The sequence below is a fragment of the Nyctibius grandis genome, chromosome 10 (genome assembly GCF_013368605.1).
Source record: "Nyctibius grandis isolate bNycGra1 chromosome 10, bNycGra1.pri, whole genome shotgun sequence".
NCBI lineage: Eukaryota > Metazoa > Chordata > Aves > Nyctibiiformes > Nyctibiidae > Nyctibius > Nyctibius grandis.
Genome location: NC_090667.1, coordinates 5,718,377 through 5,939,868, shown reverse-complemented (window position 1 = coordinate 5,939,868; position 221,492 = coordinate 5,718,377). Strand labels below are relative to the sequence as shown.

At 44.5% G+C, this 221,492-nt stretch overlaps 8 protein-coding genes across 18 annotated transcripts; 4 read left to right on the top strand and 4 right to left on the bottom strand.

Annotated features, from left to right (window-relative positions):
- Window positions 1-4,223: 4,223 nt before the first annotated feature.
- On the top strand, window positions 4,224-61,768 carry RNF130 (ring finger protein 130). 4 transcript variants are annotated; one of them, XM_068408423.1, is made up of 9 exons: window positions 4,224-4,396; window positions 4,462-4,752; window positions 14,877-15,071; window positions 29,097-29,347; window positions 32,800-32,871; window positions 34,565-34,647; window positions 42,997-43,093; window positions 44,174-44,378; window positions 55,047-61,768. In XM_068408423.1, exons 1-9 carry the CDS (start codon window positions 4,324-4,326, stop codon window positions 55,154-55,156), a joined length of 1,377 nt encoding a protein of 458 aa, XP_068264524.1. In that variant the 5' UTR covers window positions 4,224-4,323; the 3' UTR covers window positions 55,157-61,768. The 4 variants fall into 4 exon arrangements, with proteins under 4 accessions (XP_068264524.1, XP_068264521.1, XP_068264522.1 ...); XM_068408420.1 differs by lacking the exons at window positions 4,224-4,396; window positions 55,047-61,768 and adding exons at window positions 46,439-46,532; window positions 49,474-49,663 and having other exon boundaries at window positions 4,402-4,752; XM_068408421.1 differs by lacking the exon at window positions 4,224-4,396 and having other exon boundaries at window positions 4,402-4,752.
- A 1,636-nt stretch (window positions 61,769-63,404) lies between these two features.
- Window positions 63,405-86,325, top strand: TBC1D9B (TBC1 domain family member 9B). Of its 5 annotated transcripts, none has more exons than XM_068408598.1 (22): window positions 63,405-63,564; window positions 66,150-66,260; window positions 69,582-69,700; window positions 70,749-70,977; window positions 71,619-71,877; window positions 72,523-72,730; window positions 72,861-73,073; window positions 73,237-73,398; window positions 74,005-74,155; window positions 74,548-74,762; window positions 75,513-75,630; window positions 76,371-76,656; window positions 77,328-77,457; window positions 77,958-78,056; window positions 78,892-78,960; window positions 80,096-80,336; window positions 80,699-80,764; window positions 80,909-80,980; window positions 81,389-81,421; window positions 82,471-82,518; window positions 82,971-83,077; window positions 83,869-86,325. In XM_068408598.1, exons 1-22 carry the CDS (start codon window positions 63,447-63,449, stop codon window positions 84,559-84,561), a joined length of 3,747 nt encoding a protein of 1,248 aa, XP_068264699.1. In that variant the 5' UTR covers window positions 63,405-63,446; the 3' UTR covers window positions 84,562-86,325. The 5 variants fall into 5 exon arrangements, with proteins under 5 accessions (XP_068264699.1, XP_068264698.1, XP_068264700.1 ...); XM_068408597.1 differs by having other exon boundaries at window positions 81,371-81,421; XM_068408599.1 differs by lacking the exon at window positions 81,389-81,421.
- A 1,268-nt stretch (window positions 86,326-87,593) lies between these two features.
- Window positions 87,594-91,155, top strand: MRNIP (MRN complex interacting protein). The gene is made up of 7 exons (XM_068409258.1): window positions 87,594-87,674; window positions 87,745-87,804; window positions 88,104-88,201; window positions 89,399-89,468; window positions 89,760-89,896; window positions 90,149-90,251; window positions 90,753-91,155. The coding sequence occupies exons 1-7, from the start codon at window positions 87,594-87,596 to the stop codon at window positions 91,125-91,127; spliced, it is 924 nt and encodes a 307-aa protein (XP_068265359.1). The 3' UTR covers window positions 91,128-91,155.
- A 570-nt stretch (window positions 91,156-91,725) lies between these two features.
- Window positions 91,726-96,396, bottom strand: SQSTM1 (sequestosome 1). 2 transcript variants are annotated; one of them, XM_068409463.1, is made up of 8 exons: window positions 96,139-96,396; window positions 95,827-95,922; window positions 94,759-94,988; window positions 94,484-94,640; window positions 93,927-94,016; window positions 93,159-93,403; window positions 92,688-92,898; window positions 91,726-92,031 (listed from the first exon to the last, which is right to left on the bottom strand). In XM_068409463.1, exons 1-8 carry the CDS (start codon window positions 96,314-96,316, stop codon window positions 91,874-91,876), a joined length of 1,365 nt encoding a protein of 454 aa, XP_068265564.1. In that variant the 5' UTR covers window positions 96,317-96,396; the 3' UTR covers window positions 91,726-91,873. The 2 variants fall into 2 exon arrangements, with proteins under 2 accessions (XP_068265564.1, XP_068265565.1); XM_068409464.1 differs by lacking the exon at window positions 93,927-94,016.
- A 7,107-nt stretch (window positions 96,397-103,503) lies between these two features.
- On the top strand, window positions 103,504-155,040 carry MGAT4B (alpha-1,3-mannosyl-glycoprotein 4-beta-N-acetylglucosaminyltransferase B). Its single transcript, XM_068408809.1, has 15 exons — window positions 103,504-103,661; window positions 138,704-138,883; window positions 139,572-139,712; window positions 140,555-140,688; window positions 143,225-143,271; window positions 145,866-145,979; window positions 146,415-146,490; window positions 146,868-146,982; window positions 147,734-147,864; window positions 150,769-150,876; window positions 151,569-151,762; window positions 152,158-152,236; window positions 152,720-152,807; window positions 153,792-153,904; window positions 154,012-155,040. The coding sequence occupies exons 1-15, from the start codon at window positions 103,565-103,567 to the stop codon at window positions 154,033-154,035; spliced, it is 1,641 nt and encodes a 546-aa protein (XP_068264910.1). The 5' UTR covers window positions 103,504-103,564; the 3' UTR covers window positions 154,036-155,040.
- A 714-nt stretch (window positions 155,041-155,754) lies between these two features.
- LOC137668155 (leukotriene C4 synthase-like) lies at window positions 155,755-162,340 on the bottom strand. Its single transcript, XM_068409462.1, has 5 exons — window positions 162,283-162,340; window positions 158,552-158,651; window positions 156,612-156,682; window positions 156,177-156,258; window positions 155,755-155,902 (listed from the first exon to the last, which is right to left on the bottom strand). Exons 1-5 carry the CDS (start codon window positions 162,338-162,340, stop codon window positions 155,755-155,757), a joined length of 459 nt encoding a protein of 152 aa, XP_068265563.1.
- Window positions 162,341-166,594: 4,254 nt separating this feature from the next.
- Window positions 166,595-189,934, bottom strand: MAML1 (mastermind like transcriptional coactivator 1). The gene is made up of 5 exons (XM_068409495.1): window positions 189,422-189,934; window positions 178,257-179,669; window positions 175,658-175,927; window positions 171,991-172,105; window positions 166,595-169,862 (listed from the first exon to the last, which is right to left on the bottom strand). Exons 1-5 carry the CDS (start codon window positions 189,788-189,790, stop codon window positions 168,871-168,873), a joined length of 3,159 nt encoding a protein of 1,052 aa, XP_068265596.1. The 5' UTR covers window positions 189,791-189,934; the 3' UTR covers window positions 166,595-168,870.
- A 933-nt stretch (window positions 189,935-190,867) lies between these two features.
- CANX (calnexin) lies at window positions 190,868-211,875 on the bottom strand. Of its 3 annotated transcripts, none has more exons than XM_068409002.1 (15): window positions 211,811-211,875; window positions 203,553-203,741; window positions 203,010-203,083; window positions 202,447-202,505; window positions 201,958-202,099; window positions 200,597-200,678; window positions 198,941-199,133; window positions 197,829-198,018; window positions 196,963-197,076; window positions 196,317-196,473; window positions 195,776-195,991; window positions 195,238-195,357; window positions 195,008-195,143; window positions 194,774-194,865; window positions 190,868-194,157 (listed from the first exon to the last, which is right to left on the bottom strand). In XM_068409002.1, exons 2-15 carry the CDS (start codon window positions 203,736-203,738, stop codon window positions 194,104-194,106), a joined length of 1,815 nt encoding a protein of 604 aa, XP_068265103.1. In that variant the 5' UTR covers window positions 203,739-203,741; window positions 211,811-211,875; the 3' UTR covers window positions 190,868-194,103. The 3 variants fall into 3 exon arrangements, with proteins under 3 accessions (XP_068265103.1, XP_068265104.1, XP_068265102.1); XM_068409003.1 differs by lacking the exon at window positions 211,811-211,875 and adding an exon at window positions 211,762-211,794; XM_068409001.1 differs by lacking the exon at window positions 211,811-211,875 and adding an exon at window positions 205,523-205,782.
- Window positions 211,876-221,492: the final 9,617 nt, after the last annotated feature.

Here is a 221,492-nt window from a genome sequence, read left to right as displayed (position 1 = left end):
TGTACAAACCTGATACCCTTCCCCACACTCTTGCATTATTTCTGGCATTTTTTTTTTACACTCTCCAGATAAGCATGAGCATGAAATGAAGCTGGTCTGTTTTGGTTTTAAGATGTGAGGCAACAGTGTTGTCTGTCTTTCCACAGTGACAAGGGAGTATTTCAACTTTTAAAACCCAGGATTCAATAATTGTGCCGGCTCCATTCACAATACACTCTCTGTTGTGTTTTGTTTGGGCTTTTTACTGGAACTCAACATTGAAGCTAAGCTATTTATCATCACCCTCCTTTAAAATGACTGTTCCCACTCTATGCACAGTCTCATTTTTCCTTACAAAGTGTTGGTGTTGAGAGGACATTCCTCCCTCATGAAGACAAAGCGTTGGGTCCCTTACTTGCAAATACATGTGCATCTTCTCTGAAGAAAAATCCTGTGTATCAAGTAACACTTCATTTATATGGCAATATTTTAACCTGGTACCTGTTGTTGCTACAGCAGCATTCAATGTTTCAGTGGGCTGCCGTCAAAGCAAGTAGGTTACAACATGGGTTATGTGCGAGTACAAAAGTGTGGTGTGCGCATGAGTGAGTGTTTTGTGGGTGAGCGTGTGGGTGTTTGCACGTGAGAAGTTTTCCTACCAGTGAGCGTATGTGGGTGTTTGTAACTCACGTTGAGTCTTGTCTCTGGAAGTTCACGGTTATATATCAAACCAGTTAGAACACTGCTTTCTTTCCTCTCCTCCTATAGTACTTGTTATCCTTTGTCATTAAGAGTTTTGTTGTAATATCTAAATGTGAAAACGAATAAAGTCATAACTGGCAGCTGCTCTCTGGTTCCTGGAGGCCATCGCTGCCCATGGGTGCTGCGGCACTTCGTTCCCCGGGCAGCACCGGGCAGCCCCGCTCTGGCCCAAGCAATTAGCACATTTTGGTTTTATTAGTTATTTTTACTCTGGTGCCCCTTTGCATTTCCCCACATCCTCTAGGAAACAGCTGGCCTTTGTGGCATTTCCATCCAGGATGAAACTCGGCCTTTTCTCATGATGAAGCCGGATATGCTTTGGTTAAGCTTGCTGACAGGAGCCGGTGGCCCAGCGCCCAGCCCTTCGCCCCGCCGCCGTCTCCCCCAGATCCGCGACCTCTCCTCGCCGCCCCGGCCACGGGGGTCTGGGACCCCGCGGCCCCTCCCGCCCTCCTTCACCACTCAGCGGTGACGGGCGCGGGGAGGGACCGACGGCGGCGGAGCCCCCCTCCCGCCCCAGGACCCCCCTCCCCAGCCGCCATGGCGAGGCCCTCAGCGGGCGGAGGGAGGTGCGGCGGCGCCCCGCAGGTGGCGCCCTCACCCCGGCGGCGGCCGCGGGCGGGAAGATGGCGGCGGGGCTCGCGGCGGGCCTGCGGCCATGTGAAACCTGACAGGAAAGCGAAGGGCCGGTGTGAGTCACGGGCTGAAGGAAACGTTCTGTGCCTGGGGAGCGCTGGAGATGGAGCATGAATGGATTTATGGCTATTTCACCCCCAAAAAAACCCAGGAGCTGGGGTGAAACCTGAGGCACGGCTCCCTCCTCACCCCTGTGGTGACCTGCGAAGACCTCAGTGCCATTTGTCCACCAAAATAAGGTCCCCTGAGGAGCGGCTGCCAGCAAAGACGCGGCTGCCCTGTGCGGTGTGGGGAGACCTGAGGACATCCCCTCAGCTCCTGCCGCTCCACCACCATCCCTTCATCCAGCTCCACCACCGATGAAAGCGGCCAAAAGGACCTTTTAATTCTCTTCTCCCCATCCAGGGACCTGCCCGTTTGGGGAATGAGGAGATTGAAGCTGCTCTGCTCATGAAATACCTCATTTTGGTGCACCCTAAAGCAGCACTTGGCTGCTTCTCTCCTGGGGCTCCTCTCCTGGGGCTACCAGCCCTCAGCTGCTTCTCTCCTGCCTCCCAGTCCATCCGTACGGACGTACGGATGAGGGCTGGTGGCCCTGTATGTGGCATAGAGCAACCTCCCGGCTCTTGCTTCGTGAGGAGGAATGGGGCCAAGCAGGCAGCCCTTGCACAGGGAGTCGAGCACGGCAGACCACCTATCTCTGGCAGAAATGCACTCCTCAGGAAGCCAGGCAGGGCAAAATGAAAAGCAACCTTTTCTTGTGGTTAGAAAAGGGAACTGGGAAGTCGCTGGGGCCTTCAGCTTGTTTTGCTTCTAACATGGCCAGCGAATGTTTTCTCAATGCTTTTCAAAAGTGCTTTGAGATCCTTCTCTGAAGCTCAACGCAATAATAGCAAGGAATCCTTCAGGTTCTTAGGACTCCCTGGCTCCTTCTGAGGACATTTTGGCAACAAAGCACATGACTTTGCATCAAAACAATGCAGAGCTCTTAGTGCTGAAAAATCAAACTACTGTCTGCACTGTAAGAATGATGGCTCCAAAACATGTCCTGCACAGTGTAATATCAGTGTGTTTTCCATGACTCTCGCCTTCTGGCTGGGATGAAATTTGGGTGAAATGTTGAGGAGCCATTAATGGCATGTGGCTCCTCACCCAGCATTTACCAAGAAGAGCAAAATTAAAAAAAAATAAAAGTGGGAGCAGAACATTGAGCTGCTGCTTCAGAAACATTTTCTGGATTGTACTGACATCTCTTTAGAGCTTTTCATAAACAGCTTCTCAGAGGACATTACAGAGCCACACACTACATGCCTTTAGCAGAGCCCATAGGGCTGTTCTGCTCTGAGACGCAGGTTTGCAAGCCTGCTGCTTGCCTTGGGAATGGCACAGGTCTCGCCAAGGGCAGGATGAGACCCAACGAAATAAAAAGTCTGTGCTTTGATGGTGTTATCTTACATGCCTATGTAACCAGGTGCATCCCAAATGGATAAACTACAAAACCTTCCAAAAGAGAACAGTTTAATAAGATGCTTAGGTTAAACACCAGCCTTATCAGAGGGCCTTCCTGAGCAGCTGGGGAAGTCACCAAGGAGACCGTATCTCAAAAGAACAGCAGCACAGCTATTTGTTCAGAAATTTCGAAAATATCCTAACTCACAGCCCTGCAGTACTTGTTTTCTTTACCATAAATAATTTTCAGATAGTTTGCTTTTCAAAATCCCAGAGGGCCATTACATTATTTTGTTACTTCTCTGGTCATGAAGAGGCTGAAATCCTCAAAACTATGATGTTAGTTGAAAAGTAATTCACCAAGTCCCGGTTTACAGTATTTCATGGGATTAGTATTTATTAACAACATTTTGAGTGTTTTACTTCACATTTTAGTATGCCAGAAATGAGTAACTCCAAATTAGGTAGGAGTGACCAAATCCTGACACGGAGGCTGCACTATTCCTGCCCCAACAGCCCTTTCGGCGTTAACTGGACAGACCCAACACACGCCACCTTTTTCACACCTACAGCCCTTCTTCCCCCCATTTCAGACACACTTTTAAACCATCTCTCGCATTTTTATGACGGTCAGCGCTCCTGATCTGGAAATTAAAGATGCTGAGGAGCCCGTATGTGTCCCTACATCTAGTTCCTTGAAGAACTGCGGGGCGCTAGAGCCAGGCGTTCCTTACAGACGCCGGTGAAGCAGCAGGAGCGGCCGAGGCCGGGCACATCCAGCCCCGCGCCACCGCCATGGCCGCCCTGCTCCAGACCGCCGTGCCCCCGATGACGTCACCCCACAGAGCCACGCCCAGCCTCTAGCCCCGCCTGCCCGCGGGCGTGGCTCTCGCCCCAGCCCCGCCTCTCGCCCTCGTGGCGCTGGGCGGGGCGTGGCGCGCCTGCGCAGTGTGAGCAGCGCCGGGCTGCAGCCGAGGCGCCAGGCGCGGAGCCGGCGGCGGAGCGCGGCGCGGTTGCGGGAAGGCGCGGGCGGCCCCGCTGCACCCGGGGCGAGCCGAGCCGAGCCGAGCCGAGCCGAGCATGGAGCGGCGGTCACCGGCTGCGGCCGCTGGCCTGGGCAGCGGGATGCGCCGCCCGCCGCACTGAGGCGGCGGCGAGCCCCGAAGCGAAGCGAGGCGGTGCGGCGAGCCCCGCGGGCGCGTGTGAGCGCGACTGAGGCGGCTGCGGCGGCTCCTCTCGGCGCCCTCCTCGGTGCCGGCGCGGGGCTGTGCGGGGAGGGGGCCGCGGCGCCGCCCCCGCCTCCTCCCCTCCCCTCGCCCGGCGCGGGCAGAGGCAGGCGGCCGGCGCTCCCCCGCGGCGGCGGGCGGGCGGCATGAGCGCGGCGCCCTGAGGGGCCGGCGGAGCGGGGCTCGACCCGAGCAGCCTCCCCCGGGGGCCGCGGCCAGCGGATCGGACTCAGCTGGGACCTGCCATGACTCCCTTGGCTCCTCCCATGGCATGAGCCCGTGCTCTCCTCCCCCCTCCGCCTGCTTTTGGTCTTTCTCCGCTCCTGGGCTGTCAGATGGGATAAAATACACCCGGGCGTCCGGGGCTCGGCGCTGCCGCGGGAGAGCGGCGGAGGCAACCGGTGACGGCCGTCGGCTCACCCGGAGTCGAAGATGAGCTGGCGGTGGGCTCGCCAGCACCGGAACGGCGGCTCCTCCGTCCTGCTGCTGCTGCTGCTGCTGCTCTGGCACTGCTGGCTCCGGCCGGCCGGCGCCGACAACGCGAGCCAGGCGTACTACACCGCCCTCATCAACGTGACGGTGCTGAGCCCCGAGCGGGGCGGCCCCACGCTGCTGAGGATCGACCGCGGCCGCTACGGGCAGGATTCCCCCAAGGTGGAGGTCAAGGGCTTGCTGGTGGCTCCCGTCCCCATCAACGGAGGTAACGCTTCCTTCGCAGCCCTCGGGCGCTTGCTGTCGGGTGCCTGCTTTACGGGGTGGTTGGCCTTTGTCTGGGCTTTGCTAGAGAGCTGTGACAAAAGGGGAGGAAGAACTTGCCCAGAGGAAAATGGAAAAAAAATCCCATAAAATCCGTGATCAGAGGGTGCTGGCTTTAATAACTGCTCTGCAAAGCATAGTGTGTTTTCCAGCATGGATCCCAGGAGGCTAGTCCTATTGAGTGATGAAGGTGGTATATCTAAACTAATTACAGAGGGTTGGTAGCCATAGTTAATAGTATTTGGTTACAGCGTTGCAATGAATCTCGGCACAGCTGCATAGCTGTCGCACTGTGATGGATACACATCTGGATGGCTTTTGCAGCTGCATGAAGTCATGATTGTTCAGTGTACATGTCTCAAAAATGCTGTTTAAGCTGACTGTCAAGACTGGGAAGGACTGGAGCCATCAAGCTGTTACTCTCATGACCTGTCCAAAATGCGCTTGTTTGCAGTACTGAACCCTGTGTAGTGCTTCCAAATAAGTTTTCTTTTTATTAAGTGAAGCTGTTGTCCATTGATGGTTTTCTGACAAACGTTGGGTTTTATAGAGAGTATTATCTTGATTATTGCCTGAAATGAAACCAAGTGCTGCAGTCGTAATTATGTGGTTTTAGTAGTATCTTATGTTGAAAACCTTTCTTGACATTATCTAAACTGCCATCTTTAAGAAATGGACCACTTGATGGATCACAGTGGTCCCAACCTGTCTCCTGGATAGTAAACCTCTTAATAATGCATTAAGTGAAATAATGTAGTCAGTTAAAACTAGACTCTTAAGTGGTGAATATTAAGATTTTTTTTAAAATAATTGATAACGCAGAACTACTGTATTATGAAAAGCTTTCGAGAATTTACCAAATCTTAAGATGGGGAGAATACTTCGATGCTTCTTGAGAACAAAATGCATCCTGCTAGGCAGCCTGCTGTAAGCTTCTAGTATGTATGAAGCAGACTGCATCAGCAGATGCTTGCTAGTTTCATTGAAGCTCGGTTTCAATAGCTTTACAAAGTGTTAACTAGAATATGTTAATTCATATGGCATATTTTGGGTGGAAGCGTGAGGAGACATAAATTGTTGAGCAAGTTTACTGTAAAATGATTTTCATTTGTACTTCAAATTCTACCTTCACCATGCTCTCAGGGTCAGCTATCATCAAATATGCTCAGTCTTTCCTCCTTGTGCTTCCTGGTATTCCTCACCCAACCACCATATGAAATCAGGAGGCTGTCCTGAAAGCGTGAGGCATGTAAACACTGTTATTGCAAGCAGTATCCTTAGGGTTTTTAAAACTGCTGCCTTTTAATATATGCAAGGTATCAAAATGCTTGCTTTGTTTAGTAGCTGCATTATTTGTCAAGAAAAACTTTTGCTATTAATTACTGTTTAACCTGCTTCTGTAACTTTTTCTGCTTTCTCCTGATACGGTCTTCACTGAAGCGTGATTAAAACATTGAGAGAGGCTAACAGCATTTTCACTGGAAGCTAATAGTGAGAGAAAAACTAAATAAAATTCTGAGCAGTCCATAAACAGCATTTTTATACCTTAGTGCTAAGTATTGTATGAGGAATAACTTCAGTGAGAAAGCACGGCAGGAATCATGAGATTGCAGACCTCAATTTCTGCAGTTTTGACGTGGTGCAGTCATTAAAACTTTGCTTCAGTTGTTGGGGAGGTTCAGTTTTGTCCTTGTGTTTGTCAACAGAAGACTGTTAGAGCAAACACTGCAGCAGTTGTCTTACTTTGAAGTTCTTCTGAATTGTTCTATTTAGGTTATTACATAGTATACGTTTGATTTGAATTTTGCCAAGGCGTGCTTCATGTGGCTTGAAAATATTTCATGTAGTAGGAAAGGCTGGAATATTTTATGCTTTTAATTAAGATGTTCTTGAACGCTAAAGGGTCTTATGTTTGTATTCTTCCACTTTTTTATCTCTAGATTTGATAAAAAAACAATGCTATCTTGTTGAAAGTAATTCCTCTGATACCTTTTTATCAGCCTGTTAATATTGCTGTAGAACTTGTTTGCAAGATATTTTTTCTAATAGCTCTTAACAGTGGCTAGCACCAGCCTCTGCTGTAAGAGCAGTAAATGCTCTACCCCAGTTCTCATGTATCCTAAGAAGAAAAGGCCTCTACAACTGTTAGCAACTATGTTTGAAGATACATTGATTCTAAAACTGCTCTATGTCAAGCATTCACCCATTCGTGGGCTATCCCTTAAATTTCCACGAAAGTGGGTGATCTGTTAGCACCTTGGTGGCATAGACTGAGGCTACATGTTTTAGAGCTGAAATGTCCTTAATGTCACACTTTTGCATGCTGCGTTAAGATCCCTTACTCGTTGCCTGCAGGGAAATAAATAAATTTACCAACTCAGAATTTAGGACCAATGATCTGCTGCTGAACATACACCATTTGCAGTAGCACAGCCTGTGACTTTAAGGGTTATGCTCTGCAGTGGTTTTTGATAACTTGGGTTCTTGAATGTGCCCAATATTTTATATGCTACTTTTCGAAGTTGCCAGTCCCATGTGGTTACCCATCCTTCACATTTCAGTGCAGAATGATATATTCAATCACTTCTCGTAGAGTAGTTGGGGTTGGAAGGGACCTTTAAAGGTCATCTAGTCCAACCCCCCCTGCAGTGAGCAGGGACATCTTCAACTAGATCAGGTTGCTCAGAGCCCAGTCCAACCTGACCTTGAATGTTTCCAGGGATGGGGGGGCATCTACGACCTCTCCGGGCAACCTGTTCCACTGTTTCACCACCCTCATTGTACAAAATTTCTTCCTTATATCTAGTCTAAATCTGCTCTCTTTTAGTTTAAAACCATTACCCCTTGTCCTGTCGCAACAGGCCCTGCTAAGAAGTTTGTCCCCTTCTTTCTTATAGGCCCTCTTTAAGTACTGGAAAGCTGCTATAAGGTCTGCTTGGAGCCTTCTCTTCTCCAGGCTGAACAGCCCCAACTCTCTCAGCCTGTCCTCATAGGAGAGGTGCTCCAGCCCTCTGATCATCTTCGTGGCCTCCTCTGGACTGGCTCCAACAGCTCTGTGTCCTTCTTATGTTGGGGGCCCCAGAGCTAAATGCAGCACTGCAGGGGGGGGTCTCATGAGATCAGAGCAGAGGAGGAGGATCACCTCCCTCGACCTGCTGGCCACGCTGCTTGTGATGCAGCCCAGGATACGGTTGGCTTTCTGGGCTGCAAGCACATGTTTCTGTCTCACGTCCAGCTTTTCACCCACCAGTACCCCCAAGTCCTTCTCCGCAGGGCTGCTCTCAATCCCTTCGTCCCCCAGCCTGTTTCTTTAGCAGAATTTCTTTAATCTAATTCAACCTCGTCATGTTAATACATGTATTAAAACTCTTTCCCTGTTCTTTTTATAGACCCTTGTATGAAATTGATACTGGTTTTCAAAAGCAGTGTTCCCCTGGAAGTGATACGGCAGTAATTCGTATGACCGCTTGTGAATGTGACTTGTGAAAGTGTGGCTCCAGCGAGCTGTCGGTCACAGTTGGCCGCTGGGCGTAAATACAGCACCTGGGTACGTGGATCTTTGCAAGTGCATTAAATGCACAATAGCAGCAGAGTTTATTAATCTCTCTTCCGTTCTTCCACTTATAGTTCCGTTTCTTCCTTCCCCTAACTTGTGTAATCTTTTGTCATGACTTAAAAATTTCATATAAAAGCAGCATTTTAAACATCTTCTGGATATGAATGCTTGCAGATTATCAAAAAAGGCTCCTCTCGTTCTACATGGAAGGATAATAGTGAAATCCATCTTCACAGCCTGATGTGGCTTTTCTGATAGTTTAGTTCAGGTTTATATCATTTCTTTGGTGAGGTTACTGAGCACTTCTCATTCAGTCCCTTACTCTGTGACTTTGTGGAACCAGCCACTCCAGCCCAAACTTCTCGCAGTAGGTGCTTGTGGCAGTGTCTTTACGTGCACCATGTAAGTGTTCAGCCCTGTGCCGCTCTTGTGACCTCTGCTTTTGAGCATCTTTGGTGTTAAGTGCCTGACATTAGTTGTGGTGCCAACCTTTAGGTGTCAGGCATATTACTCTTGCTATGACAAACCAAGCTAGAAGCCATTGAAAACTCACTTTAATGATTCTTGGTAGAAACTACAGCACTTTGTGGCTTAGTTCCCTCAAAAATGTTCTCTGTGCTGAACAGGTCTTTTCTGTAACTGTTGAGTCTGGGTTATTGCATGTCGTTCTGGGTTTGGATACGCAGTTGAGGACTGGAAACGTCAGTCCTGTGTGCTCTGAAAGTCCTCTCACAGATGGTTGGACCTTGCTGGGAGGCGAGGTTTTGTGCACCTTGGCTGGCTTGGGTAGCGTGGGAGCAGGCAGGGTGGTTAGGACTGGAGATGGGACTGATAGGAAAGGAAATAGCAGCAGACTCAAAGCTGAACTTGAAAACATTAAGACTCACTGAGCCAGTAAGGTCAGGAACGAGGTGGGGAGGGGGGATGGAAAGGGACTGGAGCCTAAAGGGCTTGTGGGGAGGTGGTGGTTGTATGAAAGCTGCAGTGGAGAGAGAACTTGTAGAAAGGGGAGATCTCTGCTGAAGGGGTAGTAGGGTTGTGGCTGGGCAAGGAGATTGAGAATTTGAGGACAAACATGTTTGAAAAAGGTGGAAGTGGGGAAGAAACAATCTTGGCACAATGCTAGGAATGGAGGTGTATCTTGTGCGTGGTACTGTAACTGTAGCATTTTGTAGCATCTGACACTTCGTAAACATGTTGTGTGAACAAGTTTTAGCTGCAGAAGGCTTAAAATGACAGTTTCCTGGTAACTACAGAGCTTTAGGTAACATTCAGAAAGAATTTTGTGTTCCTTTATGGCTCAGAATCCAAAATAATAAGCTTTAGGAAAATGCAACAAGCAAATGTATCAGTAAATATAGAGTAGTGGAAGAAAAGTCTTTTGCATGCTTCCATCCTTACCATGGGTCTCAGTATCCAGCTTAATTAGTCATTAATTGATAACAAAAGTGGACGTTATAAATTGGAATTTACAGCCATAATTGTAGTATACTTACTGAGCTAACGAGATTAAATCTGAACTATTACAGGAATCTTCTAATCTTCAGTGATTTTCTTTTGTTTAACTTCTTCCCTGAAACAAGATTACCTCTTGTTCAGAGTTTCTTTTAATGTTAAAGCCAGCTTTAGTCAAAGCAATTACCTGAAATAGCTCTTTGAAATAAAATATTGCTGTACATAATTCATTGACAGAACTTTTAAAAAGAGGAAATTATAAGTGGCTTGTAATAACACAAGTTGTAATGTGTTGGAAGAGAACATACATATTACACGTATTAAACCCTAATGGGATAGCAAATAACGAGTACCCTTCCTCAAAGTAAGAAAGAATCAGTGCTACTGTGTTGCTTCTGTAAATTTTCCAGCTGAATTCCTTTTCTGGAAATTTTATCACAGGATTATAACTCCCGTGTTGCACAGGGCGGGCTGTTTTGCTGGTCAGGTGTGCTGCGTAGTGCCTGCTGGAGGGAGGGAATGCTTTGGGGTGCAGGCTGCATAGGACTGCATCTTCCCATCTGCTGTTTTCTTTCCCAACAAGTCTCTTGATCTGCTGCCCCTCAAAATACTGGTGGTGTCTCTTCACCTATTGTATTACAGTGATTGAAGGTCAGACTTTAAAATGATTTCTGTATGTATAGCTGAGACAGAGCAGCTCTGGCAACTGGTGCTGGCCTCAGAGTAGAGTATTAGCTGAGATGCAATCAATATCAAGATATCTGACCTTTTTTTTTCTAAAAAAAAAAAAAAAGGGGGGAGGGGAAAGGAGAAGGAAAAAAAAAAAGAAAAAAACTTGGAATAAAACAGTTAATACCCAGGGTGTGGGCCATGGCACTGGCCTTTTTCTGTGAAAAGGGGACAAAGTCTGATAACAGTCAGTGCAGCAACCTTGGCTGAAGTGGGACGTCACAGCTGTGTTCTGAGCAATGCAAGAGCAACATGAACACCTGGTATATGAGAGAAAGCAAACCCAGTCACGGTTCAGAAGTAGGAGACAGTCTGCATTCAGGCAGGTGTGTACTTACTTCTGACAAAGCCTCTGGCAGCTGACCTGTTAATTGCATTTTTGCTACCACAAAATGGCTATCCATCCCTCTTCCAGGGGGAAGGCTAAAGGACCTGGTCAAGCAATTGGAAAAGATGAGGGGGAAAGTACTGTTGCTGTCCTAATGTAAGCTTGCCAATACTTTCTCAGTAGTCGAGGAAGCCTGGCTGGATCTATTGCTTTATTATCTATTTCTTTCACATGAATCCCTAAAATGCTGTCACAAACATTAGTCCTTCAGCAGGAAGGGCTCTGGAATTTTAAAAAAATGCTTAAGGAGAAACAGTTATATGCAAGTTGAGCAGTCCTGTGTGTTCTGCAAGAAGAAACTGAAGCTCTCCTAAAGTTGAGAACAAATGTGCAGCCTAACTATAGATACTTAAATCGCAGCTGATCCTTTTGTAAAGGGGCTCCTCTGTGGTGTTGGGGCTTACAGAAGGGAGGGAGATATTTACAACAACATTGTACACAGCTCTTTAACCCGGCAAGGGGCCACTTCTAACAGAAAATTGGTTTTTTGCCAACACATTCATGGTACATAGGTAGACATGAAGAAAGGAAAGGCAGAGTAAATTACTTCTATTTCAAGTAAGCAAAAAGAGTAGCACACTTATAGGGAAACATACTTAGATGGCTTTCTGTATGCTTGTATCTTCTGAAATTATGAAATTCCATGAGTGGCTTCTGATCATATCTTTTTATGTGCAAGTGATTTGTTTTAGAATAACTTTAATTTAATGTGAAGTCGCTTTTCATTCTGGCATGGACATCATCCAGGTAATACTTGCAAGCCCTAGTCTTTTAGATCGTGATTGGACTTCGGACAATGGAGCGTAGATGACATGATAATGGAGAGCTATTGATGATGATTCTTGCTGACACTGTTCATTTATCTGTGTCCCTTACAGTGCCAACTGATGTGCTTCGCACGTTAGGTGTATAGCAGATATTTTATTTTAGCCAGCTTGCCATGCTAGCACGGTGACCATGATTATAAGACACTCTCTTCAGAGTGTATTAAGTCTGTTGAAAAGACAAGGAGAAAAACTCAGGCTTTCCACTATTATTCCTGAATTTTATTTAGTTAGAAGTTAAAAGATTACTTAATGTTTGTGTGGTGTAGTAGGATGTTAATGTAAAGAAACTCTTATTAACCCTCAAGGGACTTGCAGTTACTCAGTTCAGGTTTATCAAAAACAACCAGATTTTCCTTAATGTTTTTTAATTACTTAAATAGTGCTAAAATAATATTGTCAGCTGTTAATTTTTCATCGGGACACATTGATTCCACCTCGTCAGGAATAACGTGCTGTGTGCATTTTAGTGGTGTTTGTTGGTCTATATCTGGAAAGCTTTTATCTACTAATATCTTGTTTCCTAATCCTGTTGCTCTATCCAGTAACGTTTCATAGCTCTGTCCACAGCTGAAAGAGACTTTGATCTCTGCCGTGGTAGAAAATTTTGTATTACTTTTCCCACAGATGCCGTTTCTGTTCTCTCTTACTACTTTCTCTGTGAGTTTTTAAGCTAAAAATTTCAAGCCATGCAAATGTAAAGGTGCCTACATAGATTTTTTAAAAACTGAACTCTGTACCAGGCTTTTGAGAATGCTGTTTCCCTTTTCAAGGTGCCTTTTGCCTTTTATTGCTTTTATGATTTTGCATTCTAATAGCCCATTACCCTGGTTTTGTGGCCATTTTTGTTTTCACTTGATATCTTAGTTTTGAGCATGATAGTACTGAAGCAAACTGTACATAATCCATAGGATTACTGCTCTTCATCCATCCAATATATTTTGAGTAAATTTATGTTGGCCACAGTGTCTACTTTCAGAGTTCATTTTGGCAGTTTGAGGAGATTCTATGGAATTGTGGCCATTTATTGAATGGTATTTTTCAAAGGAAATATCATACCTGAGATTCTTGAATCTGATTTCACTGGAGAAGGATGGGATTTTTAGCTTTCAAAGTTTGAGAAACTTCTTCTCACAGTCTGCTGGTGCTTTCCCCCTCCCACATTTTTAAGTGGAAATGATCTGAACAAGGGGGAAGTTTGCATTAAACAATAAACTGCTTTTATCTTAACAGAGGACATCAAGATTAGTTGCACGTGTGCCGTGTTACGGTTCTATCACATTTTCAAAAAGGACTATAATCCCTTTAAAAAACGTACTATTCTTTTAAGTTTAAGACTGCAAAGACAAGCTACCAAAGTGTAGTCGATCTGAAAGTGTGCTCCTCTGATCGTTGCTGTTCACGATGGCTGTCACCCGTGCTCCAAAACAACATGTGGGGATCAGTGCTAGCTAGCAATTTCCAAAGGGATCCGAGGAATAATGTCAGGGCAATGGAAGAAAATACTCTATAACAGGCATCTACATTTCAGATTTTCCCTGATCCCTGTGTTTAAAAAAAAAAAAAAGCACAAATACAAAAATAGAGCAAATCGCCCTCCATGTCTGAAATGTCTAATACAGCCTTGAAAAACAATTGTGAAAAGGATGTGCTTGTATCTGGCTCCCCACCCTCCTTCCAGGGGAACAGGGAGAGGCACTTCTTGTCCAAATTAAGAGGTGCAGAGACTTCCTGTGGACTGCCACAATATAGATTCATCTGCACTGGTTTCCTTCAGGCAAGCAAAAGATTTTCTTTTTTGTTTCAGAAAAGATCCTTTAGCTGTTTGAATCTCCTTTGGTACAGGTTTTAACCTGAACTATGTTAAGCTGAGAATGCTTAAAAAAAGCATCTTTTGCTTTGTTTCCAGCTGATATGTTAAACTGGATGTTTTTTGTGGTAGACCTTTTGCTGAAATCCTGTAGTCTCTGCTGAAGAATTCACTTTAAAAGGAAGATTTTATGGGGCACTTCATTTGAATTGCTTTTAGGATCTGTAATGTTTTCAGAGCTATTACGCAAATAAATTTTTTTGGGTTGTCTTGAAAAATCACTGTTTATCCCAACCATTTTTAGCAGCCAAAGATTCTTATACTCTTGGTGTTTGAAAGGGTAAAATATATTTGTATTATACGTTACTGTTGGCTCTAAATTTCTAAAATCCTTTAGTCGGTGTGATACACTGGTCATATCATTAAACTGTGTGTTTCCAGTTGTGTAAACAGAAATGTCTCATCAGTTTCAGCTGCTGTACCGTGGGGTTATCTTCTGCGTTGCATTTTGTGCCTTTTGTACGTAGCTCTGTGTGGGTTTGGGTTGTTCCAGGATACGTTACAGCATCAGAAAGGACAGAAGAAGAGCTTTGCATGCTGTTGATTTCAGATGTTTGGCATTTGCCATTTCTGTTGCTCTTCCTTTATAACGTCAATATCTGTTTAGGTGACAACTTGAGCCCATCGTGTTTGCAAAACCATTTGTTTCTCTCTGATTTCAGTGCACTTCCTTGTAGACGAAATGTGCATATGTAAAAAGCTGATGTTGGCTGCTGGGGTTTTACAAGATCAACTTTTAATATCGTCCTTTTTTTTACAGTAGCCTGCACATGGCAGATAACTCTGACATCTTGTTTTCACAACCTCCTTTGTTTAGTTATACTTCCCACTGCAGTGATGTTTCTGTCTGCATTAGAAAGAAAAAAAACTACACTCCCCAGAATGACTGATAAACAGCTGGTTTGTAAATGCCTATAGCATATGAACCATATTCTAATGTTTTTCAGCCTGTAGGCAGGTATTGATTCAAATGTAAATTCATTGTTCTAGCTGCACTAGAGTTAAAAATAGCTTGCGTTAGTCTAATTCTCCAGCATATAGTCACAGCTTTCAGTGTGCAAGATGTGTTTTTTTAAAGACTTTTTTCCTAAGAAAGGAGTTAGCTTCAGGCTTTATTAACAAGAGGATAGTGGCTTCCTAGTGCATAACAGTTAAGTAATGCAGCAAAACTTGTAGTTAGGTTTTTTTTCCTTTTTTTGCCTGTTTGAAGAAATTGCCATCTGTGCAAATGTATTTCCCATTTCAGTTGCAGATCGCTTGGGCTGTGACCCTCGAACACGTTTCCAGGTTCCACCAAACACCAAGCAGTGGATTGCTTTACTGCAGCGAGGAAACTGTACGTTTAGAGAGAAAATACTGCGAGCAGCTTCACATAATGCCACAGCAGTGGTCATCTACAACAATATATCCAGTGAAGAACCTGTCACCATGACTCATCAAGGTAAATAAAGCGGAATCTATTTCACTATAATTCCTTTTTGTCTGAGTACTACTTTGCCATATAAACTATTGCTAAAGAGCTCTTGGCAGTGCACAGATGATGCCATTTGAAATAGCCTGTTCTCTAATGATGTTTACTTGTATACAATATAGTGAAATAAGCCAATAATTTTGAAAAGTTATTTGACTCATTTTACCCAACAAGGAACACTTTCCTCTGCAGTGGGAATATGGATGTTTTGGAGTGAGAAAATATCTGTAAGATCTTAGGACCAGTCTGTTTCAAACTTTGCTGAAGAAGAAAAGCTAACGTATAATGGAAGGTCTAGAATTTTACAAAGCATCTGTACCTGAAGAATTTTTATAGTAGCGTGTCTTCAACTGGCTGTTCTGGTGGGGACTTTCAAATGTTAACAGTTACAGCAGGATCTTATTTGGCATGCTTTTTTTAATTACAGTTTACAGAGGGTTCTCCTTCTACAAGGTGTCTTTGAGTGCTGTACAGGAATCAACAAAACTTCATGATTCGGAGAGCAGTTGCCTCTCTAAGTTGTCTGGAATTAGACTATTGCTGGTCAAGAGTAATGATGAATGATTCTGGATTTCTACTTTTTTAAGGCTATCTATGTGTAAAATTTTGCTGTTACTAGTGAGTTACTTTAGCTGGTGGGAGCCTCATACATAAAAATTTACCTTGGTTAAAAATGACTTTCACAATTCTGATAACTACATTTTCCCAGAAGGTTTTCTCAATTTGGAATTACTTAGCTCAATCAGAAAAGGCATATTTCTATATTTGATGGCTGTGCTGCTGGCTGATTTTTTTTTTCCCTAGAATATTTTCAGTCTTTTTGCTTTAAGCATAGGAGGTTGCTTGGAAACTGGTATTTCCTAATTATTGCTCTGGATATTGTCACACAATTAGAATTTAATTCTTTTACTAAAGTGCTATGGTTGCTTCTTTCTCTCTTTTTTACAAGGGTAATGTCTTGTGGGTTCTTCTGGTTTAGTGGTGTTTGACCTTCCCAATTCTACATACCACAGGAATTTTCCAGGGAGATTTTGACCTCTGTGTAGCAATTCCAAGCCTGTTGACAATCCATTTTTATCTTAGGTACCTTCCTTAGACATTTTTGCAAGTAATGTGCAGGCAAAAAGTCCCATATGCTAGTGAAACACTTTTTACCACCTTCCTTTTGTGTTTTTTTGCCACTTGTCTCTGCTAATATAGTACCCTCCTAAACCTTGAGCTCTGGTCTCTCTTTGAAATACCTGTAAAATTGTAAGGTCTGCAATCTGGTTAACAATGATTTGTGACTTCTGTGGCCTGGAATGCCTTATCGTGGCAGAAAAAAAGACTACCAGCAACAGCAGAGCTCTGGCATTGTTTGCTCTCATACATGTTAAATCACATAATGGGTTTGATTATCATTTTAATACCTTCTTTCTCATAATACTGCTAGATTTGGCAGGGGTTTTCATAGCAATGGGATGGTGTCTGTCTTTTATTAGGAGATCCTAGTTCACTCAGTGTTTCAGCTCTAAAGACCAGTGTGTTGCATTTTAAACTATATCAATAGGCCCAGTGGTTCTGGTAGGTTGAAATAATGTCTCAAGTTATAAAATGTGGGAGCTGCTGTGGGTAAAATGGTGTCTTGTAAGCTAGCCAGGCAACTGTTTGGATACTTGGTATTTGGGAAAATGCTAATACTGTCTTCAGCATGTTGACTTCCAAATATTTACTCTTACTCATGGCAAGCTTTAAAAAAAATGTAATTACTGGAGATGATGCATGTTTTGTCTTTGAGTATTTGATATACTGTTTTTAGCTGCATGTGCTCAGTCCCTGGTATACTGGAATCTCTCACTGATGAGGGTTGTAGGCACTATCTCGAAATTAGTATTGGACTTCAAGAGTTCCGACTATGCAACAACTAAAAGTAATTATCTAGAACTGAAGTAGCACCTTAGCACCACACTGTAATGAAGAGGAATATCGCTCCACAGCTTTTGTTTTGATTGCATTATGGTCATGTCAGGGATCTCCTTAGCAATCTGCGCTTTGCAGAGCTTCCTATAAATAACTTCCTGTTTGCTTGATGTAAGAACTGCAAGTGCGTGTAACTGAGATGTAGACTAGCCCTTTGGTGTTAGCCTCAGCACAAGGAGGGTTTGGGATCCAGCATTTCCCTCGGTGAGAATTATTCCAGTTGGGATATAGGTCCATGAATGTATGCTTACATGATGAGCCTGTGCAAACAAATGTCATGTGTAAAGCAGTCTTACACACAGTCAAGGCACTCTCTGATCTTCTTTTTTCTGCCTTTTCAACCATATCACTGCTTGGATGCTTTTTAGGTGGTGAACGACCACATCATCTGCTAATTAGGTATTCCAGTGTGCTGCGTCTCTTCTCTTTGGTATTTTCTAGCGCTAAAGGTCTGGAAGAGTTAAGCCTGTGTATTTTATAGCTGTTCTGCTGCTGGTTGAGTTAAATATGTGTTTAAATTGAATTGATATAAGTGAAAATGACAGTAAGCCACCAAGTTGGTCATATTTCCATATGATGTCTAGGGCTGTGCAGTTTTCCTCTATTCTTTTAAAAATGCATTCTTCACAAGACAATTTTGCAACTGTATTATGATGAGCAGGTTCATGGCTCTAGGTTTTCTTTCCATAGACAGGTGAAAACAGACCTTGTGTCATTTTATATCACTGTGTCTCCATTTAGCCCGTGTCTGGGGCTACACAATAACAAGCTGTTCTACCACCCATTGACCCCTCTTCAGCCGAGAAAGAGAATGGGGAAAAGGAGGGAGACTCGTGGGTTGAAATGGAAACAGACTCAATAAAATAAGAAAACCATGTCAATATTAATGCTGATATAAAATACACAGAGTTATACTCAGCCCGTATAGCGGCTGTGAGCTGCACGCTCCCAGCAGTGAATGCCCAACATCAAACACTGTGAGCACCACAGCTCCCGCGACAGCGCGACGGTCACAACGGATGGGAGAGCAGGGCTCGGGTGCAGAATGACGGGTGAGACCCTGCAGGGATGGCGACCACTGAGGAGAGAGGGCATCCCCAGCAAACTTTCCAATTTATAGTAAGCATGAAGTTTATGGTATGGAATACTGCCGCTGGCCAGCCTGGGTCAGCTACCCTGGCTTTAGCACCTGGCTAACTCAGAACTGCTCACAGCCTTGATCACTGTGGGAACCCGCATACCACGGCTGGCCACGAACTAAAACCAAGTGTCTTATCAACTTTGTTCCTGCTGTATTGGCTGCTGCAGTCTTCTCAAAAGTGCAGCTTTCCTTAACAGAAAGTTGATTCTATGATTCTATCCCAGTGAAACCAGGACACGCTGTAACATAATTTTTATACTGCTGCGTACCAGACCTTAGGAATATTTTGTCTTCCTGGTAAAGCAGAGAGGAAAGCGGCAACTGCTGATAATGCACACTGTGAACTGCACGCTTTCCTACTTTGATATTTGCATGAATTCCAATCACCAGCTTAGGCAATGTCTGTGCTAAAAATAAGTAAAACACTATATAGATTTATGTATGTTGCCCACCTACAGAGAGGTGATTCCCTATGAAAAGAGCTTAGTAAGCAGTGCTCACCTATGGGATTAATATTTATCCAAGTTATTTTATGCTTGAACACACAGCTGGAAATTTTCATCTTACGGAAATTTGTTCATACTTAACATATTACTTAGCAGAATATAAATTCCTTCTGGTGGCTAGATTACAACTGTCACTCTTGAATCACACCATCATCACCATGTCAAATGGACAATTTCTATTGCTAATATCAGAATTTGCTTTTTCTTGTGTAATAGTCCACTAAGTCTCTGCCCTTTCAACTTCAAGTTGAGTTTTAAATTAGGTATTGACCTTAAGGAGTTAGTGAACTTTTTAACAGAAATATATATATATATATCTTTTTTAATGTTATTTGCAACATTATTTTCTTTTCTCTGTGTATATCTTTGTATGTATTACTGTGTGCATGCAAAATAAACTTATTTTACACATTTTGTAAATGTCCTCTATAAACTTAAGTGAAGGACGTATTTCCCAGCATAGGTTATGATAGCCTATGATATCACTGGCAGGAAGGCAGTTTTATGAGTGGTTTTGTTTGCTACTTCTGTTAAAGCAGAACAAATGCTGTCTAATGTGAAAAAGAGCCTATGTGGTAGAGAAAATATGTAGTAGCTGTCTCCTTTATAATCAGTTATGGGAACAGAAAGGAAATACAGGTAAAATGGCATTTTAATTCTTTTTTGATTGTGTGCAGTGGAGACAGCCCTGTCAAGTACAAAGTAGTTAAATTTTATATTGAACTTCTCTATTAAAATCTAGACTTTTATTTGGATTTATAGAAAAGAATGTAAGCCAAAGAAGCCTCTAAAGTTAAAATTTCATACTCAGAATTTATGGAACAAATACAAACAGAAAAAGAGAAACAAATATAGAAGAGTGCGTCAAAATGAAGTTGCTGGATTCCAATAACTACTGTTTATCAGCTCTGAAAAAATTTCCTGAAGTATTTAAACAACTTGTAATATAACACCTTTTTCAGAGGATTTACCTGATACAGGTAAATCTTTTGAAGTCTTTAGAACAAGCTGCAGACATCTCATCAGGATCAGTCTTGGTTGCACTTCTGAAGAAATGATGCATTCGATGCAGAAGGTGTTTCTGTTCCGTGATGTGCACAGAAGGTGCTGTTGTCCTGCTGTGCTCCTGTGGGAGAGCTGCCCAGCAGTGGCTCCCAGAAAGTTTCCTTTCAGGGAGAGGATTTCTGATGGCCCTGTATTCGCTTAAAAAGCACACTAGTACAGGAAGCAAGGTCTGTGCTTGCTTTGAACTGTGATAAAACTGAACGTATTTTATGTGGATTATTTTAGGTCACTGGGTCAGAGGCAGGAGGGACAGGATGTAATTTGGAGTTGTTGCCATCTAATGGCTATTCCATGTTCTTGCCCTAAGTCAGAGCGAGTAGAGTAGACTGCAGAGATCTGACAGTCAAAATACCACTCTCCTTTCACTGCGTGCAGCACATCTCTTCCTCTGCAGCTTGCCTTTTTCTCACAAGTGTCTATTTATGTAACTGTAAGCTGAACTGACACGTGAAAGCTATGGCAGGGTGCATGGCAGATGATTTTGCACCAATGTGTGCTGACGAATATTTCAGCTCTGGACCAAATCCACTGCAAAACTTTCCCTGGATTACTGAGACCTACTTTTAATCAACAGCTCAAAACTAATTTTATTGTCTATTACAATATTGTTATTATAATTTATTATTAATTTACCCTGGAATATTAGTGAAAAGGAAAAACAGATGAGTCATTAAAGTTGAAGCTTTAAAAAAAGGCAAAACAATCAGCAGTCTAACCATAGTTTACGTATCTTTGATCATTTTATATTGTTTACTCTTTATATTTGCTAATTGAAAACATGGGGAACAAGTGTCAACAGCATTGTAGTTAATCCTGTTTCCCACTGCATTTCTTGGAGGTGTATCCATCAGGAAAATCTGTTGTGCAGTAGATGGAGGTGTCTGACACTTGACGAGATGTGGAGAGGAGTGTGTTTCAAGCACAGATTCTGGACCGTAAGGAAGCGCTTGTGTCCTCAAGATAAGCCAGGGAAATTCCTTTACAAAGCTAACAGCCTCAGTACCCTGCAGAACTTCTCACCAGTGTTTCTGCGTGGTATATGCCTCACCCACAACTGAAATAACAGCAGTTAGGCTCGTTTTTCCTTAGCCAGCTGAAAGGGTAATTAGTTCTGTGACTGTGAAAAGGCCCACGGGACTGTTAGTGACTGTAAGTAATTACATTCTCTTTCTTATCCAAAGTCTGAGCTCCAGCAGCAGAGTAATTCCCAAAATCTCTGGATTCGGTAGAATCAAATTTATGACATTAATCTATGAATATGCTATTTATGAAGCTCTAAAAATATTTTGTACTGTCCTTGGGTAAGGCTCTCTTGCCATTTCTCTTTTGTGCTTTGCTGAATTTGTTTGGAATGGCTGTCCAGATTGATGGATCTGTACGGCAGTTGTCTGTAGATAGAAGAAAATACATGAGCGTGACAGATTACCCTTAGAAATCCGTGGGGTTTTTAGCTCCCGCTTCCATTATTGGGAATATGAACTTCTATCCAGAAACAGCAAAATGGAAGCCACTTACTAGCACCTGGTCACATTACAGAATGGAAGATTATGGAGAGTTTTAGTTATCAAAATCCAAGTGTGTCTTAAATTGATGAATGGACCAGTAAGGTCTAAGTTACATTAATATTATTGATTAATCAAGAATGTGACACTGTAATCAGTGCTTGTGTGTTAAATTCAGATCTAAGGTAACAGGTTTTGGACATTGTTCAGAAGTATACGTGACAAAAGGTTGTTTTCAAATAAGCAGAAGTATCTTTTGAAGAGAAAGACTTGCTTATTTCAGAAATATGTGAAATTGTGACATGAGGAACCTTTTTTCCGTAGTGTGTCGTGTTAGTATTACACCATTTCCCTAGTCAAAACTTAATGGGACCCTTCTGCTTTTTGTTACTTTGCATTTGTTCAAGGTTTGAATATAAAATTTGGTATACTTTGTTAGCATATTAATACCTTAACAGTAAAAGTATTCATTAAATGGGACTGCAAATGCAGTTTATTCACCATAATACATAGTTAAATGCCTTGTAAATCTATCTGAATGAAACAAAAAAATCCGTGCACAGATTGTGGAAAGGGGATGATAAAATGATAAATTCCTTGGTACCAAGGTTTTTTTTTATTCTTCTGGCACTACGTAAGTGGAATGTCCATTTCCTTTTCAAAAAAATTGTGGTGTAAATAGATGCAAAGAAGCATTGCTAAAAGAGAAAAGCGTTGTGTAAAATGTCTGTAAAATCATTGCAACATCTGTCTGCCTTTCCCTTATCTGGGCTTGCTTTTCCCTAGTGTAAAGAACCCAGAAGGTCACATGCATTAAAAAAATATATATTAATATTCCCAGAAGATAAAAGTCCTTCTGGGGAAAATGAGATGTAAGTAAAATGGTCAAGGCAGTCAAAAGTGAGAGGGGGTAAAAAGAAAACTGAAGCCCAAACCTCCGAACTCTGTGTCCTTGACATTTTGAGTGAATTCTGCTCTGTTCTGGTTCCAGGGATGTATAAATTTTCCCTTCTAGTGCTCCCCGTTTCTCAGCCCAGCCATGAACCTGTCTTCCTAGTGCTTATCAGTAGCATATTTTTGCTTTTGAAAATCAAGATGAGGCAGAGATTCGGGAACCTGTGGGAGGCTTAGAGAAGAGGTGGGTGCATCTTGTAGCTTAATGGAAGGATCTTAATTCTTCTAACAGTGCTTAGTGCCATATGACTTACAATAGAAGATAAAAAGGAGATGTCTGGGTGAGGCTGATGCAGAGGAAATGATCTGCAGCGAAGCCCAAGTGCAACACCTCTCTTCTACATGCTAATGCTGTATTGTATCTTTGAGAGACTGTCGGTGTTCTTGAGGAGGGTACCCTGGGTGTAGCAAAGGGACAGGTGGACCTTGTCGAGCTTGAGGAAACGCAGGGGCATAGCTCCACCATCTAACGCGTATCGGCGTGATTTGGACTTGTGAATGAAGCAGGAGGATTTAGCTGTGACGGCCTGTTTTGATCTTATGCAGATTTATCCTTAGGAAACGTCTCCCTGAGTGTCACAATAGAGCAACTGGGTTATGAAATAATGTGTCAGCAGTTGTAATGTGAATATGGCCCAACAGTTTTCTCGACCGATTTTGCTATTTAGCTCTCCTTTTAGGAACTCTTGGTCATGATAGATTATAAAGCTGATGTAAAAGTAGGGCAAGAACGTTATGCTGAGGCATCGTTTCTTGTTTAATGAAGTAGGGTGGGCATTGGAAAGATAATTTCTGCTTATGAGATTATTGTTTATCACCTGTGGATGTAATAACTTAATGTGCTACAGACTAGTGCAACAAGAATCTGATTAGGCTTTAATATTTGGTTTGAAGTTAATTGTGTCACACCCATCTTTGGAAAGCTACTGTTGCTGCTTCTGGTTTTCTAATCATATACCTCGATCATATGCCTGTTTCTTTTAAAGGAACAGAACTTTGTGAGCACCCATCACATGTCTATTAGCAGTACAGCAGTGCGTCGTACATTGCAAAATCCCAAAGTGCGTGTAATCGTATTTAGAGAGCATAGTGCAGTGCCCTTTCTTAGCTTGGCAGAGTAAATCTGTTGAAGCTGGTTTTGCTGCAAAGAAGAGTTTTGAGTGTTCTTCAGACATAAATTGACTGTATTTCAGTTTCAATTCACAGAAGCCTGTTCCTCACTGAGCTTGAATATCTACTTCTTTGTCCTCTTAAGTAGCCAGAATTCAAGTTTTAACCTCAGAAGCTTCCCCCACCACCACCAGGTTGTTTTGCATAGGTTTGTGTAGCAACGAGACTTGTGATTTCTGCAAATACCTGCTTGGTGTTTCAGGATAGCTAGCTGTTCCACTGGTTGTTTTTAACTGATGCCTCCTGTGACAGCCTAACTTTTAGGTTACGGTTTCGTCTCCTGCTGCCCTTTACAATTTTCTCATGGTAGTGTTGTAACATCTGCTCTAGTGTCTGAGACTACATAAAATAGCAATCCTAAAGTAAATGTTTACATACAGACAAGAATTCTACATTTTAAATATTATAAAGGCAACAGGAAGACAATGTTTCAAAATGCTATCCAGTCGCATTTTAAAATTTATGTATATTCTTGGCATTAAATTCTTGCCTTGCTTAGAACTAAAGAACTGACAAATATTATGGGGTTTTTCTGTTTTTAGAAGTGTTTGATTTGGGATAACTCAAACAACATATTTTACTCTTGAGACTGCACTTGTATGTTGACAGCTTGGATGTGCTCTTGTTTACTTTCTGATTAGATCAAAATAAAAATATGTGCAGCTAGACCTGTTTTAATCACTCTGAAGATACGCCAAGGCTCTTCCTCTTGGTGTCTGCTCTTCCAAAAGCCTGGTTTAGAACGTAAGACACATTCTTCACGACAAATTTCTCTGTTTTGTATTGGACTAAAATTTTAAGGTATCTGAATAATTTGCATATTTTTCCCCAATGTTGTGAAGTACTACGGAATTTATATTTAAAAGCTGTGCTCCCCAAACCCACATTGTCTAGCAGCACAGCTTTGCATACAGCTCACCCTTTCCCTCACCTCACCTTGTGGGTTCCATGGGTTATATCCCTTTCTCCGTGACTAAATCCCTTACCTTGTAGGGGTAATTGTTGCTTCTGCCTCTGCTCCCTTGCAGCTTGGATGTCTTCTGGTCTTTTCACTGAACTCCCAATTGGTCTCTCAAAACTTCATATATAGCTGTAGCACTTCATTTGTGCTTCCCTCTTTTCTTTGTTGACGTTTCGTGGGTTCTCAAATTCTGTTCTAGTTGTTTCACTGTTACTTAATGTTATTCAAAGGAATCTGTCACTCTCAGTAATAGGACTGATCCCTTTCCTGAGTACTGAGCAGTGTGTGTTGCTGTATTTTTATTTCTGGTATAACGTGTTCAGAAATGCTTAACATACAGTTATGGGATTTTAATAGAATAGGGAAGTCTGGTTTGTGAAGATGGGCAGTTTTACTTTCAATTATATTATCATTATGATGTTCCAATTATTGCAGTTGAATAGGCCATGGCATTTCGATGTTTGAATCATGCCCTGAATCCCGCCTGCAAGTGTCTGTCTGTAAAGTAAAATTTACCTTTATTAAGAAGGTGGGGATTTTGTTTGCCTTTTTAAGGAAGTACTCTGAAATTTCCACCAGCAGAATATTAACTATTCAGATAAATGTATGTTAAGTTTAGGTTTTTCAGAATGGTCATGAAAGGATTCAGTTGCAATTAAAAATTGTCTCCTATTTAAAGAGAGAACAATATTCTTTGGCAAGCGTGAGGTGAGTGCAGTCTATGTGCTTCACGCTGTGCCTGCAGCATCAGCATGCACTATCAGAGACTTAGGAAATTACAAGGACTTCAGCTGAAAATATCAGCCACTAGAAAAGTGCTAACCTTCGTTACGAGTATCTGACTTGATTCTCAGTTCTCTGCAAACCTGGTTACATCAAATCAAAATAGTTCAGTGCCTCTTACAGGCGATCCAAGGTTTGCCGTACTTGCGATGGGATCTCAGGTTTTGCCCTCCCCACCTGCGAGAAGGCGGTTGAAGCATTGCAGCAGTAGCAGCAGTTTGGTCCCAGGTTGCTCAAATGCCTGTCCGTCACCTCCAGTATTGACCAAACAGCTGCTTGGGCTCTTCACAAGCCCAGGGGGAAAAAAAGAAAAAAAAATCAGCTGTTTGGCAGTTGCATTTTGCCAGGCTGCTATTCCCTGCATCCTCCAAGGGACAGTGGATGGATGGAAGGTGTCTGAAGTCTGCTATTTGAACCATGCTTGTCTTTAGCTTGGTATTCTGACCATAGTTGTCCATATTTTGAGCTTCAGACAAACATTTTGGTAGTCAAGAATCAACAAAACAAACACAAAAGGAAACAATTATTTGCTTGTGATGAGACTAGTAATTTTTCTTTGGGATGACTTTTTACTGCCTTTCTAAATGTGCTCTTTTAGAATTGCTAGGAGATACGGATAGATTAGTGAGAGAGCAAAGGAGTTTCCTTAGGAGCTCTACAGGAAGCTTCTGGATGTTGCTGTTTTTCCCATCTTCTTGGTTTTCGTGTCTTCTCAGCTTTTAATTCCTTCTCTCCTCTCCCAATGTAATATTACCCAGATTTAATGATTAATTGCAACTTCATCCCTTTTCACACATAGACTTGTATAACTATCCTAGTTAAACATGCACATGGTAAAATTGCAAGCTAGAAAGAGCTGTCTGGGCTTGGCTGATAGCAATTAAATGATTTGTATTTCCAGGCGTCAGTATTTATCTTACGCCTACCGTCTGTCCTAGCTTATCATCTATGGTTGTGTGTGTACTTCATCAGTTTTAGTTAGCGTTCCAGCTTCTTTTCTCTGGACACTGTTCTTGGCTGAGGAGAGCATTGCTTTTCATAAGATTATGTAGTAAGACTGTATTCTAACTTTCATAAATGCTGTTAGTCTTTCTGTGTTCACCTGAAGCACCTTTTTTTCTGCTTAAGTTTCAGAAATGCAAGGTTTCAAGGTGCTTAAAATAAATGAGTTAGTGTCTCCTCCTGCCCCCAATTGTTCTCAAGCAGGGAGCTCTTGCTAAAATTAGTTAGGGTGATGCCCCTGACAAAAATACGGATGAACCAAGTCCCAGTTTCCACTGAGCTTCAGTATGTTAAACAGGCACAATTTATTTTTCTTTTCTGCAGTTCTCCTTGGCTCTCACAGGATCAGAAGCAGCAGTAGCACTTTGACTGTTCCCAGCTGAGTCACTTGGAATGCAAATCACTTTGCAGTGATGCCAGAGGTTCCCTTTGTGCTGGGCTTTATATAAAATGCGTGACAGATTGTCAGCTTTGTCACATTCTCTGGGCAGCAGGGAATAGATAGAGGCTTCAGCTTTTGATCCAGACAGAACTGGACGAGTATCAGGAGATCTTAGTCAGCTTTGCTTTGCAGATAAGTGTAAATCGTGTCAGAATGCTCCATTGAGTGCTTCTGACTAATATTTTGATACTAACATAATTCCTCAGTGCAAATAAATACCTACAGAGGAAGCATCGCAGAACATGTGCTTGGGGGAACACAGTCCCATTCTGCCCTGCCTCATTCTTCACTGTCCAAACTAGGTGTGAAGAACACGAGTGAAGCCTAGGGAAAACATCAAGCAGTATAAATTATCTGCTCTTGATTGATCTTGCACCATCTGAGCTGCAGGGGTTTGGGGTTGCAGGACCACGTGCTGCATCTACGTACAGAACCTTGCGGGAAAGGTGCCGCTTGTCCTGTAGTTAAGTGCTGCAAGTCTGGGCAAGGACTCTCTTCCCAGCCGGACAAATAGGAATCCAGATAGATTTCCTCTGAAAATAATGCAAGTCATGGATTTTTACTCTGTTTCTGAGCTTTGCTGCCTATTAAATGTCTGGTTAGTTTGAGGGAAACCAAACCCAGTATGTCTCAAACTGAAGTGTCTCTGGAGAGCTGGGCTGCAGTGGACCTTGAGTGAATCTGTGATGTACTAGTGATTAAATAAGTTGTATCTATAAATTGTGTTGGGTTTTGGTTGCTGTTCCAAGCTTTTGATTGCTGTGACATTTGTTTCAAAACGTTCAGGAGGAAACACTGAACATTCTTTTCCTACTTACATCCATGTTACTAGGACAAGGCACAAATTCTTGACTGTGTTTACCATTTCAATTTTAAATAAAGTTGAAATTTCTTGGAAAACAATTTTTGGGCTCTGCAATATTTTTTAACTTATTGTGCAGACCTTAGTTTCTGAGATTATCAGCTTTCATTCTTCTGAGTAGTTCTGTCAGGACAATCCACAACACTAATGTCAGGGAACTTGCTCTGAAAACTGAGGATAATGACTGTAAAAGTTACTATTTGGCATTGTGAATGGAAAGAGTGATGAGGTAACATTCAAGACTGTTACACAACTCTGTTAAAGCTCCCATTTTGGAAAATTATGTAGCTGTCTGGGTCTGTCACCCTGACTTATTGTGCCCTGGGTTTCAAAGGTGCTGCTCTTTTGAGTCTTCTACATCATTTTGTAGATACGGTAACTTCTTAAAAATCAGATTTTGATTAAAAGACTTTGAACAAATTCCTTGTATTCAAACAGGACCTCATGTTCTCTCTTCACTGTCACACTAGGTTCTCTGTAACTTAAATCCGCTCTAAATCCAGAATCTCAGTGCTGAAGTCGCTTGCATTGTACAGTTCCTCTCTGAATGTGAATTGGAGCGAGCAGATGGAGCGAACAGATGAGCAGACTTTGCAAGCATTTTGAAAATAGGTCTTGAAAGGGGTTTTAGTGTAGGAAGCGAATAGATCTGGATGAATAAGAATGGCACTTGTAAAGTTATTGTCTTTTGACTTTGGTGTTCCTATAAACTTTGCTTTCTTTGAACTTAGATCAGAATTGCCTGAGCTCAAGAGCCTCTTTTTTTTATGGGGCCTCTGCTTTTAAAACATAGCTGCACTCTCTGCTCTGCAGGTGATTTTGTTCTTCTTCAGCAGGTCTTGTGGTTTGATTCTCTTATTATCCTTGTACCAATAATTTTCCCTTTGGGACAGGAGGTAGTCTAGAGGCAAGACGCAACAAAAACCAGATGGGCTACGGATTCAAAATGGAGCTGATGAAGCTGGCGGCCTGTTTGCGATCTTATCAAGTGTGCCTTTGTATGGGTGGTAAAATCAGCCCTCAAACTTCTGCCAAGTTTTTTCATTTCTCTTCTACTTTGCAGCCAGACTTACTCGCTTTACTTTCACTTCTGTCTGAAGTGATGTGGGTAGAAGTTTGGCTTTGTTGCTTCTGTGCTGCAATTCTGATTTACAGGTCCTTGACAACCTTGGTGGCATACGAAAGCCACACAACCACTCACGGGAACTTGCGTAACTCCAGAACAGCTTGTACGCAGCACTGTGTATACTGAGACCGCTCTAGCGATATCATTGAACTCAGCTTCTGCATGTTTTTCTGTGAGTTGTCTATTTAGGTATGCACAGCTCCAAATCTGGAACAAATGTACTTCTGAAAGCTAGTTCAGACTGCACACAGTAATTACAATGTGGGAAGTCCTGTGTAACCACCAGTAGAGATCTGTTACTATGTCTGGAGCTGCAGACAGTTTGCATGTTAATATCCTAATTTGAAAAGCAGGGTTTGAAGGACAAGCCATGAGTTGAGTGCCCAGTAGCATGTTTCATGTGCCATAGATGGCACAGATTAAAATCTCTAAGTTGTCAAATGGCTTTGCATTTGGAAAATCTTGTGAGCGGCATGCCATGTTAATTTTAAATGTAAATTAAATATTTTTCTCTTTTTATAGGAACTGGAGACATTGTTGCTGTCATGATTACGGAATCAAAGGTTAAAGAGATTCTGAATTACTTGGAAAAGAATATCTCTGTCCTGATGGCAATAGCAGTGGGGTCCCGTGTTCCTCCAAAAAACTTCAGTCGGGGCTCTCTAGTCTTTGTGTCAATATCATTCATTGTTTTGATGATAATTTCTTCAGCATGGTTAATATTTTACTTCATCCAGAAGATCAGGTACACAAGTGCACGTGACAGGAATCAGGTAAGGGGACTCCTTGTTTTTCTCTAAGTTCTGGAGGTGATATTTCTGTATACAGTAGTCAACAGAGAACAAATAATTTCTAAGAAATATCCATCAAACTAGTGTTCTGACCTCTTTGTTCTGAGCAGACCATGTTGCTGGACAAGGATTTTTGTATACCCAAGTGTTTTCATCCTGAGCAGTACCAGTACAAGATCTTATTACATGACAGGAAAAAATAGTACTGAAGCAAAATATTTGGGTTGGCTGAATAATACATACTGTATATACGCTGGGAATGGGGAGGAAAGTTAAGTTGTGAATGAACTTGTGTCGTGTAGGGGGAAGCAGAGCTAATGTCATGAATTCTATCCATGTTCTTAAGAATAGCTTCGGTCATAGTTAAGGTAGTTCAGAAGTTATATTAAAGGTATTTCCAAACTATAATCTGTCATGAATGTTTGAGCTGCGTAGTGATCTGAGTTAACTTTCAACTTTATTCAAGATCACACTTTGATGGACTGCCTAATTCTCCTGGTCATATATTTTAAGTAAAATTTTGTGCAATATGCCTTTCTTACATTCTTTTTCAACTCTTAATTTAAGAACTGAATTAAGTACGGCCATACTCAGAGATCTTGACTAAATCAAGTTGTCAACTCAAATATGGATTAAACTTTAGAAGTAAATGTTTTACCAGTGTGGACTTAATGACCCACTGCCTGCATAGTGTGCCTGGGCTTTTAGTGAGAAGGGTCAGTAAACCTCAGGGAATCTGCTGTGCTCTCTTTGCTGTTGTATCTCTCTGTCAAAGCTAACTTACAAAAGCTGCCGACCTCTAGGCACTGTCCCTGCTTTCCCCCTGAATTATGGCTAATACATAGAAGCTCACTGGGAGGCAGTGCATTGGTGTTTTGTCAAACCTAAAACAAATGCAAACTTATAAAGGCTCAGTTGTGACAAAGGATTTCCTGTTTCATTTCTATAAATAGTGTCTGATGCTGCAGGTCCCATGGGCATCCTGTAGGTTTTCCTAAGGATGTCATTCTTAAATGACCACACTGTAACCGGTACTAGTGTGGTCCCTTGGGATGGCGAAAGTTTAAATATAGCTGTTACTCAATGAAAGTCTGTGGAATTGTGCCTGCTGCATCCCCTACATGGTTCTAGGCTTCTTCCAAATGTCCATGGTTCAAAACAGTTGCTCCATGGGGAAGGGGCTCTTATGACCTTTTTACTTTCTTTAGATTTTTACAAAGGTCAGGAGAAGCTTGATGAAAATTTTATGTGGTTTAAAAAGCTGAGCTTATTAAACTTTAATAAGAAGGTGGCGACAGCTACAGCTTATTTTTAAAGAGCTTTGAGAGTCTTCACAGAGAGAAAGCTGTACTGTTAGTGATGAAATAACTTAAAAACAACATTATAACCTAAAACAAGTTATGTCAAGGCACACTTTTTTTTAAAAAAAAAAAAGTCAAAAACGTGCTGTGTTTTGTAGATAGTGCAAGTAGATACTGGTATTTCACATCACTGCTCTTGTGCACTTCAGCCAGAGGTATGAAACTCTTGCATGTGGCAGTGGCCTTTTCCATCACGACAGTTCTGGGTTTTAAAAGCAAGCATATGCTGTATGCCTGTGCCCTAACTTAGCGAAATAGCAAATCCTGAGCATTCCCAATGTTTGCATAAAAAAGTATTTCTTAAAATTAGAAAATGGAAGAGATGGATCTCTTAAATGGAAGAGATGAAAGTTATTGCTTAGCAAATCTATTTACATAAGAGAAAATGTATACATTTTGGAAGAGTTTTGCTGAAATATTATGCTTCCAATAGGAAAATAATCTTTCTTTAAGATTTCTTGTTGTGCATATGCAATCATATGCAGTATAACTAAATATAAATACTACCCACAATTACTTAGTTGGTACTGTTGAGCATTTAAGTTAAATGCCTTTTCAGCTTTGCTCCTCTCTTAGTAATCACACTTTTGGTTATGCAATGATTACCTACTCTGGCGGTGTGCCAGTGTGTTCTGTGTCATTAATTACTCAGGCCAATACGCTTGTTCCAGGACATGTAACTTAGATTGCTTAAACTGACCACTTTCTCACATGTTGAAGTTAGGATGCAATTTCTGACTGCAGGAAGCATATGATTTCCCCATCCCAGCTCTGTTTCTGATGATGCATTTCCTACATGGGTATACCTAAGTAGTTGGGACTGAGTATCTGATAATCATTTTTCAAATCCATGCTCTAAAAAATAGAAAGTAAGAGCTGTTCTTCTGTGGAAACCACCAAAAAAAAAGTGCTTATGTAATTCTAGAGTAACGGTGGTAGCAGTTGGTTGTGGTGGACTTCTGAGGTCTTTGTGTTTCTCGAGTAACAGCAGCCGCCTTAGTTTCAGTTTGTATGCAGAGGAAGTGTGTGATACAGGGGGATACAGCTTATGAAGGGTTTGATTTTCAACTGTATAGAAGGTGGGCACAAAACATGCATATTTGTTTCAAGCTATATGGGAGGTTTTGATAGGTGCAGTTTACATTCTCAGAAACAGCCGGTCTCTTTCAAAGGCAGAGTACTTAGTACAAGATGGAGGTGCAGGATGAAATACATGAACTTCCCCTTTTCCAGTCAATGTAAACCACATCTGATGTCTCGGGTTCCTGAAACAAGACGACACGAGCTTTGTTCCACTCGGTGCCTCGTCTTCGGGATCCCATGGACCAGCTGGCAAACAGCCACTTCTTTGTTGGCTGGGAACTGGGCACTGCAGTAGGAATCGGCACTTGAATTGCAGAAATGGTTCCTTCCATCCAACAGCAGTGGTCATAAAAACAGCATAAACAACAAAAAATGCTTGGCCTCTGCATTCACATTGAAGTTCATCTTCAAACCAGTATTTATTTCAGCTTTATTTAAGTCTGTATTGGCTTATTTAGATTTCATGACCCATATTTTTTTTTTTTTTTTGCTTTGTGGGATCTTGGTGGTTTCAGGTAATAGTGAGAGAGAAACTAGGTTACACTGAGAGGATAACACGTCTCAGAATAAGATCAGCCTGCTCAGGGGGAAAAAAAAATAATAATACAAGCTTAAGAAGAGAACAAGGGGTATATTACAGCACACTGAATAAAAAGCAATATGAACAGAATATAAGGGAAATCATCAGGAGGGCATGTTGCTTCAGCTTTTGTCCTGTGGGCTGGGATTGATTAGTTTTGTCACACAAATGTTGGATCACTTTTGTGGACTTTTATACGGTCCATGAGGTTTATGCCCATGCTTATTGGGTTGTTTTTTTTTTTCTTCCTGACAAGTCTGTAACTGTGGGCGTTGCTGTATCTTATCTGTTGGCATACTGCCATAGTGTTTATTGCAACGTTAGTATTGAGCCCAAATAAGTCATTATAAAGGACAGTAATGAAGCTTGATTATCACGGTTGATTTGTGTTTTCTTTGTCACTTTATTAGCGTCGTCTTGGAGATGCTGCCAAGAAAGCCATCGGTAAACTGACAACCAGGACAGTAAAGAAGGGTGATAAGGTATAATAATATGATTTCAGCATGGTAAACTTGAGCATCATGTTTACTTTTTGCTGGGGGAAACAATCTCAGTTTTTCCTTTCTCCTTCTGTTTTATGACTTTGCCTTCCTTGTTGGAGGCTTACTTTGTCCTGTGGCACAGTATTTTGTGTAATTTTTTAGTATCGATGTATGCTGTAAGTCTGTACATTTCAAAGAGTTTTTCTTAAATACTACTTGCACTTCATCTGGCAACTGTGTCTGAGTGGTTTTGTGTGCTAGCTGGCTGGGGTTTTTTGCTGGTAGGAGTACATAGGGCTAGCATTGTTTATGTGGAATTCTGTGAGCTTAGAATCATTGCATATGTAAGTTGTGTAAAGTAAAAATAAACTGAGAAAAAACAGGTAGTAAAGGAAAATCCATTATGTAAAATATTAATATCCAGTAATCTGAAGGGAAGTATAAACAGGTATTTAATTAAAGATAGTAAATGTTACTGCAAGAATATCTCTTGCCACTATACAAACTAAAATATTGTGGTGCCTTAAGTCCTAAACTTTTTCCACTTTTATGAGCAGTACTGCTTTGTCTTTGATTCTGAAAGGAAACAATAGTCACTTAATCTTGCTTAATTTTTACTCTTTAACTTGCAAAAGGCAAGGGAATCCTGGCTATGCTTTGATTTTTAAGAGAAGATTATTTCCTTAGGCCTTTTTAGTGTGATTCCTTTTTATCTTATCAACACTATCAGCGATGGAAGATTGGGAAGTGATGGAAAAATTTGCTTCCAGAGAGAAGGCAGAAAAATGTCTTTCTGTCTCCCTCCCTATTATGTAGTTTTATTTCAAGACGGCCTACTGCACTAAATCTTCTGTGGGTATGGGAGTACATACAGATAATGGGAACTTTTCCATATTAAAAGAAAAGATGCTGCTGTCTTGACAGCATAAATTCAAAGCTGGCAAGTGCCATGTAGGATGGAGTACAGACAGCAAGAGGTGCACACGCAGGTGAACAGAGGGTAGGAGAAAACCTGTCCTTCGTCTGAGCAGCCCATCGGGATTCTCTGCGTGCAGCACTGCCTGCTGCTGCCCAGGGGATGGCCATCGTCTTGCTGTGGTTCCTGTCTCGGTGTCTTTCTAGTAGTTTGCGAGCATCTAAAAGAATAATGAACTTAGAGGAAACTTCTGGAAAACCGAGAAAAGAGAGGAGCCAGTCAGTCAGTGATCCTCATCTTCATGTCTGTATAAGAATGATGATAATTCTGCAAGTAAGCAGCAGACAAAAATATGGGACTGCTCTGAAATAAGTTAAAAATTGCTAGTTCTGGCTATAAAAGGGAATTCCAGGTTTCTTATCCTGCCAAAAAAAAAAAAACCTGAATAAAATAAAAGTTTTAGCTCTAATCTGAAGTAAAGCCTCTAGGAAAATCACCACTGTATTTTATAGCGATTCAACCAAATATTAGAATCATCTTAGGCCTTAGCTTGTGTTTCAAACGATCATTTACCAGTTGCAAATGAGAGGGGAGTTTTGTATGTATGAGATACTTTTCTTTCTCAAGTCATGTTGGAATATAACAACCCAGTCATTGGGTTTTTATCTCCTTAGTAACAGCCACATGGCACAATGCAGTTCATGTACTAGTCACAACTACTTTTACCTTTGTCATAGCCTCAACTCTTGACTGGAATTTTCATTCTATTAATTTTAGGAAACAGACCCAGACTTTGATCATTGTGCTGTCTGCATTGAGAGTTACAAGCAGAACGATGTTGTTCGCATTTTACCATGCAAGTAAGCTAGTAAAGTTGCTTTGTTTGGAAACTATTCTTTCTTTGTGCTCCTTTGCTTTATTTCATGTAATATGTGCATTGTAATTTACAGACACGTTTGTTAGGTGTTTCCAGTCCTAATAACAGCCACTTTATTTTAGACTATGATACCAGAAGGTGTGAAGGTGAGTGCTAGAACTGTTATGACAGTAGAGATTAAACAAAAGATTATGAACTTGAGGATGGGCAGTTTGGGCATGCCAGCAGTGGAGCTATTAAGATTGTAAGGTGGGGGGATGCAGATTTAAGGACCAAGTGGTGGGCAGGCAAAAAACTTAAGTATAATGAACCAGGTACAGCTGCAGCATTCTGCACAGTAGTTGTGCAACTTTGGTTTTGGTTTCTGAAGTGGCATAGGAAGCAGAAATGCAGTCTTTCCAACCTTCATACCTCCTCTGACATCAATCAGCCACTGTTCTATCATCTGTCTTTGGTCTCTCCAGTGCAGTGTGTTCTTGGCTTGTACCTGAAGATTTGTACTTGCTGGATATTCTGCATTGGTGCTTAAAATGTAACAACTTCCTTCTCCTTTTATGCCATTCTCTTGACATTTACAGGTTTTCAGTTTATTTCCATTTCAGTTCCATTCTTGAGTTGTTTTGGGATATTTGCTCTTTGAGATATGCTTTTAAGTGCTTTTCCACCTGGTGATTGATTTTGATGAATCAATGTGTTTTGGTAGCCATAAGCATTACCAAGGACACCTTCCCCTTGTATTCTGAAATGCAAAGCTTCTCATCTACAGACAGAAAAACTACATGTAAGTTATGTTGTATATATGTAGCCAAGGTCCAGTAATTTGGCCTGTGCTTGGTATATAAAGTGTTCTGCATGATACTCTAGAAGCAACGAAGTCATGGTGTTGGAGTCAAGCTTCAGTCACGCAGCAGCAGCACATAAGAGTGCATTATTGGTCTTCTAAATCCTCCTGCAGGCTGCTCTGAATAGCTGGAATATTTTTCTTCCAGTGCATAATGAATTTCATAGGATCATAGAATCACAGAATGGTTTGGGTTGGAAGGGACCTTAAAGATCATCTAGTTCCAATCTCCCTGCCACGGGCAGGGACACCTTTCCTCTAGACCAGGTTGCTCAAAGCCTCATCCAACCTGGCCTTAAACACGGACAGGGAGGGGGCAGCCACAACTTCTCTGGGCAACCTGTGCCAGTGTCTCACCACCCTCACAGTAAAGAATTTCTTCCTAATATCTAATCTAAATCTCCCCTCTTTCAGTTTAAAACCATTCCCCCTCGTCCTGTCACTACTTGTCCTTGTAAAAAGCCCCTCTCCCGCTTTCCTGTAGCCCCTTCAGGTGCTGGAAGGCTGCTATAAGGTCTCCCTGGAGCCTTCTCTTCTCCAGGCTGAACAGCCCCAACTCTCTCAGCCTGTCTTCATAGGAGAGGTGCTTCAGCCCTCTGATCATCTTCATGGCCCTCCTCTGGACTCGCTCCAACAGCTCCATGTCCTTCTTATGTTGGGGGCCCCAGAGCTGAAATTTCTATCATCATAAAAGGAAAACAGTATTATTTTATATCTTATTGATCAAAATATGTGTGCATTCTACTCCTGAAGCCAGAAGTTTAATTCAGTTTACTTTTCTCTGTGTTCTTTACCTCTTAGACTGTAGGAAAAAACAAACTGTTTTAGATTCTCAATGTTCTTGTTTAGTTAATAGACCCTACAAAAGTGTGTTTAGAAACTTCCATTAAAATATTTGGGAATAGAAGAGCTTGGTCTCAGATCTGTAAGGATTTGGGAGCTTTTGGTTATGTGGATGTGTGTGCATTTCTTTTCTAGAATTTGGTCATTTTAATTGAAAGATTATGTCCTCTTGCCCATAAAGATGTACTCCCAAGTGTTAAGTAAAGATTCCAGAGATTTATGTCCTATATTGTAATCTCAAGTAAAGCCTGCATGTGTGAATTAAGCTCTAGTCTTTGATTCATTATGTAGAAGATTATTTGGAAATTAGAGGAGGAATTTCTGGAAACTGCACGCCAGTTTTGAACCACTAAGCTGATTTTTTTCTTTTTTAAATTGCCTCTTAAGAAAGCTTCACTTGTGTAGTTCAGGGTAGTACTGTGAGGCTTAAGGGCGTGGAATGGAGATTCACAAGTCCCACTCCTCTGTGCCTTTCTCCTTGATACTGAACAGAGGTCAGAGGAAGGTTCTTGCCAACAAAGAGAGAATGAGTCTTTGTCTGGTAGGAAAGCATCTTCTCCCACAAAGGAGAATGCAAAATTGGGACTAAAAGTCAATTTCCCTAGTTAAACGCTGCTGTCCAAGCCACAGATATGTTGCTAGTATCAGCAGATTGGTCAGACCATTTAACCAAGATGATAATTGATTTTTTTTTTTTTTATTATTTAAAAAAAAAAATTTTAAAGTCCATTTCTTTCAGACACCTCTTGTGAGCCACAGTCCTGCAGACAGGAAGCTCCCTGCTCTCAGGGATAGTTACGGCTGCTTCAGGGAGCTGGGTGAAGGTGCTCCTGGCTGCCCTCTCAGCACCACCTCCTCCACTGCCGTCTCCCATGTAAAGGAGATATCAAGGCTCTTGTACAGATCCTTTTCTGTTCTGTTTTTCAGAAGAATATAAGGTCAGTGAAGGCTCAGATTACATTCCTGCCGAAGGCTGTATGACAACTTTTATGTTCACTTTCTACTTCTCTTTTTTAAATCTTGCTTTTTATCTGCTGCAGCTCAGCTTTGAGTTGCGTGCAAAACCGTCTTGGCTAGACAGAAACATTGAGATGAATGCCTTCCACAAGACATTTTTATATTTGTAGATGAAGGGCCAAGTGGTAGATTTCAGATTGCATGTGAGACTTTTTAGTCTTCAGCAGCTGAGATGCTTCTCCCCAAATCTTGTTTTGGAGGTTTAATCCCTTTCTACTTCCTGGTACTTCAACCTCTCATTTTAGTGCAACGTGCAAAGTTAGTTGTTAGTTTAAACACACACCCTGCCCCCATGCACAAAAAAACCTACGAGAGAGTCTCTAAGCCAGATGCGAAAATAAATTGCAAGAAGACCATGGAGAAAATGGCTCAACCAAGAGGAAGCAAATGAAAGGCTAGAAGTTTTTCTTACTGTGCTTGTTGAGGAAACTGTAATCATTAGACAGTAGGAATCACTGACATATGACATCCCTGCTGCTTTCATCAATTTAAAAGTAGCATTTCCCTTTTGTACCACAGTTGTTCTCTGCAGTTAAGTATGGTCTGTCACTCTGTGTCTCAGCAGAGAGGAGTCTGGTCTGGGTGGACACACAGAAGGCAAAACCTACCATTAGCTGAGCAAGTTGCACCTAAAATTCTGTAGTGAAACACCATATTTGTGATGTAAAGTTTTGTGGCAGATGGGAAATTGTGGCCAATTTAAAAATAAACTAAAATGAAAAATATTACAAACAATGCAGTTGAATTTCTGTCATTCATTTTGTGCTTCAGAGAGAGAAATATGTTCAGTACCAGCAGCCCATGGACATACCTATAGCTTTTAGTGCATAGAGGGATAAGACAGCTGTCTGTCTTAGGCTTGCACGTCTGAGGAATGTCTCTGTCTTTTGTGAATATTATTATGTAAGTTAAAAATAAGCAGTGTAAGCAAATGTCAGAAGGATCTAGCAGAAGGCAAACCTCATGGACAATTTTCTTTATTCAGATAGTTTTACTTTACCATCACACTGCTGCATCTAAGAGATGAATGGGTACGGGCTGAAAAGTGATCAGGAGGGGGTAGTGTGAAGGACTAGTGAGAGATAAGGGAAGGGGAGAGCAAAGTGACACGTGAGAGAAAAGCACAGAGTGACATTGGAAAGGGCAGAAAGAGGCCTGGGAAGGAATTTACAAGGTAGGAAGACAATTAAAGTAGTGAATATGTTAAAATAACTGGCTTTTGAGTCCAATCCTTAATATTTCCTGTACTAGGCAAGAAGGGGGAAGTGACAAAAGCAAGTAAGCTAGATTTCCATCCACGTGATTCTGTGCTGCTGCAAATAGTGTTGTTTTTTGTTTTGTTTTGTTAAGAGCAAATTAACACAGCATCTTAATGCCATCCTTTCCGCTTACTGCAATGCCGCTGCACCACCACCGTTTTCTCTGCTACTTGCTTGCAAGGGCAGACTCTCTTTTCCTGCAGCAATACTACATATTTGTGGAAAGCACTGAGGCTACTCTCCCCTGTCATTGCCTGCTGAGGGTGGAGGCATGGTGCCTTCCTGCCCGTTGCAGCAGGCCAGACATCCCTCCTGGGCTGTGCGGGCTGTATGGGCTGCCTGCAGCAGGGCAGGAAGGACCTGTGTGCTGGTTGTACCCCAGGGCAAGGGGAGCAGCTGCCTCCAACAGCAGCCAAAGATGCTACTTTGCAGCACCATGTTAATCCCACCCTTTAGTGGGATGCTGCACTGAGAGCAGGGAAGTGTAGTGAGCTCTGGGGAAATAGCACTTGTAAACTCGTTCATACCCTTCTCCCTGTGTGACATGCAAATTCAGAGGCATTACACCACCAAAAGAGATTTCTAACTCACTTTTTCTCTGTGAAATGGCTGCAGGGCCAACGGCACCAGGGGAGGTTTAGATTGGATTTCAGGAACAATTTCTTCACTGAAAGGGTTGTCAACATTGGAACAGGCTGCTCAGGGAAGTGGTGGAGTCACCATCCCTGGAGGGATTTAAAAGACTTGTAGATGTGGTGCTGAGGGACATGGTTTAGTGGTGGGCTTGGTAGTGTTAGGTTAACGGTTGGACTCAATAATCTTAAAGGTCCTTTCCAACCAAAACAATTCTATGAAATGCTGCAAAAAAAGCTGTTGTACAGCATAGTCGGCGTTACGGTGTTTATTACAAGCTGGAGGGCAATGGCTTGGGTACACTGACAGAGTGGAAAAATACCTGCAGGTCACCTGTCTGGAGTTATGCCCGCATGGGAGACTCCTTCAGTGCTACCAGCCTGGCTGCCGGCCGTGCTTCCTCCAGCCCCGAGGCTGGAGAAGCAGCAAAAGCTGTGTCACACTTGACTCCCTGGTGTGTGTGGCTCCTGGGGGAACGTAGTCAACGGCTGTGACCTAGAGCAACTCGCTAGGAAGTCCTCAGATTTATAGTTTTGGAAAACAAGTGACAGAAATATGAAGATGGGGAGGGTTTATGATAGCAGGAAATGCAAGGGCTTACTTTGTCAGACTGAGTTTTTAAAATAATTCATGTGTTTATTATCTTCATTGCTGTATTACTGCTTTTTAACTGTTGCAAGCAAAGAAATCCAGACAGCCTGAGCCATGATGATGGTATCAGCAAGCCTTTTTAAGGAGCAGATAAACTGCATAAGCAGTAGGCAGAGCCATGCTGATCGAATCAATAAATAACCCTTGGAGAACTGCACTTTTTTAAACACATTAATAAACATCCTTGAAGGTTTAGGAACTAAAAGCAAAGAATTAAGAGATTACAAAAATAGTTGAGCTGTTTTGGTGCATTTGAACTATATCAAGCTGCTAATGACTCTTTAAAATAACTCTTAAAAAATATTTAGCAGATGCATGTTGTCATCCATATCAGTCGCCTGCTTCACTTGATCTGAGTGCTTCTACAGCACTGATTAACTGATAATGATATATTAAAGCTGTTTTTATACTTCTGTGGAGCCTTGATGTCTTCTGTTTCCCAAAATATTAGATTTTCAGGGTTTTCCTACTCTAAAAAACAAGACTTGAGAATCTTAAAAGGAAACATAAGCAACTAAAAGCCATAATTTGCCTAACATAGAAAAATAGCATCTCTGTATGTTTCAGAAGATTATAAACTATTTTCTGTCACCCAGGATTTCTAAACATTGATTCACAGAATCACAGAATCAATCAGGTTGGAAGAGACCTCTGGGATCATCGAGTCCAACCGTTGCCCTTACACCACCATGTCAACTAGACCATGGCACTAAGTGCCATGTCCAGTCTTTTCTTAAACACATCCAGAGATGATGACTCCACCACCTCCCTGGGCAGCCCATTCCAATGTCTAATGACCCTTTCTGAGAAGAAATTCTTCCTAATGTCTAACCTGAACTTCCCCTGGAGAAGCTTGAGGCTATGTCCTCTTGTCCTATCGCTAGTTGCCTGGGAGAAGAGGCCGACTCCCACTCCACTACAACCTCCCTTCAGGTAGTTGTAGACTGCAATAAGGTCACCTCTGAGCCTCCGCTTCTCCAGGCTAAACAACCGCAGCTCCCTCAGCCGTTCCTCACAGGTCAGACCCTCCAGACCCTTCACCAGCTTGGTCGCCCTCCTCTGGACTCCCTCCAACACCTCAACATCTTTCTTGAAGTGTGGGGCCCAGAACTGGACACAGGATTCAAGGTGTGGCCTCACCACTGCCGAGTACAGAGGGACAATCACTTCCCTAGACCGGCTGGCTACACTATTCCTAATAGAGGCCAGGATGCCATTGGCCTTCTTGGCCACCTGGGCACACTGCTGGCTCATGTTTAGCTGGCTGTCGATCAGCACCCCCAGGTCTCTTTCCACCGGGCTGCTTTCTAACCAGATTCCTGCAGTTTTGCGAGTGATAAAGGGAATGCCTTAAGACCTAATAACAATAGAAGTGAGTCTGTATTTTGTGCAATTATTTGAGCAGTAAGCAATGTATATATCCTGTTTTTCATGATTGCCGTGTTGCTAAAGGACACAGGCCAGCAAAGTGACTAGCTGAGATTCTGTAAGTTTCTATTCCTGCAATATCTGGGATGTAGATAAACAAAGTTCTTGTGCTCCCTGTCCATCTTCTGTTGACTATATTACACTCTGTAAGTCTATGCACCTTTAGTTAGTACAGGTAGTGTATATATATATAGTTGTACCTGACTGGAACCTAATTATGTTGATATACTTTAGTCCCTCCATCAGTCTTAGTAGCCATAGACAAAACATCATTATATACTGCCTTTTTCCATGTTTGTTAACAATTTCAGGCCTTTCTCTCAGGTTGCTTTCCAGAGATTTAAAAGAGAATTATCTGGTAACATGCCTCATTTGGTCTCCGGTTCTAAAATCCAAAGGGATAGGGAGCAAAGAAATCCCAGACCCTGTGATGAGCTTACTGAGGCATAGAGCAGCAAGTATAACCTGAGAAAGGAGGGGACGGAGAGTATCTCAACCTTATGCAGCCTTGGGGGCATGCATAACCTCTTACAGACCGTGCTGATGCCTCGAATAGATGGCGAGAACTCCTTGTTCTGCCTCTGCCCCTTCGCCTGCCGGCTTCAGAGCACAGCTCTTGCTGGCTAAGCAGCCCTTGTAATTGCTGATCTTTGTCATGATCACCGGTCTGCCGCGTTCGGGTGTGCCTGCTCTTACTGGCGCTGCAGTTAGCGCCGCTGGAAATGAAAGATCTCTGTTCTTATCATAGGCAGTTATTCAGACTAGGTTATTGTGAGTATTTGCTAAAGCTGTATGTTGTAGAAGGTCTAGTGATACCCATTTCTGCCATGAATATGCTCTGAAAAGTTCTTTGCCTTTTGAAAAGCCAAGAGGACATTTCCTTTAATTCCTTTAATTTAGATGTGTTCTTTTGTCTCTGCATAGCCCTTCCTTGTTATACTGGTTTATATCAGTCCCAACACTGCTATATTTATGTTCATGTGTGTGACTAAGATTTTTGTGTGCAATATAGGTGGCAATTCAGACTGTTCTCTATTGCAGAGTTCCCTGCTGTGCAAATAGAAGCCCAGTTTGCCCTTTCATCTTTGAAAGATTCTTCTTCTTTTTTATGACCATCATATGACAATAGACATGTTTTCCTTCCTGAGATCAAGAAATACTGATTGTAGGAAAAGCCATCTTTTTCATTAGATATGATAATTATAAAAGCCCTTTCAAAACCAAACATAAGTGCATTTGGGTTGGTTGCACTGACTTTTGTATCAAATGGACCGCCGGTGGATCTGTGTTCTTCCTACCCAATTTGTGGCCAGGTTCTACATAGAAATTGAGACAAGACTTTACACAAGGCTGTGGTGGAGACTTTGTTACCCTAGTTATTCTGCCCCATGCGTACTCATATCCAGAATAAAAGGGGGGGGAAATACCTTCCTTTTAAGTGTTTCTTCCTAGTTGAACTGTTAGTAAAGGTGGCAACAACAAGCAAGAGTTCTTGATTTTTTTTTTTTTTCTTACTGCAGTCAGCACAGAATACTGGCAATTCTAGAATCTGTTTTGCTGGCTTAATTAAAAAAGAAACTATCTAAAAGTTTGAAGTAGTCCTCATTGTATAAAATAGAATTGTTTGTAAATTATATATGTGCCTTATCTGTTCTTCTAGGCATGTTTTCCACAAAGCCTGTGTGGATCCATGGCTTAGTGAGCACTGTACATGTCCAATGTGTAAACTGAACATTTTGAAGGCACTGGGAATTGTGGTAAGTTGCGCTGCTGTGAGCTCTTCTTCCTCCCATGTCTGAGACCCAGAATGGGAGGAATAATTGTAGGAGAGAAAGGAAGAAGGGTGTTTCTCTGTCCTTAGTCAGAAAGCGTTTGGGTTTTTTTACCAATTTCTTTGCTGCTGCTAAAGCTGATTTGTTGTTGTTGTTCCTTTCCCTGGTTGGTCATTGGGAATATATTGTTATGTTTCCATTTATAACAATTTCTTATCTGCTGGAATTCTACTAGGTTCTCTATAATCTTCCCTTTTCTCAACTTCTTTCAAACCTTCTTTGTTAAATTTACTCTGTAAATCTTTTGTTCTTGTTGTGGTCTCCTGTAGACACTCTTAAATTTGTTTACATACTAAAAGCCATGCCCTAGCTGAGGCCAGTGAGTTTGCCTCAAGCAGCTCATGGCTTATGGGATCCCTGAGGCCTGCTTTTGTTGACCAGTTCACAAAGGGATAGAAGTGAAGAACATCAAAGAGGATTTTTCCATCTTTCACATGAGGAAAACATTATTATGTGGGAGCGATGCTCTTTTCAGAAGAAAGAAATAAGGAAGAAAGAGAAGAGCATATGAAGATACTGTCTAAAGCAGCTTTTGAATCAAGGGAGTGAAAATAATCAGGCCTTCATTTTTAGCTGTGTCAGTTGCGAATTTGTGCATTTTCTAAGACATAGTTGCAGATATATTGTGGATGACCTATTTGCAATTAATAACATACCTGGATTTTTAGAGGAGGATACAGTAGAATTCGTTCCATGTCATCATTGCTCATGGTAGTAAACCATACCTGCGTGGGCTGTGATACAAGCATATTTGAGTCCTGTGATACAAGCATATTTGAGTCCCTTTCTTGAATCTTAATCCTTTTTTCTGCTTCTTCCTCCACCACTTTAAGGTGGACTAAAGGAGCAACTTCAGCTTGAACTTGGTAATTCATGTGTCTCTCTCCTGTGTGGTCTGAGGACAGCCATAGTGGCTGAATAGTGTGTGTGTGGTTTTACTCGATTTATAGGTTTGCTACGTGTAGAATATTCACCGTTGTAACGTGGAATCGCTTGTTTTCCCAGCCAAACGTGCCATGTACAGATAATGTAGCCTTTGACATGGAAAGGCTGACCAGGGGCCAGCCAGCTAGCAGGCGACCAGCACTTGGCGATTTCGCCAATGACAGCTCTCTCAGCCTGGAGCCCCTGCGCACCTCCGGGATGTCACAGCTTCCCCAGGACGGAGAGCTGACGCCAAGGTCAGGAGAAATCAACATAGCTGTGACAAGTAAGTTTTCTTTGGCTTCCACTACTGTTCTATGGTTTTCCTGGTATGTGGCACTTGCTGTGCTGTAGCTCCGTGCTGCAGGGCAAAGATTTCCCTGCAGGGACAAAGGTGACCTCAGCATCTCCGTAAGAGACATATGCTCTATATTGAAACCGATAACTCTAGGTACGACAGTGCCAACTTTCATTATTAATGGTATATCCATTTAGATCTGCATGCAAAGAACACTGGATGAACTAAAATGGCAACAAAATAACTCTCCTGAATTTGGTAACCAGTATGAGAAGCTGGATTGCCAAAACCATTATTTACCCTTTCAGAATACTTTACATGCAATGATTTATACAAATATAAATATTTTAGCTGATTATTATTTCTGCAGATGTTTTTTCCCCTGAGAACATTACTACTGTAATCCTGACGTCTCTTAGCAGATGGTTTTTCTTACAAAATTTGTGAATTGGAAAAAAAAATTATTTGATGCACCAACATTTGAGTATTGTCCAAGTGTTTTATGGCTTCAGAAAACTGTTCCTGCACTGCTTGCAAGGTCTTATCCGTAAGAACAGCATGGGAAATTTCCACTCGCTGGATTTTACCTAGGATTTTTAATGTATGATAGCACTATAGTGAATACAGTATGTGTGGAATTGCATCATTTTTCCATATGCTGTACAGTCTCAGTTTGATACATGAATGGTTGTTTTTCTGGCTGAATTGCAAAAATAGAATTCATGCAGTACAACAGTTTAATTTTCTCCTTGTATTTTGCTTATGTGCATCTATGATCTAGATTTTGAACTTAGTGACACTGTTTGCCACTGATATATCTGTAAGAGGCAGTGTAACTGATACAGTCCATTAGAGTGTGTCTTTAGATGCTCTAGCAAAGTAAATGTCTGATTAAAAAAAATCTCATGAAACACATAGTCTGTATCCAGAAATGTCCTGATCTGAGAAGGAAAAATGCACACACACAAGCTAGATTCTTTACAAAGCCACTAAGTCACTTTGTCATGCAGTATTTGACATCTGATTCGTCTTGGATTCAGCTCTATTGAACAGAGAGCATATCTGTTGGTGTGCTGGTTTCCTTGTCATGGGTGGGAAAACTCTGTAGTTTAACTGAAACTTTTCACTACTGGTTTTACAGAAGGTAGTTTTGCTGTCTGTTCCCAACTGTAGTACCGCTCTTGCACAGATGGGATGCCAGGGTAAAACAAGAAATAATCAGCAACAGTTCATTCTGACAATGTTCATAAAATAAAGCTTTAGAAAAGGCTGTCCAACTGTTTGGATTTTATGGATGACACATGCATTCTTTGATGCATGGGAGTTAAACCAAAAGCCGTATTCAACAGAAGTGTTTGTATTCCGATCTATTACTATGTGCCAAATTGATCTTGAGGAGGGAGAACTTTGAATAGTGAACATTCTTTAATAGCCTTCTTTATACTACTTTTTTTTTTTAATGTGTCTGTATGTATACACTAACGTTGAAATTATTTTTCCATGTTCTATTCCTGTCTATTAAATGGAAAACTCTAGTTATGTTTTACTGTTGAGCAAGCTATCGTATTTTTTTGTTGTTTTTTTTAAAGTAACACTATAGCATTTATTCAGGAGGGAGGGGGTGAAGACACAAGTTAAGTGTGAAAGTATATTGGGTATGCTTACGTGAAGAGCCGCATCTCAGCAAATCTAAACCAACCCTGACAACCTTCTTTCTGACTTGGGAGCAGACAGAGTTTTCATTACATTTTCCCTTGTTCCTGCATTTCCCTTTACATTGTTAAGTAATCTTTCTTTATCGCTAACCCTTGGGCTCAGCCAGGAGATGTTGTTGTGCCATGCTTTTTTTCCACACCTCTCTCCACTTCTTCTTTGCTAGCCTCCTCCAGTCAGTAACTGTGGCTAACCTCCTTCTGCTTCACCTCCTGGTGCCGGTCATGGCTTAGAAGCCTCTTGCCTTCCGCCAGTGGTGTTTGAGGGAAATATTGGCATCGCTTTGACATAAGCCTTCTCCCACAAGTGATTTCCTCCCTTTCCTTTGTCAACAGAAGAATGGTTTATTATTGCCAGTTTTGGCCTCCTCAGTGCCCTTACACTCTGCTACATGATCATCAAAGCCACGGCTAGCTTGAATGCTAATGAGTAAGTAAATATTCAGATGTTTCTATCTATTTCTGGTGGGTGTGTGTCATGGACAACACTGGGAACAAATACTAAGAGAATATAGAAGGGGAACAATGCAGTTTTCAAAGAATCAAATGCCTTTTCTGCTTTTCTCAAATGCAAGTCTTTGTTAACAGTAGGTTCCAGGGTAACATCTAAAGTCCCTCTTAATTTTGTATTTAGCTGGGTTGTCCGAGGAGATCCCCTTGCTAAGTGGAGTCATGGAACAGGGAAAAGAGAGAATATTTGTATTCAGTTTTTGATCAATGGTCTAGGTAAACATTGGATTTCTGCAATTAAATCCCCATGTTCAAAATTTGCCTGGCAGAGCCAAAAATTACTACCATCAGTTACCTTTGACAGTTTTCACCTCAATTTCATAGTCAAATTTCATATTTAAAAAAAAAAAAGTCTGTATTCCTGGTTGGCACACTTTCAGCTAAGAAAAAAGGTATTTATATAGAAAACTACCTTTTTTGCTTTTAGGAGAGGGAGAGAGGAAAGCAATGAATACACTACTGTTTCTTCTCTCTCAAGTGAAGAAAACAGACCAGTCTTCGGACCTCTCGTTTCAGTATGCTTAAGAACTGCAGTCAAAGGAGTGCTTAAAGACATCCATGCTTTCTCAATTTTTATAGACACCCCCAAAGCCTCCCTTCAGATGGGCTGGACAAGAAATAACTCTAGCACGTGACTTTCAATCTTTTTTTATAGTTCTGTGTGTGGGCAAGTATAAATCTGTTCTGCAGATACATTAACTAGATATATCTAGCTATTTTCGTTTAGGTGTACGGAACATCTGGGCTCATGATATATATTTAATCATAATTCATTTATTTGGGGAGGAAAAGTGTCGACATCTTTCTTTGACTCTGAGCATCTTGATGCAGCTGAGTTTCCATTAATGTGTTGATCTGTTACCAAAAGTGGGGTGAGACTCAAAGGCAGTCTCCTGGAAATGTAGCTTTATAAACATAACTTTCTTTTTTGTATTATTTTTTTTTAAGATAAGAGAAAGAAGTGCTTTTTTTACTTTTATTGCTGTCTGGAAATTATAAGGTGCCCTCAATAAGATGGAAACATGTCTAATAGTCTCCAGTGTAAAATTTTAGACAATCTCAAGCTAATCTTCAGGAGGGGCTATAATAAGTTCTTAGAGGTTTTGGTTATCAGGGACCTTTGATTACCATTAATTTGCAAATCTTCCTTTCCTCCTCTTTTCAGATGCTAATTCTGAAAGGGCTTAATGAAGAAAAGTTTTAGAACTTCAAATAGCCCTATCAAGTCTCCTGATTTTTTTTTTTTTCCATTTGTCAAAATCTTAAAACTGCAACTATCGATCAGCAGCTTGGCAACACAGCTGTAGCTGAACATAGTTAATCTGCACTGAAAAATAGCTTGGGAAAGCATGGAGCAAGATGGATTGTGAAATGGGAATGTCTGCATTTCTGGGCATTTCCACATCATTAGGAAGAAGACAAAGGAACTGTCACCCTTGTAGGATCATCTAGATGTGGGCACTGATAGCAGTTGCATTTCTGCCTTGCCTTGCAACTCTTCTTTTTGCTGTCATTTGCTCAGTGGGATCTGGGTGTATTTTTACTGAAAGGGCAAGCTCCTTCACATTGGCAGAGAGTTAGGGCCTCCAGCGAAGTGTTTTCACAGTGATGTTCCCTTAGTACAAACAAAGGACTTGCTGATGGAAGGAGAGCTGCTTTCCCAGTGATAGGAATGAAAATACGAGCATACAGGAGTGTGTACTTTGAGGCAGACTTAAGAAAACTATTAACCACAGAAACCAGAGCTGTCAAAAATCACTTATTTAGGTAACTGAGGTACCTAGCTGTAGCCTTTAACCTCAACAGCCTTTCAGCTGAATCCTTCAGGATCTAATCAGCCTCCACAAGTGCAGCTAGGTTTGACTACTCGTTTTAAACAGTTTAAAATGTGTATATATGACACTAATGCTTAGATTTATTGTTTCACTGACACCTTATGTTCCCCAGTGCCAGACAAAGCACTTCCTGTGCTGAATATGGTGCCAAATATATGTCAGCTCCCTCTCACTGCAATTTCAATTAGGTGTCGTAACAGCATATGTGCTTTTTAGGCTGTTCCCCATATAAAAAGCAATGCTAGCGTACCCTACATTTGTTATGGTAGTGTTTCAAGAGGAAGCTGAGGGTTTTTTCTTATCAGAAAACAGCAGTAGCAAGAATGAGGCCACGTAATGTGCTGATGCAAGTAAAAGGTGCCAAATATTCTGCATTAAAATTCACCTAAAAACATGTCCTGTTCCTTTTTTTTTCTATGTCCTTCCCGCAGCTTAAACATATTTATTTAGAGCAATAGTTCTGGAGTTGTGTGTATATACATATCTAACTATGTGTGTGTGTGTATATATATGTTTGTGTGTATGTATATATACACACATATATGTGTTTTTAAATAGTTCCTGATAAAAGTAAACATTGTCTGTGTGATAAGAAAATAAGGAACCAGCTGCTTTCTCTTGGTCTCATAATATTCATGCACTAGTACTATTAAATGATTTAGGTAGTGATTTAAAGGAACAAAAGCAGCACATTTTGCTTTGCTGCTTAGGGAATGGTCAGAAATTACTGTATAACTGTGTTTTAAAGTCCAAAAAGCCCAGGTGTTGGATAGCACCACTTAGAGAAAGTTTTCAGTAGCAGATGGAGTTTCCTCAAAAGTTTAGAAGTGCTCAAACCTCTGGCTGTCCTGTCTGTTTTACTGGTCCTGTAAGAATGATGTGAGGAGTACAGACCTCTTTTAATGCTCTGGCCTTGTATAATTAATCATTTCTCACTAACTTACTTTTACAGGGGTTTTTTTTTTTTGTATTAGCAATATTAACTTTACATAAATATTTTGTTCCTTTTTTTTTCCTGCCCCACAGAGCAGAATGGTATTGAAGAAACGCTTTCCGGCTGATTGACTTGGAGAGAGACACCTATTTTTATGCATCATTTATCGATCATGCAGCACAAGCAATTATTTAGTACATTCTATTTTTTCATAAAATTTGCTGATGCCAAAGCTTTGTATTAAGGAAAAAGTGAAGAAATAAAATAACTTTAATTATGAAATGTTACTTTGTGAGAATTTTATTTTTCTTGGACTTTCTGGGTTAGTACTTAAGTCTGACAGCCTTTTGTAAATTTTATAAGGTGCTTTATTTCCTTTGAATGATTTCATCTTTGCAGATCTGTGTTCTTCCCTTTCTGTTTTGGGACACACAAGCTAACAAGTGGAAATCTCACGCCGTGCCATTCTTATGATGCCACCCAGCACTGGAATGACTAACGAGTGTTACAAGCAGTTGCTCCATGCCAACTTGTTAGGGAATAAAGCTAGGCCAAGTAGTCTAGTATATAACGGGCTTACCATGCCTCCAGCTGAGAATTAATTTGAAATAAGAACATTTTCTCCATGTCTTCTCCTGTAACACTCCTGTGTCGCACTGGGAGGATCGCAGTATAATTTTTGTCTTCAGGTCAGGCATTGCTGACGGTTTGCAACACTTCTCTTGACATACAGATCATAAACTTTTTCTGTCTTTTCCTTTCACCCCACCCTTCTTTCTGATAAAAGTGAAGCTACTCTAAACCACTTCTTCCTTCCTAATACCGAGTGAAAAGGTAGCGTTTTGCCCCACTGTCATCTGTGAAGCCTTCGTTCATATTAGTGACAGGGGTTTGGTTTTGTTCAAATTCAGATCATGAAAGATTGATAACAGTGTTTACTGTGATGTAGAAACTCTGTGCAAACACGTCCCCTCTTGCCGTGGCTTTTTTACTGGTGAGGAGGCAGAGGGAAAACATCTCTCATCGCTGTCCGTGCTGTTTCACGCAAGTTTACTTGTGCAAGCAGTGTATGAGTAATTTCACAACAGTCAGTTAAAACATGTGGATCTGATTCACAGCCAAATGCTAATGCTTGCGTTAATGAGGTGGGTAGATGAAGGCAACAAATCGGTAAGGAAAATATAACTGATGATAGAATTTAAAACCTATTCTGCGTTTGGTTGGTTTTGTTGTTCTCATGTCAAGATGTAGACATTCAAAACCTAATGCTTTTTAATTTGATTAAATGAACAGAGAGAACCAATTTTACTGTTAAGATTTAATTTTTTTATGTACTGGGAAATAGAGGATTTAATTTAATTTTATTTTTATGTATAGGTACTTTTAGAATTTAGGAATGCAGCCAGAGTCTACATTAAAATAGTTTCTTAATTCTTATCTGTCCAGCAGGCTTCAGCTGAGAAGGCAGCTTTTATAATAACAAATGAAGTATGTGATAGCTTCAGTACATTTAATAGAATTATTTTTCAGTGTGTCCTTGTGAAATTTTGAAAGAAACTTCAAAACAATCACAGAGCAGTAAGTGCATTTTGAAAGACTGGAAAACCCCATTGGACTTACTCATGAAGAGGAAAAAACCCTCAAACATACCGTGTCTGAGGACTGTCTCCGTGTAAAATACAGTGTTTGTCAACTGAGTGTTGTTGCCAAAAATGGAGGAATGTGGTTAGAGCATGATTTAGGGTACAGGCTGTGAAACAGAAGGGTGACATTTTTTTCACCCACCTCTCAACAGCAATAGTAAAATGGATACATTTGTGCTTGTCTCTTGAAACAAGAATCCTTAAGTGCTTTTTAATGCTGTCAGGAGGGACGCGCAGGGACGGGGATGCAAAAGGCACCACAAACAGTTCCAGTTCGTGTTTCTTCTACAGAACAGCAGCAGAAGGAGAAGTTGAGTGGTATTGGGAACAAAATCGTTGACTGGGCTTCTAGTGCATTTCCCTCCGTAGGGGATTTAGATAATCCAGGGCCATCTTTTTTAATCTTTCTTTTGAGCCTCTAATAATCATCTGAACAAAGTGTTAATGAAAATACAGACAGTATCTGCTAGGTTAATTACAGGTCAGGCTAGCAATCTAATATTAATGAAATAAGTATGTTCAAAGATAGACTCTGCACCATTCCAGAAACTCAATTTTTTGACTCTGGAAAGACACAAGAAGGAAATTCCCAAAGCTTTTGTTGCCTGCCGTGCTTTTAGATATCCACACATAAAAGATGAGTAATGTTACTCTCATGTGCATAATCATAATAGGGAGAGGAAAGGAGAAGAGCTGGTCCCTCTTGCCAGATGTTGCGATGGGCTGACAGGAGGGTGTGATAGGGTACAGTTCAAGAGGGGAGTAGCAGTGCCTTGCTGAACAGCTGGCTTCCAGGAAAGGATGCTTTATGAAATACTCCTGCTCTGCTGTTCCTTAACCGAGAGGGTGTCTAAAACAGATTGTCTGAGATAAGGAGTGCGCTGATTGCATTTCCACATTAAGAAGTTCTGGAGGGACTGCAGCTTGTGGCAGAAGGTGGCCCTGATTAATGAGTGAGGGCAGTAAAATACTTTCAGATGGAAAGGGAGCACCAGGTGATACTCACTCCTGATGCACCTGCTGTGCTACAACAATGCTGTGTTTCTTGAATTTTTGGCCTTGGTGTCGTGCCCACTTCTGTAGCATCCTACGGTAGGTATAAAGATCAACTCCAGGCTAGTGTGTTAATTTTCAGTCTCAATACAAGTTATCTGAGAAGTTCTTTGTAAATATATAATGAAGAACAGTGGCAGGGTGCACTGAAGGGTTCATTTTCATGTATTAAAACTGAACACAGACTTCCCATTTGTTTTCCATACCTAAGGGATAAATCTTGGTCTTTCTTGTTAAGTGCAAAATAGGAAGAACAGATTCATAAGCTGAATTTGGAACTGTGGATATTTCTACTTGTCTTTAAAATACATTTATGTAGTAAATTTATCAACTGGACTGATGCCACATTTTTAAACAAACAGTAGGAGTTTTATGCATGAAGATGAGCGTAGCTGGGTCACTGCGCCCTGCGGACTCTGTTTCTCTGACTAAGTTGTGGGCAATGATACCAACCTGGTTATTAGAGCACCAGAAGATAGAGTGTGGAAAGCACTGAGCAGCAACTGGATTTTCAGCATTGGGCAGGCTGCACTGAATGGTAGAGGAGAGAGATATTTAGCAAAAGAATGAATTATGTGTCCCAAAGTGGTATGAAAGCCAAGAGATTTGTATCTGTATGGAAACATGCAGCCTTCCTGGAAGTGTGTGGCTTAAAATTATTTTGCTAAGAAGCAAGAAGACATCACGGTAAATAATTTTAGAGGTGTTGGATATACAGTGCCTTTTTCCAGATTAATTTAAAATACTTGTCAGATGACCTGTCTGTCTGTTGATTAAATCTCTCCCTTGAATCTGCTGGAGTGAAAGTCTGGGCACACACAGAGGAAATGACGGCCTGGGCTGTCTGTTTCCTAATCCCTTGTTTGATTTTTGTGTCATAAAAACAAAAGCAACACCAAGCTTTGAGAATCCCCTTTGTTTTGTCTCAGCACTGGCTGTTCAGTATGTAGCATTTCAGCGAGTGGAGGGAAGGGAGATGAAACAGCCAATATCCATGGCTTAATTCAACTGCCAGCTGAGACTTGGTCATCAAAAATTAAATGATCCTGACCCATAACACATTTCAAGAATATTGAAATCAGTTTTATCTGGTATAATTTCCAAGTAGGTTCAGGTCTTTTGTTTGAAGACAGGCTATGATCAGCTGGAGGTCATAGTTCCAAGTTTATGTTGCCTCAAAAACTCAACTTTTTATTTTTTATTTTAAGCATTGCCCAGTTTTAGAAACCTGTAAATTTGGGAGAGGGTTCAGATCTAGAAAGTGGGTGTTCCTCATCACTACCAACTGCTTCTGCAAAGTATATTCCAAGACAGTACACTTCTTCCAAGCACCTGGGTATATGGTCCTGGCAGAATGAGCAATTCACTCCTGTGCAATGTAACTACTAATTTCACTTGTTCCAGTTAACTACAAGATCAAAAATAAATTCATTTGCTTATGAGAACTTCCCCTTCTCAGTGCGAGTGGTGGAGTGAGCGTGTGTACTGGCTTTTGGTGATAAAAGAGAGGTTTGGAGGGGGTTTAGGGAACTGGCAGCAGATAGGTTGCCCAGCCTCAGTTTGCTGCTGTTCTTAACATGGATTTGACCTGGACACACATTGCTGGGCAGCTCAGGCCGGAGTTTGGTGCAAATCAGGATGGCAGCTTGTAAAATGAGTTTGCATGGAGCCCATCTACAGTGTCCCTAGCTCTTCCAGGCAGTGCTGTTACGAGGCTTCTGCTTTGATAAGTGCAAAATTCATCTTCGCTTTTGCTCTTTCAACAATTCTGTGCATTTTATTATAACTCTAGCTTTTTCTTTTTAATGCTAATAAGGACTTTTTTTCTTTCCTGAGTCTCTGTCTTTTGGGTGAGTGGGGAAGGAAAAAAGGTGTTTTGGATAGTAGCAGCTGAATTCTTCTTCCCACATATCTTTTGTAAGCTCTTTATTTCAGAAGGGCATAGGCTGGACTCAAAATTTGGCAAAGAAAGGAGGATTTAAGCACCTAAATTCTGCCAGGGCTAAAACTGCAATCCCCTAAGCATCTTGCTCCACTGATGCCTGAAACTGGAGGCACCTTGGTTTGCTGAGTGCCTTCTCGATGAACTTGGAAGCTTTTCAGTTGCCTCCAATTTGGCTCATGTGGCTGCCTGGTGTATTGTAATCAAGGCTGCTGCCTTGCTCCCAGCTAATCCCCCCGGGATCGAGAAACCCAGTAATGAAACGTTTTGGCCAAGGGCCTGATCTGATAGATGCTTTCAGAGAGAACCGTTTGCATAGCAGTAGGGCTGGGCTCCTTGCAAAGCAGCTCTGTGGGTTTGGACAGACACAGGAACGCCAGGCCACTGAGGGAAATAATGAACTTCCATTCCCCACCCTATCAACAGCCACTTGGTGCTTGTTTTGGGTATCACCAATGTTGGGCTCTTTGGTTTTGTGTAAGGAAATATGTAGGTGCCTATTTTTAGATGGTGATTCTGGGTGAATGGAGGTTGCTGAGCTCTGGAGGAGGTCAGGCTTTCAGCAGCATCGGTTGGACAATCCTTGGTGACCTCCTCGCTCAGTCTGCTCGTTCCTTTTGACCCATGCTGGAGCACTTTGTGCTGGTGCATGGCAAAGGGAACTGGGCGCCTACCAAGGGTTTCTGGGTTTCTCGAGGAAGCACGTACGTGCTTTACAAGCCTGTAAATCAACAGCAAGCGCCGAGTGCGAAACTCCAGCCTTGCTCAGACTTGACCTGTTTTATCTGAAAGAACCATTTGAGGTGGGATTGTTCATGTGTATGGAAAGCAGCTGCTTTGAACTGGCAGGGGAGCACACGGATGGAGGTGAACTGTTTCATGTGGCTGTTACTGGTTTGTGTTAAAGGGTGGCTATTTTTTCCGTGCATACCATGTTTGCGGTCAGCGCCTGTGTACAAAGATGCTTTACTTCGTTCTTACGTTGTTCACACGTGTTCCTAATGAGGTTTTGTTCTACCTCTTGTAGGCAGTCACTTCTTTCATCGTAACTCTCTGTCCCCTCGAAGCCTGGTCTACGAGAATGAGTTCTCAACCATCGAGCCTGCCTTGGACATGTATGACGAGAACAAAACCTGAAAGGAATCCATGCTCCTTCCTGGCCCTTTTTCCGTTTTTTTCATTTCTCATTCCTATTGTTGTGTACTCTTTCCATGGATCTCTCTTGTCTGAAGAAGAGCTGCTTTTTCCAGAACACGAACCCGCCTTCTCGATTGCAAAGACGAAGACCAGCTGTGGTGGTTTCTGAGGGTGGCATCTTTGAGCTGACAAAGAGTTGCGCGCAAGCAAGATTGTCTGATGGAAATTGCTGAGTAACAGCATGGGGAGCTGTGTCGGTCCAGCCGCGGCGATGCAGAAGAGGTTTTACGGTGGTCCTAAGAGTTTGTGTTGTACTGCAAATGCGTCTCTTACGCAGGTGTCTGCTGTTTCCATTTTTTTAATTGTCCGGATGGTTGGGCAATGTCAGAAAGGGAACCGGTTGTAGAGGAGATGGCCAGTGACTGGTAAAAGCACTCGTATATCTCGGTCAATCCATAACCTTACTGTGAAACAGCCCCTTCTGAAAGGGACCTTTATAAGTGCATTGAGTTTCCTACAACCCACGTAACCCTGGACAATAGCAAGACAGTCTGACGTTGAAGCTGCAGAGAGGACCTGCATTTGCAGAAGGGTTTCAAGGAACTTGATGCTTGGGGGTTTTTTCTCCATTTCAACTGAAGCAGGAGAAAAATGGCCTACAGAGAATATACTTCTGGTCCTTCTGCGAGCTCAAGTCAAGTGAGTCTCTATAGAGAGGACATTCACAGAACCAGCACTTGATCTACCTGAAAACCATTAGACTTTTTGAATATGCAGGAATCTAATTAGCTTTCTTTCTCACTTAACTTTTTTTTTTGAGGGGGGTGTTTAAAAAACCCACCGAATTTTTCACTGAGGTTTTTTAAAAGCCAGCATGTTGGCATTACATGAGGTAATGTAAGAGGTAAGCTTCTTATCCCGTTCTCCCGTTGAGATCTGCAACAGTTAAATAACAAACATTCTCTAAGCCGTGCCCTTTCCCACTGACATCAATAACGGGAACGCAGAAAGCAGAAGAAAGGAAAGCAGCGACTGCTTTGACACTCTGCAGGAAAAATCAATTTTTACCATCATGTGACAAAAGCAGTGGGGAAATGAGTATTGTTTGTGAGCTTCTGGAGGAGTAATGCAGAAATGGAGAGCGAGAGAGGAACCTTGGGAGTTAAGTCACCCACGGCGTTCCTCAAATGAGCAGACGCAGAGGAGCGAGCGCTTCTGCTCCACCTTTTCCTACCGGACAATGTGTAGCTGTTTAGTGAATGTTTGGATTTTTCTCCATTGCAGTCTAAGTTACTGTAGGTGTAGAAACGCATTTGTGTCCTTGTAACGTGAAACAAAGCTTCACCCTCTGTATAGGAATCTTGAGAAATCAATTAAGCCAAAAAGAAAGGTAAGACATACCCTGCCACGCTTCAATTTCATCCGCTTTTGCTACAAGCGGGGGAATTTCCCCTCCTTTATTATGTTTTTTAATGGTATAGCAGTCTGCTTGACATATATCCTTACCTGAAGTGTGGTTCAGCTGTGTCTTTAACACGGATGTTTAAAAGAAAAAGAAAAACCCAGCTCTGTAAGAGGAGGAAATGATCCTCTTTGCCGAATGTGCTTTGACTTTTGTTGCTGTGCATCAGCGTTAATTAATCTGATAATTCAAGAGTGGGTGGTGCGAAGTGCAGGGAGGTTTTTCTCATAATACCCACGTTTATATTTACCAAACGCACTTTTATTGTCATTCAGCTCACTCTAGAAATACGCTTAAACCCCAAACTTTTTAAGAGCACAATTTCAACACCCACTTTCTCCTACAAAGCAGAAGTGAAGGTCGCAGAAAATGCAAGCCGGTGGCTTGAGCGGCAGCAGGTCATGGTCAGCATCCTTCCTCGCCTTGCAGATGTGCAAAGAGGGGGGCAGCTCTCGACAGCGCCGGCGAGCCCGGGCAGAGCTCCCAAACCCAGCCTGGCTGGGGTGGCAGAAGGGCTGATTGAGCAACCCTTGTTTTTGTAATTATGTCTGTGAGATCATAGCAGGCAGACATGTGAGAGCGGAGGACTTCCGAAAACAAACGCCCGAGAGAAAAATCACCATCTCTGAAGGATGTTACAGGGCTCGTTTTCATCCGTGGTGGGCAGTCAGGTTACGATAAACTGACCAACACATGGGTGTTCATGGTTAAATACAACATCTGGGTGTCTCCAACAAGCACGCGACAGCCTGCCCTGTGCCAAAAGCCCGGGCTCGGTGCAGACCCCGCCAGCGGGGCTTTGGGTAGCGGAGCCTGTTGTAGCACTGCGCGGGGTGCCGATGCTCCGAGCAAATCCTCCTCGTAGGGGCTGCCTCAGCCCGACGCAGGGATTTGCCCCAGGGTCACCGGGGCATGGTTTCAGCACGAAAACAAAACTGACAGTTTCTCAGCTCCAACTGGGACTGTTTTCACCAGCTGTGTGCCAGAGTATAGAGAAAAGCTAGAAAAGGCATGGAAATTAAAAGAAACATTAGAAAGTACAAAGCCCCCAAAGACAAAATAATAAATAATGTCATTTGTATTTTGTTAAATCTCCTTATTTCTAACCTAACATCTTGGTTTTAAGCAGGGGGAGGGAAGATTTGCCTCTGTGGAGATAAGGGTCTGGCGTAGTGATATAAAAATGGATTTGTGCTGTAGCATCTTGGATGAGGGAGCTGACAATTATAATTGACATCCCGGATTTGGGAAAATCTTGCAACACTGGAAAAATTAAAAGCTAGTTCAAGCAATTGATCCCTACGTGCATGCTGGGACGTGCCGTAGCAGGCATTCTTGACTTAGTCATATTCAGGATGGGGAGGAGGCACCACAGCAACGTGGGTGATTTTTCTGGGCTGTGCTGGTAAGTTTGAGGTTTTCCTTTTAATATTAATCAGTATATAAAAAAAGCTTGATGAGCATCGTTGTTCTTGTTCTGCTGCAGTGGTGCTGTGTATGGTTGAGTCATTTCATAGAAGTAAAATATACTGCAATCTGCCAAGAACTGTAAGTGCCAGTAACTTGGAAAATAATTTTTAAGGTTTAAAAAAAAAGTGCTTTTTAACAGAAACCATTAATTTTATGACTTCTACATATAAAAAAAGCTTTTATCTCCAAGTATTTCCCTAAACTATTTAAACCCTAGCACTTCACCTTCTCTTTCCCAGCCTCCTGTTCTATGAAAGTTTTGCATGTTCCAGTAAGACATTTGTAAAATCAAGGTTTGCTTGTGTTCTTAGAGGATAATTGCCAGTAAAAAAAACAGACTGTAAGTGTGCTTTTTATCTATAATACTAACATTAAGTATTACATTTGAAGCATGTTAAAATTTCCTTAATGACACTCACGATTACTCCCTCCAGTGAGCTCATGTGTTGGTATCTGATTGCACTGTCCCCTTGCTTCTAGGATGCTTGCCTTGGCACCTGAGGATGCTATAGGAATAGCCAGATAGCTTACATAAGCCAAAGAGAGACCAAAAATAGTTAAATAAATATGTTTAGGACTATGTTACACATCTTTTACATATCTTCTGTTTTCTTTAAACACGCTCATGTAAAACAGTGCAAAGGATTGGGAGAGCCAAGAGCTTTACCAGCTACTGAAGAGCGGAGGGAGGCCTGCAGGAGGCAAGGGTCATACTGAGGCTCCTGGACTCATTTAGCCCAATTTAGGTTTGAAATAATGTCACAGTCGTAGGTCAGGAGCTGAAGGATGAAGGCATCAGGGTTGAGCTGAAGTTCAGGCAGCTCTGCAGCCTGATTACTGGGGAGTGAGTTGACTTAATTGTTAAAAATACATATTTTTTTTCTCATCTGTTTTTTACAACAAAGCAAGTAGCATGGCAGTGCACAAGCCAAGGCACGGCGGGGCACATGTAAGAGCCGCGGGGCTGCTGCCAGCCCTGTGGGGTGGGGAGGGAAGGGCAGGAGGGCTCAGGGCAGGGACCTCAGGAAACATCTTGAACTTCACAAGTGAAGCTTTCACTCCTTTTTCACCCCGTGTTACACATCCATATGTAACCTGATTTTCCAACACAAGCTGTGCAGAAGAGTGCGTGATGTGCCATGACAGCTTGCATATGTGTTGTTATATTTAAAGGTATCTTCACCTTTTCTTTCCCCCTGCTAGCCTTGCGGCACCACAGCGTAGTGCCGTAGGGCAGCCTGTGCTCCGGCACGCTGGGTGGAAACCGCTGAGCAGGGGAGGGGGTGAGAGAGGGAAAGATGCTCCAGTTAACCAGACTGGGGGGAAATCAAGAGAAAGGTAGACTGTACGTCTGCAGGTTGGTGCTCCTTTCTGCTTTGTTTCCAATGTCTTTGAAGTAATCAAGGGGAAAAGTGGTACCCCCCACCCCTTCCTCGCGGGATGCAGTAACAAGAGCAGGGCTCCAGCCGGGATTCTGCTCCCGGTGCGGGGCCGCGGTGCTGCATAACCCCCAGTCGGTGATGTCCTGACCTGCTGGCCAAAACCCCGACCTCGCAGGGGCCCATCAGGTCGACCTGGTGCTTGTGAAGTGCTTTGGGGGGATGAAAGCCTTTGCAAAGCAGCACTAATCGGCACCTTTCTATCTATGTCAGTTGTTTGATCTTTTCATTCACCAACTCTTTTTAAAAGCCTGTAATGTTCCCAAACACTCTTAATTCTCCCCAATTAATCTCTGCCTTTCCACCCCATCAGTTACTACCAGTTTCTTCACCTCCTGAGGGCCTAACAAAGGTCCCCATTGTGCAGGCACTGCCATCCACCTGGCCACTGGCATCTTCATCACCGTGCTGTCACCGTGCAGGCCAGCCCCTCGAAGGGGATTCATCGCTCCAAACCAGCATCACGGTCCATGGGAGCATGGAGGGTCCTGGTGGGTTGTTCTCAGCCAAAGCAGGCTGTGTGGGATGTGGGCTGCTGTTATGGGATGCTTGTTTTGTGGATCTGGATCCCTGCAGATCCTCAGTCCACGAGCCTCATGGAGATGCCCAGATGAACAGAGATGGATGTGTAGGTTGTGCAATAATGTCTGAGTATTTATTCTTTTTATGGCAATAATGTCCAGGGTCTCTGGGTGTGGGGACCCTGTGGTATAAGGTGTTGCCCGAAAATAGTCCCTTCCCTAAAGAGTTAATAATTAAGTATTAATATTCCTGCAAAGTAAGAAGTACATAGGGTTCTACTGAAAGTTGAAGCTATTTAGAGTGATTTCATTGCAAGGCTGAGGTGTAACATAAGCTTGTGTTGTACAGCTGAGACTGGGGTTTCACAGCCCAAAAATCTGCTGGACCTGCACGTGAAGGCTCCCTTCGCTCCTGCTGGGCGCGGGCTATTCCCTTCTCCACTTCCATCCACCCACTGAGCCCCTCAGGAGCAAGAAGCTTTTTAATCTTTGCCCTGAGCTCAGCTGTGTGCAGTTGCTGCACCGTTTGCCTTTTTTTTTGCTGCTTCCTGTGTGCTGTGGATCTTGCCTTTGCTTGGCTCTGACTTGGTCTTCAGTTGCCCGAACCCCTCGGGGAAACAAGAGCCGTTAATTCCCAAGAGAGCAGCTCTGCTGGGTTGTGGTAATGCCATGGGATGGCTAGATTTGCTCTCCATCTGCCATGCCTGTGTCTGTAACACCCTCTGCCTGTCTCGGGCAGTAAAGGCTGTATCTGCCCGCAGCCTTCGCGCCTACCTGGGCTGCACTGGGAGGATCTTACAGAAAACAGCTCAGCAGTCCTCCCATGCTGCAGCACAGGAAAGTCTGGGCTTGAAAATAAAGTTGATGCTCTTTGCTGTTGTCGAGCCAGGGAAGTTGAATAGGGCGTTTGAGGCCACTAAAGCAAAGCTACTGTTTGCAGATTCGTGTGGTTCCTGCATTGCAGCCAGCAAGGCAGCGTCCCAGCCTGACAGGGCTCGCTTGGTGTTTGCACTGGAAGGTGAGACATGAAAAAGCAGCCTTCTCAGTTGCCACCACATCAGCAGGTAGACTTTTTTCCATATGTCTAGACTTAACTCCCAGCACTGGTAAGATCTGTCGCACCAGTCCTGTAAAGGGGAATAACCTTTCTGAGTGATAGCATTGCTCTTCTGCTTATCCAGTCAGCCCTGCTGCAGTTTGCAAGTAGATGTTAAATACCAAAAGCTTCTCTGTATGACTGTGCCTGTTCGGGATCAGCTGCTCGAGGCCATGGCTAACTCTGCACAGAACCCACCGAGACGGGATCATTTTATCCCAGCAGAGAGGGGACACCCCAACCTTTGAGCTTGGGAGACTGCAGCAAACAACAAAAACACCCCAACTGGTGTGTGTGTAAAATGAAAAGTCTGTTTCAACTGGCTTGCTGCAAGGTGGACCACACGTAACCTAAAAACGCCAGCAGCTCCCAGGGGTCTGGCTGAGTGACGGGGACGCTGCGGGGACACAGGTGCGGTGGGCAGTGCGGTGCCCTCCCGACAATCAGATCTTTCCAGCCCTTGTGAAACTGTACCTTGACAGCAGCAGAACTGCTTGACATGTTTTGATGTAAGTATAACACTGTATCGTAGTTACGTGGTATCTGCCGATATGTTAATAGTGTATACCAGTTAGTTAGGGTTTGCTAATGTACTACATTTCAATAAAAAGCAATTTAAAAATATGGCATTTGTGAGCTTGGTGTCTCGCAAAATACCGGAGGATGAGAGCATCACCCAGTGACTCCAGTCCCTCCAGTATTTCTTTTATATATATGTATATATATCTATCTATCTTAGAGGACAGTGTGGAACAACATTGTCAAAAGACCCGGTTTCAAAGAGGATTTTTCCCACCCTGTAGTAAATATTGTTTTATTTTGCTATAGTAGTGCCTAGAAATCTCAGGCCATTAAAGGCCACATGGTTCGAAGTGGCTTATGAATATACAGGAGACACTAATCCACCTTCCCACAGCATTTGCCGCCTGAAACATGGCACACAAGAAGCACAGAGATAGTGACACAGGGAAGGATCCTTCAGCACCTTCTCCCAGTGCTTGAACCATTCCCATAGCACATCCAGCCTTCCGAAACCACCGTGCTGCTCCCAAACACAGCCGTGCCATCAGGGTGAAGGCAGAGCCTTGAAAGCTCAGCCAGCTAATAAGTATTTATATTAGAGTAGTGTCCAAAGGCTCCAGCTGGGATTAGGGGACTGCACTAACACAGAAGATAGATCATCCCAGGGTTAAAGGATTTATGGCCTAAAGAAAACATGGCATTCCCGCCTCCCTGGGAGCTGGGCAATAAGCACAGAGATGGTAGATGTCAACGTTTTCTGCTGTTGTAACACTTCCAGAGTTTGCAGGGAGACTCTCTAATGGTTATTAAAACAAGAACAGCAGTTCACTAAATTACTGGGAAGCTGCTCTGCAGCCAAGAGATGAGAAGGAACTGCATCTCCCGCTCTCCCGTTTGCTGCAAAGACTGTCCTTGGACTTGATCACAAGCCCCACGTGGGCTCCAGATGTGCGAAACGAGGACCAAAATGGAGCCGGCTGCGAGGAGTGGGGATGCCGGGCTGGGGTGTGGGCTGGCTCGCTGAGGCTGAGGTGCCGGTGGTGCCCGGCAGTGCGTGTGCATCGCAGCAAAAGGGGTAAATGAGTTCCCATCTCCCCAAAGGGGAAGTGAAAGCATCACCAGCCCGGGCAGGAGAGCTGGACGTGTTCCCCCGCCCCGTGCTGGGGGCTGCAGGTGAGGGCAGCAGTGGGGGCAGCAGCTTGGAGAGGAGGCTGTAGCTCCCTGCAAAAGCTGTGCTGGGAATAAATTACAGCATGGGAGGGAGCATTTAAATAACCCATCTCAGTTAATGGCAGCCTCAATGGGTCCCACAGGGTTGCACTGGAAGATTTCTTATCTGCCTGATTTTTAACTATGTGTGTTGCTCTCATCAAATTTGAGCTGCCCTGACCAAGGTCTTTCAGCAGAGGCTGAAGGCCCAGCGAATGCCTTCTGCAGCACCCCCGCCACCGAGAGGCAGAGGCGGGGACCCGCTCTGAAGCCCAGCTGCCCACCGAGGACGGTGCAGCGAGGTGGCCCTGCCCGCACGTCGGGAAGCGGGGCTCGAACCTGCGACCTCGAGGCTGCTGAGCCGCGGCCCTCGCTCCCGCGCCACGGCGGCAGCATCGCACCGCCCCGCTGCCGTGAGGGGGCCAGGCCGCTAGAGGGCGCCGTGGCCCGGCGCCGGCGCGGCCCCGTGACCCGTCGGCGCGGTCGGGCAGCTCCCCCGGCACCGCCTCCCCGCTCCGGCCGGGCCGAGCCCAGCCCCGCCGAGCTGCTCCGCCGCGGCGGCCCCGCCGCGATGTGGCTGGGGCCCGAGGAGGTGCTGCTGGCCGGCGCGCTGTGGGTCACGGAGCGGGCCAACCCCTTCTTCTTGCTCCAGCGCCGGCGGGGACACGGCAAAGGGGGCGGCCTCACGGGTGAGGCGCGGTGGGGCTGAGGGGTGGCTCCGGCCCGGCCCGGCCGCCTCGGGGCCGGCGCTGCGCGGGCTCATGCCCCGCTGCCGTGTCCCGGCAGGGCCCGGTCCGGCCCGAGGGGGGCTGAGGGGCCACCCCAGGAGCGGGGCGGGGGTCCCGTCAGGGCGGGGCGGGAGCTGCCCGGCTCGGTACGGCGGCGGCTGCGGGGATGGAGCTGGGGGGCGCGGGCGGGATGCAGGCCCCGCCGGCTGCGGTGAGCCCGCGCCGCCTTTCCCCTCGCTTCTCCTCGCTGTGTGTAGCCCCCGGTGGCGGCGGCCGCTGCCTGCGGCGCCCGCAGCGATGTCCGCGCCTCGCCCCGTCCCTCCGCCCTGCTGGCAGGCGCCCGCCGGCCCCCGCAGTCGGTGGGAGCTGCGGGCCGTGCCCGGTGCTCCCCGGCTGGGGCTGCGCAGCGCCTGGCACTGCGGGGGTGCCTGTGGTCAGCGTTTGTGCTGCACGGGGGGGACACATAACTGTAGCGGGTGGCTGGGGTGATCATCTTCCCTTGTCAAAAATGGCTTCTTTGTCATCCTCGTGTTGCCTTGAGTTATTGAGGTGTTTTCTTTGTATCTTTTTTTTTTTTGGTGTGGTTTTTCAAGATGTAGAAGATGAAAGTATGACATAGTTTTTAATTAATATCTCTATAAAATTGTGCTGTGCTTGGGCCGGGGGTGAAGTTGTGTGGGTTTAGCCCAATGAAAACTACCCCTGTGTGCATATGCCTGATAGCCATGCCTGGTGACAGAAACTGTAACCGTGACTGTGACCAAGGCACAATGTTAACAACAACAAAAAATGCCCCCACTTTTAAAACACCCCATTTATGTGCAAAATGCTTACACAGTTATGTGAGTAATAAAAATGTGCTTCTTACATTTGTGAATTACGCACAACCAGTTTCATGCATTAGCCCTGTTAACCAAATATTGTAACTACAGAAATGACACATCTGAAAAACATCTTTAGTGTATTTCAGTGTATTTCATCTTTTCACAATATTTAAAATTATTTTGAATTACTCTGTTTTGTGTAACATAACTTGTGTAGTTTTGCATGTAGGCATATAATTGTGTTCTGGAATTTCCCAGGTTTTTACAGGAAGAAATGATACCTGGTGTTATTCTGGAAACATTTAAACTGGTCTATTCTTAAATGGTTTTAGCTTTGAGCCAGTTTACTTCTTGAGCTCGTTTAGCTCAGTGAGAGAGTCTTCTTCAGAGCTCCTACATGTTAAAAGCCACGCGTCCTCCTTAAGGAGCTGTACAACTGCAAGTTGACGTTTTAGGGTTAGAATGTACATATTCAGCCACACTGGAAAGGTGTTTAAGTTGCTGGCGTGCTCAAGTTCTTGAACACTTCTTCTTACTGGTCCATATGTCAATATTTGATACGTTCGGTGTTGTTACAGGAAGTATTAAAAATGACTTTTTAATCTGCATTCTGCTTAAAATTATACACAAGAAACCTGGAGCCAAAACTGCGATCCTGCCATGCTGGATACACACATATTTGTTTTAAGGATTACCAGATGAGCGTGCTATGGATGGCGCTTCTCTTGAAGTATGTTCAGTGGTATATTCCTAATCTATTACTTGCTTTTGGATAGCCAAAAGAGATAAAGGGGAGGAAGTAGCGTGTTTCATGATAATGAATGAGCTGTGGGTGAGTACAGTTTGCTCAGACTTACCCAAACCATAGGGAGGAGAGCAGGGAATTTGGCCCTCCCAAATAGCGATCCAGAGGAGCAACCATGCTCCTTCTCCAAGTTCTAATGGTAGAAAACTTAATCATGGGGATGTTGCAAAATTCATTTGCATTAAAGATGCTCATAGTACATTGTCTAGGATAACAGAGCAAAGTATCATCTTAGATACTTGATTTATCTCGTAAATAGACTTAGTTGAAATAAATGGATTTGCTTTACAAAGTCTGGTGACTGTCAGCGTTTATTCTCTAAGTGCCTGCTTTTTTAGTTAACATATCAAAAATATTTTAATTTCTGTATTCTCAAGTTTTGATTCTCTGCCTTCTTTCTTTGTTTAATCAAAGTAATTCTAGAAACACCACTGAAACCTGAGAGTACCAGTTTTTCTAGAGCTATTTGATTCCATTTTGGATGAGGTATCTTACCTACTGTTTGCATAGGTGATGCTGAAAGACACAGCATTGAAAGCTCTTCTGTGTTTTAGTTTAGTGGGCTTAAAAATCACTATTAGCAACAGAAACCCCACAGAGAAAAATACATTTCACTCTTATTAGAAAACTCTCCGGGGAAGGTGGGGAATTATAATGAGGTTTAGTGACATTTAATTGCCATCTAAACTTTATCCATTACCAGTGGGATTTGCTGTAGTTGGTTTATAGCTAATGTGCTTGCAGTGACTGGGTGTATGTCTTCATTGTCTCAACCAAGTGCCTTTGCTCTTCCATCACAGCATATGTGATACGAACATTATTGTTTTTCTTTAGTGTTGATCCTGTATTTTTACTTAACCCAATTCTTCATTTTGATTTAATTTCTTTGTTTTAATTTCTCTCTCTTTGCCTCGTAGGTCTTCTTGTGGGAACATTAGACGTGGTTTTGGATTCCAGTGCCCGAGTTGCCCCATACCGTATTCTGCACCAGACTCAGGACTCTCAAGTGTATTGGGCAGTGGCATGCGGTATGTATTGATGTGGTCCTTGTCAGGGGCTGGATTTGTGTTGTTCTATTGTCTGTTTCGTTCAGATGATCAGTTATCCCACATAGCAGTATTCTGTGACTGCTCAGGAAACTCTCTAGAGCTTCTGGTGGGGTAATGGAGGATGCCAGAAGTGACAGAACTTCCTAATGTTGTTTAAACTGTAGTTTAGGAACTTAAGGCTCTGTAAAAGCTTCCATTTCTGCAGATGTTATGCATTTTCTTTCTTCCAAGGTATATCTGTTCGCAAGGTCATAGTGAGATTGTTCAGAGAATAAAACCGTGATGATGAGATTGCTGTGGGACAATGAGTGTTGTGCCAAAACCTGCTTACCAGCAACACGGTACAAGATGGGAACATGTAAGGTCATTCAAGGTGCCAGACATTCTTTGGGGAATCTCTTTACTGTCTTGATCCAATTTATTTTCTTCTGCTGTTTATGTCTTGTAAAAGATGTATTGATATACTATATCTGTAGAATATATTACAGTAATATTTTTTTTACAACATCAAGAATCCTTGGCCTCTTTTACTTGAGAAGTGTAACTGCTGTATTAGAATACCATGGTACAACCTTCTGATGTCCGGTGGTGAACTTTGATTAAGGCTTTAAGTCCTACTGGTTGCTAACGAGAAAATATCTTTAGATGTATTCGTTAGACTGACTTTGTTTATAATAAGAATCCTCACTTCTCATTTTGTGGTTGAGATGTAAAATCTGAGCATGAAGTAAACATTGGCTAAGCCCACAGATGCTGCTGTCTTGTTTTCCCTGTTCCCATCTTCTCCCCAGGCAACCAAATAATATTCTCCCTCGCAGAGCTACTTAAATTCCGCAGAAGAGAGGTTTAGAAATTGCTGCGTTTCACAGAAACTCAGTTTCCCTTTTGAGGAAGGAGGAGGCAGAGTGGCAGAAAGAAAACAAAATGGCAGGCCAGAAACTGCATAGAAAAAAGCAGAATATTTGGTGGCCACATATGGTGCAAATCTGAAATTTTATAGTATCTTGACACTCAATGAATGTGTTGTTTTTGTACAATTTCAGGAGTGCTGTAGTTGATATCCTCTGGATCTCAGTTACTTTTAAGTGATGCAACAAGGTAAAATGAGATGGGCTATATAACAACCGAATGGAGTTTGATAAATTATTATACCGGAGTAAATACATTGTCTTCATCCAAAGTATTTTTTTATTTATATCTTGTTCTCATTTTACTGTCAAAGTAAGAATACTGGCATTCACTTCAAGTTATAAAACGTATATGGCTCTCTAGTTGAAAAATGCGTATCTTTTATTTACAGTTTATCATGTGTAAATTCTAGTGGGCAGCATTCTGGTCATGCATGCAGCTTCAGCCTTTCAGCACTTTGTTCTTATATCTCTCTTTGTAGGAACTGCAGGATTTTACTCCTTCATGTATGTCATTCTAATGTTGTTCTTAGAAAGATGTCAATTATTGAGGCCTAGCTTATTTTAGCAACCTGTCTACTGTCACTTGGTAGGGGATGCAGCTCGTGAAACAAAACAGAACACAGACTTTATTCCCCTGATATTGTTGCTGGACCTGTGGGTTTTTTCCACAACCAAAGCATCCTACAATTGATAATTCTGTGCCCTTAAAATAAGCCATTTTGTATTACTCAAAATCGTTTATACTTTAAAAGCATTGTCAGATGGCTAGGATAGATGTCAGTAAACTTATACGCAGAGGCAAAAGAAAAAATGTGTTGTCTAATCCATTGGGCTGTACACACAAACTCAAATTCATAGCCCTGCAGTTCTTTGAGACAAGACAGCTTAGTTTAGCTTCTAGTTTTTGGTTTCAGGTCCTGGAGTTATTTTTGCTTATGAAACCACAGATTAGCTGGCGTTGGGTTTTGTGGTTAGGTATCCAGCTACAAATACGTGAAGACTATTTCATTGCTGAAGCTGCCTGTTGAAAAAGAAAGGCAGGTAGAGCAGTAGCTTTAGGGAACTGCTTGCGTTGTCTGCTGCTTTCTTCTTTTCCGTCATTAACCACCCAGAGGGGTCTAATGTACTCACAGGGAAATTGAGTAGTGGGAGTAGTAGCATAGGTTGTAGTGAAGTGGGAGTCGGCCTCTTCTCCCAGGCAACTAGTGACAGGACAAGAGGACACAGCCTCAAGCTTCGCCAGGGGAGGTTCAGGTTGGACGTTAGGAAGAATTTCTTCACTGAAGGGGTCATTAGACATTGGAAGGGGCTGCCCAGGGAGGTGGTGGAGTCACCGTCTCTGGAGGTGTTTAAGAAAAGACTGGACATGGCACTTAGTGCCATGGTCTAGTTGCCATGGTGGTGTCAGGGCAATGGTTGGACTCGATGATCCCAGAGGGCTCTTCCAACCTGATTGAGTCTGTGATTCTGAGTCATGCTGTTAACATTTTCAGATATACCACTGCTTTTGCATGAAATTTCAGGAGAAATTTACTGGAATTTGTCAAAGAGAACCTTACAGATGTCTTTGATTTACATTTAAACAGAATTATTTTTGTCTGCATTTAATGATGTTTCTTATCTTGTTAAAAAAATTGAATTGCTATTTTTATTTCTTCTGCATTTTTTTTCCTGTCTACAAGAGAATATAGTGATAGCCGTTGATAGAGAGGAAGAAATCTTTTAGTAAACACAAATCTTTGAGATAATTAATGGCAACTAACTAAGGCAACTTTCTATAGAAAAGTTCTTTAAATTGGTCACACAGTGAAGCTTATCCTTTGTGAACTCTTGTGGACTGGATGGTTAAAGACAACTAACTGATACAAGTTTTGCTGAGATTTTTATTTAAGAAAGCAAAGAACTTTCTGACATGTGACTTATTTTGGTTGCTTTTTCTTTTGGAATTGTATGCTCTCTGCTGACCATTGCCCATGGAAAATGGAACCTCTTTGTAGGTGTAAAAACTTCAGTGTTCTGAAATTTCAAGGTTCTTCTGAAAGCTCATTATTTTTATTCTAGAATACCAGGAATTAAAAGAGTACTTCTTGCCTGGATTATAAGAATGCTTTTTGTCTGGGAAAAAAGCTGTGTTTGGTGTGCAGTGGCAAATAGGATGGTCTGTTGGTAGTGTGCTGATTATCCTTGGTGCCAGTGGAGAGATTTCATTAGAAACGTGATGTCGGTGTACACAAAATATCCTTTACATGTATATATTTGGGGTGTTTTATTTGTCCTGATCACTGTTTGGTAATTGTTAGTTTCCTGCTGTGAACTTGGAGGAAAAAAGACCTTGTTCTCATTTCTTTTTTCCTTTGCTCTTCCCATCACCTTTCACCCCTTCAATTAGGATCATCTCGTAAAGAGATCACAAAGCATTGGGAATGGCTGGAGAATAACTTACTGCAGACTCTGTCCATCTTTGATAATGAAGAAGATATCACCACCTTTGTCAAGGGCAAGATACACGTAAGTGACATGTTTCCCTGAAGGACTTTCAGATCCTGAGAAAGAATGGGGAGAGGTGGTTTTAAGAATTTTTTATCCTTGGGAGGGAGGGAGCGAGCAAGAGATCCATTGCAAAACTTCTCTCTGCTCCATTTTCAGACATACATACCTCATGAAATGCATACAGTATTATCAGCGTCACGTTACAGTCATAACACTGGACAAATGTATTTTGGGGAGAAAAGGTTATGAGCAGTAGATCTCAAGAAACAGCCTGCTTAGGATGCTTCTACTAAGTAAAATATAATGCCTCTTTAAAATCCTTCCGGATTAAACCTTTGATGCAGAGAGAATGTGAAACAAGGGTTCATCTAGCAACAAATATGGGAGAGAGAATTCTGGTTTGCAAGCAGTGCACTTGCTCTGCCATGATGGTCTGGAAGCCATCTCGTCTGCACCCCAGCTTCCACTGGTTTGAGTCAGACAGGTGTCTCTGCTTGTTGTGCAGTTAACACCTTTCAGATTCCCAGCCCACAAATTCTGCAGAGTAGAAACTTATAAATACAGGTTTTTTTATCAAACAGCAGCAATGTGAGTCTTTTCCAGTACTCCTGTCAGATTCTTTGTATTTTCTGTGTGTGTCTGAGAGAGATTGTGGTCATTTGTTTTTCCTTCTGGCCAGTCAAGATCTGACAGACTGTGGAGTTCTGCCCTTCCTGGCAGATGATCTTCTTCCTGTTGAAGAAGCATGTTGGCAAGTGAAAATAGACTTCAGTTCTCCTGCAGGGTGTTCAACGTGTTACCAGGCCAGCCGTGAGAAACTCAGTCAAACGTTAAACATGAATGCTTGCTGCACACGTTCAGGAGTAGATCCCAGATCCCCAACTGTCTGACTGCTCTTTCTACATCTTTACTATTTCTCTAACGTGACAGGAGAAATGATAACTGCTGTGTCATGGTTCTTCTTTCTGTCATCTGGATTTCTGCTGTGACCTTTTGCTGTATATTACATCTGTCAGCAGGCATGTTCCCTTCCATTTTTTCTCTTTCTCCTCCCATGTCCTTTCAGGGAATTATTGCTGAAGAGAACAAGAACGAGCAGCCCCAGAGTGAAGAGGATCCAGGTAAATTCAAAGAGGCTGAACTGAAGATGCGGAAGCAGTTTGGGATGCCTGAGGTGGAGAAGTTGGTCAATTACTATTCCTGCAGCTATTGGAAGGGGCGTGTACCCAGGCAGGGTTGGCTGTACCTCACCGTCAATCACCTCTGTTTCTACTCCTTTTTGCTGGGCAAAGAAGGTAAGTTATAAGCCTGCTAGGTTTTTTTCTGCTGTTTCCCATGATCTTTCTGATGCAAGTGATCTTTCGTGTGAACTTTTTTTTTTAAGCTGACAGGTTTTTTCCTTGTGGGAATCCTTTGAGCTCTATCTCAACGCATAGATCAGTCCTTGCACTCGTAGGCACTTCAGTGCTGTTTAGACTGAGTGTCTGAGTCATTTTTCAGAACATATCTCAAGTTGTACAAGTACACCTGAAGTTTTACTTCAGCTGGATTAGAGAACCAAGCAATATTTTTATTTTGGTGAGTTTTACTTGGAACTACTGCCAGGACCCCGTATTTACAAAGCTTGAACTCCTGAGTCAAAAGCTAATTCGTTGGAAAGAAAGAATGAAAACTTGAGTAATTGTAGTTGGAAGCATTTACTGGATGGGAGATGGTCCTTTTGGAACTGCATTATTTCTAGTCTAGTTAATCCCAACGATTATTTCCAAGTATTTTTGGAGAACCCAGTAATAGTATGAAGAAAATAATTGTCCATGTGTAAGAGGGGAAGAATGCTGCTACACTGAGAGCTTACTTGCTGCTTGAGCTTCATTTCTGATTGATTGTTGTTCTGCCTCGAATTGTAATAGTAGGTTTTTTGAACTTTTTTTCCCAGTTACACTGGTGATCCAGTGGGTGGATGTAACCCAGCTAGAAAAAAATGCTACACTGCTGTTTCCTGAGTGCATTAAAGTAAGCACAAGGGACAATGAACTTTATTTTTCCATGTTTCTCAACATCAACGAGACATTCAAGCTGATGGAGCAGCTGGCTAACATTGCTATGCGGCAGCTATTGGATAATGAGAGCTTCCTACAGGACAAGTCCCTCCCAAAGCCCAGGAAGCCTCTTAAGAACATCTCTGCATTAAAAAGGTATGTGTTTCCAGCAGTGAGAAGATAAGACAGATAACAGCATTGTAATAATAAATCTGCATTACTGTGTAGCTCCCGGGTGCCATGGGGTTTTCTCACTCTAGGGGCTGCATCACATACTTCAGTCATTAGCCCTCTGCCTGTTCTTTTTTTTTCCATCCCAAATTAGTACTGAATTCACACACACCCTCATGTCTTTCTTATGCATGGCTAGGCACTGTCAGAAGGAATTTTCAACTAGAAACTGTTGAAAATCCTGTTTAAAAAAATGTGAAAGAAGGAAATTACATCAGCCCCTTTGTCTGAAGTTGAAGATTTATAAAAAGTAATATACATTTGTATTGTAATAAATCCTCCTGCTGGGGGCTATTCCCTGCAGTTTCAGAATCTGATGTAACATTTAAGTTTCATAGATGCACTTGCGTATTTTATCTTGAATTGCAGGACTTACCTTGTCAGTGAAGCACGTCTGAAAGCTGAAAGAGGAGTCAGATAAGGGGTGGCATCTCAGTTAGAGAAATGAATACTAAGAATACACAGCACAGTCTGAAGGTTGTGATTGGAGTCAACACTTAACATTAGTGTTTGACTGGGTTTTTCAAGTGAGAAAAAAAACTCTGGAGACTACTCTCTACTTTCCCCCAGAGACCTGGATGCTCGAGCCAAAAATGACTGCTACCGTGCCACTTTCCGGTTGCCCAAGGATGAATGCCTGGATGGACATACAGACTGTACCTTGTGGACTCCATTCAACAAGATGCATATTCCTGGCCAGATGTTTGTTTCCAACAATTACATCTGTTTTGCCAGCAAGGCAGAGGAGGCCTGTCATCTCATCATTCCTCTCAGGGAGGTGGGGATTTCTTAGCTGTATATTAAGACTACAGGGCTTTCTTGTCTTGTGTGCTTCTAGCTTTTGTGCAGTGCTTTATAGATAGTAGAGAATCTGCTAGATCCAAATGGCCCTTGTCTTTGTCTTCTAGGTGACAATAGTTGAGAAAGCAGATAGTTCCAGTGTCTTGCCCAGCCCTCTGTCCATCAGCACTAAAAGTAAAATGACCTTCTTCTTTGCCAATCTGAAAGACCGAGATTTCTTGGTACAGAGAATCTCTGACTTCTTGCAGAGAACGCCATCCAAGAAACCATGCAGCAGCGACAGGGAATGGAAGTGGAATTTGGCTGATCCTGGTTGCGAGGTACTAAGGAAATAGCTGGGAGGAGCATTTGTCAACTTTTCAGAGTAATGCTCCTTACAGTGTGTTAACAGTGCTGGTTACCAGCACATGATGTCTCTTTGTTAGACAATTAGCAGAGGAGGGAGGCTGCCTGAGCTCAGATGCTTTATGTTCTGTTGTTCAGGAGGTTCCAGAGTTGCCTTCCAGCAGCCCACTTGCAGTTAGTCCCACATCTGCTCTCAGCAATCGACCTGTCAACGTCAGTGCCGGGGAAGTGCCAACGGCCTCGCAGGGACTACTCAAGCTCTTCAAAAGAAATTCCGAGGAGCTCTTGGGACCCAAAGGAGTAAATAATATTTTAACTTAAAACACTTAACTATAAATAGTTTGCAGTAGGTTGCAGATTTCCTGTCCTGCTAAGACTCTGAAAATGCATTTTATCCCTGGTCAGTCCTGCAGTATCACTGCTGTGTCTGTCACAGTGATAGTGCTGCATAGATGTAACCTGACCGTCCGCTTAATTTATAAGTAGTGAGATACCTGAGATACTTTATTAGAGGCTGAGAAATTAGCATTACTGTGCTGCGATGTAAATTCATGTCTGTGAAGAACTACTTTTCTTCAGATCAAGGAAGTAGAGAACTGGTATCTCTGCTTCCTAGTTGTCTTAGAACGTGGTTCTGCTTGCATTTATGTAGAGATTGGCAAGGTGTAATGCCATTGCACAGCACGTGTTAGCATTGTAAAGACTTGACTTCAAGCAAGGTGAGAACTCATTCAGAGCAGTGTAGATTAGCATACACCCTTTTATTCAGCAGGAGGAAGAAAGGCTTTAAATGTCACAATGCATTTATGTTGTGTAGTGTAGGCCTGAGTATACCCAGAAATCACCTCTCCTACAAACATAAAAATGCATTAATCTCCTAAAACTGCCATATTTGTTCCTGTGAAGGCAAAGGAGAAGATGAAGGAAGAGTCTTGGAACATTCATTTCTTTGAATATGGGCGAGGGATGTGTATGTATCGCACCGCCAAGACTAGGGAGCTGGTGCAAAAAGGAATCCCAGAGAATCTTCGTGGAGAGCTGTGGCTCCTTTTCTCAGGTAGGAGGTTGTGCTGGATTCCAGCTAGCAGGAAAAAGCTTTCTGCATATCTCAAAAGGTATAAATCTGAGCTCATTTCGGAAGAAATTAATCACAAGTTAACTCCACCTGAATGATACTTCATGGTATTTTTGCCACAAATGGACTGATTGCATTCCTGAGATTACTTTCTTTATGAAAAAGAGCCTTTTTGGCCTCCTTTGTCTGTGTTTCATTGTTGAGACCTAGACTCTAACGTGGTGATTTAATGAATTTGTTACTATGCTTTCATACCTATTTGTAGTTGATGAGTTCATGTAGCGCTTCCTGGCTGCCTCTTCTCTGAAATTGTGGGCATAAAATCTGTATTCCGAAGCTCAAGAGGTAAAGCAATGTTTGTTTGTCATTAACAGGGGCTTGGAATGAGATGGTGACTCATCCTGGTTACTATGCAGATCTTGTGGAAAAGTCAATGGGAAAGTACAATCTTGCTACAGAGGAAATTGAGAGAGATCTGCACCGTTCTATGCCAGAACATCCTGCCTTCCAGAATGAGCTGGGAATTGCTGCCCTCCGGAGAGTCTTAACAGCTTATGCATTCAGAAATCCCACAATTGGGTACTGTCAGGTAAGAAAGAAGATTTAGACTTGTTAGCCCTACACCATGACTGTGACTGACTTAAATGTTTTCTGCAGCTTTTTGTTCAGTTTCAAGCTTTCCTTCATGCTGTCCGTGTGGTGGTGTGAGAGTAGGAAAGAAGTGGTGATGTTGCAGGATCCCTTAACTGTCCTTTGGATATAGCATTTAAATAGATTTTGCATGTTTCTCTTAGGTCTAATGACAGTCTTTTACTAGTTTTCCTGCTAGAGCTTTCTCTAGTTCAGCAAAAACATCTTCTGGTTTCATTAAAAAGAGCAATTAAATCGAGTAAGTGATGATGCACTTGGGCAGTGTATTGAAAATGAAGCCAGTTGCTGGTTTGTGAAACAACTCAGTGGAAATTCAGATTAATTTTGTGTATTGCTCTGGTATTAGAGGTTCTCATTATGTTGTTCTGTTATGACCACATTGTTACAAAGGTTTTTATGAAAACTTTGAAAATTATACTTAGTCACATTGATTGGTGAAAGTGCTTGACAAAAAGTAGTTGTATTATTTGCGTCCTCACAAACAGAGGAACTGAAACAGGAAGGTAAATTGGCTCAAGGTCATCTGTGGACTCAGATACCAGTAAAAGCTGGAAATAGATGTGACTCTTAGTGACAGTTTTGCTGTATTCATGCTTTTTAAGTTTAGCTGGTCTGTAATGACAGAGCTTTCATGAACATCTTCGTGTTTCTCTCTTGTATCTGCATATTTAACTCTGCCGGCTCGTAGGCCATGAACATTGTTACGTCGGTACTGTTGCTGTACTGCAATGAGGAAGAGGCTTTCTGGCTCCTAGTGGCTTTATGTGAGAGGATGTTGCCAGATTACTACAACACAAGAGTAGTGGGTGAGTCTCTGTCAAATTCATGCTGGAGCCTGGACTTTCAGCTACAGTTGCACCAGCATCTCTGAGGAGCATTTTGTTGTTCAGAATGAATTAAATGTGATGCATTTTAAAGATGATGAAGCACAACCCTGTTCCCTTTAAAGTTGCAGGTGTGTGATGGAGACGTAGGAAGAGACACTACAGGCTACCAAGGTAGTAGCACTACCTTGTAGTAACAAGGAAGATGAAGTCACTAAAAATTGGTAGCAGGAGGGACCATTAGCAGTAAGGAGGCATGTCTAGAAGAAAATTATTGGGTTATTTTTTACCCATCTGAATGATGTATTAAATCTTTGGAATAGGCTCCCAGGAAAGGTTAGTGAAAGCACCACTTCATGGGCTTTTAAAGTTGGTCTGTATAAAAGAGTATAGTTTGATGTAAATACCATAATATCAGTAATCCTCCACCCCTTCTTTCAGGAAAAATGCATAGATCAATGAGAGATTCTCTTTCTGCATGCCCTGCAATGTCGGAGTAGTCTCTGTCTAAATATGATATTTTTATTGAGAACAAGGAACAAATCTAAATAAATGTTTTAATTTTAGTTCTGATGTTAAGAGGCTTATATGAAATTAAAGTGAACTTACACTGCTTTGTTTAATAATTTATTGGCTTGGGTATAATAACATGATACCACCAGAGTATAGTACCATGATACCACCAGTTTGAGTTCTACCATTGTTTTTGTTTCTTTTCCCAGGTGCACTGGTGGACCAAGGCATCTTTGAAGAACTTACACGAGAGTGTCTTCCACAGCTGTCAGAAAAGATGCAGGACCTGGGAGTGATTTCCACCATATCCCTTTCCTGGTTTCTCACTCTCTTTCTCAGTGTCATGCCCTTTGAGAGTGCCGTGGTCATTGTTGACTGTTTTTTCTATGAGGGAATCAAGTTTATCTTGCAGGTGTCATTGGCCATACTTGATGCCAACATGGAGAAGTTGTTACAGTGCTGTGATGAAGGTGAAGCCATGACTGTTCTGGGCAGGTACCATTCATTGTTCTTATTTATAACTAAATAGTAACGGTACCCTTTTAGTCATCATCTCTTTCTACCTAATTCCATTACGTAGCAGCTCACAGATAACTGTCTAGGATGTAACTTGAGCTTCAGAGAGGTTTGCTATTGCTTTCTGCAACAACTTAAATTAATTTTTGGCTCAAGTATGGAGGAATCCCATATTTTTGGAATTGTTTGCTTTGCAGCATAATGCATTCCTGCTTTTGAGTTTGAATTTGAACTTTGACGGGTTGTTTTTCCGAAATTCACAGAAGAATTCTGATCCTTTGTTAAGAACAGATCCTGGCAGGAATCGCATTCTAGAAACATAAAACTTTATCAAGCAGGTATCTCCCAAGTCTAGTAAATGTAAGATTTTGTTGTTTGAATTGTGAATCTCTTCTACATGCAGCAAGATCTTCAGCTCACTACTTGAAGCCCACTTTAAAAAGAGTAGATACCCCAAAAATAGGGTGAAAATCAACTATACTTCAGATAGATTGAGGGTAGCATTGCAGGTTAGCTGGGAAAAATTAAAATTTTCCTACACGTTTAGATTAAGGATACAAAGAAGCTGGGAATGATGTGTTTGGGATATTACTTCTTTTCCTGGACACTAATCATGGAGTCTTGCATCTGCTCTGTTTTTTTCCCCACAGATATTTGGACAATGTAGTTAACAGACAGAGCGTCTCTCCCCCTATTCCCCACTTGCATGCCTTATTGACGAGTGGAGATGACCCACCGCTTGAAATTGACATCTTTGAACTCATCAAAACATCCTATGAGGTAAGGTATTTTGTTTATTTCTTCAAAACTGCCATCTCTGTTTGTTATTGGTTTCTTTTATAAAAGTGTCACCAAATTCATCTTACTTGTCTGAGCTATTCAGTAGAAAAGCCTGTTAACTTTGGTGTTTCTAGTGGAATCTCATATGGGTCCTATTAAAAAACAGGGCTGGAAGGAATAACAACCTGTCTATTCTCTTATCTCTGCCACAGTATAGGATCTGTATTTCTGTCAGTCCTGACAGATACTTTTTCAGCTGTTCTCTAGAAACCTCTGATGCTGGATTTCTCATGAATTCTGAATGACTTCTCTTGTAGGACAGGGATAAACAGGGAATAGATCTCCAGTTTTTCCTCACCTTTTTGCTGCTAGTAAAAGGCTTCTAGGGGTTTTAGATCATCTCTGAGGGCATAGTACACTTGTTAAAGAACATGTAATTGAACAGGGGTTGTTCTTTGTTTAGGAGATGATGTTGACCTGGTCTGCTTCCTTTCTTGTAGAAATTTAGCAATTTGAAGGCAGATGACATTGAACAAATGCGTTTTAAACAAAGGCTGAAAGTGATCCAGTCTCTGGAGGATACAGCCAAGAAGAGCGTGGTATGTGACTCCCAGATTGAGTGAGCTTCCAAATGGCATATTAATGGAATGTGTTTTGCTATAAGCATCTAGAAAGTTTGCACTGCAGCAGACCCAGTTTTTAAGTGACTTAAAGAATTGCAGTTCGTGTGAAAAATGAATTTACTGGCTAGAATAATGGATTTTGTTTTCTTCCTCACATGGTTCTAGTTAATCTAATAAAATAGACTGAAGTGCTAGGGTGTGATCGAATGAGATACTTGTCACGGAGGGAGATAAAAACCACTTGTAGGCCTTGTAACAGTCTCCACTGCCTAGTGCTGTCTGTTTTACTGCTTGCCTGGAATCTTTGAGAAAAGCTAGCTAGCATATAATTATTTTCCTGCCATTTAGAGAGTGTGCTGGCTCATTAGGGAATTCTACAGAAGGGTCCATGGCCAAAGGGGAATGTCCATATCTATTGCAGTTATCTCCCATGTCCTAGGTGGAACCTCATCCACATGTTTCTTTCACTGTTGTTTTTCAATGCGTCTGAGTCAAACATATGAAGATAAAAACAAGAGGGAGGGACAACACAGTCTGCACAGCCAGGTCTGCACAAACAGGAAATAAGCGCAGTAATTTTTTCTAGCTGCTCAAATGTCAGCAGTTTCTGCTTGACCAGAAACTGCCTTCCTGACCTGTAATCCATAGCAATGGGAGATGTTAGAATGGTTATGTTTTCCCTCACATCCTGTATCAGATCTCCTTGCACTTGTTTTCTTCTTTTCTATGTTACACAGATTTTTCAGTGAGTCATATTTAATTTTTCTAGCTTTGAAATAAATTGTTCACTCTAATTCCTCCCTAACTATAGGTCCGAGCTGTGTCTAGTGACATTGGTTTCTCTATTGAAGAACTAGAAGAGCTGTATGTAGTGTTCAAGGTAAGAAGCTTGAGTGAGGAAGAATGTGTTCTGACACAGGGACAACAAATATCAAAATAAGTCTGAAGGGAAGCAATTACTTTGCTTTGATTCTTAATTTAACCTATCAGAAATAGATGTGGCATTCTGTTATACATGGTTATACATGGTGCCAGTGAGACTGGCCCTGTTACTATCCGATTGATTTTTTTTTTTTGTTTCCCAAAGATGGCCAAAACACGTTCGCAGTATTTGAATGATGCTTATTTAGAAAGAGATTGTGGAGTCAATGGAAAGGAATGTCACATAGCACTTAAAACAGGCAGCTGGGATTGACTGTACCTCAATTTTTATTCTCAAGTTTGCCATTGACTTGCTCCGTAATTGTGACAAAGTTACTTAAGTGCTTTGCTTCTGTTTGTTAATGTATGTATTTTTAAAAGAGTGATGTTACCCAACTGCATTTACCAAGTCCAGTAAGACTTTGAACAGAGGCAACAATCCCAGCTATCTGTTTAAACTACCTTGTTGGAGAAAAAAAAACAGATTCCAGAGTATTTCCTCATGACTGAATTGACCTCTTTGTCACACTGCGATGAAATTACTAAAGCTAGACAATTTTCCTTCCCAGACATTGTTGTTATTAGTCCCTTGGTCAACAATGTTACTACTTGCATTGTTTAATTTAATTTTATTTCTATCACCCATGTTTACAAAGGTCTTTGTATGTGGTGTCTCAGTCTTCTGTATTGAGAAGTATTGACAATGAGCTTTGCAAATCAGTATTGACAATCAGTTTTGCCAGCTGAGTTGCACTGTGCTGTAGACTCAGAAAGAGAGGCTTAGTTCTAAAACCTGCATGTTCCCTTTGCAGTAAAGCCTGAGTGTCATTTTGTTCAAACCTGAAATCATGTTTTTTGTATTTTTCACTTAAAATGGTTCTTCATGCTTTTTTTGAAATCCCTGCCTCTTCCTTCATTTCATATTATTTTGTAGTGAAGTAACACTAGGAATAATGGGGGAGATAGATAAAGTGTTTCCTGAAATGTCTCTTCTCTGCTCACTCAGTGCTATTCTTGAGCTATAACAAAGTCTTCATTCCTGTGGACTGTTGTAGTGTGGTATAATCTGACCTATTAATCCTTTTCCTCCAAAGGCAAAGTATCTGATGAGCTGTTACTGGGGAAATAATCGTGCTGCAGCTGCCCACCGAGATCAGAGTTTACCCTACCTGGAGCAGTATCGCATAGACATGGAGCAGTTCAAAGAGCTGTTCATCAGTTTGACCCCGTGGTCCTGTGGCGCACATACGCCTGTGCTAGCAGGGCGTTTGTTCCGGCTTCTGGATGAGAACAGGGATTCTCTCATCAACTTCAAGGAGTTTGTGACAGGGATGAGTAAGTGGTGGTTTTGGAGATGATGGAATATTGCAAAAATTGTTTCTCTCCTTTTCCAAGCAGAGAACTAAAAGGAGATAGTGTATTTGCACTGTCATGGGGGGAGGGTGACAGCCTTACAGGAAGCCTCAGGCAGAACAAAAGGTGCCTTTTTGCTGCTAGGCAATCCCCCTTTTTGGGAAATGATAGGTGGCAAACCAACAAAATGCAGCTTTGCTGTACATTTCTTTACTGCTCTGCACAGGGCTTTGTGCAGTTAGTGTTTCCTCATTGCATGTGAACTCATTCTAGTTTGAGCCTGTGACCAGAGGGTGATTCTTTATCCTAACTGCTGTTTTCTTAACCATTTTTTTTCTTCACAGGTGGGATGTACCATGGTGACCTCACTGAAAAACTCAAAGTACTTTACAAACTGCATCTGCCTCCTGGTGAGTGATTGCTTTCATATATTGCTACTGTTGAGCATGGTCTGTTCTAACATGCAATTGAAAAGGGATGCCTCGTGGATTTTGCTAATGAACTGCTGTTCAATTAGCTTAGAGATCTCAACACTTCCTTCTCTGTAAATACAGCACTGAATCCAGAGGAGACAGAGTCTGCTTTGGAGGCCACAAGTTACTTCACAGAGGATCTTACAACAGAAGGTAATACAATATTGCTGCCTTTACCTGTCAGTTTAGGCAGGAGTTACAGCACAAATCCATGTGCTGAGAACAGTGATTTTTTGCAAAGCATGGTCTCGTGGTGGCAGTATGTTAAGATTCGCTGTCTTTGTTGCATAATGGGAAAGAAGTTTGGAGCTTAAACTGCTTAGCGCCCATTTCGTGCAGGACCCCTCTGAAGCACAGTTACAGACTGCTGAGGAGGAGCAGTGTGCTTTTACCAGCGCCTGTCTCCCACCGTGATTTAGGTTTTTCATGCAAGTCTCATTGTCTTTCTTCTTGTTTTTGTTTCCTTCTGTCTGTCTATGTCTGGCCTTTTCTTCTATTTTATCTGGGATATTGTCCCCTCAACCCCTTTTTCTGCTGCTCAAGTATCTCCTTTTGTCTCAGAGCTGGATTTCTGCCTGCACTGTGAGTCTCAAGGTCAGTCCATGAATTATGTGCATGCATTGAGCATGGCTATAATGCTGATACCATCTGCCAGCACCAATGTGCTGTTTTAAATACTCTGAAGTTGCTGCTGCTGCTCCTCTCTCAAGACACTCCCACTATGAATGAAGTGCTATAAGTAATTCGATATTTTTCAGTATATTCTACCTATTGAGTTTCAACCTTGGTCAAAATAGGTTTTGTCTGGCTCCTTTCAGTGGTGTTTATCTCACCCTATAAACTGGTGGGCGGAAAATAAGCTCAGAGCAGAGCATGGGAGGTGCTAGGCGTGCTGGCCTGGGTAGATGATACCTTCTAATTTAAAGGCATAAGGATGCCTGTCATTGAATTGTAAAACTCTTAGTAGACTAATTTACTGTATTTCTTAAAATATAATTTTAGAGATTGTCAGATAGGAGGTGAAAGTATGTCATTCATGTGAAATGTTTACCAAAATATAGTTATGCTCAAAAAAATGTAAGTAGTTGTGCTGTTTGGTGCTAGATGGCTAACTTAACAGTCTGAGTTGAGCCAAGATTTCCCATAAAGTCTAGTGACAATATAGGGAACCAGAGTGAAGTTCATGAAGTTAGACTCTGCAGATTACTCCCAAAGTGTCAGTTCAGTCAGTGAATAATGGTGAGTGTAGATATTAGTCACATATGTGCTTAGTGGTGGTTTGGTTTTTTTCCATTCATTATCTTGCTTTGGATGATTTAACTTCTTTGTCTCTAAGCCATCACATTACTTAGCTGTCTTTCACATCTGTGTTTCACCCTTTCTTTTGAGAGTTCTGCCCTCTACTTCAGTTCTTCAACCCACTTTTTCAGTGTGGCTTTTTATCCAGTTCATCCCATCAGCCTCTTGCTTCCATCTGGTTCTGTTCACTCCTCCAAACATGATGTGAGAGTGTGAGATCTAACTTCTATTAAATATGTTCTTCTATGATTTTAATTTGTATATGAGTTGTCTTATGTTCTTCATGTGTTGTATTGCTGAAAATCAGCTATTAATCATTCTTCTATAATTCCATAATTTTTTAGAAACCCAAGAAGATAAAGGAAGGAGAAATGAGAACGGTCCAGAAAGAGGTAATTTCATCATAAACAGACCACATTCTAGTCTTGTCTCTCTCATATTATGAACTATTCATTGTCCGTTGCTGTATCAAGGAGACCTTTCAAAGTGTCCCTTGTTGGCAGAGGTAAAGTGGGATGTGAGATGGGAAATAAATTTCTCTTACGCCTTACTGCTTTGACTCTTCTACGTACCAAGATCATAACATTTGTAAATTATGTTTGGTAAGTTGTCAACTTATAGAGTTCATTTATGAGAAATCCAGCTGATGCAGCAGTGTTAACATTTTTGCTCTACTGAGCTGGATCAGATAAACTAGCAGAAAACAATGCAGCCTTCCTGGTAGATGCTTTCCTGAACTGTCCATAAAATCTGCTTCCAGCATGATTTTTCCTGGCACAGCATTTGCTTTTTAAGTGTGAAACCATTGACCACCTGACGGTAGTGACTTGTTCTTGTCTTGCAGAGGAGAAAGGTACCAGTCCACAGGACTACAGATACTACCTAAGAATGTGGGCCAAGGAAAAAGAGTCCAAGAAAGAAACCATTAAGGATCTGCCCAAAATGAGCCAGGTAAGAAGTGAGTATGAAGGTTTCCAGTTAGAGACAGCTTAGTGGGGAATTCAGCAGTATGCGCAGCCATTTTGCCAGTGCACTCAGTCCTTGCCTGTAGATTGCCCTGCTGCTCTGGTCTGGTGAGCTTTAGAAGCTTCTAATTCCACACGTGTGTGTTGAATTCCTCAGTGGACGTGGACAAACTGCTTTGTTTCCACCAATCAAATGTATTTGATTCTCTCTGCTTCCCAGACCAATTTTTCTTCTGAGGACTGCAATCTGTGTTTTCCCTCCAGAGCAGTATGTTTCAAATATGCCATCAGTCATACAAACTTGTTTGGCTTTTTTGGTTTTGCATTGCCTCGAGTTACAGCTGCTTGGTGGAGAGCAAAGAATGTGGTTACAGGAAAGAGAGTCTGATGACTGGTGTGATCTTTTCTGTCTCTAATTTCCTTGACGGGTGCTACTTAAAGCAGTTTGGAAATGCTTAAAAGCTGACCACTAAAGAGTAGCAGGACAGAAGTAAAACTTTAGGTTTTCTCAGATGTGACTATGTGAGTACTCTGGTCATCTGTCAGCAAAAAGCCCAACCACTGTTAAATTGCTAGCTGTGTCTCAGTTTAGCCACTACAGCAGAGAGAGAACAATTTGCCTGTATTGGACTGTTCTGAATCAGTACAGTATGTTGCCACTTACTTGGTGGGGAGGCAAATAAACAAGGAGTCAGTCAACATGGTGCCTGTTGCTTCATCTGCCACTGTCAGCTTTTTTCACCCTGAAGTAAGATTTTTGGTCTTTGTGTTTTAAAGGAACAATTCATAGAGTTATGCAAGACCCTTTACAACATGTTCAGTGAGGACCCGGTGGAGCAAGAGCTGTACCATGCAATTGCCACAGTAGCCAGTCTCCTTCTGCGAATTGGAGAGGTTGGAAAAAAATTCTCCAACAGGCCCATGAGGAAGTCTGAGGACTGCAAAGCAAACAATACCCAAGATCCTGTGAGTGAAGAGGAGTCACCAACATCTGAACAGAGTCAGAATTCAGCAGTGGAGCAGCACCCTCGAGCTGACCATGAGGACAAAACCTGCAGAGATGCTCAGCCTGAGAAAACACAGCACGAGAACCAAACTCTAGGAGATGGGTCAAGGGAAGGACAAGGCTCTCCTTTACAGCTGCTATCAGATGATGAAACCAAAGATGATATGTCCATGTCTTCCTACTCAATGGTCAGCACAGGCTCCCTGCAGTGTGAAGACATTGCAGATGACACGGTGCTCGTTGGTTGTGAAGGCAGTAGTTCAGCTGCCAGGTATGGTAGTACCATTGATACTGACTGGTCTATCTCTTTTGAGCAGATCTTAGCTTCCATGCTGACAGAAGCAGCCCTTGTTGACTACTTTGAGAAAAAAGTCAACATTCTCCAGAAGATCAAAGATCAGAAGAAGGTAGAGAGGCAAGTCAGTTCATCCAGTGACTATGAACTTTCCTCCGTGTCAGGGTGAACTCAAGAAAGCAGAAATTGTCTTTGGGAGATAAAACAGGGAAATAATACGGCAGATGGCAGGATGGTTTGGTATTTTGTATTTGGGGTTTTTTTTGTTTAATCAGAGACCAGTAACTACACAATTACAATAGATTCCAATCGATAAGGGGCTTCTGACAGTGACTGTTTTGTGTAGGTGCTGCTTTGGCTACTCTTGCTGACAGATTTACATTCTCAAGAGCCATTAGAACCTAATAGCCCCTGACATATAGAATTACCACCATAAATTATGCATGTCTGCCTTTTGCTGTCTTTTATTTTAATGAAGTTTTATTTCAGACAGTAACTGCTCCTTGCCTGCCCTTGTTTGCTGTAGGTTCCTGGGTAACTTGCATAGCAGATGCAGCCTGGCTTGAAACCATGTTCACCTCTGGCTGCCAAGCTGAGAGCTAATGCAGTGTAGTCAAGTGCTATAGGACCCTGACCTATAAATAGTCTTGTAAGTTCTTCAATGCTGTTCTGTGACTCAGCAGCTATAATGCAAATGTGCCCCGCTGCTCCCAGCACCATAAGATCTAAACGCAGACATTTCTCAGATCTGCAGGTTTCTTTCAGATGTGATTAGGCATTTTCATAGTGTATGATCACTTTCTTTCTCCTTCAGCATTCAGGAGTTTTCAGACGAACCTGGTTTTCTAGATTTGCTTTTCTAATTCTTTGAAAGCCATTGTTTTTAGTTTGTCTGGGCAGCCACAAGCTCCTTGACTTCAGTGCAGAAGCAATATTAAGTCAATCAATGGGCTCATGATGGTTATAATGAGGGAATATGTTCCCAAATTAGAAGTCAGTGAATCAGCCTCAGTGTTACAGGGCAGTGGCACACTGGTCTGCTGGACTTCCCTGTTGATAGAAAACATTTGGTGTTTCTTGCTGATTCTCTGTTTTTACTAGCTAGTAATGGGTCCAATTTTTAGGAGGACCCCTAAGAATAGTCTGATCAGTCAGCCCTCACAAATGCTTGGGGCAGGAAGATGTGCAGAAGTGTCGTGCCACCTGCAGCTGCTCAGTGTGTCCTCTCTGAACATCTCCTGTACAAAGAGTCTAGCAATGGATGTGCTCTTAGAAACTACTACACAGCAAAGGGCACTTATACCTAAAGAGGAAGAATTCAAAGCAGTGTGGCCCTCTGCCATCAGCCCGTTATGGGAACCTCAATAGACTCGATCTCTTTCCAGTTAGAGACAAAATAACTGGGAGACTGAGTGACTGCTCTTTTAAATCAATTAAGACCAGAAGAAACTACGAGTAGTTAGACTTCTGGTAGTAGGGCGGGCACTCCAAGGAAGGAGAATTAATGCTGTTCCTACAGATAAATTCATCTCAGTACGCAGGCATCTGCCTTGCAGAGCCAGAGCGAGAGATGCTGCGGCAGAGCAGACCCTGCACTGAAGGCAAGGTTTGCTACAGCTTTTGGCTGGGATTTGGAGTGTAAAGGATGGGAAGGACACGTACGGTTGGATGTTCCCATTTAACACTACTTGGTGTGCTACTCAGTGTTAATTCCTCCTTGTGACATTCTCTGTATGTATTCACAGCTGGTACATATTTCTTATTTCTCTGCCTCCTCTGTCCTGTGTCACTGGAGAGCAGCCATTAGTAAAACTGCTTTTACTAATTATTCCGTAATTTATTGTAATTTTTTAAAAGTACAAATAATACATGTGATTTTACACTGTCTGTCTGTCTTATCTGTCATGTACTCAATAAATGAACCAGAATCCTATGGGCAACTTTGACTGCCTTTTATTTCTCTGAGCTTTTGGAATGTTGCTTGTTCTTTGTCCATGGCAGTTATCTGAAAGAGCAGACTTGATGTGACTGGGGTCTGCCTTTTCTTTCTTTTTCTTTTTCTTTCTTTTTCTTTCTTTTTCTTTCTTTTTCTTTCTCTTTCTTTTTCTTTTTCTTTCTTTTTCTTTCTTTTTCTTTCTCTTTCTTTCTCTTTCTTTTTCTTTCTTTTTCTTTCTTTTTCTTTCTTTTTCTTTCTTTTTCTTTCTTTTTCTTTCTTTTTCTTTCTTTTTCTTCCTTTTCCTTCCTTTTCCTTCCTTTTCCTTCCTTTTCCTTCCTTTTCCTTCCTTTTCCTTCCTTTTCCTTCCTTTTCCTTCCTTTTCCTTCCTTTCTTTCCTTCCTTTCTTTCCTTCCTTTCCTTCCTTCCTTTCCTTCCTTCCTTTCCTTCCTTCCTTTCCTTCCTTCCTTTCCTTCCTTCCTTTCCTTCCTTCCTTCCTTTCTTTCTTTCCTTTCTTTCCTCCTTTCTTTCCTCCTTTCTTTCCTCCTTTCTTTCCTCCTTTCTTTCCTCCTTTCTTTCCTTCTTTCTTTCCTTCTTTCTTTCCTTCTTTCTTTCCTTCTTTCTTTTCTTCTTTCTTTTCTTCTTTCTTTTCTTTCTTTTTTCTTTTCTTTTTCCCTTTTTTGTCTTTTTTCTTTTTCCTTTCTCCTCCTTTCTCCTTTTCTTTTTTCCTTCTTTTTTCTCTCTTCTCTCTCCCCTCCTTCCCCACTCTCTTCTTTTTCTCTCCTTGCCTCTGTTTTTTTTTTCCTTTTTTTTCCCTTTTTTATTTTTTTTTTAAATTATTATTCTGCATATTTAGTTTTTCTAAATCACGCAGCTTCAGGTAGGTGCAGACATGCCTTGATTACGCAGGTGCAAACACGGGATGTTTTTCCCCCTGGCAGAAGGTCGCTGTTCCCGAACACCCGCCCATCACCCCCATCTCCCCCGTCCACGCCGCCCGGGCGAGCTCCTGCCGGGCGCTGTGTGAAGCCTTCCCGGCTGGAGGCAGCTCGGGCCACTTAATTCATTTTTTTAAGAAAGGACAAGACGCTGCTTGTCAAACAGCCCGGTGCTCCCGCTGCAGCGATGTGTCGCGATCGGTACGTAACCCTCGCGGCTGCCCATCACCGCGCGGCACCGGGAGGGGCGGGGGCGCTCGGCGGACTCGGGGGCAGAGGGGCGGACTCGATGGTAGCGGCGGTGTCACGTGGCCGGAAGCGCGCGTTGCCATGGCGAGGGCGGGCGGCGGGATGGCGCCGCGGTTCTGGGTGCTGCGGTGCTGCTCCTGCCGCCTCTTCCAGGTGCAGCAGGTGGGTGCGGGCCGGGCCGGGCCGGGGAGCGGGCTGCGGGCTGTGACTGACCCCCTCTACGCCCTCCTAGGCCAAGCGGAGCGGGAAGTGGAGCTGTAACGTGTGCGGCCAGCGGCAGGCGGTGCAGAAGGTGAGGGGCCGGGCCGGGGCGAGCCGCGGGGCCTCGGACACCGCTGCTGGGCCGGGCCGGGCCGGGCCGCGGGGAGGCCTGTGCGGTGGCAAGGGGAAGCCCAGCGTGGTGGTGGGGAGCCCAGTGTGGGAGGTAGCCCTACCCAGGACATCACACGCTCAGCCGTATGTGCTAACCTTCGTTAGCACTTCAGTATCACCTGGCCTCGTGCCTCACCTTGTGCTGTTTCCTTCTGCTGCTCCCTAAGCCTTGTTTTTTTGTCGGTTTTTGGTTTTTGTTTTGTTTTGGTTTTTTTGCAGGTTTACAGCCAAGGGTCTGGCCTGGACTGTAGGCGTCATGTCCAGAAATTAAACTTGCTGCAGGCTGAGGCGGAGGAAGCAATCGGCTGGACGTCTTGGTACAGTGTTTGAGCTTTATCTGCTTGTTTCTTTTGGTGTGCTATGGATGATGCGTGTCTCCACTCATTGGGTGCCTGTTACCTAATTTGAGCTCCCAGGAGGGTTTTCTGTCCTATTGTAAAGCCATGACACATGCCAGGTTTGTCGTCACCTCATAGGAGCAAGGTATTTGTTGGGTTTAGTGTCCTGGCATTTTTTTTTTGGCAAGGAATTTTTTCAGATAAGTTTAGTTGATCAATAGTGTGCGTTGGTCAGGCCTTTACCAATTAAAATATACGCAATAGGGGTTGGGTTTGGTTTTCTTTGTTTGTGTTTTTAAATTGGTCTTATTTACTGTTTGGTGAGCTGACTGGGGAGATGTCCATCTTACAGACTGACAAGCAGTGCAGAGGTGCATCCTCACAGAGAAGACATCCTCGACTCTAAGCTGTTGCTACCTAACTGTTGGCATTCAGGGGTTTCACACTGCAAATCTGTTGAATAATTGCTGCTGTTATTGATAAAAAGACTTGTTTAGTGCAAACATTTGGGTGTAATTCCTGCTGGGCTGGAAAATCTGAGTAGCATTTTCCTGTTTATTTCATTCCTGAATCTGTTTACAAATTGCCTTATCTTGGAGTGGTCCCACTTCCTTTTTACTCAAGGTTATTTTCAGAAATCAGTCAAAGCCAGTTAGATAACGTAGTTGTGTATATGCAGTGCTTCAGTGTTAAGCTTTGGGAAGAAAAACTCATTGTTTGTTCACTTTATCAAAAAGCATTGCTATTTCTATTCTCAGAACATTGTGAAATTCAAAACATTTTGAAATAACTTCCCTTTTTCCTTGGTTGCTTGGGATATAATTAGTGGGTTTAAGCTCTTGTCGCAAAAGACGCGGTTATATCCCTAGTTATGATCAATTAGAATTTATCATTTCATGATTAGCAGCTTTAGATCAAACTTGCAACTCTTTGTATAGAAAGAAAGAGGGCTACCCTCTTAACTAGATTTTTTCAAGTATTTGGGCAATATAACTTGCAAATCCTTCATTTGACATCTGCTTTTCTATAGATCCTTTTTTTTCTGACATGCCTCCTATCCGGTGTGTCTATCCATGCTTTCTATCCAATCCCTTGTGCTATGAGAGGTGATTGGAAAATTATAAATCAACAGACAGAAGTATATTCTAGCAACTCTAGTTTAAACATCTATTTTAGGTGCATAGAAGAATCTGTAAATGACAGCAAAAATACAGCAGCCCAACGTGAAAACAGTTCGGTCCAGCAGGTAAGATACCTATAAAGCTGAGGTAAATACAAAACCATACTGACCTAGGTGAATCCAAGTGAAATCAGTGATCCCTTTGTATGGGTTCAGACAGCTGAAATAGTGTATATAATCAGAGAGAATGAGATGTACACAGAAACTCTCTGCTCCACCGGGATACTGGACGTGGGAACACAATACAGGAATGTGTCCTAAACTGACTTGTGATTTGAGGCCTTCAGCACATACATAACAATGCTAAAAATGAGAACCCTGTGTTTGGCTGTTTTCAGTAATTCTTCAATGTTGTAGGAGGGAAGGACAGAAGTCAGTCGCTGGAGTAAATATCTGGACAAGGACAGTGAAAATCAGGAAGATGGGAAGGAGGAGGCAGGTACAGAAAGGCAACAGTTCTGTTCCCAGAGGAAGAACACTGTGGAAGAGCAAAGGTACAGAAAGAACTTTGCTTTTGTAATTCCTGCCCCCGAGTGGTGACATTTGGTTTGGAGGTAGCTCATCTCTGGTAGCTGAACAAAGTACAGGTTGCACTGTACGACCTGACCTGAGCAGGGCTTTGGTATTTGGGGGTAAAACTTCTCTTAGTGCTAGAGCACACATTTTATGAACATTTCTGGTGATTTGTGGAAAAAAAATTGCAGTGGACCTAATTTGTCCTCTTTGTGAATGGTTTTCTTGGCCAGGAAACAGCAGAAGAGCTTCCTCTCCAGTGATGTTCAGGAGTATGCAGAAGAAAATGGAGTTTTCCAGCCTGCCTACCAAGCCAAAAACATTAAAACCTCTGAGGTATTTCAGTTGTAGAAAATGCTTCCTACCAGTAAAACAAAACAGTGTTTTCCTGACCTCTTTTGTGTCATAATAATTTTGAAGTTTTATGAGTCTTCCTCTGCTCTCCTGTTTGGCGAGGAGAAGAAGAAAATTGTGTCAGGAGCTTCTCCCTGAAAGGTTTTAGTCAGGCAAAAACAATGCCAACTGGTGTAAGCTGAGTGGTTGAGGCGGATTCCTCTGTCAGCACAGCTGCAGACTATGCTTTGCCTTACTGAGCAGTGGCACCTGTGTAGTATGCCATTATTGAGGTTACTGTGACTACCAACTGTGCCAGTGAAGTTGGCCTCAGTCTTCACAGCCCAGAGTTCATAGGCCCACCCACTGCATCAGCCTCAGCTCTGCCTCAGGGGGCTGGTGTCAACCAGGTCATTTGAGGGATTTGAGAGCTCGCTCTTTGCCTGCTTCTGTGCAGCTTGGCTGTGCGTGCTGGATTTATAACCAAGCTCTTTCTTCTTACAGCACAAGAAATGTTTAGTAGTAGCAGCAGCTGATCAAGATGATGAAGATGCTGTTTCAGGACACAGTATGGTTCCTGCTGTCTGTGAGTCCATAGTGCCTGAGGAGAACACACGAACCCCAACGACTTCTACCAAACCATCGAAGTGGGAAAAATTTCTCACATGTTCTGACTATAGTGAAAATGCTACCACAGTCACCTTGTCACCACAGGAGGGCAGTGGAAGGTTGGGGCTACACACCACCACTGCAGCAGATGCTGGCACGGCCACAACGAGGGAAAGCACCCTTGGTAATGGTAACCCTGGGCCAAAGCCCAGCAGTGTTTCTTATGAAAACCTCTTCTGCACAGGAGAGGAGTTTGATGATGATCTCTGAGAAGTTCAGGCATCTGTGGCCTTGATTTGTTTGTCTAATGTATTTTGTATGTTGAGTACTGAGGCAAGACTTTGACTTGAAGATGGCTTTAGTCCAAGCCTTACAAAGCTGCACTATTAAAGCTGTTTACTTGCTCTATGGCTGTGTCTGGAGTAAGAGTATGAGAGTGGAAGATACTGTTCCAGGGGCAAGCACTAGGGTTACATAGTGTTGTCTGGCAACCTCATCAGCGAAATAGGTCAGCTTGTGGGGAGAAACCTCCAAGGATTCCTGGCCAGTACAATTAAAATTCTGTGATTAATTCACTTTTACAACCTACAGTTGTTTTCCCCTGTGCTACCTCTTGTTTAGATCTCCCATAGCAAACCTTTCTTCCAGAAGAGGCTTCAACAGAGTGAGCAAAGCACGTGATTTCTCTTCAAAGGTGTAGCCCTAAGGGGGTATACCACGGTCTGTACAAGCAGCCAGGCAAACAGTCCTGGGCTCCCTCCCTTGCCCAGGGAGCTGCATGATGAAATCACATGCTCTTGCCAAGTCCTTCCACCCAAATTTTAACTAAGCAATACACCAGGGATACTTAAACACTCACACAGACTCATGACAGGAAGTAGTATTTATTTTTCCTCCATTCTACAAGCACTTAGGAACATGAGACAGAAACTCTTAGCAGGAAGAAAGATGAACCGCTGAGTTGTACTGCATTGTTTGCTTTCAGTTAGAAGGAAAGTGCTTTTTGTTACAGACTACTACAAGTGAGGTGGCTGCTTGGAATACTGGATGGCATCTAGTGCTGCCCCAATGTCGCAGTTCTTTGTCTGCAGGAGTCGAGTGAGCCATCCACCCTCATCCGAGAAGCCCATAGAGAGCATCTGGGACAGAGATTCAATGAGGCGGGGGTCTGCTTCTGTTAAAAGAATAGTTTAAAGTTGAAATATTTCATGTAAGTAGCAAACCCCCCAAGGCTTTAGTACCACACAGTAGGTAGGCTGGCACTAATCCTAGTAAATCTCACATAGCTGGTTAAATGCTAGAAGACATGCTCTCCTTTGTCTCCCAGGAAGGCAGATGTTTGAGATAAGATACATGACCAGCTACGAAAGCTGCTGAGTCAGACTCAGCTGGCCTTGCTGCAGGGCTCTGCACTGTTGATCTCAGTTCAGTGAGCCTGGCATACTGTTACTGGCTCCCACCAGAAAAATGCTGTCTCAAAGACACAGGATGTAGCAGTCTGCATCCTGCATTAAAGGGCTCTCAGGAAGAGTACATAGCAAGGACATGATTTAGGACGCCACCTTCTTTTCATGTGGCTTGAACGGCACAGTAGTCTAAAGTCAGAAGTCTTGTTAAGACTTAGCTGCCCACATTCAAGAGGAGAACCACCTGTCTCTAACAGGGTGCAAGAGCTGCCATACCTGCTCACAAAGTTATGGACAAGTTTAGCTGTAACTTACATGACCCTGGCTTTCTACCATCTCTAAAAGCAGGCCTGCTTATGTCAGGCAAGTTTGCAGTTCCTAAGTGAAAAGTACCCTGTTGTGAAACCTGCATGCATTCTCATACCTGGTGGGAGATGCGGGTAGAGAGCAGCTTCTCGGAGTCCTGTAGGTCCTGGCTGAGGAAGATCCTGAGATACATCCAAGGAGCTGGGACCCTCCGTCTCTGGCATTTGCAGAGACTGCAGCTCACCTGTGGAAGGATCCACTTCTTTGGAAGATAAGTGGGTCCAGTCCTCATCACCCCCTGACGAACTGCTGCCGGACTCACTGTGTTCCTGAAATGGAAAGAAAAAAGGTCCAGGCACTGCAGTGCTTTCCAGGTAGGATGCATGCTCTTACTATCTGCCTTTAATATGAAAAGCTACATCCACAAGAAGTCCCACCACCTTTGCTGTAAACCTGTGAAGCAAAGGTGCTGTACATCATTTAATCTGCTGACATCTTAATCTTCAATCCCACAATGCAGCTAAATGATTGTCTTCCTTTCTACTATAGCCTCAGCAAGCACATTAAATTAGTGTCATAGTTCTTGTACCTGGGACGGGAAGCTGCCATCTTCCATTTGTGTGGGCACAGGATCTATCACCATGTCTTGTATCTGCTCTGCAACACCATTTACTTCTGTAGCAGAATCTGTGTTATTCCAGTCTGGTTTGGTCTGAACATTCTGGTTAGGAGTACCGCTGCTTGACTCAGCACTGTTCTTCTCTTGACTGGGAGAAGCAGGAGTCACTTTGCTTGTCTGTCCTCCATGTTCCACATCAATATCAACTTCAATACCTAGAAATGCATTTGAGATGGAGAAAGACTTACAGATTTTTTTCCAAAGCACAGTCCTAAAAGAGCATGGATCAACCCTAGTCTAAATGCTGTAAGGTTTCTGTAATCCTACAGTTTGCCATGTAACATGTAGGAATTAAAATGCAAAGCATTCTTTAAACAAAGAATAGCTAAGCACCAGTCACAGATGCACAAGCCGTATGTTTAGAGGGTCAGGGTAGAAGTTATCTATGTCCACATAAGCCAGGCAAAATCCTGAGTCACCACTGACTTAAAATTACTGTTACAGTGGTGACATGTTAATGAAATCTTTCCTCATTTCCTTCCAAAGGAGGGCTCTGAAAAGGTACTGAGTGGCTGTACTAAGCCTAGACATCATTAGTACCAGGAGTAAATTAAGCCTTGAAGGCTTAGTAGCATGAGGGAGTTCTGGGATCAGTCACAACAGCTGACTGCTGCTCCTGTTAAAAGGACCTTTTAAGCCAGTCTCAGGGATTGGGATAACAAACTGTAAGTCACTTACCCAGGGGGCTCAGAAAAGCTGCAACACTCTCCCCAACATTCTTTAAGAAGGTGACATTGGGGTCCTGAGGCTGGCTGTTAGTAGAAGCTTCTAGAAAAATAATTTCTGTTAGCACACATAGAAGCTCAGAGGGAAAGAGCACCCATAGAGTGTATCCCCACGAGATCTTGGTGCTTGTTTCCCGTCACATACATACACTGCACAACAAAGGCAGTATAGAGACAAAAACTAACTCTGAGCTACCTCTGGAACAGAAAACCAGTGGCATTAGCATTGTTAAGGCTCATCAGCCATGCTGAAAGGCAGATCTGGAGTAGAGTAGTGACATGCTTGACCTAACAGTTCGGGTTTGGTTCCAGATAGTCTGTGCATCCTCATCTACTGCATGGGCCCAAGCATGCCTTAAAATAATCCCACTCTGTGCTGAAAGGTGCTAATTATATTCCAAGCAAATTAGATTAGTTCCTACATCTATTTTTCCACTCAGATTCCACCCTGTGCTGCAGAACCTCAGCTACTCTGGCTCCACCACCACCTTGTTTACCAGAGCATCTCACCTTCTGCAGTGGGTGGACTGGAGGCTGCAGCAGTGGCTTGGGCTTGTTCAGAGTTCTGGCATGGAGCTGCAGGGCCAGGATATCCCCAGCAGTGCATCCATGGGAAGGGTGGAACACCATGCCGCATTTTACGGAGCCAGCGTCCTCGGGGAAGCCACTGCAAAGGGTAAGGCTCATGTGACTCTGTTCACACAGCCAGATTCTGAGTAACTGAAACATGACTTAGGCTCGAGGAATATGCCATTCCTTAGTTCCCCTCCGTAGATTTTGCTCACCTCAAATGGATTTAGCAGTGGACTTTGAAACATCACCATGTTGTGCTCCTTGTGGACGCCTTTACCCTCACAGGTGCTGCACAGGTCATAGTCTGGACAGACAGTGCACTTGAACCTGGCACCCACCACCGGTCCTTCACAGCCATCACAGACGACATTGGGGTGCACCATGTCGCGGGGAGGCTCCTGGCTGCATTGCGAGCGATGTTCCCGCCTGCACTCCTTTTTCTCTATTAAGGAAAGGAAACTTTGCATCAAGAATGAGGTTACTATTTAAAGGCTGGAAATTAGGCAGAGGAGAAGGAAGCCCAAACAGCCCTTGTCAGAGCAGTATTGACTTACTAGGTCAGTTTATTTTTACACCAGCTGCCAAACACAAGGTGAGGGCATGGAAGAGAACTAAAACCAAGCGCGAAGGGGTTTTGTAAAGATACCTGCTCCTCAAACTGAGCATGCCTTATCCTTAACAGCCTCTTGACGTGTTTATTTTAGATTAGTACTGCACTACCCCATTTGGCTTCTCATCCTACCTTCCTAAGCACTGCAAGGACAAAATGTTTCTGGAGAGGCAGTTAGGAAGAAATGCCAGGAGACATAACAGATGAGGATGGGGACAACAGCGCTGGCTCGTGTGACTCATTAGACGGCCTGCAGATAAAGCTTTGCAGGTACCTGCATGAACAGAAGGCACTAGGGAACAGCCATGTGCTGAACAATAAGCTGCAATTAAGGCTTCCTAACACACTGTTGTGAACATTAAAGATAGCGGTGCTAGTCTAGTGTTTCCAGGGAGCCAGCACAACAGTGGCTCCCATAGGCCAGCTGAGATGACAGGGCCAGGAGGAAACTTGTGATCTGTTTACCCCACCTCAGCAGGGAGGATTCATATTCTGGCATATGACCCTGCCCTTTATTTAACCTCCCCCCTGAAAGCTGCAGGTTACACCAGGCCCTTGAGGACAAGGGGAAGGGCCAGGACTTGCTTCTCCCATTTTCAGGGGCCTGACAGCCAGCGCACAGTGCAAAGGCAGAGACCTGCTACCGCCCTTGGGAGCTGCGCGGCGTTACCTTTGATGTAAACACGGAAGACACCATCCTGCACGTAAGGCATCGCCATCTCCAGCTCCTCGTCGGTGGAAAAAGCGATCAGGTCCCCGTCTTCATCTAGAGAGGGTAAAGCGCAGGATTAGGGGCCCGGACGGCTGTCACGGGAGGTGGCCTGCGGCGGGGAGCCCGGGGGGCAGTGGGGACACCGGGCCACTGGGCAGCCCCGTGCCCTGCGGCCTTCCCACCCCCGCGGTACCGATCGCGGGGCCAGACCCGCCGACGGCGCAGGGGCGGCCCGGCCCGCGGAGGAGCACCCCCCCCGGCCCGGCTCACCCTTGTAGTGCATGCGGAAGGCGGGCGGCGGCCCGGCCCGCAGCAGCCCCTGGAAGAGCTCGGCGACGCGGTCGTGAATGGCCTGGTAGCGGGCGGGGGGCGACAGGGAGAAGCGGCGGATCTCGCGGGCCGCCTCCTCCTTGCCCAGCAGGTAGGCTTTCACCGTCAGCGCCGCCATGGCTGTGGCGCAGCAGGAATTGCCGCTGGGGGCCGAGCGCTCTGTCAGGCCGGGAGCGGGCGGTGGGGCGGGTACCAGCCGCGGCGGCGCCGCCTTATAGCCGCGGGGCGGGGCCGCCCGCCCGGCAACGCTCGCCCCGCCCCCGGTGACAGGCTCAGTGTTCCCCTTCAGGCTCCGCCCCCCGGTTCGGTCCCCCCTTGGGGTCCCGGCCCCCGGCCGCGGTCACGTCCGTCCCCAGCGCGCTGAGCACGTCCCGGCGGTCATTTCCTCAGCGCAAAGGGGTAGATGCTCACCGGAGCATTTCCTGCAGCCAGAAAAACCTGTGAATACTCGCGAACGCCCGCGTTTGCTCTACGCCCTGCTCACCCCCCACGAGCAGAACCTGTGCCCGGGTTTGCACCCCCAGCTGTGGTCAGGGCAGTGCTGGGGATGCCGCAGTTTAGGGGCGCAGGGCCGTGCTGGTCACAAAAGCACCAGTGGTGCCTGAGCCGTGGGGAGCGAGTGCGGCGTCGGCACCTTCTGGGTGGCCACATGGCCTCCGAGACCCACCGGTGGGGAACTGCGACCGCGGGTCTGCTGTGCACCACAGGGCAGCCCTGGCTGAACCACTCCCCGCGCTGCCTGGCAGCAGCCACCAGCACCAGCCGGGGCACGTGCTAACACGGCACTTGGCCATCTCTGTTCTGCTCGTCACCTTCATCTTCTCCATCAAGGTGAGCAGGGCCAACACAGCCGGGTGACGGAGGAGGGGAGCTGTGCGCCTGCCCCGCTCGTGCCAGGGTGGCAGGACCCGTCGGAGGGGCTGGCGTGCTCAGCATGGCAGGAATAAATAACTCTTCAGCTAATGCTCTTCCCCGAACCCAGTGTTTCAGAAGGGGGGGGCTAAAAATAAAGATACTAGTATAAACACAAGTGACATTAAGGAGGATGTTCTGGGGGCTTTCCAAGTTGGCTGGCAGCAGTATTTTTTTGCAGATCAGATATAGTTGACAGGCCTCTTAATCTGGCCACAGGAGAGGCCAGCTGGCAGAACGCACTGGCTGCGCCATCCAAGTGTAATTAAATAAAGATGGATCAATGATTATTAGGTTCCTCATTGGTGTTAATTTTCTCTCACCCAAGGGCCTGACCACTCTGACTCTTAGTGACATATTTCTTGATTTAAGATAATAAAAACTTAGGAGAAACTATGTCATGGTTTATCATCTTCTGCAATCAAGAGAACAATAAGTTTTAATTTCCACAATGGAGAGGTAGTTTATTTCTTGACCTGAAGTATAGATGGTAAAACACTTGGCCTTCCCTATAGATACATTTTGGCCATATGTGTGGTGATTTTTAAATTGCGACACTTTTCTGGAAAATAGTGTTTACAGTGGAAAGGGTTGCCCTTTTTAACTTAAGAAGTTTTCTAGAAATTTCAATATCTAGGTATGACATGGCAAATATGCTACCATGAAGTGATAAGTTAAAGTTTAAACATAAGCAGATTCAGGTTTAAGCATGAATGATGCCGTGCAGGGAATGATTCAGCAGCTTTTACAGCACGAGATATTGAAAGGTTTGGGCTTTGCACTCACCTTCCCTTTTGCCTCTTTGCTGTGTGTATCCTTATTTCTGAATATGTCGGTGAAAGTTGCTGGCTTGACATCACTGAATTATTTTTTTTTTCCACAAAATCAGAATTGGGACCTGCAGCAGCAGAGCATGAATTACAGGACACTAACAGTGTCGTATCTGCCTTGCCAAGCATCACCTCCAGCCTGTCCATCTTGTCTCCTGTTTCTGAGGACCCCAACGGCCACTTTTGGTCGCATTTATAGAGCCAGAGACTTGTCTTTTGGGACCCAGCCCCAGCGCATTCATTCCTTAGGCACTGAGTTGCTGCTGTCCCAGACAGGACCGATTCCTTATTCCCCTCTCCATCACTCCCTGGGTGTTTGAGGCTCAGTGGATTGTCCTCAAGTTGCTGGGTCTTTTCAAGCCAGTTTTGTCTCCAGATTAATTGATGGATTTATAATTATATTGCATATATAATTATAAACATCAGGCGATGCATCAAATTGAAACCAGAAACCTAAGTTTTCCTCTGTGTGAACTTTAATCCAGTTGGCAAATATGGAAGGAGCCAAAAGCCAGAGGGAATTTCCCTTCTGGTGGGGCACGCTGAGTCACGCTCAGCTTTCTGGCCGTGACATCATGCACTTTTACCAAACATAAGGAAAACAAGGCTTTCACCAGCTTGTTGTTAGCTTACCTCACCGATCACGGGACAGGGGTGACTCAGGGAGTCATCTCCTCCTCCTCGAGGTCAGGGATTTCCTCCCAATGAGCCCTTCTCCTGTGCAGACCTTGGACCTTGCTCTCCCAGCATTTCCTATTGCCCCCAGCCCTGGGATGTGCCTCCGGGCAGTTTCTCAGCCCCCTGGAGAGGCCAGTGTGAGCAGCTGTGCTGTATTCCCACATATATTAACTGTTTTCCCCTCTGTTTGCTGGAGGATTCGCGTTTTGGCATTCTCAGCGTGAAGCACTGGCTGTGTGGATGTTTTCTTAGGGTTCTTTAGGAATCCCATAGCACCACAGCAACCCCTGCCCAGACAGTGGTTTGTCAGCCCCGGCTGCTGAGCAGCCAGCCTCGCAGATGGATGTAGCAAAGGAACAGCGAAGGGGATGGGAAAAAAAGCTGTTTGAGTTTAAAATTTCAAAGTCACAGAGGAAAGGCTCAAAAAGGAGCAATTAGCATCTCTGCAGTGCTCTGCTTTCTCTCTACACCCACTTTCTGCTGGGAAGTGTTTAAAAATATTTGGTGAGATTCTTGCTCTGAGGGCACAGTCACCAGAAACACTCCTTATGTCCAAACTTCTCATGTTTGCAGTGAAGTCCTGGCAGGATGAAGGAGGCGGGGTTGACCAGTCTTTTCGTTGCTTGCAAACCACAACAGCGGCTGCTGATGGTTTTCCAGAGGGAATTCTTCCCCAGATCATCGCCAGCCTGAGGCCCCCATCACTGCCCCACACTCCTGGTGAGGAGGGGACGGTTTGGCTCCTGTTCACACTCACAGGACAGCGCGTGGTGATGGAGGGACGGCGCGGAGCTGCAGCGGGGCTGGACCCGGTGCCATGGCCCACACACTGCTGTGGTGTCACACACTCCTTCCAGAGGCTTCTGGAGAGGTGCAGGATCCTCTGGACACATCAGGTCAGATGCTGGTGACTCAGCGCGGTCCCGTGACAGCTTCCCTCCTCCGCCAGCCGAGCGAACATGCTGTTGGCTGCCTCTGAAGCAGAAACCCTCCTTCCGCAGCAGCGCAGGAGGAAGGGAAAGCTGAGCGGGTTTGGTTTTTGCTGTCTCATTTTTGAGACTGAGTTTTCCAGAAGGGCAGCTCTGCCACGTCAGGTATTTACATGGGCTCAGCACCGTTTCTCATTGGTGTGACATGAAACTTTCAAGGGCAGAAAACTCTGTGACGGTTTTTTTTCACTGAGACAGAGGAGCAGATAGGGAAAACGGGTGGAGAGCAGGCACAAAGTCCAAACACACTATCGGTGTCGTGCAAATACGTGAGGATTTCGTGTTCCCAAAGGCGAGAAGGAACTTTCTGCAACCTACAGGAATTGCTTGGGGTGAGCGTTGCTTTGAGAACCTGACTTGTAGCTTTTGTCCTGAATTAAAGCATCATCGTGGAGGGTGAGCACCCTGTCGTGATACTCATCTCTCGGGGCCAAGGAGCATTTGGAAACTTTTGTACTGCAGTGAAACAAGCCCTGGTGATGTTTGAACACAGAGACCGGCAAAACATGTAGGAGATAAAGTTAATTGATTTTATGAGAAAACGGCAAGTGCTCTTTGCTTAAAGCAACGCAGGAAGGACCAAGCCTGACCTGCTCGCACATGGGCCAGGGTCAAATGCCAGAGCCAAGCTCTTTAGAGAGCTTGATAAAATCAGCTATAAATCTGGATTACATTTTATATCTAGACCTAATAAACATTTTCTCTTTCTAATTTTTGTAATGGCCTCAGGACCTGCGCTTTGGTATCAGAGTGCTTTTGGTGGAAGGCCCTAATTCCTGCAGCGTGCTCAGTACTGCCAACATCAACTGCTCAAAGATCACGAGATCCCCTTAAAAAACCACCTTCTCTCTGTTTATTTGCTGTTGGGGTTTTGAGTCTCTTCAGTTCATATGTTAAACTTCGCTCTGCAAAAAGACCAAGGCTCAAAACTTGCTTTTTAAAAAACAGAATAAAAGCCAGAAATTGGGGTAGGAGGGAGGGACTTCGAGCATAAAAGTGAACTTTGCAGGTCTGAGATAAAAATCGCAAGTGCTGACAATTTTGCTTCGTCCCTCATTTTTTCCAAGAAAGCCCACGGTTTTCGTCATGCGAGGGTGGTATAAAGCTCATTCATTTCTTCAGACTTTTATGAAGACAAAGTATAACAGCAGAAATTAGATTAAGCTTTATCCTTGGGAAAGAGTCTAATTAATCGTCTTGGAGAAATTATTAATGTTATTCTGTTCTCTTCCGCTGCAGACGCACCACATAGCCCAAGCAGTAGGAGCGGTTTGCACATCTGAAAATAAACACCCAGCTTCTAATGCACTAAAATGTGTCATGTTATTTCTCTTCAACAGCAGTAGGATTTCACACGCCTTTCCCACAAGCAGCTCTTACTTGTCTGCCACCTCTGAAGGGCTTTTGCTGTTAATTTCTGTGAACCCTCCATTGGGCTTCTGGGTTTAACACGTAGGTTTAAGGCGAGAAAGCAAGCAGGCTGGGTGGGACAGAGCTGCTGGGGCTTGTTTTCTTTGCTCTCATGGTGGAAATGCTGTTGCTGGTGTGGTTGAGGCTTTCCCTGCAGCCGAGGAGCGAGTTGCGGGTGGGTGTCCTGGGCTGGGGGTCTGAGCCTGGGGACATGGCTGCTCTCTGTAGAGCCGATCAAGGGCTGGACTGCTCCGGGACACAGGACGTGCTGTTGGCTCACGTTCTGCAGGTGATGGGTGCTTAGGCAATGCCTGGCCAAATCCAGGTGAGGAAGCACAGATCCAGCCTCCCTCGGGTTTTTTCAATATTCCCAGGAGCGATGTTCAGTGCGTTTCTCTACTCAGGGATGTGCCTGGTGTGAGCTATGGTCGCTGCAGGGATCCTGCAGCTCCTCCTTGGCTTCTGGCAGCAAAGGCAGAAGCTTTTGGTGCCATCCAAAGGGCTCCCTCTGCCAATTACTTTCCCAGTTTTTCTAATCACTGGGAGAAGTGATTTCAAGACTTGAAAAATGTGGTTTATTTTATAAACTAGAGAAGAGTCTAAGGACACAGGTAGGGACAAGATCATCTCCTGCAGAAATGTGCGATCTGTTCTTTTCCTCATACACGTTTATGGCTTTCAACGAGACATGGGTATCGCCCAGCCCCTGCACCCACCCCTCCTGGGCGCTGAGCTCCCTTCACCCCTTGCCTTGCCAGAAGGAAGCAGAGCAGAGACCTGAGGACCCGTTTCCTGGATTTCCCCGTTTCAGAAGGATTCCTGCGTCGCTGGAGCGTTGCCTGGAGGAGACGTGCCCGTAGAGCCCGGCTGGCTCCCAGCACATCCCTGCCTGCTGCCCTGGCCAAGCATCTCCAAGCGCCCACGTTGCCGCTCCTACCCCTGGCACGGGCACGCACCTCGCTTTATATTACTCTCTAAATGATCCAAACATTTCAAACAAGAGACTTTGATCACTGGAAGCCAGTCCTACAATATTTACACGTCTGAGAAATATTTGCTCACTAAAAGAGCTTCGGGGAATGGAAGATGACAACTTTCACCAGATGAATTATGTACCCACGTACGGGGCACATGAGCTGCCGCCTCCTGTTTGGCCTCGCGAACAGCCCCAGGAGCAAGTTCAGGCGATGGAGGCGTGTAAACCCGGCACGTCGAATCCAGCCTCTCTGTACAGCTCCTCCTAGTCTGTAATGAAATAAGGCCGGACCCATTACAAGAAGAAAACACAAGCAAAATAATTTTAAAATTTGATTTCTTCTGTCCTTCATCCAGGCAAGCAGCTTGAGGCCATAACCCCTGAATGCCAGGTCCTTCGGAAGAGCCATGATGTCCTTCCAGGCAGCAGCTTCCATCTGCGATCCTCACCTGGCATCGATTTTCTCTCAATAAACATCCGACGCTGTTCCCTTAACCAAGATGAAACGATCCTGCGGAAACGGCAGCGAACATGCGCTGCACGGCTGCGGGGGCTGCTGCCCCCCGGCCTCATCCTGCACACCCCCCTCCACAGCTGTGTGTAGGGCCACGGGGACACCCCGGTGCACAGGGGCTGAGCACACGCCGCCGTCCATAGGCACCCACACACACCCCACGTGTTGAGAGGCATTTCCACACAGCCTGGTGCACAGAGATGCAAACACGTGGGTCCACGCGCACACCCCGTGCGAGGGTCCGGGCACACACCCCCCTGCACAGAGGTGTGTGTGCTCCGCCACGCACATATACAGGGTGTGCACACACACCCACACACACGTATGGACCCAGGCACACAACCACACCCACGCTCAGACATATGGAGACACACACACACACAGAGAGACATATGGAGAGACACACACACACACACACACACACACATGGACTCAGAGACACCCACACACACAGACATATGGACCCAGACACACACACGCAGACGTATGGCCCCAGGCATGCACACACGCGCGCACACACGTGCACAGACCCATGCAGGCACACACAGATACATATGTACCTTTGTACAGACATACGCATGGGCACGAGGATGCATGTAGACATCTATATGAATAAGCCAAGTGTATAGGTGTGCACATTGATACATGTAACCCATGAATGCACGCCCGTGCACACATGTATACACACACAGGTACACACACATACATGTACACACACACGCGTACACACACGCACACACATGTACACACACACGCACACACACACTCTCACTCGCCCTCTCGCCCCCCCGCCCCGCTGCCCGCGGCGGCCCCGCAGTCCCCCGCACGGGGGCGCCCTCCGCTCGCTGCCGCCCCGCCCCTCGGCCCCGCCCCTCGGCCCCGCCCCCCTCGGCCCCGCCCCGCCCCGCCCGCCCGCCCGGCGCGGCCCGGCCCGGCGCGGGCGCTGCACGCGGGCGTCGCGCCCCGCTCCGCTCCGCTCCGCGCTCGCCGGGGCCCCGGGGCCGCCGAGGCCGCGCCGCGCCCGGGACATGCGGCCGCCCCCGCCGGCGAGGAGGCGATGAGGCTCCGCAGCGGCACGGCGCTCACGCTGCTGCTCGGCTGCCTCTGCGCCCTGCTCTCGCTCTCCTGGTACGGCGCCTTCGGCGGGCACAAAGGTAAGGGGGCTCGGCCGCCTCCGGGGCCCGGCCGCAGCCCCGCCGCCAGGGCTTGAGGCTGGGGGGGGAGGGCTCCGGGAGCAGGGCCCGGCTGGACCCCGGGGGTCCGGTGGGATCCGGAGCCGGGGGGGATCCTGCGGGACGCGGGGGTTCGTGCCCGGCAGGATCCTGCTGGAACCTCTGGGGTCCGGACCCGGCGGGACCGTGTGTGCCCCAGGCCCCGCGATACCGCCAGCCCCCGCGGGACCGTGACCCGTGGGACCCCCGGTGCGGGTGTGCCCGTGCCCAGCAGGGCCGGAGGTGCCAGGGCCAGGGGGTCCCTGCTCGGCCCCGGGGTGCGCTGTGGCCTGGGCGCCCAGAGAGGGTCGGGGGGCTGCGCGGTGACGGGCGGGCTGTCGTCTGGGTTGGGGTGTGCTGGGCTTCGCTTCGGTGATGCACTTCTTTGCACCCCCACGTTTATGGCAGAAACCTTCGTGGGCAATGGGAACCACGCAGGTTAAATGCTCGTGGGGAGGAGGTGATGGCAGCAACTGGGGCATCCCCTGGGCTGGGGGGTCGAAGGGCAAACTGGAGGCGAGGGGAAGCCTGAGCAGCCCTGCCCTCCCCATGCCGCACACGGCTCTGGGGGCTCGATGCTGAGTCCAGTAACTTAAGTGCACGTGGGACGGGTGCGAGGGCTGCCGGCTTCAGCACTTCAATATCGGTGCTGGTTTTGCACGGAGTAGGCAGCTGCAAAGCAGGGGTGCAGGGCCCCATCCCTTCGAGGCTGCGGGGGAACCCCACGGAGGTGCTGCAGAGATGCTCACCGCTGGCTTTTCCTGACAACGTAATAGTTGCTTTTCCCTGTCCTGTCGCTCACTAAAGCAGCACGCCGGATTTATCCTGGCCTGGCAGACAGTTCTGGTAGTTGCTTCTGAATTGTGTATGTGTCTCAGGTACGGGTGTGCAACCTGTCACGCTCGTCCTAGTCACTCAGCTCTTCCAGTTCCTGCAATTTTAGAGGTCCTTAGAGGCGAGCAGTCCGGCCCTCCAGCCCTTGGCCCTCTCTTCCCACTCGCCGTATAAGCATCTCTCCCCACTACACGTGAGAAGCAGCTTTTGCTAGGCGTAAGATGTGACTTGGTGGCTTTGCAGTCCTACGGCACACCGTGCGCAATCACAAGGTGCAGCTTGTGCGCGGTGCAAGGCTGGCATCAGGGCTGGGGCCTCTGAGGACAGGGGAGGTTATTCTGGCTCCGATGGGCAGGATGACACGAGCCCGTGTAGGTGCCCATCCAGCCCAGTCCCTTCCCTGGCAGCAGGGTGGTAGGTTGTGCAGGGCCAGAGGAGCACTCTGAGAGCTGCTTTCTTGTGGTCACCGCTGAGCAGTCGCTTTGCTCGTAGCTCCCTCCCACAAATGAAGTGGAACCCGCACGTGGTGCTGCACGGGCTCCGAGCAGTCACTCCTGGTTTCTGAAGCAGGGCGGCCAACCCCGCTAGGTAGTCTGTGCCATCTGGACTGTGTCACCCTTTTACTCACTCTTATTTTTTGATGAGTAGCTTTTCCCCATTGCTCATTCAAAAGCCAAAATAATAACCTTGGGTACCTCTGTCCCTGTCCTTCTCGGTCGGACCCTCCCTGGGATGCACGTTTTCCTCTGACAGCAACAGATTGTCACTTGCAAACAGCCGTCACTACAAGAGGTCACAAATAACGTGGGTCAGGCTGTGTCAGCACCGCAGGTTTCCGGCTGTTATGGTCATTTACGTATCAGGCCATTATTCAATACAGAGCTGGAGAGGACCTTGAGAGGTCATTCAGACCATCTCCTGCCCCTACGCAGGATCAGTGATAACCAACCCCTTCCTGACAGATGTTTATCGTATTCATTCTTTAAAAACCTCCCATGACAGAGACGCCTAAGCTCCCCGGACAATCTGTTTGACATTTAGCAGCCCTGCCATTAGATTTTTCTTACAATCTGAACAGAAAATATCTTTTTCTTCAGTTTGGTTTCATGATTGCTCTTCTTTTTCTATTTATTGGGCACAGGCAGAAAGTTCCTTCCTTCCTTCTTTGCAGGAGCCTGTTAGATATTTGGAAGTTGCTACCGTGTCTCCCCTTAGTCCCTGCTAATATAGATTAAACCACGCTGGTTCCTTTGATCATTCTTTTTAGGTCATGTATTCTTGGTCTGCAGTTGTTCTTGTTACTCTCTTCTGGACCGTCATCCTTCGTGAAGACTGATGCTTAACCTGCAATACAGGATTGAAGTCGCTGCCTATTTTTGCTCAGAAGAATAAGGGATTACTTCAGGTCTTTTACATACAATGATCCTGTTTATACATCCCAGTGTGTTTGCTTTTTACTTTTGCCACAGATGACTTTGTGTTTAGTTTTTTTTTTTATCCCATTGACCCTTCAGCCATTCTTCTCCAGAACTCTTCCTGCTTTTCATTCCTCGTCTTGTATTTGCCTGGTTAATTATTCTTACCAAATCGCATTACCTCACACTTGTCCTTGTTGATCTGTCTCCTTTTTTTTTTTTTCAGACTGCTTCTTCTGAAGTGTCAGGATTGTTTTGAATTCTGATCTTGTCCTCCCACGTGCTTGCAGTCTCTCGTCTTGGTGTAGCCTTCAAAGGCAATCAGCGTGTTTTCTCTGCCATCGTCCAAGTCATGGACGAAAACACCAAGCAGTATCAGACCTGGGAGGGGTTCTCCTGGAACCCAATTCAGTAAGGTCCTCCCAGTCGGTGCTCAAAGAGCAACGACCAGTTCACCGGTGGTCTTCTCAGCAGTGCTGCACCCACCTTCAGGTGGCTCAGTCCAGCCCCTGTGTCCCTTAGCTGTGTTATGGGGGTGTCCCATGAGATGCTATCAGAGGTCTCTCTGAACTCTTTGTTTCTTCTCCCCTTCATACAAGTCCTGTCACCCTGTCGAAGGAAGAAATATGATAGATTTGATATGATTTCGTTTTGATAAACAGAGGTTAGCTCTTGCTCAAGTTCTCCTCATCTTCTAAGCGCTTTGACTGAAGTTAAGCTGATTATTCTATAATTTCCTGCATCCTCCTTATCCCCATCCCACTTACACATTTGCCAGTCCTCTGTAACATCAGCCATCCCCAGTGAGTGGCTGGAGACAATTCCTGGTGATCCTGAGCTGCTCATGTCGTTGCATTCTGGGGAAGGCTGGCAAGGTGTCCGCGTTGCCTCCAATGGGGAATAAAATGATATTAAAACACATGTAAAGCATCGCAGAGCCTGCTTGTCTTCTCGCTCTGTGTTGGAAGGACAAAACAGTTAGCTGACAGAAAATAAACCAGGTCAAACCAGCTATAGAGCTGCTTTTCTGTGACGGGTGCAGGGTTTGTTTACCCGCTAACGGTGTTTTGCCGTGCTGTGGTTATTAGTAAAGTTTTGACCTCATGGTCTGCAAAACCAGATGCTGCCTCTTTCCAATTATAAACGAGGTTTGAAATAATCTGCTGGAGTAGGAAGAGAAGGGCAGCTTCAAATAGCAGAACCGGTCACCCAGGCGGCCCGTGTCCAGCATCAGGGGGTGGTTCGGAGGTGGACCACATGCTGTGCGTCATGGTGGTGGGTGTCTTGGCCAACATTTAATATTCTGTCTTTGCTGATTTGATGTTTAAGTACAGTTTCACTTTTAAAAAGCAACAGTTGCTGTGGAAGAACCTATTCTGTAACCTGCTGTCATAAGGTGGGCACGTAGGGTTTAACTGTGGAGGGTGGACCTGCAGTCGGAGGATCGAGCCTTCGGAGAGGTGCGGGCAGGCTCGGGCATTAGCGTGCCTGACGTGGGGCTTACAGGGGGTGTTTTACTGAGGGCTCAGTAAAACCGAGAAGTTTTCATGACCTTAGATAAGTCACAGGTGTAGATGGGATGAAAGCAAATAATTTAACCTACTTGCAATTGGATTGTTGTAGTTTCTTTCTTTCCAGTAATGAAAACTGTTCAGTTCTCATCCATAATGTTTGTTCTCATCTTGTCTGACCGACCAGCCATGTGCCATCTTTCCAGCCCTTCTCTTTGCCCCTTGCAGCCTACGCCAGAGCCGTAAATGCTGCAGGATATTTGTTTTTTTAGGTGTTTGTTTTTTTTTTTATTGAATGGGAAATTCTAAATGTTGTGTCAGCCTTTTAGGAGACTCCTGACATACTGCCTATAGGAAATGTTGTGTTTGAGGTTGGGATCGCACCTCTGGCATAGGGCTGCATAGCTCAGGGTGGGCTCTGTACCCACGCTGCCTGTGCAGGCTTCCCCCAGCAGGTTTTTTCCCCCCTCAAATTTTAATGATTTATAGTTACTCAGTGCCTACCAGCTCCAGGTTTCCATTGTAAAACCACAACTGCGGGCTCATCCGTACCTGTAGATTTGCCTGCAAAGTGGGGTGGCTCTTTGCATAGCGGCTCCACACCCCTGCCATCAGTTTTGATCGTGCGGTATTTTGGATGCTCATCCCGTGGGAACTGTTCTTCCCGTGGCTGTCATGAAAGCGCTTCAGAATAGATGTGCACAGCTCCTCGAAGGACTCGCCGCTCGCATCCCGGGTGGTATCTTGGTGCAGGTCTGAGCGCGGGGTCTCTCCCTTGACTTGTGAACATGGTGGGGAGCGGGATGCTGGGGCGTTGGTGATCGCAGGGCACCTGCTGCAGCACGTATGTTGCTCCGGTGCCCGTTGCAGCGGGGCAGGCTCAGGCAGCATCTCCATACAGAAATATTGCTGTTCAGTGCCGCACGCAGCGGGATGCTCCGCTCGCTCGGGGTGTCCTTTGTGGGAAGCAGACTTTGCCCCGGAGGGAAGTTCCTCTGGGCATGTCTACAAAGTCTTCTTATATAATGCATAAAAGCCGTGAACACTAATCCGCTCTAGAAGCAGCGGAGTCAAAGCTCATGGTGCTGCTAAATACGAGCCGTATCTTGCGGCATGTGGGGGTTCCCGCTGCTTTTTCATTTCTGTTACCTGCACCAGCTTGACTTCAGGTTTTTGTAGTTTCTTTGAGGTCTTGGGCACAGGCTGCAGCCAGACGGGTGCGAGTGAAAGCCCTGGTCTGAGCAGGGCTCATCTCACTGCAACCCTTGGAAGCGTTTACCAGGAGGAGGGACGCCGGCAGCAGAGCCAGCTTGTGCTTCTGATGGCTGAGGAGGTGCAGGCTGAGGACCCGTGGAATTTAGAAATCTGTCATTAAAATGCATGGCGAATAACAAGAAGTGCAGGAGGAGAGCCTTTACTTGGCCCGTGTGGCACTCAGCAGACAGTGTCTGGAATTGGTGGCTGGCATGCAGTAGCGTTTGCAAAATTATCCTGCGTATGATTTGACCAAATTCATCCCAAGAGCGAGGGACACCATGCAATCTGTTGATATGCATTTATCAAAATAAATCTTTCATTGTCTGGAGCCACCTGTATTTCTGGTTTTCTTTCTTTGCAGTTTTTATTAGGTCTTTAAACAGGTCTCTTGACCTGTACTGCGTGTGCACTTTCCTGTGTCCCATTGCTGCTCCAACAGTAAGACCTGTGGTTCCATGATGGAGCTGAAGTTACTGGAAGTGGAAGAGGGCTTTCTCCCAACTGGGACAGCGTAGGAGACTTGGATTCAGGTCCTTGCTATGCCGTATCCCTCCCAGTCTCAGGACAGTCAGTTGGCTGGTTTCATGCCTCAGTTCCCATCTGCTCTCTGGGGACAGTGACATCTCTGGTCACAGGGGTTTGGAGGACACAGCCGCGCTTCTGAGACAGCAAGGTCTGTGTCAGTGCATAGGAGAGGAGCAGGCAGAGGAGGTTAACACCCACCCACCCCCTTACATCAAGTACTTCTCTTGGTTTACTTCTGTTACAGAACAAAACCCTTTCTCATTTGTGATTCCCTTTGATTCATCTAAAACAAACCATTGATTTGTGCTTATATCCTGAATGTTCATTGATTATTCACTTAGTGTTTAATGTAAAACACATCTATAGCTGGCTAGTTTAAGTGAAGCTGCCAGTCATCTCTAGAAAGCTTGGGAGCCTGCTAAGGGATGGAGAAATCGCTTTAGCGATAGATTGGGTGAGGCTGCTCGCAGGCTACTCCGGGTGGGCTTGGGTTATCCGCAGTTCTCCCTGTGCACAAAACCCAAATCAGTCCCCAAAGTACCGGTTTCTCGGCTGGTAGTGTAAGGAAACATGAAGAAATATCCATCCTGGCTCGGCACGGGCATCCACAGGCACCCCCAGCTTTGCAGGAAACCTTTGCAGAGGTGGGGCCGAGCCACTCACCCAAAAGTATTTGGAGACGAAGCCTTGTGTTTTACGTGAAGATTTTCCGTATCGTTGTCCTGCTAATTCTAATGTGGATGTTTTGTTTTTCACGAGACAAAGCCCAAGAAATCGTCGGGGCTCGGTGGGTGAAGAGGGCTGCTGCGGCGGCAGAAGTCACGGGTCAAATTAAAGGGTTATGGAAACTATGAAAATAAACAAAGGGCTTCAGGGGGGGCTGGCCGGTTAACGCCGTGAGGAGGAGAGGCTTTTCGGGGAGTGCTGACCAAGCATCTGCTTAACAGCTTCCTGATTTGGGGAAAGGATTGTTGTCTGATGGAGGGAAATGCATTTTTTTCTGCCTTTTTTATGTGAATTGAAGCGTAGGGGGCTTTTTATTCAGCAGTGCCCTTCTTGGGTTTGTTTTTGAGCTCACATCAGGCATCTTTTGCAAAGCAAGAAGATCTGGGAGGGGCAGATTTCTGTTTTAAATCATCTCTTTCTGCGTTAATTGTGGCACTGGCCGCTTCTCCTTCTGTTTTTGTCCCAGTGTCAAGTCACATTCGAGTCTCCAGGACCCGTGCATTAGCATGGACACATCTCTGATGCAGAGAGATGGCTCCGTAACTCCATCTTCCCTCCTGCCTGCCTCTGCCTTGGGGTGATTCCCCTAATGTTTAAATATTCCTACCCTCTTGCGCTACATACAGATAAATACGTACCTGAAGATTAATCTGTATTTTGAAGTGACTAGACACGTTTGTGCAAGATGTTTTCATTTCTGCTTATATTGAAGTGGACAGCAGTGGCATTAAAATGTAAATCGTTAGGCCTTAAAGAAGCTTCTGTGCAAAAATTAATCTCCACCTGTCTTCTCTTTTCATTATGAGTTTTGTTGCATTGCAGTGTCCATTTACCTGTAACTATAATTGTCACGCTGGTGGTTTGGGACTTGTTGGTAGTGAGATGGATGCTGAACTGGGGGAAGAGCACAGTGTTGGCTTGTGTCAGTGCCGCTACCTGGTCCGCACCTATTCCTCAATGAGTTTTTAGACCATCCTGATCACACTTTCAAGACTGCCTTTGAGCACATAGGTTTTTCTTCTCTCCCTGTGATGGTGAGAGCTTTCTGGAAATACGGTTTAACCCGGAGACCCTTTTTTGTCACTCGCTATGTGTACATATGCTGCAATAAATCCTCTGTGAATTGTCACTGCTCTGAGGAATTTCATGGCTTAGATAGGAGGCCTGTGGTACCAAAAAAGTTATGTAGCCTTCAGAAGCCCTTGTAAATAATCAAAGAAACACTTCCAATACTGAGATTACTTCAGATATGTGTAATAGCACTACATGTTTGTATAGCCTGTTTTAGTGAAAGCCTAGTAGCAAGACTAACCCTGCCAGTACGAAGAACTTCACACAGAAGAAGCTGGAGAAGTTTTCTGGATGAGAACTAAATTGCTGTATTCCTCCCTAAAAGATGGGCGCTCGGGGGAGCAGGGCTGCTGTGCACTGTCCCCATGGCGTGTCCCCATCACGTGTCCCCATGGCGTGTCCCCATGCTGGATGTGAAGAGCAAGAACAATATTTGACCGTATGGGTTGCCTGCTGGATGGGTAGACCTGGACGGTGTTGGACTCTCTCAGACTCAACCACTGCCAGAGACAAGTACCTGTCAAATGAATTATTTAGTTAATGCTGATGAAAGCTCTCCAGAGCTGGCTTTGATATCTTTTCTCTTTGTCTTCCATTTCCCTCAGTTTCCTCCCTTCCATCTTCCTTTGATGTTGCAGAAAAGGACAAGGATGGATGTCTTCCTACACGTCTCTCCCTCTCTTAATCTTGTCCAAGTTATCCACCATTTGAGGAACTTTACCAGATGCTCACCTAATAGTGTGGCTTCATTAACTCCAAGTAATAATTTTGGGTAGAAGCTGGTCAAGGTTGGGCTGCCTGGGGAGGAGGTGGTGCTGGTCCTTGCACCTGGTGTCAGGGGTTGCTCCGAGTCCCTCCGGGTCCCAGGAGTGATGGGGAGGCAGGGCACTGCCCCCCAGGACAAAACCTCCCGGTTCCAGAGTGGGGACGTGCCATGGGGATGCTTCCACGGGCATCGCGTGTGGGTGGCTGGTGCTGCCGGGCAGTGAGAGCTCATCCCGCAGCTCAAGGATGGAGCTTAAACTAAACTGAAGGCAAAGCAAGAATCGTGTTTAAAAGCAGATTAATTTGCTGACTTTGAGGAGCGAAAGGTATTTAGAAAAAAAAAAATGGGAAATGCAAATTCTAGCTGAGCACAAGCTTCGTCTTTTGATGGCTGAAATTCTCTGCTTTGTCGTGCCAGTGAATCCGCATGAAACATGTATTTTCCCTGAGCTAAAGAGCTGACCTGGGTGGGGGAGGTAAGTACCCAGAGTGGTGGATGAACATAATTAGGACATGAATTGTGGGTTGGCTCCGTATAGATCAGTTTGTGTTTCGCTAATGTCTGGTTCCACCCTGTCTGTCTGTTTTATTAGATTAATTTATTACTTTCTGAAAGCGCCTCTCCAGTGAGCTAAAATATCTATTTACTGGAAGTATTTGGTTACCATGAAAAAGTGTATTTGGCTTGTGTTTGGCAAATATTAAGTACTTTCTTCTGTTTCTTTTGTAATTTAATTGTCTGTTTATCTTGGGTATTGATTGCTGAAGGCCTTGGTAATTATTTGCTGATTTTGGAAATAATGATTTTAAAGGCTCGGATTACTTTTGTAATATTAATCATTACCTTGGCGTGCGTGCCTCAAAGGATGGGATCTCTGACGGCTCCAGTTGCAATGTGGACATTTACTGTCTGAAACTATGCCGCTGTCTTAAAATAACAAAATCGTTACTGGTGTTTTGTTCCTGAAACTAAGCAGATAGTTGCAGAGACGCAACCGTGGCGGTCGCAATTAGCTCACAGATTTGCTGTTCCTGTTGGTGGGAGGAGTGGCCAGATTCTGGAGTCACATAAAAAGAGAATTTTATTTACTTTCTGCTGTTTCACTCTTTTTCCACATTGATTTCGTGCCGTGCTGGTCTCACCTCCGGTGCCGGGCTGGTGGGGAGGTGGGCTACCCCTCTCCTGCGGTAGCACAGCGGCGATGCAGCTTTGATCTGGGAGAGCAGCGATACCCCGAAAGCGCGTTACACTTGCAAGCGAATGTGCTGCCGTACAGCGGCACATCTTGCTTTGGGGGAAGGTGAGAAATTGGAAAGTCTCTGCTGGGAGCTGAGTAATTGGCACCTGCTATTATTGTGTCCCTCCTCCCCCTTTTAATAACTTGTTTATGGCGATAACTCTCCTACGGATCTCATTACGCAGCCGTAAAGCATGCTTTTTGAAAAAATACATGCATGAAAAAATTCATATCAGGGCTGAATACCTTCTGTAAGGAGGAGGGGTAGTTTTGGTGTTGTCCAGGCATCTTTACTCACTGCTGGGCAGAGTCGCGGATGCCCATGGGGAGCTGAGCTGTGCCCTCGCTGTACCTGGAAGGAGATGTAATTCCTACGTTAACGCAAAACCTGGCAGCTCCGAGCAGCTTGGAGGGGAATTTTGTCATCTTGTTGTTTTAGGCCTTGAAGCAAGGAATTGTGTTGGCTGTTGGAAAGATGTTGGCTTTATCTCTGTCGGAGCTTGCGTAGTGATGTATATTACTAGAGAGCACGAAATGCGACGTTCAGCATACGCCCCTGGGATCTCCAGTGCAGTGAATCCCACTTCGTTCTCTTGCGAGAAAAGTGATTTGTTTAATTGATTTTAACAGTTTCATCCTTGTTCTTTTATTAGCGGATCGTGGCACAAAAGGAAGCTGGAGCATTTTTGGATCCTGACCTGGGTAATTTGATGACTAAGTCTCGTTGAGCTTCATCTCCGTGCAGGTGCAGTGGTGCATCTCCTGCGGGGATGCGGTGGGAAGAGCCTTTCCTCCTCCTCCTCCTCCCAAACGCACATGGGGGGAAGGAAGAGGAGGAGAGGGCAAAATCATGTCCGTGACAATTGTTTTCTGATTCTTTTCATCACCTTGCAGAATGAAAATGATAAAAGGAGCCTCAGAAAAGAGGGCATTGCAGCAAGCCCTGGCAGGGATGTAATCTCTTTTCTTCGTACCGAGGTATAAAGATAATTCCAATCGGGATTGAAACAGCGGATGGCAAATAATTCTTGAACAATCTGCTTATGGTGTTCCAGGATGCAATTGAAAACCACTAATGGGATAAAGAAGGATCTAGATAATTATCTTGACTGCATTAAATCCTGTCCTTTCAGGAGAGTACTCTTGTGTGGACACTAATTTCATGTGTATGAAATGCTAAAGCTGACTAGACATTTTCAGAAGTTAGCTGATTCCAAAATAGCCATCATCGCTTGCTGATCGTATATCTTTTATCTACCTGGTTGGTCCTAATAAATCTGATTTCTGGTCTCTGCTATCCTGTTTCCTTTTTTCCCCCTCCCTGCAGCAGGTTAAAGCTGCGACACACATTCTCTCCAGGGTGGATTTGAAACCTCCTTCATCCTTTTCTTTTTTCATTTCGTTTGCTGTTTTGGGAGACTTCCTGGGGTTTTTTCCCCTTTTTTACAGCTGGTAATGCTGTTGTTTTAAGTCTGATGGAAGAGCTGCTTGAAATATTAAGGTATGCAAGATATTTTTTAATTTGATCTATTTTTTTCCCCCAGCAAGAGCTCTGCCTTGCAGTGCGGGGGCCGGCACTGTGCTCCAAAACAAATCCAGTTGTACAGTCAGTTAATGAGGCTCTTGTTGGAGGCTCTTTGCAGCCTTTGTGTTTGAACCTAATGGATGCCCCATGGGTGAAGTGGAGGATGGCAGGAAGAGAAAGGAGCAGTTTTGTATTGACAGCAACCGTGACATTTGGATGGGGTCGGATCAGTTAACAGCATTCAAAGATCTGCGTTACGGGATCTCTGTTCTCTACGACCCCGTGGTCAGAGGCAATCTGCTGTTCGGAGGTATGGGTGGCAGAAATGCACTTCTGAGAAGGTGGGCGACAGAAATGCGCTTCTAAGAAGCGGCTGGTTCTTCATTATCCCCCATCAGCTGCAGGCAGCTGCATTTGCCAGCTGTCAGAGTCGTTTCTCTCCAGCCTCACACTAAGCGAACCGAGGCACGCCTGAACCAGCTGCAGCATCCTTCGGTGAGCCAGGCTGTGCATCCCATGGCGGGAGCCAGGTCCCTGGGGACTTCAGCTGAGACGGCTGCCCATGAGCTGTGCTCCAGCTGGAAGAGGAGGATGGGCAGTCAGCATCATCCCTTTCCACACTGGAGGACAGAAGCTGGGCATGGCTGTCTTGTTGGGGAAAGACTCCATCACTCACCGTGTGGAGGGTGCCCAAATGTAGTTTCTCAGCGGTAGATCCTCTCGAATCACAAGGTTCCCGTCTATTCTTGCTGGCATGGCAGTACAGTTAAGGTTCAGATGTCTTTTGGAAGTATAGAAGGGCTTCCTTGCTTTTAATGAGAAGTCAAACAAGAAATGCTGTCCTGTCCAAGGTGGACTTGGGTTTCCAGTCTCCTTCATGAGGCACAGAGAGGTTACAAGGGCTAATCTTCCGCTGAAATCCAAGGAGCTGGTATGTCTATTTTTGCTGTGAACTGGAAGTTGCTCTTGACACCAGATTTTCCGTTCACACCACCGTGAGCTGTCCCAACTGGAGGACGTCCTTAGAGGCACATGAAGCACAGCCCTCCCATACCAGGCTTGGATTTGGGACAGGTAGCCTGCAAGAGGGTCTGATACACAATTAGGCACATCCAGATAAGGCACTGGCCTAGTAGGGCTGTGTGTAGAGAAGAGGGTGCGTGGGATCCTTGCTGCCTCTGGAAGGCTCTTTAGGAAATTAATTACATTTAGGAAATGAGGTCACCTTTCATCTTGGTGACATGCTTCTTCAACAGCAGTTCTTAAACTGAATTGCTCACACAAAAAAAGTCAATATCAAGGTGTCTTCAACTCCTGGTCACAGTTACTTGCCCTGTGGCTCTAGGAGCAGGGCTGAACTTTAACAGTGGTGCCTGGCACAGGCTTTTACCCTAAAACTGCCAACATTCTGCAAGAGGAGTCTGCTTGGGTCTGGCAGTTGACCCCTAAAAATCAATCGATTGCTGTGTAAGGCAAGATAGCCATCTTATCTCTGAGAACACCAGCCCTCCTACATACTCTGGACTTCCACAGAGATCTTAATGGGGATTTTTACCTGGTTCTTGATATCACTGCATATGCTTTGAAGAACCACTCGCTAAGAAATCTCATTACTTGTTCCTCATTAAAGGTGTCTCATTAGCTGAGTCACTAGTTGACATCTCCTTCCCTCAACAGTGTGCTGTGATGAAGCGGTATCTGGAGCTGTTATGCCAGGTGTTACCTCCATAGAGCATAATAAACTATCTCCTGCTGTCCCCTGCTTGGGTAAGCTGTACCCAGAGAGAAACGGTGTTTTTTTTCTGGATGTCTGTAGAGCTCCCTGTGTGTGCATCGTGCAAGTCACTTGAGAAAGGCCGATATTTCACGTCTCTTTGGAAGTCTGTCAAGACAGTGACATATTGCTTAGCCTGAGTAGTGTTGTCTGCTCATAACTTCTAAAATCTAGGTCAAGAAGTATGGCTGTAATAGTTAAAGGTCAGGCAAAATGATGACCTTTAGCCCTTTGTAGCACCTATGGTTGTCAAGGGAGGTGTTTTACTGCTGGCATTGAAACGTCAAGTACTCATCTGTTGTTCCGGAGTGCTGGTTAATGATCCTCTAAGCCTTCAAACCAAACGTGGTCATTTCTGCAGCTACCCCTGATGGTGACCCCAGGATGCTCAGAAGGCCCAGCCAAGAGCAGATCCTCTCTGGTGTGTCCTGAACATGCTGGGTGCATTGGGAAGCCTTCCACATGGCTCCACCATGAAAGGCTGGGCTAGGAGAAGTGGGTCCACGTAGGTGGGGCAGTCATCAATGGCAGAATTGGCCATTTAAAATCCACATCTACTCATCAGCATCGTTTGGTGGCCAGGATTGCTGCAGCACCAGGAACAAGCGTGGGGGTCGTTAGCATCAAGCTTATGGATTCGGCAGAGAAGAGGGAAGGGGAAGATGTTGGCAAGAGAGGGCTCATAGGTGGGTAAAATTCGGATTGCTAAACAGTGCAGAAAAGGTCAAGAACTTCTTTCATCTCTGGTGTGTGGCGTAGCACACGGGTGAGAAGGTGTGGATTTATTTGTACGGGCAGTCTTGTTTAGTTTGGCTTCCAGGAGAAGTCCTTATCTCTTCTCCTGCTGCCAGCTTCCTCTGAGTTGCCCTCTTACCCTCTGCTCTGCCTACATTTCTCACTGTGATTTCAATTATTTATAGTATTTCTTTTCCCCTTAAACTGTTCCGCTGTGTGTGCGCTATTTAAGCAGCCGTCGCTTCCTAAGCCCGTTCCGCTGATGGGTGAAGAGATGATCCCCGTGCATACAACTCGTTAAGAGCATTTCAGGGCTCTTCAGTATGGGCAACTATGTAACGTAAAATTGCAGTTGGATCCTCGGGAAGGTTTTGATTGAGGCTGGTGAAATAATGATCTGCTTATTAATGTAGAGTAACAGGACGAAGCTGCTGAGGGTAACAAGGGGAGAGGAAGAAGAGTTTTGCAGAGGAGCATGCCCCCTTTTTTTGGTGAAACTTAAGCAGCCTAAAACAAGAAGCGTATTCTGCTCTCGGTTACATCAGTGTGCATCCGGAAGAACCTCATTAAAATAATTTAATTTCTTTTCGACACAGGCTGGTGTCGCAGAGAGACGAGTCTTTGGTGGCAGGGAAGCGCAGGGTTACTGGGCTGGTCTGAATTCAGAGCCAGGGCTGGGAGAGGCAGCTTGAGCTGTTCGATTTAATACTCCCTCATTTTTACCTCTGCAGTATTGATGTTAGAGAGGAAGCAGAAAATATTTGTTTAAATCTCTTTCTTCATTGCTGCCATGTTCAAACTGAATTAACTCTCATCCGAAGGAAGCCTGCGCTATAGGAAACATCTGCCGTGGTCCAAATTGTGCTTGAGATTGGAATTAAAATGTATGTAACTGTTCAGCGGTGAGCGATGAATACACAAATCCTGCTCTTTGCCAACAGTTGTTTTGCGAGACATCATTTGTACGCTCCCCTTGTACCTGTGCGGTTACACAAATGTGCTATTGGAATACGAACCTGCACAATGTTTCTCAGGAAATAATGATTATAAGGCGAAGCGGCTTGCTAGACTGTCAAATAATTCCTTATTTCCAGCTTACGTACTCTTGTTTATTTATTTGTCTTCTACAAACAGTGTTTCTGGAGTGTCCTAGTAATTGATGTGAGGATGTAATTGTATTCACAGTGTGTCTGTGTCGGGGGGCAATATTTATGTGCAACGGCTGCTCCGTGAAATATTTGTTCTCCTCTTGGCTCCTCCGTTCAATGGGTTGACGTAAGCTCTCAGGGAAAGTACGAATGATTTTTAGAGCTGTTCTAGGTATAGTCCTTACAGATTTTTTGATTGCGTAACTGAAAAGAGCTTTTGAAAAAGATAGAACAAGTCTCAAGTATAGATTGACCAAGGAGAGGCTGGTGCTTTGCTGTATTTCATGAGCTTTCAGTCTGCTGAATTAAGAAAAAATAAAGCTCCCATTTTATGGAGTATTGTCTGAGGATCAGGACTCTTGGGGTGTATTTGAGTGCCTGGGCTTCCTTTTGGCTTCTTTTGGGTAAAGACCGTTCAAGTTTGAAAGAATTGTTCAAGTTCTTTAAATCATGTCTTGTCTTTCAGCGGGAATTGCAGAGATAATCGCAAAATAAACTGAGGAGCAACTGGCAAAAATGAGTAAGGCGGCAGTTTGGGCAGGACTTGGTGTGTGCTAATGCCATATTTCTGGTGCACAGTGGCAAACGTTGGCACCACATGTGTTTCAGGGGTTAGTTACATGATACTGCCAAATTCCCGATGGATTGATGGATGTTTTGGTTCAGACTGACAGCTCCCGAGGCCCCAGAGCAGCGTGGTGAGGGTGCTGGCACTGGATTCCTAGATATGGAGGTGGATTGATGAAAAGCAAAGCCCTCTCCAAAGTCGGCTGGGTATCGTTCAGCCCATTTCACAGCTGGGAAGTCAAAGCACAGGAGGGGTTCCCAACCTGCAAAGTGGATAAATCCCTTTGAAACCTCCCTCTGACTGTCCTTCCTGCAGCTCCTCAAACAGAGAAGCCACGTCTACAGAAGGGTGGGTTTGCATTTCTCTGCTGGCACATTTGCTGGCAGAGAAATGACATTTATTGGGTTGCTCTGGGAGGTCTATGCTTGTACTGGGATGTACATCCACGTACCTAAGGCTGAGACGCTGCAGCATCTCACCCCGCTCAGCTGTATGTTCTTCAGCAATACTCCTGGTGCCAGACACAATACACGTGCAGGGAGGCAGACGTTGCCCAGGCAGCTCCGGGAAAGCAGCAGTTGGCCATTAATCTGCTCGGCGGTTGGGTGGATTGGTGCTGCTGCTCTGGAAACCCAGGCGGATGCAGGGGCAGGAGGGCGGGGCGGTAGGTCACACCAGAGTCTGCTGTCAGTGCAGAAGAAAAAGGGAGATTTTTATGTTTTGTGGCGCCTTGTTTCCTACTTTGGAAAAAGCTCCCTTTTTACGTGCCTGTGTAAATGCTTTATAGCCCGAGTGCCGTGACTTTGAGTAGTTCCTTGGAAATTGGTGGTGAATTTTGACCACGTACAGCCAGTGTCTTCAAGTTCCTAAGGATTCTGCTCTCAGTTTGTGATGTGGTTCTTTACTGCATTTAAATGATTGATTTTATATAACTTCTGACTATTGGCAGGTTTACGATCGCTTTCTCCCCCCGCTTTTTTTTTGTTTGTTTAACATGGTTTTCCTAAAGGACTGAAGCTATGTCCTTCTTCCCAACAGGTTTCAAACTCTCAGTCTCTCTTTAGCCTGATTAGGCCATGGTATGGAAATCCCAGAGGTGATCTAAAATCCTCCAGGTACTTTTGAAGGTAGCCAGGAGGGCAGAAGAGAGAAGGTCTGTTGATGGCTCTACCAGAGGACAGTATGAATTCCTCTGTCAAACATGGGTGGATCTGTACAGAAGGTGTTATCTTCATAAAGCCCCAGCCATGAGAAATGCTTTAATCAATCAAAGCTTTTGGTTGAGTATGGGATGCCCAGATGTTGGGTTCCACCCTGCGGAGGGGTGCGGTGGGGTGGCTGTGGCCAACCCTGATCTCTGTGCCCTGTCAGCAGCTCAGCCGATCCCTCGTAAAGTCCTGCCAAGTGCAGAAAATAAACAAGACCAAGTGGGTTTTTTTCTGCTTCTCACACCTTTAGCAAGGGTTAGAAATAACCACAGAAAGAAAAGAATCATCTTTTTGGTTTTTTTCGCAATAGGACCATCCATTTCCGTATTCCTACCTATGGCTGATGCCTCATTCTCTAATTTTTATTGCTCTGGCTGCTTTGTTTTTCTTCGTTGCAATCAAGATAATGCAGTACAATATTGCACTAAGAATTTCAGCTATTCAATTACCTTTCAGAAGTCGACTTAATTGGCTCTTCAAGCGATAGCTCTCTATTGTGTGCAATCAGCACGACTCAAGGAGGGAGCAGGAAGAGGATAAGGACTTTGTTTCTAATCAATAAATAAAGGTCTTTGAAATAATACTGCTTGCAATTTGTATCACCGGTTAAATTACGCCGAAGATGATAGTCTGCACGTTCCTTGCGGAGCATGGCTATAACAGAGTAATAAGCCTTTGCTATCAGCAAGCATGCGGACTATTTTACTCGGTGATTCCAGCAAATCAAATATTCTCCCCTTGGATTTTTTTTCCCCCCAAGTATTAGAGAAAACCAAAACAAAACTGTCGCAGAGCCTAGCACAGATGATTTGGGAGAGTCTAATATGTAATGACTAATCATTTGGTTTGCACCTCATAAAGTATGCAAATGAATGTGATACCTGATGATAAATAATTCAAAATGGAGATGCAAGTCAAGGGGACATTATAGATGGAATAAATATACGGTAAGCCAACTTAAAAAAAAAAAAAAAGGCAAACCCCAAAGTCTAAGCTCTCCTTCAAGCTGTGACCCACAGGCACCTCTGCTGCTTGGTGCAGGTTTGCCTGTTGGCCTCCCGTGCTTCAATCCAAGGGACTTTGGGCCAGCAGGATTTCTAGAGCTTGCAGTCAGGGTTTGGCCAAAGCTACAAATCTCAGGAGCTGCTGCCCTTGCACAGCTCTGTTGCACCTCAGGTCATCACTGAGCTTATTCCTGCCTGGTTTAGGCAGCAGAAAAGCTTTGCCAAGCACGCCAGGTTTCTTTTAGATAGATGATATATATATTTTTTTTTTCTTAGTTAGTGGGGTAAAAGTGATTGGCTGCTTCATACTTTTGTTAAAGCTAAAGTTACTAATCATAATTAATGGTTTAGTCCTAACTAAAAATATTTTTAATCCAGAAAGGTCTTCTTGAGATTGCAAGAAGCACAAGACTTGAAGCCACCCTCAGTCCCCTGACACAGGTGGTTCTGCCGCTGCCTGGGACAGGTCCAGCTCCTGTCACCACGGTCCCCTCCTCCTTCCCAGCTGCAGCGGTAGGTGAGAGCTGCAGGTGCAGAACTGAATAGAGCCACAGGTTTTATGTTTAAGCATCCAGCATGCTCCTGGGTACGGTGCGTGTCTCCACACTCCATTGCCAACACCTTCTGTGTGCATGGGAGGTTTCGTTTTGTTTGGGGGAGCGACCAAGGGATGTTCTTTGCAAGGGTCGGCTAGGTCTGACCAAGCTGGGATTTAACTGATTAAAGATGCTTACCCGTTTGCTCCCTGCCCCATCCTGGTATGAGATGGATGATGGCCCTTCAGTGCGATGGCCTGGCTCTTCCCCCCTGTTTTTGCTGCAGGAGAGAAGACAACGGTGATCCAGATTTATAATCCTGCACCGAAGGGCAGCTTTAAGACCATTTCACATGTCAGCTTGTAGTAGTTTTCACAGAACTGTAGAGGTAAATTGAGCTTGCCCTTTTATCAGCTAGAAATGGTGACGCTGTGGTGTCGTGGCCCAGCTCAGCGTTAAGCATGTCCTTAAATTGCCAGCAATCTGCTCCTGGCAGCCGCTGCCTGGTGTCAGGCGCCTTCACGCCGAGACACCCCGACAAGGCTGTGTTTGTTAGCGGAGGGTTGGTACGGTCTTGCCTCGGTGGAGAAGTGGAACTGAATGGTCATTTTGTGATGACGGTAATTGCAGCATCCGTGTAGTTTCACCAGCCAAGTGTTTTGCCTGATGATCCCAAGCACTGGGTTGATTTCATATGGACTTTGCAGCGCTGGGGAGGTGTGTAACATCTATTTATAAGATGCAGTAACTGCTGGGTTGCTAGTAATCTTGTCTGGATTGAGTCAAGCAGTATAGGGGAAGAAGGGCAAAAGAAACAACTTTTTTTTGTCGTAAATTTATTTTGTGGCTTCTTTTGGTCCTGGGAGGAGCTGTTATGATAAAATCTGATAATATTTTCACATCTGCCTATGAAGAATGTGGGATTTATCTTTCCGATGAAATTTGCTTTGCTGCGCTGCCGGCAGGGTGTTTTTGAGTAGCTATTTTTGTGAAATATAACCTGAGAATTTGAATTGGCTTAACACTTAAAACGCAGCCGGGGAAGACAGAATATTCATCTTTATTGTATTTGTTTCTCCAGTAATGAGACATTACTGTTTGCTGTAAAAGAAGCGGTCCCCGAGCCCAGGGAGCATGCCCAGTTATTTTCTGCTTGCTCCATTAGCGCGTGTACAGACCTCCCGATTTTTTATGTCCACGTGCTTTTCTACTTGTTTAATCCTGCCAACTGCTCTTCTGGTTGGAAATCCATTTCTATAATGCTGGGTATTACACGAATTTGTTGAAGCTCTTAATGCAGATAACGTTGGGAGGGGGGAGGCTGGTTTGCACCATCAGGCTGTGCCAAGTTTCTGCTTTCCATCGGTCACACAGAGAGCTTTACGCTGCAGCTCACTGAGGGCATAAAATGCACGCAGTAAAGAAAAATAAAGTTTAAGGAACAACCAGAGCACTGTAAACATCGCTTGCATTTTGATTTACAAAGTCCAAGCACGGCACAAATTGTATGGCTCCCTGTGCCCTGTGGAAATCTCTCTTTGTATTCCTTTTTTTTTGAAAAATTTCCGTAACTAGTAATCATGGGATCATAGCAGAGAGCCCTTCTGTAAATAGCTTTTTGGTCACCACTGCTGTTTACTATTACTCTGTACAGCATGGTAATAGAAGCTCCTCATTCACGGGAATATTCATCACGAATTGCAGCGCGGATGCAGGCGGTGTTGATTTGCAGCCGCAGATTTCAGGGGTTTGTTGTGTGCGTGATGCTTTGGGGACCAGCGCTGGGGGGGTAAGAGGCATCTTCTCTCTCCGAGCGCCGCGTGCGATTCGCAGTGTTTGCGTAGCCGTTTCCAGCAGAACCGAGCACAGCCCTGCCTGTTGTGCTGCTCTGGTTGTTTTAATCTGTCGAATTTATCCGTGGCACTTTGCCTGGTGCAAAGCGGTGGGAATGCTGTCAGCAGTGGCAGAGGAGGATGCCAGGCTGATTTTTTTATTGTTATTATTTGCAGTGAAGCCATACAAAGTCCATTCAGGGCCTCATGGCAAGGGTTTAAGTAACTCTCAAGCATGCATGTACCCTTTGTTTAGGCAATGGAGTAGGTGACCTGCTCAGAGCTAAGTGTGAGTTTATATACTTGTGTTAACTTCTGACTTAACTATCCAGTTTTATTAAAAATAAAGGAACAAAATAATTCTGGCACACTTTGATAGCTACAGCACTTGGAAACTCTTCAGCTTCTCTCTCTTCTCTTTCCTGATTTCTTCCCAAGAGTAGTTGCAACACTTTTCTTTTTTAGGACTTTGCCCTAATAATTACATCTGTGAAGATCCACTGGGATGGGTTATCCCACAAGCAGGATTATGCCCTTAAATGGAAAATAAGCTGCCACAACAGGCAAAGTTTGGGAAAAAATATTATTGTGGGAAAACTAAGTTGCTAGATGTACTATTCCATGTCGTGGAGCTGCACGGTCAGGAAATGCTTGTTAGTGCGGAGAAGAAATGCTTGTGTCTTCTAAATGCTTGTTGCATTCTTTTTTAATTGTTGTTAAAATAGGAAAACATACATCTAATAAAATACCTTCTAATACACCCTCTGTAAAAGGGACGGGAGGCGTGAGAAAACATTCAAGGGAGATGGGGAGGCCAGTCTTGCTTTATGAACTCTTTAATTTATTTGCTGGCTTCTGCTCCCTCGCTCTCCCCCCGGCCGGTGGTGGTGCAGGTCCTCTCCAGGCTGCCCAGCCGGTTCCCTGGCCCCGCTGCCTCTTGGCTGACGATTTGGGCTAAATAATCCAATTAAGCTTTGCAGCTTATATAACTCTCTTGGCCTGAAGCAGCAGCCGGACTGACAGGGATAGAAAACACATCTGGAAATAGTGTACTAAACACACTGCCGCGGCCGGAGCCAGAATGATTTGGACAGATCTGCTCAGACGCACAAGATGTCCTTTGAACAGCGAGACGTGTGCGTACGGTCTCCTTGCTGAAGAAGTCGAGGTTAGAAAATGCTCCTATCCATAAATCCTTGCCCTGGCTGGGGAACTTAACTGGCTTTTCTCCTCTACCTTCGCCTTTGGAAGATCGTCTGGCTCTTCCTCTTTGGCTCTGGAGGGGAGGATCAGCCAGTCCCCGTAGTATGGTGATCATAAATAACACGTATGTTTATGTATTTCAAAGGTGGGAAGGACCTCCAGCATCATTTAGTCTGAATTCTTATCTGATACCCATCATAGGAGTTGCTTTTTATTTAAACTGAAATGTAACTCGGTGTATAACTGGAACATAGCTCTGAAGAAACAATCAAGTTGTTTTTCTGAGAATTCATTATAACCCTGGTAATTTATGTTAATGGTTAATCACACTTACTATTAAAATGTGGGCATTTTACGTCAGCTGGAGGGTTGGGGAGAAAGAAGAACTCGGCGATTCTGTATTTCAAGTAGTGTGCTCAGCGCAAGCTTAGAAAAAAAAACAGTTTTTAGCACTCTCAGATGTGTGTTCTCTTGGTGATATCCATTACTCTCAGTAGGGAAGTTATGGGCATTAGCAGCAGAATGAATTTCCCTTCATCTGCAGTGATATGTTCCTATAGCTTCGTTTTATAGTCCACTGTCTGATGTTGAAGTAAAGAATTTATTTGTCTTTGCAGGTGTGCAAGGCTGATTTAGCACTCGTGTCCTGCCCGTTCCTGGCTGCTTGCACGGCTGCCTGCCCAGCACCTTCCAAATCTGTGCTGGGGAAGGGGTGTAGAAATGCCACCCCCCGAAATCTGAGACACCACACACATACACACAGCTGCTGGGCTTGTCCTCGGGAAAACATGTGCAGGGAATTAGCTGCAGTCAACATGCACTGACCGGGTTGCCAATGAGTGGTGCCAGAGCTGCAGGGACCCCAGAGGTGGTTTGGGAGAGGGTGCGTTTCGGTCCCAAGAGGGGACGTCGCTGGGGCACAGCGATGCCGAAGCAGCGCTCTGTGGCATCCTGACCCCAAACTGGGGTGGTTTTGGTCACTTTTGAAGTGGCTCGGTCACTTCTGGGCGATGCCCAAGGATATGCACCCGGGCAAACCCCACAGCGCCGGGGAGGTGGTGCGGAGCACCGGGGGTGCTCTGCTTGGGGCTGCCCCGGTCTGCACCAGCGTATGGCTAATAAACACTGACAGCATCCAGGATCCCTTCAGTATCTTTGCACTGGAAGGGCTTACTCTGGTTTGTTATGGAAGACTTAAGATATTTCTTCCAGTGTATGGATTTATAGGGCTGTCAAAATGCTGCTGCTCTTAGCAGGCTTTGGACATGGCCACGGGAGTCTTCTGGGAGTGTCGTCGTAGTCATAAATACCTACATACAAAGTCATGATCTTATAGTTTGTACATTTTGTTTTTTTCCATAGTCATAAAACTAAATAATGAGTTCCCCAAAAGACGCTGTGTATCTTGAACCACTCCTCCCAGCCCTTGACAGCGTTGGAGCTCACCCGTCTGCATTGTTCCTGCTCAGACATGGGTTTGCTGGAGATGATGGCACAGCTCTGCCTCCACTTCTTCCACATTGCTGCTGTATCTGACACACTGACTGCCCTCTCTTGATGTTTTATCCCTAAAGAAGAAGAAAATTGGATTAGGTTTTTTGCAGCAGCGCACAGCTGTGATCCTGGGTAACAAAGCTGATCTATGCAGGGGAAGCTTTGGGAAGCTGGGTACGAGGGTAAGTTATTAACAGGACACTCACCCAGGGTGATCTGCTTTATGAACGTCTTATAAAGGCACTCCAAAGGATGAACCGATCGCTAAACATTTCTTCATGTGCTCAAATTACAGGTTTTAGTACTAGAAGAGGTGCTGAACTGCCCAGGTGGCCAGTGAGAGACCATTTCCAAAGGGATGTTCAGATGCATCGGGGGTACCTAAAGCACCCGAGTGCAGAAATGGCCTCCCCAGGCACTGCAGTCCAACAGTAAACCTCTTTGTACAGAGGGAACAGGGGCTTGAATTGAGCTCTAAATACTCGTGCTGCAAGTTTTAAGGGCAGTTTCCATCGGAGTGAGTCACGCTGCTTGTTTTCCCCGTGCTGTGCCCAGCCTCGCTCCCTGCGGTGGGATTTTCCCTGGGTTTTGACCTCCTGGCACCCCTGGGATATCCGGGCTGCAGCGAGCGGGGTCAGGCCCTGCACACAACGCTCCCACTGCTGTAGTTTGCTGTGATTTCGTGCAGTTTTAACTCCCTCGGTACGAGCTGTGACTCTGCTCGGCTGTGCTCAGGGTTCATCTCGTGCAAAGCCCCTCTCCCTCCTGAGCAGCCACGGACCCCTCGGAGCTCTGTGCTCTCTTGTCTTCCGCTCACACCTCCCCAGGTTTAAAAATGTCTGGGCTCTTGGTTTGAGCATCTCAGCAAATCCTCCTGTCCTGGTATAAAACCGACTGATCCATTGATTTCATCTGGAGGAGCAGCTGGGGGTGGTGGGGTGCTGCCGGGGGAGCCACGGCTGGATGCGGCAGCGCTTTGCTCTCCGGACAGCCCGATTCAACGTCATCCTGCGCATGCTCCTGTGGGGACATACGGCTGTGCTGGTGCTTTCTGGGCTGCATGAGATGCAACTGTTCTGTCACGGAAAACTTGTTCCATGGGCTCTGACACTGCTGAGTGCAGTTCGTGGGTTCCGGTGAGGAGACAGGGGCTCTTCTTGCAAGCAGGCAGCCCGTCCTTCTTGCATTCTTGCAGCACCTCAACATGCCAAACTGAATCTTTCTGCAATGCAGCTTCCCTCTGGGTGGAAAGGCTGGAAAACTGAGCCACAGCAGCCCACGTAGCAGTTGGCGTTACCTTATATACGCCACTGGTGAAGGTAACGGTGTGTAAAATAGTGAAAACCGAAATGCATGTAAGTAGAGATGTTTGAAGGAAATGAGAAGCGTGAAGTGAGCACCTCCGCTTCACGGGATGAAGTGTCCTCTGCCAGGACTAAACAGTGCTTTAGGAATCGTCATGAAATTAAGCATAAAGACCACGGTCTTGCGGTCCTGGGCTACGGGAAGCATACCTATTTTTGGAGGTGGTAAGCAGCATATTGTAAGGCTCGGTGCATTGCCTTTAAGCCATTAAGCAAACCTGACATTGCAAGGAAGCAAAACCTCTAGGGATGTGGTTTCACAAGCCATTTAAACTGCTCTCCATTTGGGCTGTTGTCCAAAAGGGCATCCTAGTTCCCATGTGCTTCCTTTGCACCACTCGCTCGGTCAGCAGGGTGATCTGGCTGAAAATTAAGCCCTCAACGAGGATGCTTAATTTTCCAGCTGGATCAGCCCACAGATATGGTGGCTGTGTGTTGGTGCCATCCGAAGAGGCACAGCGCAGGGAGCACCCTGCCGATTTTAGCATGCGTGGCTTGGGATCGCCGACAGCCACTCGTGACACCCTGCCCGGAGCCTGGCACGGGGGTGTGGGAGACACCAGCAACATTTCAGAGCAGCAGCTTGTTGCGAAGCTTTCAGGCATCATTTAATAAGCAACCAAAGGTCTCAGTAGTCAGCATCCTCCTCCTCCCCCAGCTGTTTATTTTCTACCCTTGAAATGTCCTGCAACCCCCACCTTGTGCTGTGCCATTGCCAGCATCTGCGTTGCCTCGCAGCAGAGCCGATCTGCTGGAACAACGCTGCTGCTGCTGCTGCTGCGGGCTCGGGGCTGGCAGGCAGCGCCGCAGCCCAACTGCTGTTGGATGGGGACCCGAGCTCTGCCTTAGTCCCTGCGTTTTCAAATAGGGAAAAGTTAAATTACTGCAGGTTGCTGCTGCTGGCAAGTCGGGAACTCCATCTTGTTTGTACTTCCAGTGGCGTATTTTCTACAAGGGCAAGAAATAAGGAGGTTTTTTGCACTCTAAAGCAGGCTGATGTGGTTTTGTGGGAGGGGATGTCGGCATTATTTGATAACTCTTCCTTATATTTTCTTGGCTGCTGCATAAGAAAAGGGAGGAGCGGGTCTTCTTACTCTTAGCGGTATGTTTTTCTTCCCAGGAATTATCCTAGCACATAAAATGAAACAAGAGCCCTCAGATAGCATCAACACTTATAGCTGGTCTAAGTGTGCTTTTTAATGGCAATGTCTTGTTTTTTCTCTGGAGAGAAGAAAATGTACCCCATTAAGCGCTCATATTACAAGCCTGCGCCCTGGGGGATAAATATTTCAAATATTAATGCTGAGTAATTTTTAAAAGGTTCTGTATGCGTTTTATTTTAAGCATTCTGCAAATTATTTAAGACTACTAAAACAAAATGCAATTCAGATCAGCTCATCCCGTGATTAGTATGTGGTGATTTTAAAACCTGCTTCTACCCACCAGCACAGTCGTGCGTCCGATCAGGCATTGGTACGATAGGGAAATGGTGATGTTTGCTGCTGCGGATCTGTGGGTAGACAAGATGTACAATTTACATAGACAGTGGAGCGAAGGGAACGCTCTAAATACCCTTTCGCTCTAATACAGTCGCATGCATTGCAAATGAGTTACTCTTTTGGAAAAAGAAGTCAAACCTGACTTGCATTGAAGTTCTCAGCCATTAACATCAGCAGAGCCAGGGACTCCAGCCAGAACTTCTGTGATTTCCTTGATATCCCTCTGACTTAGTACATCACTCTAACTTTTCCATATGTGTTCTCTGATTTATAACACAGCAATACTTTATTTTGCTGTTGTAAAATTCTTTCATATACTCAGCCGTGCCAAAACCTTCATATGTTATTGATTAAACAAATTCCCTCTGTTCCAGGATTTCGGCTGTTCTGAGTCTGGCGGTAACTTTAGTGGAATGACGAGTGTGATGGTCGATCGTACAAGGAGGTGGGGAAATACAACACTTATTGCTGCTAATCAATAAGCTTTCCTTCAATTTGCAAAGTGGAACTGCTTTTTCCACCCGCCACTGCTGCGTCTCTCCCGAGATGGGCTGAGCTCATCCCATCAGCTGCGAATTGCCGGTGGCTCCTGGTCATTTGTGGGGGGAATGATGATGATGTTGGATTTTAGTAATGTTGGGAGGAGGATTAACAAGAATTTCATTTTGACTCCTTCACAGGCAATTAGTGACAGCTGCTGCTAGAGAAAGGGTGTGATGATTAACACAGTGACCTTTGCAAAGATCGGCATCCCTTCTTGGAGGGATTCCTTTCCGATGGACTTGCGAGCCATTAGCGCTAGGCACAGAGCGGGATATGTGAGTGCTTTGGGGTTTGGAGGAACAAGGTCTCAGTGTCACGATTAACATAATTAGGTTGTAACAAAAAGGGGGTTCCTGTTAGACTGTGAGGTGTTTGCTCTGCTTCAGGATTTTCTGCTTCTTTAAAGCTCCAGATTTGGGCCTTGCCAGCACCCACGGGAAGGCGGTCCTGCGTGCTCCAGACATCAGCTGTTTCTTCGGGGTTGTTTTAGTTCATGAGATTTTACTCACTAGCTTTGGTGCTCGTTGTGAGAACAAGGCGAAAGGGAAAGAAATCCAGTCTGGAGGTTTGCAAGTGGTGAGAGCCAAGCAAATCCCAGTTGGAGTTTTACTGTGTGTGATGGTTTGCAATCCAGCGTGAAGCTGACGGCCACAAGTGACAAGTAGAACAACCCGTGGCACAACCAGTGCCGAGACCGATGTGCCTGGCCCTCCATGATAAGTGGACGAAGCTACTGCAGGTTCCTGCACGTGCATTTTCAGTACAGTAGAGCAACACGCTTTCTGCTGCGAGTCTGTTCCTTCTGCCCTTAAGTGCGTCTGAGAGCATCTTCCCTGCCCATGCTATGGAAGGACGGTGCATTAGGCAAATGAATCTTTTAAACCATGCACAGGTTTGCTCGGGCAGGACTGAGCACATGTGCAAGCTCCCAGCCTTTCCCATTCCCCTTTTTCCCCTTTTCTTTCCACCCCTCGCCCAGGTTTGCCTGTGTGATGTCCTCACTTAAAAATCCTGTAGAACTGCAATTATTTCGAGGTTTAATGACCCATGATTTCTGTAATGCTTTATTTTGTTCACTTTCAGCATGTTTTTATTCCCCCATCAAATAAAGAGTATTAAAAAACCCACCAAGAACAAAGCCTTCGCTTTCCATTTGGGAGAAGAATGCTTCAAAAGCTGTATTTGTGCTACACAGGTAAATAATTAGATTGCTAATGAATTAGCTTCGCTTTGAAGAAGAAAGCTGCAGCGTTCCTAATTAAGTTGTGAAGAGAGACACAGAAATTTGGGGTCTTTCTCCCAAATAATGGGAAAAAAGGGACTGCTAACCTGGACAAGGCCAGGGACCACCGGCGGTGTGGTGATTTACCCCACTGTGGTTTCGGCCCCATCTCGTGGTGCCTCTGCGCTTGCAGCACCTTCCAGCTCTTTGATGTTGTTTAAATTCCTCATTTCAGTGTTTTTTCATGGCAGTGGATTCAGAGTAATGATATACTTTGTGCAACACATTTCCTTTTTCAGTTTCAAATTAACATTTGAATTCAGTGGTTACTTACTCCTATATTTTGAGACAAGGTGAATGTAAGCCTGTGTTATATTTTCATTATAGCACTCTATTTTGTATGCTTTTCATCATGAGCCCTATTATTATGCCCATACTAAGATGAATAATCTCATATATTTTTTTCTTTCCTCACAGAGCAAGGGTTTTTTTTCTTCAGGCCTTTGATCATTCTCATCAACCTCTTCTAAAGCCCCTTTTAAGTCTGTAATAATACTGTTTTTCAGATGAGGTGAAAACTATTCTGGGATTAGGCAGCATCATTTTAATAATGTTATAATCTTCATACAATTATTCCCCATCCCATTCACTAAGCAGGCTAACATCTTGTTTGCCTCCCTCTCCATCCTCCTTTTTTTCCCTGGATTGCTGCTGCCTGCAGAGCAGCATCAAGACACTCTGATGCTCTGGGCTCCTTCCTAGTTAATATTGTTGATTAAGAACCATGTGAAAAATACCTTGATTCCCCCTTCCCCCAATTAATTTGCATCTATCAGCTTTGGTGTTAATTTGCCATTTTGTTGCCTTTTCTCCTGGTCATTCGCTTCTTTTCTGGCTTTGACGAACTTATCTCCGTGTCAGCTCTGTATTTGGCGTCTTCACAAATCCATCTCCTTCCCCAGATCCGCGCTAAATCTGCTAGACGGTGGGTTTAATACCAATCTGTATGGGTTCCTTTTGATAGTTAACCTTTTGCTATGATGAAAATTCACTATTTAATTCCGTCTGCTTTCTCTTCTGATCAATGGCAGTATTTGCCCTCTTCCCTTCTCCTCCTTAGCTGTTTTGCAGCAAAATGAATTGCCGTCTGATTTCTCCATCTCGTTAAATCCCTTGAACAGGTTGATAAAACCCCAGGAAAAATCAGGAGGACTCGTTCTAGCAGAAGCTGATGGTGGTTTATACCTACCGGGGATTTTCTTGCCCGCCAGCACTTTTGTTTGCGGCACGGTAAAGCCCAGGGGATTCGCAGTGATCTCGGAGCTCTTTGTATCGTTCCCTGTGATTCACCCCTGGAGCTGGGCTGCAGAAAGAGATCTCAAACCTGCTCTGCAGGTACCCAGAGCCGTCTGACGGCTGCTGCTGCTTCCTCCGCCCTGATCCAAGACATTCTAGGCATAGGTGATGGGCATCACTGTTTGCTTTCCTAATTTCCGAGTTTCTACACCCTTGCTTTGGAGCCTGCATCCCACCTGCAGCTCCCTGGGGAGCTTTTTGGGTCTGGGCACAGGCACCCCTGCGACTTGCTCTCCTCCTTGGAAGGGGAATGATAATGTTTACTATCCATGTTGTGGTTCAGCATCCCCGTAATGAGAAATCTACTCATCTCCATCCCTGAAAACTTACTACTTAGGACTTGACTTTAAAAGAAAAAAAAACCTCTTATTTTTGGAAAGATCTGTGTGAATATTGTCTGAACTGGATCTCAAATGCAAACAGTTGCTCCTGCTTTGGAATAACAAGGCGCAGGGGATATGTATTTTCCTCTCTCCTTCTGAGGATGTATGTGCTGAGACAACATTAAACTCCAGCGAGGAGATGTGCAACAGGAATATGATCAAAACCCACTGCTGCAAAAAGAATTGGTGACTTAAGAGTGCCCGTGTTCCCTGGGTAGAGACTGTGAGTGGAGACATGCATTGCATTTCTATCTCATTGCAAGGAGCTGTTGAAGGCTGAAATGCTGTTAAATATACCACAGGCTCTTATTAAATGGCTATATTAAAAAACCCACATGCACACACACCAGATTGCAGCCAGTGGAAGCACTTTCTTTATTTGAGGATCATTTTTTCAGACAAGCTGACTTTTAATAAGCCTCTTTGTGCCAGCTGATCTGTTAGCTCAGCGTGATGGTGGTGTAGTGGGATGCTCAAACCCAACAGCTGACCCAGGGGCAGCGTGAGAGCCTCTGCGGTGCTGGGCTGAACGGCTGGGTGGGCGCTGTGGTGGGCGCTGGGCTGAGCGGCTGGGTGGGCACTGACTGCAAAGGATCGCTCCGCTGCCATCGCCCACCCATGCAACCAGTGCCTTTTGGTGGGTTGGGAGGTTGGGTACGGGTTTTTGTAACGTGCCACAGACCCTGCTGCTGCAGAATGGTGCTGCCTCCGCTCAGGACGGCACTTGAGCGCAGGCTCTCAGTTGTGGTGTGGCGGTGGCACCAAGGCGTTGGGGCGGTGGTGACACTGGAATACGTTATTTGGCCCCGATCCAGGATAGCACATGCTGTAGTAGTAGTGACTGAACTGAAACAAAGTGTGAATAAAGGGCAGAGGATGGACATAAGGAACTAAACCATAGCTGCTGTTTTTGATGGCTGCGTATCTCTCACCTTGCTCATCTCACAGGAGCATGGTTAGTGTTTCTTCAGATTTGAAGGAGAAGACCTGCTCAATCTCTATCCTGCCTGACAAGGGCCGTGACTTTTGGGGAGGTGTTTTGGATGCTGAACTATCCTCTTTTTTTTTTCTGCTACTTAAGAGAATATTTTTAGTGTCACAACTTACCTCTAGCTCCACGTACCCCAGCAGAGTCACTTCCCTGTGGCTTTTCAGGGGATGCTTTGGGGTTTTGCTTACAGTGAGCCTTTAAAGCTGGTCTCTTCCTTCTACAGCCAAATAAGCAAAGGGCAATATTTTGATTTTAATGGTATAAAATGTTTATTGTGGAGTTACTGCCAATCCCTGTGTACCTGTGTGCAAGGTGTCTAACACCTATAAGCTACGCTAGCCATCAGATTCCCATGTAAAGCAGAACTATCCTTTTTCGCATCTTAGGAGCTGAATTTAATTCCCCAACACGGCGCAATAACTCCTTATATCCATTTTAATGGTCTGGTGAAATTCTGTTAGCAAAATACCTAATGAATGTTGCAATTCAATCAGGGCAATCTAGAGTGTAATGTGTGGAGCAGTGCCAGCATTATATAAATCATTAAACAACAAAAGGTAAAAAAAAAAATCCCTAATCATCATCTAACTCCAAGAGCGCCTGTAAATGGCTGGGGACAAAGCCAGGCGTGGGCAGGGCAGGTGCCTGGCTGGGACGGGGCTGGTGGCGAGCTGGGGTGGGATGGCTCACCAGCTTGGTTCCCCGTGCTTCACCGGCTGCATTTTTGGATACCGTAGGTGCTGTAGCACAGGGAGGGGGTTGTCTGTGTGCTCTGGAGTCCCCCCAGGCCCTTGCAAGTCTTGTAGGGGGAATGGTTATTCATTAAAGGGGTGCTTTAAATAAAACTAAGGAGCATAGTCATTGCAGTGAAGTTTTCTGTAGGCAGTTTAGTTTTCTGCTCCAACTCCATTTGCGTTGTGAACTGGGGACTGACTACACTTCACTACGGCTGTTTTGGCCCTGGGAACTCTTGCAGCCAAAAAAAAATGCAGTTGTGCTCTTGAAGCCAAGATTTCATAAACGGTTTAGAGGTTTGGGGGTTGTTTTTAGTTTTTAAACAAAGTCTCTTGAAAGTCTTCCTAATGAGAGACAAATCCAGCTAGCAAAGACTTTGCATTTGCTTTTGAAAAGATTGAATTGGAGAGCAATCTCTGGCTTTGGCCATAGGTCTGCTTTGCTGGCAGAGGTTATCTGCAGAGAACAAAACCAAAAGTAATTGGTCCTGAAATACGGACATGTTTAAAATGCACTGCGGGCTCCCCGGGAGGTTGGAGCACGGTTTGAAAGACTGATGCAGAATACAGAATTATAACATCTCTGACTGTATATATGCACCTGTATATGTGTGTGTGTATCTCTCTCTCTCTATATATATGGATGACTGTGTGAGATTTCAAAGTTGGGGTTTTATCAGCACTGGTCTGATTTTGTGCCCATCTGCTGGTTTAGGATCAGATTAGGTATTTTGCTTTCACTCAAAAACTGGAAATGGATAAGCAGGGTGGGCACAGATGTCCCAGCCCTCACCTCTGCTGGCAAACATGGTTTGCGCTTAACAGTCACTTAAATAAGAATGAAGCCACAGAATTCTCCATCACGGAGAAATACTTTTTATTAAACAGATGCTCTCTTGGATGGATGAAGACCTTTAGGAAGGCTTCAGGAGATCAGCTCTCCGGAGCCCACGTAAGGCCCCACCAGCACATGCCCATCCACTGCACGCTGCTGCATCCCAGCTGCTGGGAGAGGAGCCTGTCCAAGCCGTCCCTACCTGCTGCTTCACCAGCGGTTCTCGTTGTTGCTCAGCAAACCCAGCACAGGGCTCTCAGCTGGAGGCCCCCAGCTCAAAAAATGACCCTTGGCAGCTGCAACTGGGCGCAGCCGGGGCGAGAGAAGGGAGCAGAGCGGGGAGCCGTCGGTTGGCGAGCGATGCTCAGACGGACGCTTCCTACGGCCACGGTCCCTCCGCCGCAGGCTGCTCCCCCCTCCAGGGATACCCCCCAGCTCTGCTCCAGCGAGCACCCGGATGGACGGATGGCAGCCATGCCCTGCGCTGCCTTCCCCGCAGAGAGCCAGCGTGTATGAAGCCACTTGATGCCCGCTTGGAGCCTCGCAGCCAGCCTATTTCTGGAGACGGCTTGCGAAAGACCACAGAGTGCAAATATTAGGCATGGCAAGGTGTGAAACGTGCTGTTTGCAGGGCACTGGGCATGCACAGTGTGTGTTGCAAGTCCCCTTTCCGGAGGATTTTGCTCTCCCATGTCTGTCCTGTGGACCGTCACCTAACACTGACTTTCTTTCTTTATTAAACCAGTATATTTTAAGCCTGAAGCAATGTGTTATCTCTCAAGAAAAAGTAAGCTGAGTTGTTTTTTTTAATATAGCTGGGAGTTTTTGTTCTGCAATGCTTGAGTCTGAGGATATTTTAAGAGCTCTGCTATCTTGTGCGGGGAGGGAGTACAGTAAATATGTAGATACGGAGTGCTGCTGCTTTGAAAGGTAAGTAAAGGGTCTGTGCTGAACTGACACTAGCTGAAAAATTTGTTCAGCCTAATTAGCAGCAAATCACTTCTGTGTCTAACCTTGCTCGTAGAGATGGGAGCCAATTTCCTCCCCCTTATCCCCTGCTCCCTTCGTGGCTTTTCAGAGCCCTCCCTGGCTGAGCGGCTGAGGGTGTTTGAGAGGACGGCAGACCTGCATCCCTGGGTCGTTGCAGACCCACGAGCGCAAAATGGCATTACTGGAAATTCACAGGAAACTGTACACCCATCTTGGGCTTTGTCTCGGACTGTTGAAGCTGTCACCGGAACCAGTCACGATCGATCAGCTTTTAAATTTCATGAAATTTTAATTAAAGAATGGAAAGCCTACGAAGACATCATAGGACAAGAGCACTGGAAACAAATACGATTTCACTTCCAACCATTAGCTAGAAAAGCAGCAAATGGTTGACTGCACATCACCATTGCAGTCTAATGAAAAGTACAGCTCTTGGCTTCTGCGGGCAGGTCATTAGTGACTGAATAATCAGTGACATTTCCCTTCTAAATCTGACACAAACAAAGTGCAGTGCTCTGGAAAAAGCCATTAAGTGCAAAGCCTTGCCTTTGCTCTGCTCCAGGTATTGCAGAACCAGATCTAATGGCAGCCTTCAGCTGTGATTTGGCTTTGATAGCATCCACGGGATAGTAACCCCCTGGTAAGCCAAGAGCCAAATGCTTCCAGCCTTGCACAAGTGCGGTTCCTGCCATTGTTACATGCAAAAACGGGAAGCGAGACTTGCTCCTTGCTGTTGTTCGCAGGTGCAGCCGGTAAAAGATACGAGTAGGAAAACCTATAATCTAGAGCGCTGGAAAGCTGAAAGGTGTATTCTTATGTCTGAGAGGTACCAGCAGGTAAAGGTCTAGCTCGTGGAGTCAATTTAAAGCCTGACATCCTCCTGTGAATTCCCCTGGCAGCTCCTGAAGCTGGATGTTAACCTGGTTTTTTCTGCAATTTTTAAAATGTTTTCTCGATGGGAGCGGAAAGAGAGCGGCACCGCACAGGAAAAAGGAAGGACTGGGCTTGTTTATGTCTGTCCTTGGACTTTCTCTGAATAACGTGTTGTCAGATGGACAGGGTAATCAACTGGGTGTAACTTCCTCTGCTCCCTTCCCATGTGCCAGTGGCTTTGAAAATAATGCTGAAAGGTTAATAGGAGCCAGAGTGCCTCAGGGCAGGGGTCCCTTGGGTTGCAGCAGTGAGTCTTTAAGAAGGGGTTTTTTTGGGGGGAAAGAGACCCCATGGGGGAAACTTTTTCTGGGCAAAAGCATTAACAGGAGCTAGACTGGGAAGTACTGTTGTCTTGGAAACTCTGTGCTTTGGAGCTGGGTATGTCTGATCTTCAAAATTCCTTTTTGTTTTTCTTTACGGACCCCAAAATAGAATTTGTTGATGCAGTCAGTGTATCTTTTTTCAATGGCTCTGATTTATATTTAGCCTTGTGTTGAGAAGCTCCAGAGCAGTATTTTTGGTCATTAGCTCTCCTGGTTGTGTTTGGGCTAAGGGTCCACTATTCAGTGGATAAATCTGTTTGTTTTGGGTGTAGGCCTGTGAGTTATAGCCTTGCTGAAAACACATGAGTGACTGCAGATAAAAGTGTATTTTTAATGAGAAGTTCCATTAATAATGGGGTAAAAAACGGCCTGGGAAAGTTCATTAATGGCTAACGATTCCACTCCCAGTTATTGTATAGTTAGTTCCTGCTGAAGGCTCTCAATAGTTTTATTGCTCAAAAAGGGCATGGTGATAAGATGTCGTTTCACAATAAAAAGCTTTATTACCCTATCAAAAGTTTCTTATTTATAGATTACATTTACGATGCGTCCTTGAGGTGCAGATCCAAACGCTTGGATTTGTATCGAGGCAGCCATTGCTGTGTGATGCTCTTTACCCTGCCTTGTTTCGGAGAGGTTAAATTCCCCAAATCCCTTTGGGCCATTAGAATTTGGGACTCTTCCGAAGCTGGAGGAGGTGCTGTGCCTGCCCTCATCTTGCTGCAGAGTGGTGTCCCCCTTGCCAGCATCTCGCTTTCCATCATTCGGGGTCATCTGGGAGATGCTTCATGCCATCTGGAGAAGGCGTTCGAGATGCTGTCCAGGGGTTCTCCTGGATTACCCACTCGAACACCCTTCGACGTGTGCTCTTAAAACTCTTTCCTTTGTGTGCCATAAGGGAACCAAAGCAAGGAGCAAGGCAATTAAAAATATTGATATTCCTTGGGTTTATCATGGCTTTGACAGGCCATTACCACCAGTGCTTTCAGTTCTTTTTCACGCGACTCTGGTTCCCCTCTGCTCGCTCCAGCGGTCGCTGTCTCACATGACCAAACCGGGAGCTGCAGAGAGATGCAGAATATTGCTCATAAAATTAATGCCAGCTGCTGACTCCCCTTTTCCGAGTATATAGCGAAGAAGAACTATCATGCAACTTATTTTTTGCTGCATGCTTTGGTCACAGAGAACCAGGTCATATTTCTGTGAGACCTGGAAACCCAAGTTAAAGAGAAAAATGGGAGTAGCTTTTTAATTGTAGTTTTGCAACTTAAACAGCCCTCTGTCCAACACAACCAATGGGTGCGTGCTGGACCACAGCTCCTTAAATCCGTGTTTTAAGGATTGTAGAGGTAGGGGAGGTATGAGTGATGGACATGGCTTTTGTGGCTTGAAACCCTTCAGAGTGCGGAGGAGAAACCTTCTCTCTCTCTTTTCCATCCGCAGGTGACGTTGTGGACATCTACCAGCGGGAGTTTCTCGCCCTCCGGGACCGACTGCACGCAGCCGAGCAGGAGAGCCTGAAGCGCTCGAAGGAGCTCAACCTGGTCCTGGAGGAGATCAAGAGAGCAATCTCGGAGAAGCAAGCCCTGCGGGATATAAACCGGACCTGGAGCAGCTTATCTGGTGAATAAACAGAGAAGTTGAGGATCTCGGGCTGTTTTGAAGCAGTTGCTAATGAGGAGGTAGAGAGGTGTGCGTGCGTGTGCGTGTGTGCAGGGCTGCAGACGGGACGTGCTCTTCTCTCCCCCACCACGAGCAAATTGTGGAGTTCAGAGGGACGTGGGAACTCTTAAACTCCTGTTTAATTAGAGGTGCATATGCATCATTAAACATTGAGATTTGCCTCTGCTGAGGTTATTTGCCAACTTGCTTGCTTACAAGCTTTTTTTTTTCTTGCAAGTCATACATGCCGTTTCCTACGGCTGTATTGAATCCATACGGAAAGTGGGTATCTGAAGAGAGGGGAGAGGAAGGAGTTAGGCTGGCTGAGCACCCCTTGCCAATATTTGTTCTTTTTTTTCTTTTAAGTTGCTCAGTTGAAGAAAATTGGATCTCTACAGAGAGATCTGATTTGACCTTCATTTGATCTTCATTCTCTCCCCTCCTTCCCAAATATTTTGGGACTTCTTTAAGGCCCTCATGGCTCCTGCTGAACTTTAATTGGGTTTATGGTAGCATGGTAAAGGTTGGCCTGATTTTTTTATAACCCAGCAGTAGTCTCAGGTGGCCCAGCTGCTCTAAAAAGGCTTTTTGCCTTGCAGTCTCTGCCTACCTACCGTTCTTTGCAATTGATTCCCTTTTCCTTTTTAAGACGAAACCAAGTTAAAACTGTGGAATATCACCAACAAGAATGTGCTGCACCTTCCCACCATCTTCCATCATTTGCCACATTTGCTGTCAAAGGAGAACAGTCTGCAGCCAGCCGTGCATGTGGGACAGGGGCGCACTGGAGGTAAATGGGAATTAGTGCTGCTTCTGGTGCTCTTCCTCACCTTAGTGCCTATCCCTCCCCTTTCCTCCGGGCCTGGCTGTGGTACGGAGATGAGCAGGACTGGAGGAACGGCTGCATGCCTCATGCAAGCTTCCTTGGTATTGTGGCATGTGGGGTGGGTAAGCCATGTCACATCTGTGAGTCTACAGGGGAGTGCTATCTGTGCTCTTGACTGGCACTACAATGTTCTTGATGCTTCTGCCAGATGTTTTTTGCTGCTTTCCATCTCCAGAGTGCTCTAGACTTTGCCTGGAAGATGGTCAGATGAAAGCACAGTTCGCAGGGCGCATCATGGAGACTCTTACCCGTCTTAGGAGACAAGTCCCATCTGGAGTAGGACTTTGGGTACTAGACGATTCCCCCCTACTCCCAAATCCCAGCCCAAAGCAAAAGATCTGACTTACTCCTCCTAAACTGAGGTGCTTCTGGCCATGGGAGGGGTTTGAAGAACAAAGGTGGTCTTGTTGCCGTTCACAGGCTGAAAAGGCCCTCAGGAGGGGGAGGGTTTTCAGGTGTTTCCTTAGACATCAGTCTTTGGGGGAGAAAAGAAAGAGTCTATCTGACTGCCATGGGTGCCCTGCCTGCCTGGCACACTGGGATGCTGCTGGTTGGTGCTGGGCTGAGGGACAGGAGTATGGGAACCCTACATGGCTCAGGCACCTACCAACCTGCTGATCACTACTGGTTTTTAATGATGGAGCGTGGCACCAAGCAGGTGAACCATGAGGCAGTCGTGGGAGCAGAGCAAAGCATCTTGTCCCAGCACACCCCCCTCTCTAAAATCTCTCCTTGGCCCTGGGCAGTATCCGTTGTGATGGGAATCCCCAGCGTGAAGCGGGAGGTGCATTCCTACCTCACCGACACCCTCAACTCCCTCATCTCAGAGCTCACTCAGCAGGAGAAGGAGGACTCCGTCATCGTCGTCCTCATTGCCGAGGTAAGACAGAGCTTTGCCTGTGTACCCTGTTTCCCTGGCCCCCATCCCATCCCGCTGCCTGCCAAACTCAGGGCCAAACAGGACGGCTGCCCACCTGGAGGCCAGCTCTGCTGCTTGCTGGGGCAGATAAGCTCAGCCTTGGGCTGCTGTCCGACCGGGGTCATTAGGTGCATCCTGCCCAAAATGAAACACTGGTTGGGCCAGAGAGGGTGAGGATGCGAGCGGGCAAACGTTAGGAGCTGCCAGTGCAGCATGTGCATTTGTCTTTCTGGTCTAAATTGTGATGGCTCTTGCAGGGTGCTTGGGTGGTTGTGCCCAACATGTGCTGGAGCAGCCCCATGGCCATGTCTGGGCAAGCTCTCAGACCTGCCCCTGAAGCGGCTTCGTTTCTCCACGTACCTGTCAGACAGCACTAACCCCCTCTCCAAACCTAAGAGCCTGCTGATTTGGGGCTGAGACTAATATGCCTCTTCGTACGGGTGACTGGAGCCCTGAATCAGTTACTGAATCCAAGGGCTAAAAAGCTTTGACACATAATCCACAAGATCTGCTTTTATCTATGGGTTTAGATGGTTATTTTTCTCCATGGCTTTCCCCTCAAGATTATTTTCTTGAGCCTGAAGTGCATTTATCTTAATTTCCAGAAATCCGGTGAGAAAGATAAACTTCACTGGCATGTTACTGGGAGCGGAACAAAGATAAATGGCTGGGTTTGCTGCCTGTTTACCCATAATTTGACATTTTGAGTAGCATTTGGCTTTTGGGTCTCTGGCTGGTGTTTCGTACGAGGAGAAGGTGTGCACAGATGGGTGCAGCCCAGAGTGCCCGCGACGACGTTTGGTTCTGGCCATTGTTTCCCTTTGAGCCAGAACAGGTTTGGTGGCTGTTTTCATAGTGGATGAGTTAAAAGCATGAGAGGTTTTAAGCAGCTTGACCAAAACAGTCTTCTGTTTAGGACAGCAGTAATATTTTTTTTTATTTTACTTGAAAATAGGGTGCACGCTCTGATGGCAGCACCTGACTTTCCATGTGTACCTGTGACGAGGGAAGTGAACAACAAATAAATTAATTCTGGTACCATGAAGGGCAGCCCAGCAACAGTTGTTGGAGATCATCACCATTCCTGTCCTCTTTTGCTGAGCTTGCTCTTGTAGCTACACAACATCCTCCTTCTGTGCAAGCGTCAACCACCGCTGTGCCTGCTCTGCCGCTTCCCAAAGCGTTTCTCAATGTACCTGCACTTGGCGTTGCTCATTAGGGCTCTTCAGGCAGGGGATAAAGAGTAAATAGTGGAGAGGTTATTTGGAGACTCAGGACAAGTGGAGCAACTGAAGTCCTTTTTGGGATGGGGACTTCTCATTTCCAGGTGCCACCACTAACCACCATGGGTGTCATCCACGGTGGCCGGGCTGCCTAGGAGAGCTGGGTGCTCCTCGGCTGGCGGAGGGGAGCACCAGGGTGACCTGGCCAGCTTGGCTGTCACCATCCGGCCGTTTTGGTGGCAGCCGGGTGCTTGGAGCGGAGCTGCATGTTTGCTCCCAAAGCCAGGAGCATCTTTCCTGCCTTTGTTTTTCCTGTTGCTGTTTTCTTGGCAGCGCCGGGGTAAGAAATCAGTCCAGCACTGGGAGCCTGAGCCCTGTTTGGGAAAGGGAGCTTTTCCTTCTGGAGAAAACCCTCCCTTGTCACCGTTCCAGTGTGGAAGCGCTGGCCTCAGCTTGTGACACACATGCCTGGGTCTCACTTCTCACCTCCGCCCGGCGCCGAGCGCAGTGGCAGCTGGTCCCGGCTTCTGCGACACTGCGTCTGCAGATCCGCCCGGGACGCGCGGTCCCGTGATCCGTACGACCTCCCAAAACAATGCCGCTACCAGGAAACAGGCACAGTTTTTGCTCCTGGGTCTCCTGCCCTTTGTCGTTGGATTTTGTTTTCCCGGTCACTGTGCAGATGGTTTCTGTCCGGCGCCTGTCCCTGTGTTTGCACTTATCTCGCTTGCAGATAGCGGCGTGCGGCGCTGCTGACCTTTGCCTCCCAACTGTTACAGTTTGCCAGGTTGATTGTGGGAACAAACTGTTGTTTTAGGAAGAAAAGCATCGAAATGAATCTGAAATGAAAAATACAGGCTTATAAATAGACCCCTCTTTTTCACAAAAGGGGTGGAGATCCTTTTCTGCCAAGAGTGTTCGCTTGGATGAAAGCCAGCATGTATAGAGGCAAAAAAAAATAGCCCAGAAGTTAACACTTTGTGCGAACGCTTGGTGCTGGCAGGGGCAGATGTGCCAGGAGAGCATATGGGGAAGACGTGCAGCGTCTTGAGTCCTTTGGGGTCCTTTTGATGCCTTTGGTTAACACTGGCCACAAAGGAGGGCTCCTAGGAGACCATCAGCATGGGGAGAGCAGTTAAACTGGATAAAAGGAGACGTGAAGATGGTACAGAGATGCTGACAGTATGCCCGGGGTGTGTTGAAGGTGATTTCTGAGCCACAGGGGGCACAGGCTGAGGCTGAAGGATCTAACACTGCTTGTCTTTTGTTTTCAGACGGATCCACAGTACACAGCTGGAGTGGCAGAAAATATCAAAAACTTGTAAGCACTTCCACATGACTACGGCAGTACGGTCTGTGCCTGTAGCGAGGCCAGGGAACGGCTTCATTAAGGAGAAAATGCACGCTTTTCTGCTTCCCTTTTGTATTTTTTTTGTTGTTTGGGGTTTTTTTCTGCTCTTAAACTCTGGGCTGTCTTTGCTATTGCCTCTTCCACTTTCTACTTGTTCTAAAATGCATCCCAGATGTAGCTTCCATTAGGCTGCTTTGTGCTTGCAGTATTTAACACGGGCGGTCATGCCGTTTCATTTTGCTCTTTCTGTCCTGTGGCATTGCAAGAAGATGATTTATTTAGATTTCCAGCGATCCTGGCAATTGTTTCTGTGTCTAGTGCAGCCCTCTACCTGCTCTGCAGAGTCAGAGCAGCTGGGCAGTGTGGTAAGCACACCCAAATGCTCCTGCTTTGTTTTGCTTTAAAATCCATGATCCATTTTTCTTCCCGCTCCAGCCTGTTTGTTTTTCACTTGTTCTAGACTCTAGTTACATTTGTCTCTCATGGTAGCTGCTATTTATGTCCCAGAGTCTTAGTGGCTTTTGCAGCTTCGTCTGTGGCTGTTTAGGCAGAAGCTGGTGACAGATTATTAACCGTGAGCTGGTCCAGGCGTTAACAACATCAGAGCTTGGAGGCAAAAGAAGAAGGTGGTGCAAGAAGAGGCTGTGACTCCTGTCCAGCTCCTGCGATTGCATGTTTCCAAAGGATTGCAGTTGCCGTAAGAAGGAGACGCAAAAGGGCAGCACATCCTCCCGGCACCCCGCGTCCCCGAGCCAATGATGGGAGAGGGGCTGGGACGTGCGTGGGGAGGGTTGTGTTCCTGGGCACTTGCAGAAGAGCTGAACCAGAGCCCTCCATCTTGCTGTGCAGGAGCTGGCAGAGCTCCCCTCCTTCTGCCTGCTGGCAGGAGGACGCACTTACCGGGGTATAATGGGCTGATTGTCCGATGGATCCTGATGAAATTACTGGGCGCTGCTGCAGAGAGTGCTTCTGCGTAGAAGGCCTGAAACTTTAATTGACTTAATGATTTGATTTCTCACTGTCCCGCTCTCCAGTGCCTCCTGCCCCTCCCTGATTCACTGAAATTATTTTTCTTCCAAATTGAATTGAGGTGGTGTGGGGCCAGGGCAGGCTGAGCTCATATCGCAGGAAGGAGAAAGCCGTTGCTGCTTCGGTACAGGTTTTGTCAGCTCAATGAGAAGCTTCTGTTTCTCTGCTGCCTGAGGAAAGGAAGACTTGAAAATGTTAGCTGGAAATCTTGCCAGTCCCAAGGAAGGAATAAGGAAGGGAAAAATAAGTGAGAAGTTTTTGGCAATCTCACTGCTTTGTCTCCTTCTGCCCCATCTCCCGTCCTCCTGGCTCTGCACAAAGGAAATCAATCTTGCACCAAATGTTCTCAAAAAGGGCAGTGTAAAAATAACTGTTTTCCCTGCTTATCTCTTGCAGTTACTGTAATCTCTGGGTATTGCTTGCAAGGCTGTTGTAGGTACATATTTTTCAGATGGGCGACATTTTTTTTCTGTTTGAGTTTGGCTCTTTAAAGAGTTCTTAACCACATTATATGGAAAATAGATGCTGATTTTATTAGCGTAAGGGAACTCAGTAGAATTCCTGCTGGCTGTCCTAATTACAGCACAGCACGGTGTTTTAAGTAACTTATCAGAAATGCATAACATAATCTCTGTAAAATGGCTTTTAATTACTGATGCATTTGGAAAAATCTCTAAATGCCAGTAATGCCAGCAAGTCCTTTCTTTGGTGTCCCAGTCTGCAAGTCTGTTTAATCATGGAGAGAGCACATGATGCTCGCGACTGGTCTTTAAACCTGACCCGTGTTTTTTTCTAAGTGCAATAAATATCGAGCAGCACCTTTTGGGACAAGCTGTGGGATGTTTGGACAGAAGTGAAACCAGCTGGTTTCTCAGTGTTTCCACTTGTGCTGTCCCGTGATCCTTTATCATCTCTGCTGTCCTGGATGTCCTCATACACCATAAGATGTCTGCGTGGCCGTCCTTAAAGCACGTGCTGGGACTCTGCCACCTCCAAGGCAGTGCCACTCCTCTGCAAACCGTAGTGAGCAGCTGTATGGTGGTCTCCTGCTTTGTCTACAAGCCACCTTTGTAGGAGTGCAGAGAGCAGAGGTTAGATGCAGAGTAATTCAGGGGATTAGGAAAAATAGTTTAGCTTCTCCTATTGTGGCAAGCGTCATTTTCTCCCGCTGGTATTTGGGGCAGTCGGTGTGCAGCACTTACAGGTCACCTGCAAAGAAGTTCTGTGCTGCCAGCTCGGCGTGCCATCAGCAGTCAGTGTGTGCGTGCGGGAGGGAGGAGGGATGCTGGGGGGGAGCACGCGAACATGGGGCTATTAGAGACCGTGGGAGGGAGAGAGCAGCTTTAAAACTCTGCGACAGTCCCTGCTGGTGTCCTTTGGTGAGGGCTGGAAGCGCACTAGCTGCTGGGGAGGTTTGATCGTAGAGGCTGTATTTTTTGTTTCGTTCTGCAGCTCAGTGTTTACCCAGTGATTTGGTCTATGAAATGGTGTGTCAGACATGGAGGTATTTGTTTACTGCTGCTTTTCTCCCTCAGATTCCCCAAGGAAATACACTCAGGTCTCCTGGAGGTAATTTCCCCATCTCCGCATTTCTATCCTGATTTTTCTCACCTGCGGGAATCCTTTGGGGACCCCAAGGAAAGAGTCAGGTAAGAATCAATTTGATTAAAAACAAGCAAGCCCTGAATTAAGTAACTAACTGCAGCGTCTCCCCCCTGACTCCAGCAGGGAAAGCTCTTCTGCAGGGCCAGGTGAGGCCCTTAAACTTGCTTTACCCAGGAGCTGGAAGGACGCGATGGGGTGCATATGAGCTGGTGCCAGCTTTGTGGGGCTTGCCTTGTGCTCTGATGTTTCCATCACCAAGCAAGGGGGTCGTTTTAACCCAGATGTTCATTTTGAAGTCCTTGAGTTTTCCAGTAACTCTTAGCTGACCAGTTTGAGTCCAAAAGGGAGAGGCTACATGCCATCCTGTCCGCTGAGAGCTGTGTCACCTTCCCAGCTTAAATTTAGCCTTCTCTTGGCTCCTCTGAGCAGCCCGGCATGCCAGGAGAGACCGGTGCTCCCACCATGTTTGTCTCTTGCAGGTGGAGGACGAAGCAGAACCTCGACTACTGCTTTTTAATGATGTATGCCCAGTCCAAAGGCATATATTATGTGCAGGTGGGTTTGGTGCTGGGGGCGGAGGGGAGGTGGGTGTACCTGTGAGTTCACTGTGGCTTGTACCCAGCTGAGAGAGGGCAAAGAGCATGTCCAGTTGTGTGATGCAGCAGGGTGGGAGCGGGTTTTAACCAGATCGGTTCAAAAGCTTGGTTTCTAAGATGCTTTAGACTTGGAGACCTCCCGCATAGGGAGGACAGGAATCCTTATTTCATTTACCTGTTAGATTGGGTGAGAAAGATCTGCTTGGAGCATCTTCCAGCATACATTAGGTCTGTGCTAAAGCTTTCCTCTGGTCTACGGCGTGATTGCTCTGCATAGAGAGGCTCTTACTGGAACCTGGATGGGTCATTGGCACTGAGTGTCGTTTCCTCTTGCAGCTGGAGGATGATATTGTGGCCAAACCAAACTATCTCAGCACGATGAAGAACTTTGCCTTGCAGCAGCCCTCCGAGGAGTGGATGATCCTGGAGTTTTCTCAGCTGGGGTTTATAGGTAACGTTCTCTCCTGCTCACCCCAGTCCCAGCAGGCGCAGGCACAAGTGCCTGCTGGTTCTTGTACACATTTACGCTCTTGCTCCAATGAGTTGTCCCCACAAGATGGTAAAATACTTGGACTTGATCTCTCCCTGTTTTTGCAATGACCCTTGTGTTTGCACAGGGGGGAAAGATCCTCACAGCTGGCGCTGCTGATGCTCACTTTTAATAAAAATAAACCTGGTCAGTGGCCCAGCCGAACAGCTTAGACATGACCAGTAGCTTTAAGGCTGGATGGGATCTGGAGTTGCCTAACAGTGTGCAAAAGGAAGTTTACATCAGCACAGAACTATTTTGGGAACAGCAGTACATGGTCGCATTAGCAGCTTGATCTGTTATTTTGGATACTGGTTTGACTGGCTTAAAACTTTTAGTTTTCAGGGCAGGAAATGGTCTGTCCTGCAGCTGGCTGAATGTTTTTCATCCTTGTTTCTCCCTGCTGAATGGAAGAGTTTTAGACCTTTTGATACTGTTGTGACCTGTGAGACACTAATGCTTTCTAATTCTGTGATGAATATTAAATCCGGAACTGTATTAGCAGTGCCAGCAGTACTGGTACATAAAACAGAGCTGCATGCTATTTCCTTTGCATAGAGATATGGACACATCCAACCTCCACAGCTCAGTCTCCCAAGTTTTTTCTTCCCAGCTCTAATTCTTGACCGTTTCATACTGTAGCTGCTCTTTCTCTTCTCCCTTTATGCTGTAGGAAAAATGTTCAAGTCTCTGGATCTGAGCTTGATCGTGGAGTTCATCCTGATGTTCTATAAGGACAAACCCATTGACTGGCTGCTGGATCACATCCTTTGGGTGAAAGTCTGCAACCCTGAGAAAGATGCAGTACGTAAACAGCCTCCATTGAAGGGGAACCTGTTGTGTGTGGGCAAATGTGCGCGTGGCCTGTCTCTCCAGAGGATCTTTTCTGTGAGCTCTGGTGCTAACTGACTTTGCACAGAGCCGTGCCACCCCTGTGGAACGTGCTGCGGGGTATCCTTGTGGATTGTGTAAGCAAAAACCTGGGAATTCGGGCTTTTGTAGTCTGCAGCTGTCAGAAAAAGCATTATTTCTGCATCTACGCACTAACAGGGTATTCCTCCTCTAGTCCTCAAGGAGAGTAGCTGTTCCCCATTCTTCTGTGTTGTTTTTCATTCCAGTGTGCTTCTTTCCCTGAAGCTGTTCCCCACTCGCTGACTGTAACCCCAGAATAACCCTTTGGCTCTGGGCTCGTGTGCCGTACCCGCCTGGAGCACGCATGCAGGCTGCCCAGAGCTCACCCCAGATGACCCAAGAGCGAGCCTGCCGTCCGTGGTGTGCCAAAATGAAGCCAGAGCTCACAAAGCTCTTGACGAAGTTTCTAGGAGGGTGCAGAAAGGAGAAACAGGCTCCATTTTCACGCTGCCATCTCATTTGCAGAGCCATGTCTGCACGAAGCCTTGCAGACAGCAGCACAGAAGCCCCCGTGCCCTGCGGAGGTTGTGTTTGAGCTCCCATCGGCAGCAGCAGCGAGGGGCTAAAGCGAGTGGGAAGGGCAGAGGAGGAGTGTGTGTGACAGCAAATGTAAGATGAGCTCACCACCAGATACTCTTCTGTCTCCTCTCTGAACATATTGTATTTACTCATACGCTCATTCGCCCTCCTCCCCTGGCGCAGAATGAGCAGCGGAGTCCCCATGCAGAGCTCGAAGCCAGTCACTTAGGACAGACCTCAAGGCCACAACTACTTTGTGGTGGCAGACGCCAGAGCAAGTGGTTACTCTGGGGATAAATACTGTATTTTTGTGTTGAGGGGACAGGACGTCCTCAGGGCTCTGCAGAACTGGGGCAAGGATGTGGTTTAATTTGGCCTGATCCCTGACAGAGGCCGTGACGTCAGCTCCAGTCCCCCATGTGCAGCAGGACCAGTCTCAGATGATGTCCATCGTGTCCTCCTGGCAGTTCAAACCATGTGCTGAGGTGTGGCAGAGCAGTCCCCAGGCCTGTCCGGCAGCCCCCAGGGTCCTCACAGCCATGGGTGAAGCCAGGGTGGCGGGATGCTGGGATGGAGCTGGGAACGATGCTGCTGTCTATGCCCACCCCCTTTAAAGTCTTCAGCTTGAGCATTGATTAAATGCAGATCCCGCTGCACAGGATCATCTTCTCCCTAGCTGGTATTCGCTCATCTTCTCCTACCTGCAGAGCCAAGGTTTTCCCAGGGGAAACTGCAAACCTCTTAAATGTGTTGCCTTTTTAAAAATTAACCTACTTTCCATGTGGATTTCTGGCTCCTTTCCCCCACTGTTTGCATGATTAACTCTGCACAGCGCCCTTTCAAACATGATTTTCCCTTGTAAATCCCACTGTGCAGAATCAAATTGGTAGTGGGGAGGATTTGTCTTTTTGATTGAAAGTTTGTTTGACCTGAGCTTTTGGTAAGTGCTTTGCCTGCTCTGGATTTATTCTGCTCTTTCTTTTTTAACTAGTTTCAGATTTACCTGGGGTAGAGCTGTGTGAAAGGATGACCTTGTTACCACCCACTGAGCCATTCCCCTCCTGGCTCGACTGAGACAACAGTGCTTTCAGCAAATGCTTCTTTAGCAGAAGGGGATAAAGGGGAGAAAGAGAAATCAGGAGATGCTGTAGCTCCCTCTGTTCCCCTTCCTCCTCCTCTCCCCATCCAGAGTGAGATCAGACCTGATGGGATTGTGTTTGACGTTGCTGCCAATGAGTAGGGTCTGTCCCATTAGTTTGGCTAGTTTTAATTTTCTAATGTAACATGAGCTGGATTAGGGGATTATCTTCTGTGCAGCTCGCAGGGGTCATGCCTGGAATTTCCCAGCTCCCGGCGCGGTGGCGGTGGCCCGTGCAGGCAGCCCATGGTGGGGGCTCGATGTGGCTGGCTTCCCCGCTGCGCCCTGCCTGGTGCCAGGCAGCCGGCGACGCAGCACCCGGCAGCGGGATTTCTGCCGGGGTTGCTCTTGGGTGGGAGGTTGTGAGAGCAGATGGTGGCAGGGATGTGCGTGTGTTTCTTTTCTTGGGAAAAGCAAAAGTCAGAAAACAAATACCCTCTCCCTCCAGTTTTTAACCCTCTATTTTTGTCCTGATGCCTCACTGTTTTTCCCCTTTGTCCTTTATTCCTCTCCATTGTCTCTCTCTCTCTCTCTCTCCACCCCATGGAAAGTCACTGGCTGGATCAGAGCTGCATCTTCAAGTTTATTTACATGGTGGGATGGGTGTGAAACAAACAGCTCAGACAATGGCACATGCCGTACGTCCGCCGAACAACATCTGCTGACAAACTGCAGACTGTCCATCTGAAAAGAGCCCACACTTGCTACCTGTTCCCTTAGGCTCTCAATCATCTTACTGTACCTTCAGACATCAGCGCTTACGATCTCTGAGTTGTAGGAAAAAGGCTTTCCTGATAAGCCAAGGGAAAAAGAAACAAAATTATCTGGCTGTCCCTACAGCATCCAGAGGATTCAGTGTTTGCTAAGCTGTTTGGCAACAAGACATTTGACACTTAAACCTGGGCACTGCGGCTGCTCAGCAGAGCCTGGTGGGTCACCGGCCAAGAGTCATGGTCAGGTTCCTCCAGAGTGCGGTTAAAAGCCCTCTTGCCAAATGAAAGCCAAAATAACACAGAAAAGCACAGAGATGGAGAGGCGGGGATGTTTATCACTCCCCGTGCCCTCGCCTGGTCCTCTCGCGGGGCACTGTTGACCACAGAGGTTTAAGCATGGGGCACTGCGGGGTTGTCTCGTTTCAGAAACACTGTGACAGGCAGAAGGCAAACCTGAGGATCCGCTTCAAGCCCTCGCTCTTCCAGCACGTGGGAACCCACTCCTCCTTGGCTGGGAAGATACAGAAGCTGAAGGTGAGTACCATGATCCGAGCAAGTGTTTCAAAGCATCTGCTGAAAAACCCTGGAGAGATGATTCCTGGGTTGATCTGACTTCCTTCCCACCCGCCTCCTTATTCCTGGGATTTGCTGATAGGCAAACTAGAGCTTGCTGTGTAAGAGCTTAAATTGTTTGTGTGTATTTAAACATCAACAAAATCCAGCTCCCCGCAGCTATATGTGCAGGACCCATAGACACGCATCCCTGGGCTGTGCTCAGTCCTGTGTCTGTCCAATCCCCAGGTAAATGGATGGTGTAATCCAGTTTGTATCGCAGTGCAGTGCCCATCAGGCCGTATAATCCAGTCATTTTATGCTATCATCAGCCTCCCAGCCACCTTCTCAGGTGTAAGGACTGTTTGCAGAGCTCCTGGGGCAGGGACATGCATTTGGGGACACTTGGACAATAAAAGGCTCTTTGGTGCCGGATCAGAGTGCAGAGCAATGGTGCTTCTCTGTGCTGCCTCTCCTGAAGTTGTGTCCTCCTGAGATCCAGCCATGCATTGCCCTGTCTGGTGCCTTCTCCAGATCACTTCCATCCCTCGTCCTTCTGTGCTGTGCAAATTGAGAGCTTATAATTTGTGGTGCCTTGTTGCTGGGACCCCTGTTCCTCAGAGGTGAGAGCTGCTCATGACCCTTTTCTGCTTTTTTGCTTTGCGCCCACCAAGGACAAGGACTTTGGCAAGCAGGCCCTGCGGAAAGAGCACGTCAACCCTCCTGCGGAGGTGAGCACCAGCCTGAAAACCTACCAGCACTTCACCTTGGAGAAGGCTTACCTGCGGGAGGACTTCTTCTGGGCCTTCACTCCCACCGCCGGAGACTTCATCAGATTCAGATTCTTCAAACCGCTCCGCATCGAAAGGCCAGTGCATGGCGGGGGTCGGTGGGGGAGGACATGGGGACAGCCTGGAGCATGTGGAGACACTTTCCTTTTGCTCTTCTGGCTCATGTTGAATTTCTTGCCTGTCTTCCACTTGGCTTCCCAGGAGGAGGGAGTGGTGATCTTCCGGGGGAGGGTAACTTGACCCTTTTTTGGTGGGGCCATGTTTGCTGGAGCCCTTTGCTTTCCTGTGCTTGTGAGCAATCCATGGATTAGCTAATCTGGCACAGAAGGTCTCCTTCCAAACCATGTGCCCATGGGCTTTTTGAGAAGGTGCCTGTTAGGGTGAGCTGTTTGGTGGTCCAGCAGGGGTGAAAGCCATCATGTCCCCCTCCCCCGCTCAGTGTGGGTTTCCATGGCTTTGGTCTCTGTCACAGGTTCTTCTTCCGCAGCGGGAACATTGAGCATCCAGAAGACAAACTCTTCAATACAACTGTGGAGGTTTTGCCGTTTGACGTAAGTGTTTTATTGAGAACAGAGATGGGGTGGAGTGGGAAGCAAAAGAGGTTTGAGAGAAGGGAACTGCTTAAAGCCATCAGGAAAAATCTTTGCAAGACTCAAGTGCCTTTGAGAGGTGCTGGCTGGGAGCTGGGTGGGGGGGGGGGGGTCATGCCTGGTGTGGTACCGCCCCGGGAGCAGGGATGCCATGCTGAGCAGTCGCTATGGGAGCCATTCATGCCTACAGAGGGGATGCCCAGATGGTTGGGACGGCTGCAGGGGAGAGGATGGAGCCAGGATGGTGCAAAGGAAGCAGCACCAGCAGCAGCATGAGGGCAGCAAATGTCCTCTTGTTTTGGGGCATGAGGCTTGGGGTGCCAGGCAGGGGGACACGATGCCAAGGGCTGCTGGTGAGGGCAGCTCCAGGGTTGCTGCTGTTGCTTGGGGCTTTTGGGTGGCTCTTGCCACTGGCCTTGTGCAGAGCTCCTCTCCTTCCCACAGAGCCTGCAGTCGGATAAGGAAGCCTTGCAGGAGGGAAGAGGCACAGTCGTCAAATACCGCAGGACGCCGGATGGCTACATCCAGATCGGTACAGCAGGGTGCGGGGTGGTAAACTGCCCACTGCGTTTGTTAACAGCCCATATCCCCACCTTCGAGTGAATTGAGACACTTAGTGCTGTTTGCTTGGCAAAGAGTAATTTCTGCTTGCCAGGAGACAGGTTGGAACAGGATTTAATTGTCACTGCCCTCCCTCCCCTCTAAGACTAGGTGTTCTCTTCAGGTAGTTTTTCAGTCCTGCATTTCTGCCTGCCTCTGCTCAGAGCTGGGACCAAATTATTCAGATTATCCATTTGCCTAATCTGGTCTTAAAAACCTCCACTGTGAACAATTTCATGCTCTCCCTCTGTAGCCTATCTCAGTACTCACACCACTTGCAGCTTGGACTTTGTCTCCTGCCACCTGAGCTTATTGTAGTGCTTGTCCTGCCCTTGGACAAGAAAAAGTGATTGCAGCCTACGGGGACCCCCTGGTGCATGGTAAAGCCCTGGTTTTCCTCCTAAAACAGTTTTTTTTAAAATAGACAAATAAAAGAAAAATTCCCTGGCACGCATAGCTTTTTGCCATTTTTAGCATTCCTCTGCATGCTGTCTGGTTTCTCCCAGTTGCATTTTCCAAAGAAAAAGAAAAAAAAATCACACCCAGAAACGGGACATAGCAACAGGCTGAGCCCTTGCTAGCACTGGGGATGTAAAACTTGCCTCCATGGCATAGATCCTGAACAGACATTTGTCTTACAGGACAGTGCTGCTCTCAGGCCACTCTGCCCCCCCCCGCCATTTCATACAGCAGTGATGTGTAGCCAAATACTCCCCATTTTGTTTTGTTTAGCTGATTCTTTGTTCCCCTAAGTATAGCATTTTGCACTGTATTGACGTCCACACTGCTGGTTTTCAGCCTGTCTCGTGTCGGGGAGCTGCGGGCAGGGGCTGCCATGGCTGCTCGTGGTCCCCTCGGTGAGGGCCTCTGGCTGCCAGGGGACCATCCCCATGTCACCCATGTGCTCTCCCACCAGGCTCCTTCTCCAAGGGCGTCGCGGAGGGCGAGGTGGACCCGTCCTTTGGGCCACTGGAGGCCATCAGGCTGTCCATCCAGACCGACTCCCCAGTGTGGATCATCCTGAGCGAGGTGAGCTGGGCTTTGTCAGCAGAGGGACGGCCCTGCCCAGCCCTCGGCCCGGGGCTCCCCGCTGCCTCCCCCTGCTCCCCTCTGATCCCGGCCCTCTCTTCTTTCAGATTTTTATCAAAAAAGCGGAGTGACACAGGCGTGAGAAAGGGTGGACACATGCGTGGCTCCCCAGATCGGCTCCCTCCCGTCCCACTCCCTCCTGCCCGCGGCGCCTCGCCCGGCGCAAGGACAGCCACGTTGGCCAGGTGCAGGCCTGGCTGCCGGGAGGCGGCACACACCAACAGGCCTCAGCAAACGGCTGCCAGGCTGGCACCGCCATCCCCAGCCGGCACTGTGGGCCAGGATGTCGTCTTCTCCAGAAGAAGAGCAAAAAGAAGTAAAAACTGATATCCCGTGCAGAGGGCTGGCTTTGCTCCCCTCAGCCCCTCATGGGCGCATGGCTGCCGGGCCCACCGCTCGGGGGACAGTTTGGGGTCAGGATGAGCTTTAAGTAAGCGTGGGGGACTAAAAGCACCTTCAGCCCAGGACAGGGCAATCGCCAGCTGTGTTTGGGGACAGAGGGGGGCTTGGTGACATTCAGTCCTGCCAGCTGACCCCGCAGGCGCGCTGGGATGGAGATGGCCACAGACCGAGGTCTGCCTTGCCTTCGCCCAGGCAATGCTCCTGGCCACAGCTGAGGATTAAGCGAGGATGAAGCCTGACCCTCCTTCAGCAGAGGAGGAACGAATCCGAAGGGGTTGGAGCTATGAGTATGGCAGGGAAAACAAAAAAAAAAAAAAAAAAAACGCCACACTGTGCCTGCCAGCATCGAACACAGCCCCTTAACTCACGGTGAAGTCTCCAGTGTCTTCATGCCTTGAGATCGAGTGCAGAAACCATCTTTTTAAATAACTATGTCAGTTATTGATTGGTGTGAATTTTTTGGGGAGAGAGAAAAAAAAAAAAAACCAGAAGTAGCCCAGTTCAAAAATAGTAGGGATTAGTGTAAATCCCAATGTCTCTTCAGCTATACACTGGAATGCATTATACTACTTTAATGTGCTGTATTTTTTATTATTGGATACATTTGATTTTTCAAGTACATCTCTATATAAATATATAAAATAATGTGCACTGTAATAAAAGCTAAATTTAAACCTTTGGTGCAGTGGTGAGATTCACTCACAGCAGGGAGGCTCTGCCCACCTATTCCCCACCCAGGACACATGGGTGTCCCTGGGGCCTGGGGACCAGCTGTAGCCCCTGCACCCAAAATAGGGTCATTCCTCAGCACTCACCAATACCTGCTGCTCCCAAAGCCTTGCTCATGCTGGGGAGAGCACTTAGAGAGCAGCCCAGTGGGAGACTGGTTATTTTTTGCCCCAGCACCGCAGGAACCTTCACCAGTTATTAAAAAAAGAAAGGTTGGTCAGGTCTAACAGTCCTAACACTCAGATGCTCTCACACCCAGTCCCCAAGCACCTCTGACAATCACAGGTGATTTCTACTGAGAAAAAAATTTATTTTTTGTATCTCCATGTTGTGATCATTATAGCATTAAGGAGCGAGACAGCGTACAGGTCAACTCATGCTCCATGAGGCAGAGCCAAGGGCATTACAGGTTTTAGAGCAGACAGTGCTAAAAAACCTGGCAGCGAAGCCCATCGGCAGGGGCAGAGGCTGGGCAGCGTTTGCTTTTTAGAGGGGAAATTCTCTGAAGAGCAGAGCTTCGCGAGCAGAGGAGTGCCAGCATCTGCCTCCCTTCAAAGGTAAGCACAGAGCTGGGGAGATACTCTGTCACTGACCATGTCATGCGAGTCCCCCCGCTCCACCAAGGGCAAGCAGTGGTTTTTGGAGAGCAGTGGCCCCACTCACCAGGCGCCAAGCAGCTGGAGGGGCCACGCCAGTGCTGCCATCCATGCAAAGGAGCTGGGCAGCAGGAAGTGTGCCAGGAGCCCGGCCACTGCCAGCCCCAGCAGCAGCCAGAGCAGGCGGGCACTGGCACACAGTGGCCCCAACCTGCATGGGGAGAAAACACCGTCAGACACTGCCAGCCGACCCAGGCATGAAACATGCTGGTGAGGGCTTGGCATCCCCCATCGTCCTCTGAGACTGTACTGGGGAAGAGCTGGTGGGGCCTTGAGCATATGGGGGCAGGAGGGGAGGAGAAAGGGGTGATGGAAACCTGCCTTCAGTCCCACCCGCAGGAAGGAAACCTGCCCCAGGGGCCACATCCTGCACCCAGCCTCCCTGGGTTGGTTCGGGGTGCCTGCAGCCCCAGCCGGGTACTAACCGTCCCTGTGCAGCCACGGTGTATCCCTGGAAGTACTTGAAGCGGGTGTAGAGGTACAGCAGCCCACACACCGCAGCCACACCTGCGGGGGAGAGGGGAGCCAAGTCCTGATGGGGCTGGGGGTCCCTGGATGCTGCCAGAGCTGCAGCCCAGCTCAGTCACCCCATCCCCGCTTCCCCCTGCGGACGGGGGCACGGCCACGAGAACTAAACGCAGAGGGAGTCGGCTTTAAAACACTGTGGGAGTTTAAGGGGGTTTTCTTCCTTCCCTTTTTGTGAGGGATGAACCTCTGTAGCCCCCGAAGTTGCCCTGGGACTTGGGTTTGCAATGCTCCCTGCCGTGGTACTTCCTCATTTAGTCCAACTGCCCGACCAATTCAGAGCTGACCATGTGGTGTGTATGGTTTGGGGTGGGCTTTCCCCCCATTCCCCTTACCTTGATGGAAGAAGATTCCAGCAACCCAGAGGAGCGAGAGGAAGATTGGGAAGTACTCGGAGCAGTTCACCCTGGTGAGAAACAGAGATGAGTGTTAAAACCTGCATCTTTGTACATCAGAGACCGGTTAACTGAGGCCAGACAGGTGAGCTGGAAATGCAGGTCAGAGCAAACTGAAAGGGCCAATAAGAGACATTGCTGTGCTGTGCTGGGGAGAAAGAGCCTTATCTGTGAGCAAGGACACCCAATGTCTGTATTTTAGAGAAGAAAAGCACCCAAACAATGCACAGTGTTCACCTCACCCACACCCAAATGCATCCTGCAATGATCAGCCATGGCCAAGATAGAGATTTGTCTTTGCTGGACCCTCAACAGGCTCTGTCCTCGGCCCCCCACACAGTGCCTTCACAGACATCTAGTGCCAGCTACAGCTTAAAAGCTGCACGGGTAGAGGTTCCTTTACATTATTTAAGGAGTTTTCTCTTCCCCTTGGGTGAGAACAGCCCAAATTTGGGTGCCACACGAGTCATGCTCCAAGAAGGAGCCTTCTCCCAGATCGAATTCAGCAAAGGTGATCAGATCTGCAGCCAGGTTTTCTTCCTTCCTTTCAGTGACAAAAATGCAGATTTTCTGCAAGAAAGGACAGTAGGAGATGTGCTGTTAAAGACAATGGTTTTGTTTCTCCATTTCTCCTACATTTTACCATTCCCTAGGCAATTTAATCTTAAATTTGGCCAAAAATTTACCAAGCCTCAAGGAATGGGGCCAGACTGTTAGCTGGAAAAATTGTGAAGAACCTTACGCTGCAAATGCAGTTTGAGCCTCAGCGAGGGGAGGCAGCCAGGTTTCCACGACTGAGTAATAAATCAATACCTTTTTCCCCTTCTCTTTTTAATATATCAAACCAAATTATCCATTTGTATCCTTTTCCACAGGGAAAAGAATAAAGGGAGGATAAAAACCCCACAGTGAAGAAATACCTTCTCAAACTCAAGTTCCCTGAGGTCGCCTCCTCCTCAGAATATAGCAGAGTGCTTCCCAGCACACCGCAGCCCGCAGCACGACTTGGTTAATGCACAGCCCAGTTTTCATTAAAAGCCTCGTCAACAGCTGCCCAGCGAGCAAAGGCTGATGCCTCCCATACAAACAGGCCTTTCACTGCACTGCAAAAGGACCGAAGCGGGTGTTTTTGTCACTCCTCAAATGTTTCCTGCACTCTGGGCAAGGAAACGCAGCTGCTTTGTTCAGGATTTAGTGTTGTGCTCGAGCTACCCTTCAATCCAGCTCCGGCCAATTCCTTTCAATCGCTTATGAAACGGCACGACTGAGATGAAAGAGAGGATCTGGTGGTTGCTGGAAGCCGAAGGGATGTGTGAACGTTTCCAGTGTAGCTCCAGCATTGCTCTCTCCATAGGAACAGAGCAAAAAGAAACAGCCCTTGGCATGGGCCCGCGAGCGCCGACTTTCACAGCAGAATGGCTTAAAAAAAACCCCCCAAATCCCCGTCCTTGTAGCTGGTTCTGCCAGCAAGGCACTTCGCTTCAATTCAACAGCAAAAACTTAGAAGCAAATATTAGGTTATTAATACAGCTTCAGCTACTCTCAGAATCTGGAGCCAACATTAATATTAAACTTAATGATTATAATGCATTAATGCTCAGCACCTCTTCCATACAGCCACTAATTTGTAATTTGGCTGCCTCTCATGACGCCAGAAGGAGGATTATTGTGGATGGACAGAAACACTCCAGCCAGAACAAAGCGCTCCAAATTGAAACTCAGACATCTGGACACAAAGCATTAAAAAAAAAAAACAAACACCTAGTATCAGCAGCAGTAAGTGAAAAGGTGACTTGAGGGTGACTTCAGTCTTTCCTGGTAGCGACATTTGACTCAAGTCATATCTAGATGAAGTCACCACAAACAAGGCAAAATCTTACTGGGCTCTGAAGATCCGCTCAAATTCAGGGTGACCTGTTGTCTCGGGAGGGGAGATCTTGTACTTCCGTCGGGCATAGATCACCTGCAGCACAAAATAGGCTAAAAAAAGAACAACACAGGAATGGTAACAGTCCAGGAGTGTTTTATTTAGCCAAGCTTTATCTAGCTTGGGATCAAGCAAGTGGTTAGAGGAAAAGAGTTGGTACCGTCTAGGTTCATAGTCCAGGGCTGTCACACGTGATCTGGAATAAGTGTGCCATTTATTTCAAGCTCGTACTTGAGTTCAGATTTGGTTATCCTAGCAGAGCACGCGTGCCGCAGAGCCGATGCGCTGGCTGACGCTTTGCATAGTCTCACGCCCAGAGTGCAGCAGCAGAGCCCTTGGTGCTGCTCCCCAGCAGATCAAACACGCCCAGGAAGGCCAGCAACCCACATGAAAACCTTACTGAGTCCACATCCCGTCACAGAATTATGATTCTTTTTTTTTTAATCTTGCACTCTGTATTTAGAGTGTTTGTACAACCTCAGCCATCCTGATGAGAATGATGTATAACACCTCCCGCTATACCCAGCAGGTGCAAAGCTTTTGTACGAGGATGGCCCCATGTCACAGAGCAGCATCCAAACTGTGAAGCACTGGGATATTGTTAAGTCAACTAGAAATGCTGGTAATCATGGCAATAGAAGGAAAGGGGCGATTATTTCTTCCACTTCATTCCCGCAGGGTAGCCCCAAGGCTCGAGCAGTTCAAGGAACAGACGTGCTACCAATGACTATCAGCCTGTGCCAAGTTTGGACCGAGGTACTAACTTGCTGCCTGCTACATCACTCCTTTGTACGTTTGTAAGGGACATGGAAAATCACTTCAAAATGATGTAAACCTCTTAACATGAAGATTTGGACTGTATCACTATTTGATAAAAGTCCTTACTCCCACAGGTGATTGGTGATGTTTCAAGTGTTGATATTTAAGTGCACTACTACATTGCTGCCTTTATTGAAAATGAGAATCTTCATATAGGATAAAACTAAATTATAAAAACAGTTACTTTGGGGCCTGTGGCATCATACTGCTAAGTGAGTCACTTGGATTAGCAAGGTCCTAACGTAGCAACATTTCCAGAGCATTACCCAGAGAGACAAGGAGCCAGGCTGCAAGGACTGCCTTGTGGACTGACTTACTCTAACAAAGCAGAACAGCAGAAGAGATAAGGGAAAGTAGGGACAGATGCTGCAAGATTAATGACAAGACAGATCCATGAATGCCTGCAGAAAAGCATTAGAACATATGCAGAAGAAAAGGGAATTAGAAATGTAAATAATCTGATGCTATGTGACCAGTGTATTACACAACATATTATCCATTTAAATACACAAAGACATTTAGGAAAACATCTGCGTGTTCTAGTGTCTTCCACAGAGTGTGCAGTGACACAGCCCTAAACAAGAGCTGCTGGGAGAGAAAGGTGGGGAGGAACAAGTTTGCTTCCCCCCACCCCAATTCAGATGTAGCATGTTGATGGTGGTCGAGGGTGAGGACATTGTCCTGAGACCCGGCAGGACGCAACACAGCATCACCCCCACACAAGCCTTCCCAGCGTGGACTTTTGGGGAAAAAGAGTTTTTTGTGATTCGTGTCTCGAGGTTAAATGCCTGTGTAGATTCCCACGTGGCTCATTGGGGCTGAGCTCTCCCTGCACTTTGCTCCTCCGTTGAAGTATCAGCCAGACCTTCATTCTCTATTTGGTTATGTCCACAAACTTGGCAAACCATATTATAGCTGATACCTGCTACACTTGAGTGAACCTGGCAAACGAGCTCTGTGGGGACTGACAGACAGTGACATTGGATAAGTTTTATTTCCTTTGAAGCCATAAAAAAAGCAGGGGGAACAACTGTGGTAGCAGTGTTCTGCTCTCTGGTACAGCGTTCAACACAGGGCAGGGGCATGTAGCTAGAGAGCACTAAGCTCAGAGCTTTGCTAAGCTGAGCTTAATGAAATTAAAAAGGGGAAAGTTACTTGAAAGAATGCAGAAACTGTGGGCTCTCAGAAAACTAAGAAAAAAAATAAGAATCGACCAACACTGTACTAAGCTCAGCCATTAAATTATGTCTCCTACATCAGGATGTGATGGAAGAGTATTTGTACATACAGTGCACGCCCGTGTTTCCATGCTCTGCCTTCTCAGAACGAATCTCACATCTGTAACTCACCTACAGAATGTCCTTTCAAAATACACAAGAAAAGCTACTGCACAGCTCTAAATCAAGGTGACATTAGCACACGTATTTCATAGTAGTAGAGAGAAAGGAAACGTAGTATTTTGTAATTGCTCCTTGGCTTCCCACACAGAGACCATAAAACGAGGCTACTTCATCTGATCTAACGTAGATAAAAGGGTGCCAATGCTTGCTATTTATCTGCTGGCTTCACACCTATGTATGGTTTTTGCATAGCATGAAAGTAAAATGCCTAAGGCTGCAACCTTTAAAAAAATACTTGAAGTTCTCAAAAAAATATATATTTCAGACAAAACTGCTATCTAGGGATTTGCTACTGAGGGTTTCCTAATGGAAAGGGCTTAGAAACATCTCCATAACTCAATTTCAAGTTTTCTTCACATCTTCTCTTTGCACACTTAACGCTCCCTCCACCCCCACTTAGTTTAATAACAAAAAATTAATAGGACAAAAGTGTCTTCCATTTGTAGCTGCAAATATTTCTCTGTAAATTGAGGTACTGATAATTCAGAAATCTTGAACACTATTCTTGCATATTTGTGTTTTAAATAATGCTTACATTAAGAGATTTATCATCTGATGGCTAAAAATACATCGAGCTGCTCAGAAATTCACGTCCATTTGTAAGCAGAGGTGCAGTAGCTCTACAGCGAATTAATTCAGTAACAAAAAAAACCCCACAAACCTTCCCTTATAGAAATGTAAAGATAAAATGGGGGCTCTGTCCCCACCCCAGGCCGGGGGAGCATCCCTTCTGTGACCCTCCTGAAGCCCAAGAGGGAGAGAGGCCTTTGCCCAAAGGACCCACAATTAAACACAAGAGGTAGACAGAGCTTGGCAACACTCCTGCTGCTTTCTAAATGGTCTAAACCAAATGCATCTATTTAAATTACGAGAAGTTGCTGAGTTTCTTTGAAGATGTCTGCATCTATTTCTGACCAGAAGGGCTTGCATTAGTTTCCAAATTACTGTGTGCCGTCAATTCATCTTGTCATCAGCTCCTTGCAGTTAAGCTATATGAATTGAACACAATGATAATGGTCACAGAGGAGAAATACACGCGTACACGATGCTCTTTTCCAGATACATACAATATGTTTGTAGACTGACCTCTTCATCAGCATATTTATTAACCTGCCTTTATTTTGGCTACCTCCAGCCACTCCAAGTTACAAATTACCTGCTAAAATTCCATCACAGAAAATGTTTTAAAGGCATTTGATTGTTGAAATTGTTTTAAGTTTCAAAGTAAAACTTAAATTTAATTTCCTTCTAGGACGCTGGCTTTAAGGTTCTCAAATCATTTTATTAAATAATGACCTGCTCAGGCATGACACTTCCACTGTGAACAGCCAAACATCATTTTACTATGTTGGAAAACAGCAACTTTCATTCCATGGAGACTCCAAGCAAAATACAGGAACCAAGTTCCACAAACATCAATATAATTAAGCTTATCACCACCCAGCATTCTATAAAGGACATTTACCTTGCTCCATGACTCCCAAAACTGTGACGGTGGCCAACAGGTCTATCTGATTTCTCATGTTGCTGACTGTGGACCAAAACCCCAGCCAGGTGCGATGAGCACGGCTGCTCTCCAACCCTCTCTCCCACTACATGCTCACACCAGAGCTGCCTTACTGCTCTGCAGCAGCACGTGTTTCCTCCACCCCACGTTAACTCTCCCCACGCCACACCATTTCCCAAAGCAACCAGCCAGCAGAAAATGTCTATTCCAGCCAAGTGCCTTTTGCTGAACCACGTAACAGCCCAAGTTTTGCATGTGCAAACTGTGAAGTTCTTGCAATTATATTTACAGATTTTTGTACCATGATTGAATTATATATTGCCGGCAATTGAAAGACGATGGGATTTTTTCCAGCCCTTTTATTGCTAGTCTTAATCAGCTCTAAAGCATCTAAATTGTGTGCGAGGTTATAAAAATCATTAACAAGCATTTACAAATTAATGACTTGACCTTCTGGTCTTATTCCAAGTCATGGAGTTGACCACTTGTTTCTAGACTTCAGCTGGAACAACTTAATTCTGTTACTGGATTCTGAATTTTTAAAAGAGCATTCAGGTATTTTATCCTATTAATTAATACTGTAAGTTTACCAAGTAAGAGTGTGGTTCTTTTCTAGCGCTTAGTTACTTTTTGTAGTTTTCTGATGTTTAAAGTTCTGCAGTACAAACCTTTCCCTAGCTAACATACAAAATTAAAAGTTCTCAGTTCCAAATGGAAGGCAGCAGAGGATGTAGAAACACACAGACCCTCAGAAATGTTACGCTGACACCACAATTATAATTGTAAAATGTAAAATTTGAAAAACAGCAATATTTTAGCCCTGAATAACTTTTCCTCCCATTCCACAAAAGCAAAATATGCATCAGTTCAAAAAGGTATCCTGTGTTTTGGAGCAACTTTATATGGCTAACACTATTCTAACTTTAAAGTTTTTAAAACCAAAAAGGAGAAAAAGGGTATCATTCATTATCAGCTAAGGTTTTCCCTTAATTCTGGTGAAGAGAGGGGACAGGATATGGTTGAGCCATGGCATTTCTCTCTGTATAGTCACACACACAAAACCTCAGTACAGAATTTGTGCGCAATACCAAGAAGTGACCACACCTACAGTTTCTCCTGAGTGGAACGAAGCAAGTTTGTTCTTCTGGTTTGGCTCTTTGTCACCTCAAGCCCCATCGTGACAGCTTATCAAGTTGAAAAGTTAATTCAAACATACAACTTTACACTTTTTTTTAAAAAAAAAAAAAACCATGCATGTAGAATAGCAAAACTGCTCCCTTTCTCTGCAAAACACTCATCTGATGTGACTTTGGACCCTCCAAGCTGCTAGCAGACCCAGACTGAAACAGAAATAAAAACAATTAACCTCAATAGAGTCTGTTGCTGACCCAAGATTTCATCTGGGGTGCCTAATATAAAAGTCAGAGAGGAAATGTCACCAGGAGTCTACTTCTGCTTACACCATTTCAACAAACAATTCAGGCGTTAGAAAACGCTTCCATTACAGATTTACATCAGCCTCAGGAGAAAATCCATTTCTGAGCAGAGGTTGGTCACAAGCTGCCACTGACTCCTTAAAATCTTTGGAAAAACACACACGTACACATCACTTCAACGGGGGACAGTTTGGGAAATTTCTGTTTTACTCAAATATATAAATATAGTGCAGCACTTTTAATGGGACAATAAAGCAATAACTTCACAGTTCCCCACAGGCTAGAAGCAGCTCATCCTGGTATTGTTACTTGGCTCTTTACAAGCTTCTGAAGTGATGGGTCTCTTTCTCCCCCCAAACACAACTCAAGACTTGCAGAGTAGGAATATACCCAAAATGTACTCAGACAAGTCAGGATGCACTTTGTGAGGAAATCTGAAGGCTCTGAGCTGGGGCCGTAAACACAATAGCTGTATAGTAAGACACCAACTTCAATGCTTAGAGAATGATCTTTCAATGTTTGAAGATGATTAAAATTCTTAATATGTAGGGGAATGCTTGAAATTACAGTAACATGTAAAATGAATACAGCCTTAGCAAGAAACACATGTGTCACACTTCGCATATGCTTCTTTATCACTACTGCTAAATCTGTGGTTGGAGAGATTTGAGATGTCAGTTCAGAACTTCAGCCCAGATATCATCGGTTAAAGGCACGCTCGGCAAACAGGAAATGCTACATAACTGGCTGAACTCTTGGGTCTGCTGCAAGTGGTATGATTCAGCAGGAGAACTGCTTTGAAATGTTCGATCCAGAGTAATTCGTCAAGTAATAACCTGTTAACAAGAACACGTTAACATCCAAACACACAGCCCTGAAGCTAGGCTCCTTTGGGCGCCGGGAGAGCCACAGATCGTTGCTTTACTTCTCTTCTAACCAACCTACCTGTCAGTGTCCAGCTTAAGAGGCTCAACAATCCCGCAGGGCCTGAAAGACCAATTTTGCCATTATTCTCCACAGCCTCTTCAACCTCCCAGCTCTACACCGTGGCTGAGGGACCTTACCAGCTTTAAGCCAAAATCTGCACGCAACTCACTGCCAGTATTTTGGTCCTTGTTCAGAAACATTAACTCATGCTTGCAGTACGTGGTCCCCATTTCTCTATTTGGTTGGGGTTTTTTTTGTTTTGTGTTTTGGTTTTTTTTTGGTTTTTTTTTTTTTTGTGCAATCTGCCTCTCAAACAAACCCTCTCTTTTTACAAATCTCAAGGAAACCAATTTAAACCTCTAAGGCCTGTTATTTTGAGGGAATCTGAGCATATTTTTGGAACTCTACAATTTTGCACATATGAGTAGTTATTAACATCTTTTTCACTAATAACAACAAACTCTGCAGTCCTATTTCCTAGCGTAAGGCCTACAACAGCATTAAAAAAAAAAAAAGTCCAGAAGCAGTGGGTGTAGCATAAAGCCTTGTTTTTAAAGGAAAGTTTTCCAAGGCCTCTTCATCCGCTCCTGGCCTGTTTAAATGGACTTTCTGAAACCATAATAATTGGTAAGACACAGCAGAAGAGTTTGAGCTTTAGTAACAGGCTGACCAAAATTGTGTGTTGGGATGAAGGGAACCATCCTCACTAGGAACAACAATGCTAAACTCTGCTCATCTCACACAAACGTATAAAGTCACACCATGTATGTTTAATACACTAGCAAAATATTTATTTTATAATGATAAAACAGAAGTGAAGGATTTCTTTTTGGTGTGCACCAGTAATTGTAGTAAAAGAATAAGGGGATTAATGGACTCTTTATACATTTCAATGACAAAAATTCATAAAGGTTAGCATCAAATTCAACTGTTCTCCATTTACAAGCATAAAACTTACCATAATACCCCCCCAAACACATATATAAAGAATTATAGTTTTAAAATCTATAAAAAGTAAAAAATATACAGTCAGAAGATCTAACTCTTATTCAAATCTTTAATATAAAATTGTAAACATTTATTTACACAAAGGAAATGTGTATAACAAAATTTTGAGCACCCTTTTCAATTGAATCGTGGTTTTTGGAAGGCAGTGGATGTTGCACAGTGACACTCTCACCTTTCCAACCCAACCAAAACCGCAGTTTATAAATAAAGCCATTGGCGGCTGGCTGGGTACAGTTCAGGGGAGATACATTTTATTGCTCTGAAGCTGCAGCAAATGGAAAGCCCAAGTGCATATACAGATGGCTACATGTTAAAGGGCATAAAGGCAAAGCCCAGCCCTATGTACATCTAAACCGTATTTTCATTTCCATCGAACTGTTTCAACTTTGTTACAGTGATACCATATTTCCAACAGTCTGATCGCATTATGTGGACAGGGACCAAAACCAGAAAGCAAGGGCGGTTTTTTCTACCAGGTTAAATGCTGTTTGGATCCTGTTCACATATGAAGACCGATGGGCATTATAAGCCAGTTTGCCTAGAATCACACTTAATTTTACTTCAACAGTACCATGAAAAGGCCCTGTCATCAAATCTAGATACCTTCCTGAACAAACCCTCTGGTCAAGCAGGGCAATATCCACCTTAGCTTCCAGAAACAGTGGAGGAAAGAGTACACCTGCATTTTCCTGGACATTTAGCTGGATTGCTTTTTTGGTAGTAATAATGCAAACAGCAGATGTTATTTTCCTCCAATTAAGAAATCACAACTGGATGGATTGTATTTTGACTTATTCAGAACAAAGTCTGTGTGCAAAATCTACTGGAAAACATAGCAGATTTCACCACAACCTGAACAGGGAAGAAAGAAAAGCTGAATCCTACTACCCTGTTATTTCTCTCAAGTGTTTGTAAGGGGGAGAAAAAACTAGTGACATTGAAGGATGTCACTTGAAATTATGAGGTCCCAAGCACTCCCAACAGGAAGGGAAGGCACACTGGTGCAAAGTTAACCCTTAAAAATAAAAATACAGCAAACACTCCTGCCACTGCCATTCCTAGTTTATCTATACTCTTCTAATGACACTTACCTTGGACCAGTTTTTGGTTTAACTTAACAGTAAACCAAACCCACTAGCTCTTTTCTTAGATTGCCAGTATAACAAAAGTTAGCATCAGTTATTTGCATCTCAACTACTTATTCTAGAAAATATCAGAAGTGTCAACAACCAAAGTCACTAACACCTTTGTCTTCCCAGCCAAAGATAATCTTTATGTTATCTTTCCACAAGCTCTACAAGGGATTAAATCTGCTTCAGTGAAGTTTTATCCACTATTCAATGGTGGGATCCACTGATCAACGCACATCTTTCACCAACAGTTCAACATGATACAATATCAAATCTGTTCAACAGAGCGTAATTCATCCACACTCGGTAAGTGTGCTGGACAAACCATGTTCCATGCATATTTGGAAAGGGTTAAAGTATTAGTGTTAAAAAGCAGTTTTTAAAAGTGCAAATTGTCTCATAAAGGAGCTGCAGATACAGTAAAATATTTTCCTTCTTTGAAATCAATGTTATCCTTCACTTCCCTTCACCCACTCTGGAAAAAACCCTCTCTCACACATCTCTGCAGTGCAGAAAACTCCCGAAGAAGCCAGTCTGTGTTGAAGGAAATTGCTTTTAACTCACAATGCTGGGTTTGATTAGAAAGTTTAAAGGAGTTTTCAAAAAAGGTGGATTTAAAAGGGAAGAGGTATTTGTGCATTTGAAACAAAAGCTTTCAACTTTATTTTCATTTTAAAATAAAGGTTAAGGCAAGGTGGTTTGTTGGTGGATAGGGGATTTTTTTGGTAGAAAGTAAGGACTTTGGAACACTGACTGTTCCCAGTGTGGTTTTTGTCCTTTCTGCGACTGACCTCAACATATGGATAAGAGGTCTCCTTGGGCTGAGCTGAAGGACCAGCATCTGCTTCAAGGGATACTAAAGAAGTAAATCCACCAGTCTATAGAAAGATTATCAAACTAGTAACCCAGTATTAAAAAAAAAAAAAAAAAGTATTTAAAGGGGGAGACTTCCATATTGGAGCAACCCTGATACAAGTATTCTCCCAGGCTGCCTGTGCTATTATTGCTGATAAGGACTTTTCACCTCTCAGCCAAATTCCTTTTCCTCCTCATTTTTATCCTGAAGCAACAAAGTCTTGTGCTCATTGCGTCACTACTAACTTTGGGGAATGAACTGATCTCAAAAGTTAGTTTCACTTTTTACAACAAAGAAAACTGTCAAAGCTGTCATGAAGCAAAGCCTTCATTTAAATACAACTACCTTTGGAAATAAGTTATGAAGAAACAGGTGCAAAGTAAATGGCTTTACAATTCATGTTAAACCTACTATAGTTTAAAAGTTCTCCCCTAAGAAATTCCCCCTTTAAACACAGCAAGGTATAAGCCAAGAACTGTGCCTCTCTACAACAGAGTGCAAACTGCAGCTTAAAAGACTACAATCTATTAAGACGACTACCTAGACTAACTGGCCAGGTTTTAATACTTTCTTTCATCTATCACCAGCATCTAGAAATATTTACTGTGAAATATCACTTGCTTATTGAGAGTACAGGCACATGCTTCAGCGATGGGGAAAAGAAACAATTCAAAACATTTTGCAAGCGTACTCAGGTGCATACAGCATCTTCTCAAATAAAGTCAGAAGTTTGATGGACAGTACTAAAATAGCATGTCAAGCTATGAACAAATAATGATTGCAAGTAATAGCTGCAGGAGCCTAAGCCCTAAACACAGTTTGTGCAACTATTTGCTTTCTTTCTGCACTATTTCTGTGGAATTTCGTTTTATTTTTAAATAATTAAAAAAAATAATTTTAGAACACTGCAAGTGAGATTTCTGAAAGGCTGGCTAGGACACGCACAGTATTTTTTGACCTGTTCAAGTGTGCGACTCCTTAGAGACACCAAGATAAAGCGCGCTGTTCCTGCAGACCTGCTTGGTGCGCCATTACCACGTATCAACACTCATTGAGAAGCAGCTCCAGTCCCTCTCCCAGCCATTTACCTCTAATGCCTGCAAGTCTCCTCAATGCCACAGGTTTTTTGGTCCAAGTGTTGTTTATATTCCATGAAATAATTAAAAAAGTAGAACCCCCCACCCCCATTTTAATGAGTTCCTAACAACTCATCCAAATCATTCATCCACTCCTCTGAAGTCCTGTTTTTCAGCAAAGAGTCTATCAGATCTGTGTCACCAGTTAAGTTCTGAAGTCCATTATTGCCCGACTGGCTGCTGTAGGCAAAAGGCAGCTCTTGACTAGTTGTCCTCACAGGGTACCCTTGACTACAGTGCAGATTACCTCTGTTGGGCATTTGCTGATTTGGATTCTGGTTGAAAGCATTCAGATCTGGAACAGTCTGGTTCATGCCAGGCAAGACTTGCTGTGAGGGTACCTGCTGTTGTGTAGGTGGGTTTGTCCGCTGCTGAGCGCCTAAAGATGACGACAGCATCTGCCCAGAGACAGCAGCGTTCATAGAGGTCATCGGTCTGCTGGTGCTTAGGCTTACCTGAGGCATTCCTTGGGCAAACTGTTGGTTGGCCATCTTTAGATGAGTTTGCTGCATGTGGAAAGAGGAGCTTGCAGTAAACGGTCCTAAGCCACTGTTTGCTTGTGTCTGGTTGTTAATATTAGGGATACCTTGGTGTTGCCAAGATGGATTTTGAGCCCCCATAGCAGCTGGTACTCTTGCCATCTGTGGCTTAGATAAAGTTGGATTCAGTGCACCTTTATTGTGCTGCTGAGAAATACTTGAGTTTGCTAAGCTATTCTGCCCATACCCAGCAGGAACGGCAGCACCCTGGCCCAAGCTGCCTTGCCGCTGCATCGGTGGCTGTCCATTGGCACTTTGCGTTGCATGCTGGGGAACCATCTGTGTCATACCAGACGCCAAGTTGTATAATCCCCCTCGCTGAATGTTTTGCATATTGGTATACTGAGTCACGCCCCGATCCTGCTGACTGGAGCCCGACTGGAGCGGAGGAACAGAACTGTGTCCAGGTCCCATCTGAATCATGTTCTGGGTCTGAGGAAACATCCGCGGACTACTGGAGCTGGACTGTCCTAAATTACTGACCCCAGGCATGGCTGAAGATGACCCTGAAATACAAAGAAATATTTTGTACATTAAATACCTCTGTTCAACCAGAGCTCAGTTAGGTTTGTAGACACTCTCATTCAGAAAGGAGGCGCAGCTGCATTTGTATAAACCAACCTATGCAACCAACACAGACAGCAGTACCTTAATTAGAGTGTCAATTGTTGCTCCAGTTAGCACTCCACCTTGATCTCAAACACAGATACGCCAATGTCCTAAAAAAATCTGAATACCACTTCTAAGAGTTCAGCATCACCGATTTAAAAAAAAATTTAAAGGCAGGACTCATATTTCTTTGTGAACAAAAGTATACACACCTGCTTTGAAGTACATGCACAATTTGCTAGGCTGTTAAAAGAAATACCACTTACTGCACACGCACATTGTCAGTTATTCCGTGCATACACTGTATATCTCATATTGTACAACTGCAGTGTTTCCAGTCCTGTGTTTTCACAGTTCCAGAAATATCTTCTATTTTCTGTAACTTTCAGAAATTTTTGGTCAAGTGTTTTCTGGATTTTCACGATGAAATATTCGCTATGTTAATATACAATGCTGATAACCAAGCAAAATGATTTGCAAAAATAAGTCTTCTCAGCAAACTAAAAAAAGTCCTGTGTTCTGTAAATTCTAAGTAAAAAAAGTTTCCTCCTTAGAAGAAACAGACCCCTACTTAAAGCAAAAAAAAAGAACAGAAAAGCACTGTGAAGTGTAATGCATACAATCCCCCTGCCATTTCATATAGTCAACCAAGGGATACCTACATACACTAGTACTTTCTCTACTTTCAAACCAAAAAGCTGCAGAATTTTTTCTTATTTTAAGCTAGCTGAGGAACACTGGCTCTCCATTATTACTAATTCACTTTTTACTCAAATATAATTTTATTCAAATATATTCAAATTATATTGAATGAATTATCAAAGCAGCACATCATAAAAAGACCAATGTTGGAGGCAGCATGGAAGGAGTCTTACTGGAACAGTACAGCGAAGAGGCAGTACACATACCAGGATTTAAGATGCAAAAAATAGTTATAATCATCATAACAAGGAAAAAAAAATAGCTTTAATAATACTGCTGTTCACTATAGCAAAACATACTCTATTTCTAACAAGTGTACTACTGTATTTCTGTAGAAAAGTGGCAGGAGAAAAAAACATTTCAGTGCAATATTTGAAGGATGCTACTGATCACTGTGTTAACACACAATCCTTTTGCATTGGTATCAGGTTTTTTCAGTTCAGTAACAAAACCCAGTCATAGCTCTACTAGGCACTGCCTAGTCATGAACACTGTCAGAATGAGGGTGTCACATTTCTATTTGCATCTTTTCCCTTCAGTATTTATTTTGGTGGAAATAGAGTAACGAAACAAAACGAAGGGAATAAGCAATTTTTTGTACTTTAGTTTTATGAAAAAAGACAAGTGGCTTCTTGATGCCCTGTTAGCTAAGGATTTTTCAGGTAAGGAGAGGAGTTTTTACTGTTCTCTAGTTGTTCCACATTCATGAAGCTATTCCAGCTTAACGGTAACAACATCTTTTATTTATCAGCATTAACACACTGAAGACATACCAAGCTGCTTCTCCTACAAAAAAAACCATGTAGGACAGTAACATGTAATGAAGAGAATTCAAATTCCATTCCCTTCTAAAGATAGTAGGGATAATTAAGAGAATTTTAAACTCATCCTAGTAGATTAGAGAAATAATACATCACTTATTTTTCTTTAATGAGGGCCTGTGATAGATACGAGCAGTAGTGATGTCAGGCTTCAGAAAAAAAGCTGAATCCTAATATATGAAAGTTAAGGAGAATTTACAGCCTGTAAAGGGAAACAGTAGTATAAAAAACCCTTTAGAACAATGAAGGCACTTAAGAATTTTACCCATTTCCAAAGCAATATTAAGAATCAGAAACTTAAGTTGTCCCAGATATCTGGGACAGAGGAACCTGTTAATTTGCAACTGAACCAGAGTACAAGTCTAAAAGTTTAAGGCACAGTAACGTGGGAAGATGTTGTAATAAACTAATTAAAAGCTATCCAGTCCAGGAAATTTGAAGACACTTTGTTTTTCACTCCTGGTATTTTTTCTGCCATTATTTCAATTGCCACGTTACTTACCTGCAAACTGTCCAACCTGCTGCTGGTATGGATTCTGCGGCTGATCCTGATACTGGGGAGGTGGTCGAGTCAGATGCCGTTGCAGCTGTTGCTCTTGCTGCTGCCGCTGTTTCTCCTAGCAAAGGTCCAATGCAAGTGAATCAGAAAAGTCGTCAAGCTTTTTCCACGGGTGACTATCTTGGATAAAAACAAGCTATCTGCATACTTTTATGCGGAGCTGGTAATTAAAGGGGCTTCTACAACCTTAAAGTCACTTCAGCCCTTTGTTCTCAAGGTTCAAACAGTCAGTTGAATCTGATGAGTTACACAGAAAAGTAAAAACTGAACACGTAAATATTTTCTAGCCCTTGTTTTCAAAAATGAAAAAACTATGCACAAACCCTTATATACCACAGCTTTTCCTAGAAGACTATGGAAAACTGCAGAACTAAGTTTATAACAGAAGCTACACAAGTTTTGTTACCACCGTTCAAAACCATTTTCTTAACAATGCACCAATCAATTGAAACAAACCCTACTAATGATTCAAAATAATCCTGCCTCTTTAAAAGCGCATTCAACCCATACCTACTTTATGATAAAAACATTTGAAGAATAACATAAGTAAATGTTCTATTTGGAAACTTTTGGGGAAAATGAAATTTAAAGCCTCGAGGGGAATGTCGAGAGTGTATGTACAAGCACTAAGAGTACACTGAGAGATCCTGACAGCATAAACAGCCAACAGGCTGCTTTTACAGTACGAAACGTACCAGGCAGAGCACTTCTGGTTCTTCTTCAACTGATACCTTCAACCGGACTGAAACGCTGAGATAATTAGGTAGTGATACAATGCACAACTACCTACTTATCTAAAGTTACACAGGGCACAGAAGGGGACAGAAATTCCCTTCCAAGAGTACTGGGGTAAAGACACAAGCAATAAGCCTTTAAAAAAGAGACTAGTGCGATGTAACAAATAGGCAGATACACGTTACTACCATCCTTTTGAAATGTCTACAATTGAGAAGCTGTTGAGACACGCAGAGGAATGAAGAGGGCAGGCTGCTTGACAGAAAGGACCTGCTACCTGCAGGACCAGTCAAACCTGAAAGAGGCTGACCACAGAAGCCAAGGAGAGATGCCACAGTTCTGAGAGAAACCAAGAACTGCAGAACCTGGCTCAGAAAAGAAAAAAAAAAGATGCAGAATATCAAACGCAAAGAAAGCTTTCGTGTCACAGGGAATGGCACTGAAGCTACCCGAAACTAAAATTCTCCTGCAAATTTAGATCAACTGATTCAGAAATCTTTTTGTAAAACTACATCCAGTATCATGTGTATCCAAAGAAATAAATATCAAGTTAGAATGCTAACAATATCTAGCCTGACTGGGCAGCACAAGCCTAAGAAATGTGGCAAATGCAATAACCAGGTCTGTTCAGCTCCAAAGCAAAGCCGCTCCTTATTTGGGATCAGAGTCCCAGTATCACTATCCAGAAATGCAAGATGTAGAAGTTAGTTGTAGTTACCATAACTAGGACAGGAATAAAATATTTTCATAATACTGATATTTACTACAGCAACATGTGCTGGCTAAGCAGCAGCAAACAGGGGAAAAAATATTTCAACACTGAGATATGCTACTTGTCACCCTGTTCATGTACCACCCCACTGTTCAGAGAGGTCTGATGTGTTAGGTCCATTACTGAGCTAAGGAAACCTACTGGGCTAGAGCTCAAACAGAGCTCTAGCAATCGCTGTTCACCGGTGGTGCAAAAGCACAAGCAGGATGCCAACACCCCGCATTTCCTTTCTCTCCACTTTCTTTCAAAGAGTATCTGTTTGTTAACATTTTGGGAGAGTAACAATTAGGAATTTTTGACATTTGATATTAATATACAAGTAATCAAAAACTCAATGATTTACTAAAAAGCATTGTATTTATTTACATAAGTCTATAGATCACAGAACTCATACAGAAAATACTATTTTATTGACGACTTGGGCATTCTTTGTCCTTCAGTCTTTGATAGTACATTTCCACCACGATATTCCCTAAGCCCAAACTGTATTTTTACCCAAATATCAAAAATGTATCTTTACATTTACCTTAATACAATTTTCTTTAAAACACTGCCAACCACATTCTTATGTTTTATCTACACTGGGTCAAAAACTGAAGGGGCTTTTCTGTCACCTCAATCTAGTCTTCAATTTTAACGGAAGTCTCCAGGTGATCAATAAAGGCATTACAGCTAGGACTCAGCAGAGCCATAGCTCCACAATACTGCAGATTCTACTACATCCTTCCCCTCAAAATGGGCTTTCACATATTTTCAGTTCAGAGGAGCCTGTATCATTTCCTTCTTTCTTAAATAAAGCTTCTGATGGACAGTCGCTGCAACAAAGTTTAGGTGTCCACACACAAAACCATTACCTGACCTTCTCTCACCATCTGTTTTCCAAACTATTATTACAGTGAAAATCCTGTCTACCAGGATAACAACTCCCAACTTTAAAGTTGAGAACACTGAGATTTATCACCTTTTAACAGTGCTGAAAATTAAGGAAATCACACATTCCCAACTGTTATTAGCTGAAGGACTCCAGAGCATTTAAATTTTTTATTATTATTTTTTTAATTATCAGGGATAAATGCAGTTGTGGGGCTTGTTCTTTTTTTTTTTTTCATTAAACCACTGGCTCTTTTTTTTTTCTCCCATTATCCTCAAAGACAATGCTTTCCATGGCTCTTCCCTCTCCCATTATCTTCAAAGACAAAACTTTTCAGCAGTACAGATCATTATACTTTTTCCAGAAGACCTGAATACCAGATTCTCCCTGGGTCTCACAAACCTTCTTTGAAATTCATCTTACCAGATACTGATAATTTCTCTGTATATGCAGTGCCAGTGCCTGGAACATGCCTGCATGGACTTCTAAAAATGCAGAAAAGCACCGATGATGGGAATAAGGCCCTTTGGGCCAATTCCCAGCTGAAAGACTTGTAAAAGTTTTAAAGCTTCGAAAGGTTCACACAAGGAGCCCGTTTCCCTGACAGAGACTAAAGCAGCCTTCTGCAGTCTGATGGACAGCAGAGTTAAATTCTTTTGGCAGGATAAGATGCAAGTTGGATGCAGATGTCTAATTATTTTCCCCAAATAAACAAGTGAAAGATGTTTTAAAATTTGGAACACGAACTGCTGTGGATCTCACAGGGAAGAAAGGCAGAAGGCACAATGAGCTTACAGAGCCCCTTGCTCACTGCTTCCATATTTAAAGCTTTACAGAACACATCAACAGTTTCCCAGCCTTATCTGTTTTTGCTCTGATTTCATTTGCCTTTCTTCTTTCACAAAGAATTACACCATCGCTAGTATGATACCTTCTCGCCGTGTACGTATTCGTCTTGTATCTTCTCACTACTCAATTCTACCCGTTTTATTCTTTTCATTCACCACAGTGCCTTGTAATAACAGGAAAAAATAAGCCTCAGCAATCAAGTGCTATGTGCTTGGGTTACTTTTATAGAAACATAAACCAGCAATTATACTTATGATACCAGAGTGCCTTGCAGTTTACATTCCTTATTTTCTAATGTGATAACTATTCGACAAGAGCTCAAATACTGTTTCATTCCAGAGCAAATCAGTTCAAAGAAAAAAAAGACCGCTGGCCCCTCTCACCTGCTCAGCCAGAAGATGTTGCTGTCTCTGCTCCATTAGGAATTGCTGCTTCTGTTGCTCCATGAGCAAGTGCTTTTGTTGCTGCTCCCTCTGCTTTTGCTGGTCCATCAGCAGTTGGTGTTGCTTCATCACTGCTGCTTGCTGCTGATTGCTGAGATAAGGTGGGTTGCTGTGGTTACCTGCCATGGAGACGTTGGGAGCCTGGGCACCCACGCCAGGGCCCGGGACAGAAACAGGAACGCGAGGAACATTAGAAGAAGGGTTTTGATCCTGCGGAATACAGAAAAACAAAAAGAGGTTAGCCCTCCAGAACTGAGAAACCGTGTGTAGTTACACAGATGAAGAAAGGCAATTTCATGGTGATGACCACAATTTGTATTATTTTTATCATTTTACAGGATAAGGGAGACTTCATAAACAAAGGCTACACAGAAGGGGAATCGTAACGCATCTGTGAAAACCAGAAATTGTTGATTATTGCTTATTTGTACATTCACACTGTTCAATAAAAATTAGAACAGTTCCTTATATTTTGCCATCTTTACGCAATAGCTTCTTCACTTGTGAACCTTCTAACAGCAAAAGCAAAGTGCGACACAGTTTCCAGTTCAGCTAATTAAAGACAGTCAAAAAGCCATTTATAAAGTGCCAGACACAGAAGTGAGAGTTCGGCGTTAAGGTCAGAAGCTCCACAACATCCAGGAATAGAGGCTTTAACTTCAGTCTCAAAGTACTTCCCAAAGTCCAGCTCAAAGCGGCAAGTACAGCTCTGTGCGCTTCTGCTCACTGGTTACAAATTGCACTTCAAACACACCAGCTTTGGTAGCAGCTTTTGAAATACTACATTTCAAATTTTCGTGATATACAAAATATTTATTTAAATCCTGCCTTTGCTGTCAACATTTAATTCAGCAAGTGTTTATGCCTCCCCTCCTAAAGTTGCTTTTTTTAGTATCAGAGTATTTACTATTTGCAGGTGAAGGGGAAAAAGATTATCATTGATCAAAATGAGTCTAAACATATTTTTCCAGCAATCCAACCATCACCATATTCCACAGAGAAAAATACTACTACAGATAAGCCTGTTATTAATTTTTCATAAGACTGCTTTTTTGGAGATTGGAACTTGGGACAAGCAAAAATAACATGGAACGATTATCACTCAAGATCTGATACTGCCCTCTTTGTACCAGTAAATCTACTCGAAATTTGACAATTTTTATCATTTTTAAGCACAGTTCAGCCTCATCTCTATGCAAACAAATACTACTTTCAAGTTTAGAATTCAGCTAATGGGTTCGGCTGTTGGTTCTCTCTGCAGTTTCATAAGAAATCATGAGACAAATACAGGTAATGCTGTGCTAAGTTGTTCTATATGCAAGTTTTTGAGAAATTCTCCAGAAGTGTTCATCAGTATTTTTGTTAATTTGGTGCAAGCATGGCAGTGTAGATGCAAGGTCACCCTCATGTTTTGAAGTGAGGGGGGAGATGCGACATATACAATCATCTCTACCCTTCCCCTTCTTCCATCAAAATGTCATTAGACTGTTACTTCTGCTAGCTATTAAAGAGGGTTTGTGTTTTTTTGTTTTTTTGGGTTTTTTTGCGCCTTATGAAGGACACATTGATCTCAGATTTTTATTTGTACATCTGTGGGGTCTATCATAAGACTAATCATATCTTTTTCACAGGTTTTTTTGTTTTGTTGTGGGAACATACTACCAGAGTTGCATCTCCAACAGCTTTTGCTAGAGGAGCTTTAATCCTTACAACAAAGACCTTTTTTCTCAACAAGCCCTCTAGTACGTGCATTGCAGGCACATGTTACAGAATCCCAACAAGTCTATACCTCCCATCCACTACATAAATTTCCACCTGCAGCATACCTGTAACATCAGTTATGTACAAAGCAAAGCAGAACAATGTGGAATTTTCCTTTACAGGAAAACCTGAAGCATATTGCTTCAAGCAGACAAATATTACTATTTTTCATTCTTAAAGATCTATTTCTCTCCCTTCCCAAGCTTCCCCAATCCCCAGAGACTTAACCAATAACAAATTCTTAGATTTGAAAAGCCCCAAGGAACACCTGAGAGATCAGGAATGCAGCCCCCACTTCCATCTCTCTTCAAAAAAGAAGCAACCGAAGGCATGTCTTTTTATAGTAAGTCAACTCTGACACAAGTCAGGGACCAAAACGAAGGTAAAGAAATCAAAGCTTCTTTGTGAACACTGTTTAACGCTACAGTTTTACACGAGTTATTTTAGGCAAAAGTTACAAAACATCTATTTATCTTTGTAAGTAGAAGCTTCTATGAAGCGTGTCATAATTTGTTGCCCACAAAGTATATTAAGCTGGAAATCACACATTACCACATGACCTAGAACAGGGTATTAAAAACTGTCCCAAGCAGAAAACAGAGCTCTTGATTCTTGTCTCAGTTTATTGCATATTATCATTTTCTTCTTTAAAAGATGTTTTGGCAACTGTTTTGAAACAATACCAAGGAATCTGTACTCTAGCCTTACCTATCCAACACCCTCTTGCAAAACCTTAAATCTGATACTAAATAAAGGTAACAAAACCCAGAACATTCACCTGACTGTGCGGTAGTCGGTAGGCAATGTTTCCAGACTTGGGTTTCAACAGGATCATCCCATTTTGGTCGTCGCTCACGTGAGACAGCGGTGCCTGCTGGCGCTGTTGTATGTATGCCAACATGGGAGTCTTGTTCTGACCAGGTACTGTAACCCCCTGTTCACATTCTGCTTTGTAATGTGAAAGAGGTTTGGTGTTCCCATAGTCTAGTATAGAGCCTTGACTATTCACAGGGTTCTGGTTCAAGCTGTTTTGCTGATGACCCAAAATGTTCACATGGTAATTGCCTCCAGCTCTCGGTGAGCTTTTATTTCCCATATTAGGCATCATGAGTTTCTGATTGTTGAAGTCTGGCTGGAAAACTGATGGGCTGGTGGGATTTTCCATAGTATATGGGACAGCCAGTGGACTATGAGAAGGCCCAGACTGTTGCCACGTAGACATCTGATTTGTTTGGTGGACTTGTGAAGCTTGCTGCTGGTTCTGCAACATCTGGTCTCTCTTCTGCTTGGCAGCAATCTGCTGAAGTTGATGAGCAGAAGACATTTCTTTGGCACCTCCTGCACCCTTCCCAGGTAACAACACATTGGGGAGAGGCCTCTGGACGTTCTGAGAGTGGTTTGATGCCTGCATCATGGGCTGATTAGGATTTTCAGTCATTGACTGACTGGAAGGCTGAAACATAGCCTGAGAACTACCAACTGCTGGAGAAGCAGCACTTACAGGTACAGAAGCAGCACCAATAAATGCTGGACCTGATGAAGTGGATCTAACCTGGGGAGATCCCATCTGTTCCTGTTCAAAGGGTGCTGGGGAAAACTCAGTCTTTATGTTAATATCTTGTGGCAATGGAGTCTGTGCAGCTGAATTTGAAGAATCTGCATCTTTTTTCTCTTCAAAGTCTTCATTAAAGAGATCCTTCATGTCTTCATCGGGCACTGATCTATTAAGCTCCTCAATAAGTTCCTTCCATTCTTGCTCATTAAGATTAAGATCAGGCATCAAGTTATTCTGAGATATAGAACCCCCTGCTCCAGCAATCATACATGGAAGCTCATCTACGGGCTCCTGCTTCAGCTCTTTGTTCAAACTCAGAGGAAATGAGTCATCAGCATCACCACCTCCATTCATCTGCAGGCTGGAATCTGGAAGACACTTCTTGCTGATGCCATCTAGCCCCAGTGGATGTTTTCCATTAAGCTGTAAGGTATCTCCACCACCAGATTTCTTGTCAAGATGATGGAGTGGAGACACAGGGGGCATTCCATTGGAAGAACCACTCACTCCACCAAGACCATCATCACGACGCAGTTTCTTGGACACAGAAAATACATCACCATAGCCATTCTGCTGGTCTCCATTCTGAGGGGAAGCAGCACTATCAAGTTTTCTTTTCACAGTCTCATGGAGCTGCTGAAAAAAAGGAAGGTTTTAGTTATTTAGTTTTATGTTTTATAGATCAGGATTTTTATTTCTTACCAGAACACTGTCTAGCTCTGAATAAAACATTTTAGGAAAAAAAAAAAGGTGAAAAAAAAAAGGTTACATCTTTGCTTTGATAAGATTTGTTTTACAAGTCATCACATGAGATGACTTCCTTACTATAATCTCTTAAGGTAAACTTTCAAAAATATGTGCTATATCAAACAGACCCCCCTCCTTCAAACAAAATCAAAAGCTGCCATATACTTTGACAACACTAAAAAGCTGAGAAATGGCTGTGAACTGGAATATATTATGATTCTTCCTATTCAAAATGAAAAACACATTGAAGAATGTTAAGATTCAAATTTTAGATGAGAATAAAACCCTGTATTTTATTTGGCCCATATATACACGGTATAATTGTTCTGTAAGACTGCTTAATAAAGCAGTCTCACATTTAAATATTTAGAGAAAGAGAGGACCATTTCTCTTGTGATTATAATTTTTAGAGAAGAACTATGTATATAAGTTTTGTACACAATCACATTTTTGGCACTAAAGCAAAACCAGTTTGTTACTAAGCAACTACTGTTTCACATTTATGTAAAATACAATTCAGAGTTCACTCAATTCCATCACAGCAGAGTAAGTTTATTCCTTTCCTCCTTTCTCCTAAAGTATTTGCCAGCTGCTCCTCTCTGCACTAGTGACCAACCAGAGCCCCAACCAGCCCAACAGTTGGCTTCTTATAGCTAGTGAATGTACACATTCTTTTCCTTGTAGTGCCACCTAGAAGCAACCAGAGGGTACAGCAACAGTTTTACAAACAGTTTGAGTGCCTTTGTTCAACTCGTCGTTCCTGGCAGCATTCTTTCAAATACAAAGTTCTTTCCAGTGATCCCAAAACCATCTGAATACAGAATTCACACACGCATCAAAGATGACTATAAACTTGTCCTTCCCTCAGGTGCATTCTGTAAAAAAAGTTGTGCTTTGCTTGTGCTGGAATCACTACACCAACAGAGACAAACTTGTAGGGCAGAGACAGTGCTCAGAGCAGTGCACTTGAAGAGGGAAAGCTCCCATCAGCTGCCCTGACCTGTACAAGATGCCTTTGCACATCTCAGCAGGACACACGAGGAGAATCCCCACAAAAAGCCGCCCGGCTGAAGCGTGGTTCGCTGAACAACAGTCCTCTCATATGGCAGAAAAGCAGCTCATTAGACAAACCTCAAGACAAGTATGCTTCTTTTAACGTTACTTGCAGACTCCACAACACAGTCCACTAACCCTTGGGGAAAACTGTCTCATCCAAGAACAAACAGGTGAAACCTCAAGATCTCAGCACTCAAGCAAGAGGTTGTATGTAGAGCCAGCATAAATGATCAGAAGAATTTTACAGCACTTGCCTGGGCAACAGCATTCTTTGATTTAAGGATAGAAATACTGGTTCACAGTTAATTGTTGTAGGTTTTTTTTTAAAAAAAAAAAAACAGTCTACAGTTAGCTGATCTTTGGAAAAAACACTGTTTGTTTAATGCTCGCATAGGTAGCAGCAAAATCCTATTTTTATCTGGGGGATAGACTCCAGCTTCCCAGCAGACTATGATCTTCTAGATGGTTGATGGAAATAGCAGCATAGTAGTGAGATCAGCAGAAGACCTAGTAGGACGAGATGAGGTGTACACTTCGAGAGGAGGCTGGAACTTGAATTCTCTTAATTTGAATATCAGGTCTACAGCTTGGAGCAGCAGATCTAGAATGAATTTTTCCAGTATCAACTTGAAAGAAAAATGGAAATTTACTTTTTTGTAAAAAGGCAAAACAACAGAAAGCAAGGAAGCCTCAATTCAATCACAACACTTGGCTTTCAGCAAGTTTCCCATTGTTTACTTAATACTCCCAACTGGGAAAACCGAAGCTCAAGGTGGATGAGTAACTCGCCCAAGGTCATATGATGAGTCAATCATTTAAAGTTTGGGAATGGATCCTCCTTACTTCTAAATCATTAGGGAAAAACACACTCCCTGAAAACTGACATAGAAGTAATAACTTAGTTGTGTACACTGAACATATTATTCTCATAGTTGAAGCAAATTTCTATATTGAAACAGAACATATGCCCACTGGGGTCACTGCTGTAATTATAATTCATATAGACAACTCAAGGCAACTAGGATTTTGGTAGCTTTATAGCTATAATTGCACACAGCTCTTCACAGGCTGCAAAACCCACCTGGGTTGCTGGACAAATATTCCAGAAGTTAATCTGTCCTAAGGTCTTTGCTACTGTACTACACCATTTGCAATATATGCAGCTAACTAGTCTAAGATTAAATCATTCATGCTTATAAACTACGCTTAGTGTAGCCTAGAAAAAGGTACAGACCCCTAACAGCCATCGCAGGCTCTTTCCGTCAATCAAAACACGTAGGAGCTTTCATATCTATATGGGTTTTAACAGTCATAACGCTCAGATATCTGATTCTTGGTGACATCTTGACTTTAGCTGCTCTGGACAAAGTCCTCCTTTCACCTAAAACTATATTTCTTTGTCAAAAAAGGATATTAAAGAAAAAATAACTTTAATATATTCACTTATCAAGTAAGATTTGGGGGTGCCTGCTTCCAGCCTTGCTTCACCTCAGCTAAATCTAAGATTATGTCAAAGATATCCTACCTGTACACAATAGCAAGTAGACACGTAGGAGACAAGAAAATCTGCTTATCTTCTATCCGTATCAGAAAAGATTGAGCCCAGATCGTAACCAGGACACTTAACTTCTGAGTTTTGGAAGCTATTCACCAACTGCCCTTGCACCCTAGCTCACTTTTCACATTAAAGACTCAAAAGCATACTTGGATATTGCGGCAGGAAGTTTACACTGAGATCTGTGCTACTGTAGTTAGCTATCTGCAATCCAGCCAGCTAACCAGCTTAACACTACCCTAGTAACAGTGCTCCATTTTCCACCTCCTTTCCTCTCTCAAGAAAAGACAGTGCTATAAAAATTACAGGTTCCTTCTCTGCCATCCCAATACCTTCTATTTACTCATGTTTAATTTTGAGTAACAGAACCCGAAACTCTCACACCAAATACATTCAAGTAACTACTCTGCAAATAATGCAACTTTCTCTTGTGAAATTCCTTTCTTAAATGCATTTCTTACGTACTATCTCAGCTTTTGATTTCCTAACAGAAAAAGAAATATTAAATTCAGTTCTTCCCCAATTTGTCTGTGTCTATCCAAATAATCTGGTTTTGGGGGAAAAAAAAAATAGCAAGGAGCATATGAGATACAAATCAGACTGCAAGCTATCTACATATCAAGCTGCTCCAACAGAGTTCTCAAGGCAAGAAAAACCTGTTCTCTTCTGCCAAAACTCAAAAAAAAACCCACCCCGAAACACTGACAAAGTAAAGCATAGCTTGCTACTCACTAAGAAAATCCCTTTAGCTTTAGTTTTATTGTTCACTATCATTCTGTAAGGCACAGCGGCCCTCTGGTATGCTGTCCATGGTTTCCTTAGCAGAATCAATCCATTTTATTTATAACACATGAGCCAAACCTTTCCATTGTCACAAGATCAGATACAGAAATGTACTCCCATTTTCTCAGCCTAATCAACTTCCCAACAAAAGATGAGTCTCCAAGATCTCTGCTGTTTAGCTTTGCCTAAAAGTATTACCCCAAAAGCATTTATCCAGAGTATTTAAACCAATACAGGAGCAGTGCAAAGAAAGGGATCTAAGCAGGCCCAAGGTCCTTCGGCCCATGCAAGACAGGACATACCGTTTCTCAAAGAGCCATTGAAGGGCCATGGGCTGCACCTCCTCCACATCACATCGGAACTGCATTTTATTCACGTGACCAAAACAGACAGTCCTCAACGTGATAATAAATACACTTACTTGGCAGAAGCACACATGCAAGTCAGGCTGTAACTGTGGATTCCTCATGTGAGGAACACAAACTGGTAAAACCCAGGTGTCATCCATCACAACAACAGGGATGTCCAACACAAGCAGCCTCTGATCATATAATTCACAGTATATACACGCTATACTTGACTAGGACACAGGACCATAATGCCGGAGATGGATGCACGCCCAGTCAAATGACAAGGCTTCCATCAGAAAACAGACAGCACACAAATAATTTTGATATCTATATTCAATCTCTGTCTTAAACCCACCAGTTTTACCACAATGATGCTCAGCCATATTCTGGTCTTACTGCAGGGGCAAGTTGGCAGACTTCATAAAAGCTGTCCACAAACTACCACGGAAGCCCGACAAGAAGAAATTGGAAAAGCTTTAAAACTTCAGCTACAGCTTTTCTGTTAGCACTGGCAGAGTTCAAAACTTCAGAGTCCAATGCAGTGCTCTCCTACTGCCTTGGTGGGAAAGGGGCATGAATCACTGATCAAAACAGTGGCACAAAGTTGTTCTGGTTGGGGTTTTTTGGTGTTTTTTTTGTTTTTAAAGAGAAAAAGATTATTCCAGGAATCAAAACATCAGTGTGAAACACTCAATACCTGAAACTAGTTTTAGATAATAATCTGAAACCAATGACATTCCAATACATTAGAACTTAACAAGCATGAAAGTTTAGTTCACATTGTTCGCTTGAAAGCAAGAAATCCTTCAGAATGCAGATTGTTTAAACTGAGGACAGTCAACTAAACTACTTTTGTAAAAATCCAGTAATTTGTTACACTTTGAGTCCTGTAACTGAAGACACTAAAAAGATATATATAAGAAAGAAACTGTATGCAAGTTTCATTTTTTCTGAAAAAATACCTAGTGAACATGGTAGAAACAAAACTTTAAAAAAAAATCTAGTTCTTGTACCGTGCCTTTTAGGCTCCATATAATATTCTTGTTTAGTTTTTTCAAGCGTCTGTTACAGAGATTGAAATATTCTTACAGGATTCAACAGAGCTTTAATTTTCTGTATTTTATTCGGAATACATTTACCATTTCAGCCTCAGAATTAAGTTATGTCTACAAGGATTTGCCATGAAATACCAGCAAAAGAAATATAATGCTGGTCATTTTCAAAGCAGAAATGCTGTATTACTCTAGAAACATAATAAAAATCTAGTTCCAATATGCCTCCTAGCTGGATACCAGCATTCTCACCTAGAAGGGGAAACCAAAATAGAATATAGCCGTTTTTCTGCCATGGAAGTGGTAGCACTGCAGCACAGATAAGCTCCCATGAATCAGAGCTTACAGCTGGTCCATATAGACCACATCCTCCTCTCCTGCCTGGCCAAGGACAGGAGCAACAAAGATGACGACCTCTTAAGCTGGAACAACAATGCAATCATATATCATATAATCATATCAGAAATTGTAGTGTACGAATTTTGGATAGAAAACACAACACTTTGACTACACGACATAGCAAAAACTCCCCATTTACTGTGCATCTACCCACAGCTTCCAAAGCTGCACCACTCCTGCAAGGAAAGCATTTTATTACCCAATGTGTTCCTGCATTCCACTGTGTTGTCAGAACCAAACTGCTGGACTAATTTTAATTTTGACTTTTACTTTAATTCCAGTAGACTTTTGTATTTGGGTGACTGCCTGCTGGAGTGAAGAAGGGCTGTGGATATGCACGTCTATAAATATCCCAAGCCTGCATTAGTCACAAGGGGCAGCTTCTGCTACAGGAATTGTTCTGCTGAATCAAAAAAACTGCTGTGCCTTCAGCTGCAATGCCGGATCCTCCACCTCACTTGAACTTAAACAGCAGCAGCAGAACAGTCACTCCCAGATCCTTACAATTTAGGAAGCATCACTGCATATCTAACTAATCTAGGAAGGGAAATGTTTCAAACATACAATACCTCACACAGAATTAAAAGGAGACTATGAAAAACCTGTCTGAGTTGTTGGGCAACAAACTATCAGACTTGTCAGCAAAAACAAACAATGGTGGCAAGACTACACTGCACTATAGTTATGTATAAATAATGTGGAGATAATTTGCTATTTTTGTGGTAAAACATAATTTCACAATTTAACACCCCTATACCACAGCTTACACAAAAATGAGGTCTTCTGAACTGTTAGTGTACCAGCCTGAGCTTCGTTAGTGGAATGCTGTTAATGCTTGTCAGTACAATCCAGGCAATCCATTCCCTTTATTATTTTAGTTCTTTTCAACCAAGAAACGCTGCATTGCTCTCCTTATACTTAAATTTCTTTTTAAACTTTTTACTTGGTGCCTTTGCTTAAATTAGAATTTACCTATTATTAACATAAAAACTTCTATTGCTCCCAATAAATGTGGTCTGCTCTTCAGCTTTAATACAAAGCATTCCCAAGACCGGCCAGTGACTAGATCTTCTCTGCCCATTCCAGAGATACTGCTTGTGGTTTTGTGGCAGTCCTAGACAAAGCAAGCCATCTACACAATAACTGCTCTCAGGTGGGGAAAAAGCCAGTAAGAAACAGGGAGCAGGTCTCCTTCCAAGAGCCCACACCATAAAACAAGGGGTGGAGATGAAAATCCAGATCTTGCTATTCTCCTCACTCACATGTCAATGAAACACTTTCTGTTCAGCTCAGTGATGTGCTACATTATAGCCTATCAGAGAAACACAAGGAAGCCAACCTTTCGACTGCAGAGAATTTAAACAGTGTTGTTAGAATGAACTTTCTCAAATCAGAACCTGGCAAAGATGAAAAAATGTTCTCCAGGACAAGTCCTGTCTCTTCCTAACTTCCCCGTTTCTCAAAAATATAAGATTAACACAACAGACAATACATTATCTGAACACTGAGCATCTTCTACTTTGAACATAGTCTTAACCATGTCATCTTACACAACAGAAATGTGAAGTAAATGTCAACATTTGAATTTCCCATTAAATAATGGTCTCAAAATTTAAAAAACATAGGAAGCTAGTAAGTTTTTCCATCTTTTTCCTCAAATGAAGGACAGGCCTGTGGTGCACAAAACATCCAAGGTATTTCTGTATCAATACTGTATTCTCTTGGTTTCTGCAGCTCAAATTTTAGAGCTGCTTAGTAACAAAACAAAGGAAGAACCTACCCCTTACTTCTGCTTGTAAGCAAGATCCATGCAACTTCAGGGTCCAAAAGAGAAAAGACTAATGGAAGAGAAATATCTGATTTTGGCCACATGAACAATCATACAAGACGTTAAGAAGGAAGTGGTGGTGCTATCCTGTTCTCCACTATTCTAAATTTGCTGAAGATGCTCTGTATTATAGCATCTGGGAGCGCACACATTGTCCACTGTCCACATTTGTGCCACTGCAGCTTCACGTCCTTCTATGACAAGCCCTCTGATGCTAGACCACAAACCCTTTATCTTTACACAAGTTGTTTTCTCTTTCAAGGATAAAAATAAATGCTTTGTTAACTTTCAACACAAAGTACCACTTTCCAAGAGAAGATTCATATGCAGCTTCATGGAAAACTCTGGATCATAACGACAGTGATAGCTGATTCAATGCATGTTTCACTGATCTAGCAGCATTCTTTTGAAAGGAATGTGTGCAGGATATTTTAAAACAAGATAATTCTGGTGTTAATCCAAACTTCATTGAATATTGTAAACCAAACCCACGTCCTTCCCGTACAAAGCACATGCTTGGTCTTGATAACAGCTACATGACTGCTAGACATAGAATACCAGCCTAGAGAGGCACCTTTTATGCCAAAGGAATTAAATTAGCAGCAGGTTTTTTGTTGTTGCTTTTTTCCAAAACTTGAATTACTAAGCAAACCAACTTTATACCCTAGTAACGAGGTGATGAATCAGCAGCTGCAATTAAGCTTACCGTCGGGTATCCTAGGAAGGAAACAGCAGGCCAGCACGAGGAAGAGTCATTCATACACTAAAACCCTCTTCTGTTGTGTAAATTGGCCACTGGCAGCAGCTTCCTGTACAAGAAGGGCTTCCCCAGATGTGCAGTGTATTTCAGAACCTCACTGCTGTTGAGAGTCCTCATTATAATGGACGCTAATTAGACCAAATCCACATCCAAAGCAATTTAAAAGAAACAACACCAATGAATTAAAGACATCTTTCTTTTAGAAGATCAATATGAAGACGTGTGGTGGCAGTTTAAGCAACAGGATTTCACATGCTAAAGAGCTCTGTGTGTAACAAACCCACGCATTAATGGATAGAGCCCCACATGCAAAAAGCCTTAGAGCCCAGACATGAAATAAATAGAAATCCCACCAAGTCTTTAGATAATAAAATACAAGTTTGAGTCATTTTAAGTTCCGACACAAGTTTACATTCAAGATCAGTCTATTGAACAACAGCTACCCAGAAAGTTTTACAGAATCACTGTCGGAATACACAGGGTTTCCTCTCTTCCTCAAGCACCCTTCTTTAACAACTGTCTGAAGTGCTCTACTTGTGTCAAAGGTATCCAAGTCTTCAGAAAAGTCAGCAAGTCTTAGATTCTCACAGGTATATTAGCAAGAGCAGAAACAATTCAGCTGAATAACATTTTCAGTTCATCTTGTAAATACTACAAGCTGACACATGCTGCCTAGTGCTAGTTAAAGATGACATCAATGTGCCCCATGTTTCAATATTTCACATCATGTCCAGTCATACCCAAGTATACTGTCAGCTCTATCATGACTCTGTTTTAAAAACTGTAACTAAATGAGGTCCAAGACAGCAGGAAATCACATCCTCCTTCCCTTCTAATCTGATCAAACACACAGGCCATCTTAAAAATATGATTTAATCTACATGTTAACCTGGAAATGTCTCAGGTTAATTCAGTAGCCCCTTTTTAAATACACTCAGAACAGTAACATATCATTTTCATGCAGGCCACCATTTAGAAAGACCTAGTTTTAAGACAGACAGGTATTAAGACAGGCAGCCTTTAAGAGGTCTATCCTACTAACCTACATTACTGACACATTAATACACAGCAGTACATTTAAAGGGCTCAGAATAAGTTAAGCAATAGCTATCTTGATATACAAACAGGGCTGTATGAATATATCCTGACAACCAGAAATGCTAGAGAAGCCAGAGAAACATTAACATTTTGAGCTAGGCCAGTTTTTAATGGGTGGAGTGGGATTCCCATAGTGTTCACACCCACTAGAGTGACTGGCAAATAAGCAGCTGCCTTTCCACTGAAATGCTTTCCAATATGTACCAGAATTAATAGACACATTACTTGTCTTAAAAATTCCCCCTCAGTAATAAGCATATCCTTACCAAGTGACTCCATGAAACCCTAAGAGCCTAAATTATTAAGACATAAGCAAGAAAACAAAAAATCCAAAGCCACCACAGTATTAATGCTCCTGACAGTTTCTGCAGGGATATTTTAGGTGAATGAGCCAGAATCACAATTCACAGGACACTACTCTGAACGACTGTAACCATCGCAGAAGGCCACCCCTTACCCCCACCTCAACAGGCAGTTTTTATGTACTCTTCCAGCGCGCAGAAGTGACGAGAAAATAAATCAGCCCTTATCAGCAGCAAAGCTGTAACAGAGCGGCGAGTACCCTGCAAAGCAACACCAACCTCAGCCCTCCCACCACAAGCCATCACACCACCCCCGAGAGCTTGTTTTCCTTCCTCCGTCTGGTGCCAGCTCCCGAGGAGAGGTCACGGTGCCAGCCGGGCACATCCACGCCGACCGCCGGCTCCCTCCACGGCCCCAACCACCCCGGCCCCCCACCGGGAACGGGCCGGCTCCTTACCGCGATCAACGTGCTGCTGCGGCCGTGCTGCTCGCCGCTCGCCGCCTCGGCGTCCAGGCCGTTGGCTCCGGTCCTGTCGGCGCTTCCCGCGACGGCGGCAGCCGGCGGAGGGGGCGCGGGCGGCGGCGGCGCCGGGGGCGGCTGGCGGTGCTTGCCGGCCCGCTTGGCCTTGGCCTGCAGGCAGCGCTGGTGCAGGGCGAAGGTTTGCTGGCGCTCCAGCTCCAGGCGCTCCGGGGACACGGCCTGGTAGCGGGACTCGCAGGCGCTGTGGTGCCGCCGGCAGAGCTCGATGCGCCGGCGGAGCCGCTCCATCACCGCGCTGTGCCGCGGCACCACGAACTCCGCCATGGGGCAGGGGGGCAGCACCATGGACCGGAGAGCGAGGGGGGCGGCCGCCGCCGATCACCGGCTCCTCACACCGGCCCCCGCCATGGCGGGGGCTCCCCTCCTCGGGCCTTCCTCGGCCTCCGCCGCTCCTTCCCCCCCCACCCCGCGGGCCTTACCTGGGCTCCCCGCCGGGCTCGCCCCCGCCCCGGTTCCTCCGGCCGGCCTGGCCCGGCGCCCGCTCCGCTCCCCCCGCCCCACTTCCTCCTTCTCCCCCGAGGCCGGTGCCGCTTCACTGCCCTCCCTCTCCCTCAGCCCTGCCCGGCGGCTGCTGCCCACCCCCGCCGGGGCCCGGCCAGAGCCCGCTCCGCTCCCCCCCGGCGCGGCGCGGCCCGGCTGCCACCGCTCTCAGGCACGGGCCGGCCCGAACCCCCGACTCCCCATTGTTATCCGCGCCGCCGCCATCTTGAAATTGTTTTTCCCCTCCAGAGCCGAGTTGAGAATAAATAGGCGGAGCTTCCTGGGTGGTGGTTACGTCACGCCGCGTAGCGCGTCACGAGCCCTGAGGGACATCCCCCAGAGCCAATAGGAAGGCGCGGAAACGCGAATCAAGCAGCAGAGGCGTAGGCGGGCAGGGCGGCTGTCCGGAGGCGGCCTCCGGCGCGTTTAAAAAGCACGGGCGGAGAGGGGGCGGGGCGGCGGCGGGGCAGCCATTCAGACGCGTCGGGAGGCGGAGCCAGGGGTGATTGACAGGGAGGGGTGGGCAGCGGCGGGAGCCGCGGCGCTGGAGCAGAGCCCTCTGCTCCAGCGCCGCGGCCCGGCCCGGCGCACCTGGAAGCAGCGAGCGGCGGCGGGGGGGACTCGGCCCTCACCCCAGGCGGGTGACACGACAGAGCCTCTTATTCCTGGTCAAAATGTGAGCTTACGTAGCACCGGGGCGGGGAGTGGTGGAGAACAGTCGTGTGGCAAAGAGCGACTGATCACCTCCAGGGGACAGGGGATTGTCACCTCGGCATCGCTGGCTGAAGCTGGCTCCTAGTCCAGACCTGCTCCCTTCGCTTTGAGTCAACCACAAGTGACGAGCACTGAGGCAGTTTTGCTAATTAGACAAAGAAAGCCAACCAGATTTAAGTTTCTTTATTGATTAGTTTTTACATTTTTTTTTTCAGTTGAATCTACAGGTACCTTTATGAAAGGGACAGTCCTTGAAATCACAGTCCTTGTTCAGCAACACTAAAAAAAATCCCAAAAAACCCCCTCTTTTTTAAATAATAGTGACATGAGCTAGGGAACAGTTAGGGATGGAGAGAGTGGTCACAAGCCCCGCAGACATAACCGCAGCCAAAGCAGAGCACTGCTTTTGAGGAAGGAGCAAGGAAAGCAAGAGACAATCACAGATGTAAAGTCTACTAGCACTTAGCACTTGCAAGAATCCCTCCTCAGGCCCAGGACTCGATCTTAAAAAACAGGCATTCGCAATGCATTTTATAGTTCACAGCCTCAAGCTATGATAATTCGGTATTAGCCAGATCCAGAGAGGTTTGGTCACATCCAGTGACACTTCAGGAACAGGTTAGTTGGTTAGGCACATCTTTATCAACTCCCTTCACTGAGCACCGACTCCAGGAGAAAAAACAAACACGTACTTTTCATTTCTACTGCCTTGCCTTCCAGAGCCTGTCTGCATCTACTCCTCTATGGTTTTGTTTTGATTTACCATCAGTCTAACCCCCCCACCCACATCTTCAGATACAGCATGCTAAGTAGAGCATCCTTTGCAGAAGCTGCCACTCCAGGATGCACAGACCCAGAAGGCCCACATACACCTTCAAGTACTTGTAACAGTTTCAAATCTAGTTCACAGGTTACAACTGAGCACAGCTTCAGTACTTCAAAAACACAGCTATGCTTTGAAAGTACTCAGGATAAGCAGATAGCTAGTTTTTCCTCCAAGCCTTTAAAGATAAGAGTGATTGTGAGGTTAAACTGAGCCACCCAAAGTCAGAAAGCAGGATAAAAAGTAACTTTGGAGTTGTCTATCCGTTTTGGAAAGTCTTCATTTATTGTAGTGGTTTAAGAAGCATACACTATGGTATCAAAAAAAAAAGCCATAACATGCAGACAGGAGACCTTTTCAGAAGATTGAGCAGAAGCAAATGTAGATTTACAATTAGCTTTAATATAATACTATTTAAAAGCTGATAGCAGATCCTAAGTTCACTTTTGATGCTTTGAAAGAACATGTATGCACATGAATTGTTCAGGAATTTAAGGCAATTTGCATATTAAGATAAAAAAACATTGGATTAATAATTTTCATGTTGTGCTCAAAATGTTAGCTGAATTGAAACCATTTACATATACTTCATCTCAAAGGACTGAAAGTCATAAATAGCAGCTGCTCCTTGATAAAAATACAGTCCTGAGAACAAGCTAGTAGCAATGCTTACACTATGACATCTTCTATGTCAGAGTATAAGCTATTTTTGCAATAAGGAGCAGTATTTGCCAGGTGTTCAACAGGAAAAGGCATTCTAAACATGCAATAGCTCCCAACAGAAGTCTGAAATTACTTCCAGGATCTTGCTTACAATAGTTTATTTGCACACTGCACAGAAAGATCAAGAAATCCTGCTATGCATTTGTGATCACTAATATTTCAAACACAACAACCAAGGGATACAACATAAAGACAGGCAGCAAAAGGTGTTTTACAAAAAACCCCTAAAACCAAGTCTTTAAGTAATTGGTTAGATTGTTTGCAAGGTAATTGGAACACTCTTCCCTCCCCAGCCCCTGGGAATTATCCCCCCCCCACTATACCTATCCTATGACCAAACAACACTGGAGTGTTTAAAATTCAGTGCAAGAAGAGTAACTTCAGGACATTTAATTTCACTCTAAACAAAGGCAAAAGTTTATCTATATAGACATCCAAACACCAACATATTTGGTACAGTGTAATGAAGTTACATAGATTTCACCCTCAGAGGTATGCGCTCTTGTAGCGATCACCTGCATTCCACAAAAAAAAAAGTGTTTGAAACAGTATAATATGGTAGACTCAACGCTTTAAAAAAATTTATTCAGCTGGAATTGGAACTCCCCAACATTCACAATATAATTTAGGATGCATTTGTTACATGAAGAGCAGATAAAAGACTTAAACAGTTTCACATACTAGTTAAGATATTCCACATGCTCCTTCCCCACCTATAATACTGACATCTTGGTGGTTTGGTTTTTTTTTTTTCCTTGACAAATACTCAGTTCAACTTGTGTACTTGATTACCTCCCCCATTTCTACAGGAGTAGACATACAGTGATAACAGTGAAAGGATATGGGACACTGTCCTATCCAGTGTTTGGACCCTGGAAAGGAGTAGGCCTAGCTATAAAAATAAGAGTTTGACGATGAGCTGAACACGAAGCACTTCAGCAGCTGAGGCAAAGCTGCACTCAGAAAAAGCTGTATAGTCACAGAGAAAGGAAAGCGTCAGTGGTGAACAGAGGGGAAAGGGGGAAGTAGCCTAACACCCACCCACCCCTCCCTCAACAACCCATTAGCTTTACAAAGAGTTCAACTAACAAAATCCATTATCTGCAAGGTCCGCAGGACTAAATGCCACATTAAGATGACCCACTCCAAATCCTAGATCATTTGTCAACACTTAACAGGGCTTTAGCCATGCACAGTATGCATATTCTATAGACTAACCCCTTCCTTCCACCTCTTCTTCCTCTTTCCCCTCCCCCCAAAAGAATGCAGTTGATTAAAGAGTTTCACTACTGGTTTCCCCATAACATCCCCCCCAGTTTTCTTTTCTTTTGAGAGCAGAGGGTTTGTCAAATACATTGACAACTTTTCTTTAAACAATTATCAAATTTTAAGGGATATAAAGACATCGATGTATTTCAGAATTTACATATTTGTAAAAAAAACTAGTTATAAAACTGCATTTTTATAACCTAGCACTTTCAAGATTCATTGTTATTTTTCACTAATTAATATATTAAATTAAGCCAAGGTTTGAGACCAGAAAAGTTCTACCAATCTACTTAACAGAAAAGAATATTTAAAACCAAAAATGAAAAGGTTAGTTATGTTACATTCCAAAATCCACAGCCCATTATATTAAATGCATTCGTTCTACAGGAATGATGTTCTTTAAAACAGATGATTGCAAATATTTTACTGCTAGACACTCCATTTCATCAATAGTGTGACTGGAACCTGTGGATGGTGAAATCTTGAGGTTTGTCCAAGTTTCAATGTAAGGTGTCCAAGGTCCTCTCCCAGAACCATGTTTGGAAAAAAAAAAAAAAAAAAATCACAGATCAAGTTCTTATGACTTTTTTCAATCTTTCCTTGGCTTTCTGTTTCTGGGTGATCTATTCACAGTTTCTTCCTCCTGCAAGAAAGTAATTTGTGTAAACATCAAGGAAATAAAATCTAAAGAATACCCTTAAACATTTTGAGAAAACCTACAAAGAATAATCTATTTTCAGTTTTACATTAGGATTTAATTTTTGAGAGGACCTACTGCTGTTACTACGCTTCCTTTCTATACACAGCAAACACACAAATCCTCTTGTTTTCACAGTGGATGTACACTATTTGCTTAGAGTATCAACAGCTTCTGCTGCTGTGAGAACCCCTTTAACCTGAAGCAACACTCCACCCATTTTTAAGTCAGCCATTATGTCAGTGTGAAGCACTTTTAGGAGGTCACATCCTGACTGCATACAAAGCTGAATAAGCCTTTTGCCTCAAGAAGATGCATTCCACACAATCCCACTCCTTTCAGAATGCAGGGTCTACGGCAGTGCCTTTAGCAAGGTGCCCAGCTCTGCTGACGTTGGCCACAGCAATTCCTATTCTGCAGGGTGATTAAATTTTCCAACGTTCTGACACTGGGAGGGAGTATCACATGAACCAGGTTAACTTTTAACACTTTGGTAAGGCTTGTTCTACCTGACTTAAGGAAAAAATGCACAAGACTTTCCTCAAAGATTAAATACACTTACCTCTGATACAGGTTTCCTATCCTCTTCTTCCTCCTCTTCCTCCTCCTCCTGACTAGCACTTCCTATATCAGCATCACTTTTCTGCTTCTCATCTAAGGGAAATAAAAAAAAAAATCTCATTGTTTCTGACTTATCTTCAATTCACTATTGGCTTTGCTCCACATCTGCCATCTTGCTGTTTTATTGTATTAGAGAAAAAACTCAAACTGCTTCAAGATTATCTAGTTTACCTACCTAGCTTTTCCTCATTTGCTTCCTCCTCCTCCTCCTCTTCCTTGTCCCCTTTGTCTTTTTCTTCCTCTTTCTCCTCATCCATCACATCAGGCTGAGGAGCATCAGTCTTTTTGTATTCTGCAGCACTTGGCTGTTTCTAAAAAAATTGTCAAAACCAAGTAATTATTTGTGACATTTTCCTGAATCCCTTTTTAAACTTTATACTACTTATCATCGAAGGAAATGCATACCTTCCCAGAACAGCAGAAAAGGACAACAAGGAACACTGGCAAAGCCACAGTGAGGATGTAGACTACCCAGAGCCAGGGACGCTCTTCAGCAGCTGCCATCATCTGGCCCACAACACCAGGCTGTAAGAGAAAAATAACTGTCAAATTTCATCCCATACAGCAAGTTGTAGCAGTTCAGTTTAAGCTACAGTTTTCAAATAAGCTTCTTGCAACTTTGAACACTGTATTTCACTCCTCAAAAAAATTAAAGCTAACCTGCACAAGTACTTTTTCCATAGTTTAGAAATGAAGAATTAGGTTAACATTAACAGTCCAGTTGCCAGAGCAAAAACCTCACAAAAGAGCAATGAGTACTCATTGCTACCTATAGCAACAATTACCATATTATAACTAGGAATTTAGGCTCCAGTCTGGTTTAGCATAACCCCTAGCTTTGGTACATATAGGTATATATATTGATAAAGATTGTGGGAGAGAACAGCAGCAATGCTCCTAACTGTCCCAGTCAGAAGCACACAATTAAACCTTTACTTCTCACCTCTGCAGCACCATCAGCTGCCTTTTTCAGTCCCCATCCATCACTGGCCCAATCATCAGCCACAGCTCTTTCAGTACAGATGATAAAGTTGTCAAAAAAGATGTCAGAAGTCATTGACCATAACTCAAGTCCCACAGCACTGAAGGGAGTCATCTTGAAAGGTTCCAAGTCTTCAAAGAAATCTGGGTTTGGGATCTTCCTAGGCTTCCATATACCCTAGGAAAGACAAGAGACATTCAGCCTCACCTGCCACAAAACAATTTTCAGTTTTCAGCCCATTTTGAACCGTGAGAAAGACCAATCCATTGCACTTAATTACAATGTCTATGGGTGCAACTCGACAGGTTTTGGGAATCAATTTTCATTTGTGCTACAAAGAAGCGAAGCCAAGTAAGAAAGCACTTTGCATCTGTCCACTTGGAACACAGTACAGTCATGTCAGTATTTGTATTCTTAATAACACCTGCTGAATATAAATCCTTCTGCTCTTTGTAAGATAAATGCTGCATTGGCCAGCAATTTAAGCAATGAAAACACCAACCTGATAGTTCGCGTTATCAATCATGGGAGGCTTCCATTTGCCTTTGTAGTTTGGATTGTCAATCATTGGTCGCTGCCAGGTACCACAGCCAGGGGCTGTCTCACATTTAGGATTTGCAATCTGAGGTGCCTCCCATTCACCATCCATATCCTCATCCCTGAAAAGGGAAATTCAGTTTTGAGGTCTGCTGCTGGTCTTTATACAGAATAAGACCCATACAACACCTGATTTCTGGGAAAACTAAAATTCCTACCATAAAATGGAGATACCGAAACTTTGTATAGCACAGGTCTGTAGATAAAGGCAACGCAGAAGGAATGAGGATTTCAAGAGGTAGTTTGGAAGCACAGAAGCTCAACAAAGGCCAGTTCCTAAGCGCTGCCTCCCCTGACAACTATGGCACAATTGCAAGATAACCATCCCTGTCCTGTTCAGCTTACAGTCACAGAAGAGTTGAAAAGTACGCAGGTGAACGCAAGAAGACAAGACTCCTCAGATCAACTCTGCCTTCTACTTTTGAAGAAAGATAGCCTGAATCAATGACTTTGTTAGCAAGCAACAATGAACTAGCTATTCTTACACTTGTAAAAGCCACTACCAAAGCCATGAAATATTTGCTGTCATTTGCAACAGGCAGTAAACATACCAATCTTCAGGCTTCTCAGCATCAGGGTCTGCTACATATTCTGGCTCATCATCCAGCCAGCCCTCTGGTTTCACAGCATTTTCATCTGCGATCTTTGCAGGAGCATCCTCATCCCTTGAGAGCAGAATATTATGTATTAACACACAAAACACATGAAAGTTCTTAGCCCCAAGGCATGATTCTACAGATTCTACAAGCCCACTGATCTAGATAACAAGCCAGCTTCACTTCTGACAGGGCAAGCAAGCATAACACCATGATTTCAGAATGGAATTGCCTTGCAATCTGTCACCTATACCTGTGCATCATGGCACAGTCATAGCACCAACTGTAAGGTAATACTACTTATTTTTTAAAACCAACCTAGAAAGGGCATATTACAGCAAATCTCATATCTTAGTGGTCGCTGCAAACACGCATTTGAGCTTGAAATTAAGTCTATAGTTCACAAAGCACAGGTTCAAAGACTGAAACCCCAGACCAGTTTCTGATTTAGGATGTCAGATATTTCAGTCACTTGTAACTATGCATTACACAAACAACTAAAAACATCTTACAGTTATACCTTCTGCAGCTCATCTTTTGATCTCATCAAGGATGAAAGCATCAGCTAGCATAGCTGATAAAGTAAAACCTTTATCTGTGCCCAGCATAGTAACAGGAGCACTAAACAGTGATTCCCAGAGGACGTGGATCCTGTCTGCCTTTGTCTACTGAACTGCTGCTCAGATGCCTAAACTGACTGTGTTTTGATGACAAGGGTGAGACTCAAAGCCTTCTGTAAGTCATCTAAGAAAGGTGTTTTGATCAGGACCAAATTACCAGGCTATAAGGCCTCCCTCAGTTCCACCCCTCCAACAGCTTACCAGTCATCTGGTTTAACAGCATCTGGGTCTGGGATTTTCGGTCTCTCATCCCAGTCTTCAGGCTTCTGGTCATTTGGGTCCTCAATCTCTCGGGGTGGATTCACAGGAGGAGACATATCATTTAGCAAGTTCCCACTGTTGACAACAGTTTGATCAACTAGTATTTCAAAACTATTATCAGGATTCAAGACTGTAAGGAAAAAAAGTTGATGTAGCCATTAGATATGATACAAAGCATGCATCATGAAGTATCACTCATCCCCACTGTACAAGTAAAACTTCAGCTATCCAAGCTACCACCTACCAAGCAACAGTTGTAAAGAACTTTTAAGAACCTTTCTCCTTATGCCAAAGGATAACTAGTGATGATGTACCACATCTTACCTCGTAAGAAGACTCACTGCAGGAATCCTACTTTTAATATGCTAAAAGCACAAAGCAGCTTGTAGAATGATTTACCAGCTACCACAGCAAGTTGACTTTGGCACAGTAAGTATTGCTTTAGTAGTAAGAATGTATGTATTCACATCCTACTCAAGAATAAGACTCCTTACTACTGACTCACAGGATTTTAATCTCACTCCTTTATCCATTACTGCCTCTGCAGTAGGAAAAGCTAGAGATCCTCCTAAGTACTCCCTGAAAGATTTTAGTCATAGTGAACACACCAGACCAGACACTGTACTTCAAGAACAACTGAGTGCATCTGGTACTATGAAAGCAGCAAGAAAAAAAAAGACTATCCCTCTAAATCTAAAGCCTAGTATACCCCAAATTACTAGGGGGCAGCATTCAAGCTCTTTATAAATGTTGATATTATTTTGGATATACTTAGCATATCAAGTTACTCATGACTGCTCTGAAATTCGTTTCTCCTTTAACTATTAAGTTCAAGGTCTCATGACCTTTCTTAAATGAATCAAGACTTCTTGCAAGGAAGAAATAAGCCTTTGTATAATAAGATCAGTCTTTGTATTCAGAGCTTTCAAGTGGTTTTTAGTTGTATGGTGTGTTGACACAAATATTCAGTTGTTCATCTGATCATTTTACGACCTTTTGATTCAGGAAACATAGTAGCAGTTATTAACATGCATAGTTAACAGTCACCATACCCAGAGTATAAAGATGTGTCTTCTTATCAGTAAAGTAAGTCTTCAGGTCTGCATCTGGACGCTTTGCATGCTTCTCCTCGTATTTGCCAGTCTTTGGGTTTTTGTGCCGGAAGATGAAGTGCAATTTATAGTCCTCTCCACATTTGTCAGGGCCAAACATGATTGTATATGGAGTTTTGTCATGGAACTGATCCTTTAAAAACAATGCAAAACTTCATTCCATTATTTTGAAATACAACTTAAGTGACTGCCTGGCATAAGAACTCCCAATGCATTAGAAATTATTCTGCAGTTTGGATATGAAGCCAGTGAAGTACCCACACTAAAGCTTGTATCATGACTACAAGCCTCTAGAGAAAACACCAGAATTACCCCAGCTACTTGATTTTGCACCTTTGGTCTCTTACTTTCCAGATGGAAAACAAGAGCTGTTCAAGTGTTATCAAAAAGAGAAGTGTTAAGTGACAACCACAATTTAAGTATATGTCTATATTACAACAAAGGATTTTAAAAGCTATCAATATAGAAGTATCAGTTACTGGTAATAATGAACAAGTAGCTAGTCCAGTGAGTTTCTTTCACACAGAGTGATAAGCAGCATTAAAAGTGAGGCCCAGTTGTGTTTAGTTTACACACTTCTAAACTGGTGTACTGTCTCAGTCTGAGAGCTAATTAGATATACTAATCTCACCTTTGAACACTGCAAGCAAGTCTATTATTCTTGCTAACGTTATCTTAAAATTCAATGCACAAATGAAATTGGTTATAGACAGTCAAGCAGCCTTTTGGGTGTCTTTTTTTTTTTAATAATTTGGAATCTGTATTAATAATACAACTCCAATGAGACTGCAGAAGGAAAGGAAAAGGATGGGTACCAAGTCATAAAAGGTACTTCCTATAAAGTCTAGGAAGATAGCTAAAGAAAACCCATAGGCTACACAAGCCTATGCAAGGTGACCCAGCAGTTAAGCTTTGTCTGAATAGGCTAAACCACTTTAGGTAGGTGTGTCATTGAGAGGAGAGAAAGTTATTCCTAATCCTTTGGAGCTGTAGCATGGTCTCTTCCATTGACCACACTTTTAAGACAAGGCGTTCAAGGGTCATTTATGAAGCAAATGGTTCTATACAGCTAGCGCGTGCAGCTGAACATATAAGGTTGTACCCAGTTCAACCTCTCAAGACTTTCTTTTTTCACATGTACTCAGTAACTCACAAGTAGGTTCACGTGTCAAAGACAAGGCAACAACTGCAAGGTACAGTCTTAGTTATTTGCATTAGTCTATTTTAGAAGACGAAACATGGAATCTTCCTTCTGGGCAACAGCTTCCTGAAAAGGTTTCTCCTCATACACTGGCTACTCTCATAAGACACCTTCTCTTCAGTCCTAGAACCTAGGGAAATCTGAAGTATTGCAGACTTTAGCAAAGGTCTAGAACTGCTCAGCTACTAGGAAACTCCAGAGTTTTCACTCAAGAGGCCAGAAATCTCAGCATTTATCCTCCCCAACTGGAAACAGTGGGAAACTGCTGAGTGCAAAGTACTTTGGATATCAGGCCCTAAATATGCCCCACTGCCTTTACTGAAGAGGTTTCTTGAAGAAGCAAAATGAAAAAGCTTTCTTTCACAGCTAATACTCAAAGTAGCAGCATTACTCACCAGGTTCAATTCAGGGGTTTTTGAAAGCAATTTCACATAGGCCCCGCCACACTCTATTCCATTTTGGAAATTTACTTCATACCTAATTTTAGTTTTGGACAGAGAAGGGAAGAACACATTATACACGAGGAAAAAATTACTTCTGTAATAAACATTTACAATTTTCAAGTACTAATTAAGAGTAAGACTGTTTTGTTGTTGTTTGCTTTAAATCACATGCCCAGTGAATATTAAAAATACACACTGCACTCTAAGGACTAAGCAAATATTCCTAAGGGCCTGAGAAACAATAGAAATCGAGGATTTAGAAGATTTAACCTGAGAGAAAATATTAAAGGAATTGAGTGCTGGTCTAGAAGATTATGATCTAGAAGTAGAGAGAAGGAAGAAAAAGCTTTCCAATATGTAAGACACTGCAACAGAGATTAAGGCAAGTCAATTATTTTCCCCACAACTACTATGACAGACAGACAACTCAATTTGCAAGACTACCGAAGTGACAACAACTGGATCCTTGGAGAAGACCCTTTAGGGTTATAAGCATACAACAGTATATTTAGGGATGCCAAGGAGTCTGAAAAAGGCAAAACATCTCTGTCAGGAATAGGCTAAGTATGCTTGATCCTCTCTCAATGCCAGCAGCTGGAGTGGATGACCACTGGGATTTATTTTTAGCCTTGTATTTTGAGCCAAAACTAAACAGTCATGCAAAGCAAAGTGACCAATTATTATCTTGTGCAAATATGAATTAGCTTACTCTTTGTTTAAAACTGATAAAGTAGGCAATAAGCCACAATTCAGCTGTTCTCACTGAATGCTAGTCTGACATACATGCAAGTAGATTCTTCTACCTCAGTCATGGCCAAACAGAGCTAGGCAAGCTGTTCATCTTCCATGACAGATGAACTAAGACAAAGGAAGGAGGAAATGAGTGCATCTTTACCACTCTGTCCACTCAACCTTGGAAACAAGGGGCAGTTTACTGCATAAGGAAGTGCACTGACCTACATACAGACCAGCTTTTGTCCAAAAGGACAAGGATTTTCAATTAGCAGTACAAAAGTCAGTTGCCTGACCTTATTACTACAATTAAATCAAGTAAATTGAAGTCCCAAGACAGGTTACCAAGTCTAGTTTTCATAGACTTCTTTCCTTTTCAAGCTTCAGATGGACCATGCTGTTCCTAACTTCCCACTTTGGGAATCTGGGTTGCTATTTTACTCTTAAACAGTATAATAATAGGTTACAGTACCTTGTGTCATCTAGACCCTCAGTCAACAAAAGCTCAGTTATGGAATTAACCTCCGCCTGCTATCACATCACCCTTGAAATAACAGAACACTAAGTTATCCTTTACTTACTGTATAATAAGGGGTTTGGTATCAAATACAAAAGGCTTTGAAAGCTTGGATGAAATAGCATGGTGCTTGGCTCGGGTTACCAATACAAGCCCTTTGTCTCCTGGAAGCTTAGTTTCCTTCATGTCCTGGACTTCCCATTTACCTGGGGAGAAATTAACCGAACGTTACCAAAACTTGTTCAAGATAGTCTTTGTTTAGCCTAATTTTGAACAAGATAGTCAGCATTCTGCAATAACACCCTACAGGGTACTTTATCAAGTTATTAGCATAACACCTTCACCAAAAATTATTTTAAAACATCCAAGTGGTGATTTCGTCTAAATCAGAACTACGCTTTATATTCTTAGCCATGCATATAAGCACTCCTCCCATTTTCTTCAGTGAATATAATTTTAACTGGGAAACACAAAACAGAGACTTGCACCTCTTCTTCAGGTATGACAACAGACATCAGAAACATCTATCATCTAAAACCTGGGCTGGACTCACCATCATATTTGGCAATCTCATCATCAGTATCATCTTTTTTGGCTCTGGAAAGGATCCACCTAGAAGACAGATATCCAATGGTTGAAAAAACATACTATTTTTCCCTCCACTGAAAATCCTGCCCTTAAGATAACCCTTGCTGTCCTACAACTACACTCCAGTGTCTTCATCCCCTGAGGATTTCCATCCCCAAGCCTGCAAAGTTTTCTGCATTTGCCACTTCCCACCCCCAAAGTAGGATCATGGCCTTAGTGTCTTGCTCTTGTAGAAAATGAATAGTACCTCACCATCCTCACATTACCTGAAGAAAGTGTAATATTTTAATCCTCATCTGACTTATCACATGTATGGCTCACCTTCCCCTTGTTACTAGAACTTAAGGAAATACTAGTTCAGCTCAGCACTTTAACAGCCAGACTTATATAGCCACTGCTGTAATCCTCGCCAACCGCTGCCCTTTGATTCAATTTTTGAATAACACAGGCTCTAGCGAGGGTTTCATTGTCTTTCACCAAAATTTTTAATTATTTACTATACTGAATCATACTTCAGATTATACTCACCCATCCAGAGTTCCTTTATCAAAGGACTCCGCAAAATACACCTCGCCAGTTGGGACTGGGGGCCTGTAGGTAACCTATTGGAGAAGAGAGGCATTTATGCACCTTTCAAGGCACATCCTCTACTCTAAGAAATACAGGCATATACAGCACACATCCCCCCCTCTACACTCAAGTGCAGCTTACCTCGAACACCCTTGCAGCATAAATACAGAAGTTACATAAATATTGCTGCTTGTGCCAAGCCATTGTGCTCTTGTCTGCAACTAAAACTAAAGTATATATCTAGCTGGAAACATTAGCATTAACTCCTGATAATTACATCGCAGATTTCAAGGGTGGATCTAAGTTTTCAAGGAAGAACATGGGGGACATGAGAACAGGAACAAAGCAGCTAGGCTTAATTCCAAGCCCTACTCCCAGATAATATCTTTAATAACATCACAACATATTAAATGTTAGTAAAGTAAAGACAACTCTGATCAGGCTTACATTAACCACAACACAAGTGGTAATTCAATTTTTAAAAGAAGTTCCATGCCAAACCTTTGGAGTTGGAGGAAGAGTGCTTGTTTCAGGCTTTGACTCCTCTGCCTCTTCAATGCCATCATCCAGGTCATCCTCGATATCAACTACATCATCACCATCATTGTCATCATCCATATCATGCGCCTGGACAGCAAGAGTCCCAAGAGCTAGCAGGGTCACATACAGTAGCCATTTCAGCTCCATGATCTGAATAAGACAAGGCAAAGAGGTCAAGCCAGCACTGTACACAGAGTGAAGCATTGCTTCTAGGTACAAAACCAAGCATCCAAGACAAAAGGTAAAGTGCTTAGTCATACCACTGAAAGAAAAGCACAAACTTAACTTTTCAGCTCTGTTATTTACTGCATTTGGCTAGTTGAGACAGCTCTAAAAGCTGGAGAGGAATACAACATAAAGCTAAAGTATTTAATACAAAACAGGCGTTAACTAAATGGAGGACCACGTGTGCAAGTCCTGCAGATCATGCTGCCGAAGTGTCATAATTTTGCTCTTACACTGCCACAGTTCACAAGCAGTACAGCAGACACATGTACACAACACCACAACTTATGTACCTGCAAAAGCCTACACAGAAAACTTATTTCTTGCTTATGAAGGACTTCAAATGCATCATGCAGAAACCAAAAGTTCCATTCAGTTGAGGAACTGAAATACAATTAGCTTACTCTTTCAAGCAGAGAGTAATCTATGGAGTAATCAATCCCCTACCTCCTGGTCAATATTTTTTTGTCCTTTCAACTGTGGGACATTGACGTTTTCATTCGTCAGTCCCCTTCTCCAGGTTTTATTCTGTAATTACTGCCAACAGTCATTGATACTACTGGCAGATATCTGTAAGCAGTTGAGGCTACTGAGGCAGACCCAGGAGAAAATTTCTGACTATTTAACAGACAGTTAATTTGATTCCTCTCTTTCAATCTCTAATTTAACAAGATGACCAAAGAAGAAGAATATCTGTTAACAGAGGCTTTACAGAATTAAAATATCACCCTTCAATTAATTTATAAGGTGCCCAGCACATTGTCACACCTAAAATATGGTAGACGTTGGCAAGTTGTAGCTCAAAAGAACTTGTAAATAAAAGGGGTTTCAATTTTACTTTCTTGCTAGAAAAACTACAAGATCATCAACCTTTAGGCTGATGCAGAAGGCAACACTCCTAGCATGCTGCTCATGCTTTTGTCTCCCCAAAAAGACCCACAAAAACCACCTGTGCCTTGCTCACCTTTTCTCCTTTGAATCACATCCCAAATTTTTCTTCCAAGCCAGAGTTGTAACTGAGACTCTAACTTTTCTGAAAGCAAGTACAAAACCAAACATCCCCTCCTTCCCTTACACTCCTGCCTCAGGCTGTAGCCCTGCAGACTTACAAACATAACTCAAGCAGAGTTAATAGTGCCTGAAGGGGCTAAGTTCATGCTAGAAAACAAACTTTCAACTTTCCAAAGCATGTTTAGGCAACTAAAAGAATCTACAGTCTTAAAGGCTTATCAGCACTATCCAATACTCCAAAACTACATTGCATACCAAATCTACCATTCTTAGATTATTCTTTATCTTACTTCTAATGACAGAGGGGACGTTTTATAACAAAACTGTATTTTAAAGACTTGTGCTGAGGTCATGTCCAGTTTGTCACTACAGCAACATGCAATTGCAGCCAGTTTTCTAACAATAGTGATGGCCTTGAGGATTATGGCCTAAATGCAAGCTCACAACCCTCCCCCTCACAGTCCAGGCAACTGCACCAAAACCCCTCTGTGCCAAAAGGACACCATTCACAGCACAAACAGCTGACAAAAACGTTCAAGTGTTTTTACGTACAAGCAAAGCTTGTTTGCTTAATGCAGTGTACGGCCAAAATTGAAAACAGTTGCAGGTATCACAGCAGCTCATAGCTCTTATTACTAATGTGCAAACCACAATACAAAACCAAGGAATGAAAACTGTCAGGCAAACACCAGTACCCTTGAAAGTTCAAGTTCCTCTTGCAAAGATAGCACGTTCTCTGAATAAACCCATGTCCACCAGCACAAAAACAGTACAGAAAACAAGAGCCTGAAACTTCATTTGAAAAAGTGATCTTCAGAGTTGTGGATGTGTCCTGTGTGACTGAAGCAACTACAGATGAGATGGCACAAAGACACCTTTCCAAGGGAAGGGTTGCATTTTGTCTTACCTTACCAACAGGGCTTCAGCAAATACATTTTTAACAGAGCTACATTCAAGAAGATTTTACCCCAAGTTTTATAACTGCTTTCAAATTATATTATGCAGCTAGAACAACCACTTCATGATTTGGAACGTGATACGAGGAAATTTATCTTACAATATAGCAAGGTTAAAGATAAGCCAATACTCTCCTCTCCTTTTAAGAGGAAGGAGTTTCTGCATACCTCCTCCCAAGCCTGTGCAAAGGATATTAATGATTTAGCAAGCAAGTAATCCCTTAAGTAATCTCACCCTAGCCAACCTGCAATAAAGTTTTGGTGAAAGAATTAGATCATCCCCCCGCTAACTTTCACGCCAGTACTGACTCCATACATAATAATTACCTACTTCACAATCCCACCCCAACTACAACCCTTTGGAAATATCTGTCAGCAGCAAATGGGCTTTCGTAAATGCTAGCACGTAAGTGGCAAAGCCGCACAGCCTCATGCTGCAGGCAAGGTCACTCCAGAAGTTCTTCTGTCAAAGCATCCTAGTGAAACTAGACAATTCCACCAGTGACCCACACAGCAGGGGCAGAAGCTATCCTACTTTGCACATCTGCGCTCCTGATACAGCCATAGGTATCTACCCTGTAGGTCTACATTTATCAGTTAACGCTCCGAGTCTGAAGCCTGGGGAACCCCATTTCAAGCTAGAAGTACTATCTGTTCAAGTTCCCAAGCAAGCTTTTTTTTTCCCTCCCCCAAAAAAGCTAAAAGCACAAAGAGAAGCTAATCCAGTTTCACACCCTTGCCTCTTTATAATCATTGGCAAGCAGTATTCACAAGTTTATACCCCTACAGAAAGCTGTTTAGGACACCTCCTACACATTAAATCAGTCCCAAATTCAACATAAGCTACCATTCATACACCTTGAGTACAGACTGGTAGCATCTCCTGCAACTGCCAGTTGTCATGCCAAGCTCCTTATTCTGGTAATCTGTAACAATATACAAACTAACTAAATTATAAAAGACGCTATGTTCTCAGAAGAGCAATCTAAGTGAAGCACACGTTTTTGATATTTAAAAAGCTACTTCTAGCCATAAGGGATGTACTGCTACAGGAGAAAATTTAAACTTCACACAATCCTTAGGGACACAACATAAACATGATTATGCTCTAATAAACTAGGTTATTCCTAAACAGAAGATAGAAAGGGGAGGGGAAGAGAGAAGAAACTCTGGGTTTTTTTTTTTTACAAAACAAGCATAAACTGATTTTTCAGTGGAGCTTTAAGTTGCTAGCAACTACAGGTGTTCAATTAGTCACCTAAAATGTAGTCTAAGCTTCAGCTGCAGTCACCTACTCCATTACGATCAGATTTCTCCCTTGAAGTGTCCAATTTCAAAGCAATTATCATCATTAGCTATTTTTGACTATGTCTGCACTTCCCTTCTTTAGGTTTAACTGTGTAGTATTTCTGAAGGTAGTGTATTTCTGACCCTGCAACTGCCAAAAGCCTTTAACAAAGAAACCCTTTCATAACAGGCCAGAGCTTCTGAAGTCTCCGTTCTACTTCCGTGCAACCCTCATTTTCACCACAACAACGTTTCAAGTCAGAGGTGACTAAAACTTCATCTACTTTTTTTTTTTAATAAGGTCTTCAGACACTTACAGACATTGGCACACCACTTGAATTGAAGAGAAAACTACTGCAGTATAATAGCAAAGTCCTAACTAGGAAGAGAGCTCAAGACTGCCAGGGCTAACAAATCACTTGTTCTCTGTCTGTGTGTCCATCCACCGCCAGCTTCTACACTAGAAAATGTATAGCTGACATTTCAGCACTGCTCACCTGATTGTCAGAAGGCCAAAGCATTTCCCCCTGGATTTCACAGGAGCTATAGCAGAGCACTGGAACAGCTGCACTACACAGACTTTACTTTTTACAACATAAAAACTAAAACAAATTGGAGTGAGATTCAGAGACAGGATCAGCTTCTTGCCATGGAAGCGCCACTCTTAAAATGCAGGGCTAAGTGATTGCTACCTTTGGATTTCAAGGCTCTCAGGGAAGTCATGCAGCTTCAGAGATTTATTTTTATCTAGAACTCCCCTTCAACTGTGCATAAAGGGGAAGAAGTTCTTAATTGTTGGCATGACAGTGGGAACACTTGACCCATACAGCAGACAGTTGTCCCCATTCTCTCTAATATACATGTCCTGGGGAAGGACAGACAGTGAAAGGGCCCACACAAAAGATGTTTAAGTCCTTCGCTATCGTACTTCCAGAACATACTATTCAGAAAGTATCTTCCCTGTCAGGTCAAACAGAGCCTGTAAAACCAGTTTAATCATCTCCTTGGTTACTAATCTATTTGAGTGGTTCATCAAGCCAGTTCTTAACGCTGCATATTTCAGAATGTATAACTATATTTGAATTGCTACTGGCTATCTAGTTTACTACTTACTTTTTTTAGAAGAATTAAAGTCAGATGGAATGGGTCTTATTAAAAATAAGTCACTTACTATGGAACTACACCTCAGCAATTTAACTGGAAGAGCATCAGTGGCTTCTATTTCAGCAGAATTTGAAGGGACAGGTGAATGACTTAAATATAGGAGGAGCAAAATTTGCTAGCAAAATCCTGTGTTCCAAACACCGGATTTCAGTATGGTATTTTCAGTGGAAGCACATCAGTAAAAACAAGCACAATGTGTCCTCTTGCAAAGCAAGAATTACGGAAGAAAAATTTAAAGGCACAAAAGTAAAGAAATTCATCACAACACAAAAAAAATGCAAGGAGACAAGAACAGAAAGGCTGAGACACAGGCACTCATTTTCCCTCTCAAATGACAGTTTTATGGTTTCTGAGCAAAGGCTTGGCTACCCTACTTTGTAATCCACTGGCTTCTTAAAGTCAGAACTACTGAACAGCAGAGAAAACCTTTTCTATATCTCACAATCCCTCCACCTTCCACATCCTGGCTCCTCTGTGGTGCCAGGGTAACTGTTTACACAGCCTCACGATGAACTAGCAGCTGGTTTAAGATGGCTCGAAGCCCTTCTGCCCTGTTATTTTAACCCTGACTAAATACCCCAGTCCAATCCAGCACACAAAGGCAAAAAGAGTTGTAGTAGGACAAGTGAAAGTACTGTGAGACGAAGTAGCCAAGGGTAAAGGTAATTAAGCTGTTGGCAGCAGAGTCAGCTTAATGCCACAGTTCCATGTGCAGTTCTGTCACCCACGCTTGCCTAACACAGGCCTGTCCTTAGGCAGATTTGGGAGACCTACGCTCTGTGACAAAGCTGAACAACTAACTGTGGCCAAACACTACAATTTCAGCAACCAGTACATTACCTCACCACCCCTCTGAGGGGGATATAATAAAATTATGTCCATATATATGCAGCCATTTGTATGATGCATACAACACTTCTTCCCCTTAAATGCTTAGATTTGCAGCTAGACAGCTTCCAGCATTGTGAAGATTCTGCCTTTAATATCATAACTCAATGAATAGCAGACAATGCTAAACTAAAACAGCCTTGCTTACAACAGGCCAGAGGCAGGAGCTCTATGTGGGCCTGGTCTGCCGCCCCTCCCTTTGTTTTTCTTTTTTTAAAGGAGGGGGTGGCTAGGATACACTGCTACATAAGATTTGAGGAAAGTCTGGAAAGGATTAGCCAAACCTCTCCTGGAGAGCTCAACAACGCCACGGAAAAAGCTGCCTTCTGTTTGGGCTGTAAGGAGCACAAACCAGGCAAGAGATTAGGTGTGAAAGGTAACAGCAACAAAGCTTGTTTTTAATAACCATTTCAAATATGCCAGTTTCTAAAAATAATGTACAACAGCGCAGATACAGTAAGGGAGAAAACACCATGTACCATTTGTCAGCAAAGAGAACATTCCCGCAGAACTGCAAGTCCTTGGAGGGCAAAGACAGAACTGCACGGCTTTTTGACCATAAAACAGATGGGCTGCTACTGGAAATTACATTAGGTGGGGGGAGATCTGGAGGTGCCTCAAGATCTTTCAGACCATCATGCCTATAAATCAATTCAAGTTTGCCCTGCTACAGAATTGATTCCAGCAAGAACAGGCTTCCACCATGATCACTACTGGAGGCAGAAAAATGAAAGGCCAGAAAAGGAAGTAAAAGGCAGGGCTAAATACAAGTCACAGTGTATTCTCAGTAAAGGATTTATTCATTTACTTAGGGGGAAGTGCTGCAGCACATCAAATGAGAGGGCAATCTAACAGAAGCTGCAAGCTTTCTTACTGTTTTGCATTAGGCTTCCCTTCCTAGTAGGGCAAGCTGATACCAGGAAGCAGTTCACATCTTACACACAGCTTGTGATGTTGTCTGTGAATTGTACAAGTGTTCCCTTCATAATATTTTTTTTAAACTAGAAACACTGAGACTTAATATAAACACAAAGTTTAACTCAAAGCTTTCCCTAGTTTTGTTAAGTGTTTTGGATAAGCCCATGTAATATGACCAATCAACAGTAAGGAGGTTTTTGAAGCCATTTCAAGTGCAACAGAGCAAATCTAGAGTAACATATTTCAACCTGCATTTAACCAGTATTTTATCTGTATTATCACGTACATTATTATAGTTCCACTACCTCCTTGTGATATTTTAGCAACAACCCAAACCACAGTGGGTAAACTGTCCCATAAAACCTGTGTTAGCTACACTTACTTGACAATGCTAAGTAAACATACTGCATTTAGAAATACATCACATTCCTAGAGACTAGCTTTCAGACATCTAACGTACTTTAAATAGGTTCCAGAAAGAGTTTTCCATGATGCTTTGCAGAAACACTGCAGCATTAATTACGTTAACAATAATAATAATAATAATAATAAAGTCTGGACTTTTACCATTACTACTACTATTAATAATGTCTGCTTCCCTTCACAATCAAATAACCTACAGCGTTTCTCTTTCTACAGCCTAGAAAGTTCTTAATCACAAAACTGCATGTGAAAGTTCGCTCTTTAGAATCAGTACAGACACGAAAGCAGTAGACTATGCACACTTTAATTCAAAGGTGTGGGGTTTTTTGTTTTAAAAGCATGCAATACAACCCTCAGCCAAGAATGAGAACCGAGACGTCATTTATATATTATTTTGAAGACATCCAACATAAATGATATTCAGGTGGGAAAAACTAAAGCATGCGCTTTATGTCCCCAAAATTCTCAGACTTTGCTGCTGCAGTATCCTCATCTGTACCTCACCTTTGTCCTCCCTCGCTGTTTGGTTACCACATCTTCCCCACCTGTTGGGCCTCCAGTTCTGTGCCTTGAACTCCCCCTTTCCAGAGACTTCTACTTCCCCTCGCACAGCCCGAACCAGGCCACGCGCTCTGCTCTGCACCCACCTCCCTTTCTAGCTCCCTGGGCCTTCCTACTCACGGTGAGCATTTTTAGGTAGCTCAAGACTATTTCCACACGTTAGCTGCTGACATTAGAACAAGAAGCCATATAAAACCCAAACCACACACCAACCCACATCCACCTCCGACCCCCGCCTCCCCCCCCCCCCCCCCCCGCCAGAAGCCGCCCCCCGTCCCACCCCATCGCGGGGGGAGACAACGAAGCGCCCCATCGGCCCCGCTCCAGCCGCGGCCCTGCCACACGCCGCCCCCCAGCTCAGAGGTCCCAGAACTTACTAGAAGACCCACCGCTCCCCGCCTGCCCTCTCAGAGGCCTACGGGGACCGAGCGGGCGCCGGCAGCAGCCCCGTGCCCGCCCCCAGCCGCAGGCCCTCCCCCTGAACGGCTGTCCCTCCCGCCCCGGCTCCCGGGGGTCCCCACCTCCCCCCTCCCCGCCTCACGGCGCACGCACGGGCCCCCCCCGCCGCCTACCACACCCAAGGCCCAGCAGCATCCCGCCGCCCCACCGGGCCCTGCCCGCCGCACGCCCCCCGACAGGCCCCGATCCCCCGGCATGCCCTGCGGGCGGGCCCGCTTCCCGTTCCCTGATCCTCCATCCCGATGGTCGCGGAGCTGCCCCAGGGGGGCCGCACTCACCCGCCGCAGCCCCGCGCCCCCGTCCTCCCCTCCCCGCCGCGGCCCTCACCTCCGTCACGTGTCCGCGCGCCCAGCGCCGTCGCCACCGCCCGCCTATCTACCGCGCGCCAGCCCCGCCCCCAGCCCACCTCGGTCCGCCTCTTCTATTGGCGGAGAGGGCGCCGGCCCGCCCGCCCCACCGCCCGTCCGGCGTTCCGATTGGCTTCCGCTGCCACCGCTCAACAGCCTGCCCGCCTCAAAACACGCCCCAACGGCGCTGCCCTTCGTGGAGCGCTGTTATTGGTTGGTGGCGTTGCAGGAAGTGTTGGGTGATTGGCTGGTTGAGGGGAGGACGTTAAAATGTGGGCGGGGCCCCAACGGCTCTCCGTCCCGGGGCGCTGCGGTGGCCGACAGGGCGCCGCGGGCGCTGGGGTGCCCGGCGGGAGGGGCTGAGGCAGCGCCCCCCCCGCCGCCTCAGGGCCCCCCCGCCGCGGAAACGGTAGCGGCCCCGTCGTGGGGAAGGGCTGAGGGGCCCCAGCTGCTGCCGCAGGCCCTGAGGCGAGACCCCAGCGGGCGGCCTTGTTTCAGGCCGCGCAGCGGAGGAGCCCTGGGTCTGCCTGTGCAGCTGGAAATGCTGGCGGAGCTCACCCGGGAGGCTGGAGGCCACTGCCTGTCCCAGTGCCCGAGCACCGTGATATTAAAGAGCAAAGTCACCCTTGCTTCCATCTTCCTTAGCTCCTTGGAAAGGGTTTTCAAGTTTTCCTGCCTATTCAGGAAATCCAGCATATCTAGCATTTTTTTCTCAGTTATAAGCCGAGGGTTTAAGAAAACCATAAAATTTGACACGTGCTCCAATGTGTTTAGAACATGACAGAGCTGCTGAGGCAGCCTCTTGTTTAAAGGCCTTGTGTAATATCAGAAGCTTTAAGCTGTGCTATATTTCCAAAATTAACATCACATATTTCTGTAAAGGTGACATACTGTGTAAATGCTTGACATTTACACATCTGAACAAATACAGAAGCACAGGGAAATGCAGAAATAACTGTCCCTGATGTACTGACTGGGAAGCAGAGGCCGGAGGAGGTAACTGGTTTGCATGGGAGCATGCAAGTAACTGTCAGAGCAAGACTGAACTTCAGGCGTCCCTGTCTCCTGCTGCATATGTACAGCACTGTGGGACAGCGATGAACAAGGCCCCATGATGAGGAAAGCAGACTCCTGTTACCCTATTAGTAATACCACTTTTAAGTTATATCTGAGCTGCTCCAGCCGAGAACAGTTAAATGGAAAGCTGTATCTGAACTACCCAGCTTAAGGCAAGCTCCTGTGTGGTCTGTGGGCTGCAGCCTGCTCTGGCAGATAGGAGGTATTCCGTAGGAATACCAAATACAATATTGCTAGGAGGGGCAGGAAGAAAGGAGAGGGTGGGTTTTTTTTGTAAACATAAATCTGTTTTGAGTTGATGCAATGAGTCAGCAACATAAGTTTCCCCACAGAGAAAATTCCACCGTGTTAGGACAATGCAAGCAGGGCCCTGACGCTCAGAAATAAGGCTCAGCATAAATGAAATCAGCAAATCCCTGTTTACACTGAAGTTCGGAATCAAACGCTCACATTTTTCCAGAAAGCCACCAAGCTGGCTCCTACACCTCCCTGTTGACTGAGCTACACCCAGAGACTGAACAGAAGATGCAGACAGGCAGGGAAACAGCCGCAAACAACAGGCAGCACAGGAGATAGCAAGTGCTTTAAATAAGAAACTAAAAACAGCATGGAGGAATACTTTAAAGGGTAACAAAGCAGTATAATTTAGCAGGCTCCCTCCCCAATCTAGTAAAAATCTAGTTTTCCACCAAGTATCTTTCAAGCCTCTCTTTTGACACAGGTTATTAACTTCAACACAACTTGCAGGACAGCACGATACTACTGTTGCAATCACACAAGCACCAGGAAGTCAAATATACACAGGCATGCCTGTCACGAGTACCTCCCTTTCTCTCCCACCCTTTCCCAAAAAAGAAGACATTCCTTCCTTTTACAACCTGCTGAATCATGGCACAGGCAGGCAGCCCTGAAGGCCGTTCCTGGCTGTGCTGCTTTGTCATCGAGGGGAACAGAAGAGCGTAAGTTTAAAAAAAAAAAAAAAGAAGCTGCTAAAAGCATATCCGATGCTGTGATTTTCAAGATGTTTGTATTTAGATAAAGGGAATACAAAATCAACACAAGAGAGAGTGATAATCCAGAAAGAAACAAAAAAGCAAGGATAAAGGGAACAGAAGAAACATGCACAGAGATTTAACTGCTTTAGCAGCCAAGAAGGTGATATTTTTAGACCGGACTACAGAGTGCCAGGGCAGGGGCAATGAAAGAAAGAGAGATGGCAGATACCAGACGGCAAACATGGCATTGTAAAGGAAAACCATTTCGGTGTGTTCAGGCTTTGCCACAGGAGATTTGCCTCATTCCACTGATAAACGCCTGAGGAGCGGGCTGTTCTCTGGTTTTGGCAGTAAATTTGGAAAGGCAGAAAACGGGCAGCGTGGTGAGGCTGGCAGAGCCTGAACATGCAGAACACAGAGGTGAGAGGCAATCCTCAGTTTATAAGTGAACTACAGCTTTGAATAATTGTATTTTTGGGAACTTTTCTTGCCCTGTTACCAGACAGAGAAACCTCCCATGCTTTCAGCTGGTACTTTCCATTCTTAATTCCCTCTAACCCTGATCTCTGAAGAGTTCCTCCTTCCTTAATCCCTGCAGGGCATTGCTACATCGCTAGCGCTCTCCTTGCATTTCAAGCATTAATAGTAGATCTTTTCAGACTCATTCTGCTCTGGAGAACTGGCAAGAAGTGAGTGGAAAATCAAGCAGGTCAGAGTTGCAGGACATTAGTGACACTGCACTGACAGATAGCAGGCAGTCGAGGCAGATGAGCAGCAGGAGAATGCTGACTTTTGCTCTTTCAAACTTTGAACTGCAGGAGGGAAGACAAACTCATATCTCTGTACGGGGCAATGTCCATGTGCCCTGGTACGGTTTTCATGGAAAACATATTTCTTTACAATGACATCTCTGGAGAGCACTCCTGAGAAAAGGATGGGAAAAGGTACACTAACATTCTCAAAACGGGGGTGGGGGGCTGAGTGTCTAAAGGAAATAATAAAGTCCTGCCATTTTGAAAGCTAATAAATGTGAATGTAAGAAGTGTTATAAATTAATTGTAATAAGAGGAGGCAGATAAGTAGAAAAAGGAGAAAGCAACAGAGAACCAGAAGCAGAGCACTAACAGATGGATGGGAGGGGACAGGGAGACAGGACTGAGGTGGAAGAAGATCACCCATCCACCCGATACCATTCGCACAAGCTAGGAAGTGCCCCTATGAACAGGAACTTTATGGAAAACTTCTGGGACCCAGAGCTCAGAGTGACCCAAGACAATAGGTGCAAGTTTGGCCTGGATGTAAGCTAGGGAAATCATGATGGTTCCCATGATTACACAGCTTTTGTGGCTTGCTTGGGCATTGCACCAATTTGCTGGGCACCATTGGGTTCCCACTGGTCCCTTTCCACCAGTTCTTTCACAGACCAGATAGAGGTTTGCTTGAGAGTGGCCCTCAAATACCCCCAGAATTGTGCCCTCCCTGAGGGTCTCACACTCGACGCATTTTTATCTGAGCATGGCTGCAACGCATGCAACAGGAGTTATTCCCTCACTGGGGAAATGCTGATGACCCTTTGGATGCAAACACAGCATCCCCCAACCAGCTAAAGACTGCCAGCAGTAACGACAGGCCACCACCACTGCAGTGGCCCGAGTGCATCAGCAATGCCCAAAGCTTTTTGCAAAGGACAAAATCCTTGTTCCACACAGCTCACTGGGAGCCAGGGCACGGAGAGGGGCTGTGAGTATTATTAGCAATGAGGCCTAAAGAGAGAACACTGTGCTAAAACAGAAAGTGTTTCCGCTTTAGCTCATGCGTTTCAGATCAGCTGGGGCCGATAGTGACTGACAATAGCTGCTCTCCCTCAGCTGCTCATGGGTCTGTGCTAACTCCTCTACAACCTGTGTCTGTACAGCAGCACACAACCATCCTGTGAGTTGGTACCACCTTGCTTGTGGCCAGCCAGGGGGTTGTTGGGTTCAGGGTTTGTTGTTTGTTTGTTTGGAAGCAGTTGTTTTGCCAAGGATGCTTTTGTTTGTTTGTTTTGAAGAGCAAAAAAACGTTTTCAATTCTCAATGGTCAAGTTTCGAAACATCTTAAGTTTTGACGGACTGATTTGTGCAATTCAGCAACTGAAATTCCACTAAAATGTAGAATATCACAGGGAGAAAGGAAAGAGGTAAACGGGTTTATTATTTAGGAGAGAGAAGGGCAGGACAATGTCCGGACTGACTCTACAAAGGAAGGGAGGAAGCCTCTTCTGCCATGCCATGATGTGATTGCTCCATGGCACAGCGAGGCCCCATGGCCAGGATTGCCCAGGAGCCCCCCACCCCGCTCACTCCTTGGCTTCCAGGGACACGAACGCCTCCAGCCCTGCACAAGAGCCAGGCATCTGGGGCCAAAGGCAACGCTGGGGTAACTGAGCTGGCTTCAGCACGGTGCTCCCTCTTGGCAGCTGCCTGCCTTCCCCACCGCGTTCTTTTCTTAAAAAATAGGCAAAATTCATGGTAGAGCAGCTGCATTCCTGACATGCCACATAAACGGCACAAGGCCACCTTGCACCCCTGCCCCGTCCTAATCCTGACCTGCTGAAGTCAATAAACAGAGAATTAGCAGCACTTAACTCTGTGACCTCTCGGGACATGCCACTCCCCCACTCGCAACCATCAGCTCCTGTTGCTGAAGAGGCTGGATCGCAGGAGACAAATATTTCAGTCATTGTGGAGGGTCTTTGTCTGTGGTGGATGGCCCAGGTGGAAAACTGAGCTTGGCAACCTCTTAAATTGCCAACAAGAGCTCTGTAAGTCAGTAATGTGCAGGAGGGACTCACTTCTGAGAAACAGCCCTCCCAGGGCAAAACCCTTCCCAGAAACAGCTCCTTCCCCGCCACGCGTGAGGTACGAGGGAGAGCACATGCCTGCAGGGAGGGTCACAGCACGGCTGCACTGTGGCCATGCTGGCTGCAGCCGGCCAACAAGGATTTTGTGTGCACTCACTGTATCCCTAATAACCACTCGGTCACAGGAGTGCACTCGGAGCTGCAGGGCAGAGTGACTTTGCATATTTAGCTCCCCCTCCAAAAACAACAACAGTGCTGGAGAATCCCTGCTCAAGCGAGCGGTCCATGCCAGGGGTGCTCCATGCCTGCGCTCACCCCAGGAAGGTTTCAGCAGATAGAGGGGCAAGGTAACTCTGCGTGTGCTGAAGATTTATGTCCATTTCTCAGTTAGAACTTACGTTTGTTGTTAATCAGGTGAAAGTATTTCCATAGAAATGGAAATTCTTAAGAGCCGTTTCCTGACGCCAGCTCCTAACTAAGCTCACAAACCCACCTGAGGCCCTGAAGAAGCTGCAGTCACCGGCAGCTCTGGTCCTTGCACCTCCCCTTGGCCTGGCCAGTGGTGCTCCCTCCCGGCTGCCTTGCCAGGGCTGGTTCAAATCCCTGAACCGCACATGGTGTCCGCATTTCCTTACACTACTTGGGGTGTTCCCTGACCTAACCCGTGCCTGGTGGGAAGGTGACCTGCGCAGCCAGAGATGTTCTGCCCCAAGGAGCAGCCAGAAGATCTCTGGCACGTTTGTCCCAGGCTGGGATCCCTCCCTTTGCAGCAGGATGTCGCTTGCTGTGCCCCGGGGGCCTGCAATGCTCCCAGCTAAAGCACCGTCAATGCCTTTGCTGCCCTGTGGCTTCTTCTGCATCCTGGCCCCTGGAGACCATCCCCACCTTTCCATTCTGATGTTTTTATTTTCCTGTCTTGTATAGCTATTACTCAGAGAAAAAAACGATGCACATTTATTTCCCCAAGAAAATGATAACAAGGCTGTCTTGGTAAGCTGCAATCCCCTGCGCTTTCCTAAAGACAAAACGAGAGGACTATAACCAGGCACAGCGGAGGGAGAAGCTCCTTCTGCTGTTTCTCCCAGGGGCAGGTCCTGCTGAACACCCACTGTTCACATCTGCAGCTCCCCACTGCCTTCTGGTGGCAAAAATGTATTAAAATCTCCCTCCCAGCCCAGGCTTCTCCTCCCAATCCGGTGCCAAACACTTGTGCTGGGCGTGTGGTTTGTGGCCCTGTCTCACACCCTTCCTGGTGTCGCTCTGAAGTTCCTCCTCTTTTCTGCAGCAAAAAGCTCCGTTCTGTGCCAGAAAGGAAGGTGGGGAACAAGCAAACCCTGTGTTTCTGAGGGTCTGACTCTGCCTCCCAGGATGAGATGTGTCTCCAGCGTTGCTCTGCTTCGCGGGGGCTCTCAGCTCCTGGAAGTCCTTTGCCAACAGCCCCAAAAAGTGCAGGCACCTCTGAGGCTCTCTCTTGCTCCGGCTGCCCGGCGTTAGCTGGGTGGGAATGGTGAACGTATTTCCATCCCTGGTTGCTAGGAGCAAAGCAACCAGGAGTGAAGGGTTTATAGGATTTGCTGCTGCTTGTATTTGTGATAGTCATCTCCCAGGAAAGGATTAGCTGCTGGGTCCAGAGGTGGTCCTGCACCTGCCTGGCCTCTGAAGTCCACCAGGAACAAAGAGTCTGCTAAGGACTTTGTCGCTGCCGGACTGGATGGCTGCCAAGCCGTGCTGTAACCAGGAATGGCAGCGAAATCGGCACGGATGCGGCAGCAGGATGAAGAGGAGGACCACGGCAAGCCCCTGCTTCCAGCCCACTGCGTGGAGTTGTGTGCAGTGAAGGTGACCTCGGCAGGTCTAACCTGATGGTCTGCCAGAGCTTTCTGTGGGAATACGCTGCATTTTCTTGCATTGCTATGGCTGACAAAACCAAGATACTGTTATGGTGCATTCCCTCCCTCATTTTAATGGTTACAGAGGAAAATTTCCTTTGGTTCGCTAGTTCTTGTCAGTCTGAACTCTTGCCCGAAAGCATCTGGTAAGGGGCAAAAGGTGTGCACTATGGAGAGGTACTGGAGGTTTCTGTCATGAGAATATCTATGTTTCTATTTCACCTGAGCCGACTGCTCCCAGGAGCTCCCTGAAGTGTAGGGTGAACCTGAGACACAGCTTGTGGTGTCCGTATTGTCTTTGTAGACATCTGAAAACCCTTTGGATGGGAAGCCAGGGCTGTCCACGTCACCGGCGAGTGCCCATGAGAGCTCTGCAGCCCTCCCTGGCGTCAGCCCAAGGGCTCTGCTTTGGAGCTGCTTGTGCATGACAAAATGGAGACAAGGGACCTGATGAGTGTGTTTCTCTTTGTATTAATATCACACATTTCTGTCCCTCCTGACTCAGAGCAAGGCAATAGTAGAGCCTGACCTCTACCTATCGCGTTTGGGTTTTACTGCTGTTTCATTAGGGGGGAATGAAAGGAAACTGTGCTTAGTGTTATTTCAGAAATCAAATAACCTTTTTTAAAGCAGATCTAGGCAAGAGCATGTGAACCAAAGGAAATGTAGGCAAGAGTCCAGAATCCACTGGGTTTTCTTCCGGTTCAGAGTAATGAGGGTGATTAGCGTGGCCCTAAGGGCATGATGTTCTTGCCATTCTTTACTCTCCTGAGCTTCGTTTTGCCCCAATTTTCAGCGAAGCCAGCTGAAAAGCTGGAAATTGTTAAAAAGCCCTAAACATGGCCGTTCTGATAATGTTTCCAGGGAAAACGGTGAGTCACGGATTGAAACGCAGCACTGTGTTTGTGTGCAAGTGCAACAAGCGGTGCAGTATTCTCCGCAGAGTTAGAAGATCAGCAGCTTTCTAATGTAGAAACACAGGAGAGTGTGGAGGTAGGGATTTATTTCAAAACTGGCTGGCTATTAAAAAATCAAATAGAAATTGGGGGATGAGAGGCCTCCTTTGATATACGGGCTGACAGGAAAATGAAGGTAGTCTAGAGGCAGTCACAGAAAATGTCTGCTTGGCACGAGACTGAAAGGAAGGGTTAAGGTTACACAAGTGAAACATGACAACCTTTGCTCTCATTTTCAAGTCAAATAGCTTAGAGTTAGATCTTATCACTCAAGACTTGAATTAATCATGGGCCGAGTATTATAACTGAAAGAAATAGATCAAATTATAAAGGCAAGCTGCTACCAAGCTCAATGGAAACTCAAAAGAATGAGGAGGAATGAAGAGATAGGTCTGATTAAGACTAATAAAAATATCAGCTGTGCCTCAGGGCATGTTGCTGTTCTCAAACACAAATTCCAGAGTCAAAAATATGGTGCTTTAGTTTTCCATCAAGAAACCAGGCTAGGTAAGAGCTTGAATTCTTTAACCCCCCTGAGGCGAACAGGCTTGCAGCTGAGCTGCCCCCTCATTTGCTTTCTTAGAAACTGTGGATTGTAACTATCCGGTGCATATCAGACAAGTTCACTATTTTGGTTTTACATTTCCAGTTCTTTCATTTATTCTAAAGGTTTCCCCCATTAGACTCTCTTTTTTTGCAAGTGTCCATATGTGAACTGGAATCAGTCACTGACTGACTTCATAAAAGCACACCATTAGCTTGCTTTGTTATTTGGGGATGTTTTAATCTAAGACTTTGTCCTGTGAACAGGTACATTTTTAATCTGTCCATCAACTCAGTGACAAGGGTCTTTCCTCTTCTTCACACTGGACAACCCCTATCCAAGACAGAAACAGACTGAGCTGCAAGCTTTCTGTAGTCACAGGTAGGTTTTTGTTAGAGGTTGTTTTCTGATACCCTTTTACAAGGCAGCAAAAAGAATCAAAGAGATCCTCCTCCCGTTATGAATATGTAGATCTGAGGCAAAGCCGGAAAAATCCCCAAATTAAATTTAACATGAAACCTTCTAATTGTTTACTAATTTTTTTAACTGATTACTAAACCAGGGTCTGCTTTATAGCTCTTCATAGACTTTTTAATATATATATATACACACATGTGTATATATATTAAAAATCTGTATATATATGTATAATAAAAATCTATGTAATAAAAATAAACATAACAAAAAATCTGTATGTATATATCTGGTTAAGAAACCCTATATTTAGGGTTAAGAAGATCACTGGTACAAGAAATGTTAAATACTTAAAGGGGTGATCATTAGAGGACTTTGGGAGGAATTTGAACTCATTTTCACTGGAGTAAAAAAAAGGTGTCCTGCAGATAGCAGCTGACCGTGTTAATCTATTGTAAATATTGAACCGCTGGAAGTTATGGGCGGAGGTTTTTCTGTTTGCTTTAGTAATAACCTAAACACTGGTCTGGTCCCTGATAAGTCCTGAACCAACAGACTGGATTGTATATTCCTGAATAGCCACATCCTTCTTTGACAGAAGTTAAAATTAGAGAAACTAGTAGTGTCCTAATAAAACCTCCCACAAAAACTTGAATTAAGGGTAACTCTGTAAGGACCTTTTTGTCTGCTTGACATCCATCCTGCTATTTATCAGACAAAATAAAAGATTTTTCCTTGCAGCATAGTCTGTTGGCATTTCTTTATTAAAAAAGGTGGTTTGGTGATATCAGTGAATTAAAATTCTATTTGGCTGCCTTGGCCTAGGCAATATCCTTATAGCATTGGATTATATCGGCAAATGATGAGCAGTCATACAGGTTATTGCTAATTCTCTTTCTGTGGCACATGGCTTAGTGAGAAATCTTTTAAATAGATTGTGAGACA

What these genes read in the sequence shown, in the direction of transcription:
- SQSTM1 (XM_068409463.1), bottom strand. Translation starts at nt 96,316, where the DNA reads ATGGCGGCGCTGACGGTGAAAGCCTACCTGCTGGGCAAGGAGGAGGCG. An exon ending in AGCTTTTCTGAGCCCCCTGG is followed by an intron (nt 93,404 to 93,926) that starts GTAAGTGACTTA and finishes ATGCATTTCTAG; the next exon opens with GTATTGAAGTTGATATTGAT. An exon ending in ATGGCAGCTTCCCGTCCCAG is followed by an intron (nt 92,899 to 93,158) that starts GTACAAGAACTA and finishes TTTCCATTTCAG; the next exon opens with GAACACAGTGAGTCCGGCAG.
- RNF130 (XM_068408423.1), top strand. Translation starts at nt 4,324, where the DNA reads ATGAGCCCGTGCTCTCCTCCCCCCTCCGCCTGCTTTTGGTCTTTCTCC. An exon ending in TGTCACCATGACTCATCAAG is followed by an intron (nt 15,072 to 29,096) that starts GTAAATAAAGCG and finishes CTCTTTTTATAG; the next exon opens with GAACTGGAGACATTGTTGCT. An exon ending in CAGTAAAGAAGGGTGATAAG is followed by an intron (nt 32,872 to 34,564) that starts GTATAATAATAT and finishes TATTAATTTTAG; the next exon opens with GAAACAGACCCAGACTTTGA.
- CANX (XM_068409002.1), bottom strand. Translation starts at nt 203,738, where the DNA reads ATGGAGCTGAAATGGCTACTGTATGTGACCCTGCTAGCTCTTGGGACT. An exon ending in GATAAAGGAACTCTGGATGG is followed by an intron (nt 202,506 to 203,009) that starts GTGAGTATAATC and finishes TCTGTCTTCTAG; the next exon opens with GTGGATCCTTTCCAGAGCCA. An exon ending in TTTTCTGCTGTTCTGGGAAG is followed by an intron (nt 195,144 to 195,237) that starts GTATGCATTTCC and finishes CAATTTTTTTAG; the next exon opens with AAACAGCCAAGTGCTGCAGA.
- TBC1D9B (XM_068408597.1), top strand. Translation starts at nt 63,447, where the DNA reads ATGTGGCTGGGGCCCGAGGAGGTGCTGCTGGCCGGCGCGCTGTGGGTC. An exon ending in ATACAGCCAAGAAGAGCGTG is followed by an intron (nt 78,057 to 78,891) that starts GTATGTGACTCC and finishes CCCTAACTATAG; the next exon opens with GTCCGAGCTGTGTCTAGTGA. An exon ending in CCTGCACTGTGAGTCTCAAG is followed by an intron (nt 81,422 to 82,470) that starts GTCAGTCCATGA and finishes ATAATTTTTTAG; the next exon opens with AAACCCAAGAAGATAAAGGA.
- LOC137668155 (XM_068409462.1), bottom strand. Translation starts at nt 162,340, where the DNA reads ATGAGAAATCAGATAGACCTGTTGGCCACCGTCACAGTTTTGGGAGTC. An exon ending in TGGAATCTTCTTCCATCAAG is followed by an intron (nt 156,259 to 156,611) that starts GTAAGGGGAATG and finishes TCTCCCCCGCAG; the next exon opens with GTGTGGCTGCGGTGTGTGGG. An exon ending in ACCGTGGCTGCACAGGGACG is followed by an intron (nt 155,903 to 156,176) that starts GTTAGTACCCGG and finishes CTCCCCATGCAG; the next exon opens with GTTGGGGCCACTGTGTGCCA.
- MGAT4B (XM_068408809.1), top strand. Translation starts at nt 103,565, where the DNA reads ATGAGGCTCCGCAGCGGCACGGCGCTCACGCTGCTGCTCGGCTGCCTC. An exon ending in GCAGAAAATATCAAAAACTT is followed by an intron (nt 143,272 to 145,865) that starts GTAAGCACTTCC and finishes TTTCTCCCTCAG; the next exon opens with ATTCCCCAAGGAAATACACT. An exon ending in GCAACCCTGAGAAAGATGCA is followed by an intron (nt 147,865 to 150,768) that starts GTACGTAAACAG and finishes GTCTCGTTTCAG; the next exon opens with AAACACTGTGACAGGCAGAA.
- MRNIP (XM_068409258.1), top strand. Translation starts at nt 87,594, where the DNA reads ATGGCGAGGGCGGGCGGCGGGATGGCGCCGCGGTTCTGGGTGCTGCGG. An exon ending in GCAATCGGCTGGACGTCTTG is followed by an intron (nt 88,202 to 89,398) that starts GTACAGTGTTTG and finishes CATCTATTTTAG; the next exon opens with GTGCATAGAAGAATCTGTAA. An exon ending in AAAACAGTTCGGTCCAGCAG is followed by an intron (nt 89,469 to 89,759) that starts GTAAGATACCTA and finishes TCAATGTTGTAG; the next exon opens with GAGGGAAGGACAGAAGTCAG.
- MAML1 (XM_068409495.1), bottom strand. Translation starts at nt 189,790, where the DNA reads ATGGTGCTGCCCCCCTGCCCCATGGCGGAGTTCGTGGTGCCGCGGCAC. An exon ending in GCAGCAGCACGTTGATCGCG is followed by an intron (nt 179,670 to 189,421) that starts GTAAGGAGCCGG and finishes CCTTTTTTTCAG; the next exon opens with CAGCTCCATGAGACTGTGAA. An exon ending in GCAGGTTGGACAGTTTGCAG is followed by an intron (nt 169,863 to 171,990) that starts GTAAGTAACGTG and finishes TTTGTATTTCAG; the next exon opens with GGTCATCTTCAGCCATGCCT.